At 37.9% G+C, this 282,931-nt stretch overlaps 12 protein-coding genes and 1 pseudogene across 16 annotated transcripts; 4 read left to right on the top strand and 9 right to left on the bottom strand.

Moving 5' to 3' along the window:
- Positions 1 to 1,225: 1,225 nt before the first annotated feature.
- On the top strand, positions 1,226 to 30,560 carry LOC149069193 (uncharacterized). Its single transcript, XM_089250356.1, has 11 exons — positions 1,226 to 1,447; positions 4,687 to 4,788; positions 7,369 to 7,467; positions 9,840 to 9,953; positions 10,728 to 10,928; positions 13,073 to 13,177; positions 16,170 to 17,189; positions 21,493 to 23,003; positions 26,063 to 26,216; positions 28,097 to 28,306; positions 30,435 to 30,560. The coding sequence occupies exons 1-11, from the start codon at positions 1,226 to 1,228 to the stop codon at positions 30,480 to 30,482; spliced, it is 3,786 nt and encodes a 1,261-aa protein (XP_089106482.1). The 3' UTR covers positions 30,483 to 30,560.
- Positions 30,561 to 32,353: 1,793 nt separating this feature from the next.
- LOC149069192 (uncharacterized) lies at positions 32,354 to 39,995 on the top strand. The gene is made up of 6 exons (XM_089251120.1): positions 32,354 to 32,448; positions 36,338 to 36,534; positions 37,071 to 37,148; positions 37,373 to 37,427; positions 38,444 to 38,559; positions 39,459 to 39,995. Exons 2-6 carry the CDS (start codon positions 36,347 to 36,349, stop codon positions 39,598 to 39,600), a joined length of 579 nt encoding a protein of 192 aa, XP_089107246.1. The 5' UTR covers positions 32,354 to 32,448; positions 36,338 to 36,346; the 3' UTR covers positions 39,601 to 39,995.
- Positions 39,996 to 49,617: 9,622 nt separating this feature from the next.
- Positions 49,618 to 70,914, top strand: Snx1 (sorting nexin 1). Of its 2 annotated transcripts, XM_089251422.1 has the most exons (11): positions 49,618 to 49,761; positions 55,163 to 55,211; positions 58,514 to 58,716; positions 59,599 to 59,839; positions 61,185 to 61,459; positions 63,164 to 63,196; positions 65,519 to 65,612; positions 68,228 to 68,433; positions 69,378 to 69,521; positions 69,640 to 69,792; positions 70,353 to 70,914. In XM_089251422.1, exons 1-11 carry the CDS (start codon positions 49,675 to 49,677, stop codon positions 70,401 to 70,403), a joined length of 1,536 nt encoding a protein of 511 aa, XP_089107548.1. In that variant the 5' UTR covers positions 49,618 to 49,674; the 3' UTR covers positions 70,404 to 70,914. The 2 variants fall into 2 exon arrangements, with proteins under 2 accessions (XP_089107548.1, XP_089107549.1); XM_089251423.1 differs by lacking the exon at positions 63,164 to 63,196.
- A 2,173-nt stretch (positions 70,915 to 73,087) lies between these two features.
- LOC149069190 (chitinase-3-like protein 1) lies at positions 73,088 to 89,963 on the bottom strand. 2 transcript variants are annotated; one of them, XM_089250803.1, is made up of 9 exons: positions 89,875 to 89,963; positions 82,274 to 82,340; positions 81,208 to 81,408; positions 80,844 to 81,100; positions 80,587 to 80,690; positions 79,597 to 79,720; positions 79,184 to 79,369; positions 78,484 to 78,609; positions 73,088 to 73,693 (listed from the first exon to the last, which is right to left on the bottom strand). In XM_089250803.1, the coding sequence occupies exons 2-9, from the start codon at positions 82,332 to 82,334 to the stop codon at positions 73,286 to 73,288; spliced, it is 1,467 nt and encodes a 488-aa protein (XP_089106929.1). In that variant the 5' UTR covers positions 82,335 to 82,340; positions 89,875 to 89,963; the 3' UTR covers positions 73,088 to 73,285. The 2 variants fall into 2 exon arrangements, with proteins under 2 accessions (XP_089106929.1, XP_089106928.1); XM_089250802.1 differs by lacking the exon at positions 89,875 to 89,963 and adding an exon at positions 84,090 to 84,184.
- Positions 89,964 to 92,461: 2,498 nt separating this feature from the next.
- Positions 92,462 to 109,162, bottom strand: LOC149069189 (chitinase-3-like protein 2). The gene is made up of 9 exons (XM_089250480.1): positions 108,923 to 109,162; positions 107,096 to 107,182; positions 104,789 to 105,001; positions 101,128 to 101,384; positions 98,791 to 98,894; positions 97,532 to 97,655; positions 97,241 to 97,426; positions 94,648 to 94,773; positions 92,462 to 93,291 (listed from the first exon to the last, which is right to left on the bottom strand). The coding sequence occupies exons 1-9, from the start codon at positions 108,936 to 108,938 to the stop codon at positions 92,884 to 92,886; spliced, it is 1,521 nt and encodes a 506-aa protein (XP_089106606.1). The 5' UTR covers positions 108,939 to 109,162; the 3' UTR covers positions 92,462 to 92,883.
- Positions 109,163 to 111,886: 2,724 nt separating this feature from the next.
- LOC149069188 (chitotriosidase-1-like) lies at positions 111,887 to 112,935 on the bottom strand. Its single transcript, XM_089250837.1, has 2 exons — positions 112,814 to 112,935; positions 111,887 to 112,516 (listed from the first exon to the last, which is right to left on the bottom strand). The coding sequence occupies exons 1-2, from the start codon at positions 112,928 to 112,930 to the stop codon at positions 112,103 to 112,105; spliced, it is 531 nt and encodes a 176-aa protein (XP_089106963.1). The 5' UTR covers positions 112,931 to 112,935; the 3' UTR covers positions 111,887 to 112,102.
- On the bottom strand, positions 112,932 to 118,272 carry LOC149069187 (putative chitinase 2). Its single transcript, XM_089250355.1, has 4 exons — positions 118,213 to 118,272; positions 116,387 to 116,473; positions 114,097 to 114,309; positions 112,932 to 112,939 (listed from the first exon to the last, which is right to left on the bottom strand). Exons 1-4 carry the CDS (start codon positions 118,226 to 118,228, stop codon positions 112,932 to 112,934), a joined length of 324 nt encoding a protein of 107 aa, XP_089106481.1. The 5' UTR covers positions 118,229 to 118,272.
- A 2,906-nt stretch (positions 118,273 to 121,178) lies between these two features.
- Positions 121,179 to 127,604, bottom strand: LOC149069186 (endochitinase-like). The gene is made up of 6 exons (XM_089250354.1): positions 127,479 to 127,604; positions 125,652 to 125,738; positions 123,389 to 123,601; positions 123,103 to 123,146; positions 122,106 to 122,231; positions 121,179 to 121,808 (listed from the first exon to the last, which is right to left on the bottom strand). Exons 1-6 carry the CDS (start codon positions 127,492 to 127,494, stop codon positions 121,395 to 121,397), a joined length of 900 nt encoding a protein of 299 aa, XP_089106480.1. The 5' UTR covers positions 127,495 to 127,604; the 3' UTR covers positions 121,179 to 121,394.
- A 2,833-nt stretch (positions 127,605 to 130,437) lies between these two features.
- On the bottom strand, positions 130,438 to 147,947 carry LOC149069185 (chitinase-3-like protein 2). Its single transcript, XM_089250917.1, has 9 exons — positions 147,917 to 147,947; positions 146,045 to 146,119; positions 143,290 to 143,502; positions 141,436 to 141,692; positions 138,470 to 138,573; positions 133,927 to 134,044; positions 133,495 to 133,680; positions 131,365 to 131,490; positions 130,438 to 131,067 (listed from the first exon to the last, which is right to left on the bottom strand). Exons 1-9 carry the CDS (start codon positions 147,921 to 147,923, stop codon positions 130,654 to 130,656), a joined length of 1,500 nt encoding a protein of 499 aa, XP_089107043.1. The 5' UTR covers positions 147,924 to 147,947; the 3' UTR covers positions 130,438 to 130,653.
- A 4,546-nt stretch (positions 147,948 to 152,493) lies between these two features.
- On the bottom strand, positions 152,494 to 214,859 carry LOC149069183 (sodium channel protein 1 brain-like). The gene is made up of 26 exons (XM_089251411.1): positions 214,301 to 214,859; positions 204,166 to 204,293; positions 200,498 to 200,578; positions 199,155 to 199,283; positions 198,179 to 198,285; positions 194,195 to 194,301; positions 193,941 to 194,104; positions 191,774 to 191,918; positions 189,247 to 189,381; positions 188,656 to 189,117; positions 182,483 to 182,564; positions 181,022 to 181,227; positions 180,741 to 180,911; positions 180,454 to 180,647; positions 179,541 to 179,766; positions 179,214 to 179,454; positions 178,013 to 178,068; positions 177,736 to 177,839; positions 177,500 to 177,632; positions 172,941 to 173,114; positions 171,910 to 172,029; positions 166,737 to 167,000; positions 162,088 to 162,279; positions 159,040 to 159,194; positions 157,666 to 157,892; positions 152,494 to 156,040 (listed from the first exon to the last, which is right to left on the bottom strand). The coding sequence occupies exons 1-26, from the start codon at positions 214,556 to 214,558 to the stop codon at positions 155,049 to 155,051; spliced, it is 5,253 nt and encodes a 1,750-aa protein (XP_089107537.1). The 5' UTR covers positions 214,559 to 214,859; the 3' UTR covers positions 152,494 to 155,048.
- On the bottom strand, positions 209,665 to 211,310 carry LOC149069184 (inactive selenide, water dikinase-like protein pseudogene; annotated as a pseudogene). Its single transcript, XR_016195142.1, has one exon. The product of XR_016195142.1 is annotated as an inactive selenide, water dikinase-like protein pseudogene (transcript).
- Positions 214,860 to 231,878: 17,019 nt separating the features above from the next.
- On the top strand, positions 231,879 to 243,310 carry LOC149069182 (uncharacterized). The gene is made up of 4 exons (XM_089250353.1): positions 231,879 to 232,067; positions 235,838 to 235,926; positions 238,178 to 238,279; positions 243,222 to 243,310. Exons 1-4 carry the CDS (start codon positions 231,879 to 231,881, stop codon positions 243,280 to 243,282), a joined length of 441 nt encoding a protein of 146 aa, XP_089106479.1. The 3' UTR covers positions 243,283 to 243,310.
- Positions 243,311 to 245,354: 2,044 nt separating this feature from the next.
- On the bottom strand, positions 245,355 to 263,037 carry LOC149069181 (serine/threonine-protein kinase tricornered-like). Of its 2 annotated transcripts, none has more exons than XM_089250401.1 (12): positions 262,982 to 263,037; positions 260,276 to 260,420; positions 258,090 to 258,141; positions 257,685 to 257,891; positions 257,151 to 257,274; positions 256,774 to 256,928; positions 256,386 to 256,488; positions 255,633 to 255,694; positions 254,599 to 254,716; positions 253,144 to 253,366; positions 252,909 to 252,997; positions 245,355 to 252,658 (listed from the first exon to the last, which is right to left on the bottom strand). In XM_089250401.1, the coding sequence occupies exons 2-12, from the start codon at positions 260,401 to 260,403 to the stop codon at positions 252,534 to 252,536; spliced, it is 1,386 nt and encodes a 461-aa protein (XP_089106527.1). In that variant the 5' UTR covers positions 260,404 to 260,420; positions 262,982 to 263,037; the 3' UTR covers positions 245,355 to 252,533. The 2 variants fall into 2 exon arrangements, with proteins under 2 accessions (XP_089106527.1, XP_089106526.1); XM_089250400.1 differs by having other exon boundaries at positions 262,986 to 263,035.
- Between the last annotated feature and the right edge of the window lie 19,894 nt (positions 263,038 to 282,931).

The following is a 282,931-nucleotide window of genomic DNA, read 5'->3' as shown; positions in this document are numbered from 1 at the left end:
CATTACTCTGCAAAATTTCTAACAAATCGGTTTATACAAGATATACGTTGACTGGATGTTGTGAAGATATTTATTATTTTAGATGTTAATTTTAAAAATTAACATCTAAAATAATAAATATCTTCACAACATCCAGTCAACGTATATCTTGTATTAACAAGTGGAGAGCGACATTCATGTCATAAATCGGTTTATGCAGTAACGTGTTGTGGGGGTGTGTATTTATATGTGTGGCCGCTAATGTATTCATATTGTTGGAGTTGTGCTCGTTTCGTGTTTTTGCTGGTGCAGCCATCGGTCTTCCTTATTTTGAAGTGAAGATGGCAAAGGCTTGAAACCACTTTCAGCCGACTACCATTCTTCCAACAATGGGGTTCGCACCTGGATCTTCACGATGAGGGTCCAGCAAGACGCCCACACAACCGCACAACGGCTGCTCCATTATACTACTTTAGTACGAAGAAGACAGACCGGAAACAGCTCTATAAGAAGAGAGCCATAGCAACAACAACTATTATTGTTCGCTTAGCAACATCTAATGCAGTGCATCGGGAGGAGGGCACCCAGGGCCGTCTCAACAATATCATGGGCTCCCCCTCGACAAATTGATTTTCTGGGGCTCCTAATACCTAGAATACCTGTGTTTCAAGTAGTTGCCATGTTTAAATTGGATTTGCAAAGAGAACCTCTTTATTATACCTCCCTTTGCATATCGCCATGCGCTTTGGGCAGTAACTGCAACCATTATTGGCGCTTTTACGTGACATTATACATGTTACGAGTTAATTTTTCTAATTTCTTGGCCACGCGCTTCAAAATCATGTTGCCATTTTCATTTTGCGTACTGGTAATCGAAACTACTAGTCGATCCGTAGGAAGGTTATCGGCTTGACTTTTGAATGCAAACATCGGCAAACATCGGTCAAATTTGAAAATACAGTATTCTGTTCAATCTTGTTGATTCGCCATGGAAAAAAACTTCAATATCCTTAGGATCATAAGGCCAGGGAAAAATTACACGACTGATCTCCTCGCGTTCCTCTGCTGTTCGCAGCAGCGGACGTCGGAGTAGAATGCTCTGAGAAGACAATATCTATGGAATGTTAAAGTCTTTTCTCTACTGTAAGAAACAAAAAGAATGTCGTCAATATGACAAGGTTTATCGATTTCAAAGCTCAACCAAAGAGCTAAGAACTTTGAGGCAAAGAGACTCGGTCCTGATAAAATGAGTGAGCAGGCGTTGGGAAAAGATCGAGAAGATGCCGAGCTTACGACCATGGAAGAGAAGCAAGAGGGGGCGAACCCAGTGACATCGAATCATTCTGGTATCGTCCAGAAAAAACAATACTTGCCCGATATCGTCGAGAACGCAAGGAGTATTCTGAGAGACACGCTTCGAGCTTTTGAGGGTGGTGGTAAAATTACCGAAGAAGAAGCTCGCAAAATCGTGAGTAAACATTTTTAATAGTCTTTATATAAATAATCTACCGTAGTGGTGGGTGCACAACTTCCGACCACCCAAAGATGTTCCTAGGGGAAAAATCGATATTCAAAACAAAAGCACCATTAAGTTTATGGCCCCCGAGCATCGATCAGTGGCGTCGGAGCCGGACGTGCTGTGGATGCCTGAGAGCCCACGGTAATTTATGACATAGGTCTGAGCACCGATTCAGAAATCGAAATTTCCTATGTAAAGATCAAAACTAGCACCCAAAAGTTCCAAACTCTTCCGATGCTCCTGGCGGCGATTATCTCTTATACAATGGCCTTGGCAGATAAGAAAAGTTAGCATCCCTATTTTGTAACTTTTGAAACGACTTCTTTACTCTTCACACACTATACCAATAAAACTTTCATCATCTTAAATTACAGGAATGGGATATGGAAATACACACACACACACACATAGAAGGACATTTGTTTAGTTACTGCCCTGGGCAAAATGATGCGCTGGTGCCTCTGTTAGACTCATGGGCTGAGATACGGAGGGTTATGAATGCGATGCCATCAAAAATCGCAATGCCCCATCGGAATCTAAGGGTTGAAGTTATTTGTGCCCCCCCCCCACCAATAAATTTTTGAGGGGGACTAAGTTCCCCCAAATAATTCATGAATATAATACAATACAGCGCAAAATTCCACCTCCCGCGTACGGGCTTGAGTCTGTGTACATGTACGGGACGAATGACGATTTTCAGCACCCTCAATGCTTTCTTCATGTCGGAGAATCTGGATGAAATATAGCCAATTTACATATAGGCTAACCATGTACAGTATATACAGTATATTTGGACTAAAATCATCGTCCTGCTGCACCTCGCCCTCACGGCCCTTCAAATCCTTCTCCACCTGTGATCAAACTTCCACAGTTGATGTTGATTGCAATACATCCGACGTCCCTGCTCTTAACGGCCATCCCTCTTTTACGGCCAAACAGTAATTTTTCTTGTATGATGAAAATATGCATTACAAACCTCTGATTAACAGTCACCCCTCTTTAACGGACGAATTTTTATGTTCAACCGGTATCAGCAAAAGAGGGATTTTACTTATCTTTACTTGACTACAGGTTAAAAATATTGATGCCAAATCGAATTATTGGGAGGCCCTCCCCCCCACATACACTTGAGGAATTTGTTTCTCACATGGGAAAATGGGGGCATGTTCCCAGGGCCCACAAATTTTATTGCCCCAAAACTGACTGTCTTTTTTTGTTTTAAAGACGGGATCACATTCCCCCCCACCTTCCCTGTCTCAAAGGGCACTACGCATATGTTACTGTCAAAGTCCGAAGTGCGGCCAATTCGCGAAGTGGCCTAAGATTCGATCCACTAATGTAAGACTGCCCGATGTAGGCACCAAATCCATTTTTATTTTCATCGCCAACGTGTATATACAGGCCAACTCGAATTGCTTGCACTGCGGATATTTCTGTAACCGTTGACTTACGGTATGTATGACTAACATACTTTCAATTACAAAAATTTTTCAAATGACGTGCAGTTGCTTAAAATGCGAAAATTTGTTTTTAGGGGTCGTATATACACACAAGAAAATTAAATGATTAACTGTTTTTACAGTCTCCGCGTGCTCAAAAACCATTAAAAAGTCGTTGCCCTGTCTCTCCTGATGCCGACAAAAAACATCCCATGTTTATAAGTGCAATATTTACTGAGATATTCGAATTCGAAAAACTGAAGAAATTTGGGGGGGGGGGGGGAAGATGTAAATGCGGAAAACCCGTTTTACTCTTATTTTAAGCAGTCCCCCCCCCCCCCAACTTTCCTGTTCTTTGAATTCGAATATATCTCAGTAAATATTGTGCGTAGAAATAGTACCGTCTTAACGAATGGGCCCACCCGGGCACGGCCCGGGAAGGGGGGGGGGCACAGGAGAAGAGAGGCCTCACAAAAATGCGCGATCCGGTTGAAATTTTCTAGAATTTGTCAGGTAGGGCCGCAGAAAAATCACTTGGCCCGGGGGCTCATGATGCTCTTAAGACGGCCGTGCTTAGAAACGGGGAACTTTACAAACATACTTTCAATTACCGATTTTGAGCTTTTGCACTAACATAAGGGGACCGAAAAATTCATATTTACCCGGGCCACGAATTTATGACTGAGGCGTTAACACGGCCCTAGACTATTATAATAAAAATAATATACGATATAATATATTCATATATTATATATAAATATATATATATATATAATATATATTACGATATAAAGTAAAGCGTTTTAGACTATATAAAAGTTTGATAAAATATATTTTACAAAACTTGAAAAACCCTGTTGATTACATTCGCTCGAACGTTACCAATCGGTAAACCGTATCGACACGGCGTTAGATTGGGTGCATTTGTCAAGTTTTATAAAATAATTTTTTTAAAAACTTTTTATAGTGCCGACCGGAGACGTCCCCGACCGGAGGATACGTAAAGCAGGCATCTTCAACCCGTTGCTCGCGAACACCCATGGTGCTCCCTGAAGCACCCAGAGTGCTCGATGCTCGTGTCCGATTTGGTGCTCGTGAGCACTTGATCAACGTTTCAATATCATACCACCTCGTACAAATTTCATTCAAGGATTGAAATTATCCTGATTTCATGCATTATTTGTATGTCAAACATGCTCATACGCGGAGATTGACTTGGAAGGCAGGGGGGGGGGGGGCACGATGATGATGATGTCAATTCATATATATACATATATACATTAGATCAGTCGACTCCACCTTTGACGCTGGGGGGCAATGCCCTCACGCCCCTCCGTATCTCCGCCCATGAATGCTGTAAGGGTGCACTTCTTTGGATGATGGGTACAGGAAGTGCTCGCGACTAGAAAAACGTTCAGTGTTGTGAGGGAGGGTGGGAGAAAGAAAGAAAGAGAGGGAGAGAATGTGTTCTTTTTTCCCTCTCGGTAGGAATAATCGAGCTTATAATATAAGCTCAGTAATAAGCTAAGTAATATTATTACTGGATGGGATTAATTTTACTTTTGGTTTCAGTTTCTCCTCCTTAAGTATAGATGGCGTTACTGACGCACCACGTGATATTGTTTACATTTTTAAATTTTGAATTTGCTGTACAGTCATTTTGGAGCTTGGAAGATCGTGTTTTAATTGGCTTATTTATTACTTAAAAGTAATAAATTTGTAATTTCTATACGTGTTATTACCTCACAGGAGCGTTACCCGCTTATTGCGCAAGCCGCATTACTTGGAGAAGAGACCGCTCTGAAATGCCTTTTAGTTGCCGGAGAATGGGATCCCAACATCCACTTGCCGGTAAATGGACTTTATATTTTCTATGGATTCTATTCAGCATTTAATATTGTCTTTGAAATGCATTTTGTATAACTTTGAACGGAAGTTATCGTCTCTGGTCTTTTATTATGGGGGGCGGTGGGGAATCGCCAAATTAGTTATTAGAAACTTTTTGCTGAATTGATATTGGCGAATGGAAACCCCTTATTTAGCAAGTTCAATTTACTTATATTTTAAAAATAAAACACTTCGAGATAAGATACCATAACTGAGGGCGTTGCCAAATTGGTGGTTTCTGAATTTGCATATGGGTTCTGACCATTTGGCGACCTAAATTTTTCTTGTTCGCCAAACATCTTCAACATCCTGAAAGTTGAAGATGGCTGCCAAAAAAAAAAATGCACAACATGGCTGAGATTCCATAAGCACGATTCTGCCAAATTTGGTGATTATTTGTTGTCGAAAACTGATTATCTTGGTTGTTGTTTGGCTCTTTCATGTTTTTCAAGCTTACGTGCTTTCTTTATATGTATTTTAGCTCCATTTTCATTTCTGTCATCACCAGTGCCTTAAGTCTTGTTATCGTGTCCGTCACCATTGAAATTTATTCAGGCCGAAATCCTGTTCGTCATCTCGCATCCTTTGCTTGGGGATTTTTCAATTTTTTATGGGTTAGAGCCTTCGTATTCATTCAGGGGAAAAACATGTGAAGGTTATGCATGACAGAATTCGGCATAATACCTGCAAAAAAAAGATAGTTTCTTACCCAAAATATGCTGCTAGCATGGTTTGGTACAGCAATCACACCAAGAAACTTGGCTGGCGTTGGGTTTGCCAGAATAAGAATTCAAAGCCTAAATGTTATGAGTCTGTGAATCTTGCGGCAAACACTTTCTTCATGGATTCTAAAATTCCTACCCTCAATGCTCTAGCTTGCAGAATTTTTTTTTTTTTTGGGGGGGCATCTTGATTTTCACGATACTAAAGTTGTTTGGGAAGTAAAAAGTTCTAGGTCGCCAAGGAGCAAAAACCTTAGTGAAATTTGAAATCGCCCAATTTGTCACAATCCTGCTTATGGAATCTTAACCCCACAATATTGAAATACCCTCGAAATAAGCATGATAACTAATGCAAAAAAGGTAACACCAAAAATCAATCAGTGCCAAATGAATTCTTTGTGTTGATTAAAGTTTGAAACCAATTTAATGGCACATTTTGGGCAAGAAACTAGGCTTTCTTTCCACTGTTTGACTTCTATTAAATAGTGTGTTTTTTCATTAGATTAGGGCAGTGTTTCCCGAAGTGGATAATATCGCTCCCTTTGGGGGCAATGAAATGATCCAGGGGGCAGTAGAAGCTATGAATATTGTATAGGATTCTGTGGGTCGACTCACTTGAGTTGGGAGGGAGGTGATGAGGAAAAAAGTTTTGTGAGCACAACAAAGTTTTTTTGATGATGACAAAAAAGAATTCAATTCGGACACTAAAAGGATAAGGTAACAAGTTGGTTTGAAAAACATTCCAGACATCAGTTGAAACTTTGAAAATGCCAATATAAAAAAGAAGACTGAAGAGAACCCTCTAATTTGGCTGCAAACCTCCTTTCGGAATCATTACATTCTGTTATGATTTGGCGATCTGTAGCAAGAACATCGCTTTGAAACTACAGTAGGATCCTGATTATCCAAGTAATGTAGAGATGGATCTGAATTACCTCAGATAACATGGACCTTTCATGGTCTTGGGGTAGAATAAAATAAAGTCAAAAATGGAGCAAATAATGTTTTTCTACCAATAATGTAAATATGGGAAATAATGTTAAATAAAGGAGCACAATCAGCAACACATGATTTCAGATTCTGAACAGACATCAGAGGTGTCAAACATTAACAAACTTCCAGCAAAATTTCATTCAAAAGTAGCCAAATATAAAAAAATTTATCAAATCTTCAAATTTCGCTGCTATCTAGTGAGCATAATTTTAACCAAAATTTCAACTAGCGGTGTCTGTACAGGGGTTGTGGTTCAATGCAACAAATGATGGAAATGATGTCTGTGTATGTGATCGTATTATTTTGCAGTAAAACAGAGATGACCGTATCTGAGGGGGGTTTTACTTGTATTTATAGTTTTACGTTTCAAAGATTACGTACAGTATAGTCCTCCAACACCATAATACAAGACTTGATTACAGCATGCTACGTCGGATAACCTCTTTTCCAGAAGGACTAGCCAAACATAAAAATTCAGTCACTGACGAGCTATTCTCAATGCAGAATTATGTTATTTAAATGAATTAAATAAAATTGTCTGACATGACGTGTCATGACTTGGCAAAGTCTTATCTTGTGGTTGGAGGACTATACTTTGAAAAATAGTCTTTCAATGCCTTTGGCCCATGAAGTGCTCTCAAATGCTTCAACAAGTACTGGGTTCAAGATATTTGTCTAGTCAGTCTTCTATTTTAAAGAGGAAAAGAACTTTGGAAAAAAACTCCAAATCGTCAATTCGATGTAAACTGTTTCTTTTAATCGGCATGAAATATTGAATGAGTATTTCTTACCAATATATTGTATATTTAATGTATTCAAATACTCATAGGATGGATGCACTCCATTAATTTGTGCAGTTCTAAAAGGTCATCTTGCTGTGATAAATATTTTACTGAACAATGGCGCGGATCCAAGTTTTTCTCATCAGGTGAATGATGCTCAATTTTTAGATATTCAACTTATGTAATTTTCTACACATTTAATTTGTGTTATTAAGTTGTTCCTATAAGAGTATTATTAATAATACTTATTTATAAATTACAAAGTACTATAAGATCATTTGCATTGTTTTTGATACTGAGCGTAGGATTAAAGATTTATCATATACTGTGCAGTATAATACAACTGCCTATGAACTTTTTGGCTAACAAAATTTTTTTTGTGGTATCTCAGCCTCTTCAAATAAATACAGAATTGGCTAGCGAACTTTTTTGATCTTATGAATTACCCTAACATAACACATCTGTGTTGTCATAAGCATAGATAGACTAAGCTCTGGGAGGGAGGCACAATGGTAATTGATAATGTCAATATACAGTCGGATGAACTCCAGTTCAACAAGTTCCTCAATTTAACAAATTTTTTCTGAAATTCTAACTAAAATAAAGTTCAAGTCCCTATTTAACAAATAAAAACCCTCTATATAGCAATTTTTTTTTCGAACTATTCTTGATTTTTTTTTTTTTTTTTAACCCACTTAAACCCACATTTAAAAGATTTGACCTTCAGCTCTTCTTTAGTTAGAGACAAACAAGAAAAAGGGGGTATAAATCTCTTTCCTTTTTAAGTAAAAGAGATAATAAAGGTATTTGGAGTGTTATTGGGAAGGTGTAGCAGTAGCCAATTTGCGTACGATAGTACCATAAAACATTGTGCTGTCTGCCTGTTTAGATTTCTGTAAAAAATAAAGTTGCTTCATGTTTGTGCTCTGTCTTTACAAGGAACGAATGACACGGCATCTGAAGAGAAAGTGTTTTTCAGTTAGTGAAAAAAATGGCAATTTTGTCAGAATTTTTTGATGTTGGGAAGCAGCTCATTTCATCTGTTGGACAGTTTTTATCTTTTTTACAGCGCTTCTTAATGTTTTATAAAACTTATTTTCAAATTTTGGGCTGTACCTGAAATGGGTTAAATGTTTTTCTATTAGAAACCTCTAAGAAATGTTTTGGCCAGTGAATGTGTTTCTGTAATGAATTATCTTCATTAGGCCAAGGTATGACTGTATACCATGGCTTCATAGGATAGGCTGGATTTTTAGTCAATGGATTATCCCATGTTTTTGACTTATGGGCAGTGGGTTCTCGAATTTACCATACCCTATTGTAAATGTACTTTTGTCCTGTGATGATATATGTGTGCTGACCCTCATGAAAGTTGTACCATAATCCTCTCAGTATATCGCATACAAACACAGAAAAGTATGATATAACTGACAACTTTATCTAGGTTCTGATGTTACATAAATTTTTAATAGCAGTCTTAATAAAAAATGTGAAGCATCTGAATGTGCATTATAACAAGTCACTATTGTAGTTTTATGAATTAGGTAAATCCTGGTTCTTTTTAATTATTGAGTATGAGATACATCAATACTGCTTAGGGCTATAACTAGGAATTTTTTGGGGGAAGGGGCAAACATGATTTTGCTGCCCTCTCCACTAAGAAATATTCTTTGTTTCCGCCTAAAATTTGGTGCCCCCTAAAGTTTTCCTGGACAACTACCCCCCCCCTTCCAGTTCCGGCCCTGGGCTCAACGCTATGCCTTTGACCAAGTTTGATGGTGCTTCTGGGGTCAATGACATACTTTGCAAGCTACTGGCATATGATAGGCCCTATTGAGGCTCTATTTTTTGAGGCATGAATGTGAGCCAGTCTCCTATTTGAAAATGTTTCTCACAAGAGAGCAGGCAGACCTTCAACATGATTCTTGTATAACATGAAAAATTCTAGCATTTGCCAATTTTGGGCCAAAATATGGAAGGTAGATAGATGGCAGCACAAGTATAGCTCTGACAACATTAATATGTTATAAGGCCACATACGTACAGAGAACATATTCCTGCATGTACCAGTTCATTAGAAATTCATCAGAGAAATGTTTACTGTTGCATGTGCGGTTGAGTAGTAGTTGGAGGGATTATTGAACAAGATTCTCAAGATTAAGTGATAACAGCTATGTAAATCTCAACACAAAATTTTCTTATTTTTCTCAATATATCAGATATTTGTAGCTCCTTGAATAAAAGGTTTCTTGGAAGTTATTTTTTTTACGAGTTTTCAAGAGCTTACATATATTACAGTAACAAAAAAAAGAAGAGGTGATACACATTTTTTTATTTTGAAAATATGCTGAATCACCCAAGCAATGTATTTTATGTGAATAATTGAGTAAGCTCATTTGTTTCTTGTTTTTTTACGCATTTGAAAACTACAAAATTCACCTTTTTCTTATTTGTAGAGCAATTAATTTAGAGGTTCTATTATTGATTTTAATCTGTAATTTTGTTTACTTGGATTTAGCAGGATGGTATGAATCCCTTAATGATTGCATTGACGTTGGATGACTGTAAAGCATTCAGTTTGATATGGAATCATGTCAAGAAGATCGAGGATATCATTAATCACACTGATTCTGTAATCAATTTTCATATTATATTCTATAATCTACTTTTATCATGTCTTTTCTATTTTATTAATTTGTTTTTATGTACATGCCTACATTGGCTTTTGAGTATGAACCAAAATTCATTAGATATTTTTTCAAATTTTCAAAAAATCAGCTTCATATTTACTTGTATATAAGCCAGTGTTATCCAAAAATATGATTTGAAGGATATTTTTTTATCAGTGAGAAATAACTCTGTTAAAAAAAGTTACTTAAAATTTAAAGGAGCATTTGCACCCCTGAATGAAATTTGGAGAAGTAAAATTGAAAAATTTTGGTGCATGAATCATGCATCTACATGCATATTGGCAAACACTAATATAAGCCAATTTTTTTATTCAAAAACTCGATTTTGGGTCAGCTTTTGGATAAAATTAATGTAATTGCTATGCAAGGTGATGTAAGGCTCTCCCCCTTACATCAACAGCGTGCTGATACATCCCCTCCCCCACTCTGGACAGTGCCCAGATGGGCGCATGCAATAAGACAAGGCTGTGTGGGAAGCTTGTAAAAAATCAATTCATACAACAGGATAAGTGCACCAGCTCATGGCCTGCAAATGGTAGTTATCCTTCATATCTGGTCAGCAGACTGAAATATTGCACACCTGTGCAATATCACACCCGTGCCTTCTTTTGCTCATGTTAGCTACCCTGTACTACCTCATAGTAGCTATGCAGTTGATACTCTATAAGCGAAGGTTACAATAATAAGTGATCAATCCTATTTATTTTATTTTTCAGATTGGTCGGACACTCTTGTCTATTGCTGCAGAGATTGGCAGTGCTGAGTTTATAAAGTGTTTCCTTAATGTTGATGATGTTGATTTGGATCATCAAACGAAAGATAACATGTCTCCGCTTATGTTAGCAGCTAAAAATGGCCATCATCTGATTGTACAGAGCCTTTTGATTTCAGGAGCGGACATACTAGTTGAAGATGAGGTATTCTGAAAAATTTTTTTATACTCTCTCTCTCTCTCACAAAGCTTTTTTCAGTTATTTGTTGAGCAGTTGTTATGCAATTAGAGAAATAATGGATGAATTTCTTGTGGTAATTAGTTCAGTCCCCCCCCCCTCTCCCCCCCGATAAATCATTCAACCATAACACTTCACTCATAGTTAGTAAAACTGGGGGCAGATGACAGCACTACACATAACAAGCATTACACAAAAACAAACTTTACGTCAGGTTGCATTACACGTACACGCACATTCCCGCATGTACCGATTCGTTGGGGGGGGTGGTGCATGTGTGGTGTAGCAGTAGTAGGTAGGGGCTCGGGGATCCATGATGTTCTTAAGTCAGCCACCTCGTTGGGCAATTTGCCTGTTGTGGCGTTGTATTTGTATTTGTAAAATATATCTCAATCCTGGTATTTTGTCCCAAATTTGTATAACATATGAGCATCTCTGAAATTCTCTAATCATATTGCCTATACATAAAAAAAAACACAAGGTAAACACCTTGGTTAACAAAGATTTTTTAATGGTTTTTTTTTTTTTTTGCCTCAGCTAATGAACATCTTGCTTGATATGGATGCATCAGCTCTCATAAAATGACGCCATGAACTAAATTTTTGTGCCAATCACGAATGCAATGAGTAACTGTCACTAGAGCCAGATTAATTTATTTCTACCCTGGAATATATTTCCAGATCCCCTCCTCCTTTTTTCCTCTCTCTTTCTTTCAGAAATATTTTGAGCCATTATATGTGAAATGAATGATTAAGCTAAGAGAAAATGAATTAAAATATAAAAGCCTTAGACTTGGATGAATTGTTTCAGTGGATATGGTAACAATCTTAATACCAAACTGAATAATCTTGATGTTCTAGCAACTTATCTTTTCTATCTGCTGGTGCATGAGAGAAATGGGCTGACTGTATATCACACAAAACCTTCCAGTTTTTTTTTTTTTTTTCGCTATGGCTCACGAACCTGACTGCATAGTATGAGATAAAAAGATGTTCAGTTTTTCATTGTCCTTGAAATTCATCCAGTTGTGAAGTTTTTATCTTGGCCTTCGGTCAGTTTTTGTGTTTTTTTTCACAGTGCTTCTTGGTGTTATATAAAACTTCAAATTTTGGCCATACCTGGAATGAATTGAACAGTTTTCCATAGAAACCTATGGGAAATTGTGTTTCGGCCAACTGGCATCTTACATTCTGGTACCAAGTGTTCTATTGAGTATACAAAAGAGAGAAAGTTTGTCTCAAATACTAGTGAATCTAATGTGTCTAACAATTACTGTATTATGCAGGGTGGATACTATCGACTACCCAATAGTTACACATGTGATTCCTTGTGAAAAACTATTATAGAAAAGTGTTTTACATTTTAGGATTGAACAAATATTAAGGGAGTTATAACATTTTTAAATTTTGTGATAGGTCATTTATGTAGCAGTCCCACAAGAGTGGGCTGGGGAGTAGTCTTGGTAAGATAATTAAAGTCTATTATACTAATTAATTTTAATTAAGATAATTAAAGTTCATAAAAGTCTAAAGATAATAAAAGTCTTTGTTGAGAATAACTGCAAAAACCACAGCCGGCGTGAAGCAATCCCTACTTGTTCGGTTATTCACAAAGGAAGATGTTCGTTCTGCTGCCTTTGTATTGAAAGCCATAAAAATTGTTGCTTCCCCGAGGCCCAAGACAACCGCAAATCCTGAAAAAGACTTTTATTATCTTTAACTTTAATTATCGTGCCAAGGATCCCCTAGCCCACTCTTGTGGGACTGACGCATAATGCTCCAAACACCCAATGAAAAACATTTTCCCATTTTCCCCCCATGCAGAGGTTGAAACTGAACTGAAATATTCAACACTGTTAGAAGCCAAATTCAGTTATTCATTTTCATGATTGGCGCTTTTCCCTCTTTGTGTAGAGCTGACCAAGATGGCATGGGCAAATGTACAAATCTGTTGTTCGAAATGGTTATTTTATAACTTGATGGTTTTTCCCAGGAATCAAAGAAAAGCATGTGGATCTGTGCAAATTATATGAATGCTCGTATAGTTTATAAATTACATGAAAGTGAGATGAATTCTATATTTAATTTTTATAGTTGCTTATGCTTTTGTAGAATGGATCAACAGCATTGTGCTTGGCTATATGGCTTAACATACGCCAAACTATTGATGCTTTCTATGCTGAGATGAGTCCTGAATGCAGATTGTGCTATGTGAAGGTAAATAATGTGTTTCATAAAAATCTAATGTGAGTGACTTGAGTTAACAATAATTCATATACTTATTTTGGATGTACATGACATTTTTTTTTGTTTTTTTGTGGCAAATCATGCTTTCTATTACATGTCTCCCCCCCCTCCACCCAGGACTAGGTTTCTAGGTTTTTACAATGTTTACAGTTCCAATCACTGACCTCTATTTTAGAAAATTTTCCTATAGTACCAGAGCTAATCCCTATTTTTTATTAATTTCAGCTAACGCCTCGTTATTTGATTACTCATTGGTCTATACAGAATAGCAGGTAGGGATGGGGGGTTTCCCCAATGCTGGATAAAGGAAGATGCTGAGTTTATTGTTTTTTTCCTTCAAAATTTCAGATGGGGGTGCCAGAGTAAATTTTTGTTTCTTGTTGTGATCCTGTGGGAAATATGTTATGGTATGTATCCATCCTTTCTATACCCTTTAAAATTTTTAATGTTTCCATTACATTGCCACGATTTTGTCTTTCTTCTGTCTAAGGGAAGCATGTTAAGCATCTTTAAGCTATTTAGCTGACAAGCCCCCCCCCCTTGTCAAAGGCAAAAAGATTTTTTTAATTGAAATTTTAGAAGAAAATACCTTTATATGTTGTTATAATCTATTTCTGTTAATATCAATGTTATTTGAAGGCTATGAACTCAAAATTTATCTTTAGTAAATTCATTGCAACCCACCCTCTAAGCCATATAATGATAAATCATATAAAAGCCCTTGTGGCCCATGGACCAAATATGGCGCTGGTGGTTATCTGATGCGGCCTGCCCCCCTCAAACTTAATTTTGTAAAAATGAGCTAAGCGGCACATTTACAGATAGTGTCCCATGGTACAATTCCAAAGCATTTAAGCAGTCCGTGGCACATTTTCAGATCACTTTAATGACCTGGGACACAGTTCCAGAACACTTAAGCTATCCGTAACACATCACATTTAGAGATCCCTTGAGTGACATATGTGACGTAGTTTTAGAGCATTTAAGTGCCCCCTAGTGTGGTTCTGCATCACTCAAGTTACTCGCAGCACATTCTCAGATTATTTAAGTGATCCATGCCATATAATTACGGATCCCTTAAGTGATACGTGGCACAGTTCAAGAGCACTTAAGCGGCCCGGACACATTTCTAGATCACTTGGATCCGCAAAACATTTAGAGATCACCAAAGTGGCTCTGTAAGGAATTTATCATTAGAGGGAATATTTGTTCAGGTGCCCACAAACTATCGAAGGGTTTTTCTCATTTTTGGCGCACCAAGTAAGATGGCATTAAAAGTATTTCATATTTTCATTAAGGGTGGTTGATGATGTAAGCATTATCCAACCCCCCCCCCCCCTTGTCATCAAAAGTCAGCAAATCAGAAACCCCCCCCCCCCATACTAATACTTGAATGACCCCTTACAAGAAAGGGATAGTACCAAAGGATGTTGAGAGGTGTCACTAGGTCGATACCCGGCTCATTCTTGTCAGAAACTTTCCTGACACAGGGGTACAACATAAATGACAACATGACCACAGCAAAAGATTGCAACTGCAGGGAGTCCTACATCGAGGGGGTTAGTGCACCAACCTCTCGGTGAGTATAAAAAACAAAAAAGGCTGCTGTTCAGAATCTGCAATAAATTGTAGGTCCTGGTCTAATTAGCCCTCTTGTGCAGAAAATGACCGTGGTGAGACAAAAATGATCAAAATGATCAAGAAAAGGGACCCAAGGTGTCGTCCTCAAAAAATTATGAAAAAATTAAAATAGTCATCTTGTACAGAAATACATAAAAACCCAAAAATTAGCAGCGGAGCCCAATTAATAAAGCTGTATAAAATTAATAAAAATGACAACAGTTGGCTGCTTATCGCCTCTCATGCTTTTTGGCAAAATCTATAAAAAAATTCTTTTCCCACTTTTCATCATGTATATAACTCTACTTTTTTTCTCTTTCTCACCCCCCCCCCCCACCTTTTCTTTTTTTCCCTCCAGCTTTTCTCTCCAGAAACTAGTTTTTTTTCTCTTTCTTTGTCTTGCTGTGCGTAATCATATGTTGTTTGAATGACATCGCTCTGAGACTAGAGTTTCAGGATTTTTTTAAATTCATTCTTGGCCTCTATTGACGTTCAAAATATTAATATTTAAAAAGAATTTTTGAGTGACAGATAATAATTCTGCCGTATTTTTTCATATTTCTGTGCATATTTAAATGAGTAGAATCAGTGGCATTTTTTTCAAAACTTTTTGAAAACGTTACCTTAGGACCATTTCCTTATTAGTCTGCACTCATGAGATGGATCACAGCATTTCTTAGGTGGAGATGAAATTTAGATTTTCACACACAACCATCGCAAGAGTGTACTATAAATATGGGGAATCCAGAAAAATATGATCTCTGACACAGGTATGGATGGGGGGGAAAAGACCCTAAAGGTACAGAACCATCTGTCGCTGACAAGAATCGTTTCATGAGATAGATATCAATATTGCCTCAAATTGCTACAGATTTCAGTGTTGGAGCACCCACAAGTGTCAGCATGCAAACTATATGATGGTTCCTCCTTGATACAGGCTTTCACAGTTGAAGGCCCATCCAACCAGTGTTTTGTGTTCTAATTTTTTTCTGGCTTCTCAGTCAATAAACCCGTACTGGTTAAAGACTGCCAAAGTACATTTGATTAATGAATTCTCAATCAAAAACAAAATCTAGTTCATGTTTTGATCATTAAAAATATTCAAATTTCAAATCCCAGAAGGAAGCTTCAAAAGTTAGTGAACTTTAACACAATGATGTTTCAAGCTTAAATAAATGTTTTATAGTTTTGTGGGATCAAAATTTAGCTCAGAATTGTTTGAAAATTTTTTGGGTATGGCTTATTTTCTGAAAGGTGTGCAATGCAAGTTTATTTAGCATTCGTTCCCTTTTAACACACAATGCATTTCATATTTTCAAGATTATATCTTTATCTTTGACAGAATCGTGTTGAACTCCTCGCTCAACCTCGAAAATCATGCTCTGATGTGACTGGCTTTTATAAGAACATACTCGTACCAGTTTTATTGGATGTTAGATTGAACATGAAAAATGGATTGTATTTTCTTCGCTGTTGTGAAATCTTTACCTATCTTGTGAAGTTCACTCACAGTGTATATGCCAGAGACATGATTAAATCGATCTGCTCCCTTTTCATCGTGCTATTGTACAATAGAAAGGATGCAGAACCTGTAGTGCAAGAATGTGTAGATGATTTTGTTGAATCGGATGGTCCTTTCTTGATGATGAAGATATTAAACAACCAGCATTTAGAATGTGATAGCTCCAGCCAAGAGATGGCTTTCCTCGTTGTGCAAACAGTTTGTGAAACACAGTCGGGCCGATTGTGGTTGAAAAATAACTTTACTTTTGTGAAACCCTTCATGTGTGGGTTCAATCTTTGGATCACAAAACTTGATGCCTTCTTTGAAGAGTGGAAAGTTAGTTTCTGTAAAGTGTTTGATAACCTGAACTGGGTGATGGAACTTATTGTGCAGAAATGTTTAGTAGAGACTTTTCACAGAAGGGGAACAGACTCTGAAGAGAAATATCCTCTTGGAAGTAGGTACAAGAAGTTTCATGGTGAAGAAGTCCCCATCGTTGAGCATCAGGGTGATCAGGATATTGTCCAAACTGATTTTAATGTACATCAAATGACTTCAACACCTAAAAAAACAGATTATGCTCATATCCAAGATGTTGCTGATGATGATTCAAGTGAAATTTCATCAGAGAAAAAACCTTTTGATGCAGTTGTGATGCCTGTCAAAAGTTTGTATGTTCCTGAACACACTAAAAAAGAAGAGTCTAATTGTCCAATTCTAATGGGATATGCAGATGCTCTCAAGAGAAACCTTGATCTGGTGAAGCGAAGGAATGAAATCAAGCAAAGTACCATTAAACTGAGGCCACTGCAAATGAAGAGGAAGACTACACACTTACCAAATCACAACAAACCTTGGGTAAGCAGTTTTCATTTCACAAATACTTTCTATTCAAAAATGTTCATGCTTGAAATGAGCCATTGTGATGTGCTATTTATATTTATTAATACAAATACAAGGCCGCAACAGGCAAAATGCCCAATGAGGTGGCGGAGAAAAGATGCCCATCACAAATATGGATGCAACACTGCCTCAAATTGCTGCAGATTTCAGTGTTGGAGCATCACAACACCCCTACGTCGCCATAGTGGTGGTCGGCTGAAGTTGGTTTCCTGTGGTTCCCAACTTCGAGGCACAAATGCGAGCCGATCTCCCCATTAAAAAGTCTCGCCACAGAGAGCAACAGGCCTACAACGATTAATTATTCAATCATTACTCTTCACTTGTATTTAGAAAAACTGGTGGCAGATGGCAGCACTACACATAACAAGCATTACACAGAAACAAACTTTACGTCAGGTTTCACTACACGTACACACACATTCCCGCATGTACCAATTCGTTAGAGGTTCCGCAGAGGAATATGAGCGAGATACATGTGTGGTTTAGTAGTAGTAGTGTTGGAGCATCTAGCATTGATGTTTGTATCAATCCTAATTGATGTTTGTGTCAGGGTTGTTTGGTTTAAACCACGTTGGTTTTAACCAAGTGGTTTTTTTTTAAATCGCAAAAAAATCACATTGGTTCATTATTAGCCAAAATGTTTTAATTCTTACCACATTTTCTATTCTTGGGGTACATTTTGATGGTATATCTTTAAATGGTGTAAGATGATGTAAATGTTTTTTGTTTTTTTTTCGAAAAATCTCATAAAAGTGGTCTGAATATAAATTTTTCTTCATATTAAGTACCTTAGTTGCTGAAAGTTATATTCGGTATCAAAATTTCTCATTTTTACTGCATTTTCTTACGTTGCACTACATTCTGAGGCTCTATCTTAAGTAAATTCATGAATGAGGATTGCATCAGACATATTTGATAGTGGTGTATTATTGGCACACCACAGGCTTTTTTTTCTTCACAAAGAAGCAGCAACAGTAGTGACTTCACTGTCATGCTAAGGGCAGGTGGTCTTATAATCCAAAAGACACCAGCTGCTCCTAAAGGACAAGGACCAGTGTACTAGTGGTTACATTACCTTGCAGAAATTTTCATTTTCTTTCCATAGGAAGCAGCACATCTCGCACTGTATATCGCCAACAGGCTTAATATTGAATTATTATTTTCAACATTACCAAAAATTACCCCCAGTTAATCAAGGTTCTACTGTACAGTTGTAAAAGCCTGAAATTGGCAGTTCGTGAAGTGGCTTATGATCCCTATCCAAATAATTTTCAGTTAGAAATTCCTTGGAATATGAACTGGGTCACCATTTGATTATGATGTACGATAGTAAGTGATTTATGAAAAATAATCAGCTATATACAGGGTGATTATAATTAAAGGTCTGATTCCAAAACACGAATAAGAACTGCTGGTCGGTATGGCTTGAAAATTTGCATTTATCCATTGCATGAAGCAATGGAATTTTCTTTTGGCGAAAGAAAAAATACTTTAAAATGTACAAATAGATGATGCTGTATTTGGCCAATGGTATAATCTATTTTGCGCAATCATATCATTTTGGCCCTTCAACAGCATCAGTGTATGAATAGTAGGTCTGGACAAATCCCAGATGCCAGGGTGACTAGAAAATCAGTTTTGGCACCTAAAATTTTATATGCATCATTGCTAAAATGAAGTGTAAGTACGAGACAATTTTTTTGATTTCATAATAATGTGTCTTCTGACATGAGAATAGGTCATAAAGTCCCAGGAAAAAAGAACAAAAACACATTACTCAGGATTGTTTTTCTTGAGGAAAAACATGCATTGCTCGTAACGAATTTGGCTGACACCTAAATTTTTTTTTTGATTTAACCAGCCCTGGTTGATAGCACAACTTTTATCAAGATACACATTGCAACACCAGCGAAGCAGCTGCTGAAGAACCATTTTGACAATAACAACATGATGCAACACCTGGCTGCCATGTTCACCTGAACACAATGTGAATACGCTACTATAACCCTTGCAACTTTTGTCTTTGGGGATACCCCAAAATGTCATGTGCAGTGGTCAGATTGCAAACTTTAGTGAATTGAAAGCACATCCACACATCATTACCATATAATACTATGATCCGTAGTTGAACAAGCATTTTTGCACTTCCACCTCACAGCCAGAACACGGTGGACAACATATTTAACATTTCTTGTGCAAGTTGCAGTTGTTTGTTTAAATGACTTCATTTTTGTGGTGTTTCATGAATTATGAAATCATGTCATGCTAACTGCATTATCATTTTGCCTTGACTGGCTATTATATCCATTCTGCAAGCAAATTTCCCATGTGCTGGATGAAGTACAGCGTCATCTATTTTACATTTTTAAGTATTTTTCCCCCTTTGCCTTACAAAATTCTATTGCCTCAGGAACTTTCATGTAAATTTTCAAGTCATTCTGAAAAGTGGTTTTTATTTTACAGTATTTTGAAATCAGAGCTTTACTTATGATCCTCCTGCATATTGTAAATCATTGATAATTTAATTGCATTAATCATATTATCAATGATTCATTAAACAAATTATATTTTCCTAGTTTTTATCATAGTTTTTGTAAAACAGAGTCCTAATTAAGCATATTGAAAGAGTAACTAGGGGGTAAACGTCTTTATTATATAGTTAATAATAACATTAAAAGGATTCTCAAACACAAAATATTTCCTTGACTTAAGCGATAAAATAACTAAATTGCAAAAGTTGGCTTTTATTGAAATGTAAGAAATATTTATGGATTAATTAATAGGGAATTGTGTTAATTACATTAATAAACATTTTATTTTAATTAATTATTATAAGTTTGAATGATTTTGTTCTTGTATTTTTTGTGCATGTACAGATTAAATTATGTTGATTTTTACATCTAATTTATTCAAGAAGGGCAATTTTTCATTCAATATGTTGTACAATTGAATGAAATATAATTGAATTTCATTCAATGTTGGGCATATGTTTGGGCTGAACACAACTGATTTCAAAAACTGGGAAAACAAATCCTAAAACATTTATGGAACAAAATTGAACTAAACCTTAATTCATTCCCAGAACACTCCACCATTGAAAATGTTTCTAATGACGCACATAGACCATGTAAAAAAATTACATTTTGTACCTTTTCTGAAGTAATTTTTTGCAACTTAAATGGATTCTAGAATGATGTGTGATAACATTTTGAAAGGTGCTAATGCCTTTGATTTTCCAGGAAGTCTTCTGATTTTTTAGCCTTATTGAAATGTTCCGATCAGAAACTATATCTTCTGATTTTTGCATATCTCCATAGAAAAGTCTTGAAATTGTGTTTTGCAAAAGTGAAAAATACCTAAGTCGTTGCAGTCTTAGCCTGGCCATGTTTCTACTAGAAAAATACTGAAAATATTGAGATTGCAAATATGGGAAGTCATCAAATATGATGCTAAAAGTGAGCAAAATTGCCAATTGTTGCTAAAATCGCTAAAAAAATTTCCAATAGCAGGAACTGAAGCTGTATTAAAAATCAGTACACATTGGATAAAATGAATTACACTGGGGGAAAAACTTGACTTCACAAATATATGCGAGACAACATTATTCCCATTTAATTGGGACATATCATAATTATCATGACAATTTATCATTTTGCAAAATAATTTTAATCCTTGACAAAAAGTGGAAGAAGAAAAATTCAAGTAGGCTTTGCCAAAAAATGAAAGATATTTATAAAAAAAGTTGACCAGCCAAAATTACGGGAAAATATGGCGATGTTCTGAGAAACAGATCATATGCAGGACTGAAACTAATTACTTTGTCATCTGGGGCAAGCACTCATTTTGGCACTCCGTGTAATGTAGAAGGATCTGTTGAAGTAGGGTTCTCAAATTGTGCATCGTGACACCTTGGTGCACCTCCAACCTTTGTCATGGGCTCTGCAGATGGAAAAAGTTTGAGAACCTCCTCCCTGTGTTAAAGGGTGAATTCTGTGCTCCCTCTAATCCAGCTTCCAGAGCACCAGACTCACTCGCTCTACCCCTAGTTACAACCCTGATCATATGTTCGCATATCTTCCCTCCTGCCACCCATTTTTCTTTATCACATTAGTTATTTAATACGTGGCAAACTCTACAGTCTGGGAATTGGCGCCTATGAATCTTTTTGTAATTGGCTGAAGTTTTCATAACTTTTATGAATTTTTCAAGTAGTTGATGATTGAGTTTCTTAATGAAAATGTTTTGTGTATATTTTCAGTCTTTTATGCAGAGGAAGAACTACTCCACAGCTAGGTCTTGGAATGGAATCTCTCAACTGGCCAAAATATCAAAATATGGAAAAACTGGCAAAATCCCACCAGTATCATGGAGGAATAACCCTGTTTGGAGAGGAGCAGCCTCTTGTCAAAATCGAAGGCAAAGATTAAGACACAGAGTTCCGTCTATATGCTCATCTTATAAGAGTGAAAATTTCTCTGCTCGTGGTGAATCTACTGTCTCCATATCGAATTCAGTGGCTACTTCAGAATTATCTGGTTCCTCTCTATCTCTTTCTACTTCGGTTATCACGACCGAAATGACCAGCTCGAATGCTCCTGGCTCGGAAACATCAGCTTCTAAAGAATCACTTACTGAAAGCTCTGATTTCTCAAGCGAGTCTGAAACAGAACAGACTCCATCTGAAGACATTCCTCATAGTGAAACACGTACAGATTCTCAGGAAAATAAAAATGACACAGAAACAAGAAGACAATGCTATTCACAGCAGGTTACCAAGTTAACAATTCCAACACCAAAAATAGTTATTGAACCTTTACAAACTTATAAATATTGTTACCCAAATACGTACATGAATTTTCCGAGAGATATGAGAAGTATCGAATTTCCATTTAAAGTAGTACACAGCTTTCCTCTGTGTGCTTCTGTCATTCCATTATATGTGCCACAGTATATTTTCCCTCCAGATATTCCTGCAGCTGTGTATTTTAGTGATCGAAGAAGTACTCAAGAAAGACTTGTGCCGTTTTTTCCATTGTCAAGTTATGATGGTAGACTAAATAACGTTTATGGAGACAGAAATGAATATATGAATATGTTGGTTCGTAAAAAGTTTCTGGGATCAGAGCCAAGAGCTAGACATAAAAGTAAATCTGCCCCTGCCTGTTCACCAGTGAGGAAGCCTTCACGACTTGTTTGTACACTTGGTGGACAACAAGACTATAAATTGTGTTCACAAATTGAGAGTACTCAAAACGAAGAATCCCTGACGGAACAAATAGGTGACACTCGCAAACCAATGATTTTTCAGTCAGTGAAGTACTCAAATATTTGTTCAGATTCATCCTCAGCCTGGAACATTTGCCATTCAGCAGCTGCAGCAGAAAGTATAACAGGCTTGTCTAAACTTTGTAGACCAGTTCACCTGGCTCTGGCAGCTGTTACAGCTGCTGCAGCAGATCCTGTGCTTTTCCAATATATCTTCATGTCACAAAGTTCTCGGATTGGCACTCCCCAAGAAGTTAAGTCGATGTTGCAACAAGAACTTGCTGCAGGAAATGGTAAATTAACACCAGAGTCAGAAACGAGTAGAATATTGGCTGAAAGTCTTCCTAATGTGTTCAACTGGTTCTTCATCAAAGTGGAAAAGAGCAGTCATTGGTACTTCTACTTATGTTCGTTATTGGCATCTCAAGAATCTCTTCATTGCCTGCCAACTGAAGTGGGATATCTATGCTATAGCTCTGCACCTCAGCATACACAAATGAAAGGGTATGTTATATAGGCTATAAATATAAAATACAGTCTGAATCACACTCATAGTGAACGTGGATATTATGAATTTTCACTCATAACGAAGTTTTCCCATTACCTGTGAATTTTGCATTGTTTATCAAACTGGTACAGATATAAGGAATATTTAGCTGTTTTTCTGACTTCGTTATAGGTGGCTCCATCTGTATTAACCATTTTTTTAAAAATTAATTTTCCTTGAAACTGAAACTGAAAGACGTATAAATCCAGCAAGTGAGCAAAAAAATGTTCAAGTGTTTTTCATTTCTCTTAAATCAATTACTCATGATTTGAGATAAAATGTGATTAAAATTTTCATGAACATATTTAGCATATATAGCATGCACTGATGTATAACTGGCATTTGTGGGTTTGCAGTTGCAACTCTTTCAAATGGAAATGAGGTTTATAGATGTGTAAAAATGAAATTGAATATTGGTAAAACTATAACATTCCCGCAAACCTGTTCCTAAAGATTCGTTCACCTGTTCCAAAAAACGAGTCAATAAGGGCTTCACAAATCCCAGATGCCAGGTCACCATGGTGACTAAAAAATTGCATTAGCGCCTGAAATTTTTTATGCCTGCTAAGTTGGAGTCTGAGGACAATGCAAAAATTTTGGACTTGTGTAACTGTTTTTAGCAACACTGGAACACACACACGACAACTTCAAAGCCAAAAAAAATTATTTTGACAGTAGTTTAAAAAATAAAAATTTGGCTGGCATCTATTTTTTTTATTTGTCAATTCCTGGGATGAATATTAAATAGAATTTTTGGTTCAAAATATTTTTAGTTCTTTTCAGGAATGAAAATATATTGATGTTATGTGATTAAAAATTGTAATCTTCTATTATAACCATATCACACATTTTTGACACAAAATTGGTGCATTTTTTTGTTTTTATCTGCATGCCTTGTTTAAAAAAATAACAAATTTCACTGAAAAAATATTTAACACTAAATAGGAGACATGAATTTGAAGAAAATTTGCCAATACGAAAATTATGCCAAATGATATAGTTATAACGAAAGAGTACCTTAACCCTTAAATGTATGATTTTTTTTCCCAAGCTGATGATTTTTTCATTGTTACTAACACATATAGAAAGCCGGAAAAATCCTTAAAAAAATCTATTGTGAATTGTATTGCTTATACAGGGTCGGAAACAGGATATACAGAGCATTAACAATCCCACGAAAAATAAATATTGAAGTAATATTAATTTCTAAATGCAGTGTACACTCATTATAATGATCCCCTTCATCCCACGGAAAAGACATTATATTGGGAGGTTGTTAATTGAACGTTTTAAAAAATCATAAAGTTTAGCTTCATCGGAAAATTGTATGTTACATTGATGGGATTTAAAAAAAATTCTTTCATTCTGTTACAATATTGCAATAGAAATGTGTAAAAAAACGCAGTTTAAATACATAGTGCAGTATGCTACAGTATGTATTTTCTACTTATGAAAATACTATGTTATGTCCAAAACCTATATTTATTTTTTACTACATGCAGCAAAATAAGTTCACTTGCATTTATATTCTCCCATAGAGAAATCAAGTATAACTGTGCAATAACATCAATCACATGGGAAGTGGAAGTGAGCCACCATGAGAAAATAAAAGAGAATGGCAAGCAAAGTTTCCAATAATGTTGCTAGTTAACTATTGGGTTTTCCTTCTCTTTAAACCATCTATGTTTCCATACCCTTTCTTCTCCGAACATTAAAAAAAAGGTCAAGAAATTTTTAAAACTGCTTTTTTTGAGTGTATATGTAAGAAATAAGCTGATTTTATTTCTTTAAGAGATAAAAACAGCAGAATAACAATATTTATTTTTTTACAGCTATATTTGTTTTCGTAACAGAGTGCACAAAATGCATGATTTTCAGTCATGAACCCCAAAAAATAAAATATTATTACAAAATAAAAGTGAAAAATATTTATGAAATATTAAACTTCAAGTCACTGGCTATAATTTAAGATCAATTTTATTTTCAAAATTCAACTCTGAATTTTTCATTTCAAAAATGTAGAATGTACACTTTTTTGGGAAATGACCCATATACCTACTTTTTGTGATTCAAACCATAGTAAGAAAAATTTGGGTTTCAAATTCCAAGGTAAAGAAAAAATTCCTGACAAAACATTTAAAAAAATTACCAAAACCACAGCCAAATATGCTCTGCAACAAACAAGGAGTTGTCATTAATCCAGACATCTAGCTGCAAATGCAAAATACAAAATGAAAAGAATATGATTGCACATTGTGTGTTAAAGGATAATTTTTACACATATGCAAAGTTGTACATTTAAGGGTTAAAACTGACATTTACTTTAGATGTCCTGCAGGTTATGCACAGGAACATATAGTCCTCCGACCACAAGATGAATTTTCGCTGCGTCACGTCGGATGATTTTATTCAATTTTTTTTTTTTGGTAAAAGGATTGCACATCGAGAAAAGTTCATCAGTGACTGAGCTTTCACAATTGGCATGTCCTTCTAGGCTAAAATAGAATCGTTTGACGTGACATGACGTGCCGTAGCCAAATCTCATCTCGTGGTAGGAGGACTATACAGTGTGTGGATCCTTAAGATTGATTTTGTCTCTGATAATAGAGGGCATAAAATGAATGCCTAGTTGGTTTGTGGCAACTCTTGCTCTGTTTCTTGCATATAATTTTCTTTGATAGGGGTTCAGGGTTATGGAATGCTAATATTTTAGTAGCTGAAAGTCAGCTTTGTTTCATTGCAAAAATTTAAATTGGGCACATATTCTTAGTTTGTTTTTGTGGTTATTTTTTGAAGAGAAAAAAAATTTGAGAATCACTATCTTACAAAATTTAGTCATTTCAGATCTTTCAGCCTTAAAAATAAATTACCTCACAACTGAGGAGCTTGCTACTTTTTTTTGTTTGTTTAAATTTCTGTAGCATTTGTATTTTTGAATCAAATTCCAATATACAGGGTCATGGGTTTTTAAATCCTGTCATTTTTCTTCTTGTTTTTTTTTTCATCCTATCTACAGGTGTTTCAAGATGAATGTAGGAATTCTTAATTATGGCCTACCTACTGTTCTGAAACATATACCTGCTGAAAAAACTTTAGAGCGTGAAATCACTTTTTTCATGGATCGAATCCAGGAGTCCACAGATGTTAATAATCATCTTGTTCTCATTTATGTAAGTACAATTAATTCTTTCTTTTTTTAAAGTAAAAGCAATAATACCCCCAAAGTTATGTGATTGGTGGGACCAATGATAACCACATAGGTCTGGGTATGATTTTTCATACAAATACATATATAATTAGTTGATTCAGACCAAAATTTAAGAAGAAAGCATCTTTTTTTTTTTCTTTTGTACTATGGGTGTTTCACTATCTGTACAAATGAAAATCATTTAATATAAATGCTTTGAATGTTTTGATAACACTTTTCGGTCTGAAAAATAATCCTCCGAGATGTGAAGGAGGGTGTGTCTGGTCTTCAAAGGTCTGAAAAATAAGTTGTTTGTGTTTAGAGGCAAGAAAAAAATTTTCACCCACGGGTCAAAATCGATAAGCACAAAGTTCCAGATCAGATACATCACCAATAATGAGCTTCACATTGAATGATTTTTTTTTTGTGAGAGTGGCAATAGTGCACTTCATGCATGAAATTTCTATATTCTCTGCAAAAATAGCAAGTACCGCACACAAGCTTTGGGACTCCTTTTTTTTTAATCATCTCAAAGCTGTACTGTGGCTTCTGAAAAACATGAGTTTAATTTCATTAAATCAATATAGTTCACCACTGTGATTGAATAAAACAATTTTTAATTGTGGTGATCACTTGATAATCTCTACTACCATCTCAGCAATGATCCTGTGATTATGTGCTGAGATAGTAGACATGTGAATATTTTCACAGAAAATAGTATAACTCCGAAATCATGCATGTCAAGATAATGTAAATTGAGGCATTACTGTATCCTCATGTTAATTGCTTTGAATTTTAATCAGTGTATTTAGCCTATAGAATATTGCATTCAGTGCCCCCCCCCCCCCCCCCCATCAATATAGTTAATTCCTGATATTTTCCTTTACTGCAGAATGCTGAAAATTTTTAATTAGTAAAATCTTTATTTGCAGAAATCTGAAAATTATTTAAGTTTTTTTAAGCTGCGACCCTTTAAGCATGATTGATGTATTTAAAATTTTCAACAGGATGGATAGGAGGAAATATGGGTTATTAATACACCATCAATCGACTGTTTCGACAAGGGTATACCAGTATAGATTGGTAAGAGAAAACTTCAGGTTGTAGTGTTGAGGGAATTTTTCTCTAATCGGGTTGTGAATAAATGGAATAGCATATCTCTGGGGGATCATGAATTCCAACGCAATTGACACATTTAAAAAGAAATATGAAAAGCATATTGGAATAAATCGAGAAGCTATCTGTACTTAGATATAACAACCATAACTTTTTATGGGCAGTGTTTTTTATTTTACCATAATCATTAGTTTGTATTAGTTTTCTTTCTCATAATTGCTCTTATTTTGAGTTGTATTTTAGTTATATTTGACATCATATTTTTTATACCTTGTTGGGCTTTTTAGCTGTTGTATCATTTGGTATTGACGAGATATCTCACCTCCTTAAAAGCTTTTAATTTTAGCATTGACAAGCCAAGATTTTCGTGAAGTTTATTTCTCAATAGGACAATTTTTCCTATACCCCATAGTTGGCACCTGCTGAAAATTGGAAGAAAATCCACTTTGATTTAAAAAGATATGACATTTTACAGGGGGTTTGGTGATTTCTACTATGCCACTGTAGGGGTGGGTGATATATTAGTGAAATTTTAATCAAATGTGCTTTTGTTTATTTTGTGTGAATGGTAAGAGATAGTAGTCAGAATTAGCTAGTTTCCTGGGCAATAGTCCTAGGGTCTGATATTATAAATAGATGACTAGTGCATAGAGGACTGGTTGAATTATATTGTGTGTAATATGTGTGAGATATGCTGTTTTCTGATATCATTCTTCGATTATTGATTTTAATATTCTAATTGGACAGGGCATGATTCCATCAGCCCCTGGTGGGGAAAAGTTAGTTCTGTCTGAGCTCTGTGAATTCACTTTGACTCAATATCTATTGAATATGGCATCATTGAAAAATACTGCTCACTCTGAAATGACTGATGGGAAGATTCTCGTGCACCAGTTTATTGAAGCCATGAAGTTCTTGCACAAATTGGATAAGAATTTCGTCCATGGTCATTTGAAGGTATGTATAGTGATGTTTTTAATGTGTCTTTTATGTCAGTTCTTATTGCAAACCTTTTATCTAGAGCAGGTCTTGACAAATTGCAAAAAAATCTAGGTGCCAGAAAAGGTTTTTAGGAGCCAAACATTCTTTTTGCTAGATGTGCAAGTCCAAAATAATGGGTTTTTTTAAACTCTCCCAGGACATGGTGACTGCTTTCCATGTTGATGGATATGCTGGTATAGATTTGAATTTTTTGTTGTTGTTGTTGTTTTGTTTTGTCTGTTTGAACAGCACAATTCAGTACACATAGAAAGTCCTGATCCTGAGAACATGTCCATTTGACCCCTCAACTAGTAAATTTTAATGAATTTTTTTTATTTCTAGATTAAATTGTGAGTCTTCGATGCATGACCCATGTGTCATTCATGGGCCCTTTGCATACTTTGTTCTAAACTGCCAGCCATTTTTTAAAATTAACATTTATATACCTTTATGGTGATTCCATGTAGCTATACAACACATGGATGTCCATGGGCCTCCGCTAGAAAATCTCACTGTACCTCATGCTGTGTGAAGATTACAGACCCATGGTTTAGATTCCAGCAAAAAAAGTCATTGAAAGTGTGATCTAGGTTTACATATAAAGAATAGTGGAAGAGATGATGCAAATTACGTAACTTCTCATAACCCTTCCTGACCAGACCCTACATGTACAAATGTGTGGGTTGCTTTTTTTCACTGTAGAATTTTTTTTACACCTCAGGGAGTTAAGCCCTAGCTTAAAGGATTGTGAAAGTTTTGAGTTAGAAATATGACAAATATGAACTTTGGGGGTACTCATCAGAGGGCAGCACTTAGAGTTGAACTTTCAAGCTTTAAGCTCAAACTTTCAAGCATTACACACCAATTTTGATCTAATACAGAGGCTCTTCGTGATAGACATGCAGATTTTCGGTGCACCAAATTCTGACATTTGATCTGATCTGGAGCTTTCATCTCCAAAGCAACGCTAATACAACAGGGTTAAACTCCAATTTCTTCAGTTTTTTTAGTTTCCCTTTTAGTTGAAGCATTCCATGCTGGCTCCGTAGAGATGGACGCCCACTTTGTCTTGCAGTCTTTAACATTTCCAGTTTCTCGAAAATGGAACATCAGTTGGAAAAATGTTGTCTTGTTGGGCACAGAAACATTTTTTAATTCACTTTTGAATGCCTCAATAACGGCTTCAAACGAATGAGTTGAAAAATAAAAAAAAATTGTTCAATCATAAAAATTATTTTCTTCTGACAAAAAACCATCTTGATCATATAACAAAAAGAGCCACTGAGAGTATCAGTATGAGTAAAATATAAAAAAAATGACGATCCTTGAACAGTATAGTGCTGTTGCCTATGAAAAATCTTTACATTTACAATCAGTAGAATTTGAGAAATTAATTTTTTTATAATGGGTTTCATGACTTTATAGACTTTATTTTTATAGTACAGGTCACCCTGTACTATAAAAATTCTTTTATAAAACTTTTATGGTGTGCTGCCAAAATAAGTATTGTTAGACCTTATATGCATGTCTTCCAAGTAGACTGGACTGGGATGAAATATCTTGTATGTGCTATGATGAAGGTTGATCTCATTTGAGGTAATACAGTCTATGCTTGTTATAATGACCATTCCATTATAATGACCAATATGATAAGTCTCTTATGCAGAGCTGAACAAATCGCAGGTCACCATTGCGACTAAAGAATTAATATTGGTGACTAAACTTTCTTTGGAAGAGTAAATCAACTTTGCCCAAGAATATTAAGGTCACCAATGAATAAGGAAAACAAAGCCTGAAATTTAGTAACTACACAAAAGAAAGTTTATTAAAAAGTCGCCAACAAATAAGGCAGCTTCATTCTGACCATGACGTTTGAAATGAACAGACATACTTTTCCCCCGCTGAATAACAAAGAGTTTATAATGAATAACCATATTTGTTATTCAACCCAAGTAGGATCCTTGGTCAGCATATAATTAGTAGTTAAATATTTTTTCCTCTGAAGACGACACCTATTGTTTCTCGAAATGCATTAGGAGTTTTGTATTTTTCATGTATTTGCCTTATTCGTTGGTGGCTTCATAATAAACTTTCTTTTACGTAGTTACTAAATTGCAAGCTGAGAGCAGCACAAACAGTTTGGAATTTATAGCAGCATATCTGCCAACATAAAAGAGGGTCACTATGTCCTGAAAAAGTCAAAAGAAGGACTTTTATTTTGGACCTTTTCCTCCAGGTAAAAAAATTTTTGACGCCTACAAATTTTTTCTGACGCGTACATTTTTTGTGAGTTGTCCAGCCTTGCCCTAATGTTTTTTAATGTTGCCTAATGTTATTTTTCATACAGTATAATGATCTGCAAAGACCATTCAATGCAATTGCAATGTCTAGGCTCATATTTTCCCTTCCTATTTTTGCTAAGAAATGAACAAATCTGTCAGTGTGTTTGACCTTGACATTAAAGAGTTCAGTACATAAGTGCTTGCTTGCAATCAATTATTATAATTTTGCTATCATTATCTAACCTAATGTGTTCTCATTGCAACTCTGCTTACATTGTTACAGAGTGAATAATATTATTCTACTCAAGTATAGCATATGTCTTGAGAAGCTTATTTTCTTTCAAACTTTCGATACCAAGACATCTCAATATAACATCTACAGGGGTCCCACTTGGTTCTACTTTTCCTACTTTTTGGTAAAATTTCCTACTTTTGTCCTACTTCTTTACCAAATCCTAGCAACAAAATTTGTGTAATTGATTTCAGTTGAGCAGAAAATAATTATTAATATATTTCCAAATATTACAAATGCTGTAGATTACAATTAATGGTTCTGCTATAGCAGAAATTGTATCGTTTTCAACGTTATTTGGGGAGGAGGGTGTGTGGACCATTTGGTTTATTAGTTTTTCATGTAACTTTGTTTGAGGGTTCAACAAGTAGATAGTCTTTAAAAACTTCTGTCTGGATGGAAAAAATAATTTACTACTTCATTGTCTTGGACAGTGACTAAAATTAATCATTCAAAATTATAGTCCACATTTGGTTTATAGGAGAAATGACAGTTTGCATTACAAAGTTGGATACATAGGCCTATTCTAGGTGTGGTTATTCTGATGCCATCCAATAGCATTCAGTGGTCGTCTTCATTTTTAAGGCAGGAAGAGGCATAACCAATATTCACAATGATCACCAAAGAGCTAGAAGTGAAAGTGCTTCATTTGTCAAAAATGATTACACTGGCATTGAACAGTAGAATGTCTTTACAAATCCCTTTAATGGACATTGCAGTGAAGCCACCTGGTTCGCTTTGGCTTATTTACATTGAATCTTGTAATTTACACATTTTGCACTGTGCTTTTGAAAATGGTCTGGAAGAAGCGTCATTCTTAAGAAACATACGTCTTCATAATTTGCTGTGTATTGTGGAGAAAGTTGACAGACTCTGCACTTTGGAAAACTCCAAAAAAGAATGTAACTTATATTGTGAGGAGAGACAGAAAAGAATTATCTGTGCTTTCTAGTAGACTGTTTTGGCCGAAAATTGTTTTGTAACCAAGTCATTTCTGTCATTTTGCTTTGGCTCGAGTCAATCTTGCAGGATGCTTAAATATTTCTATGAAAAAAAATTAATTTTAAAAAATTTCGAAAAAAAATATTTTGTTTAGGATTTTTTTTAATGCTATGATTATATGTTGTCTAAGTGGGGTACCTTCCCCCCCCCCATCCTACTTTTTAGTCCTTTTTCTACTTTTTCTAATTTTTTTGAGTGGGTGCCTTGCGTCTATTTTCTAAGGAATGATGGGCGCTCTCATAAAAAGCATCAACTGTATTTCTTTTTCTTAAAAAAAATTCATCTCTATAGTTTTTCATGAAAGTTTGCATACTTAAATTCAGAAAATTGTCTCATAGATTTCAACATAACCAAGCATTTTTTTTTTTTTTTTTTTTTTTGTAATTTTACATTTAGTTCATGTGAAAAGATTTTCTTCTGTATCTTCTAGCCCTCAAATCTGATGGTCACAAATTGTTTTCAACTTAAAGTTGCAGACTTCTATCATTTTAGAAATCGTCCATTGGTCATAGGTGTTCATATCGACTCTAAGTCAGAAAGAAGTGAGTATGCATTTTTATTTTAGGCATAATTTTGAAAGATCAATCAAAATATTAGAAAAAAATTAAATGCAATTTATTATTTGAGTTAGTGGAGAGTTATAAAATTTATAAGAAAGTGGTGTGTCTTAAAATACTTTAGTATTCATTTGCAGATTATTTTCAAATTCTTTAAGTGGAAGTGTCTTTTCAAAAAATAGAAGAAACAATGGTAAGAAGTAGTAGGTTTTATGACTATCGCGAAATGAACAATATTTTTCTTGTAAGCATATGGACGTTTTTCAATAACTTTTATTCAAATATCAGTTCGGGGCTTTCTGGTGTTTTATTTCTGTGGTGGAAAAACAAAAGAAACGGGTGATATTATAGTATTTTGGGAAATGTACATTTAAAAAGGGTGCAACAATCTCTAATACAAACAGTTAGTTTTTGTTGTTATGCTGTATTCACACTAATCAAGTTGCTCTCCTAAGTTGTTTTCCTGTGTTTTTCAAATTTTGTCATAGCAAATAAGAGCTTGTTTTTTTTTGTTTGGTCCAAGTTATTAGTGCTATTGATGTTTGTTCTTTTTCCAGAAGAAATAGGTGGCAGCATCTTTTGATTTGTTTGAAACTGGCAAATGTTATGTGCTTGTAAATTGAATTTGGTATAATCTAGATTTACTTCCTGTGGAAGTAAGTAGATGAAGTTCACTAGTTCTGGAGTTCATAGCCATAGTAACCTTGAACTTCTCCCATTAAGGATCCTTTCTCTTCCTCATCATAACTTCTTGAAATACATGGTTTCTAGTGTTAGATAATTCCATTAGTACTGTGCATAAACTTTGTGTGCACATTAATCATATCTTATTATTCTATTATGTTTGAGATATGTAGGTGCTATAAAGGCTTTAGTCTATTTGATCTTGATCAAGAACCAAGGTCGTAGCCAGAAATGTTTTTCATGATAAAACTAATCTTACAGTATAATAAGCACAATTATTTGACTCCATATGTATTAGTCATTTTTCCGCTCATTTCTCAGAGGGGCAACCGGTCCCTAAAATCTTTCCCTTGGCTACAGCCTTGTCAACGACATCAAATTGAGAAATGCACAGGGTTTTATTAGTTTGTTATATAATGTGTTTTTGAACAGGCTGTGCAGACATATCAGATTTCTGTTGGAGACCGCCTGAACTTATCACTGCCAAAAATAATACTGCAGCAAGAAAAGCATACACCAGGTTCTCAGATGTTCATGTAAGCAGCTTTACTCCTATGATATATAGTTTGGCCATCCTTAGAAAATTTTCTCACGGGAATCTAGTTAGATTGCTAGAAGGTAGAGTACAATATGCTTGTGTAATTTTGGGTCTACCCTTTGGGAATGACCAGTGCACTGACAAGCTGACTTTGTTTCTATCTCTAATCACATGAGCACCACCTCCACAAGGGTAGGGCTGACGGGGCACCAGATGATTCTCATCATTTTTTAGTGTTTTTACACTATAAATTTACTATGGGGGGGGGGGGGGGTCTTCCAAAGATGCTGCCCTAGGGGCCATGCTGCAGAATGTGGGGCTATGCATAAGATCCACAGTTCATAAAAAAATCCACTTTCAACAACACTAAAAAATATGGAAGCAGGTTTGAGATTTTATCACCTCGTTAATTATTTATAAATTTTATTACATCTTTTATTATATTGCTCACTGATTTATTTTATCATGGATATTTATACTGTAAAACCTGTCTAAGATGATACCTCTATAGCATAGTTTTCCGACCTTTTTTGTCCCAATGCCACCTTATTCAGAAATTTTTTTCCTCCCATCGCCCCCAATGCAATCTAACCCATGGGATCCTGTATTATACCCGTAGCTTCTACCATCCCCCTGGAACATTCCATCGCCCTTAAGGGGACGTTGGGAATCACTGATTTAGACGGCGCCAAAAGGGCGATGAGCAGTCCGCACACACCCATGGCCCCACATCCTGGCGCAGGGCTGCGAGGCTGGTATCTTTGGCTGGCCCCCCAAGACAAACTCTTCAAGGGCCCTTCTACAGTGAATCTATAGCATGAAAAATCAAAAAATGGTAGTAATTGTCCCGTGCCCCAGGGCTACAGCCCTCTCAGCCCCGCCCTTGTGGTCGTTGAGTATAAAAAAAAGGCTGCCATTTGGAATCGGCAATAAATTGTAGATTCCAGAGTCTAATTAGCCCTAGTGTGCAGAAAATGACAGTGATGCGACAAAAATGATCAAATGATCAAAGCACGGGCAACAGTAATTTGTAAGAAATACTTCAATTCAAAACTTGATAATTTTGAAATTGATTAGGTTTTTTGCTGAAAAATTCAATTTTTGGCGTATTTTTTAGGAACTTATAATTTGCAGCTAAAAGATTTATTCTGAAGAAATAATTACCAGTTTCATGCATCATTTTTTTTCAATCTTTTTATCCAAACAAAGTTTTCGAACATGCATCTGGTTAGTGCCAGTTTTTGTAAATTTTTTATTATATAGTTTGCTTTCACATTAATTTCACTCATGTATATCACATTGGTGATCATATCAACAATTTTGAGATAGTTAAAAAATATATATATTGTAAAACGTCTATATTTTAAATGAAATACTGTAAACAAATTAATAAATTATGTGAACTGGAAAGATATAGCAAAATATGAAAATTCAAAAATGAAAAAAGTTATAGCCAATGTCTAGGGCTTTCATCGGGGGGGGTGGGGAACACCCTAACATTGGCTTAATACTAAACGTTTCTGAGAGCATTTTTGGCCTTCATAGCCTAAATAGATGCTTGATCCCCTGACGTGCTGCTATAGTACCATTGAATTCAAAAATCGAAAAAGTATCAAAAACAAATGTTTTTTGTCAAGTTGAAAGAAAGCAAAGTACCAGTCAATATAAAAATATATAAAATAGATGCAGAAGGTGCAAGTACATACTATGTGTTGATCCTAGGTCTTTCAACAAAAAAAAAATTCATAATGTACACACACGAACACGATTGTCATCTTTGCTCAAGTTGAATCTCGATTCATCGCTGAAGACGACCTGGTTCCATTCCGTTGCAGTCCAATCCCGTCGTGCTCGACACCACTCCAAATGGAGGCGTTGGTGGGTGGGTGTCATTGGCAGCATACGTAATGGGCGCCGCGATACCAGATGTCCTTCAGTCAGGCGCCTTGCGATGGTTCGGGAAGACACAGGGGCCCGTAGTGAAGCTGCTGCCTGTGTCTGGATAGCGGCCAATGAGGCAGTTGGCTCTACGCGTGCGTTTCGGATGATGTGACGGTCTTCTCGACGACTGGTCTGTCGAGGGCGTCCTGAACCTGGTCGCCGTGTAAATGCCGTCTCTTCTGTCCACTGGTCCCAACACCTCCTCACAGTAAAATCTGAACGGCCTAGTTGATGAGCTACTCGCCGAGCTGACCACCCAGCTTCCATAATCCAGATGATTCTTCCCCTATCGAACTCTGACAACTGCTCATATGGTCTTCGACGGCGGCGTAACGCCATGTCTACCTCAGCATTTCCTTTGCAAACGATTAAATACACTCCAGCAAACTCTGCTTACCTGTTTTATACTCCAAGGAGAACAAAGTTCAACGCCCTCTAGTGGCATTACGCAATGGGCAATCACGCTGCATTTCTAATCATTTGCATATCTGCCCGACATGTACCTTCAGGCCAACTTTCGTTTCGATCCCACAATTATTTCTTGGTGCGCAAATTTTTATGGCAATGAGTGTATATATGTATATTTCAAGAAAACTAAATAATCATGGAATAAAGTTGCAAAAAAATCATTTATAGGTTTCATTGATTTGTTACATGTTAACACTGGTTTCAGTAAAAAATATCTTTCGATTTTAATCAATGTTTTTCCAGGTTGCTGGCATGTTGGTTCATTATATGCTTACTCTAAAACATCCGTTTGGAGATGATGATGCAACATGTCAAGTGAACGTAATGTTAGGTAACCTTCCTGCATCTGAGAGACCACATGATCTTGAATCCAAAGATTTAATCAAGGAGATGTTAAGGCCATATCCAAGTGATCGACCCTCATTTCAAGCTGCCTCTCGGTAATATTGATTTACTCCAGATGAAAATTTTTATAAAATTTTTCATGGATATGAAACATTTCTTTTAGTAGCAATTTCAATACCATGCATATAAACATGTGTACAAATTTGAGTTAGGCCGGTATTACACTATAAAAGTTTGATGAAATCCCTTTTATAAAACTTGAAAAATGCAGCCAATAAGGTCAACGTTTGCATTTTCTAAAATGTAACCAATAACCTTATTGGTTAGATTTTTCAAGTTTTATAAAAGGGATTTCATCAAACTTTTATAGTGTAATACCGGCCTTAGATCATGTATGCATTTTATTTATTCATGAGATACAAATAACCATTCATGTTTTTTTTTTTTGTTGTTTTGGTGATTTAGAATTATTCTAGGTATTACAAATGAATACCAAACACCTGCGTATATTTAGAGATATAGTAATAATAATGCTGTTTCAATTGGTATTTTTACTTACTAACTCGTATCGTCATCTGTTTATGTAATATGCAACGTATATTGATTGATTGATTGGTATCAAATTTTCCAGCCATCCTTACTTTTGGACTCCTGAAAGAAGATTCCAGTTCTTGTTGATGGTGGAAGATAATCTTGATGTGATTGAAAAGTAAATTTTATTTTTTTCATTATAAAACAAAATTTTAGTTATTTTATTACTTTCAGTTTCAACTGGTTTAGTGAATTCTCTTTTCTCTTTTTTTGTGGAATGCAATTTTTCACAATTTTAATAGTTTATATTTTCTTACTGAAATTTTTTTTACATTACAGAATGACTTTTTACTATTATCATTATTTTTATTGTATTTAATATGTTTATTTCATGTCATTTAGAAATGTTGATATATTCGAGTCCTTGCAAGTAAGCTGCTTGGAAGCAAAGGATTGGGTAAGTATTGGGTTTTTTTCTCTTTGAAATTATGTTTTTTTGCTCTATCCCTGATAAGAAATAACCTTTTTCTACAGAAATTTATTTTAAGCTATAAAAATTTCTTTGTGATTTAATTTATGTGTTTTGTATTTATTTTTACCTTAATTTTTGTAGTGTACGGTGACATGATTTAACTTGTTTTCCAGAAAAAAAGTTTTTTATTGGGTTTTTTTTTTTACTGGAAATTTTTGTCAGTTCAGCTTTTTGAAGAAGATTATGCTCTGTTTCAAAGCATTTCTTTTGCATAGTTTTTTGTTTGAATCTTGCTACCATAATAAAACCTTTTTGTTTATCGCCTTCTCTATCATTATTGTGTTTCTCATAACAAAAAAATTTTTAAAGTACAAATTTTTGCCTTACAGAATCGTAAATTTTTCCAACACAAACTGAACTCAGCAGCAATATCTGCTAACATTCCTCATTTATGAAACCACATTTCTTTGGACTTCCACTTATTACTTGCTTCAGTATTTTATTTTATGTTATTTCTTGTGTAATCATGGGTTTCCAAGAATTACCTGGTAATGAAGCTGAATCACATTTAAGTTTTTTATTTTTTTTTTCCATAGGAATATTGACACATTACAAAAAACTTAAAGATTAACTATGAATTATTAAGTTATAATTAATCATTCTGCTTGCATATAATTCCCATCTGAAGATGCCAAATAGGTCCCAGAAACTATTTAAAGGGATTTAAAGTTTCAACAAAGTTGGTATGGTCATGCTTTAAATGTTTTTGAATAAATAAGAAAAAAAATTGTGCATGAGAGGGTTAAACTTCATTTTTAAAGCTCCAAACCACATAGAAAGTAAAGTTCTTTAATAATTTTTATAATAGGAAATTATTCAATTTAAAGGAATATTATCAATCTGGAAAGGCTACTATTATATGACATTTATTTGCTATTGCACGAAAGTTTTTTTTTAGAGAATACCATTCCCTCTGATACAAAAATTCATGTTCATTTCAGCTGTTTTATGTTCGAAAAGATCTCAAGGAAATAATGTCTCTGACTAGAATCTACAAAGATGACTTCATCCATTTCCTTAAGTTTGCTGCCGATCTTCAAAGATTTTTCAATTACTTGTAAGTGTAATATTTTTCTTAATCACAAGTAAATATTTCCTGTATATTCTATAATACTTTGGAAATTGTTTGAACTTTGGAGGTGGGGAGTTAATTCTTTACATTCCATGAGATCTTTTGCCAATAGGATGACATCTCCATTGACCTCTTTTCAGAATAATATTCAGCATTTAAAATAATAGAAAAAATGAGTCAATTGTTTGATGCGGTTTTCTCAGCCAATGTCAATTGAAAGGAGTTCTCTCTGCAAAAGGCTGTCGTTGGTGTGAGGGAATTTTTTTCAACTTTTCCCCAACTTTCCCTAGCTGTTTGCATCATCAAGCGATGTCGTAACTTGATACTGAATTTGAAGACTTGTTTTTAGCTGGAAATCTAAGACTTTGCGACAGCTGACCAACGAATGATTTTAATGTGTGTATCCCAGCTCTCTGAAGAATATTAAACCCTCTCTGTTACAAGGCCATCAACTGAACAACCTATTGGATTGCTCATTGCTTCTTGTCTAAGGACGTAAAGATGCCTGTTGCTCTTTATAGGGAGGCTTATTAACAGAGAGATCGGCTCGGATTCACACGCCAAAGTTGGGAACAATCGAAAAAATCATGAAACATTAACAATTTAATATTCACTGTCATCAATCGGAACTAGTCAGTCAGCCGTTGAAAAGTCTTTGAATTCAGTTACAAGTTACGACATTTTTTGATGATACCAACCTCTGGTGGTGGGAAAAGCATTAAGAAAAATCAACTCTTGAGACTGACAGCCTTTAGCCCAGAGAACTTCTCTTTAAGTGAGTCAATTGTTTCCTCATTAAAGCTCATGGACCCTCTTGTTCTGATGTATAGTTTCACTTACATCTGAAATACATTAATATTTATGTTTTGTTTTTTCCCCTACAGGCCTTTAAATTTGAGGAAAGCAATCATATCGCCATCTTGCTATATATTCAGGACTTTTACTACGATTTTCATGTCAGTGTATGAGGTTTTGAGAAACAATGCTCCTATGCAGAGAAAGATGAACTTAAGCATGTTTTTCTGATTTTTATGTCACTATACTATGACTATGCTTTCATTTTCAGTGTTACTTAGGATGACTTTATTATATTTAGTTGCCATCTTTCCTTTTTTGTATATATTGTATAAATGATAGTTGTATGTGTTTGATATATTGTGTTTTTGCCATTGTTTTTTAACGATTTGAAATGTCAATGCCATCTGATTAGCAGGAACGTTGAATTTTTCGATGAATATGATGTTTCACATTTTAAATTGGATATTCAATTCATACGATTTATTTCTACCATATTTATTTTATTTCAAGTATTTTTTGCGGGATATTTGTTACGATGAAGATTTCTTCAACAATTGAATATTTTTATATTTCATCGCATCATATACATGTGTGTAAAAATTATTAAAGCTTGTTGCATCATTACCACTTGACTGGTGTGAATTCATGAATTTATATAGTGATATCATGATTTGAAATAGTCGTTTCATGTGTGTCATAATAAGGGCATCTTGTAAAGTACACACTGCTTTGGTCACATCAGGACTCTGTGTTTTAATAACAATTGTGTGGTTAACAATTACTGAGGATAAGTAACCCCCCCCCCCCAAGTTACCATTAGCTTTTTTTTTAAAGCTATCTTTGATATCACTTAGTCATAATTAATCAATTAAGAAATTAATTTAACAAATTTATCTCATACATTGACGTAGGCTTTCATGACTGGCATCTAATTGAGAATGAGAACTTACCAGGTTGTTAGGCTGTGATCTGCTATTTCTTAATTACATTTCGCCCACAGCTGGGGCAGGCCTCTTCAGAGGAACTGCCAAGGTGCCCTTCCTATTAACTTTTCCGGCTCCACTTGTTGTAGATTGTTGTGATTGACTGGTTCTCTAATGCTTATTCAGGATGAGCTGAGAGAACGGTTACTTTCTTGCAATTGGTAGAGATCTATTGTCAACTGTACTACACCTGTGGGTCAGATGCAGTCCACCAAGAGGTTCCATCTATCCATCAGCAAAAGGTGTGGTTTTTTTAATCAAGACACACAACATAATAGGGACAACTATATGCGCTTTATAGGTTGAGCCATAACTTAGGGAGGTGGGGTCTTTAGCTCCAGGCGCTGGATCAGGAAGGGTGTTAGATTTGTTCTTTTTTCTATTCAGAATTATAGGGAAGGAGTTGCCAAAATGGATGCTGGATCCAGGCGACGGAATAAATTTTCGTTTCTAGTTCCAGCCCTGTCTATAGGTAGGTGTGGTGTTGCTATGTATGTATACAGGGTAATGAAGCCTTCATCTCATCAAGTATGTTATGATTACGTTATCCCTTCCTTATAGAAGTATAGTTTAAATTTAAAAAATGCTCAAAATGTGTTCAGAAATCACTCTGAACCAATTTCAAGAGTGAAAATATAGTGTAACAAAATCAGAAATCTAAACTTTTATATGGTCTTCGTGTTCTTTAACTTCCAATTAAAAAGATGTTGCCCTGTCTCTTCTGAACCCAACAAAAAAATTCCTACATTTCTAATTGCAATATTCATTGAGATATTCAAGTTCAAAAAGTGGAGGAAAGTTGGGAAAGAACAGCATAAATGGGGGAAAAGGTGCATTGCCCGTTAGTTTTCGCTGTTCTATCATAACTTTTCTTCAATTTTCGAATTTGAATTTCTCAGTGAATGTTGCACTTGGAAACATGGAATTTTTCCCGTTGGCCTCATTAGATACAGTGCAACAATTTAGAAGTTAGAGGCAGCTTAGAATATTTCATATCTTCAAAAAAGGTAGTTGATGATGTAAGCAACCTTCAAACTTCCCTCCCCCCTTGTCATAGAAAGTCAGCAAATCCGAAACCCCCCTCGATGCTGACTTAATACTTCAATGACCCCATATCTCTACGACAGGCAGTTGAGATAAAGGCTGCATTAGCACTTACGGGACACCCTGTATACTACTAAACCACACATGTACCTCGTCCATATTCCTCTGCGGAACTTCTAACGAATTGGTACATGTTGGAATGTGTGTGTCTGTGTTGTGAAGCTTGTTTCTGTGTAATGCTTGTTATAGTGCTGCCATCTACCACATATTTTTCAAACTATGTGTGAAGTGGAATGTTTGGAGATTTTATCGTTGTAGGCCTGTTGCTCTCTGCGGCGGGACTTCAATGGGGAGATCGGCTTGCATTCGCACCTCGAAGTTGGGAACCATAGAAAACCACCACTGCGGCGACGGTGGGGTTTGAACCCGGGACCTCGCAATGCGACTCCGTCACTATGACCACTCGACCACCGCAACGGCCCACCCTGTGTACTGTAGCCTAAGCTGTGTGAGTCGATCGGGGTTCCCAAAGTTGGATTGGCCCTCCTTATGTACAGCTGATCGAGAGTCTCGCCACTGAGAATAACCGTCCCCTCAATGTAATAAATATTCAATCACTACATTTCACTCACGTGCTGAAACATAGATGGCAACACCAACTTCACACAAAACACAATATACTTACAGCAGATTGATTGATCTTCCCCTCTCAAAAGAGTTTAAAAAGGCGGTATGACCCGTAGACAAGAGTTGTGCTTGATTTTAGAAGAAGCGCTACCTGATTTGGAGCCATGGTATTATGTTAATGTTTTTTTGCCCCATCCCTAGTGCCGCCTTAACGCACATGTACGGCACATGTACATCCGGTCATGGCAATGGGGCCTCACAAAAATGCGACTTAGTTGAAATTCTTGAGAATTCTTCCAGGTAGGGCCTCAAAAAAATCACTTGGCCCGGGGCCCACCCTCTCCTTTCTTTGAATTTCCGTCCACTTCCTGCTTCTGATTTAACCTATTGGGGAAATACAGTCTGAAATAGTTTTCGTTTTTTTCGATTGATTTTGATTTTGTACTACACATCATCGCTAAGCTTGGTTAAGGCGCTTTCGGTGAACTATAAGGGCCTGGTAATGAAGATGAGATGAAATTGTTTTCAACTTCTTCTTTGACTAACTGAACTGAGATAGTATGATAGACGTATATAAAGACCTGGTTTCTCCTAAGGTTTTTTTGAGATGCGTACAACGTGAGTCGCCCACGTCCATTCACCAAACAGCCAACGTGCAGAGCATCTCGCGCCAGCACTTTATGTCGGGCGTGATTTGCAGACTGTTTCTGGATTGTCAAATGCGTCTTACGCCGCGCGTTTCGCCGATATCCTTTGCATTTTTGTTGTGTTTAAGTTCTGTTTTTAGGAGCACATTTTTTGAACATGAACCAACTGGGACCATTTCGCATCGGCAGAAACGTGTAACTTTTATCACGGTACGCGTTTGTTTTCGTACAGTGTGCGGTGCATCGGCCAGGGACGCCCGCAGCTAGAAACGAAAATGTATTCTGTCGTCCGGGCAAGTTCGTGGTGTGTACTTTCTTCGGGCCGATTTTCTTTTAGTGAGCTTACCACCCCATTCAGCTCGAGGCCCCAGGGCAGTGTCCCGGTCGCACTAGCCTAGTTACGGGCCTGCGTCCATTTTAACACCCATCCCCTCTCCATAATTTTGAAAAGAAAAAGAGTAAACCCAACACCCGTTTCTGGTCCAGCGCCTGGAACACCAGATCCCCTGCCTTCCCCTAGTTGCAGTACTGGCATTAGCTGTTCTGTCGTGCACTGAAAAATCAGACAAAACCCTAGATACGCACCAGACTGTTAGGTACTCACACTTCCTGCACAACTCACTCGATAAAAGTGCCCATGGCTGTTGGACCGGAGTTGTGCTCGGTTTGGAAGAAAAAAGAAAGAAAAGCTATTCTCTCGTCTGTATCAGGGCCGCAACTAAGGGCAGCAGGCAGGTTTCGTGCCCCAGGCGCTGGACCCGAGGGGGCGCAAACTTCATTCTGAAACCTCTCCTTCAACATTACAAGGGGGCGCCAAAATGCGCGCTTGCCCCGGGTGACCAAGCACCTAGTTGCGGCCCTGGTCTGTATACCGACGTATTTTCCACATTTTGTACAATAACACAGTGAAGATTGTTCCCCCTCCCCCTTTAGAGCAGATTTTTTGCGCTGCTGAACCGAATAGGAGCATTTCGCGTCGACAGAAACGTGTAACTTTATGACGGTACGCTTTTGTGTTTTCCTAGCGCAGCGCATTAGCTGTTCTGTCGTCTGTAAAGCTTCATTCCAGGCGTTTGATTTCTTTGAAAACAACAAAAATGCAGAGAAGATCGGTGAAACGGACGGCGTATGACGACTTTGAAGCCGGATTTTCCTAGGAGCAAGTTTTTTGTGCAACGTGAATCGCCCAGCGCGATACGCTGTCCACTCACTCAGGGCCGTAACTATAACTTGTATGTAGATGGGGGCAATTGCTCTCCGGCGGTGGAATTTAGGGGGTGGCAGTTTTAGGTGGGAACAAGGCACACCATTACAAAATTATCGAATTTTAAAGTTGTGGGGGCGGCAAAAATCCTAGTTACGAATCTGGGTCGCACACTGTCCCAAGGATAATATAAATTTGATTGTCACAGACATGTGTTTCGAAGCTGGATTTTTTCCGATATCAAAATTCATAAAAAAAAAACCCTATAAACAGAATATGAAACGACGTAAAACAGATCATACGGATGTTCTTACCACTAGCTCATAGTTTCCCAAACTTCTTGTTCCATCGCCCTCTTCATTAGAATTCTTTTTCTATCATCGCCCCCAACTCAAGTGAGCCCATAGAATCCTATGTTAAATCCGTAGCTTCTATATCGCCCCCGGACCATTTAATCGCCCACCAGGGGGCGATATTGCCCACTTTGCGAAACACCTTTCTTTTAAACCGAGCACAAACTCTATCACCATCTATGGGCGATTCACTACCTAGTGAGTTGTGCCGGAAGTGTAACTGTGTGTGTACCGAACAGTCTGAGTGCGTATGAAGTGTTGTGTTTGATTTTTCAGTGCTGCCATCTATATTCAGAAGCGAAGTGAGTGATGAGTTATGATTAAATTATATTTGTACTGTTTGTAAGTCTGTTTGCTCTCTGTGGCGAGACTTTTTGAAGGGGAGAACAACAGAAAACCAACTTCAGCCGACCACCACTGTGCCGACGGTGGGTAGCGAACCCGGGACCTCGCGACGGGAGTCCGTCATTATGACTAATCGACCACCCAAGGGCTTTGCGAAACACTGCACTAGCTCAATGCTATGCATTAGAATTGTGTTTCTCAACCACCGGGGGCGTGAGATCAATCATACCAAAAGGAAATATATTTTCTTTCGGTATGATTCGATTCCAAAACTTTTTGAAGCGTGAGACCCCCCCCCCCCCACTTTTGACGCAAAAAATTTATCGGTGACTGACCTATAGATGTTCCGGAAAACCGGCACATTCTGATTTTTTTGCCTGTAAATAGGTTGTCCTGAAAGCATTTTCCGGAATGCCTGTTTCGGCTATAATTACATGATATATTGACTCTTTTAACGTTTTTAATTTTTGTTTAAATATTCTATTGAACATTTATTTTGTTTTTTGATGCACTTTGTGTCCCTCTTTGCAAAGTTGAAGTATAGCGAGGTGTATCTTCTTGATTTTCTTATACAGAGTAGAAAGAAAGAATCATCCCCCCCCCCCCGATTTCAAAATCGGTGAAATCGACCCTTAAATTGTTCATGAAAATTGATATCATATCTGTATAACCCTTATATTCATATATATATTATTTATCAATCTATTTTTAAGAAATAAACAATTTTGAAATCCGTTGATTCTCTCTGAATCATCCTGATTGACTTGACACAGTCGAATCCCGTTATAACGAACTCCAAGAGACCGGAGAAATCACTTCGTTAAAACGAAAAATTTCGTTATAAAAAAATTCCAGGCTTTTGCATTGTTGCTATGAAAACTTATCTGGCGAATTGAAGAAAAGTGTTCGTTAAAACGAGATTTTCGCTATATCGGTATTCGTTACTCAGCGGAATAATTTCTTCAGGCATTTTTTCTTTTAGTTTCTACATATTTTTTAAATAAAAATAAATTTCTTATTTGGAACGTTTTTATTTTGGAGAATCTCGAATTCATTGATGCGACCAAATGTGGGGTCGCGTCCCACACTTTGAGAGCCACTGGTCTATGCTAGGTGTGCTCAATCCATGAGACGCGTGAAATTTGGCCGTCGGGGGTCATCTGATGCGGCCTGCGACCTCAAACCAAATTTTTTTAAAAATGAAATAAGTGACATTTTTTTTTATAGATTATCTATAATCGCACAGTTCCAGAGCACTTAAACGTCCCTTGGCGCATTTACAGATCACTTAAATGACCCACGGCATATTTGCAGAATCACTGCAGTGATCTTCGACCAGGGCCGCAACTGGGGTTGAGTAGGCGGGTCTGGTGCCTCGGGCGCTGAACCAGAAGGGGGCGCCGAATTCACCATTTATCTGCTGCTTCTACTACTAAACCAGACATGCACCTCGTCCATATTCCTCTGCGAAACCTCTAAACTGCTGCTTCTACAATACAAGGGGCGCCAAAATGTCGACTTGCTCCGGGTGACAAAATATCTAGTTGCGGTCCTGTCTGCGGCATATCTGCATATCGCTGACCCGCGACACGTTTTCAAATCAATGTTGAAGTCCGCATTCTTCTTATGGTTGCAGAGACCCTTGATTTAACACGAATAAAAATCGTCGATATAAAAAAAACGTCATCAAATTGCAGAAGATAACATTTTTTTTTGATATGTGAACAATAATGCACAGAACGATGAATTTTTGTACTCAAACTGTAGTGTAACACTGGACACTTCTAAAACTTTACTGCCATACTAAATGTGTTACAATCAGATTTGTCTTTAAAAAGCTATCCGGGCAGGGCCGAAACTAGATGCATGGTCAGCCGGGGAAAAGCACGCATTCTGATGCTCTCTCTGATGCTGTAATGTTGAAGGTGAGGTTAAAGAGTGAAATTTGAGCCCCCCCCCCCTCTGGTCCGGTGCCTAGAGCACCAGACCCACCTTCTCTCCCCCTAGTTGCGGCCCTGGTCTCGATACATAAGCCAAGAGACCCGTACTGTTAGTTGATTTGAACGACATATGTCGGGAAACCCTTCCAGTCAAGTTTGAATCGTGACCCGTAGTTCAAGAATCTTTGACTGTAAGAGAATTTCTACAATCCATAAGGAAGCCCCTCGACGACCTGAAGGTTGATAAACCCTGGCCTAGGTATGTTGGCCCGTCTCAGTTTTTCCCTGTGTTTAGAAATCAAACAATGAGCTATGAAGTTTCATTGTTGAAGCTTTTGGAACGCGAATTTCTTAAACAATGTGAAAATTCCATTGTTTTGATTGGAAACATTATGTTTTCAGATTGCTTCATTCTTATCCATCCCCTCTGAGGAGCGCTCCACGGCTTTTGCCCGTCCCATCTTCGGAGACGGCGAGTTTGGATGACCATCCCCCAGTTTGCCCCGTGTGCAGCTGGTCGGTCGCCATTTCCCTCGCGCGCGAGATGGTCGACTGTCAAGGAAGCCGGGGCAGAGGGAAAGCAGCCCATGTCGAAAGGCTTCTTTCCATCGTTGGGCCGAGCCACACGACCTTAACCGGGTCCGGGGTTCGGCCGAAACGTGGTGTACGGGCGAGGCCTCTACCAGGGCACCCAACCAACTTACGGTTGCTGCTCTGGGGTCCGTCGAGAGAAGATCTTCGACGGGTTGCGCAGGATGAAGACGGAAATATGCCTACGTGGGAACCCGCCGTACACAAAGGGGTAACGCGCCTGGCACCATACCTCTTGGGTGGTGTGGAAAATGGTGCATTTTTTTTTTCCTATTCTCGTGGCTTGGCGAGTATTCTTTGCATTTAACCACTTCACACACAAGGTTTTGGCAAGAAATTTAGATTATTTGACGAAGCTGTGATAAATATGGTTACGTTGTGCTAACCTATTCGCATGTTAGAAAAAGGAAAACCATATATAAAAGAGGGAAAATAGTGGGGGGGGGGGGGGGCAGACCCCTAAGCCCCCCCCCCCTTGCTACGCCCTTAGAACCCATACCTATGAATCCGACGTTAACTATAGGTACCATGAAATATCGACCCCTGTTTGCTTCGGTACGTTACAATTAGAGAGTGGATGAGAATCAATGCAAAGAAGCCATTCGATTCACTGAAGACTACGCAGAACAGTGGCTCTCAATCTTGGACCATATGGCACCCCATACGGTCCTAGGATAATCTAAGGAGGCCACGAGGGAAAAATCAAGTGAAAGGGCATGACAGGCATTTGAGCGGGGCCATGGCCCCCACATCCTGGAGTAGGGCCCCTAGGCTGGGATCTTTTGAGGGTCCCCCGACCAGACTTTCACGGGCCTCTTTATGATGAATTCATAGCGTGAAAAAGCAAAAAAAAATTGTGTAAATTGTCCCGGGCCCCAGGGCTGGAGCCTTGTCAGCCCAGTCCTTGTGGGGGCCATGGCGGGGGCACAGAAAACTGTGAAAAAAAAACAAAAAAACTCAGCTGTGAAGTTTTCAGTGAAATTTGATCGGGGAAAAATGTAACTGCTCCACTGTGTCATACTCAAGTAAAGCTGGAGTCTGGGAGGTCTTAACAGCATCATGGTGGTCCCCCCCCCCATGGATAAAATTATTTTTCTGATCTGAGGCAATTTACCCGACTAGAAATGCCCCCCCCCCCCCAGCAATAATGACCATGCTCTCCCAGACTCAAGTCTATCTCCGCCTATGCGCGCGTCACAGAAACCCTGCTCCTAGGAAAACCCTGGCCGAAGAGAACATAGGCGAAACGCGCTGCGCACGACGCATTCAGCTCCTCCAGAAGCAGTTGGCCAATCATACCCGACGTAAAACACTGTCGCGAGGCGTATTGCGCTCTGTCCCCACCATCTTTTTTGATATCTATCCTTGAGATAACGATGGTGACAGCTCTGTAGGAAAACAGTCATGTGACGCTTTTCTTATTTTTGTGTGCATGGCCCCCACCACAAGGGTGGGGCTGTAGCCCTGGGGTCCAGGACAATTACCATCATTTTTTGATTTTTCATGCTATAAATTCACTGTAGTCGTGAAAAGTTTGTCTTGGGGGGCCAGCCAAAGATACCAGCCTCTCGGAGCCCTGCGCCAGGATGGGGGGGGGGGGGGGCATGGGTGTGTGCGGACTGCTCATCGCCCTTTTGGCACCATCTAAATCAGTGATTCCCAACGTCCCCTTTGGGGCGATGGAAAGTTCCAGGGGGGACGATAGAAGCTACGGGTGTAAACCATGTATACCACATAGGATCCTATGGGTTAGATTGCGTTGGGGGCGATGGGAGAAAAAAAAATTCTGAAGAAGGGGGCGATGGGACAAAAAAGGTTGGGAAACTATGACTTAGATCAGCGGTTCTCAACCGGTGCTCCGCGGCCACTCGAGAATAATAAAATATATCAATAAATTTGATTAAAAACAAAAAAAGAATCCTAAAGGGTACCACCATATAAATAAGATACTAAAAATGGCTCCTCAAGTTAAACAGGGCTCCGCCATAGAAATTATTCACTGAAAAGGGGCTCCACGAGTCAGAATAGGTTGAGAACCGCTGATTTAGACCATAGTTTCCCAACCTTTTTTCTCCCATCACCCCAGGGCTGTCTTAAGAGTATCATGGGCCACTCGGGGCAATCGATTTTTCTGAGGCCCTACCACAAAAAATTCAACCAGATCTCATTTTTGTGAGGCATTCTTCGCAGCGCCCGGGTGGGCCCATGCCTTAAGACGGCACTGCATTGCCGCCCAACGCAATCTAACCCATAGGATCCTATGTTACACCCGTACCTTCTACCGTTCCCCTGGAACTTTCCATCGCCCCCAAGGGGGCGTTAATGCCCACTTTGGGAATCACTGGTCTGCTTTAGAAGGTGTTGGCTCGGCACAGAAACCCTGCTCTTAGGAAAACACAGCAGGAAAACACCGCTTTATATTCACTAGATGCACCATCCCCAGATGGCGCCCCGCTACAAGATAGTCACCAGGCGAAAAGACCGAGGCGCTTGGACATCGCGGATTCGGCATTCGCGTTATTTGTGTTATTTTTTCGCGAGAGAAATCGACGAGCTGTTGCTGAAAACATGGCTGATAGCAGGGAACCACCTCCTTTCTCCGAGGATAACATTATCGAGTCCGAAAGTGACGATATATTCACTTCGGCGGTCGAGGTGAGTTTATATTTGAAACAAACAAAAGTAAACCGCTTGTATCAATTCATTTCGTAGCTCGTTGGTCGAGTTCACACGAAAATTACATTTCCTCGCTACATTTATTTTTCGTAATGTAAATGGGATCCATTTACTATTTTTCATTCAATATTTCCATTATGCCAATATGTAATATTTGATATTAGCTTTATATAATATTTTTATTCCGGGGGAGGGGGTTGGATTCAGAGAATCCGAAATGAATCCGCCCCCCATTGAGCATATTTCATACTAATTCTATACAGGATGTACTTAAGTGTTTCAATTTGAAACACTGTGATATTTTTGTATATAATGGTTTCAAGACTATTCTAATATATGGAGGCTTAATATCCCACTTCGTGCATTAATTTAATGTTTCAGAAAATTTGTTTCGTTGCTCCAAGTTATTCGAGGGTTTTACCATATCCTCCTCATTGTTATCTCTTCTCGTTAGCAAATTTTAATGACATTGGTGTAAGTAATGTGGAGCCTCACTACAATGATAGTCAATATAATAATAAACCCCCTTGAAATAATTTTTGTCTTATTTGAGAATGTTATTTGAGAAAACTGCTCAAAGGCAGTGGGTCTAGACTTTTTGACCAATGAGACTTCTTAGTATATAATTTCTATGGTAAAGTCTTGTTCGTTTTTTATTTATGAAATTTACTGATTCATTTTATTTTTCTCGTGGCAGCGGAGCCCCTGGGAGGTGGCACACGGAGCACCAGTTGAAAACTTGCTCTAACTGCTGCCTCCAAATATAACGGTAATCTGTCTACAATAATTTTTTTTCGATTCGCAGAATATCATTGTATTGAGGTTTAACTGTGTTTTAGTGTATTTTCTGATGCTAGCAGAGGTATGGGGGATACCGGGAAGGATGAAGTGGGTAACTCCCCCAACCCTTTCAGTGAAAAAGTCTTATTATTGGCATGGGTGGAAACAGACATCTGCTCCCTCTATTCACTATATATACCTGTCATAGGTACCGAAACCCAGGGGTTTCAAAGTTTCCAAATAGTTTCTAATTTCTTTCACAAATAAAAGTCCCATTTGAAAATGCTAAAGTTGGTGTTTTGCACAGTTTCCCCGCAACTTTGAGGTGTGCATGCAGACCACTCTCATATTTGTGAAAGTCTTTCTTAAGGGAGCGGGCAGACTTTCAGTGAAATACTTACATAACATGGAAATAATGAAGTTTGTCCCCCTGGAAAAAGTTGAAATGACAGCCCTGGACCACATGTATATGTTAGGAGTTAGTCAAGAGTTTAGCCAAAGTTAGAATTACAGAAATGATTCGGATTTCGGCTGTAGATCTCTGGCCAATGTTTGTGCCGATGTAAGATGACCCTGTAGGAGCCAAATCTATTTTTCTATCAACGTGTGATGCATGTCTATATATAGCAGTTGTATAGGATTAGCTCCATGTGACGAAAGAGAAAATAAGTGAAATTTGAGAGAAAAAAAACTAAGATAATTATATAAAGTTTTTCTGTAAATTTTGTAGAGAAAAATGATTACCGCATTGTGACTGTGATTTCATAAGTTGTCATAACTAACATGGACATAATTGTCATGAAAAATACGCAAACTTGACGATGATCCCGAATCGTGTCTTTTGTTGGCAGACTTTGGCTAGGGTCCACTTGTCACTTTGCGAACTGTTCGGGCTAAAATTTAATGAAATTTGCCAATATTGTGCTTTGACAGTAACATATACATAAGAGTTCCTGCGTGAAATCAATTCGGAAACAGCTTAAGTATAATCCCTATGGTGATGTGTTGGTGATTTTGCTTTGGAAAGCAAAAGGTCTAAAACTATGATGTATGACGAGAAGTTGCAAGGAGTGAAATGGAGTCCTTGCTGTCAGAAGTCTTTCTTGCGGAAAGGAAAAAAAAAATTGCTCACACATCCCCGAAAAGTGATAACACCATTGAAGTGAAAAAAATGGCATTAAAAATAAACAATAAAAATTCTCAGACTAAATAGGGGAGTGGACCTACCAAATTGAAAATAAAAACCAGGACTCATAAACAACCACATGAATGAACACTAGAACTTTGCCACTGGACTTATCCTGTTACAGAGACCTCTTCCAGCCCAGCTTCATGCCAGAGTCCAGAACACTTTATTTTGTTTAAAAAAATACAAAATGTTTACAATATATTTTCCTCGAACAATTGGGTACTGTCGCGATTAATAAATTTTTTGGCGATTTCAGGAGATGGGGTTGAGAGTTGGAGAAAAGTTTCTAGGTTTCGTTAAGACGGATGAATGTGCACATATTAGGATGGAGGTATATTTTAAAAACAATTGGAAGAAGCCCCACATGCCATCTCATCTGTTACACTTGTCATATTATATACACAGGATACAAACGAAAAGAAAAAACGAAATGAGAATTTTATTATGAAATATAAAATATCCATCGGAGGGATTCATCTCGCTTAACACCTTATTGGTGAGCAAATGGGTTTGATAACTTGCAGACTAGAAGCCAGACTCATGAACAACTATCCCTCCTGATATATGTATAAATCTGGGCGCTCCTGTAAATAATGCAACAGTCAGAGCAGAAAAAGCTCTCTGGTTTCTATAAAAACATGATTGTGGTACATAACCCTCCCAGTATGCAAAAAAAATTACTTAAAATAGAAATATGAAATGTGTATACCCGAGAGAATCCATTTGTAATGACGAGAACGAATTCCAAATTACATGTTGGGAAAAATGGTAGGCCTATGTATGATACAACCTGAATGAAAAAAGAGCTCTGAAAATATAGGGACTCGAATATTAAGGGACTTATTAAATTCAAATGCAGTGGCCTATTATAATTACAGCAAACTTTTAGAGGTAATGTCAACTTCAGACAATAACCTATGGGGAATATAGGGCCTAACAAGCAGAAGAAGAAACAAAACACCAGTGGAAGAAAATGGCAGACTATCACCGACCAGGAAAAAAGTGCCAACAGGCTAGAAAGTAAATACCTCAAGAAAAGTTGCCAAAAAAAGGGAATATAATATAGCTTCCCCCCCCCCTAGTTAGTTCGGAATTGTGATGTAGAATTTAAAATCACACACACACAAGTGGGACGTTTTATTTGCAGCTTCAGCACACAGCTCTATTGAACAGTGGTGTTGATTTTCCAGCAGATTTTTTCACATCGAAGGCAAATACAGTAGAGCCTCGATAATCCGAGGTGGATGGGATCAAGGCCACCTCAGATTATCGAAAAACTTGAATTATCTGTAAAACAATAAAAAATACTTTAAATGTTGGTTTTATTTTAAAAAAAGATGCATAAAAGTAGTGCCAACATACTTACGGTAGTTTTGTTCTTTAATAAGATATAAATTCCATGCGATGTGTTTCAAAAAATGAATGTGAAAAGGGTGCAAAGATGAGGGAAAGTGAATATTAGAACAGTATGGGGATGAGAGAAATTGATGGTGAATGAGGGTGATGCACCGAATAGCTTTCAACTGCCTTTCCAATGATTTTACCTAAGTGATTAGGGGGAAGAAAATGGCCACAAACTTGTCCCTCTCTTTGTCTGCAACCCCTCCTGAAAGTTAAAACGGTCTTCGTCCATTCGATAGTCTAATATTTTATTACACCAATTATACCTATCATAAAGTTGGGTGCTACCTAGTCCCTTTCAAACTGAAATTAGTGTATGATACATACGTACTAAGTATAGTATTATTTGAGTTAATGTCTTGGAGGGGAAAAAAATAAAGAGGGTCTCAAGAAAGAAATCTGTGCCTCGGATTATCCAGAAACTAACTTTTGGGGCTCAGATTTTCGAGGCTGTAGGCCTACTGTATGCATGCTGATCTACCATTTAACCTTTCCGTACAGGGAGGAGATATCTCGGCCTAGAGTAGATGGGAGACATACATTTGAGCATTCCCACTTATGTTTTGAATGAGAATTATTCTTTACCTCAGTATTTTTTTCCTACCTCGCTATTATTTGAGGATTTTGTTTACGAAGGAAATAATCAGTTTAGCATTAGTAGTGGATAAGTGTAAATAACAAATATAGGTAAGAATTTTTTCTCTAAAATTGGAATATTTCGGTCGTTTCTCTCTCTGGCTACATGCAAAAAGAAATACCATGCTTATTTTTTAAGTTTGAGGCGTTTTTTATTTATTAAAGTTATTTGGTAGTTTCTACTGGATGCATAGTAAAATCATTTTGACACAAAATTACTTAAAAACAGGAGTTGCAGCGATTTAACTCCAATACGATGTAGTAAAGTGACTATGTCAAATGAGATACAGAACAGAACGGACTGAGCACAACAAGGCTCTGTTGCTTATGTAATGTAAGCTCATTGTACTGGAGGGAGGGCTATGCCAAAGAAAATTCTGAATTACAAGGAGGGGAGATTGCACACCCCCCTCCCCCCCATCGTGGGACCTAAAAACCTACTGATAAATGTGCATTCAGATACAATTTCAAAAAGCATATGCAAGGTCAGGCAAAAAGGAGTTTGGAGCCCTCTAATTTAACCCTTTGACTATGAATTTTAAAAAAAAAAAAATTTGTAGTTTTCTGTGGATATGAACAAAATATGTCAAGGCAAATGTAGAATTTGAATTTTTTTTGTAACATATATGCCTCGTTCCTATTCAAAGGGTTAAGGTACCTTTGACAATATGCATTTTCAAATAAGATTCAGAGTAATATGTACAAGTATAAATATATACATGAAAGTGCGAGACTATAATAAAATCGGGAAAGGGGGGGGGGTTGTGTGTGCTGGCATGGGATCTAAAGGACTATAGTCATATTTATTCAGATACAAAATAAAAAAAATGTGTGGGGATACATGAATTTTTTAATTTGTGTATGAAGGTCAATAAAAGAAAATATCAATTTTTTTTTTCTTCGTATACAAAGAAGTCTCACACGGTGTTTTGGGTCCAAACAACCTTTTTTATGCATGGCTCGCAATGACCTGGAAAGTTGGGGGGGGGGGGGTAAATATAAATTATTTGGTAAAATTTTGAGAGAACCATACTGTGAAGGGAAAAAACAAGGTGGAAAATCATTTGGAAATGGTTAAGATGTTGTGAATTAAATTTCTTTTAAGTTTTTGATCAGAGAAATGATCGAGCAGATTTTGCAAGGAAAAGTGTTCGTTAAAATGAGATTTTAGGTATAATTGTATTCGTTCAAATAGGATTCGACTGTATTACATTGCCACAGTTACAAACAAAAAGTCTGACTTTATTGTGAATTCTGTATCGGTGCTTAGGCTAATAATTTGAAAAGTTGTGAATGTTCTTAATTTATAGTTATATCTTGAAATTTGATTATCAAAAGCTGTTTCTCAGAATTTACTTTATTTCATGATTGCAGAACCAGCATTCTTCCGAAGCAAAAAATGATCTTGATGATTTGTTGAGAGGTGAGTTTAAGAAAGTCTTATGTGATTGATCCTGTTTAAGATATTTTTTTCCTCTTAACATTTTTTGTATGGTATAATACAGCCGAAGTCCACATAATACAGTTGATGATCGTTTTTACAAACCCATACGGGCGTAATAATTATTTCATAAAATCGAGAATTTGTAAATGGGAGAGATGAAAAAAAAAAGCAGGAAATAAAAATTTAGTTGGTTTTTCTCTCCCCTACATTTATGGATGATTTAAATTTTAAAAAAATCATTTATTTTTGTTTGCTTCATCACATAATTTTAGTAAATACAAGATTCCATGAAATCAATGCTGGTAAAATTTTATGGAAATTCCATTTCTGTGAAATATTTTTGGCAGGGACGTAGCCAGAAATTTTGTTCGCGGGAACCATTTTCATTTCGGGGGGGGGGACCAATGTGATAGAACAAAAGATTAGGCCATCTTTTTACTTTTTTTCGGTCATTTTCTCATATTTCGGGGGGGGGGGGAAACCAGACTCCCAAGTCCTTCCCCCGCTACACCCTTGATTTTTGGGGTAGTGGAAAGCCTCCAGAATCATTTTAGGCAGAAACAATATTTTGCTGATCTTTGATTAGAAAACTTGGTGTAATTTGTAGAATCCCATACTTCATGGCAATTTCTGTTCTTGTAAGAGTTCGCACGCAATAATTTCTTGCAAAGTAATTTTCTTTATCTACTGTCAAGCACAATCTTTTTGTTTAAGAGTTCTATCCACTCGGGCTTTATCAACAAGCTAATACAGCGGTTCTCAATTTTTTTTGAGTCACAAAGCCATTTTTAGCAGGATACATCAATTGAAATCAGCTTGATTTAAATCACTTGATTTTTAAAAAAAAGTCATTGGTTTGAATCACAAAGTTTAAATTGAATTTTTCCTTAACTTCAATAATGTTGAAGTAAAAGTAACCTTGTACGATGTGCATATTATTGAAATGTGGTATAAAGTTACCGATCAATGTACGAGATGTGGTAAATATAGACTTCTAACCTAATCCCTAGATACAGTTCAAAGAGATGGCTGTTCTATTTCTCGTTAGCAATGTATATTTATGTAGCAATATATCATTTCATGATTTTTGTTGCACCACTGTTATTTTCTGCACATGAGGGCTAATTTGACCAGGACCTACAATTTATTGGTTATTCTGAATGGCAGGCTTTTTTTTTATATTCATCGAGAGGTTGGTGCACTAACCCCTGGATGGGGGGACTTCCTGCGGTAGCAATTTTTCTGCGGTCACATCACCGTTTCTGTTGTACCCCTGTGTCAGGAACGTTTTCTGACAAGGACGAACCAGGTATCAAACTCATGACACCTCTAAACACCCTTTGGTACTTTAGACAAGTATCTTATCAACCTGGGCTACCGTGTCCTGTTGCAATATATTATAGATAGCAATCTATTTCTATATCCTGCAATGCATTACAATGGGATCACCAGAGTTTCCCCTGATAAAAAAAAAAACAAATTTGTTTTTGTATAAAGCCTTGAATTCTGTTTCTATTCCTAATTGTCGATTTAATAATAGATGTTGTACCAACATCAATGCTGTTGGACTTGAAATTTTAATATGAACAGTGAAATTTATCTTGTTTTTTCACCAAAATACTCAAATCTGTGAAAAAAATAAAAATGTGTAAATTGGTAAGCAATCTATCATGCAAGTCAGAAAACACATCATTATAAATGCATCCATCAATTACAAAAGAAACAATCTTGTAGGCGACTAGAAAATTGGTATCGACTCCTAAAAACTTTAGATACATTATTCAGGGCTCCCACTCATCCTACTTTTCCTACTTGGTAAAATGTCCTCCTTTCTCGATTTTGTCCTACTTTTCCACCAAATCTTATCTACAAAATTTGTGTAATTGGTTTTAATTGAGCAGGGAATCATCAATATATTTCCAAATAGTACAGATGTTGTAGATTACAATTGATTCTGACAAAGCAGAAACTGTATCATTTTCAAGGTTATTGGGGGGGGGGGCGGCGGCTTTGAGGGTTCAACAAGTAGAGTAGTCAAAAACTTCTTTTCGGATTGAAAAAATAATTTGTATTTACTTTTCATAGTCTTGGACAGTAATCAGCAGTCATCATTTAAAATAATGGTGCACATTTTGTGTATAGGTGAAACAACAGTTTACATTACAAAGCAGTTGGATACACTGTCCTATTCTAGGTGTGGTGATTTTGATGCTACCCAATAGCATTCCATTGTCTTCTGTATTTTTAGAGCATGCAAGAGGCATAAACAATGCATACTTGTGTATATATATATGTATGTATGTATATGTACTTGGCAAAGAGCTAGAAATGAAACTGCTTTATTTTTTAAAACGATTACACTAGTAATGAAAAGTAAAATGTAAACAAATCCCTTCAACAAGAAGGATGGCAATGCAGTAAAATCATTCGATTCACCTTGACTTATTTACATCAGAGCTTGTAATTTAGACCACCTGCACTGCTTTTGAAAGTGGTCTCGAAGGAGCATTGTTCTTAAAAATCTTACATGCCTTCATAATTTACTGTGCATTGTTGAAGAGTTGACAGATTGGACTGTGGAAGATTCCGAAAAACAGTGTAATTTATATTGTGAGGAGAACAGAAAAGAATTATCTGTGGTTGCTAGTGCGCTGTTTTGGCCAAAAATTGTTTTTGTAACCAAGTCATTTCTGTTATTTTGCTTTGACTTGAGTCAATCTTATAATACTGAAATAGTGCTATGGGGAGAAATATTAATGAAGAAAAAGTTTTTTAAATAAAAATTTTTTAGGAATTTTTTTAATGCTATGATTGTTGTCTAGGGGGGGGGGGTACCCTCCCCCATTCTACCTTATATTCCTGCTTTTTTTAATTTTTTGAGTGGGAGTCCTGATTATTGTTAAATATGAGTTTAAGAATGACAATTTTTTGATTTCATTACAGTAAGTCTTTTACCATGGGAAAATGTTATATAAAGTCCTGGAAAATTTAAAAAAAAAAAACATTTAGGACTGTTTTTCTTGAGCAAAAACCATACTTGGTTTTTTAGAAATTCAGTTGATGTCTAAATATTTTTTTGATTTGTCAAGTCCTGGGCTAGAGTTATCTTGAGCCCTGTACATGCACTCAAGTTATGTAAAGGGAATACTGGACTCGAGAATGAAATTACATATTTTTGAAAAAAAGAAAATGAACCGTCAGTGTACTGCATCCAAGGTTATCTTGATTCTAGCTGATTAAAAAAAAAAAAAAAATCAAATGGATCATCTTTGTATTTGTAGGAGGAGGACATGAGATCAGTCTTGAGGATGATGATGCTCCTTCGCCAACTCCTCAAACCAAGTTAGAGTTTTGTACTCCAGAAGAAGAATTCACTAAACCCATCCAGCAACTGTCTGGGAGTCCTCCACCACAACCAGCTGAGATGAAGCTTTCTGATCCACCCAAGCCTGCGATTCGTCAAAATGTCAAATCTACTGAAGAAGTGAGTTTCAAAATTATCATCTTTTTTTCCCTTTATATTTTATGATACTTGTTGATTCAATAAATGATTTTTTAAAATAATGATTTTGATGGTATTTGCTTAACCTCCTTAATCCTGAAGAAAACGTTAAATTTTATTAGCGCTCAAAATCATTGGTTTGTTCGCTGGTCAGAGACCACTGATTAAACGATCGGACCACCAAGAAAAAAAATTGTAGGGGTATGCGGGACCAGAACATAGGCGGAGATAGATTTGGAAGTCTGGGGGGGGGGGAGGCAAGATGATGCTACTGTCGATTCATCTATACATATATGCATTAGATCAGTCGACTTCACCTTTGATGCTGGGTCCCCCCGTATCTCCACCCATGGACCAGAAGCTGAAAATCCCCTCCCTTCCCGTGATACATTGATCATGAAAGAATCTCCTATGGGAGAATCACTGATCTTCAGTCGTTTTATGTTGTCTCAGTCATTTAAATGTTAAATGATAATCGTTTATTTGCAGTACAAAATATTTAGAAAACCACCTTCAGAAATTAAAAAATTTATGAGTGAAACTGATTTTGATATGCTGCGTGCATATGCATACAGTATATATACCATCTGGTGTCTCAATCCTTTTGCATCCATTTGAGGAATAAATATTTTTCCAACATTTGCATTCCATTTAAGATTTCAGACCGAAATGTGATAGAGAACTTTCAGATTACACTAAAAAAAATTTCAAAGATGCATTCTCTTTACCCATGTATAAATGTGAATGTTTAAACGTCTTTCTCAGTGCTTCATGTTTGAAATGAAATATTTACTCTTTTCAGATAGTTCTAACATTTATAGAAGTGTAGATATTTATGTACGTTTATTCTTTCGTTCAATCTAGCAAGAAGAATCTGATACTTATCTGGAAATAGGTGTGTCAGACCCACAGAAAGTTGGTGATGGTATGGGTTCATATGTGGTGTACAAAGTTGCAACGAAAACCAACCTACCTTATTATAAGAAAAAAGGTTTTTCGGTTTCGAGGAGATTCAGTGATTTCTTGGGGTTACATGATAAGTTGGTGGAGAAGCATTTGCATTTGGGTCGTATTGTGCCACCGGCTCCAGAAAAAGATATGATTGGTAACGTTGAGTTCTCATTCATTTACATGAAAATTTTACTTGTTTTGTATAATGAGATCGTGAGTCACTTGGCATTATTGTAATACATTATTGTAATTGATCACACCTGTAGGGAAAGTTAATTTCCTGCATGAAATCCAAAATGAGATTTTTTTTTTTTTTTTTAATTTTTAAATATTTTATATACAGAGAAAACGAAGTGATAAATTAGTTTTTACAGCACTAAATATGTCATTTGTGACAATGAAATACTATTATGAAAGAGATAGTATTAGGAAGAATATGAGTTTTGTTAGTTAAGACTGATATTAATTTTATATTTGCCTGATGCAGAGGTTCTTAACCTTTTGTGTTCCACTGACTCTTTTGTGTAAATAAGACAAAGCTCACAGACACCCTTTGCTAATAAAATGAAGGTGACAAACCCCTTTACAAAATAATGTTAGTATATAGCAACGTTTCTCAACCTATGATTCGTGGACCAGAGGTTGTCCGTAGACAGACTTCATAAAATTCCCCCCCCCCATTTGTAATTGATATTAATATCCATATGGGTTCAAATAACATACCTATATTATAACAATGAAAAAGACAAATACAGAATTCATAATACATTTCGACACACTATGAGTGCAGTCACCAGTTGGAAAAATATATCCGCTGTCATACTGACCTGGGATTCTACTTGAGTTGGTCACCAAATCTTGCCTCCTGGTTGATCAATGGAAAAAATATGTCTGTTCAAACATGCAGGCTCTCAGCTTCATTCTGACTACAATGTTTGACTTGAACATATTTTTTTCCGCTGAGCAACCAGGAGTTAAGATTTGGTGACCAACCAAAGTGGGATCCCCAGTCAGCACGATGTGGTATATTTTTCGTCCGAAGACGTCACCCATAGCGTGTCGAAGTGTATTAGGACATTAATATTTTTTGGTATATTTGCCTTTTTCATTGTTCTTTTGTGAACATAGCAATGTAGAAATAAGAAGTCAATTGATTTCTCATCAAAGCTCAGACGTCCAGAAATTTTTCTGGAAGTTCTTTCAAGAGGCTATTGACCTGTGGTTAAGGACCTCTCACCTAATGTAATGGCTGATGCTGTTTTTCAGACATTAATGTTCATATGCGAGGATTGAAATTGCATTACTGCAGATATAAATCTGGCTTCATGGTACATCTGTTTATGTATATATTTTACTATGTGTGAGATGAGAAATGTTTCAGGTGTACAAAATTTGATAAAATGAATCATCTCATAGGCCCTAGGTTTGAAAAGTATTGACTTAAGAATACATAGATTAATATATTATAATAAGTTTGTCATTTTTTACCATTTATTCAGGAACAACTAAAATAAAGATGTCGAAGGATGATAATGTTTCTGCTGGAGAATTTGTTGAGAAGAGACGTGTAGCACTGGAGAGGTATCTAAACCGAACGGCAAATCATCCAGTTTTGAGAATGGATCCTGACTTTCGAGAATTTCTAGAATCCGAGACTGACCTACCAAAAGCAAAAAGCACCTCTGCATTGAGTGGCGCTGGCGTGCTCCGTCTGTTCAACAAAGTCGGTGACTCTGTCAATAAGATGACTTTCAAAATGGATGAATCAGATCCAGTGCGTATAATTTTTAAATGTTAATTTTTCAATTTTTTTTTCTTCATGTAATAAATTTTCTGCTTTTTAACAGTCAAGTTAGTTTAATGCTAGCAAAATTAACGAGATCATGACAAATAAGCGCAAATGCTATTGAAAGCTGTATAATTGTATCTAATTTTTTTAACGAGCTCTCAAATAGAAAGTTCAGTTGATATGAGCGAATGTTTAAAACTTCAAGTAAATTTTCCTTGTGCCCCTTCCTTAGGAAATATGCAAATGCAATAAAGTTTGATGATTTTCTGACTTTCTCTGTTCAAGTTTGAGTTAAAGACGTCAAAGAATTGTATCATCTATCAAATGAACCAAAATGCAGTTTAAGCATTATCTGTGGATTTTAGCCCTCTTTTGCAAGATGCAGGGCATGTGCACTCTTTCACTTGCCATTAGCCCCATTTATGTGTGCAACATTGCAGTAGCATTGGGAGTTCTGGCACCTGCTTGACAACTTTTTTCCCTGTTATGGAAAAAGGAAATACAGTGGAACCTTGATTGCTTGACACCTCAAAAGTATCAAATGTGTCGACTTAAGCCGATGTCAAGTTAGTAAGGTTTCATTTGATCTCACCTAAATTTTAAAGCACCATTTATGCCATGTACATGTATTTATATAGAATTGAACAATTCCATTCCATCATTTATATATATAAAAAAAAATTTGTACGAATAATTTCTGATTAATCTTGAGTTAAAGTGAAAAAAAGCATAATTGTACTAAAATATCTTATTTGCGAATGTGCAGTGCGGTTGCAGAAAGTTAGGACAACGTTAATTTTTTAAAGATAAAAATTTCAATCAAAAAATTTTTTATTTCCATTTTTTGGCTTGTCCAACCGTCTCCCACTTTAAGTTTCAAGATATCATCTGCGTTTTTGTGACTTTCATAGTCCACTGGCCAAGTTTCCAGGCTCCTAAACTGGGAAAATGACCCTACCCTCAAGCTGTAAGAAAGTATTTTCAATCAACACAGAAACAAAAAAGAATAATTGAAATACATGAGAGAAGTGTGAAAATTTATTAACTGACTTGTTCACGGAAAATTTCCAGAAATTAGCTGTGATAACACAACAGGAATTGTAGTTGACTTGTGCTTTAGTTGACTTCAGCTATCTTGTGTCGAGTTAAACAGGTTTCTCCCCATTGAATTTAGTATTATGCCAACCATGAGAATAATAACTATCACATTATCAAGGTTCTACTGTATTTACTACCTTTTTATGAGGATTTTTGCTGTACATATACCCTTTTCCCATAATTCTTTATTTTCATCTATTGTGGGGCGAAAGAAATCAGATTTTCATTTCCCATCTAGAGATATTTGTGTATGGTAAATTTAGTGAGAGATGGATTAGTATATGTGCGCATTAGGCTCTCCTCGACCTGCTCATTTTGAGTTAGTCTTTCAAACTTGAAAATAATGAGTTATTCTTTCCTGGATTTTACTACAAGTGGCTAATATGAGCTTTTTGCTAATTGTATTAACCAAGTTGGATTGCAATTATTTTTGATTTTTTACTATTCATTTGAATGAATTGCCTATTTGTTTCTTTACTCAAAAAGTTTTTTTTTTGAGTGAAAAAGTTGTAAAAATAATAGAAAAATTTAGTATGTGAAATATCTAATGTAATTTTTTCACTTTGTTTTTTGTGCTTTGCGTGTGGATAGGTTTTAATCACCAATCCACAGTATTCTATACAGGTAAGATCGAAATTTACTAGCCTGCCAATACCTACAATTGTGAAAAAACCTAGCCTACTTTTATAGTTATTTTGTTCAGTGATGCCTCCTGATGAATACTTATTAATTGTGAAAATTCTTCATTAATATGTATCATATTAATTTTTAGTTAATGCATGCACCATGGTTCTTGTAGTGCAAGTCACAGTTCAAGTGGCGTCCTAACAAACTGCAATATTGATTTGTGCTTTATAGTGATTCTTTTCTAGATTATTATGGGAAGCCATGGATAAATCCCAAAGAGCAGATGGTGGGATGGGGGGGGGGGTGGAAGGAAGGGTTGAGAACTATTGGATTTCACTAATTGATGTTGCAAAATATAAGACAATTTTAAAACGTATTGAGAAAATTTCCTTCACCTTATTTCATGTTGGAGATGGACCATGAAGTAATATTTGCAAGTTTTTATGCGCAGAATGGCATGCTTTTAATATTGAGCTATATACATGTGATCCACAAAATGAATAATTTTTATATTTGTATGAATGATAGACATATATGACTGAAAACATGTTGAATATAATTTTTTTACTTCCTATTGAATGTGCTGCATGTTTCAATTGTTCTTAATTCAATTGATTGATTTCCATGTACTTATTACTATACTATGCGTGAATCAGGGGTTCTTAACATGGGTTGCTGGGCCTCTTGAGATAGGTTGTATGAATTCACTTACAATCCGGCTATAAATTTATTGACAGCAGATACGGAAAACTAGCTGAGTGAGGAGATATCAATGTTTCAGGAAAGGAAAAATCATTTCTGAAAAATATATATCTCCTCACTTAGCCAGTTTTCTGTAGCTGTAGTATTAACAAGGGAGAATTACTTCTTTCGTCATATAAATCCATTTGTTGCATCACTTGTTTCAGGGGTGTCTTAATGGTACATGTCTTAGGCTAAGACATGTACCATCAAGACACCCCAGCTTAGGCTAAGACATGTACCATCAAGACACCCCAGCTTAGGCTAAGACATGTACCATCAAGACACCCCAGCTTAGGCCCCTATTTTTGGGGACCTCAGGAGAATTTGAATTTGATTAAACAACATGATTCTAGAATTGATGGAAAATTATTCAATTTTTTTTAAAAATATTCTAAAAGTTAAATTATTATTCTATTTTTGAAAATTATTCTGAAATTAATGAAGTAATTGCAGAATTAATAATTTCAGAATTAATGAAAGCTTTTGTTAATTTGGCCCCCCGTTTCTGTTTGATTTGGGGCCCTGGCCTCAATCTCTGTTGACCCGCCTGTTAAGATACCATCTATTAGTTTCACCAATTTTGCAAAGTAAAACATTTTTTAATCAAAAATATTTGACAAAAAATTTTAAATTAAAAATAGACCTATGGTTAAGAACCCCTGGCATATATAAATGGTTTAAAAAATTAGAATAATTTGTTTTGATTAACCCTTTAAGCAGCAATGAAGATCATTGAACCTCACCTCTAACAGCTTTTTATTTTAGCATTGACAAGCCTGAATCTATTTATATCAATTTGATTTTCTGGGTGGGTGTGTATGTTCTCTAGACAAATCTACAATTTTAGATGTGTGTATCGGTGCCAAATTTTACATAGATATGATAGGCCACTTTAAAAGTTTGTCAGAGCTGGGCTAATGCCTGAAATGCACAAAAAATTGTCAGGCTACAATCGTCTCTCGCCCTCAGCAATCACTTTCGGAATGTTTACTTTGGTTACCATGGTTCCCTAGCAATGTGTTTCAGACATGCATTATGCCTTTGCAGTGGTTTGCCACTTCAAATGCTGCCAGAATTGTGTATAATGGTTTTTCACTTTTTCGAGTAAAGTTTGAAGAAAACCCCAGCAGCACTGGGTATTATAGCTAGTATTTTATAAAATTAATTTCTCAATCAGGAAACTTTTTCCTATACTCTTTAGTCTGCATCTGCTGAAAATCTGAAGAAAGCCTATTTCATTAAAAAAGATATATCAATTTTAATGGGAGTTTGAAGATTTCTAATTGCCGCTTAAAGGGTTAACCAATTCAGTTGCACCGTAACTGTTTAGGGGGATTATATATTCAGATTTTGGGTACAGTGGAAATTTTTATATATATAAAAGGCACAGAGCAAACCAAAAAAGTTTGAGGAGTGTGAGGATCGATGGGTAAACATAAATCTTTGAGGGTACTGTGCACACTCAAGATTTTGTATGGAGGAATTTTTGTAAGAATTATTTCCTTTCACACTAAAATATTTTGTTGTAGTGTATGACGTTATATTTCTGGTTGTGTCAAATATGTTTTATTTCAGTGGTTTGAAGAAAAACAGCATCAGATTGATAATTTGGATCTTCAATTAAGAAAATTGCATAGCAGTATAGAGGCTCTTGTTCACCACAGGAAAGGTAGGAGAAGGTTTTATTTACTTTGATAAAAACAGAAAGTTAAATATATGATGAGCTGCTGATTTCTTAATATCTTTCATTGGAATTTTCAAACCACTACACAGTAAGTTTTACGTGTCTTTTACAGCATGGTTTGTTTTATAGAAATAGCAATTTTTAATGGAACCACTGCTTTGGAGAGAACATTGCTAGAACTGTGTCGCCCATATATAGGTTCTGTATCTTATAGAACCCTCTAGCAATGTCTCCCTGTTCTTTTGTCAGAAGGAAGTTCCCTTTCCACTAATAAACTTTTTTGAGCCAAAAAAACTAATAAAAATTCATCTGAAGGTGTGATATTTTTAAGCTACTTAAATTGATGCAAATTGTTCTCTTTTGTGCACTAGATAAAATTTTATCATTTATCAAGTCACTGCTTGATTTTATGAACTAGTCCTCTGGTTCCTAACAATATGTCATTTCTTTAAACATTTTTCCCATTTATGAAATAATAAATGTTGTACAGTTCAAGTCAGTCTGACTTTGTAAAAACTAGCATTGACAGATATACCGTAAAATGGTGTGAGATTATTTTTTTTTGGGATGAGAATGTGCCATTCTCGGATTCAGCAAACAAGTGCCCTTTAGTGGCTTGCTATTAAAGCCATTAGTTTTCCCTGATTAGCAGAAGGTAATGCTATGTTGTGTCTAATAGCTTTAATAACAAGTCACTACGGGGGCACTTGTTTGCTGAATCCCTGAATGACATTCTCACCCCCATTTTAGGGCATGTGTGTATATTATTTTTCACTTAGAAAACTAGATGGCAGCACTAACAAGCATTACACAAAGAAATTTCAGTTAGGTTCACAACATGTACATTCCCACATATACCAATTCGTTAGAAGTTCCGCAGAGCAATATCAGCAAGGTGCATGTGTGTGCGCACCATTTTGCAAAGCACTCATCACTAATGATTTCAAATCAAAGTGAAAATAAATTTACTTAAGATTTTGAGATTGAATTTCAAAAATTTAATTCTTTGAATGCTTAGATTAATTTTAAATGGAAACAGTCTACAACTATTACTAAACCATGCATGTACCTAGTACACATTTCTCTACGGAATTTCTAATGAATCAGCACATGCCAGAGAATGTGTGTTCTGTGTGTATGTTGGGAATCACTGGTCTACAGGCTTTTTATTTATTAGCTGCATAACGGTCAAAGAATCAAGTTATATTTTTTGTTTTTATACAAATACAAGGTCACATGCAAAATCCCCAACGAGGTGCAATGAAAAGTGCCCATAACAAATATGGGTGTCATGTTTCCTAAATTACAGCAAACCCCCATTAAAATGCAATCATAAAACCAGTGACTATATATATATACATGGTAAAATATAATACTCTGAATACTCTGCCCATAAAAAATGGTAACTGGAGCAAAGATATGGAAAATAATTTCACATTTAAAAATGTTAAATTATGTTATTTAAACATACATTTCTTTTTCTTACACAATACATAAAATATACAATCAAACTGAGAAAAACACAAAACAACAAACTCCACAAAAAGTAACATTACGATGATACATTCTGTGACCCCAAGGGATTGATTGATAGTTCCAGTGGGTCAATATAAGTTAGAGTTAATTGAATTATGCAACAGCCTTGTTACAGTATTAATTGGTCAATATTTTATAATGTCATATATATATATATATATATATATTTAGATATTTTTAATCTGAACAAAGAAAATGTACATATATATATATTTAAATCCAAACATATAAAATCAGTTAGTTGACGAACACAGAATTCATGCACCAGTATGTATTCACATGTATTTTTGAATTGATTACAGGAATGGTTATATTATTGATGTTTTTAGAATGAATTATTATAATTGTGTTGTTTTAGGATCCATTATTGTTGGTATGGATTCTAAACTATTGTGTATTGAGAATATAAATATATTGTGATTGGTTCTTATGTTATTATTTGCACGATTAGTTGCATGGTATTGGTTTATTATTTTCGGGGCAGTATATCTATAACTCTTTTGGAGTAGTGTTTTATTTGTTTTTGGCACACTTAATGTAAGGAGTTCAATCTGGATGAGGTTCTATTTCGTTTCTAACCATTTATTGTTTAAGAATGTGATTTTTATTAATCTATAAATATAGTTTTGTCTTAGTTTGTGACATTTTATTATATAATTGTTTTCTGTAATGTTTGTTATTATGGATCTTATACTATTATATATATTATCTAGTTTTGTATATTTGTTTGATAAGCTCCCCCACAAGCAGTGATTCCATATGTTACTATTGATTATATCCAAGCATAAAATAAGTCTTTTAGAAAGTTATTGTTGATTGTGTTTTTTAATCTATATAAAATGGCGGCATATGTTCTTAATTTCTTATTATTTTTTCACATTGAGAGTTCCATTTTAGATCATCTTGTATTATTCCTAGGATTTAGATTTGTATCATGAATTTTTTGTATTGTGTATCTTAATTTCTGGTTATTGATTTGTATTTTGAATTATTATGAAATAAAGGAATTGTAGCCTGAGGATTGAATATCTTAACTGAAGAATGGAGTTTTATAAATTTTTCAGAGCTTGCTATGAATACTGGGGCATTTGCAAAAAGCGCTGCAATGCTGGGGAATTGTGAGGAGCATACGTCATTGTCTCGTGCTTTGTCGTACTTGGCTGATGTAGAGGAAAAGATCGAACATCTACATGGTCAGCAAGCTGGACAGGATTTCTTCTTACTCTCTGAGCTGTTAAAAGATTACATTTCCCTTATTGGTTCCGTCAAGGTGAGGCTTGTCATTTTTTGTTTGTTTTGTTTTAAAAGTCATGATAAATATGCAAATATTTGAAAATGGCTTTTACGTTACTTATTTCTATTTGATATTTGGCTTTATGGTCTGATGTGTTCTGATTTTTTTGAATAAGAGGATGTGAAATCATTTTCAAAAGTTGCCTTTTTTCAGCAGTGCTTGAAATTCAAGTATCAAATTAAGTATGGATAAAACTGCTCATAACCCTGGACTAATGTAAAGCAGTTTACTTTCGTTATTCAATTAACTCACCAATGCCAAGCGACATACTCTGTACACCAGGCCCAGACTTCCCATGCCATAGAGTGGCGGCCAACTGCATATCTATACGTTTTTAATCTATTATTAAATTTCATTATCTCTGCATGTTTGGTATCATCCGAAAGAGGAATAATGTGGCCTTGTACAATCATAATTATATTTCCATTTATCATATGTTGAGAGTGATGAACGTTTGCTGCTTAACATGTGGGGATTAGAGATATTATTGTAAAAACCATGTTTTAGCCTGTTGAGCTAAAATTCCCTGTATGGTTATTACTGAGAGAGCGTGTTTAAGCTAAAATTCCCCTTATAATAGAGTTTGTAGTTCTTTGTTACAGCGACGAGGCAGAGTTTTGATTTTTGTGCCGTGGCAGAAAAGAAAATGTAAAAAAACATTTAGGTTTTACAGGTGATACTATAAGAATATTATAGACAAGACATTATTTTATAAACATGTACAAAATTCCAAATTAATTCAATGATTAGTTTAAAAGTTATAATTTTTTAACAAAACATCTGTAAAAACTGGCGATTCCATTTCAGTCGCCTTCAACCTACGAGATCGGATTCATTTAAATCTCCTCTGGGCTTGAGGGGGTTCAACATATATTTTTCTTAATTTTGAACCTTTCAATTTTTTATTTTTTTGTGTGTAGGGTGTCTTTCATCAAAGAGTCAAGGTTTACCAAACATGGCAACATGCACAGCAAATCCTGACTAAAAAGAGAGAGCAAAAGGCCAAGCTGGAATTAGCAGGGAAAACTGACAAGCTCCCGCAAGCAAAAGAGGAAGTTATAGAGGTAATTTTATTGTACCTTAAATGTTTTCAATGTATTGTAATTTGTATGTAATTATCATATTTTTAAATCTGTAACCATTATTTTGATTAAACATCTTTCAATTATTAAACACTTTTAGTGGGAAGCCAAGGCAGAACGTGGTCAAGAAGAATTTGAAAATATTTCAAAGATGATTCGTAAAGAAGTTGAACGTTTTGAAAAGAATCGGGTTCATGATTTCAAAGTCAGTATAATCAAGTATATGGAAGCTCTGTTAGAAACACAGCAGCAGGTAAGTCCTTTTATTAGATATTAAAAAATAGTGTGATGGTGTGTGTGGTAAAAAAAAGCATATATCGTCACTTTGTAATGAAGACCTTGTACATAGACAATTCCAACTTTACAGAAAGAGCAAAAAAGGATGGATATCCTATGAATTAACACACACATGTGGTTAATGTTTTTCTCTGTAGAGAGCAGATCGTTGCTGTTTTTTTTATCTTCTCAAAAGCTGTAATAGGTGAGATATGTTCTGAATCTAAAACTGTCAAAAAATCATGAAAAAAATTGATGTACAAGGCTTTCATTATAAGGTGACAATATCCGTTCCCCCGTTTTATTCATCTTGTCTAGGTTCTTCACTGAAACTCTTCAATTTATTATGGTCGATTTCTCAAATTTTTTTATCTACATTTGAATTGGTTCCATGTTGAAAACAGATTTTTTTAGTCATGTTTTATTGAAGTTAATGACATCTCACGCACACAATTAAAAGTTATAAAAATTTAAAAATATTTTAAACTCGTAATTTTTTATGTGATTTTAAAAAAATGATTTTATTTGTATTTGCAGTTGATCAAGCATTGGGAATCATTCCTACCAGAAGCCAAAGTGATTGCTTGATAGATTTCACTTCTCAAATGCATCTTTGTTAAAAGTAACTATCTCTCGAATGATTGTTAATATTAGGTGATGATACAAGTTGCTCACACAGTACAAACATGCATTCCATGGAACACGTTAATTCACGCAGAAGGCATAAATATGCTTCAGAGAGAGAGAAAAAAAAGCAAGAAAAAAATAATGAAGAAATTGAGTGATAAAAAGCATTCGAATTATCTTTTTTTTTGTACTTCAGCATCTCCTAATGCGAGCTTTGGATCGCCACAAATGAGAGGAATTTGCTGTGTAGAGCTGTTGTGAATTCGTTTTTTTCTCTCCTTTCCCTATGAAAATATTGCATCTGGCTCGATTTTTTTTTTTTCTTCCTTGTCTTGCATACAATGATCGAAAATCGTTTCTTGATTGAGAGCCTGTGCACGTGAATTGTTTGGGTGTTGTTATTAAAATGTAGAGATTTTTATAATATATATATTATATATTTGGTCACTCCAATAAAATTGTTTTTCAGATATTTATAGTTTATTTCAGTTATGCATTTGATTAACATATCATCCCCCTCATGCTAGAAGCACAAATGTGACATTCTTGGAGAAAAAAGAAGGGGGGGGGGGAAGAGAGAGGGGGGATGTTTGTTAATGTTTACTCTATCTCCATGCTATTTACGCTATCTACTCTATGGAAGTTATTTTCCTAAAATGGTTTGTAACTTGTTTCAATATGGGTGCACATTCACATTTTAGGCAAAACTTAGCAAAATATCCAACCAGCTGATAAAATGAAAATGTTCACATTCGTGCTTCTAGAATGAGATGGACGATATAATATTTAAGATGGCTGATTATGTGAATTTTGCTAAAAACGTGATACTATGAGATTTATCAAGAATGATAAGTTCTCTCTGTACATCCAGCATTGAAAATACAATTCACGCTGATGAGTGAAACTTCATCTAATGGCAAGCCACATTGTCTGAACAAAGTGAGTGGTGTCAGTGTGCAAGACAGTTCTGAGTAGTGTTATTAAATAGACACTATTTAATTTGTGTCGAGTCAGCTGTGACTCAGACTTATGTAGTGCCTGTTCTGGTGGATTTGTTTTGCTGAAATTCGGTATAGACGTTATAAAGACTTGGGGGGGGGGGGAGAACTACCATTAAAAAGTGTTTTTCACCCGGTGGCTGAAAATTTGAAATTTTTATTGCAGCCCCCCCCCCAAATCCCTCCATACTAAGCTGTATACCCAGTTTCAATGAAATATATAAATATATTGCCAGAACACAGGCACTGCATAAGTCTAAGTGTACATTGCTGCGAGCTAGATTTGGGTGCCTAGATTTATCAGGGGCATGACCTTGGTTGCCGAAATTCCTGTATAATAAAATCCTGTATATTTGTATTCCATTAACAGCAGTACGGTAAACAAGTTTTCTCGTCAGCAGCTTTGTATATTGAAGTTTTTTAATCGTTTCCTCCGATTAAATGTCTTCAGAAAGAAAAATGTATAAAGCTTTAAGCTATATAAAGCTTTTAAGCGTTCATATACCTAAGATTATAAATCACTGGTAGCATCCACGAAAGGAAACACTTAATACTTAGATGTGATTTCTCTATTCTGCATGGAAAGACTGACTTGGAATCATATTCTGCTCCGGGGGGTGGGGGGACAGTGCAGTACCTTCCTTGGGGGGAATGGAAATTTTTTTTAAGTGATTAAAAGAAAAAAAATTTGTGAATTTTTTCTGATCGAGACTATGAGTGCCGGGGGGGGGGGTAATCTCCTCTGTAGCTTAGTGGTGGTCAGAGCACTCGTTCGGCAATCGAGGGACCCGGGTTCGACTCCCGGTAGAGGCAGAGATGAGTTTTTTTCTTCCCCAGCGCGACCCAACCCGCAAGGGTAAAAGGCTTATATCCCGGGAGGGACAGAGCCTGGGTCGTGTCTGGTCTGTCGGGGGGGGGGGGGGTGGAGGGGTAACCCCCTTCGGGAGAATCTCCGGATTCCAAAAGTTGGCACATCTGCTAATCTCATTATGATGTTGACATTGGTGGATAAAGCACTGTTGATGAAGTTGTTTTAAGTCAGTCCACGCGAATCTCCGGCTGAAGCTTTACGAATGCCTTAGACACAGACAGGGACGGGCTTAAGTATTTTGCGGCCCCTATGAACAGGGGTTTTCCAATACCCCAGGGTACTCTGGTGTCCGAGAACTACTGTAAAACTCCTTCGTAGTCATGAAAAAAGACATTTGGCAATAAATATGGACAAAAGTGACGGCTTCCCAGTGAAAAAAAATTGCAATTGGGCCCCCGGGCACTCGAAGATTTGGGGCTCTCAGGGCTAAAAAACCGATTGTCTACCCACGCCCTTAATCTTAGAGGTTCTCTATCTTGGACTGAATTTTAAGCTATTGCTTTGCTGAGAAGTTGAAGTCAAAATGTAATCAAAACATTTTTATCCCCCTTTTGCGGCCCGGTGCGGTCGCACCCTTCGCACCTGCCTAAGTCCGGCCCTGGACACAGAAAAGATTGAAAAGGTCCAAAATACCGTGGTTTGCTTTCACGCAACGCCCTCCATCGACAAAAATAACTTTTTCGCAAACACCAATTCCTTGAATTTTCATAAATTTTTAAACTTGACGAATTTATGGGGCACCCTGTACTAAATAAATAAAATTCGGGAACTATAAATGAGAACATCCTCATTTCGTTTATTGTGACAAATAAGCTGTGATAATTTTACAGAAGTCACTTCTCTAGAATCAATCGTCGAATGATTTTATGCCGGGAAAAAAACTGATACATCGATGGGTGGTGAGCGCGTTTCTGTACTTTGACGAGGTTATAGAATGGTTGCAATTTTTGGGTTCAAGTCTATTTCAATGTCTTTCAGTAGTACTTTTTGCATTCCGGTACCAGCTCTCTCTTGTTGCAAATCTTCTTCTTGGGGTCGAAAACGTTGCCACCGCCGCATTGGTATATCTTGAACGTGAAAGATTTACCATTGGGGCTCCCGATGCAGTGGATAAACTTGGTGCAGTCCCTCGGATGTCTTACGACGCCGTCCTCCCAACATTGGTGCCAGTACCAGTCGTTTGTGACTGGGGTTCCCTCTGGGATCGGAGTCGTAGTTCTCATGCTTGGTGGTATGGTCACTCTTTTTATGGGTCCGTTCAGCCTCGTTTGGATCAGCGTTATCAGTGGGTATTTCTGTTGCGAGCACCTTCCGCGGAAATCGTCGGTTTCGATGGACCACACCATTCCACCTCCTAGTCCCATCCTCTTCAAATAATCAACCTAGAATTTCAGACGGAATTCATTTAAAAATCACTGATATTTATGAGTAACAATCGACCCAAAAATTTTAAAAATGCTTCAACCATGTAATTAGAAAATCCATTTCGGACTGCGCTGAGTTTGAATATCCTTGCCTAGGATAGTAACGGGCAAACTACGACCCGTTGGCCAAATGCGGCCCGTCAAGGGGTTCCGGTAAAAAAGTTTCAATACACACAACACAATAAATGCATAGTCTGACCATATTTTCTTCATAAAAATACGGAAAACAAAATCGGGATCCATACGCGTACACAAATTATCGCTGAAAATTATCAAATGTAATTTAAGTTGCCAATTATCGCAAAAAATTTTAAAAAAGTGAAGTTGCCAATTGCAGCCAAAGAGAAAAAAATTGTCAAAGTTAAATAAAAGTTGCTAACTATCGCTAAAACGGCTGAAAAATCGCCAATGGTGTGAAATAGGGAGATTCCTTAAGACGCGCGTTCGCAGTGGGCCAACATCTGTGTATTCAGCAAACAAAGCGTATATGTTTGACAAATATGGGAGATGAATATGTTTGTATATATACAGTACATATGACTATATAATTATGATATAAATTATCATGTAAATTATGATAATTATGACTTATATGTAACTCAGCAAACAAAGCATGCGCTTTGTTTGACAAATATGGGAGATGAATATGTTTATATATATATATATATTACAGTACATGACTATATACAGTAGACTCTCGGTAACTCGACACCCTAAAAGTATCGACAAACATGTCGACTTAAGCGGATGTCGAGTTAGCGGGGTTTCGCTCTAAATTTTTGTCCGATCGTTTCTGTGTAAGTAATTATACGCATTCAAACAATTCGATTTAATAAAATGCTAATTCTCTCATTAATTTTAATTTGGGGTTGTTTCATAATAGAATCGAAACATATAAATAAATTTACCTCATGAAAAATAATCAAGTATATTTGTTTGTTTTTCTTTCCGCAGAGAAAACAAAAATTCTACACTGTTCAGTTTATCCCGCGATTGTTAGGCTTTTACCTGAGTGCGTAGGAATCGACGTATCACAGCTTTCAATGCATCATGGCGAGATGAACTCGATGCATCATGGCGAGCGGGTTTTTGATTTTCCGATAAAAAAAAACTAACGGTTTCAATTTTTCTAGTTTGCAGCCAAAAGAACTGTCAAACGATCTTTGTGTTTTTTACCTCCTTCACATTTTTCGCCTTCGAAGGCAAGCGTTTGGTTAGGCAAAAGGCGAAAAAATAAATCTGTCTCATCACAATTAAATACATCTGCATCTTTATACTCTTCTATCATTTTTGGTTTCAGAATATCATTCTTCCAATTTTCAACATTTTCTTGAGATGCAAATATGCTCTTTCCACAAACTTTCCTAAAAACAATGCCATGGCGCTGTTTGAATCGGGTCAACCATCCACTGCTCGCAGTAAAATACCTTGAATGAGATTTTTTGCGAAATCCTTTGCTTTCTCTTGAATTATTGGTCTGGATAATGGGATTGAGTGAGATCGAGTGGATTTGAACCACAAAAGAGTTGCTTCTACGTCACTGAAGTCTGATTTTCTTATGCATTTTCTGCTTGGTTCATAAGATTCAAATGCTGACAAAAATTTTTCCTTATTTTTGGCAAATGTTGAAATAGTGTTCCGTGCAACTCCATATTCTTTGGCGAGTTCAAGAGACAACCAAATGACATATTCAGCGTCTTACTAGGCTTTAGCTCTTTTTCTTTTACTCTTTTTCGAAGAAATCGCGAAACTGAGTTCCACCGAAAACATTCTTTACAGCAGACGATATCAAAAATAGATAAGATTTTCATCCCTATTGGATGTTGACGATACTCACACGTTTTTTTGACCATGAAAAGAATGAAAGACCTTTTTTGGAAACTCCACTAAAATGATAAGCCAGCCAACAGATTTCAAACATTCATTCTTCACATACACGACCCCCCTCCGCCCCCAATGAAAAAAAAGGGACCCATCATAGAGAATAAAGAAACAAAGAATTCTCAAAGTACCCATGAACAATGTCAAAAAATTCTCATAACTGATAATAGAAGGCCAATTGTAAAAACCAGTCGTGGTGAAGAGACAAAAATCGTAGTCGACTTAAGCGGAGTTAAGCCAAACATGTGTCGAGTTAGAGAGGTTTTCCTACATTGAAATTAGTATTGTGCCAACCAAGGGAATAATAGATGTCGAGTTATCCGGATAGTCGAGTTATCCACGTGTCTACTGTAATTATCATCGATATATATCCTTTATATATAAGGAGTATTTTACTATAATTTTCTTTATTTCTGCTACTGATGAAGGAACTTCATATAGTTCTGAAACGCGTATAGCCGTGGCTCCTTTTTTACAATTTTGGGTGAACTAACGTCGGTCGTTCAATTATATTATCTAACCCAAAAGACAATTCATTTCTATTGAAAACATTATACAACACAGAATTATATTACACATGAGAAACATCAATGAACTGGAACCACTTCCGCCACCTATCAAATAAAACTAACAATTCTTAGATTGAAATCGATGACTGGTTTTTGATAAATTTCTCAAATAAAAAAAAGCATACTATAATATTATAAAATATTTTACAAATAATAATATTAATTTAGTTGACAAACTTCAAAATTTTAACAGTCATTATTCGTGTGTGGTAAAACAAAATTAGTATCACTTGCAATAAAAAGAAGTCTTAGAATTAATTATTTATATTAATTATTTTACTGATATTATTTTGCCACAAACAAATAACAACTGTTAAAATTTCGAAGCAAACTCGATAATTTAACTAATATTATTGCTTATAAAATACTAAATAACAATGTATCATTTTGTTTTCCTCATTTGGTGCGCTAATAAAAAAAAACCCAGTCATTAATCGAAAAATTATAACAATTTTTATGTGATAGGTGGCAGCAGAAGTTTCAGTCCGAATATGTTTCTCATATGTAATGCAATATTGTTCTGCAGTGGTTCTGAACCTTTTTTTTTAGCCCGTGGGCCCCTTTAAACAACATTTTTTCTTGTAGCCCAGTCTTACCCAGGGCCAAACCTACCTCATCCAGGATACAAATATTATTGCTTATAAAATATTAACTAATATCATATTGTTTTTTTTCATGCGGTGCATTAATGAAAAACCGGTCGATAATTACAATAGAAGAATTATAACAGTTTTATCTGATAAGTGGCGAAGGGGTTCCAGTTCATTGATGTTTCTCACATGTAATACAGGGCGATTCTAAATTCATGGGATGAACTTTAAGAGGTGATGATAAGGCAACTAAACAAGTATTTTTGATCGTAGAACGTGTGGTGTCGAATCACAATAGAACAGGCCGTTTAGAGAGTGCACAACAGCACTTCACTAAAACAAATATCATATGTTTCCGACGGATTTGCTGAGATATGTGCTATAAAACATGCACCGTCGGATTGGATTGGAGTTTGTTTTTTTATTGGTGTGGACCATCAAGGTTATGCTGCGCCAAACAATGATCAAGCGGTATCAAATGACTTGTAGAATTAGCGTTACCCAAGTTGTACCATGAGAAAGCCTACCACATTTCAGTAACCTGCACCCTGGTCATGAGCATTGGCGTAGGCGACAAAGAACATTGCGTTTGGGGGGGGGGGGAAGCACAAGGAATCCCAGTGAAATTTTGAACTCCTAACTTCAAAAAGCATTTTAAATTAACAAAAATGGATAGTTATTTTCTTTCGATATTTTCGTTTTTTACCAAAAAATATTTAAAAATAATTTAAATTTTTAATCGTTTCGGGAACCCCCATCCCCAATGTTTTCTCCCGCATACGTCTCTGGTCACAAATGTATGAACTCAACGGCTATTACTTCGCTAGAAGGTTTTGCAGCCAACGCATAAATAAAAAGGTAGGAAGAACTTATCTGTATGCTCGCAATAGAACAACACAACGTATAAGCAACATAACGCGGGGAATCACGATTTTAAAAACTAAGAAATGAGCAGAGCGATTCTTTTTTTTTAAATTTTTTAAATTTTTCCTGTGGATTCAGTACAAACATTAATTTATTAATTTTCGTATTTTCTCATAGAAGCACATTTGTGATACTTGATATTGAATAAGATATTTCTTCAAACTATTTTTAGTAAATTTTATGTTGCATTTTAATGCGTTGTATGATATACAGTCAAACCTCGTTAATGAGTCACTATTGGGAGAGCAAAAATATGACTTGGTAAGCGGAGTGACTCGTTAAACGGAGTAAGTCATAGCTGTACCAATTCCTGTCTGAGGACAATTGGGACTTCCGAAAAGTGACCCGTTAAGCGGAGTGACGTGTTAACCGGGTGACGCACTAACGAGGTTTGACTGTATATGTGCTAGTTAACCTTTTGAAGGGCAGACATTTTTCCAAAACCCGTAAGAAAAAATGTAAACAGGTGAACCTACTATGGGACCACCCCCATTACATTTATTACATTGATTTCATATATTTAGTGTCATTTAAGGACGTTTTCATTTCCTTCAGGGAAATTCTCTTGCAACATCTTAAATCATAAAGGGGGGGGGGGTGTCATGACCAACACTTTGGAAACCACTTTATCTAGGAAATAGAGGTGAAGAAAAAAGAAACTATTTTCACGTAGTCGCATCTTAAGGGTGGCAAAATATTTTTCGCCTCAGGCGATAGAATTTCTAGCACCGGCCTTGCTTATACTAATATCGTGAAAAAAAGCAAACAAAAGAATTCGACAAACCTTTATGCCAATGCTTTTCTCGTTGTCGTATCCGACCCATTGCCGGTCCTTGTAGGCATAGGGTGCTTCGTGTTTCGGGACCCAGACGGTTTTCCAACCACTTTCTTCTTTTAGATGGACACAGATCTGTTTGATAATAATAAAACCAACGCACACAATTACCAAAGGGCACAATTACGGCATCCTAGAATTATATTGTCAAAATGAAAATAAAATTGATAGCATGCGTCAAGACAAACAATATTTGTAATGAAAACCAGGGTTGCAATACACTTATTTGAGAGATATCTACTTCAGAAGTCGCCAAAATATGGCAACCCTGCTTACATCTTGAAGAACGACAGGGAAGTTTCATACACTCTTATGTGTGAGAAAGAAAGAAAATACCTTCCTTTTCCTCTTTCTAAAGGTGGTATGAGTGTGGGCGAAATATTTCGCCCCCTTACATTTTCAGCGTTACTATGGGACTTAATTTCTCTTCTTTTTTTTTGGCGTCAGTGGCTTTAATTCCATGCTAACGTGTGCTGAAAATAAAAGTCGTTTGCGACCCCGAGTTTGATTTGAAAAAAATTCTTTGTCTTGTCGTGCGCTATCACCCCTGTCATTTTAGCGGTGGAGTTTTGTGATACCCTGTTTTATATATGGTTAAATTTAGTTAATATAGTAGCAGTATGCATTCGCTGTGGTGTTATTGAATCACCTCGTTGTATCCCAACATTCCGGGTTCCTTGGTCACTCTTCCTGCTGCTCCCTTACCGCTGACAGGCTCGTCGAGTCCATTATCTTCGGCTTTCCTCAGCGTGAAGGACCTACCGTAGGAAGCCATTCCGAGGACTATCTTCTTCCTTGGTGCTCCTCTGTTGATCCACAGGTTGACTGCGTAGTCCTTCACACAAATAAAATAAAAAAAAATATATTTTTTAGAATTTCTTACTCTTTGGTGAATAGATGCAAGATGGAGCTATGGGATCGGATATAAAAATGTATGGATAAACGGAATGTTTATACAATCAAAAGCCTGCCTAGACTCGTAGTCTCTATCTAGGAGGCTTTTGTACAGTGTTGTCAGATAAACGTGCACGTGAGAAGGATTTCGTGTCAAAAATAACGTACCACGTTCAGAATCTTTTGTTCCTCGGTTTCGTCGGGCCTTGCGTACAACGGAGCATTGTGACCAGTCGTGTTTTCCCAGGATCCGTGGAAATCATAGGCCATCAAGTTTATTATATCTAGGTACCTAGAATATATATATATATACAAAAAATATGTGTATATGTATGCACATATGTTACCACCAAAACCCAAAGTGTGACCAATTCACGAATTGGCCAAGGGTTGCGGCCAAAGTCCGATTTTAAGAAATGATTCAGGCTTTTGCTGGCCAATTCACGAAGCGACCGGAGATTTTGGCCAAAGTTCGATGTTCTGATGCAAGGTGGTCCGGTAGGTGCCAAATTCATTTTTTTTTCGATGAGGCCGACATCGTGAGAAAACTTGGGAAAGTAGGCCGGGCCATAATACCAGAGGTACAATTGAACTCACGCTGGGCTAGTGTGGTGCCCCAACCCAATAATTTTCCTGGAGCGGACAAAGAAAGAATTCGGGTTCTCACTTGTCTAAAGCCTGGAGTAACTACCGGGACCGCCCCTTCCCCCACGTCCTAGTTTCTGCCCTGGGAACCTGGAAGTAGGTATTTTGTCGCATTGTCCAACTCTATGTTGGAGATTTGAGATTAATTAAATAATTTAACCCCAAAAGAAAAGAAAATATGATTCATCATCAATAAGAGGACGGTTTCTTTGAAAGCGGGACGCATGGTCGAGTGCATTTTGTTGGGTTAATGGGTTAACAATGTACAAGGCTTTGGATGGATAAAAAAATTCAGGTTTACCTCGGGACGCTTTCCCCAGGCTAAAAATTCTTTCAATTTTCAAACCTCACCAGGGTCGTCTTTAGGGGCGGCGCATGAGTCTTCGCAAGCGGGCGGCAGGGGAGTTCGAGCCGCCCCGGTTTTGAGAAAGATCTCTCTGATGCTTCTTATTTTACTAATTTATTTATATTTGTTGAAAATAGTATAACTTATGTATAAAATTGGGCTCTCACCGGCTCACTTCTTTGATGTTGTAGGCTTTATCGATAGTGTGCTGACCAGCAGACACTGCGGCAGTGAGGATCAGACCCTTCGGTTCGAAAGCGGCTTTGAGTTCCTATAAAACGATAAAATTGGATTTTACTACGTGGTTTACATTCAAATGAAAGCAAATGGCTTTGAATTTCGTTTTTTATACCATTCCAGCTAATGGTAGTTTTAGTTCCATTAGCCCGAATAAAATAGAAAGATTCTTAAAGTTGGAACTCACCCGGAGAAGGGTTACGAAGTTCTGCTTGTCCTCCGGTACTCCTCCTCTATTGGCAGGATATTCCCAGTCCATGTCGAGACCATCAAAGTTGTATTCCAGAAGGAAGTCGACGCAGCTTTGCACGAATATCGCCCTGGCGGTCGCATTTTTCGCCATCTTGGAGTATTTGATCGAGCCTTCGTTCCAGCCTCCGATGGCCAAGATGGTGGTCAGGAACGGGTTTATCTCTTTGAGTTTGTTGAAACGCCTGAAGGCACCTGTAGGTAGTTTTCAACTAATTAACATAGGTTCCGTAATTTTTCCTCATTCACCAACTTCACACGTTCACAGTGACATGCAAGATTTCAAGATTGAACATACTCACCGAGTCCCCAGTTCTCCTTGAGGTCTAGATAAGGATCATAAGCCGCAATCTTGTTGCTAGCGCCCAACTTGGCGAATCCATAAACGAGGTGAGTGCATATGTACGGGTCAATATGCTCGATGAGGAACTTTCCGTCTCCCCGCCTGTAGTTGGCCCAGCTGCCCAGGTAGCAGACCACTTTGTAGGGCTTATTATTGCGGTCTGTATTGGAAATCGGAAAAAACTTCGTATATTCATTCAGTCATTTATAGGTGCAAATAGTAAAATTCCTATGTAACGAGTACGATTAATAACGTGGATCTTGGTCATAGGCGGAGATAGAGCCTATGGTTGCAGCCTACTCGTGGGGAGGGGGGCTAGTGGACGATGATGATATGTTTATTCAAATAACTTATTCATATTTACTTAAAGTTCAATTGTAGAATTATATATAAAAAAATACTGCTAATTAAAAAAAAACCAATATAAATAAATTACTTAAAAAGAAAAGTTTTAATTAAATTAAAGTGCAAAAGCACCGCCTCAACGCTGGTAGACTGCTGCAGTAATATTGTTGTAATTGAAACCGTTATGAAACTTTGCTTTTGGTTCTTTTGCAGTCCAGTAGATTGCATTGCTATCGCATCACATTTACTAGTACTGGATAGAATGTTCTGCGTCGTACGTTCTCGCTGATAGATGGCTGTAGTTCCTGCTGCCACATAAATGGCACAGACACTGATATTTCCGGAGGGGGGGGGGGGGTCCACGACTAGAAATATTAGGGAACTGTTGGGGGATTTATAGTCTTGGGAAAGCAACAGCTATGAGACCGGAAATAAATTTCAAGACTGAAGTCCTGTTCATCCCCTAATTTTTTGTAACGAAATGATCTTAAAGATGATTATAATGCAGATAAAGCAACAATTTTGAACAAGTTGATACTCGAAAAAGAAAAAAAAATTGAAATTCAATTATAACGACAATTTTTCCCGTGATTGTGAGCTCTCGTTACAACGGACATGTGATTAAGATCGTACACATTTATATGAGAGTAAGTAAGTGAGCTATAGAAAGTAAGCTTTACCTCGGCTTGCAGCAGCCAACGTCACGGACAACAGAAAGAGGCAGATCACTCTCAGCCACATTTTCCTCTGTAAGAAAAAAAGAAAAGTGAATGGCGTATGGAGTTTTATATGAAATATAAACCAGGGCAATTGCACTAATCATGTGGGCTTATAACCTGTGGGCTATTCGTCAACAAACCATCATATCAACACATATGGATTCCCTGTCGGCATTTATCATATTCAATAGCAATGGGTATACTGCTGTCAAAGCCCGAAATTGGCCAGTTCGTGAAGTGGCCAATTTGTATATTGATCCTGCCAATGTAAGAATTTTGAGAATTTCTGGCAAGCTTGGTATCGGTTACATTCGAGCGAATGTAAAAAATAGGCTCATTGGTTGAATTTTTCAAATTTTGTAAAAGATCTTTTAAAAAAACTTGAACATTTCGGCCTTGGTGTTTATTTAAGTCTTATGGAATGAATTTCTTATGGTATATTAGAAAAATAGGAGCAAATTCAGGGGGCATACGCAGGATTGACCTTTGCAGAGGAGCATACTGGGTTTGGAAGCGGTACAAGGAATTCCTTACACAGAATTTCGTGTTAGGCCGGAATTTCTCTATAAACGTTTTAGAAAAGTTATTTTATAAAACTTGGAAAATGCAGCCAATAAGCGCTCGGTTACATTCGCAAAATGCAGCCAATAAGCGCTCGGTTACATTCGCATGTAACCGATGCTCTTATTGGTGTTTTTTTTTAAAAGTTTTGTAAAAGGTATTTTATCAAACTGTTATTGTATAATCCCGTTCTTAGGCCTGGATTGCACTATGAAAGTTTCGTAAAGCTTGAAAAATACAACTACGAAGCTGATTGGTTACATTCGGGCAAATGCAACCGATCAGTTTATTGGTTGTATTCTTCAAGTTTTATAAAATCAGTATAAAAGTTTTATAAAAGATATTTTAAAAACTTGAAAAACAGTCAGTAGGCATTGTGGTTAAAATTGGCTCAAATGTAAACCGACACGCTTATTGGTTGCATTTTTCAAGTTTTATAAAAGAACTATTCTAAAACTTTTATAGAGTAATGAGAGCCTTACTAACATTCTCCAAAATCATTTTAAATAAATATAAATTGATCAAGCTAGCAGATAAGGATATTTCATTTCGATATTCTGAAAATATTAGAAAAAAACTGAAATTTTGATTGTCTTGGGGGGGGGGGACATGGGCCCCTGTGCCCCACCTCCCACTTACGCCTCTGATTATAGAGGCCACATGAAAAAATCCCCTCAATTTTCGAATTTTCACAACAATAAATTCTTGAAGGTTCGACTATCAAGGAACAATTCCGCTCCCTTAGGTGATTATTTGGCGTATTTCGATTTTCAAAATCTTTATGACTCTAAAGACTTACTACATACCTTGAGTACGCGTCACCTATCGTCAAAGCCGCTTGTAACTCTTAATGCAGCTTTGCCTATCGTCGATCTCTCTCTCTAAACAAGACGACGTCGTCACTCTGGTCAAACCTATAACGCGCTTTACCTTTGGAGAACAAACAAGAGAGAGAGAAGGGTCAAATCTCTTGTTTTTGTCCAAGTTTTCTCGAGTCAATCGCCATAAAGACTCACAGAAAGAGAGAGAGAGAGACCGACCACCGTATGTCATATTTACGATAATGGCCAATGTCCTTGGCGGAATCTCTCATCCTTATTACTCGACCGTGAATATAACGTTTCCTTCTTCGATCCGAAATTGAATACACACGAATATTTACTTCTTTTGTTTCTACTCTTATAAAAGAAAAAGAAATTCGCGTAGGCTTACTTACCTGTAAGATTACAAGTTTGCGTACAATACCAATCCTCTCACCGTACGCATAGATATCGCTTGAAACAACAACAACCTTGACGAATGAATCTTTTGAACTATCTGGAATTATTGTTATCTTCTTACCATTATGTCATTAATAAGGACTGATAACAACAGCTGTTTGGGTTCGCGAGTGAATCTCTGTTATGCTGTTTGCCTCTCTTTTCTTCCGAATCAAAAAAAATCAATACTTTGATTAGATTTTCACACGTCAATCAGCTTCGCTTTCGCTAAATATGTATCAAAAGCTTATCCTTTCTAAGATTAAGATTTTCGTGCATATTTCTCACGCAAAAAGGTAGCGGGGTCGGAGCAGAGGATGGAATGGGTACGCGAAAGTTCCGCAGAGGAATGTGGACGAGGTGCATGTATGGTTTAGTAGTAGTGGGTACTCGAGCAATCCCAGTATTTGTACCACTGAAATTCATTCAGAAATCAAAATTTTGCCATCAAAATACAACTCAAGCGAAGTACTTCTACGCCTTTGGAGATGAGAATATTATCTCGTGTGGTACCTTAAAGTTCCGTGATGTTTCACCTGTTGACCTTTTGTGGCCCTATGTCGAGTACACCTCGGCATAGGACAGCATCAGGGAACAACAGTACCTCATTGATCAAGGTCCCCTTACGATTGAGGAAGGTTTCTGTGAATTCTACTTGTTAGCAGAACTTAAGCCATATAAAAAACGCAAAGGGACAAATATTCAGGGGGCCTTCCTTATTGCGGGGGAGGCACTATAAAGCAGTGTCGCGCAAACTTGTGCGACCCCCCCCCCTTTTGACCAAAAATGTTATCGTCGACCCTTTCATTCACTGACCATATGTCCCGGTTTACATGTACATTCTGTGACCGAAACGGAATGTGTATCCCTATTGAAACACACGTTGAAAAATTAAGAAAATAACTTCTATAGAGTAACATCACCAGTAGAGTAAACATTCAAACGTCATTTCCCACTTTATTTTTTTTTTTTGCAAGGACATTGCACATTCATGATTCTGGCATGAAGGAGCCGATATGCTGTGCAAGTAGAATTTGATGAAATATTATATTGTATGATACATAGTAATTAGCTCAACTGAATAAAGGCATTCCTTAGTTTTGACTCATTTTTAAATAAAAACGAATTTCTTATTCGGAAGTTTTTATTTTGGAGAATCTCTCGCGACACCCCCCAGCTCACTGAAGTGACCTCCCCCTGGGGGGTTGCGACCCATGGTTTGCGCACCACTGCTATAAAGTACGAACTGTACCAACGAAAAAACCTCTGGACTATAAAGGGTTAATACGTTCAATATAGTATTACCTTCGAAATGTATCGCAGTACCCCATAATACCATGCTACATTTAATAGGCTATGCCGAATGAATCGCAGGCGCAGTGTGTGCAAATGGTGGTGTCGGAATCGGGGTTTCTGTGGATACTCGAGCACCCGTGGTAATTTGTAGCATGGGTCTGAGCAACCCCAGAATTAATTTAGAAATCAAAAATTCCCGTATCCTCTTCGCTCCAGAGACGCGTGCCTTCATTTTTATCGGTTTGAATGCTTTAAAATGGTTTTAATTATTCTTCCTTCAAACCTCTCTCTCTCTCTCTCTGAGGTACACATATGTGCATCTAACTCAAATGGTCCAAGTAAAGATATCGACTCAAATTAATTAATTAATTAATTAATTTTTCTTCTTTTTAAAGGGTATTTTGACTTTCAATGAACTCAAATCAATCAAAACCTTCTTCTTTTTTTCAATAGCCAGTTTTGGCTCAAATTTGAAGAGGATATAAAACTAAAGAAGAAAACCCACATGTTCGAAACACTTTCGACGCCTTTGCAAAATTTTTTTATTTTCTCATCTAATATATAGCCTTAAGATAGGTCCGTCGAGTTTAAGATAGGTCCCAGCTCCTGCTCTTGAAAAAAGTAATGTTCCAGGTGCCCCTACATCTCAATGGGGGTCTTCAATCTTTTTTGAGTCGCACTCATTGCCTATGCTTATCATCAAATAGGACCACTTAAGTAGTCTGTGAATGTGCCGCGGGTCTTTTAAGTGAAATATGCTGCGGGTCACATTTAAAACAGTTTAATAGATAAGTAGATAAGAGAGTTTTTTTTTTTTACAGTCTCCTTTCACTCACTCTTCACACACACAATGTTCTCTTTCGCTCTTGTATTATATTACTCTCCATCAGTGGCTCCCAAATGTTTTGAACTGCCACCCCCTTTTTTACCAAAAATATTTATTGGCGACCCCCTACAAAAACTGACCATATGCCCCGGTTTTCCTGGATATTCCGATTTTTTTTTTTGCCAGTAAATGTGCTGTTCCGAAAGCCTTTTCGGAACACTTGTTTCGGTTTTAATTAGGGGATATTTTGACTTTTAACGATATATATTCAATATTTTTAAAGTATCATATAACTATTTATTTTATTTCTAGATGTACTTCCCTACGCATGATGGGAGTGTAGAGAGGTGTACGCTGCTTGATTTTCGTATACAGGGTGAAGAATGAATCATCATCCGATTTCAAAATGATTCTACGCTTGAAATTGACCATCAACAAAAGTTGTTCACAAAACGTAGTAGACATATTTTCCTCCTTATATTCACACGTATTACTTATCCATTCTGTGTTTTTAATTTTTAAGAAATATATAATTTTGAAAACGGGTGATTTTCTGTGAATCATCATTTAATAAGTGTTAATTTTGATATATATCGTTTATTACACACGCACAATTAGAATTTGATAAAACTATATTGTATTATACATGGTAATTAGCTCAGCTGAGTAAAAACATTTTTTGGTTTGACATATTTTTAAAGTAAAAATGAATTTCTTATTTGGGTGTTTTTATTACGGAGAAATCACTCGCGACCCCTATAGATTATTGGCGCAACCCCTCTCCCAGGGAATCACAACCCACACTTTGAGAACCAGCTCTCTACATTGTATGCGAGGAAAAAAATCACTAATAGGAATATATATATAAAAAAAACGGGTTGAAAAAAAAGAACTTTGGTTCAGGGATTACAATAAAGCTTCGCGATGGTGGGGGACAGGGAACTCATAGCACTGCATTGAATTTATTTCACTCGTGTTTGGACGAAATATTTCGTTCGTGATCGTAAAAGGGTCAATGAATATTTATCAGAATGAATAGAGTATTCCAAGTGTGACAAATCCCAATGCCGTATTTCACTGAATCAAACAAAACATAACGGGAGGGAAGGTATAGGGATAATTTTAGCGGAGAAATTGTGCTCTAATCATGGCCACCTTGACGAGTTCGTGGACGCTATAAGCATGAATTCGGGGAATAGAGTCCCAAAAAACTGCATTTTGTGGTAAAACCCAGTATGGGAACAGCCAATAGCAAAATTAAATAAAATTTTCAAAAAAGCAATAAAAACATAACATAAAAGTACATAATATATATATATATATAAATTTCAATAATTAGAAGCCTCTGTTTGATTCGGGACCATGGGCGGAGATACAGGGGGGGGGCGTGGGGTGTCGACTGATCTAATGTATATATGCATAGATGAATTGACATCATCATCATCATCGTGCCCCCCCCAGCAATAATGACCTTGCCCCCCCCCCCAGACTTCCAAGTCAATATCCGCCTATGTTCGGGACCCATTGGGTCGGGCATCGTTGACCCAGCCGTAGATCCCATACTCATAGCCTACTCATCTTTATTCAAAATTTTCATTACAGTATTCTCAATTGGAGATTTTTAAATTGTGACCCGTATAAAGTTAAAAAAAATTATTCAAGTGGCCCACTCTAACCATTGAGCACCGTTGTGTAGCTGCCAACGTTGGAGAATGAGAATTCGGGAGATTTTCGCGTGGATCCGAAATCCGTACAAAAATAAATGTAAAAGATTTTTTTTAAAACATTTTAAAAAGCGATTTGTCATTAGTAAAGGGGAAATTTTGGGGATATTTTCCCGTTGCAGAAACTGTGACACAGTGCAAGCCATCGCTAATCATGGCCGACCAGTAAAGACTTGGGGTTAAATTACCTCTCAAAAACCAACTCTCTCAAACCAAAAAATCTGTCGGGATCGAAACGGGACTTGTTTATCAAGCAAATACACGCGATTGTGCCAATTTTGGATTTCGAAAGGCCGGAGATTGGCGAATTTCGGGTTTTCTCCCCAAATATGAATTTTTTTTTTTTGATTTGACGAAATATGACGACAATTTACTTATGAAACAGGGTTTTTTTTTTCGGGTAAATTCTCGGGGAATAATTTTTTCCTAAATGTAGGAATTTTTTTACAATCACGGGCGAAATTCGGAAGATAAGAATTTTTCGGTAGTCCGGGAGATAGAGTAGAAATTCGGGAGCCTCCGGGAGACTTGGCAGCTATGCTGTAGTGCAACAGAATTGGTCAGTGAGAATATGGTGAAACTAAAATAATTCATAAGATTATAATTGCATTGAAATTCAGATAATTTATTTTTATTGTTAATACAAAAATATGAGAAAAGAGAGAGAGAAAAAAAATTAGTAAGAAGTCAAGAAAAATGACCCATTCTGGTAAATCAGGGATCTTCACTAATGGCTGAGTCAACGTTACACGAAGTCCGTGGGCCACAAACTCAAGTAATTTAGTAGTATCATCTTAGAATGGGCCAATGCGGCAGTGATTTAAACGGGGACAAAAGTAATGGAAGAATTTCATTTATTCTTGAAATTAAATCCTATTAATTATCAATTTTGATTATTTTTGAAATAATTTTTTTCCACTAATTCTGAAATTTTTAAATTAATTACTGATTAAATGAACTAATTCTGATTAATTTTAAGCTCAAAATCACTGTGAACCCAAATGATTCTGTAATAATTCATTGCGGTAATTCTGTAATTTCTCATTACATATATTGAAATCATTTATTTCAATAATTATATATACAATTATTATTTTATTGATTGTTAAATAATTTCCATCAGAAATTTTTCAACAATTATGGAATTATTTCTTTCATTAATTCAAAAATTGTTTTTTCTCATTTATTGCAAAATTATTTTTCCTCATTTATTGCAAAATTATTTTTCCTCATTTATTGCAAAATTATTTTTCTCATTAATTCAAAAATTGTTTTTCTCATTAATTCAAAAATTGTTTTTCTCATTTATTGCAAAATTATTTTTCTCATTTATTGCAAAATTATTTTGCTCATTAATTCAAAAATTGTTTTGCTCATTAATTCAAAAATTGTTTTTCTCATTTATTGCAAAATTATTTTTCTCATTTATTGCAAAATTATTTCTCTCATTTTTTACAAAATCGTTTTTCTCATTTTTGCAAAATTATTTTTCTCATTTATTGCAAAATTATTTTTCTCATTTATTGCAAAATTATTTTTCTCATTAATTCAAAATTGTTTTTCCCATTAATTCAAAAAAATTGTTTTTCTCATTAATTACAAAATTTTTTTTTTGATTAACTCCGAAATTATTTCTTTCATTATTTACAGAATTATCCGTTTTTCGATGTTTTCAACCATTTCCTGAAAATGACCGGCAGGCCACGGCAAAAACTCCGAGGGCCGAATATGACCCGTGGGGGCCATACGTTAAAGACCCCTGTGGTAAATGCTAATAAAATTAGTATGGGAAACAAAATAATGAAAATTCTATTTTAGAAATGGTAAGATAATTGTTATCTTAAGCGTTAAGATAATACTTCTTAAAAAAAGCTATATAATTATATACCGGCCTACCTTTTCAAGACAACAAAACCAGGCCCGGCTTCTACCGACGAGATCAAACTTCAATCACCAAAACTGACGACTTATCGGCCGAACGTCCTTCCATTTATATAACCTCGTAATTAATATAATCTTCACGATCCAATTAAGAAAAAAATATATATATTAATAATTAATAAAAGCGGAAACCTAATTTACGGATCGACACACGTTGCCTTACTACATAATGAAACGACACGAGCCGTGAAAAGAAAAAAAAAGAAAGCCTACGACAATACTGCAACTAGGCGCGTAGGCAATGGGTTCTTTTGTTTTATAAAGAGAGGGTCCTGACCTCGACCTCGAAACCGCGTTCATGTGTAATCCTTGATGGTAATAATAACAACTAACACACTAATTACCAGACGGAGAGATGGGTGTTATCGGAATGTTTTTCAGAGAATCAGGTGAAATTGGTAAAATAAAAAAAAGTGAGGGAAAATTTCGATTTATATTTACGTTTACTAGGCCGGATGAGTAATATGTGTAATATGGAGCGGGCTGATGGTGAGTTATAAAGGCTCACCGGGGGTAAACAATGGGGGTGATTAATTGCCTATGGAATGGGACAAAAAGAAACCGCAGTTTCCGGTGAAAACTGTTGATGTTTTTTCCGTCAAATACGACGAAAAAATTTTAAAATGGAATGACTAATAGGAATATACGCAAATCACCACACGTATTAGGGCCGAGTTCTTTCATCCTGGGGGGTCCCGAAACTCGGAATAATGGTCCTGAAGGGCGTGGGAAAAAAAACCGAAATAGCATTATGTCTATGGGAATGATTGCGGATGACGCATTCGTCACTCACCGGATCTAATGTCATGTCGATTTCGAATTGTCTTGAGTTTATCGGCATTGATCTAATTATGTATTCACGGATTTCAGACTAGGGGGACGTTCGAGCCCCCGTTGGTGGCACAGTCGTGGTCGGCTGAAGTTGGTTTTTCTGCGGTTTTCCAACTTCGTGGAATGATTGCGAGCCGGTCTCCCATTTACATACAGGGTGATTATAAATTCATGGGACAAAACTTTAAGAGGTGATAGAAAGCTTAAGACTCCTGAACAAGCATTTTTGGTCATAGAATGTACGGTGGAATCGAAATGCCAAACGAGGTAGGGGGTGTGCAACAAAAGGGAGTGCACGCACAACAGCAAATATATAATATTTTTCCGACGAATTTGCTTGCAATAAGTACAATCAACCATTCGAGGATCCAGAGAATTTTAATGTGATAGGCCTTCTCATGGTGCAACTTGTTTAACGCCAATTCTACCGCAACTCATTATACCGCTTGATCATTGTTTGGCGTAACATGACCTTGATGATCATTGCGACAATAAAAAACAAACTCCAATCCAATCCGATGATGATTAACAGCACATACTGCAGCAAATATGATCATTTGCTTCTGGTGAAGTGCTGTTGAGCAATTTCCAAAAATTCTCTCCATCTCTTTTGCTATTGCGACTCGACGGCATATTCTGTGACAAAAAAAAAATGCTTGTTTAGGACTCTTACATCACGTCTTAAAGTTTTTCTCATGAATTTGGAATCATCCCGTATACAGGGTGGGCAAGAAGTCCGTAGAAAATTTAAAAATTCATAAAAACCGGAAAAATAACCAAATAAAAAACGGTTAGCATCGCTAGGTCACGGTTAAAACGGGATTCGACTGAAAACTGATATGAAAACTTATCTGTGTGTATATGTAAATAGATAAGTTTTCATATATATATCACTTTCTCCGCAAAGAGCAAGTAGACCTACAACGCAATACTGACATGACCTGAAAGTTTAAGTATTTACCATGTTTACTTCAAAATATGAAAGAGAGGTGGCAGCACGAGCAAGAACACGACAAGCACAATTCTGACAACATAAATACTTAAGGGCCAGAACACACATTCCGACATGTACCGATTCATTAGAAATTCTGCAGAGGAATGTGCACGAGGTGCATCTAGGGTTAAGTAGTAGTATTAGACTAAAAGGGGGAGGGACTAGTTCTACACGTTATCTGGATACTTTATCTAATTGGAAATATGTTTCTAGACTCAATGGTTCGCAAGTAATTTGCAGCGAGAGGACGTTCTTGTACACCCAGTATAAATGTGCAATAAGAAATTTAAAAAAACAAAAAAATCACGTATATTACACGAATGAAACACCTCAGGAAAATACGGTATTTACTATCTATTTTTGATGCGTTTTTCTTCATAATACTCAAGATCAGGTGTGTCTTCAGCATTTTTTTCAAAGTTGCGAGCACTGATTGTGTCTGGAATTAGTGAAATAGAACTCATACGTGGCTAATCCGACAAACGTTCAAACTAAAATCAACGTGCTTCTAATCCTTGATCAAACAGTACGAAACTGAGCGCAAGCATTGCTGGTTTTTTTACAACCACGGCGCAAAACCGTCTTCCCCCTTCCTGAAAAGTCCAAGTTACGGCTCCTGCGTGAAACGGTATCGTGAACATCATGGGATTATGTAATACATCCTATGATAAGTTTATAAAATTCACATATCCATGATTAAAACGAATAGGCACAAAGGAATTGGCAATTTTTATTTTATTTTACACAATGAGGCAATGTACATAGAAATGCTAAAAGGTGGGCTACGTTCAACAAAATCAAAAGCTACGATTGGACCAGCCAAAGGAAAGAATACGCTATGGTTCTAAAGGAAAAATACATCAATAAATAAGAAAGAACTAAACTATGATCAACGGATCAATTATTCGATAATTAATAACAAAAACCGTGACTAGTTTATCGATAATAAATTATTATATGGCACTTTTTGTAATTGTCAGAATCATATTCAATGGGCTCAGTCTGTCGCAAGAGTCTTGTCGACTTGTTAATTGGACTGATCGGTTCAGACGAATCATTTAAGGATTATGAGAAATCGATGGACATTTTCTGGCTTCATATCGATTTTTGGGAGCAATGAAAAATTAGAAACCGTTTCTTTAGACCTCGTTATTACACTCGGGTACGAGGTGCGGATACGTGCAGAGCCCCATCTTCTTGCTGAACACGGTAGCGGGTGGACAGTCGAATACGTAAACGGTGTAGCCCGACGCCACCTGTACGCAGTTGACGAATTTCCTGCAGGTTTTTGGATGAGGTCCGAAACCGGGTGCCGTACACATTTCTGAATTGGTGTTCGGCTTCCGATCTTCTACTTGGGGTTTCAACGTGGTCCTTGGAGAAGCCGTCGTAGTGAGGACGTCGTTGGTTCCGCCTCCTGGCCGGAGACCTTTCTTGATGGTATTGATCAATGGATACTTGCCCCCGTTGCAGTTTCCTCGGAAGTCATCGGTTTCCATTGACCACACCATTGCGCCACCCAAGTTATATTTCTTGACGAAATCAACCTGGAATTTCAAAGATTCATATCATAAAGCTGATAACTAAATTCGAAAGTATTGGTGTGACATGATTTGAGTTTAGAGTAGTTATTAATGATGCCCATTGCAAACTTAAAATATCGATTTCAAAGTACAAGGAAATATGATTTTTTTCAAAGCAGGCTACAGCCGAAAAAGCTTCAACTGCTCTAGAGTCACATTCTTTGCAATTTCAAAAGTTTTCTTTATTCTTTCAATCAAACGTTCCATGTTAAATGGCACAAAGCTAAAAAGCTGAAAAGAATAGCTCGCGGGGTTTCAACTTATGGCCCGCAGTCTAAATGTGGCCCTAAGAGCTGTTTGCTGTGGCCCGCCGAGCAGAACCTTTTTTAGAAAATAGTTATTTTTGCATAGAGAAACTATTAAATTAAAAAAAAAATCCTTAAAGAGAATCTGGGAAGTATCCAGATTCTCAATAGTAATGCTGTGTGCATTTGATACATTAAAAGGGCCGTCGTAACAAATTCGGGGGACCCTGGGCCAAAACAGATTTAGAGCCTCATGATTTGTTATAGGCTACATAATATTTCGATAGGTGAGATTCGGCATCCGAAAGGTATACATAATTACAAAATTTACGAAAATGCTGAAAAAAACACTCTAATGAAGGAAATAATTTTAGATTTGTTAAAAAATAATAATTTCGGAGTCATTGAAAAAAATAATTTCATAATTGATGAGAATTTATAATTAATGAAAAAATAGTTACAGAATTACTGAAAGAAATAATTGCAGAGCCACTGGTAGAAATAATTGCAGAGCTACTGATAGAAATAATTGCAGAGCTACTGATAGAAATAATTTCAGAATTGTTAAGGGTGGATTTCAGAACTCTCAAGAGTAGATTTCAGAATTGTTAGAAGTGATAATTCACGAAAAAATTAAGAAATTTTGAAAGAAATAATTTCATAATTACATCGGGACAAATTTCAGATTTAATAAAAGAAATAATTGATTAAAAGGTATTAATTAATAAAGGAAGTTATTTAAAAATGAATAACAATTCATATTTGATGAAAGAAATAAATTCAGAGTAAATGAAAGTGTTCAATAAATTTTGAGAACCCTGTTTAATAACCGAAAATACCACCGTGTCTTGGTGGCCCGCGGGCTTCGTGGAAAGTTTAGTTTGGACAGCAATGCTTGAAAGGTTGAAGTCCCCTGCTCTAGATCTAGAGATTCAGTGTCCCCACGGGCTTCGAAAATTCTCCCCATCTCTTTGAACAAACGTTCCTAAAGTTCTACAAATTTTTTTATAGGCAATTAGAGCTGTAGACAACTGAGGAGTTATTATAGACACCCTGTACTTATCTTAATACTGACCTTCAAAGCGATGCTTTTGACATTGTCAAATGATATCCACTGCTTGTCTCTATAAGCGTACGGCACTTTCTGCTCTTGATCGAATACTACTTTCCAGCTGCTGTCAGACTTGAACATCTCACATAACTAAATTTAAGAAAAGAAATGGCGCAGATACAAAATTAAAGAGAATAAATGAAAGCTAAAAGAACAAAATGCTTCTAAGAAAGAAGAATTTAATGAATGGCTAAGGCCGAGACTACACTATAAAAGTTTCATTAAAGTCCATTTATAAAACTTGGGATATGCAACTAGTAAGGCTCGAATGTAACCGATAACCTTATTCGTTGCATTTCTCAAGTTTTATAAGAAGAACTTTTATGAAACTTTTATAATGTAGTCCCAGCTTTAGAAAGAAAATTGACAAGTAAATGATTCAAAAAAAAAAGAAAAAAAGAGAGTAAAATGAATGGCTGGGAAAGAGAAAATCGAAGAAAAAAATTTCTCAAAAAATAAATTGAAGAGAATAAATAGCTAAGAAAAGAAATTAAAGATAATAAATAGCTAAGAAAAGAAATTAAAGATAATAAATAGCTAAGAAAAGAAATTAAAGATAATAAATAGCTCAGAAAGGTATGGTAATAAATTGTTCAAAAGGAAAAAAGAATAAATGGTTCAGAATTGAAACCAGAGAATAAATTTTTGGGATAAATTGATAAGCTATCCATACTTAGATGAGGCAAAAAAACCACAAGTCTTTATGGGCAGTATATTTATATTTTATCATAATTATTGGTTTTTCAATTGCTCTTATTGGACTGCTGTGTTTTTGATATAGTTTAGAATATGTATTCAACATCCATATTTTTTCATGGGTATCTTTTTTTCAGCCGCCTTGTTGGGCATTTAGTCTGTTGTGACATTTGTACGTGCATAATAAATGGTTCAGAAAAAATTAAAGTGCTTAGAAATTGAATTAGAATAATTTGACTTAGAAAAGGAAAGGAAAAATAAAATTAAAAATAAAATACATTAAATCGGTTAGGAAGTAAATTAGATAGAATAAATGACTTGAAAAGAAAATAGAAGGGAATAATTGGCCTGGAAATAAAATAGAAGGGAATAATTGGCCTGGAAATAAAATAAAAGAGAATAAATGGCTCAGAAAGAAACCTAAAGATGATAAATAGCTCTGGGAAAAAATAAGGAATAAATGAATCAAAACAGAGTTAAAGAGTAAGCAAATATAACTAGAGAGTAACTGAAGAGAATACATAGTTCAGAAAAGACAATAAATGACTCAGAAAGAAAATTAAGGTATCCGACTACCTTGAAAAAGCCATTTTTTGGAAGAGAATATAGATTTTCATTTTTTATTTTTCATAAAAGGCTTGTTTGATGTAATTCCAAAACACCTTGTTTTGCTTATATGGGGCCATTCAAGTAATACGTAAGCAGATTTTCAGCCATTTTTGACCCCCCCCCCTTGTCAGCAAAAGTCAGCAAAATACTAACCCCCCCCCCCCCCCCCGTCAGCAAAATTTCGTCAGCAGCTTAGAATATTTCATATCTTCAAAAAGGGGTCGTTGATGACGTAAGCAACCTTCACAACCCCCTCCCCTCCTTGCCATCAAAAGTCAGCAAATCCGAAACCCCCCCCCCCCTCGATGCTGACGTAATACTTGAATGACCCCTATGACGCTTAGAATCAAAGTTACGTCTACTTAAGAGGTTTTACAAGAAGTAATACGCGAATAAAGACTTTAAACGTGTTTTACGAAGAATGCTATTTTTTTGACATTTTACTTGACTTTGTGACATGATTTGTAAAAATTGATGCATTGCATCCTTACGAAATTGTAATGTTATATTTTGCTATATATTATTGAGGTTATGAATCAAAATCTAAGGTCTATCACATATATTTTTTGAATTACAGTGTTTTATAGACAAAATGTAGGATGAAATTTCAAAAACTTCACACGTACATTAACATATTTTGATGTGACTTATAAAGTATATCATGCAATCCTTTAAATTTTGGTTCACAACCTGCAACATTACTAGCTAAATACGCTGTGAAAATCGCAAAACATCTCATTAACAAAATTTTTTTGCAATTTTGTTTCGAATATCACGTGAATTTTGCCTAAAATCTGACATAAAAATGACTTTCACTATTTCGAGACACTTCCTATTACAAAAAAAATGTTATTAAATGTTATTAAAGTTCACTCCAGTACCATTTTAAAGAAAAGTGACAAGAAAGATAATCGGATACCTTAAAGAGTACCTTAAATGACCGAGAAGAAATATATATAACACTGAATTTAAAATTAACATGAACAAATATTAAATTTGAAGAGAACAAATATTAAATTTGAAGAGAACAAATATATTTGAAGAGAACAAATATATTTGAAGAGAACAAATATATTTGAAGAGAACAAATATATTTGAAGAGAACAAATATATTTGAAGAGAACAAATATATTTGAAGAGAACAAATATATTTGAAGAGAACAAATGGCTCAGAGAGTAAATTTTCAAATGGCTAGAAAAGTCATCGGTTGCAGGAAAAAGAAATATTTTATAATTGTCAAATAGTTCCAACCTCATTGTAACCCAAGTAGCCAGGCTCGCCCGTGTAAGGCCCGACGAGCCCTTTACCGGTCGCTGGAGAGCCAACTCCATTGCGGTTTGCGTCTTGCAATGCAAAACTTCGGCCATAAAGTGGCATGCCAAGTACCAGCTTATGCGATGGAGTACCTCCATTTATCCAGTATTTCACGGCAAATTCCTAACCAAAAAAACAAAATTAAATGCCTGTCAGAACGAGAGATGGTATTTCCTCTACAATTTAGAATTTGCCACTTGGTTAAACGCTCATAAAATTAACATTTACCACATTTAGCATTTGGCTGTCTCCAGAGCCTCCTTGCCTTCCGGTCAGTGGAGCGTTGTGACCCGTGACAGGATTCCAGGCTCCGTTGAAATCGTATGACATAAGGTTGATGAAATCTAGGTACCTGAGAGAGAAAAAATATAGCTCATGGACAATGTTTTGACCATCGAAGGCATGGATCCATAGGGGACGATTATCCCATTGACTTTTCCAAAAGCTTATGAGTAGAAAGCAATAACTTTTGTCTAACATTGTCCCGTAAAATACGGGACGTTGGGTCATTGTATACCAGCGTATCTAAATATTTTTTCCCCTTCGGCAGGCGCCCCTTCGGACCATATTTTATTCTCATTGACTCCCTGTCTCACATGCCCCCCCCCCCCCATCCAGGAGTGATATCCTTTCAATCCTTTGCTCTTGCTGAACTGAATTTAGTAAAAACTAAATTTATAACGAGCAAAAATTCCATAAATAACATCGATCACCCCCCCCCCTCCCCCCCTATCAGGTTCCGTTTCTAAGCTAAGTTGTGGGAGTTTCATTGATGGCCGTCTCACCGTCGTGGGTCCTCGGGAAAAGTGATATTCTGGGGCTTCATACCTAGCTGGATGCACACTTAGCTTACTTTTTTACATACTTACACTCGGAAATCATAGAGCCAAGAGCCAAATCTCATCACGTAGGCCTCCCTCCTCCCATAGACATGAGGCACCTGACCATGGCCCCATAAGGGTGGGGTTCACAGTACTCTAGCCCTGAGGATAGGGACGATCATTTATTGTTTTTGTTTTTCACGCTATAACTATAGAGGGATCCGTAAAAAGTCGAGTCCGTTGTCCTTCCGTAAGTCCCAGCCTGGGGGGCCTTATTCCAGGATGTGGGGGCCATGCCTACATGGAGACATGAGTTAAGATGACCCTGGTTCCATGGACAACTCTACTGGATTCTGGAAGTAGTCACATTTTCTCCTAACATATTTCACTTGAAACAAAACTGCATTTCCCTCTCCCTGTTTCACAGCTCTCTGTGGCCTCTTCAAAATATTTCCTGACCCCACCATTTCATCTGATTTTCAACCATGGTTTCCCCCTTACATTATCCCAGGACCGCAAGGGAGCATATTTCCCAAGAATGAGCACTTCTGTTGTATACTACTTCTTCTCCCACTTAAGGTCACCCTAGATCTGTGACTAGACTAATAGAGATAGATAAGATAAATTAATCGTTTAATTAATTAATCAAGAAGAAATTCTACGAACTTGCTCATTCCAGGGATGTCATAGGCCGTATCGATCGTGGCTTTTCCAGCTGAAACTGCGGCGGTTAGAAGTAGGCCCTGTGGCTGGAAAGCTTCCTTCAGATCCTTCAAATTTTCAACAAATGTAAAATACGCGTTAATGTACAGATCATAGTATTGTAGTAACATAAATTGAAACCGTTGAAGAAACTTAATAAATTTGAACTATTTATTTAGTAATTAAAGGTAAATTTTCCAGCAAATTATAAAATTTTGACAACTTTTAGCTGTAATCATCACACAAATAATATTTAAAAAAATATTTACAAAAACAAAAAAACTGATTTTAAAAAAATTTAAATTCTGGAAAATTTTTTCGAGAAAATTTTATATTAAAAAAATTTAGTTTTTTTAAATGTTGTCAAATTGGTAAAAGTTATTTTAAAAAATCAAATTTTGGAGAGAGAGTTTAAAAATAATCACACAGAAAGAAATATTTCTGAAGTTATATAAAAAGTTTTAAAAATGAATTTTGAATGATATTTTGTAAAAAGAAAGCTCATCGAACCGTTCTAACCCCTTCCCCCCCCACTTAAGCCAAGATTATAGTGTTATTTTGCAGAAAAAACACGTAACCCCCCCCCCCCCCAGAAGGAATAAAAATACTGAAAACCCCCCTCGAGAAAATTCTGCGTACGCCTATGGTCTTATTTCTGAATTTTCCTGTCACTGGTGCTTACATAAGAGTTTCATCGAGATGCTGATATCGGGGGATAGCCACTTGGTGAAGTTGTTTTGTCTCGACCACGAATCGCCCGCCGAAGCTTTGACAATGTTTTGGACACAGATTGAAGAAAGGCTCAGGATTCAATCATTCCTGATTTTCTTTTGAGCAGCGCCCTCTATTGACGGAAGTTTAATTTTTCTCTTGTACCAAAAAAAATCCCCCTTTGTGTGAGAATAAATGTTTCGGGAAAATGCATTCAAAAATACAGTGAAACCTCACTAGAACGACACTTGATATAACGATTATTAATCCCTTTATAACGATATTTCTTTTTTCAAATTTTGTTTTGAATAACCTAGTCTAATTTCTTTCGACCGTCGAGCTACTTTCTAGTTTCTACGCTGTACACAAAAGTATTGTGAGGTGAACCACATTAGTGAAACAACTAACTGAATTTCATTAATCATTTAATCAATATGAATTTTTTTGCAACAAATAAATACTTATTAATGCATTTTATAGTAGTACTAACAACGCCAATTCAGAAAAAATGCCAATAACATCATAAATTTTGCGGCGACTGATGATAATGACACCTCTCGATGTAACGATAACCCCCTAAACGATATTTTTTTAATGTCCCGCACGGTATCGTTGTATCGAGGCTTCACTGCATACCAATTTATTCAATTAATTTTTATGAATATTTAATTTTTTTTATGAATTTATGGGACACCCTGTATATAAAATAAGAAAACAATATTTTCCTAAAATAAAAAAAAAACTGCACGCTGTTATAAAATTCAGTTTCCAAACTTCATTTGTTTTAAAAGTTTATGAAGTTGAAATTGGTGAAATTTGTATCATTAATAGCGTCACAAAGTGGGACAGAAACGTCAAATTTTGTGGCACAATGTGGCACATTGTGGCTTCACTCTCAAAACTGGTACAGGGTAGTTTTTGAACGCCTTTTGAACATTTATTTCAAATCGAAACTATACTTCTACGATTGATGGTTGATGAGATAAAGGTCGTAGTAGCACTTACAGGACACCATGTATATAGCCAGTATTAGCCATGAAAAAAAAATCTATTTGGTGCCTACCGGACCGTCATATATCAGCTCATCGAACTTCGGCCAGGGACCTCCGGACACTTCGCGAACTGGACGACCGAAGCCCGAATCATTTCAGAAACATCGGACTCGGGCCAATCTCGGCCATTTCGCGAATTGGTCGCCCTTTGGGCTGTTTGGCAGTAACACATATAAAAATGATAAGGACTCTCATATGTGTTGGAAATTATAGCTCCTAATTTTCTAAGCCAGCGGTTCTCAACATTTTTTGATCCACGGAGCCCTTTCCAGTATATAATTTCTATGGCGGAGCCCGGTGGGCCTCTTGTTATTTATTCATCAAAGTTACTGACTTATTTTTATTATTCAAAAACATTAATAAGAATTATTTTTTTTGAAATTTACTGTTTTTTAATTTTATTTTCCTTGAGCGGCCGCGGAGCCTCTGGGAGTTCACACGGAGCCCTAAGAGCTCCACGGAGTACCGGTTGAGAGCCGCTGTTCTAAGCAATATCTTTTTAAAAAGTTTATGAAGTCTAAATAGGTAAAATCAGCACCTTCAACAGCGTCACGAAGTTGGCCTTATCGGCGGGTGATCCACCTCTATTAGCAGGATACTCCCAGTCGACGTCGAGTCCATCGAAGCCATATCTCCTCAGGAAATTGACGCAGCTCGAGACGAACGTTTTCCTCGACTGAGAGCTGGCGGCCATGTTGGAATACTTGACGGAACCTTCGTTCCAACCGCCGATGGCCAACAGCAACTTCAAGTTTGGATTCTTTTTCTTGAGACCAACTAATCTTTCGTATCCACCTACAAATTAAATAGACGATGTTGATATCTGAAATAAATACAATTGATACGAAAAAAGTGCTTTCTCGGGGACTGGAGAAATCCATACTGCTTTAAGTGTTATTAGGGGTACCATCTCCTCTTCCGAAACATGAATGTAATCCTTAAACCATTCGTCTTCAACCTTTCTCATACCAACAACTCCCATGGATAAGATCTTATCTATAGGGGGGTGTTGTTCATACACGGCGGGCCAAATCGAAACTTCTCAAGAAGCCCGCGGGCCACCAACTCATGTAATTTACTGAAATCTTAACAAGCATTTTCATTATCATTTAAAGCGCATGCCGGAGTTCTTGCCCGGGAGCTTTGGTGATGGTTATTATAAGAGCGCTTGATTCGTGAATATGCCTCCAATAGGATGATAGGGTACCAACCTCTCGAGTCCCAACCATTACAGTCGAATTCCGTTATAACGTTCTCCAAGAGACCGGAGAAATCACTTCGTTATAATTTTTTAGAAATTTCGTTATAAAGGAATTCTAGGTTTTTGTATTGTTTCTATGCGAACTTCTCTAGTGGATTAGAAAAGTGTTCGTTAAAACGAGATTTTCGCTATAACGGCATTCGTTAAAACGGGATTCGACCGTAGTTTGGTCGGGCACTGCACGGAAACCTATGCCCTCTTCCCCCATCCTACAGTAGGGGCTCCCTATACTGAGATCTTTGGTGGGGCTCCCGGGTATGACTCATCATGCCTCCTTCCCCTATTGTGGGATCATTCAAGTATTATGTCATCATCGGGGGGGGGGGGGTGTTCGGATTTGCTGACTTTTGATGACAAGGGAAGGGGAGGGGGGGGGGGGTTTGAAGGTTGCTTACGTCATCAACCACCCCTTTTTGAAGATATGAAATATTCTAAGCTGCTGACGAAATTTTGCTGACGGGGGGGGGGAATCTGCTCACGTAATACTTGAACGGCCCCTATGAAGTTTTACAATAGTGTGAAAAACAAAAATTATGAGAATAATCTCTCGGGCCCCGGGCCGGAACTCTTCCAGCCTCACCCCTTCGACTGTGTTAAGAGCAGAGAGACTCCTACGCATGGGGGGTGGGGAATAGGGGGGGAGAACCGTGCCCCCTCCCAAGTCAATCAAAAATTCAAAAATTTCAATATTTCAGTTTAAAAGATTAAAATATCGAAAGAAAATACCCTTAATGTGCAATTTCAGTCATTCCCAACGTGGGCGTTAATGCCCCCTGGGGTGGGGGTGGTGGAATGTTCCAGGGGGCGGTAGAAGCTACGGGTGTAGCATAAGATTCTTTGGGTTAGATTGCGTTGGGGGCGCTGGGAGAAAAAAAATTTCTGAAGAAAGGGGGGGGGGCCGATGGGACAAAAAACGTTGGAAACTAAATTTGTTTAAATTCCGTAAAATAGCCTCACATTATAATCAAGGGTTCCACTGAACAGCATTATAACCATCAAGGGTTCCGCGAGAAACTTTAAGTTGGAAACCCCCCTGATTTGGACGGATTTGCTTTGCTTCCCGGTTCTGATGTGTCCCTGTGATCTAGGGTATTCAACTTTTTTAGGAGCGTGTGGGGCATTTCATTTGTTTGAAAACGTTTCGCGGCCACTTAAGTGATGTGTCGCATTCCACTCGAGTGATCTGGAACTTTGCCGCGCGGACCGCTTGTAAATGTGCCGCATGCCGTTTGAGTGATCTGAAACTGTGCCACAGATTGCTCAAGTAATCTGGAACTGTGCCGCGGGCCACTTGAGCTATCTGTAAATGTGTCGAAGGCCACTTGAGTGATTTGAAACTGTCACAGATCACCTACTCATGTGATATCAGTGAATATGCCGCGGGCCACTTGAGTGATCTGTAGATGTGACGCGGGTGGCTTGAGTGATATGTAGATGTGACGCGGGTGGCTTGAGTGATATGTAAATGTGAAGAGGGCCTCTTGAGTGATCTGTAAACGTGACACGGCAGCTTGAGGGATCCGTAAATATCATGTGTTACTGAAGTGATCTGTAGAGGTGCCGCGGACAGTTTGAGGGACCTGAAACAGAGTCACGGATTACTCAAGTGATGCGTGAATATGCTGTAGGTCCTTTAAGTGAACTGGAAATATGAAACTTAGTTAATTTTTACAAAATTAGGTTTAAGGTAGTGGACCACATCAGATGAATCCAATGGCCACATTTGGCTTGCGAGTCGTGCATTAAGCATGCATGCCCTACATAGAACTCCCACCCAAGAGGGAACCTCAATAAATTTTAGTCCAAAGGGTCCAGAGATCAACGTTATTTTAAGATTCATCGAAAGACTGGTTGTTTGTGGAGATGAAGATTACAAGGAAGAAAATTCATGACTGCCTCCACGGGGACTCGAACCCCGGTCTCTTACTTGCCAGACGAGTGCTCTCTAACATCTAAGCCATAGTCTCCCAAACTTTTTGTTCCATCGCCCCCCTTCATCAGAAATTTTTTCCTCTCATCGGCCCCCAACTCGAGTAAACCCATAGGATCCTATGTCAAATCAGTAGGTTCTATCGCCCCCTTGGACAATTCCATCGCCCACCAGGGGGCGATATTGCCCACTTTGGGAAACACTGATCTAAGCTATGGCAGCAGATAGAATATTTCAACCTTGGAGCGTATATATATATATGTTGAAAGGCACCGTACATGGACGGCGTCATCAATCAACTAATAGCTTGTGAATGACATAGGCCAGCGGTTCTCAACCTTTTTTGACCCACGGAGCCCTTTCCGGTATGTAATTTCTATGGCGGAGCCCCAGGCGCCAATTTTTTATTTATTCATCAAAGTTTCTGACTTATTATTAAAAATATTAATAATTATTATTTTTTCAAATTTACTGGGTTTTTTATTTTTCTCGAGGGACCGCGGAGCCCCTGGAAGTTCACACGGAGCGCCGGTTGAGATCCGCGGACATAGGCCAACCAGATGGCTTATAGAAATGTCCTCTCAACTTGTAATAAAAGATTCATCGAAAGAGTTGGTTATTTGTGGAGATGAAGATTCATCGGGTGCGAGAGACCGGGGTTCGAATCCCCGTGGGGGCAGTGATGAATTTTCTTCCTTGTAATCTTCATCTCCCTAAATAGCCAGTCTTTTTCGATGAATCTTGTATTGTCAAGTGGAGGACATTTCTATATGCAACGTTATTTTACTCAAAGAAAATGAATTTAATATGTAAAAGAGGTCTATCCATCCTGTATGTGGGAATTGGGCTGGAGGCCTCAACAATTGGTGCCAGGAGAAGAAAAAAAGGGAGCCCCCCATGGGCGAAAGTGGTCAAGAAGAACTGTTCTGATTTACTGCATGTTTTACATTAGTGTTTACAGTAGGACACTGAAAAACTCGGATTATCAATGAGAACGCAAACACTTACCTAGGCCGTAGTTCTGTTTGAGGTCGAGATAAGGGTCGTAGGCGGCTATTTCATAGTTCGGTGCCAGCTTGGCGAAGGCGTACACCACGTGAGTACACAGGAAAGGATCGATGTCTTCTATGACGAATTTACCAGCTCCGTTGCGATAATTTGCCCAAGTGCCGACATAGCATACGATCCTGGACGGAGATCTTGCGGCTTCTAGACTCGCTCCTGAAATGAAAATGCAGCAGGCATTTTCAAATTCATGCTTACGGGGGAGCAATATCATAGGGTGAAACAAATGATTGACACCGTATTACTGCATTACGTTTTAATTACAACATCTAATGTGCAATTGTAATTGCTAGAGCCCGGATTGCATATTTTGCCCTTTTTTTTAGCATTGATGCATTTGTTACTGCCAAAGCCCGAAGTGCGGCCAATTCACGAATTGGCCAAGAGTTTTTTTAGCAATAATTTGTTAAATCAATATTTCTCATAATACAGTAAAACCCCTCTTTTGCGGACACTCGTGGGTCAAAAAAAAAAAAAATTGTCCGTAAAAGAGGGGTGACAGTGTCAGAAGTTTTTCTGTATTATATAATATTAACAGTAACTGAAATAGTTGTTTTTTCCTTTATATGAATATGAATGCAATTCGGACAAATATGAGAGAACGCCATAAAAATACATAATTATCGCATAGATACGAAGTTAAAATTACAAAATAAATATTATAAAAAGTTTTCAAAAAAAATAAATATTATAAAAAGTTTTCACAATGGATTAAGATATTTTGGAAAAACTAATCAGTTTTGCCGAGCATTTCAACTCCTTCAAAATGTATTTTAAGCTGAAAGACTACTTCCAATGACTTTTCGTCATTGTGTTCACACTAAAATGTATTTAATCAATGCATTGAATTCATCTGCAGGAGCACGAACTCCAATTTTACGTTTTTCACAGTTTTGAAACCATCAATTTTTTTTCTCTTAGTGATAGAGAGCAACGATTATACTAGAGCTGGCCGTATTGAACATCGGCGGAATATACTGTAAAATACATCAGCACAATCAGCAACATATAATTTCAGATTCTAAACGGACATCAGAGGTGCCAGACATTAACAAACTTCCAGCCAAAATTGCATTTAAAAGTTCTGTGGGGTTTGAACATATCCCATACCAATAATACCGGTTTCTCGAACACTGCTACACAAATGGCAACTGATTGTGGGGGGTCGATATTTTCTCATCAAAAACTGACCCGACTGTAAGCCGACCTCCCACTTGAGAGAGGAACGAATTTTTCCACAAAAAAAACTCGACTTATACACGAGTATATACGGCAACCATAGTTGATCAAATATTTAGACTTTTGCAGCCATCTAGTGCATAATGCAATATGCAATACCATAATGCAAAAACAAATCCAATTATTGGTGTCCGTATAAGGGTTTCAGTCCAATGGAACGAATGATGAAAATAGTATCCGTGACCGTTTCTGAGGGTGACCGTTAAACAGGGGGTTCGAAATACATTATTTAAATAGGCTTTGTGACGAGATATTTGGTTGTAAAACAGGGGTGACCGTTAAGAAGGGTTTCACTCATGGGCGAAGATACGGGGGAAGGCCGTGAGGGGGCATTGCCCCCCCCCCCAGCGTCAAAGGTGAAAAGTTGACAGATCTAATGTACATATGCATATATGAATTGACATCATCATCATCATCCTGCCCCCCCCCTCCCCCAGAACTCCAAGTCTATCTCCGCCTATACTTTTACTGTATTTTCATAACATCTCGGCTTTTTTCTCCCACTGTAGGTAAGATTTCGTGAATTAATAGAGATGTTTGTGGTACTGTTTTTTCCAAATTATCAACCGTTTTATTCTAAGGCTATTAGAGATGTAAAAAGTGTTTTTTAGAAAAAGAGTGAAAAAAGTACATTTTTTTCAGAAATATTGTCGAAATTATTTTGTTACTGGTATTTCATTACTGAGCAGCTACAAAAAACTAGAAATGTGTAAATAAAGTACAGTACATATACAGGTATATGCCTTTAAAAACATGATATGCATTTTAAAAAACTATCTGCTGTTTTTTTGCATGATAATTTTTTAATGCATATTCGAGATTTTTCTAGTGCATAACTTAATTTGGGTGTTTTATGAATATTTTTGTTTCTTGTAATGCATATTTTAGCATTTTTACGCGCATATTTCGGCATTTTTAAGTGCATATTTTTAGAGCGTATTTAGCCACTTTTTAATGCATATAATCCAGGTTCTAGTAAATTACGTTCACAAGAAATATTTGCATACTCACCTTCAACAGAGAATACAGCGACGAGTACACAAGCGAAAAAGAGTACAGACTTCATGGTCGAGAGTCCGAGATACGGGAATACAACACCTGTAAAACACCATACGTACTTGTATTTATATATTTGGATATGCGAAAAACACTTCCGACGAAACACTCTTCAGTAAGAACATGACAAACATGGTCTATACATATAAAAACGGCGGAATTATCTTTATTTGTTTTTTGTTTTTGTTTTTTTCTGAGAAAAATATTTGGAGATAATTTGATTATTCCCGTATTTTGAACCCCGAAAATCGTTTTCATAACCGAAGAATATGGTATCCGTTCACAATACGTAGAATTCTATTGTGTTATGGAGGGGCCTCGATCAAATTATCGGGCGGTTCCGAGATGGATTTTTACGACTTGGCAACAAGTTGTTTTTGTTCGACTTGGTTGAAGGAACACAATCGTCGCATTTGTCGACGATGTAGAGAATGAGAGGGGAAAATATCTCGTGTCACCCTAAATATCGTAATATCGTGCGAGGTCAATGGAATCGTCTCTTGACCGTGTGACCGACCCACCGACTGCTTAGAATTTTTCGGAAATTATTATTCTGTATTGGGTGGAAGTACTTCTCCCCGATGAAAAGAGGAAAAGTCCTTAACCTTTTCCCATAGGAAATTTTTTTTTTGTCACCTTTTGAACTTGAAGGTAATTTTATTTTGTGATCCTTTACAGTGAAACACGAGACAATTTTATGCATACAAGAAGGCTGACCATATTTCCTCGAGAAAAAATACGGGAAATTTTGAAAACTCTAGAGAAGTTCGTGAAAGTACGTTCGAACTATCCAAGTTCTAGTGTATATGCGAGATGGATATTCATATTTATATAACTATAATTATCATAATATAATTTGTAAGTTTGGAAAATGATTTTATTGGTTTGAAAAACGAATAAAAATTCTCAAGATGGCTTCACATTGAAAATAAGGAAAATTTTCCTCAGAAAAGCCGAGACGGCTATTTTTGGCAATTCATGAGACAACTTTTTGAATAGTTGAAATAATATAAGAAAAAGTTTACAGTCAAATTTCAGACAGAAAATTTTGAAATAAACTTTTATAAAAATTCTAAAAAAAATTGCAGTTTTTTAAGTTGAAATGTACAGAATGAACCTAACCTGAAGGAAAAACTAATACCGTAGAGAAGAAATAGATTTTTTTTGGAGAAATGGGGAATTTATTATTAAAATTTCTTTAAAATTAAAAAAATATATTAATAAAATTATTTTTTTAGGGTAAAAAAATTGTAAAACAAATTCAAGAGAAAAATAATTAGAAAATTCAATGTTCGAAAGATCGCTATTTGAGAAACGTTTTTCAAATCAATTACTAATTTCAATTAAATTTGTTCCTATCTTTGAATAATTAGATTAATTGAGTAATTAGAGACAAAGGAAATTGAAATATCTTTCAAATTACTAGTAATTTCCGTAGTAAATAGAAAGCTTTATGTCTATATTTTTTTTGCTATACATACGCACAGAATAAATTAAAAAAAATAATTCAAAACCAAATGGAAATTTTTCCCTCAAAACTGCATAATTATTTGAGAAATAAATTCAAATTATTACCACACATTTTAAGTTGATAAAAAAAATTTATTTATTGCAAATATTAATAACCAAATGAACTACAGGTTATCACAATCGTTTTAAATTAATTAATTTAAAGTAATAAAACTATAGAATTATCGATAAAATTAATTAATTATGACATCGAATTTTTGTTTGGAAAAATTGGAATAAAATGAAAATAATTCATTAGTAAACGTAACTTACGACACGTATTGTTCATGTGTTGTTTGATGAAAAGAAGTAAGAAGGCGTTGATGCAGGTATTTATATGAAGGCAGGTATTTATCAGAATTTTCAATTTTATCAGTATTTGAATAAAATACAAAACCCACAGAAAAAACAAGGAAACAGGGGAAAAAGGAATAGATGTCTTATTTGAGTATTATCTTATCACGTCCATGAGAGAGATTAACGTCTGTCACTCTTCCAAATCCTTCGATACACGAGCATAAACGTTAGTCAGTTTTTTGGCTTAAAAAAAACAAAACAATCTAAACACCTGATGATGGCGCTCAATGTGTTAACGGTCTGACGCCAACACTTTTCTATGAATTGTAGTGATGCAACACCTGTTGAGTGAGGAAACAATATGCAGTGGTGATGGATAACAATGGAGAATTGTCAATTCCCCCCCGTTTTATAACCGAGATTGTTCCTTTATTACTGTCAAATTAACTTGCGTGAATAGTCATCAGTTGATGAGCTCTGTGAAAGCTGGATTGACGTGATTATGCGGTTTTAATTGTGGTAATAATATTTTATACCGTATAATTAGGGTGACCACATGACCCGTTTACCCCGGGCATTCCCGTATTTTTTTCGAATTTTGGCCTTCGAGAATTGTTTACAAAAATATTCAGTTTTCCAAACGAAGCTTTTTTGAGTTTATAATCATCAAATCAAGAATTATAATTGTTTTTACGACTTATATTAAAATATATTGTGATACTTATGACTGTAAATAGGAATACAGTGATACCTCAGCTAACGAAGACGATTTATTCCGGAAGCACGTTGGTTAGCCGAAATCTTCGTAACTCGAAACATTTCCAATAGGTTTTTATGGAAAATCATTTGATCTAATCCGTCTGTTTCTGCCCAAGATTTGAAGATAAGTTTTTAAAACACCACGGAATGCTATAAAAAAACATAGAAACTGATTGGAGGCTAAAATGAACAGCTTCAAAATTGAAAAAACTAGAATCTACAGGAAAATGAATCTACAAAAACTCAGTTGATTTCCAAGGTTGTCTCCCATCCATTTGTGATTTGGTCAGCTCATTTCGGTGTCTGATGGAAAAGATATTCTCCTATAATGTCCAGATACACGGAGTCTTGAACTGAAAGAAACCACGCTCTCTGAAATAATAGGTTCGCGTTTTTTCTATTAGCTGAATATTTTTCATTTTACATGAAATGATACAAAAACTTTCTGAAGGAGAAGTGAATTTACATCTGGAAAAAAAATTCCGGAGTTGACATGAGTTAATCGGATTCAAGTGACAGTAACTCCGATGCGTGTGTGTGTGATGATTTGGCGACAAAATTCATCTCATGACGCGGCTGTCTTATGTTAGCATCTGCATCCATATCAACGAAAATATTCGTTAGCCGAGGTATCAGTGCATTCATCTCACGTGTTTGTCACGTTTGAATTTTTTTTTTTTTTTTTGCATTCCTAACATTAATTTTAGCTGAGATTTGAATCATTTAACGCCATTTGCTATTTTGGACAATTTCCTCACTAATTAGCAACTTAATGTGTTTTCCCTCTAGAATTTTATAATAGTACTGATTGAATATTGGGCTTTATCCTGTAGAAGAAAAATATTCTTTTACCGTAATAAAAATAAATTATACAATTTGAAAAAAAAAATCATTAGAATTGCTCAAAGTAATAAAAAAAAAATATGTTATTGAATTATACAGGGTGTCCTATAAGCCTTAATTCGGCCTTTATCTCGTCAACCGTTCGTGTAGTTACGGTTCTAATTCAAAAAATGTGTGTTCAAAGAAATCACTCTGTACCAGTTTCGAGAGTGAAAATATACTCATAGTGTGTTACATAAAATAAAAAAATCTAAATTTTTATACGGTCCACCTGTTTTTTTAACTCCCAATTAGGAAGTTGTTGCCCTTTTCCCCCTGAGGCCAATAAAAAGATTCCATGATTCTGAGTACAATATTCGCTGAGATGTTGGAATTTAGAATCAGAAAAAAGTTCCGAAAGAACGGCATAAATAAATGGGGGGGGGGGGAACGATGTCTGTGAGTTTAGGCTGTGTTTTCCCAACCATTCCCCGATTTTTGAATTCAAATATCTCAGCTAAACGTGGAATGTTTTTTTTGTTGGCATCCGGGGAAGCATGGCAACAACTTCACAATTGCAAGTTAGAGAACAGAGGAATCGTATAAAAATTTAGAGATTTTTATTTTATTTTATGACGCGCACTGTATTTTCACTCCCGAAACTTCAAAGTCTGATATAGGGACCATTCAAGTATTGCGTCATCATCGATGGGGGGGGGTTTCCGATTTGCTGACTTTTGATGACAAAGGGGGAGGGGGGTTTGGATAATGCTTACGTCATCAACCACCCTTTATGAAAATATGAGTTAGGATTCAGAGGGGCAGAGCTGATGACGAAATTTTGCTGACGGGGGGGGGGGGGAAGGGATGAGCTGTAGACATTTTTTCTGAATTTATATTTGGCGTCCGATCTTTTATTCTGGGCCCTTTCAACATTCGTCCTTGGAAGAGCCGTCGTAGTACTAAGATGGGGCCATCTTCCTTTACTGGCTTGAGACCATGGGCAGAGATACGGGGGGGGGAGCAACATCAAAGGTGTGCGCGGATTATCTAATATCCGTGTGTGTATGTCCATTGACATCATCATCATCATCGTGCCCACGCACAGACCTCTCAGCAGGGCCGTCTTAAGACCATCATGGGGCCCCCGGGCCAAATGATTTTTCTGAGGCCCTACCAGGCAAATTTTCTAAAATCTTAACCAGATCCCATTTTTGTGAGGCCCCTTTTCTCTTGTGGGCCCCATGCCTTAAGACGGCACTGCCTCTCAGTCTATATCCGCCTATCCTTAAAAATATATCAATAAATAAGTAAGAACTATGTTCAATTATTCGATGATTAATGACAAAAACATGTGACTAGTTTATCGATAATAAATTATCACATTCCACTTTTTTTTAATTGTCAGAATCATAATCAATAGGTTCAGTCTGTCTTAACGGTCTTGTCGACACTGTTAATAGGACTGATCGGTTCAGACGAATCATTTAAGGATTATGAGAAATCGATGCACATCTCTCTCTCTCTGGCTTCATATCGATTTTTGGGAGCAATGAAAAATTAGAAACCGTTTCTTTAGACCTCGTTATTACACTCGGGTACGAGCAACGGATACGTGCAGAGACCCATCTTCTTGCTGAACACGGTAGCCGGTGGACAGTCGAATACGTAAACGGTGTAGCCCGACGCCACCTGTACGCAGTTGACGTATTTCTTGCAGGTTTTTGTGTGAGGACCGATACCGGGTTTCGTGCACATTTCCGAATCGTTATTTGGCTTCTGATCTTCTCCTTCGGGTTTCAACGTGGTCCTTGCAGGAGCCGTCGTAGTGAGGACGTCGTTGGTGCCGCCTCCGCCTCCTGGCCGGAGACCTTTCTTGATGGTATTGATCAACGGGTACTTGCCCCTGCTGCAGTTTCCTCGGAAGTCATCGGTTTCCATTGACCACACCATTGCGCCACCCAAGCTATATTTCTTGACAACATCGACCTGAAATTTCAAAGATTCATGTCATAAAGCTGTCAATTAAATTCGAAAGCATTGCTGTACCATGATTTAGTTTCGAGTAATTTGCTCATCAATGATAGCTGAAAGGAATCCGTAGGCGGGAAAGCTTAAATAAAATACTGAAGGGTGCTTCAAAAATTCTGTTTATCCCTTCAATCAAATGTTTCTAAATTCCATATTTTTTTTTATAGGCAATAAGGGCTGTAGAAATCTTAAGAGCATCCACTTTAATAGGACATAATTGACCTTGCATGACCTTGCACTTATCATAATACTGACCTTCAAAGCGATGCTTCTGACGTTGTCATATGATATCCACAGCTTGTCTCTAAAAGCGTATGGCACTTTCTGTTCTTCATCGAACACTACTTTCCAGCTGTTGTCAGACTTCAACATCTCACACAACTAAATTAAAGAAAATAAATTTCCCAAAAATAAAATTAGAGAGAACAAATGGCTCTGAAAGAAAATTAAACGGTATGAAACGAATGAATGGCCCAGAATGAAAATTAAAGAAACTGTAAATAGCTCGCAAAGGCCATGAATGGACTATAATGGACGAGTGCTCTCTAACATCTAAGCCATAGTCTCCCAAACTTTTTGTTCCATCGCCCCCCTTCATCAGAAATTTTTTCCTCTCATCGGCCCCCAACTCGAGTAAACCCATAGGATCCTATGTCAAATCAGTAGGTTCTATCGCCCCCTTGGACAATTCCATCGCCCACCAGGGGGCGATATTGCCCACTTTGGGAAACACTGATCTAAGCTATGGCAGCAGATAGAATATTTCAACCTTGGAGCGTATATATATATATGTTGAAAGGCACCGTACATGGACGGCGTCATCAATCAACTAATAGCTTGTGAATGACATAGGCCAGCGGTTCTCAACCTTTTTTGACCCACGGAGCCCTTTCCGGTATGTAATTTCTATGGCGGAGCCCCAGGCGCCAATTTTTTATTTATTCATCAAAGTTTCTGACTTATTATTAAAAATATTAATAATTATTATTTTTTCAAATTTACTGGGTTTTTTATTTTTCTCGAGGGACCGCGGAGCCCCTGGAAGTTCACACGGAGCGCCGGTTGAGATCCGCGGACATAGGCCAACCAGATGGCTTATAGAAATGTCCTCTCAACTTGTAATAAAAGATTCATCGAAAGAGTTGGTTATTTGTGGAGATGAAGATTCATCGGGTGCGAGAGACCGGGGTTCGAATCCCCGTGGGGGCAGTGATGAATTTTCTTCCTTGTAATCTTCATCTCCCTAAATAGCCAGTCTTTTTCGATGAATCTTGTATTGACAAGTGGAGGACATTTCTATATGCAACGTTATTTTACTCAAAGAAAATGAATTTAATATGTAAAAGAGGTCTATCCATCCTGTATGTGGGAATTGGGCTGGAGGCCTCAACAATTGGTGCCAGGAGAAGAAAAAAAGGGAGCCCCCCATGGGCGAAAGTGGTCAAGAAGAACTGTTCTGATTTACTGCATGTTTTACATTAGTGTTTACAGTAGGACACTGAAAAACTCGGATTATCAATGAGAACGCAAACACTTACCTAGGCCGTAGTTCTGTTTGAGGTCGAGATAAGGGTCGTAGGCGGCTATTTCATAGTTCGGTGCCAGCTTGGCGAAGGCGTACACCACGTGAGTACACAGGAAAGGATCGATGTCTTCTATGACGAATTTACCAGCTCCGTTGCGATAATTTGCCCAAGTGCCGACATAGCATACGATCCTGGACGGAGATCTTGCGGCTTCTAGACTCGCTCCTGAAATGAAAATGCAGCAGGCATTTTCAAATTCATGCTTACGGGGGAGCAATATCATAGGGTGAAACAAATGATTGACACCGTATTACTGCATTACGTTTTAATTACAACATCTAATGTGCAATTGTAATTGCTAGAGCCCGGATTGCATATTTTGCCCTTTTTTTAGCATTGATGCATTTGTTACTGCCAAAGCCCGAAGTGCGGCCAATTCACGAATTGGCCAAGAGTTTTTTTAGCAATAATTTGTTAAATCAATATTTCTCATAATACAGTAAAACCCCTCTTTTGCGGACACTCGTGGATCAAAAAAAAAAAAAAAAAAAATTGTCCGTAAAAGAGGGGTGACAGTGTCAGAAGTTTGTTCTGTATTCTATAATATTAACAGTAACTGAAATAGTTTTTTTTTCTTTATATGAATATGAATGCAATTCGGACAAATATGAGAGAACGCCATAAAAATACATAATTATCGCATAGATGCGAAGTTAAAATTACAAAATAAATATTATAAAAAGTTTTCACAATGGATTAAGATCTTTTGGAAAAACCAATCAGTTTTGCCGAGCATTTCAACTCCTTCAAAATGTATTTTAAGCTGAAAGACTACTTCCAATGACTTTTCGTCATTGTGTTCACACTAAAATGTATTTAATCAATGCATTGAATTCATTTGCAGGAGCACGAACTCCAATTTTTACGTTTTTCACAGTTTTGAAACCATCAATTTTTTTTTCTCTTAGTGATAGAGAGCAACGATTATACTAGAGCTGGCCGTATTAAACATCGGCGGAATATACTGTAAAATATATCAGCACAATCAGCAACATATAATTTCAGATTCTAAACGGACATCAGAGGTGCCAGACATTAACAAACTTCCAGCCAAAATTGCATTCAAAAGTTCTGTGGGGTTTGAACATATTCCATACCAATAATACCGGTTTCTCGAACACTGCTACACAAATGGCAACTGATTGTGGGGGTCGATATTTTCTCATCAAAAACTGACCCGAGTATAAGCCGAACCTCCCACTTGAGAGAGGAACGAATTTTTCCACAAAAAAAACTCCACTTATACACGAGTATATACGGCAACCATAGTTGATCAAATATTTAGACTTTTGTAGCCATCTAGTGACCATAATTCAAAAACAAATCCAATTATTGGTGTCCGTATAAGGGTTTCAGTCTAATGGAACGAATGATGAAAATAGTATCCGTGACCGTTTCTGAGGGTGACCGTTAAACAGGGGGTTCGAAATACATTATTTAAATAGGCTTTTTGACGGGATATTTTTATTTGGCTGTAAAACAGGGGTGACCGTTAAGAGGGGTTTTACTCTTGTGGAAGATACGGGGGAGGGCGTGAGGGGGCATTGCTCCCCCCCCCCAGCGTCAAATGTGAAAAGTTGACAGATATAATGCACATATGCATATATGAATTGACATCATCATCATCATCCTGCCCTCCCCCTCCCCCAGAACTCCAAGTCTATCTCCGCCTATACTTTTACTGTATTTTCATAACATCTCGGCTTTTTTCTCCCACTGTAGGTAAGATTTCATGAATTAATAGAGATGTTTGTGGTACTGTTTTTTCCAAATTATCAACCGTTTTATTCTAAGGCTATTAGAGATGTAAAAAGTGTTTTTTAGAAAAAGAGTGAAAAAAGTACATTTTTTTTCAGAAATATTGTCGAAATTATTTTGTTACTGGTATTTCATTACTGAGCAGCTACAAAAAACTAGAAATGTGTAAATAAAGTACAGTACATATACAGGTATATGCCTTTAAAAACATGATATGCATTTTAAAAAACTATCTGATGTTTTTTTGCATGATAATTTTTTAATGCATATTCGAGATTTTTCTAGTGCATAAATTTGGGTTTTTTATGAATATTTTGTTCCTTGTAATGCATATTTTGGCATTTTTACGCGCATATTTTGGCATTTTTACGCGCATATTTCGGCATTTTTAAGTGCATATTTTTAGAGCGTATTTAGCCACTTTTTAATGCATATAATCCAGGTTCTAGTAAATTACGTTCACAAGAAATATTTGCATACTCACCTTCAACAGAGAATACAGCGACGAGTACACAAGCGAAAAAGAGTACAGACTTCATGGTCGAGAGTCCGAGATACGGGAATACAACACCTGTAAAACACCATAGGTACTTGTATTTATATATTTGGATATGCGAAAAACACTTCCGACGAAACACTCTTCAGTAAGAACATGACAAACATGGTCTATACATATAAAAACGGCGGAATTATCTTTATTTGTTTTTTGTTTTTGTTTTTTTCTGAGAAAAATATTTGGAGATAATTTGATTATTCCCGTATTTTGAACCCCGAAAATCGTTTTCATAACCGAAGAATATGGTATCCGTTCACAATACGTAGAATTCTATTGTGTTATGGAGGGGCCTCGATCAAATTATCGGGCGGTTCCGAGATGGATTTTTACGACTTGGCAACAAGTTGTTTTTGTTCGACTTGGTTGAAGGAACACAATCGTCGCATTTGTCGACGATGTAGAGAATGAGAGGGGAAAATATCTCGTGTCACCCTAAATATCGTAATATCGTGCGAGGTCAATGGAATCGTCTCTTGACCGTGTGACCGACCCACCGACTGCTTAGAATTTTTCGGAAATTATTATTCTGTATTGGGTGGAAGTACTTCTCCCCGATGAAAAGAGGAAAAGTCCTTAACCTTTTCCCATAGGAAAATTTTTTTTTGTCACCTTTTGAACTTGAAGGTAATTTTATTTTGTGATCCTTTACAGTGAAACACGGGACAATTTTATGCATACAAGAAGGCTGACCATATTTCCTCGAGAAAAAATACGGGAAATTTTGTAAACTCTAGAGAAGTTCGTGAAAGTACGTTCGAACTATCCAAGTTCTAGTGTATATGCGAGATGGATATTCATATTTATATAACTATAATTATCATAATATAATTTGTAAGTTTGGAAAATGATTTTATTGGTTTGAAAAACGAATAAAAATTCTCAAGATGGCTTCACATTGAAAATAAGGAAAATTTTCCTCAGAAAAGCCGAGACGGCTATTTTTGGCAATTCATGAGACAACTTTTTGAATAGTTGAAATAATATAAGAAAAAGTTTACAGTCAAATTTCAGACAGAAAATTTTGAAATAAACTTTTATAAAAATTCTAAAAAAAATTGCAGTTTTTAAGTTGAAATGTACAGAATGAACCTAACCTGAAGGAAAAACTAATACCGCAGAGAAGAAATAGATTTTTTTTGGAGAAATGGGGAATTTATTATTAAAATTCCTTTAAAATTAAAAAAATATATTATTAAAATTATTTTTTTAGGGTAAAAAAATTGTAAAACAAATTCAAGACAAAAATAATAAGAAAATTCAATGTTCGAAAGATCGCTATTTGAGAAACGTTTTTCAAATCAATTACTAATTTCAATTAAATTTGTTCCTATCTTTGAATAATTAGATTAATTGAGTAATTAGAGACAAAGGAAATTGAAATATCTTTCAAATTACTAGTAATTTCCGTAGTAAATAGAAAGCTTTATGTCTATATTTTTTTTGCTATACATACGCACAGAATAAATTAAAAAAAATAATTCAAAACCAAATGGAAATTTTTCCCTCAAAACTGCATAATTATTTGAGAAATAAATTCAAATTATTACCACACATTTTAAGTTGATAAAAAAAATTTATTTATTGCAAATATTAATAACCAAATGAACTACAGGTTATCACAATCGTTTTAAATTAATTAATTTAAAGTAATAAAACTATAGAATTATCGATAAAATTAATTAATTATGACATCGAATTTTTGTTTGGAAAAATTGGAATAAAATGAAAATAATTCATTAGTAAACGTAACTTACGACACGTATTGTTCATGTGTTGTTTGATGAAAAGGAGTAAGAAGGCGTTGATGCAGGTATTTATATGAAGGCAGGTATTTATCAGAATTTTCAATTTTATCAGTATTTGAATAAAATACAAAACCCACAGAAAAAACAAGGAAACAGGGGAAAAATGAATAGATGTCTTATTTGAGTATTATCTTATCACGTCCATGAGAGAGATTAACGTCTGTCACTCTTCCAAATCCTTCGATACACGAGCATAAACGTTAGTCAGTTTTTTGGCTTAAAAAAAAACAAAACAATCTAAACACCTGATGATGGCGCTCAATGTGTTAACGGTCTGACGCCAACACTTTTCTATGAATTGTAGTGATGCAACACCTGTTGAGTGAGGAAACAATATGCAGTGGTGATGGATAACAATGGAGAATTGTCAATTCCCCCCCGTTTTATAACCGAGATTGTTCCTTTATTACTGTCAAATTAACTTGCGTGAATAGTCATCAGTTGATGAGCTCTGTGAAAGCTGGATTGACGTGATTATGCGGTTTTAATTGTGGTAATAATATTTTATACCGTATAATTAGGGTGACCACATGACCCGTTTACCCCGGGCATTCCCGTATTTTTTTCGAATTTTGGCCTTCGAGAATTGTTTACAAAAATATTCAGTTTTCCAAACGAAGCTTTTTTGAGTTTATAATCATCAAATCAAGAATTATAATTGTTTTTACGACTTATATTAAAATATATTGTGATACTTATGACTGTAAATAGGAATACAGTGATACCTCAGCTAACGAAGACGATTTATTCCGGAAGCACGTTGGTTAGCCGAAATCTTCGTAACTCGAAACATTTCCAATAGGTTTTTATGGAAAATCATTTGATCTAATCCGTCTGTTTCTGCCCAAGATTTGAAGATAAGTTTTTAAAACACCACGGAATGCTATAAAAAAACATAGAAACTGATTGGAGGCTAAAATGAACAGCTTCAAAATTGAAAAAACTAGAATCTACAGGAAAATGAATCTACAAAAACTCAGTTGATTTCCAAGGTTGTCTCCCATCCATTTGTGATTTGGTCAGCTCATTTCGGTGTCTGATGGAAAAGATATTCTCCTATAATGTCCAGATACACGGAGTCTTGAACTGAAAGAAACCACGCTCTCTGAAATAATAGGTTCGCGTTTTTTCTATTAGCTGAATATTTTTCATTTTACATGAAATGATACAAAAACTTTCTGAAGGAGAAGTGAATTTACATCTGGAAAAAAAATTCCGGAGTTGACATGAGTTAATCGGATTCAAGTGACAGTAACTCCGATGCGTGTGTGTGTGATGATTTGGCGACAAAATTCATCTCATGACGCGGCTGTCTTATGTTAGCATCTGCATCCATATCAACGAAAATATTCGTTAGCCGAGGTATCAGTGCATTCATCTCACGTGTTTGTCACGTTTGAATTTTTTTTTTTTTTTTTGCATTCCTAACATTAATTTTAGCTGAGATTTGAATCATTTAACGCCATTTGCTATTTTGGACAATTTCCTCACTAATTAGCAACTTAATGTGTTTTCCCTCTAGAATTTTATAATAGTACTGATTGAATATTGGGCTTTATCCTGTAGAAGAAAAATATTCTTTTACCGTAATAAAAATAAATTATACAATTTGAAAAAAAAAATCATTAGAATTGCTCAAAGTAATAAAAAAAAAATATGTTATTGAATTATACAGGGTGTCCTATAAGCCTTAATTCGGCCTTTATCTCGTCAACCGTTCGTGTAGTTACGGTTCTAATTCAAAAAATGTGTGTTCAAAGAAATCACTCTGTACCAGTTTCGAGAGTGAAAATATACTCATAGTGTGTTACATAAAATAAAAAAATCTAAATTTTTATACGGTCCACCTGTTTTTTTAACTCCCAATTAGGAAGTTGTTGCCCTTTTCCCCCTGAGGCCAATAAAAAGATTCCATGATTCTGAGTACAATATTCGCTGAGATGTTGGAATTTAGAATCAGAAAAAAGTTCCGAAAGAACGGCATAAATAAATGGGGGGGGGGGGGGAACGATGTCTGTGAGTTTAGGCTGTGTTTTCCCAACCATTCCCCGATTTTTGAATTCAAATATCTCAGCTAAACGTGGAATGTTTTTTTTGTTGGCATCCGGGGAAGCATGGCAACAACTTCACAATTGCAAGTTAGAGAACAGAGGAATCGTATAAAAATTTAGAGATTTTTATTTTATTTTATGACGCGCACTGTATTTTCACTCCCGAAACTTCAAAGTCTGATATAGGGACCATTCAAGTATTGCGTCATCATCGATGGGGGGGGGTTTCCGATTTGCTGACTTTTGATGACAAAGGGGGAGGGGGGTTTGGATAATGCTTACGTCATCAACCACCCTTTATGAAAATATGAGTTAGGATTCAGAGGGGCAGAGCTGATGACGAAATTTTGCTGACGGGGGGGGGGGGAAGGGATGAGCTGTAGACATTTTTTCTGAATTTATATTTGGCGTCCGATCTTTTATTCTGGGCCCTTTCAACATTCGTCCTTGGAAGAGCCGTCGTAGTACTAAGATGGGGCCATCTTCCTTTACTGGCTTGAGACCATGGGCAGAGATACGGGGGGGGGAGCAACATCAAAGGTGTGCGCGGATTATCTAATATCCGTGTGTGTATGTCCATTGACATCATCATCATCATCGTGCCCACGCACAGACCTCTCAGCAGGGCCGTCTTAAGACCATCATGGGGCCCCCGGGCCAAATGATTTTTCTGAGGCCCTACCAGGCAAATTTTCTAAAATCTTAACCAGATCCCATTTTTGTGAGGCCCCTTTTCTCTTGTGGGCCCCATGCCTTAAGACGGCACTGCCTCTCAGTCTATATCCGCCTATCCTTAAAAATATATCAATAAATAAGTAAGAACTATGTTCAATTATTCGATGATTAATGACAAAAACATGTGACTAGTTTATCGATAATAAATTATCACATTCCACTTTTTTTTAATTGTCAGAATCATAATCAATAGGTTCAGTCTGTCTTAACGGTCTTGTCGACACTGTTAATAGGACTGATCGGTTCAGACGAATCATTTAAGGATTATGAGAAATCGATGCACATCTCTCTCTCTCTGGCTTCATATCGATTTTTGGGAGCAATGAAAAATTAGAAACCGTTTCTTTAGACCTCGTTATTACACTCGGGTACGAGCAACGGATACGTGCAGAGACCCATCTTCTTGCTGAACACGGTAGCCGGTGGACAGTCGAATACGTAAACGGTGTAGCCCGACGCCACCTGTACGCAGTTGACGTATTTCTTGCAGGTTTTTGTGTGAGGACCGATACCGGGTTTCGTGCACATTTCCGAATCGTTATTTGGCTTCTGATCTTCTCCTTCGGGTTTCAACGTGGTCCTTGCAGGAGCCGTCGTAGTGAGGACGTCGTTGGTGCCGCCTCCGCCTCCTGGCCGGAGACTTTTCTTGATGGTATTGATCAACGGGTACTTGCCCCTGCTGCAGTTTCCTCGGAAGTCATCGGTTTCCATTGACCACACCATTGCGCCACCCAAGCTATATTTCTTGACAACATCGACCTGAAATTTCAAAGATTCATGTCATAAAGCTGTCAATTAAATTCGAAAGCATTGCTGTACCATGATTTAGTTTCGAGTAATTTGCTCATCAATGATAGCTGAAAGGAATCCGTAGGCGGGAAAGCTTAAATAAAATACTGAAGGGTGCTTCAAAAATTCTGTTTATCCCTTCAATCAAATGTTTCTAAATTCCATATTTTTTTTTATAGGCAATAAGGGCTGTAGAAATCTTAAGAGCATCCACTTTAATAGGACATAATTGACCTTGCATGACCTTGCACTTATCATAATACTGACCTTCAAAGCGATGCTTCTGACGTTGTCATATGATATCCACAGCTTGTCTCTAAAAGCGTATGGCACTTTCTGTTCTTCATCGAACACTACTTTCCAGCTGTTGTCAGACTTCAACATCTCACACAACTAAATTAAAGAAAATAAATTTCCCAAAAATAAAATTAGAGAGAACAAATGGCTCTGAAAGAAAATTAAACGGTATGAAACGAATGAATGGCCCAGAATGAAAATTAAAGAAACTGTAAATAGCTCGCAAAGGCCATGAATGGACTATAATGGACGAGTGCTCTCTAACATCTAAGCCATAGTCTCCCAAACTTTTTGTTCCATCGCCCCACTTCATCAGAAATTTTTTCCTCTCATCGGCCCCCAACTCGAGTAAACCCATAGGATCCTATGTCAAATCAGTAGGTTCTATCGCCCCCTTGGACAATTCCATCGCCCACCAGGGGGCGATATTGCCCACTTTGGGAAACACTGATCTAAGCTATGGCAGCAGATAGAATATTTCAACCTTGGAGCGTATATATATATATGTTGAAAGGCACCGTACATGGACGGCGTCATCAATCAACTAATAGCTTGTGAATGACATAGGCCAGCGGTTCTCAACCTTTTTTGACCCACGGAGCCCTTTCCGGTATGTAATTTCTATGGCGGAGCCCCAGGCGCCAATTTTTTATTTATTCATCAAAGTTTCTGACTTATTATTAAAAATATTAATAATTATTATTTTTTCAAATTTACTGGGTTTTTTATTTTTCTCGAGGGACCGCGGAGCCCCTGGAAGTTCACACGGAGCGCCGGTTGAGATCCGCGGACATAGGCCAACCAGATGGCTTATAGAAATGTCCTCTCAACTTGTAATAAAAGATTCATCGAAAGAGTTGGTTATTTGTGGAGATGAAGATTCATCGGGTGCGAGAGACCGGGGTTCGAATCCCCGTGGGGGCAGTGATGAATTTTCTTCCTTGTAATCTTCATCTCCCTAAATAGCCAGTCTTTTTCGATGAATCTTGTATTGACAAGTGGAGGACATTTCTATATGCAACGTTATTTTACTCAAAGAAAATGAATTTAATATGTAAAAGAGGTCTATCCATCCTGTATGTGGGAATTGGGCTGGAGGCCTCAACAATTGGTGCCAGGAGAAGAAAAAAAGGGAGCCCCCCATGGGCGAAAGTGGTCAAGAAGAACTGTTCTGATTTACTGCATGTTTTACATTAGTGTTTACAGTAGGACACTGAAAAACTCGGATTATCAATGAGAACGCAAACACTTACCTAGGCCGTAGTTCTGTTTGAGGTCGAGATAAGGGTCGTAGGCGGCTATTTCATAGTTCGGTGCCAGCTTGGCGAAGGCGTACACCACGTGAGTACACAGGAAAGGATCGATGTCTTCTATGACGAATTTACCAGCTCCGTTGCGATAATTTGCCCAAGTGCCGACATAGCATACGATCCTGGACGGAGATCTTGCGGCTTCTAGACTCGCTCCTGAAATGAAAATGCAGCAGGCATTTTCAAATTCATGCTTACGGGGGAGCAATATCATAGGGTGAAACAAATGATTGACACCGTATTACTGCATTACGTTTTAATTACAACATCTAATGTGCAATTGTAATTGCTAGAGCCCGGATTGCATATTTTGCCCTTTTTTTTAGCATTGATGCATTTGTTACTGCCAAAGCCCGAAGTGCGGCCAATTCACGAATTGGCCAAGAGTTTTTTTAGCAATAATTTGTTAAATCAATATTTCTCATAATACAGTAAAACCCCTCTTTTGCGGACACTCGTGGATCAAAAAAAAAAAAAAAAAAAAAATTGTCCGTAAAAGAGGGGTGACAGTGTCAGAAGTTTGTTCTGTATTCTATAATATTAACAGTAACTGAAATAGTTTTTTTTTCTTTATATGAATATGAATGCAATTCGGACAAATATGAGAGAACGCCATAAAAATACATAATTATCGCATAGATACGAAGTTAAAATTACAAAATAAATATTATAAAAAATTTTCACAATGGATTAAGATCTTTTGGAAAAACTAATCAGTTTTGCTGAGCATTTCAACTCCTTCAAAATGTATTTTAAGCTGAAAGACTACTTCCAATGACTTTTCGTCATTGTGTTCACACTAAAATGTATTTAATCAATGCATTGAATTCATTTGCAGGAGCACGAACTCCAATTTTTACGTTTTTCACAGTTTTGAAACCATCAATTTTTTTTTCTCTTAGTGATAGAGAGCAACGATTATACTAGAGCTGGCCGTATTAAACATCGGCGGAATATACTGTAAAATATATCAGCACAATCAGCAACATATAATTTCAGATTCTAGTCGTGCCAGACATTACCAAACTTCCAGCCAAAATTGCATTCAAAAGTTCTGTGGGGTTTGAACATATCCCATACCAATAATACCGGTTTCTCGAACACTGCTACACAAATGGCAACTGATTGTGGGGGTCGATATTTTCTCATCAAAAACTGACCCGAGTATAAGCCGAACCTCCCACTTGAGAGAGGAACGAATTTTTCCACAAAAAAAACTCCACTTATACACGAGTATATACGGCAACCATAGTTGATCAAATATTTAGACTTTTGTAGCCATCTAGTGACCATAATTCAAAAACAAATCCAATTATTGGTGTCCGTATAAGGGTTTCAGTCTAATGGAACGAATGATGAAAATAGTATCCGTGACCGTTTCTGAGGGTGACCGTTAAACAGGGGGTTCGAAATACATTATTTAAATAGGCTTTTTGACGGGATATTTTTATTTGGCTGTAAAACAGGGGTGACCGTTAAGAGGGGTTTTACTCTTGTGGAAGATACGGGGGAGGGCGTGAGGGGGCATTGCTCCCCCCCCCCCAGCGTCAAATGTGAAAAGTTGACAGATATAATGCACATATGCATATATGAATTGACATCATCATCATCCTGCCCCCCTCTCCCCCTGAACTCCAAGTCTATCTCCGCCTATACTTTTACTGTATTTTCATAACATCTCGGCTTTTTTTCTCCCACTGTAGGTAAGATTTCATGAATTAATAGAGATGTTTGTGGTACTGTTTTTTCCAAATTATCAACCGTTTTATTCTAAGGCTATTAGAGATGTAAAAAGTGTTTTTTAGAAAAAGAGTGAAAAAAGTACATTTTTTTTTCAGAAATATTGTCGAAATTCTTTTGTTACTGGTATTTCATTACTGAGCAGCTACAAAAAACTATAAATGTGTAAATAAAGTACAGTACATATACAGGTATATGCCTTTAAAAACATGATATGCATTTTAAAAAACTATCTGCTGTTTTTTTGCATGATAATTTTTTAATGCATATTCGAGATTTTTCTAGTGCATAACTTAATTTGGGTTTTTTATGAATATTTTGTTCCTTGTAATGCATATTTTGGCATTTTTACGCGCATATTTCGGCATTTTTAAGTGCATATTTTTAGAGCGTATTTAGCCACTTTTTAATGCATATAATCCAGGTTCTAGTAAATTACGTTCACAAGAAATATTTGCATACTCACCTTCAACAGAGAATACAGCGATGAGTACACAAGCGAAAAAGAGTACAGACTTCATGGTCGAGAGTCCGAGATACGGGAATACAACACCTGTAAAACACCATACGTACTTATATTTATATATTTGGATATGCGAAAAACACTTCCGACGAAACACTCTTCAGTAAGAACATGACAAACATGGTCTATACATATAAAAACGGCGGAATTATCTTTATTTGTTTTTTGTTTTTGTTTTTTTCTGAGAAAAATATTTGGAGATAATTTGATTATTCCCGTATTTTGAACCCCGAAAATCGTTTTCATAACCGAAGAATATGGTATCCGTTCACAATACGTAGAATTCTATTGTGTTATGGAGGGGCCTCGATCAAATTATCGGGCGGTTCCGAGATGGATTTTTACGACTTGGCAACAAGTTGTTTTTGTTCGACTTAGTTGAAGGAACACAATCGTCGCATTTGTCGACGATGTAGAGAATGAGAGGGGAAAATATCTCGTGTCACCCTAAATATCGTAATATCGTGCGAGGTCAATGGAATCGTCTCTTGACCGTGTGACCGACCCACCGACTGCTTAGAATTTTTCGGAAATTATTATTCTGTATTGGGTGGAAGTACTTCTCCCCGATGAAAAGAGGAAAAGTCCTTAACCTTTTCCCATAGGAAAATTTTTTTTGTCACCTTTTGAACTTGAAGGTAATTTTATTTTGTGATCCTTTACAGTGAAACACGGGACAATTTTATGCATACAAGAAGGCTGACCATATTTCCTCGAGAAAAAATACGGGAAATTTTGTAAACTCTAGAGAAGTTCGTGAAAGTACGTTCGAACTATCCAAGTTCTAGTGTATATGCGAGATGGATATTCATATTTATATAACTATAATTATCATAATATAATTTGTAAGTTTGGAAAATGATTTTATTGGTTTGAAAAACGAATAAAAATTCTCAAGATGGCTTCACATTGAAAATAAGGAAAATTTTCCTCAGAAAAGCCGAGACGGCTATTTTTGGCAATTCATGAGACAACTTTTTGAATAGTTGAAATAATATAAGAAAAAGTTTACAGTCAAATTTCAGACAGAAAATTTTGAAATAAACTTTTATAAAAATTCTAAAAAAAATTGCAGTTTTTAAGTTGAAATGTACAGAATGAACCTAACCTGAAGAAAAAACTAATACCGCACAGAAGAAATAGATTTTTTTTGGAGAAATGGGGAATTTATTATTAAAATTCCTTCAAAATTAAAAAAATATATTATTAAAATTATTTTTTTAGGGTAAAAAAATTGTAAAACAAATTCAAGACAAAAATAATAAGAAAATTCAATGTTCGAAAGATCGCTATTTGAGAAACGTTTTTCAAATCAATTACTAATTTCAATTAAATTTGTTCCTATCTTTGAATAATTAGATTAATTGAGTAATTAGAGACAAAGGAAATTGAAATATCTTTCAAATTACTAGTAATTTCCGTAGTAAATAGAAAGCTTTATGTCTATATTTTTTTTGCTATACATACGCACAGAATAAATTAAAAAAAGAATTCAAAACCAAATGGAAATTTCATTTCCCTCAAAACTGCATAATTATTTGAGAAATAAATTCAAATTATTACCACACATTTTAAGTTGATAAAAAAAATTTATTTATTGCAAATATTAATAACCAAATGAACTACAGGTTATCACAATCGTTTTAAATTAATTAATTTAAAGTAATAAAACTATAGAATTATCGATAAAATTAATTAATTATGACATCGAATTTTTGTTTGGAAAAATTGGAATAAAATGAAAATAATTCATTAGTAAACGTAACTTACGACACGTATTGTTCATGTGTTGTTTGATGAAAAGAAGTAAGAAGGCGTTGATGCAGGTATTTATATGAAGGCAGGTATTTATCAGAATTTTCAATTTTATCAGTATTTGAATAAAATACAAAACCCACAGAAAAAACAAGGAAACAGGGGAAAAATGAATAGATGTCTTATTTGAGTATTATCTTATCACGTCCATGAGAGAGATTAACGTCTGTCACTCTTCCAAATCCTTCGATACACGAGCATAAACGTCAGTCAGTTTTTTGGCTTAAAAAAAAACAAAACAATCTAAACACCTGATGATGGCGCGCAATGTGTTAACGGTCTGACGCCAACACTTTTCTATGAATTGTAGTGATGCAACACCTGTTGAGTGAGGAAACAATATGCAGTGGTGATGGATAACAATGGAGAATTGTCAATTCCCCCCCGTTTTATAACCGAGATTGTTCCTTTATTACTGTCAAATTAACTTGCGTGAATAGTCATCAGTTGATGAGCTCTGTGAAAGCTGGATTGACGTGATTATGCGGTTTTAATTGTGGTAATAATATTTCATACCGTATAATTAGGGTGACTACATGACATGTTTATCCCGGGCATTCCCGTATTTTTGTCGAATTTTGGCCTTCGAGAATTGTTTATAAAAATGTTCCGTTTTCGAAGCTTTTTTGAGTTTATAATCATCAAATCAAGAATTATAATTGTTTTTACGACTTATATTAAAATATATTATGATACTTATGACTGTGTGTGTATAAATAGGAATACAGTGATACCTCAGTTAACGAAGACGATTTATTCCGGAAGCACGTTCGTTAGCCGAAATCTTCGTAACTCGAAACATTATTTCCAATAGGTTTCTATGGAAAATCATTTGATCTAATTCGTCTCGGTTTCTACCCAAATATTCGAAGATAAGTTTTTAAAACATCACGGAATGCTATAAAAAAGCATAGAAACTGATTGAAGACTAAAATGAACAGCTTCAAAATTGAAAAAACTAGAATCTACAGGAAAATGAATCTACAAAAACTCAGTTGATTTCCAAGGTTGTCTCCCATCCATTTGTGATTTGGTCAGCTCATTTCGGTGTCTGATGGAAAAGATATTCTCCTATAATGTCCAGATACACGGAGTCTTGAACTGAAAGAAACCACGCTCTCTGAAATAATAGGTTCGCGTTTTTTCTATTAGCTGAATATTTTTCATTTTACATAAAATGATTCAAAAACTTTCTGAAGGAGAAGCGAATTTACATCTGGAAAAAAAATTCCGGGGTTGACATGAGTTAATCGGATTCAAGTGACAGTAACTCCGATACGTGTGATGATTTGGCGACAAAATTCAGCTCATGACGCGTCTGTCTTATGTTAGCATCTGCGTCCATATCAACGAAAATGTTCGTTAGCCGAGGTATCAGTGCATTCATCTCACGTGTTTGCACGTTTGAATTTTTTTTTTTTTTTGCATTCCTAACATTAATTTTAGCTGAGATTTGAATCATTTAACGCCATTTGGACAATTTCATCACTAATTAGCACCTTAATGTGTTTTCCTCTAGAATTTTATAATAGTACTGATTGAATATTGGGCTTTATCCTGTAGAAGAAAAATATTCTTTTACCGTAATAAAAATAAATTATACAATTTGAAAAAAAAAATCATTAGAATTGCTCAAAGTAATAAAAAAAATATGTTATTGAATTATACAGGGTGTCCTATAAGCCTTAATTCGGCCTTTATCTCATCAACCGTTCGTGTAGTTACGGTTCTAATTCAAAAAATTTGTTCAAAGAAATCACTCTGTACCAGTTTCGAGAGTGAAAATATACTCATAGTGTGTTACATAAAATAAAAAAATCTAAATTTTTATACGGTCCACCTGTTTTTTTAACTCCCAATTAGGAAGTTGTTGGCCTTTTTCCCCCCGAGGCCAACAAAAAGATTCCATGATTCTGAGTACAATATTCGCTGAGATGTTGGAATTTAGAATCAGAAAAAAGTTCCGAAAGAACGACATAAATAAATGAGGGGGGAACGTTGTCTGTGAGTTTAGGCTGTGTTTTCCCAACCATTCCTTGGTTTTTGAATTCAAATATCTCAGCTAAACGTGGAATTTTTTTTTTGTTGGCATCCGGGGAAGGAGGGCAACAACTTCACAATTGCAAGTTAGAGGACAGAGGAATCGTATAAGAATTTAGAGATTTTTATTTTATTTTATGACGCACTGTATTTTCACTCCCGAAACTTCAAAGTCTGATATAGGGGGCCATTCAAGTATTGCGTCATCATCGATGGGGGGGGGGGAGAGGGGGGTTTCCGATTTGCTGACAAAGGGGGGAGGGGGGTTTGGATAATGCTTACGTCATCAACCACCCTTTATGAAAATATGAGTTAGGATTCAGGGGGGCAGAGCTGATGACGAAATTTTGCTGACGGGGGGGGGGGAAGGATGAGCTGTAGACATTTTTTCCGAATTTATATTTGGTGTCCGATCTTTTATTGTGGGTCCTTTCAACATTCGTCCTTGGAAGAGCCGTCGTAGTACTAAGATGGGGCCATCTTCCTTTACTGGCTTGAGACCATGGGCAGAGATACGAGGGGGAGGGAGCAACATCAAAGGTGTGCGCGGATTATCTAATATATATGTGTGTGTGTGTGTGTATGTCCATTGACATCATCATCATCATCGTGCCCACGCACAGACCTCTCAGCAGGGCCGTCTTAAGACCATCATGGGGCCCCCGGGCCAAATGATTTTTCTGAGGCCCTACCAGGCAAATTTTCTAAAATCTTAACCAGATCCCATTTTTGTGAGGCCCCTTTTCTCTTGTGGGCCCCATGCCTTAAGACGGCACTGCCTCTCAGTCTATATCCGCCTATCCTTAAAAATATATCAATAAATAAGTAAGAACTATGTTCAATTATTCGATGATTAATGACAAAAACATGTGACTAGTTTATCGATAATAAATTATCACATTCCACTTTTTTTTAATTGTCAGAATCATAATCAATAGGTTCAGTCTGTCTTAACGGTCTTGTCGACACTGTTAATAGGACTGATCGGTTCAGACGAATCATTTAAGGATTATGAGAAATCGATGCACATCTCTCTCTCTCTGGCTTCATATCGATTTTTGGGAGCAATGAAAAATTAGAAACCGTTTCTTTAGACCTCGTTATTACACTCGGGTACGAGCAACGGATACGTGCAGAGACCCATCTTCTTGCTGAACACGGTAGCCGGTGGACAGTCGAATACGTAAACGGTGTAGCCCGACGCCACCTGTACGCAGTTGACGTATTTCTTGCAGGTTTTTGTGTGAGGACCGATACCGGGTTTCGTGCACATTTCCGAATCGTTATTTGGCTTCTGATCTTCTCCTTCGGGTTTCAACGTGGTCCTTGCAGGAGCCGTCGTAGTGAGGACGTCGTTGGTGCCGCCTCCGCCTCCTGGCCGGAGACCTTTCTTGATGGTATTGATCAACGGGTACTTGCCCCTGCTGCAGTTTCCTCGGAAGTCATCGGTTTCCATTGACCACACCATTGCGCCACCCAAGCTATATTTCTTGACAACATCGACCTGAAATTTCAAAGATTCATGTCATAAAGCTGTCAATTAAATTCGAAAGCATTGCTGTACCATGATTTAGTTTCGAGTAATTTGCTCATCAATGATAGCTGAAAGGAATCCGTAGGCGGGAAAGCTTAAATAAAATACTGAAGGGTGCTTCAAAAATTCTGTTTATCCCTTCAATCAAATGTTTCTAAATTCCATATTTTTTTTTATAGGCAATAAGGGCTGTAGAAATCTTAAGAGCATCCACTTTAATAGGACATAATTGACCTTGCATGACCTTGCACTTATCATAATACTGACCTTCAAAGCGATGCTTCTGACGTTGTCATATGATATCCACAGCTTGTCTCTAAAAGCGTATGGCACTTTCTGTTCTTCATCGAACACTACTTTCCAGCTGTTGTCAGACTTCAACATCTCACACAACTAAATTAAAGAAAATAAATTTCCCAAAAATAAAATTAGAGAGAACAAATGGCTCTGAAAGAAAATTAAACGGTATGAAACGAATGAATGGCCCAGAATGAAAATTAAAGAAACTGTAAATAGCTCGCAAAGGCCATGAATGGACTATAATTTTGAAATTACAGTTACTAGGGGTCGTTTAAGTACTACGTCAGCTAATTTTTAGGCATTTTTGACCCCTTCCCCCGTGTCAGAAAAATTTCGTCATCAACTCTGGCCCCCCTCTGAATCCTAACGCATTTTGGTAGGATCAGAGACGTACGCGGAAGGGGGGGGGCAGCCTCGCTTATATCTTATTATAATAAATTTCTATTAATTGTAATGCCATTTGAAGATCTCAAAATTTCTTTTTAAGAAATTCATTGTGCCTACCCTCTTAAGACATATACACTCATGTCCATAAATTAAGGATAATGCCAGCTCCAGCAATTAAAGGTTCAGAAACAAAACAAACGTTACTTATTCATAAAGCCCATTTATTAAACAAAAGATAAAGAACAAAAACGATGGTGTATGTATGATACCATTCATAAAAACTACGATTTTTGCTCCCTGGAGCAATTGTAAAAAATATCTCCTTTACAAAAACTTACTATTACACGGTTGGTATGATGGTTAATACATTGTATGTCTCCCATGCGATGAAATACAGTCCGTACAACGCCTAGGCATGCTGAGTATCAAATTATCGATCTGATCTTGGGGAAGATCACACCACTCAGCAAGCAATGCTCTCCGAAGTTCCGGTACACATGTAGGAGGTGGTTGACGGGCTGCAACTCGTCGGCCAAGCATGTCCCACACATGCTCTATCGGATTTAAGTCAGGTGAGAATGCTGGCAATTCCATACGGGTTATATCCTCAGATTCAAGGCATTCGTTTACGATGTTTGCTCGGTGAGGACGGGCGTTGTCATCCATAAACACAAATTCTGCGCCATGGCACCATGTTGTTACAGAATGATGTCCCGATAAATTTGGGCTTTCATGGTTCCGGTTTGAACATGCAGATCTGTTCTGGAACCCAGTATAATTCCACCCCAAACGAGCAATGCTGCACCACCGTAACGGTGTCGTTCAATGATGTTGTCTTGGTGGTAACGGGTACCTGGCGTTCTCCATATGAAAGTCCGACGTGAATCAGACTGCAAGCTAAACCTGGACTCGTCAGAAAACATCACACAAGCCCACTGTGACGATGTCCATTGTGACGTACTATCGGCATCATCTGGTGGCTTCCTGAAATTTGCATATCATTCTTGCAGATGTGTGTGATAATTCTATAGGTGAAATTTTTACTTTAAATTTCGATTTCCGTGTGATTCTGAATTATCCTTAATTTATGGACATGAGTGTATGATAAAACCTTGGCCCGCAGACCAAATGTTGCCCTGGGGTTATCTGATGTGGCCTGCCCCCCCCCCCCCAATTTTGTAAAAATTAACTAAGTGGCACATTTTCAGATCACTGAAGTGGGCCTGTGGCACATTCACACTCTAAAACTGCGCCACATGTCACTCAAGGGAACTATAAATGTGCCACTTATCGCTTGAGCGTTATGGAACTATGTTCCGGTAAGTGACCCGCAACATAGTTCCTTATGACTATATATATGACTCCGAAAGAATATTTAAGGGAATATATATATGACCCAGAAAGAATATTTAAGGGAATATATATATGACTCCGAAAGAATATTTAAGGGAATATATATATGACTCCGAAAGAATATTTAAGGGAATATATATATGACCCAGAAAGAATATTTAAGAGAATATATATATGACTCCGAAAGAATATTTAAGGGAATATATATATGACTCCGAAAGAAAATAATTAAAGAGAATAAATGGCTCGAAAGAAAATTAAAAATTAAATCGCTCAAAATAGCTAGAAAAGACATTTACAGCAAAAAAAAAAAAAAAAAAAAAAAAGCAAAAAACAGTATTTTATAATATTTCTAACCTCATTGTAACCTAAGTAACCAGACTCGTTCGTGTAAGGCCCGGCGAGTCCTTTTCCGGTAGCAGGAGAGCCAACTCCATTGCGATTTGCATCTTGCAATGCAAAAGTTCGGCCACAAAGTGGCATGCCAAGTACCAGCTTACGCGATGGTGTTCCGCCCTTTCTCCAGTATTTGATGGCGAATTCCTAAGAGAAAATTAAATGTCTGTCAACGAGAGAGGGATTATCTCTGCGATTTGAAATTTAAGCCAGGTTTTCCTAGAAGCAGGTTTCTACAGTGCGAGCAGCGTGAAAACTCCGATTGGTCAAAAAGAAAACCTGAATTTCAAGTTTTTAACCAATCAGCGTTTTCCCGCTGCACACGGCGCAGGTAACCTGCTCCTAGGAAAACCCGGCTTTACGACTGTTAACTTCGAAGATTAAGACACTCACCACATTTTTGCTGTCTCCAGAGTCTCGACGTCTTCCGACTAGAGGAGCGTTGTGACCCGTGACAGGATTCCAGGCTCCGTTGAAATCGTATGCCATAAGGTTGATGAAATCCAAGTACCTGAGAAGAAAAAAATGTAGATCATGGACAATGTTGGCACTTTTGAAGGCATGGATCCACCCTATCGTCTCCCAAAGAACCTGCAAGCCGAAAATAATGATCCTGTTCTCGTAAAATACGGAACTCAGAAGCGTATTTACAGGAAGGAGGGAGGGGGGACTTATCGGACTATAGCCCAGGGAGATATGTTCTTGGGGGGGGAGGGCAAATTCGAGGAGTGGGTGCTAAAAAAAATGAGTAAACTGGAAAAAGGACGGTAAAATTTACATATTGCCCACGGCAGTAAAATCAGAAATCCTCTGCTGCCTAGAGAGCTAGGGACTGGGACAGTAAGTGATCTAATGGGTGACTTAGAGAGTGTGTAACCATGGGAGTGACTCAGAGTGTGCGTAAGCATGGTAGTGACCGGGAGAGTGCGTAAGCATGGTAGTGACCTTGAGAGTGTGTAAGTATGGGAGTGACCTTGAGAGTGTGTAAGTATGGGAGTGACCTGGAGTGTGCGGCAGCATGGTAGTGACCTGGAGAGTGCGTAAACATGGTAGTACCCTGGAGAGTGCGTAAGCATGGTAGTGACCTGGAGAGTGCGTTAGCATGGTAGTGACCCGGAGAGTGTGTAAGCTTGGGAGTGACCTACAGAGTAGCAAAAGACCTGGTGAGTCTGTGGCCAGTGGAGTGAACAAGAAAGTATGCAACCATGTGAGTGGCCTAGAGAGCGTGTGAGCATGAGTGATAAAAGAAACGACCTAGAGAGCGTGTGAGCATAGGGGTGATCAAAAAAGTGACCAAGAGAGCGAGGAATTAGTTCAGTAAGCATTCAAAAACGGCAACCAAAAAAGTTTGTGAGCATGTGAGTATCAAACGAGTGACCTAGAGAGTATGCACAAACATGGGAATGACCAAAACAGTGGTCTAGAGAGCGAAAGACCATATCAGTGAGCGAACAACTGAGTGACCAAGAAAGTGTGCAAGCATGTGAGTGGAATAGAGAGCGCGTGACCATGAAGGTGACCAAGAAGTGACCTAGAAAGCATAGGACCATGGGAGTGACCAAAAAGTGACCTAGAGAGCATAGGACCAAATTAGTGAGTGGCCAAAAGAGTATTAAGAAAGTGTGTGAGCATGGAAGTGATGATCAATGCGAGAGCACGAGGTTCCCTCATATAAAAATGTATATTTTTTATTTTGTTACATATTGTATTTTCTTTCTCAAAACTGGTACAGTGAACTCTTTTGAGCATTTTTGTAATCATACCTCCACGACGGTCAGTTTATGAGATAAACGACGCATTAGCACTTATTTATTTTATTTTATTTATTTATTTATTCATTATTGAATTATTTCCTTCATTTATTCTAGAATTATTTTTCCTTCATTTATTCTAGAATTATTTCTCTCATTTATTTTAGAATTATTTCTTTAATTTATTCTAGAATGGTTTTTTTTGTTATTTATTCTAGAATTATTTCCTTCATTTATTCTAGAATTATTTTTCTTTCATTTATTCTAGAATTATTTCTATCATTTATTTTAGAATTATTTCTTTAATTTATTCTAGAATTGTTTTTTTGTCATTTATTTTGGAATTATTTTTCTTTCATTTATTCTAGAATTATTTCTATCATTTATTTTAGAATTATTTCTTTAATTTATTCTAGAATTGTTTTTTTGTCATTTATTTTGGAATTATTTCCTTCATTTATTCTAGAATTATTTTTCTTTCATTTATTTTAGAATTATTTCTTTCATTTATTCTAGAATTATTTCTCTCATTTATTTTAGAATTATTTCTTTAATTTATTCTAGAATTATTTCCTTCATTTATTCTAGAATTATATCTTTCATTTATTCTAGAATTGTTTTTTTGTCATTTATTTTGGAATTATTTCCTTCATTTATTCTAGAATTATTTTTCTTTCATTTATTTTAGAATTATTTCTTTCATTTATTCTATAATTATTTCTCTCATTTATTTTAGAATTATTTCTTTAATTTATTCTAGAATTGTTTTTTTGTCATTTATTCTAGAATTATTTCCTTCATTTATTCTAGAATTATTTCCTTCATTTATTCTAGAATTATTTCCTTCATTTATTCTAGAATTATTTCCTTCATTTATTCTATAATTATTTCCTTCATTTATTCTATAATTATTTTTCTTTCATTTATTTTGGAATTATTTCCTTCATTTATTCTAGAATTATTTCCTTCATTTATTTTAGATTTCTTCCATTTATTCTAGAATTATTTTTCTTTCATTTATTTTGGAATTATTTCCTTCATTTATTCTAGAATTATTTCCTTCATTTATTTTAGATTTCTTCCATTTATTCTAGAATTATTTTTCTTTCATTTATTTTAGATTTCTTCCATTTATTCTAGAATTATTTTTCTTTCATTTATTTTAGATTTCTTCCATTTATTCTAGAATTATTTTTCTTTCATTTATTTTGGAATTATTTCCTTCATTTATTCTAGAATTATTTCCTTCATTTATTTTAGAATTATTTCCTTCATTTATTTTAGATTTCTTCCATTTATTCTAGAATTATTTTCTTTCATTTATTTTATAGAATTATTTCCTTCATTTATTTTAGATTTCTTCCATTTATTCTAGAATTATTTTCTTTCATTTATTTTATAGAATTATTTCCTTCATTTATTCTAGAATTATTTCTTTCATCAAACGCCGAAATTATTTTTCATCAAACGGCGAAATTATTTCTTTCGTTAGTTCTAGAATTAATAGTTTTCAATCTTTTCAACTATTTTCTAAAAAGCATCAGCTGGCCACGACAAAAAGTTCTGCGAGTCAAATGTGGCCCGCGGGCCATACGTTGAAGACCCCTGGTGTAGCGCATTGTGCGATTTAGTATACTTTTTCCATCGCTCTATCTTCATCCATTTAAAAGTTGTAACCTCTCAAAGACCTCGTATACAGTGACATATGCGCAGCCTCTTTTACAACCGTTATCTACCTCTAAGAAACACTTTGGGATGCCCGGGAGCAAGAAGGATAAATATTTGAGAGAAATAAAGAACATGGGAAATTTTTCACATAATCTTGAATAACTCGTGAAATATCGCAGATAAAATCATGAAAGTAACGTAGTGGTATATCCACTACCTGGTGGAGTTGGTAATCTATAACGTAGTTGGCGAATACGCACCAACTGATAAGGATGGTTAGAACACCTGGTGGAAAATTTAGGTACTTCTTATACTGATAAACAGGACCGCTCTTACCAGTACCAATGCAATAGCAGGACCACTTTAGTGCCGATTTTTTTTCTTCTGTGAGAAGTGGGGGGGGGGGGGAATCAAATATTCAGAGAATGAAAATCAGGAAAATTCGAAATAAATGCAAGAAATAATTTCAGAATCGGTTAAAATTCAGAATTGTCGGAATTGGGAAAGTTCAGAATTTCAGAATCGATAAAAATTTAGAATTCATTAAAAAAAAACGATTCCAGACATTTTAGAGAAATTCTCTAATTTACGAAAGGAGTAATTCTAGAATTATTTTTTTCTCGATGAAAATGCAGGATTTCAGAATTGATGAAAATGCAGATTTACAGAATTGATGAAAATGCAGATTTACAGAATTGATGAAAATGCAGATTTACAGAATTGATGAAAATGCAGATTTACAGAATTGATGAAAATGCAGATTTACAGAATTGATGAAAATGCAGATTTACAGAATTGATGAAAATGCAGATTTACAGAATTGATGAAAATGCAGATTTACAGAATTGATGAAAATGCAGATTTACAGAATTGATGAAAATGCAGATTTACAGAATTGATGAAAATGCAGATTTACAGAATTGATGAAAATGCAGATTTACAGAATTGATGAAAATGCAGATTTACAGAATTGATGAAAATGCAGATTTACAGAATTGATGAAAATGCAAATTTACAGAATTGATGAAAATGCAGATTTACAGAATTGATGAAAATGCAGATTTACAGAATTGATGAAAATGCAGATTTACAGAATTGATGAAAATGCAGATTTACAGAATTGATGAAAATGCAAATTTACAGAATTGATGAAAATGCAGATTTACAGAATTGATAAAAATTGAGATTTACAGAATTGATGAAAATGCAGAATTCCAGAATTGATGAAAATGCAAATTTACAGAATTGATGAAAATGCAAATTTACAGAATTGATGAAAATGCAGAATTTGTGAAAGAAATTATTGTTACCGTAAATGGTGGGGGGCCAAAACGTGAGACCCGGTGTGACCCCACCCCGTAAGAGCGGCTCTGCTAATAAACCCACCGCCTTCTGCCGGGTTTTATCATCATACTAGTTTTACTCCTACTAAGTTGCCCTGGATCCATAATATCAAAATATCAAGAGACATTAATTGATTAATATATTAATTAATCAATATAAGAAGTTCTACAAACTTGTTCATTCCTGGGATGTCGTAGGCCGTATCGATCGTGCTTTTTCCAGCTGAAACTGCGGCGGTAAGAAGTAGGCCCTGTGGCTTGAAAGCTTCCTTCAGATCCTTCAATTGTTCAATGAATGGTTAATGTAACAGTTCATAACACTAATAGCTATTAACACATAAAATAATACACAGCATAAAATTTTTGATAAATTTGAGTTATTTATTTAATTGTAGCAACCTGATAACTTGTCTGCTATTAATTGCTCGAAAACATTTCAAAATAATAAAGTTAATTTTTTTAAGTTTAATTTAAAAAATCAAATTTTTCAAATTAAGTAAATTTAATTTTTTAAAAACTTAATTTTCGAAGAAAATATGAGAAACATCAAATTCTTAGATAAGTTTTTCAATTGATAAAAAAATTAAAACGCATATTTTAGATGATTGAAGTGCTGAAAAAAAATTGAAAGTTATATGTAAAAAACTTAACATGAATTTAAAATGAAAATTTGTGAGAGAAATAATTTTTTTGAAAGCTTTCAAATTAATCAAAATCAGAAAATTCGCAATTTTACTAATTTTCACGAATTTGAACGATTAATTAGTTAATTAATTAAGATTTTAATTAGCATCAGGATTGTTGTGATTAATAAATGACAAGTTTCCAAATTTATGAAAATTAGAGAAATCACATTTTTACTAATATTCATGAAAGTTACTAAATGTCAGCTTTTACCGAAGTGCTTGGTAAAAGTCCGTTTTCAAGCTTATTTCGGGCTTTTAACGACTCGACTTGGTTCACCACTCTTCGGGCTTTTACCGTAACATATATACACTGAAGAGATAAAAAAACTGGTGCACCTGCCGAATATCGTGTAGGGCCCCCGCGAGCCCGCAGAAGTGCCGCAACACGACGTGGCATGGACTCGACTAATGTCTGAAGTAGTGCTGGAGGTAATTGACACCATGAATCCTGCAGGGCTGTCCATAAATCCGTAGGAGTAAGAGGGGGGTGGAGATCTCTTCTGAACAGCACGTTGCAAGGCATCCCAGATCTGTTCAATAATGTTCATGTCTGGGGATTTAGGTGGCCAGCGGAAGTGTCTAAAGTCAGAAGAGTGTTCCTGGAGCCACTTTGTAGCAATTCTAGCAATTCTGGACGTGTGGGGTGTCGCATTGTCCTGCTGAAATTGTTCAAGTCCGTCGGAATGCACAATGGACATGAATGGGTGCAGGTGATCAGACAGGATGCTTACGTACCTGTCACCTGTCAGAGTCGTATCTAGACGTATCAGGGGTCCCATATCACGCTAACTGCACACGCCCCATACCATCACAGAGCCTCCACCAGCTTGAACAGTCCCCTGTTGACATGTAGGGGCCATGGATTCATGAGGTTGTCTCCATACCCGTACATGTCCATCAGATCGAAGCAATTGGAACCGAGACTCGTCAGACCAGGCAACGTGTTTCCAGTCCTCAACAGTCCAATGTCGGTGTTGTCGGGCCCAGGCGACGCGTAAAGCTTTGTGTCGTGCAGTCATCAAGGGTACACGAGTGGGCCTTCGGCTCCGAAAGCCCATATCGATGATGTTTCGTTGAATGGTTCGCACGCTCACACTCGTTGATGGCCCAGCATTGAAATCTGCAGCAATTTGCGGAAAGGTTGCACGTCTGTCACGTTTAATGATTCTCGTCAGTCGTCGTTGGTCCCGTTCTTGCATGATCTTTTTCCGGCCGCAGCGATGTCGTAGATTTAATTTTTTACCGGATTCCCGATATTCACGGTACACTCGTGAAATGGTCGTACGTGAAAATCCCAATTTCATCGCTACCTCGCGGATGCTATGTCCCATCTCTCGTGCGCCGACTATAACACCACGTTCAAACTCACTTAAATCTCGATAACCTGCCATTGTAGCAGCAGTAACCGATCTAACAACTAAACCAGACACTTGTTGTGTTATATAGGCGTTGCCGACCGCAGCGCCGTACTCTGATTGGTTCCATATCTCTTTATTTGCATACGCATGCCTGTACCAGTTTTTTTGGCTCTTCAGTTTATAAAAAAAATAAAGGAAATCTACATAGGAGTGTTTCTCAACCTATGGTCCGTGACGATGGAATAGATGGTAGAATTATTAACCCGTTGCAGGTGACATTACAGTCCATCTCAAAAGTTCAGACAACCCACTTATCTTAAAATAACAAGAAAACTACGGCGAGTAAAATTAGCACCTTTTCATGGATAATACCTGAAGCATTTCTACATCTGTAGAAAAAAAAAATTTTTACGAAAGTTCATTTTGAATATTTATAACATCGAAAAAATACGAAAAAAGTTTTTGTATTTTCTCAGTACAATCTCAATAGAGATTAAAGAAAATTCAGATTTACAAAAATTGAAGGACAATGAATGAACATATTTCATTTAGGAAAAATCACGGTAAACTGGGATCTTAAATAATAATGCGTAAAAAATACGGGACATGGCCCTCAAAAAACATTGTCAAAAGTACGCCCAATCACACACCGATCGTAATTAAAATTGCGGAAAAGACCTTAAAACTGATGAATAAGTGAGATGAATATTTATAATTTCTGCCATTATAATCATAATGTCATTTATAATATGAAAACGCTTTGTGTATATTATACGACTTTAGTAATTATTGTAAAATTCAAACAAGTATCGTTGAAAAAAAAGGGGCAAATGTATACAAAAAATCGGAACAGTACGAAAAGTACAGGTATGTCCCGTAATACGGGACAACAGAAGGTCCGTCAAATAGTTTCAGGCATTTTACTGGTCCTTGTTTTCAGAAAGGTTGAGGAACACTGCTATATAAGAAACATAGGCTGTTTGAAGTTATAAGAATTGTAAAACAAGCAGAAAAAATTGGGTTTTTTTTTGAATGAATTCAATGGCAAACTATATTTTTTAGAAGTTTATGAAGTCTAAATAGGTAAAATCAGCACCTTCAACAGCATCACAAAGTTGGCCTTATCGGCAGGTGATCCACCTCTATTAGCAGGATACGCCCAATCGACGCCTAGTCCATCGAAGCCATGTTTCCTCAAGTACTTCACGCAGCTCGAGACGAACGTTTTCCTCGACCGAGAGCTGGCGGTCATGTTGGAATACTTGACGGAACCTTCGTTCCAACCCCCGATGGCCAACAGCAACTTCAAGTTCGGATTCTTTTTCTTGAGACCAACAAATCTTTTATACCCACCTACACGAAATACAAATACAAACGCAAACAAAAAGGCCAGCCACGACATGCGAAATACCCAACGAGGTGGGTGAAAGAAGATGCTCGTAAAACATATGTGGATGTCGAATATAACTAAAATACAGCAACCCAATATAAAAGCATTATGTCACCTAACAATTAATGATAGTTAATATTTTTCATGGGCAAATGGGCATTATGTTTCCATGAAAAATATGGATAGGTTCCCGATTCACCCTAATATGATGTTTATCGTACTTTTATTTTCAAACATGTCAATTATGTTAGAATTCCCGACCCCCCTAAAGCAAGATATTCCACTTATTAACAACCCTATTAGAGAAAAACTCCCTGCGATACCATACAACCTGGAATTGTTCCCTTGTCGAAGCAGTTAATTGACGATGACCCATGGTCCATCCCGTTGAACATTTTAAACACTTCGATGATATCCCTCCCTACAGCCGCGTGCGTTCTTCCACTGTGTAAACATATTCAAGAAATCAAGTTTGTCTTCACAGCTCAAGCCTCGAGGGCCAACATGAGCATGCGTAGCTCTTCTGTGCACCCCCTCAATCAAATCCATGTCTCTCTGCAGGTATGGTTTCGAAAACCTTACGGCATGCTTCAGTCCAGGAAACGCCTCAGAAATACGGAAGAATGACTTTAGGAAAACACGAAGAGAACTTTTTCAGAATGAAACTGGGCATTCTGTTTGATTTTTCGACCACTGCTGAGGAATGTTCAGAAATGCTATATACCATCTAAGCCGTTCGATAGTGAGAATTCCCAAATCGCTGACCCTAATTGCATCCGGGTAGTAGACCATTCAGCTCGTGAGTGAAACGTGGGTTGTTTATTGTATATGTTATTATTAAACGTATGTTTGTTTTTGGTAATCAGGCTTTAATCAACTTTGACTCGCAGTAGCTCTATTTTTCCCGCCATTGGCAATTTTCCAGCAATTATGCGATATAGTTGGCTACTTTTCTTACCTTCCCAATTTTTTTGCAGCAATTGGCCATGTCCCGTATGGATCCCGGTTTCCCGTATTTTTATGAGCAAAACATGGTAAGAGTCTTTCATTGCTGATACTTTTCGCTCGGAAAACCTTTCAGGGGGATTGAATGTTGGAACCTTTCGGAAAACCTTTCAAGGGCCGGTTGGCGGGACACTTGGTCTGCGGACCGTGGGATTTGATTCCCTGTCCTACTCATTTCTAATGAGATCGGCCATACATAGAACAAACCCCCTCCCCTCCAAGAGGGAAGCTCACTGAACTTTGGTTCAGGGAAGGTCCAGAGATCAATGGGTTGTTTTTTTTTTGAAATTTTCCATCACTAGAAATTAACTTTAAAAAAATCAGCTCAATAAGCAGAAAGGGTCACGTTCCTGTATGAGGAGTTGGGGCCCTGAATATTGCGGGGCCATGAGAAGAAAATATTGTCCAAAGGGCGAAAAATATTGTCCTTGGCCCATGGGCGAAAATGGTCAAGCAAAACTGTTCTAACTTACTGTATGTATTTAAGTTTTACATTAGTATCGACTATATAGGTTAGAAAAACTCGGATATATCAATGAGCACACAAACACTTACCTAGGCCGTTGTTCTGTTTGAGGTCGAGATAAGGGTCGTAGGCGGCTATTTCATTGTTCGGTGCCAGCTTGGCGAAGGCGTACACCACGTGAGTACACAGGAAAGGATCGATGTCTTCTATGACGAATTTACCAGCTCCGTCGCGATAATTTGCCCAAGTTGCGACGTAGCATACGATCTTGGACGGAGAGCTGGCGAATTCTAGAGACGTTCCTGAAAAATGAAAATACAGTACAACGCAGCCATTTCCGAATTAATACAATGACACCACTGTAGGATGGATGGATGGATGTGCATTTTCGATGAAAGTGAGGTGAGTTTTCGTTGGCGAAGCTAGATGCGTTTTTTTTGGTCACTTCTCAGCGGTTTACGGAAATTTCGCCTCTGACATTTCGTCCCCTGACACTCCGCCCCGGCCTTTTCACCTGCTCTGACCGTGTGAGTGGCGAAGTGAGTGGTGAGTGACCAAGTAAATGACTGTATGAGTGGATGAGTGATCGTATGAGTGAAAAAGTGAGTGGGTGGGTGATTGTATAAGTGAGTGGGTGGGTGATTGTATAAGTGAGTGGGTGGGTGATTGTATAAGTGAGTGGGTGGGTGATTGTATAAGTGAGTGGGTGGGTGATTGTATAAGTGAGTGGGTGGGTGATTGTATAAGTGAGTGACAGAAGGCGACCGTATGAGAGACCAAGTGAATGTGGTCACTCATACGGTCACTCATATGCTCACTCATGCGATCACTCACTTGATCACTCATGCGATCACTCACTTGATCACTCAAGCGATCACTCACTTGATCACTCACTTGATCACTCATATGGTCATTCACTCACCCCCATACAGTCACTCACATTCACTTACTCATACGGGCATGCATACTGTCAATCACTTGGTCACTCACCTACTTAGAACTGGTCATTCATACAATCTCCCAATCACTTGGTCACTCACACAGTCAGTCACATAATTGGTCACTCATTCGGTCATGGCAGATGAAATGTCAGGGGCGAAATTTCCGAGGGTGAAATGCATCGGGAACGAAACATTGGGGGGGGGGGCGAAATTTCCGGATCTCCCACACAGTGTGTGCTAATTAGAACCGAATGGAAATGGTGGCCGCAGGTACATTGGGGGTACTGGTTGAAGATCAAAGATCTAACCTCGGCATTTCTGTGAATAGATTGGACGCTGATGGTTAAGCATTTGTGTCTGTTCCTAAGTGGCCGTGGTTCCTTCGCTGCCTACCTTGAAAGATTCAACATTGTTCCAACGACAGAGATGTGCATGCGGGGAGGTGGGGGAGCAGCTTGCCCCAATACCAAGCAGTTCCAATCCCCCCGGCCGGCTGAAACCATGTACACACAATGGCTGAGCTACATACTGCACAGGGAGAGCTCGATGGTAATTCGAAATCAACGAAAAAAAGAAATAATTCCAGAATCGATAAAATTTATTATTAATGCAAAAATTATTCCAGGACTGTTAATAATCACAGAATTAAAGAAAATACTAATTTAATAATTGGTGAAAGCCTTCAATAGTTTTTGCCCCCCCCCCCCCGGTGTTTGATTCGAGTCCCCTCTGGCTCATAACTGGAAACAAAAAATGGGCGTCACTCGGGGGCTGCAGCGACCGCATCTGTCAAACACCTTCAAGGGTGGCTCTTACGGGAAGTATCCATTATAGGGAATTAATGGAAATCACACTGTATTACGTCCCAATCAGTGCCGTATAAACGCATGGGCCCTCACGGGCGGAAGAGGGGGAGGGGCTGCAAGAGAAGACTGAAGAAGTAGTTGAATTTTTCGAGAATATTCCAGGTAGACCTTAGAAACATCATTTGGCCCGGGGGCCTATGATGCTCTTAAGACGGCCCTGGTCCAATCACAATGGAGCCTCCATAACGGGCATTCCCCTTTCGCGGACACTTCTCGTATGCGGACACTTTTGAAGTACTGTATGTGAAACAGGACGTCAATATATTTCTCGGTATACATGGTGTCCTGTAAGTCCTGATTCGGCTTTTATCTCAACAACCGTTCGTCGTAGAGGTATGGTTTCCAATTTGAAAAATGCTCAAAATGTGCTTAGAAATCCCCACGTATCAGTTTTGAGAAGGAAAATACAGTGTGTCACAGAAAAAAAAAATCTATTTTTATTCACCCCCCACCCCGTTTTTTAACTTTCAATAACAAAGGGGTGTCTCCTGTCTCTTCTGAGCTATTTTTTAACTGCAATATTTGCTGGGACATTTGAATTCGAAAACCATAACGAGCTTTTTTTGTTAGTTAATATGTTGTTCTCTCCCAATTTTTTTTCTCAGATTTTTGAAATCAAATACCCGTATCTCAGCGAATATTGCATTTGGAAAAGCGTAATTTCTTTTGGTGGGACCCAGAAGAGATAGGGACAATAACTTTCTAATTGGAAGTTAGAGGGCGGGTGGAGGGGCGTAAAAAAAGTTATATTTTTAATACATTATTTTGCGACACACTATATTTTCACCTTCAAAAATTGATGCAAGGCGAATTCTGAACACGTTTTGAGCATTGTTTAAACTGAAATAATACCTCTACGATTAACGGTTATTGAGATAAAGGCCGAATTAGGTCTTACAGGACACCCTGTATAAATGAAAACGGACGCTCCAAGTTAGCGGACGAAAATTTTGGTTCCATTCCGTCCGTTATGGAGAGGTTCAGCTGTATAACATGTAATTTCTTAATTACATTTAAAGAAATATTTGCATACTCACCTTCAACGGAGAATACCACGACGAGTATACAAGTGAACAGGAGAACAGACTTCATGGTCGAGAGTCCGAGACACTCTTTTGAGAAAAAGAGTAGAAGATTTAAAGGATCACGTACCTCTTAACATGGGGAGAAAGTTAAAATGTACTTAAAATTACTATTTAACCACTGATTTATTCGAATTTTTTTTTACATATTTTTGATTAAATATTCTATCCTTTGTTGGTATAAAATTTTACATATCTCTAATACTTCACTTTTTGAAAATTTTCTAAAGAACACGTTAAAAACAGCTTGCGTGCATGATAAAATGACATGACATCAATGTAACCAAACAATATTGAAATTAAAGTGAAGAAAATGGTTCATTTTTCATAAAATGATTTCAAAGATTGAAATTGCATTATCTCATTCTTATTAAAAATTAAATTAAAAAATTAAATTTTCAAAAATTCAAAAAAATATTTCTTTTGTGAATTAAATATTTATGAATGGATCTAAAATCTTTGAGTTCATTTTATGAAATGAACCGTTTTCTCCATTTTAATTTCAATATTGTTTGGGTACATTCATGTCATGTCATTTTATCATGCGCGCAGAGCTGTTTTAATGTATTTTTTTAAATTTAAAAAAAAATTAAGTATTAAAGATATGTAAAATTTTCTACCAGCAAAGGATAGCATATTTAATCAAAAATATGTGAAAAAAATTTCTAATAAATCAATGGTTAAATAATATTTTTAATTATATTTTAACTTTTCCCTTATGTTATGAGCTATGTGACGTCTTAAAAAAGATTTTTATTAATAATTATTTAATACACATAAATTCTAAATTGAAATATTTAAGAAAATGTGAAATGAACAGAAAAAATTGGTTTGAATTTAATAAGAAGTTAAATTTGTATTATTTAAAAAATTAAATTTAACGAGTTAGAAAGGACTAAATTTGTAGAATTTTTTTTAAAATATAAATTTCACATGAATTTTTTCAAAAATAAATCTGATAAAAATTTTAAATCGATGTTTGCAAAAAAAAAAAAAAAAAAAAAAAATTAGGCAAACAAGGTGTAGCTAAAAAATTTGAGGGAAAATTTAAAAATAATTGAATAGTTTTTGTTTATGAAACTTTAAAAATAGCAATTATTTAAAGGCAAATAATTATTTAAAGGCAAATAATTTTTCAAAGGAAACGATAAATTTTAAAAATACTTGAGAAAATTCCAATTTTTTTCAGGAAAAAAAAACTAAGAAAATTTTCATGAAGAATTCGAATTAATTCAAGAGAAAGTTATGAAAAATTCGAATTTATTGAAGAGAGAATTATGAAAAATTCTAATTAATTCAAGAGAAAATTATAAAAATTTGGAATTCATCGAAGAGAAAATTACAAAAAAATATTCGAAATAATTCAAGGGAAAATTGTAAAAAATTGGAATTAATTCGAGAAAAAATTGTAAAAATTCGAATTAATTCGAGAGAAATTTATGAAAAATTCGAATCAATTTTAATTAAATTTATTCTCACCCAAGAATATTAATAAACGTCTAGCGTATCAGAGACCGAAAATTTGAAATTGAGTGGAAAACTGCCAATTTCTTCGATAGTAAATGGATTCAAATACCAAGTGAAAATTTTATCTCATTTACCAATACAAAGATATTAATTAAGAAATTGAGAGATTAAGTGAAATACAAAATTATTAATTTCTTTAGCAACATTCAAACGAATCGAAGATTGCCCATAATCCCTTAATTTCACTAATTTAAAATTATAAAAAAAAACCATAATTATCGATAAAAGATAATTAATAGGTATCGAAATTCATGGCTTTTGAAAAAATTTGAATAACTAAATTTGAGATATGAAACGTACCGTTCATGTGTTGTTTGACGAAAACAACAGATAAAAGCGTTGATGTATTTCTTATAAAGAAATTTATTTGTTATTTATTTATGAAAAGGAAACTAATTTACAGTAAGTAAAATATTTTATGAAGAAAAACAATAGGGAAAAAAATTTAAGTAAACTATTTATTATACTAATAAAAGTAATGTAAATTTTCGGTAAAAAAAAAAATCCAATCTCAACACCTGATGATAACGCGCAATGTGTTAACACGTCCTATGCCAACTATTTCTCATTAATTGTAATGATGCAACACATGTTGAGTGAGGAAACAATGTGCAGCGGTAATGGGTAACAATGGGGAGTCGTCAATCTATTTTTTATAATCAAGATTGTTTCTTAATTATGGTCCAATTGACGTGCACGAATTATCATCGGCTGTTAAACTGTGCGGGAGAAAAATTGGTGTGATTATGCTGCTTTAATTGCTGTAATATATAGCAGTGTTTCTCTTAACCTTTTTTGTACATGCTCCGCCCCCATATCTTATTCAGCGCCCCTCTCCATCATCTTACCAGCGAGATAATTTCTGATCACTGTATTTCGCTCATTTATAGCAGGGTGGCATGTGGCCAGAAATAGAAGAAATGAAAGAAATAATTCCATAATTGATGAAAATTCAGAATCAATGAAAGAAATAATTGCATAATTGATGAAAATTCAGAATCAATGAAAGAAATAATTGCATAATTGATGAAAATTCAGAATCAATGAGAGAAATAATTCCAGAATTGATAAAACAAATAATTCCAGAATGAAAGGAATAACTCCATCATTAATGAAAAAAAATAACTCCAGAATTGATGAAAAAAAATAACTCCAGAATTGATGAAAGAAATAATTCCAGAATTGAGATGAAACAAATAATTACTGAATTGAAGACAACTCAGAGAGAGAGAATTAATGAAAGAAGTTATTTTTAAAATTTTTGAAACCAATAATTTCAGAATTTTTGACAAAAATAACATAAATCAATGAGAGAATAATCAATAAAAGAATAATTGCATAAGTAATGAAAGAAATGATTTTTCAAGATATCGATAAATATAATTAACGAATCATTTCACGTGCGATTTCAAATAAAAGAAAAGATCTCAGAATAAATTAATTTAATCAGTAATTAATCAAAAACTTTTCAGTGAAAAAAATTGTTTAAGAACTAATAAAAATTGATAATTAATAAAAAGAAATAGTTTCAGAAGTTCCAGTTTAACTCGGGACCCCCATTGGCACCTTCTGTTAAGATGTCACTAAATTACATGAGTTGGTGGCCCGCGGGATTCGTTGGAAGTCTCAATTTGTGGCTCACCGTATCTGAAAAGTTGAAGACTTCTAATTTATAGTAAACAAAATTAAAATTTTTTCATAAATCAGCTTTGTCTCTGCATCCCTCCCCTTTCCCCCCCTTAAGCTGGAGTTCAGTGAGGGTTCTGTGATACGCAGTCTCAACATCATGGGGCTCACACAGGCAAAGTGGTGTTTCGCCCCCCCCCCTCAGAATTTTCTGGAAGCCCATCAACAGCTAATATAAATTGCATGTTTGCATATTCAATCTGAAAAATCATAGCACTAGATGTGATCATGTAGCTCTCCTATGGTCCTGAGGACCCCCACGGTTGGCTGTCTCAACCAGCAACATGGGTTCCCCCCTCAGGCAAAATGATAGTTTGTAGCCTCCCCTCCTTCGGGCTGGAAATACCACCAAACCAAATTAAATTCCCTCTATCTCATAAAAAATCACAATACAGTTGAATCCCGTTATAACGAACGCCAAGAGACTGGAGGAATAACTTCGTTAAAACGAAATTTCGTTACAAAGGTATTCCAGGTTGCCTAGCATTATTCCTATGTGAAGTTATTATTTGGGAGATTAGAGAAGTGTTCGTTAAAACGAGATTTTCGCTATAACGGTATTAGACTGTATCAGATCTCTTTATCGGCGGGGGGTGGGGGGGGGGCGGAGCAGAATGTGTCCAAGCCCGGTGTGGGCCTATGCATTAATATGACAGCGCTTCTACGAGAATTTCTGCTAAATTCTAAAAGTAGAAAAAAATTTTGTCTTTTTTCACTCTTAGAAGGTTTAATTCTTCATACCTCTCTGTGTTGCCTCCTTAGCCACGTGTCATAGCTCCTCATCCATTTGATTTCATCCGTAGCCCCCTCCCCCAAATATCCCAGTGCTACAAGGGGACCCATATGGCCCCCAAGTTGAGAAACACTGATTTTTTTTTTTTTTGGCTGACCGTATTTCCTCTGAGGGATAATTCCAGAACTGATGAAACAAATAATTCCAGAACTGATTCCTACCTGGAAATACGGGAAAATGATCCCAAATCCGGGAAATCGCCAATTGCCACCAAAAAAAACAACAAACAAATGATGCCAAGAGTGAGCGAAATTGACAATTATGCCTACAATTACCAAATAAATCACCAGTGGCCCGAAATACAGTCTACTCCCTTCCGTTTTTCTTTTCAAACCGAGCACAGCTCAGGTCTATCGCTATCCATGGGCAATTTGTGCCGGAAGTGTAAGTACCTAACAGTCTGAGTGCGTATCTTGTGTTGTTTTTGATTTTTCAATGCTGCCATCTGTATTTCAGAAGTGAAGTGAGTGGAGGATGATGATTGAATATTTGTGCTGTTTGTAGGCCTGTTGCTCTCTGTGGCCGCTCTTCTTAACGGGGAGATCGGCTAGCATTCGCGCCTCGACGTTGGGAACCGCAGCAAACCAACTTCGACCGTCACCACTGTGGCGACGGTGGGGCTCGAACCCGGTGCGAGTCCGTCACTATGGCTATTCGACCGCCGCAGCGGCACCTATCGAGCCTATGCGCCATCGATCTGTGGTCGCACCTACTTTACCGCACACAAACTCCTGTCATATATCGCCATACGGCAATTTCCAACCCGAAGAGTTGGGTGGGAAATGAAGGCTCCATCCATCGGTGGTTGCCCCAGGTTCGGTAGGTAAATAATTTGCTTCTAACGTTCTATGCCCGGATTTGAGCCCATGGACTTTGATAGCAACCTTCATAGTGGAAGACGAGCATCTTACTACGGCGCCACTCGGGCGCACCTACCGAGCATGGGGCGACCACCGGATCGATGGCGCTTTCATTACTCACCCAACTCCACTGGTTGGAAATTGCCTTATGGCGATAAGAGCGGAGTTGGCGTGAGGTAAAGTAGGGAGAAAAATACCAGAAATCGATCCCATATCCGTTAAATCACCAGTGGCCGCCAAAAAAAAAAAAAAAAAAAGAATGCGAAACGTGAGCGAAATTGCCAATTATGGCTGCAATCACCAAATAAATCGCCATTGGCTTTAAATACAATGCTGCATGCGCTTCTCAACCCACGATGACATAGGTGGTCCACGGGCAGAAATTTGATTCTTGTTATACGAAACAATATTCAGTTGTTGTAATTGAGATTAGCAATATCCTGATGTGGGTTGAAATAAAACAAAATCAAACCAAAATAGGGGGCATTTTAACCAAAAATTACATAAATAAATACAAATACAACGCCATAACAGGCAAAACGAGGTGGCTGAGAACACACGGGTCATATGGTCACCATACACAAGATGCTCTTGCTATCTATCGGAGCAACGGTACTCAACAACCTTAAGGAGAGGGCGGGAGCAAATTCATTGGTTTTGAAAATGTGAATGTGTCTCAGGCCACTTAAGTGATTTGGAACATCACCTCAGGTCACTTTACATGATTCGAAATGCTGCCCAGATAACTAACTGCAGGGAGGGCAAAAAAACCCGTAGAAACTTTAAAAACTCATAAAACCCGGAAAAATTAACCGAAATAAACACGGTTTGCAGGGTTAGCATCGCTAGGTCACGGGAGTTTTTTAAGACAGGAAAAAAACCTCTAAAACAGCTGACGTACGCAAGTCAAAGGAAAGGTACGCAAATAACGAACAGAATGCCTCCAAATAGTTTATTACAGCAATATGGATAACACATTTCAGGCAAGTCACAAATCCAGCAACGGCAGAATACATCAGGTCCACATCCACAACCGGTTGTGGATTAGGAGCGCAATCTCTTATAACCACCTCATTTGCATATTTGAAGTCGATCATACCAGCGCCACCTGTCGGCTGTTTTTTAAGTTATTTTTTTTTCCTGTCTTAAAAACATTTCCGTGACCTTAACGATGCTAACCCTGCAAATCGTTTTTTATTTCGGTTATTTTTCCGGTTTTTATTCATTTTTAAAGTTTCTACGGACTTTTTGTCCACCCTGCATTAAGAGGATGTGGAGTTTCACGGCGGGCCGTTTAACTGTTCTGGAACCGTGTCGCAGGTCACTTAAACGATCCGTAAATATGCCTCTGGTCATTTAACCTTTAAAGCGGCACAGAAGAAAACATTAACCCCCCCCCCCTCCCTCTCACCTAAAATTTTATATATATTTAAATGAAGTAGGCTTTCTTCCGACTTTCAAGAGGTGCAACAAACTTCGATTATATAAGAAAAGTGTATCATTGAGGAATTCAACTTTACAAAATATTTGGGCTCGTCGATGTTAAAATAAGAGACTCTTATAAGGAGGCGAGATATCTCGTCAATGCAGCTTAAAGGGTTAAGCGATCTATAAATGTGCCCGCGGGAGCGCTTGAGTGATCCGGAACTGAACCGCGGGGTATCTTAAGAGATCCTGTAAATGCGCCGCAGGTCACTCAAGTGATTTATAAGCATGCCCCGGGTCGCATTTCGCACGCACGTCATGGGTTGAGCATGTATGTATTAGAAAGATAAAACAACAATAGTATTCAAAGAGGAAAATACATTTATTAGTAACCTACATTTGAAAAATTTGCATAAATGACACATACAAAGTTAAACGTATCGAGTTTTATGTTAATAAGTTAAATTTATGAAGGACAAATCACGAATTTTTCGAATGATAGATTTACTTGTGTTAACTGCCTTTCCATCATTGAGCATGAAATTCATTTATATTAAAATTACATATACATAATAGATGCACATAACGAATGGCCGAGCATCGTCACATCATTAAAGCCCGGATTATATGCAAATGCATATGCGCATAATGGCCTTTTTTAGCATTAATGCATATAAATGCATGAAATCAAAGAATTTTCAGCATATGTGCATATTTTCGAAGGTCTATTTAAGCCAACTCAATTTTCTTTTTTTACAATTTTTCAAATAATACATATTTTGGAATTTTCAGTGCATATTTTGGCCTTTTAAGTGTATTTGGTATTTCAAGTGCACATTTTCTTTTCCAAGTGCACATTTTGGTATTTCAAATGCACATTTTTGCATTTTTAAGTGCACATTTTTGCATTCTCAAGTGCATATTTTTGCATTTTTAAGTGTGTATTTGCATATTTTTAGAGCATATTTTTGCATTTTTAAGTGTGTATTTGCATATTTTTAGAGCATATTTTTCCACTTTTTTAGTGCATATAATCCGGGCTCTAGTCATCATCAAATAAGAGCGTTAATCGTGTGTGATGCGTCAGAAGAGGAGGGCATTTCATTGTGTAGCGGGTTGGTTAGTCACTGACGTCCCGTATTTTACGGGATAGGATCATTTTCCCCACATAGGTCCCCCTGGATCCCCGCGCTGTTATTAATTGTAAATTACAATAAGGAAGACGGGGACATAAAGCGAGCTGTTTTAAGATTCGATATGAAAAATTTTCAGATGGCGCTGCAAGATGTACGTCACGGATCAGAGTAACCTTTTCTGCGGACGTTGAAATGGTCTTGATCAGTGTTCTTCAACCGCTAGTCCGCAGTCCGTGGGAATATATCACCGGTCCGCAAAACATTTCATCCAATTTATGTAACCGCTACATAATTAAAAAAATTTAATCGAAATATTATACGTCTCCATATAGGTTTCCATTCGTCTTAGCCGTCATAAAATACGCAAATTATTTATCCTCTTGATTTTTTTCTTTGGCGGTCCGCAAATTCTTTTTTCGCTTTAGTTGGTTTCTTTCGCCAGTCCGCAGTTATTTCCCCTATTTTTTTCCCATCTCCCTTTTGTTTTTTTTTTCCGGTCCGCTAATATTTTCTTCCATTCATTTGTTCTCCATCAGTCTGCAAAATATTTCTCCCAATTATTTATTTTTCAAATCCCGTAAATTATTTCTCTTATTTATTCATTCTCCTACTTTTTTTTTCGCCGGTCCGCAAATTATTCCAGTTAATTTTTTCACCTGATTATTTTTTGCCAGAAGAAAGAGTCCGGAGATTCTTTCTCCTGTTTATTTCTACTTCTAATTATTATTTTGTTGCTTATTGTGAATATTTTCACCCATTCATTTATTTTTACAGGTGAGTAAATTATTCGACCCATTTTTTTTTCATTTTTTTGTCCCATTTATTTATGTGACGGTCCGCAAAATTATTTCTCCCATTGATTCATGTTTTACCGATCCTCAAATTATTTCTCCCATTGATTTATTTTTCACCAATCCACAAATTATTTTGCGGATTTATTCATGTTTTACTGGTCCGCAAATTATTTCTCCCATTGATTCATGTTTTACTGGTCCGCAAATTATTTCTCCCATTGATTCATGTTTTACCGGTCCGCAAATTATTTCTCCCATTGATTCATGTTTTACCGGTCCGCAAATTATTTCTCCCATTTATACGTTTACCTATAATAAAGCCTACATGTTTTACCGGCCCGCAAATTGTTCACCCTATATATATATATTTTATTTTTATTTTTACATTATTTTTCTCCAGTCCTCAATTTCTTTTTTCTCCGATTTATTAATTTTTTTCTGGGTACGCAAATTACATTTTCTCTTTTTTTATCCTCTGTTTTTTGCCTCTGCGAATTATTTCTCTCATTTTCACCGGTCCGCAAAAAATGTTCAACCATTTTCACCGGTCAGCAGCTAGCTGTACAAAGGTTGAAGAACACTGGTCCAAATCTCCAGCTGTAACTGTCCGCTGTACACGAGGCACATGGGAACAGCGAAAACACGTCATCCCTACGACATGTAACAGTCATGTCGGTTAACGCACCAAACATGGATGTCCTTCGAAGTTCGTCGTCGACATCATCGACGTTGTTCCCATCAAGTGCCACCATTCATCTCCGCCTTCTTCATCCTAATCCTGGCCAAGTGTTTCCTGAACGTCCTCTGTATAAGTTTCGCGGCATTGTCGATCTGCTTCCTTTTGAGGGTCGTCGAGATGATTTCGACCTGGTTGCGAGTCGGGAACGTCTTGCGGAATCGTTGGTCCACCTGCTGCTGGACGACCCGGAATTCTTCGGTGTCCTCCACGTCCCCGAGGACGTGACTCACAAGGCTGTGAAGGATATCCAGGCAGTGGATCCTATCCCCGCTGGATATCGGCAGGTTCATCGCGATCAGGGCCGGATCGTTCGGCTTGTCGATCTGCAGAGGTGGGTCCAGAGACGCTACGAAGTCCGACAACTGTGCGTATTTGATGAACTGGCTCGCGTTCGGGTCGTACTGAGACCAGCAAAGGTAGAACATCTCTATGTCGTCTTCGGTGATGCCCGTGTCTTCCTTGTTAGCCTGGCTTAAGTTTTCGAGAATAACGGCTATATACATGTTTATGATGACCATGAAATTTATGATGATGTAGCTGACGAGGTATATGATGGCGACCGTGGGATGTCCGCAGTTGCCGTTCGGCAGGCCCATGTGCTGTAGGTCGCAGTGAGGCGGGTGCAGCATGAGGCTGTTGAGGACGTCGTTCCAGCCGGCGGACGTCGCCAGCCTGAACAAGAGGGACATGCTGCTTGGAAACGTCCTGAAGTTCACCATCTCGTTCAGTCCGCCTCCAGAAAATCCCTCGGCGATCTTCACGTGGCCAAATATCGACATACCGATGATGGCGTAGACGAAGGTCACCAGGAACAGCAGGGCGCCGATGTTGAAGAGGGCCGGGAGGGATATGATCAGGGCGAACAGCAACTTCCTGATGCCCTTGGCGGCCTTGATCAGTCTCAGCACCCTTCCGATACGGACGAGACGGATCACCCGAAACAGGGTGGGACTGATGACCATCTGTTGGAGGGCTTCTTCGAATATTATACCTGTAATGGAAAAAAAAAAAATGACCTCGAATTAATGATTTTTGCCCTTAAGCCGGGCTTTCTTAGGAGTAGCATTTCTCATTCGCGTGCAACGTGAAGGAAGGGATTGGTTAAAAACCTGAAATTCCGGTTTTTTAACCAATCAGCGTTTTCACGCTGCACGCGGTGCAAATAACCTGCTCCTAGGAAAACCCGGCTTTAGAAAAGGGCTGGACAAATCCCAGGCGTAGATCACCATGGCAACTAAAAAATTGGTATTGGCGCCTAAATTTTTTTCGTAAGGGTCACTATGCCCTGAAAAAGTTAAAAAAAGATTATTTTGGACCTTTTCCTTGGGGTTAAAAATTTTTTTTGGCGCCAAGATTTTTTAGCCCTGCCGGAGAGTATCCATTGAAGACATTTAGGATAATTTGACTAAGCAGGGATGCACAACCTTTTTCATTCCGCGGGCCAGATATATGGTATTTCTGCCGCTTCCGGGCCGAAACCTGTAACATATGAGATGGCCATATGACCCATATGGCCATCTCATATTTGATGGCCATATATATTTTACGGGATATCCCCGTAATTTTGGCCATCCAAAATTATATGTCCAATCCCATCTTTCCCCTAAAATGTGATGAATGAAATAAAGGATTCAGTATAAAATTAATTGCATGATAATAATTATCACTTTAATTATCGCCACATAAATATATTTATTTCAAAGCAACTTTACTTTCCCTTGACAATTTTTGAGGCTATTTCAACTTCACTTCCATTTAGCAATTGTTTGGCTCTAATTTGCATCTCTACTTCCCTTTGATAATTGTTTGGCTGTAATTGGCTACTTTACTTTCCTTTGATCAGTTTTTGCTATAGTTAGCAACTTTACTTCTCTTTCACAATTTTTTTGGCTATATAATAAGCAACTTTACTTTCTCTCGTGAGAAATTTTTCTGGTTATAATTAGCAACTTTTTAAAAAATTTTCCGGCTACAATTTGCAACTTTACTTTTTTGACAATGTTTTGACATAATTTTCAACTTAATACATCTGAATTTTTTTTTTTTTTGGCTATAATTGGAGAGATGGCCCGTATGGGTCCCAAATTCCCGTATTTTCCGCGAAGGAAATGTGATCAGCCATTTACTACTGATACTTTTTTACCGTAACGCCTTTTGCGGGATGCATATGGTACGCATATGACTCACCACTGGGCTATGGCTAGAGCCTCAGTTATGTCCGGCCTGGTCCAATTCATTCGCAAATATTTGCTTCCAATCTTTGCCTCACCCGGTGCAATGAAGCACTAGCGGCACAAGCTGGCTGCCCAATGTTCCCTATATTTGTTTCTAGAACCCCCCCCCCCCGCCCCGTGAAGTGACTGTTGGCGTTTCTTCGAACAATGGATTGAAAAATCTAGTGGGAAGGCGACTCTCTCTCCCTCTCTCTCTCTCTCCCTCCTTTGACTTAGAGTGGGGGCTGGAAGGTCCTGGTTATTTACTTCGAGCACCCTCCAGCGTTCGACGATCATTGCCAATAGTGGAGCGGCCTCACTGCTCGCCCATGACCACCCCTTGGAACGTATTGGACCCAGGCTGGACACGAGTGTGGCCTCGGCTTATGCCCGCGGTACTCACCAGCTACAGAGATGATAAAGATGCACAGATCGAACACATTCCACGGGAACGTGAAGTAGTGGTGTCTCAGTCCAATGATCTTCATCAGTGCCTCGAACCCGTACAGGGCGGTGAACACAATATTCAGGTGCTCCAGGATCGACGTCACGTGAGGGGGCTGCTGGTAATGCTCGACGGTCATGGCCACCATGTTCAGGAATATCAGGAAAAACACGAAGAGTTCGAATCTGAAATTGAAACGAGGAAAATATTTCATAGAAAAAATGTGGTGATTAGAGCCCGGATTATATGCAAATGTATGTATGCAAGTGCATATGCAATTGCATATTTTAGCACTTTTTATAGTTAGTGTATGTAAAGTAAATGCATAAAATCACCGAAATTTTAGGGTAATGCATATTTCTAGCATTTTTCCTATTGATAGCATTACAGCAGTAATATTTCTAAGATTATTTTCCTCTTTTTAATCAAATTTAACCAAATTTCTTTAATATTTCTAGAAAATATTGCAATATTGAGTATTGTGCATTTTAGCACACATTTTAGGCATTTTTAAATGCATATTTTTGTACTGCTAAAAATGCATACTTTCTTCATTTTTTTGCACATATTTTTTTTATTCTACTACATATTTTTATTTTCTTTTAGACCATACTTTAGTGCTTTTAATAAGCATTTTTTTTTTTCATTTTGTGCATATTTTCTCCATTTTTGTGAATTTTTTTTACACACTTTTCTTCTTTTTTTTGGTGATATTTCTGCATTTCTAAATGCACATTTTTCTCCCCAATTTTTTTGAGCATATTTTCCCTCTTTAGGGAAACCAGCATTTTTAAGTGCATATTTTTTTTATTTTATGAATGTTTTTCAATATTCCTATATATTCGTTTAGGGCATATTGAAGGATTTTTGAGGCATATTTATTATTCTATGCACGTTTCGACATTTTTAAATGCACGTTCCAGCATTTTTAAGGAATATTTTTTATTTTCTGCACATTTCGATGTTTTTAAATGCATTTTTAAGCGCTTTTTTCACCATTTTATGATCTTTTTTTTCAATTTTTGGTACTTTTAGATGCATTTTTTTTTAATTTCTGCGCATCTTTTTCATTTTTAGTGCCATACTTCGGCATTATCAGATGTATTTGTTTTCATTTTTCGCGCGTATTTTTGATTTCAAGGCATATCTCGGCATTTTTAAGTGTAGATTTATCTTTACTTTTAGTTGCATATTTCAGTGTTTCCTACTGCACATTTTAGCGGCGTCTTCTAGTGCATATTTTGCCAACTTTTTAGCACATATAATCCGGGTTCTAGGGATGACGTATTGCAAATGGTCTCGGAGATAATTGTTATCGTTCTTATCGCTTACTTTCGGCTCATGGCTATGTCGCAACACATCCTAAGATATCTGTTCTGTGGTCTGCTGACGATCCTGCGAGGTTTCTTCTTGCCGAGCTTCAGCATTGCTGTGTAGTAAGTCTTTTGACTGTCCGTCAGAAACATTTCCACTATCCCTCCTTCATACTTACATTTAAAAAACAAGAAGAAAAAACATAAATATGCTATTGAATTTGAAACAAGTTCACTAATTGAACAATTTAAAGCAGTGTTCTTCAAACTTTTTAAAGCTGTGGACCGGTGAAACTAGTTAAACTATGTCTTGGACAGGGAGAAAGGAGAGAAATAATTTACGGACCGGCAAAATATAAATAAACGGGAGAAATAATTCATTGACCGGCAAAAAAGCTGGAGGAAATATTTTTGCGGACCGGAAAAAAAGTGAAACAATTTGAGCAATAATTTGCGGACCAGTAAAAATAAATGAATGGGAGAAAAAAATTGAGAACTGGCAAAAAAAATATATATATATAAATGGTGGGAATGTTTTGCGGACTGGCAAAAAAATTCATAAATATGAAAAAGAAAGAACTTGCAGATCGACAAGAAACTGGGAGAGGAACTAATGCTGGTAAGTGATTTGCAGATCGGCAAAACATGAATAAATTGGTGAAATAATTTGCGGACTAGCAAAAATGAACGAATATGAGAAAAAAAATTTACGACCGGAAGAAATAAATAAATGGGAGAGAATAATTTGCAGACTGGCAAAAAATAGGCTTGAGAAGCATTTTGCAGACTGGCAAAAAATAAGCCTGAGAAGCATTTTGCGAATTGGCAAAAAGCAGATCAATATGAGCAATAATTTGCGAAATATAAAAAATAAATTAGAGAAACGATTTTCGGACGAGCAAAAAATAAATGAATGGGAGAAATAATTCGTAGACCGGCAAAAAAGCACGAGAAATATTTTGCGGACTAGAAAAAAAGTAAATCGATTTGAGCTATCATTTACGGACCAGTAAAAATAAATAAATGAAAGAACCGGCAAAACAATGAATAAATGGTGGAAATGATCTGTGGACTGGCAAAATATATAAGGAAGAAATAATTTGCAGATCAGCAAGAATTTGAAGATCAGCAAAGCATAAATAAATTGGTGAAATAATTTGAGAACTAGCAAAAAAAAAAACAAATGAATATGTGAGAAAAAAAAATTATGACCGGAAAATAAACAAACAAATTGGAGAGACTAATTTGTAAACTGGCAAAAATTAGCAGGACAAAAATTTTGCGGACTGGCAAAAAATAGATCGATATGAGCAATAATTTGCACAAACTAGTAAAAATAAATAAATTATAAAAATTATATTCGGACTATAAATAAATAAATGGAAGAAATAACTTGCATACTAGCAAAAAATAAACGAACATGAGAAAACTGATGACAGGAAAAAATAAATAAATGGGGGAGAATAATTTGCAGACTGGGCAAAAATAAGCCTGAGAAGCATTTTGCGAATTGGCAAAAAGCAGATCAATATGAGCAATAATTTGCGAAATATAAAAATTAAATTAGAGAAACGATTTTCGGACGAGCAAAAAATAAATGAATGGGAGAAATAATTCGTAGACCGGCAAAAAAGCACGAGAAATATTTTGCGGACTAGAAAAAAAGTAAATCGATTTGAGCTATCATTTACGGACCAGTAAAAATAAATAAATGAAAGAACCGGCAAAACAATGAATAAATGGTGGAAATGATCTGTGGACTGGCAAAATATATAAGGAAGAAATAATTTGCAGATCAGCAAGAATTTGAAGATCAGCAAAGCATAAATAAATTGGTGAAATAATTTGAGAACTAGCAAAAAAAAAACAAATGAATATGTGAGAAAAAAAAATTATGACCGGAAAATAAACAAACAAATTGGAGAGACTAATTTGTAAACTGGCAAAAATTAGCAGGACAAAAATTTTGCGGACTGGCAAAAAATAGATCGATATGAGCAATAATTTGCACAAACTAGTAAAAATAAATAAATTATAAAAATTATATTCGGACTATAAATAAATAAATGGAAGAAATAACTTGCATACTAGCAAAAAATAAACGAACATGAGAAAAAAAAAACTGATGACAGGAAAAAATAAATAAATGGGGGAGAATAATTTGCAGACTGGGAAAAAATAAGCCTGAGAAGCATTTTGCGAATTGGCAAAAAGCAGATCAATATGAGCAATAATTTGCGAAATATAAAAATTAAATTAGAGAAACGATTTTCGGACGAGCAAAAAATAAATGAATGGGAGAAATAATTCGTAGACCGGCAAAAAAAGCACGAGAAATATTTTGCGGACTAGAAAAAAAAAGTAAATCGATTTGAGCAATAATTTGCGGACCAGTAAAAATAAATAAATGAAAGAAAAAAAATCAGAACCGGCAAAACAGAATGAATAAAGTGGTGGAAATGATCTGTGGACTGGCAAAAAATATAAGGAAGAAATAATTTGCAGATCAGCAAGAAACGGGGTGAAAAACTAATGCATGTAAGTAATTTGAAGATCGGCAAAACATAAATAAATTGGTGAAATAATTTGAGAACTAGCAAAAAGAAATGAATATGAGAAAAAAAAAATTTATGACCGGAAAAAAACAAACAAATTGGACAGATTAACTTGCCAACTGGCAAAAAAATTAGCAGGACAAAAATTTTGCGGACTGGCAAAAAAATAGATCGATATGAGCAATAATTTGCAAACCAGTAAAAATAAATAAATTATAAAAATTATATTCGGACTAGCAAAAAATAAATAAATGCAAGAAATAATTTGCATACTAGCAAAAAATAAATTGGGCTGAGAGAAAAAGCCATCTATATCTCTAAATACATTTTATTCCTCAAAAATATTTAATAAGAATTTTTAACATTAAAAATAGATCAATGGGTAGCGAAGTTTGTCACGTTCTTGGTTTTTTTGGTCGCGGCTGAAAAAAAGGTTGAAGAACCCCTGGGTTAGCACGATTATCTGGATTGCGATTTGTCATATCGATTTTTAACGAACAGGGTGGGCCAACCTTTTTCTTGAGCATGTTGAAGTTGTCGATGATGACACCGATGAACAGGTTGAGCGTGAAGAACGAGCCACAGATGATGAAAGTGACGAAGTAGATGTAAGCTAAGAAATTGGCCTCCGGATACGGTTGTTGGCCGACGTCCGTGGCATCCGTCGCGCACTGCATGATCTCCATCCAACCTTCGAAAGTCGCCTGACAATCATAATAATATCAGTTGTACAGGGTGTCCCGTAAATTCGTAAATAGTTTAAAAAAAAACTCATAGAGATTGAAGGAAATGATATATTTTGAATGTGATTTGCTGCAAAAGTTATTCTCACAAAGGTAGTTTTTTTTTTTTTTTTCGTGCGGGTAAATAAAAGTTCAAGTTCTTGTCGATAGAGTGCGCTACCCACCAGTCCGGTGGAAATGATTGGACTCGAACCTTTCTTCGATCTCTTCCGAGTCCAAAACGTTCGTAAAGCTAAAGACGGTGATTCGTGGCGGTGTTACAACAACTTCATCAATAGTGTTTTATCCACCAATGTCGCTATGAAAACCGTCAGTAACAGGAAAAATTGAGAAATGAGATGTTCGTTAATCGTTTCCAACAGTTTACAAGACTGTGATTTGCTTTCTTGCAGCGCTCTCTATCAACAAAAATTTGTACTTTATTTTTTTGTAACGAAAATTGCTTTTCCTGGGAATAACTCTCTTTTTTTGAAAATCTCTTTCAAATATACCAATTTTTACGAATTTTTAAACTATTTACGAATCGATGGGACACCCTGCATAAAATAAAACTAAAATAAATTAATATAAATTCTCATTTAAAAATGACGACTAAATTGTGCATTTAGTTGGAATTCATTAATAATAGACAAGTCAAACGTGTCTACTAAGATTTTAAAAAAATATTTCCTTACTTCCAACAATGTTTTATAAAACATTTTCAATGCTCTCTGAACAATGATTTTAAGTGTTTTTTTTATACTCTATGAACATGATTTTTAAAACGTTTCCTACGCTCTTTCAACAATGATTACAATACTTTCCAAAATTATTCATACACTTCGCATCATGTATTTAATTTTTTCCCATGCTCTGAGCAATGATTACAATAATTTTTTAAAAAATCTACACACTCAACAATTGTTTTCACAAATTTTCCTACCCTCTCAACAATGATTTTAAGAATTTTTATTCTCAACAATTATTTTCAGAATATTTTTACACACTCAGAATGTTTCCCACACTTTCAACAATGATCTTCAAGAAAAATTTCTTGCACTCTGAACGATGATTTTCAAAAATTTTTTTTACCGACACTTTTTCAACAATGTTTCACAGAATTTTACTCTCAACAATGATTTTCAAAAATTTACCGACACTTTTTCAGAAATGTTTCACAGAATTTTACTCTCAACAATGATTTTCAGAATTTTTATTCTCAGCAACGATTTTCAGAATTTTTATTCTCAGCAACGATTTTCAGAATTTTTATTCTCAACAATTACTTTCAGAATATTTTTGCACACTCAGAATTTTTCCCACACTTTCAACAATGATCTTCAAGAAAAATTTCTTGCACTCTGAACGATGATTTTCGAAAATTTACCGACACTTTCAACAATGTCTCACAGAATTTTACTCTCAACAATGATTTTCAGAATTTTTCCGACACTATTAAAAATGATTTTCAAAATTTGTCTTATTCAACGATGTTTTCTTAAAAAACTTCCAACAATCGCAAAAATGATCTTCAGAAATTTTTCTAAACTCTCTACAACGACTTTCTGAATTTTTCCGACACCCTCAACAAGTATTTTCAGAATTTTTCCTAAGCTCACAACAATGTTTTTACGTCGATAAAAACTTTCCTAAAATCGCAACAATTATGTGGATGCAACTTTTAGATTTTCGAACATGTGTGAACTTTCAAATCATCAATAACTCTCGAACGTATATAGAATTATGAAATACAGGGTGGGCGAAAAGTCCTGTACACATTTTAAAAATTAAAAAAAATCAACCAATTAACATAAAAGGTGCGGTTTGCACTAAACTACTTATCATGATTTAGGTTTTTTTTTTTTTTTCAAATTAAAAAAAAAAAGTTCAAAATTTCACTCACAGATGTCGTTGTATTATTCTGAACTCAACATAACACATGAAATGCTACACAAACGGTGCATAATTTAATGGTTCTTTAGATTTTTGTTGCATAAAACGACCTCATTTGAATATGAGCAGCACCCTTTGTATACAGCAGACATCTTCGGCCCATTACTCGCATGCACCACGGTGCTCCCTGAAGCACTCAGAGTGCTCGATGCCAGTGTCCGATTCCGTGCCCACGAGCACTTGATCAACGTCCCAAGTAAACACCTCTTACGAATTGCATTGAAGGATTGAAATCATCTTGATTTCATGCACTGGTAAGTCAAACTTACCATAACGGTGATCTTTTGATGATGGGTGCAGGCAGTGCTCGCGACTAGAAAAAAGTTTGAAGACCGCTTAGTATAGCTTTGGCTATATCTGAACCAGAGTTTCCCAAACTAGTTTGTACCACCGTCTTGATCTTCAGAAAATTTTTTGATTCTCATCGCCCCCCCCCCCACCCCACCAACTATTTACGCCACTTTTTATGTAATGTCGAGTTTTTTGTAATACACTGTCACCTGTGAGTGAAATTTTCAACTACAGGTATTTTTAAATTTATCAAAAAAAAAGAGAAGAAGAAAACTCTAAGCCATGACAAGTATTTTTGTGCAAACCGCACGTTTTTATGTCAATTGGCTGATTATTTTTATTAATTTTTAAAATGGGTCCAGTAGTTTTCGCCGACCCTGTATTTTCTTGACAATTTTATTAGTTGCTAATTTCAGGCTATATACCGTAATAATTTGTTGTAAATATTGTTGTAATATCTTCAAGAGCTTTAAAAGAGAAGTTTTTCCTTTTACCCATGCTATGAGGGCACTATAACAATGCTGGTGATACGGCTATTCATGGGAAATAACGGTATTAAAAACTCTCTAAAATAATAATGTATAGGGGGCCATTCAAGTATTACGTAAGCAGATTTTGAGCCATTTTTGACCCCCGCGTGCCCCTTGTCAGCAAAAGTTCGCCAGCAGCTTAGAATATTTCATATCTTCAAAAAGGAGTGGTTGATGACGTAAGCAACCTTCAAACCCCCCCCCCCTTGTCATTAAAAGTAAGCAAATCCGAACCCCCCTCCCCCGATGCTGACGTAATACTTGAATGACCCCATAGCAATTTTTTTATTGGTGTTAATCCATAGCCTCATCCCATTAGATTGGCTTGAAATGAATTAGTTAGAACGAAAGAAGGAAGGACTGCTCTTAAAAAAGAAATACTACCATAACATCTCCCGGATATGTATAAGCGCGTTAAGCCTAGCGAATTACGAACATCTATCTAGACCCATCTGTTTAGGATGGATTTAGTGATCACGGATGTGGCTCAGGCTGCAAGTTCAGAGATAAAACAAAACAAATAAAGCTATCAAGAGAAAGATGACAATAACCAACACCTAAAATTTGTATCTACAGGTTGGGTACTATCGAACGTCCAATAATTGCAATTGCACGCGTGATTCCTTGTGAAAAACTAATATGGAAAAGTGTTTTCCGTGTTAAGATCGGACGAATATTACGGAAGTTATAACGTTTCGAAATTTTGTGACGGACGTGTAAGTTTTCTAACAGTCAGTTACGTGCCAAACACCTAACGGAAAAAAAAGAAAGATTTCTCCTATGCAGCGGGTTGCCGCTAGTTAAAAAGATGAACTGGAATATTCGATCCCGTTAGAAACCAATCTCAGTTGTTTTCTTTCACGATTGACGCTTTTTTTTCTCGTCGTGTAGAGTGATGTTAACCTTGTTATTACGTGTGTGCCCTCTGTATTGGCAAATTTATCACCAGATAAGTAAAATGCTAGCCAAACGAGATCTATTGGAAAAAATTGTTTTACCAAAATCGGTACTTTCTTTGCCAAAATGCGGTAATTTTCTTTACTTCACGGCCATTCAAGTATTACGTAAGCAAATTTTGAGCCATTTTTGACCCCTCCTCCCCATTGTCAGCAAAAGTCAGCAAAACACTGACTCCCTCTTCCCCCCCCCCCGTCAGAAAAATTTCGTCGGCAGCTTAGAATATTTCACATCTTCAAAAAGGGGTGTTTGATGACGTAAGCAACATCAACCCCCCCCCCGTCATCAAAAGTCAGCAAATCCGAACCCCCCTCCCCCGATGCTGACGTAATACTTGAATGACCCCCTAAGCCAAATTTTTTGGGGGGAAAGGGTAAGGAAAAAAAAAACTGGTTTGTGTATACAGCTTTTCAGCATTCTTGATTATTCTCGGGGTTATAGCATTGCTATCAGATTAAAAACGCCAATTTATACGTTTGGTGAATTTGGCAGGATTCGAAAGTGACGCCATCAATTTTTAAAGCGTTATATCTCCATAATTATTGGCCAAATTAAAACACTATGTGAAAACACTTTTCCATACTAGCTTTTTCAAAAAGGAATCGTAATTATTTGGCAGTCGGTAGTATCCACCCTGTATAATTTTCCAATACAACCTATAACGTTTGTAGGGGAGCTGAGAATAGGAACTCTCCACCGTATACGTACCACTTGGAAAAGAGCTAGATAAGCATTCCTGACGTTGTCGAAGTTGATGTCGCTATTCACCCATGAGTAGTTGAGCCTTTTGCAGCTGTCGTAATCGGGAGTGACGTTTGGAGACAGCGTGAGTCCAGATGCGTCGACGCACCTGTAGAACTTCCCGGCGAAGAACTGGACTCCCATTATACCGAATATGAGCCAGAAGACCAGACACACGAGGAAGACGTTAACGATGGACGGTATGGCAGACATCAGGGCGTTAACGACGATCTGTAAGGGCAAGAAAAGATTCGAATGTACACTATTGTGTGTGTTCAAAAACATTACAGCACCCTAGAAACTTCCAAAGGCAGTTTATGAAATGCTCAAATTGTATAGGAAACCCAATTTCACGATATCCTTGAAGTTTGTGTTTCAGTCGCCTAAAAGCATTCGCATTCCAAGTGGCGTATACATGCCATCTATGCATTTTCAAGTCTCCTGCGTATTTCAGGTGGTATGTTTCGTACCCTGGTTCGGGGGGGGGGGGTAAGCAATCCCCCTACGGATTTCTGGGGATACACGAGCTTACTAATCATTTCCGGGGGGGGGGCACGCATATCTTCACATTTCTTTGAAAACGCAAAAACTCTTACACAGTTCTTGAAGATAACTGAAGCTTGAAACATTAATAACCATTGTCCTATTATTTTCTACTCTCTTGTTTCAGCGTTGAGTTTTCATCTACAATTTGGCCATTCCCTTGAAGCTTCAGATTTCGTGACGTCTAATGGCGGTGCCTGATACTAATCATGCTAACAAAAACGGAATCTGGCCAAATGGCAAGAGACCCCCAGGGTTGAGGTTTATATTTCAGATACGTGCCAAAGATTTATCGATCTCGATGCATAACATCAATGATCAAAGCCGGAAAAAACACTCATAGAGTACAAAGCATTCTTATGATACAAGCACAATTTAAAAGAGTTACGAGTTTATGAAAATTTTTCACTAATAACCTTGGAGGTGACCGAAATGCGAAATGATAATACAGTAAAACCTCTCTTTTGCGGACGCTCGCGGGACAAAAAAAATTGTCCGTATAAGAGGGGTGATCTTACAGAGAAGGGGGTCCTGTATTAATTGTATTTATATCGTGTCCGGAAAATTCACCGCAAGCAATTCACCGACAACAATTCACCGCCGGAAAATTTACCGACCAACAATTCACCGCTAGGAAAATTCACCGACCAACAATTCACCGCCATGCAATTCACCGCTAGGAAAATTCACCGACAACAGTTTTAGTGCGAGTCAGTTAGCGAGGGAGTGAGCGATTGAGTTACTGAGTGAGTGACTGAGTGACCGAGTGAGTAAGTGATTGAGCGAGTGAGCGAGTGAGTAAGTGATTGAGCGAGTGACCGAGTCAGTGATTGAGTGACCGAGTGAGTAAGTGATTGAGCGAGTGAGTAAGTGATTGAGCGAGTGAGTAAGTGATTGAGCGAGTGACCGAGTCAGTGATTGAGTGACCAAGTGAGTAAGTAATTGAGCGAGTGACCGAGTCAGTGATTGAGTGACCAAGTGAGTAAGTAATTGAGCGAGTGACCGAGTCAGTGACCCAGTGAGTAAGTGATTGAGCGGGTGAGTGAGTGACCCAGTAGTGACTGAGTGACCGAGTAAGTGATTCAGCGGGTGAGTGAGTGACCCAGTAGTGACCGAGTGAGTGATTGAGCGAGTGATCGAGTCAGTGATTCAGCGAGCGAGTAAATTGGTTAGTGAGTGAGTGAGTGAATTGGTTAGTTAGTTAATTTTTTTAACGTAGTAGTGTCACAAATGATTAAAAAATCCGATTGTTCCGAAAACGTATCCCTTCTCAGTGAGTCTATATTACAATATTGATCTAATGTCATATTTATAGCTTCAGCTGTTTCGGCTCGGCATGATTTCAACGTTGATCCCCACTCTTATGACGCCCTTAGGTGTCGTCGAATATGGAAAAACCATTTCTTAGTGAGTAGTGAGTCTTTACGTCGTGAAAAAAACTATTCACAAAATTTGATATATTTACAGCTTCAGCGGTTTTGGCTCGGCGATGATGAATCAGTCAGGACATGTTATTTTATATACAGTACTAGGGGGCTCTGCCCCCCCCCTGCCATCTGTCAAACCCCCCCCCCTCCCTTTTCTCTTCACAACATATCTTATTTATTTCGTCCCACTTCATCAGCGTGCTATGGAAAGGGACACGTGAAAGCACCAGCTTACTGTAGAAGCGAATTTTATAATAATAAAGCAACAAAAAACAAATGTGATTTATCAAGTAACCCCAGAAAACTTCCCCATGGGGGTCCCCAAACTCCGATTCGTTGAATTTTAGGGGGGGGGGTGGCCCTGACTGGATTTATCTCGGGCTACCGATGCGTTGCAAATTTTACAATGTTAAACAACAAAAACCAATGAGATTCATCCAGGGACACCCGAAATGAAACCTATCAATTCTTTTGCCAACCCTTTTCCATGGGGCCCCGACCTGAAGGCTTGTCGGACATACCCCCTGTGAGTGGCCACGAAAATTTTTAATTTTTATCAATTTTAAAACGAATAAAATCCGGGGCCCACATCCAGTAACGGGGACCCCATACGCAGATTTTTAGTGGGGCACACAGACACTGGATTTATCTCGGGCTTGTGCTGTTGAAAATTCTACAATGTTAAACAACAGAAAAGAATGAGATTCATCCAGTGCCCCCAAAATGGAACGGGACCCCTGACTCGGAAGCTAATCGGGCATCCCCTGTGAAGGCCACTGCAAATATTCATTTTACCAACGAATAAAATCCAGGCCCCCCCCCCCCCACGCAATTACCCGTGACCGAATTCGCAAATTTTATGGGACCTCAGACTGGATATACATTGGGCTTCCGCTATCGCAAATTTGTCAATGTTAAACCAGCAAGTAAACAATGAGTTCCATCAAGGAACCCTGGAAATGAAAAATTTTAACTTCTTCATGAAGGTGTATGTGCAATCTCCCGGGTACCCCGACCCTGTATGTTGGGAGCACTGGTGATATATGTATATTTTACGTATACATACCTCTCGGTATGACCCCCACGAGGCCAGGGCTGACAGGGGCCGGAACGTTTCTTATCCTTTGTGATATTTTCACACTATAAATTAAGCACAGAGGGGCCCGTGAAAACGCTGGTTTGGGGGTCCGCCATCTATTTCAGCTTAGGGGACCTGCTGTAGGATGTGGGAACCTCTGGGTACATGCACATAACTTGGTCCCGATGTGTCAAATGGGTCCCGATATATGCTAGAGTTAAATGAAAACTTGATCCCAAAATCGTAACCGACTTCCGTAACACAAAAACGTAACAGATTTCCATCACTCAAAAAACGTCACCGACTCCCGTAATAAAAAAATCGTCACTAATTTCCGTTGCATAGGAAGTATATATATACGTATATAGTAAATATAGAGTACATATACTAGATACGCACTAAGGCGGGATTTCTGAAAGTTCATCACGTGAAATCGCGGGTAACAGCTAGTTCAGCAGAAAAAAAATCCATTGGTTACTGATGATCGGCGATGTTTTTTATAACATCAAAGTGATAACAGGAGATGATTTTAAGCATTTCTAGGAAGTTAATTCATCGCGTATCCACTTACTTTATTATCTTTTAATTCTGTTATTATCCCTTTTAACATTCCATTAGAAGTTTCTGAGTAAAACAGAGTTAATGGAATTTTGTTGAATGTACTATCTTGTATTGGGCAACAGCAATTTGTAATTTATACAAATACAAGGCCACAACAGGCAAAATGCCCAGCGAGAAAAAGATGCCCACAATAAATATGGATGTCATATATTTCAAAAATACACCAACCCGAATCCGTATCATCTGAATTTCTTCTCATAAAGTCATTATTTAAACTTTCCGCCATATCTTTAGGATATGGCACTCACTCACTAGATCGCTCACTCACTTACGGACTGACTTACTCGCTTATTGAATCAGTAACTCACTCGCTCACTGACTCACTGAATCACTTACTCACTGGGTCACTCACTCAGTAACTCAATCCCTCATTCCCTCGCTAACTGACTCGCATAGAACTGTCGTCGGTGAATTGCATGGCGGTGAATTGTTGGTCGGTGAATTTTCCTAGCGGTGAATTGCATGGCGGTGAATTGTTGTCGGTGAATTTTCCAGCGGTGAATTGTTGGCGGTGAATTTTCCGTAAACCGTATTATATAGTATTAAATGTAACTGAAAAATGGCTCTTTATTTGAATACGAATGAAATTCCGACAATATGAAATGCGTTTTAAAGTCATGAAAATACATAATTATTGCATAGATACGAAATTAAAATTACAAAAGAAATGTTATTTACAAATTTTACGTACTGAATTAACATCTTTCGGAAAAACTGATCAGTTGCAGTGCGTTGGGTCTCCTTCCAACTCCTTCAAAATGCATTTTATAAACTGAAAGTCTAAATCCAATTACTTTCCGTCATTGCGTTTACAGGAAAATGTATTTAATCAATGCATTGAATTCATTTGCAGGAGCACGAACTCCAACTTTACGTTTTTTACTGTATTTGGGACATCAATTTTTTCCTCTTAGCGATAGAGAGCGCGGATTATACTCTAGAGGTGGCCATATTAAACAGCGGGGAGTAACGTAAAATATAGGAGCACGATCGTGATTACAGGAGTACACGCAATTTCCGATTCTAAACGGACATCGGAGGTGCCAAACATTAACAAACTTCAAAATTTCATTCAAAAATATCCAAATATAAAAAAGTTGATCAAATAGCAAACTTCTGCTGCCATCTAGTGAGCATAATTCGAACTAAAATTGCAACTATTGGTGTGCGTCCGTGGGTTTTAGTCCAATGGAACAACTGAGGGTGGCTGTTAAACAGGGGTTCGAAATACATTATTTAAATAGGCTTTTTGCCGGAATATTTTTATTTGGCCGTGAAACGGGGGTGACCGTTAAGAGGGGTTTTACTGTATCAGCAGTGGTGTAAAATTTTGGTTTTCAAAGCTCGAACATTCCATGAACCGAGTTTTTGGGGCATTCCATTCTTTTTTAAAACAAACATGCCCGTATTAAATGTAGAAAAACAAAATCTAATGATCAGCTGGATGTGAATTTATAAAAATTCAAATTACCTTCATTCCTTGCCATCTGGATATGGCCCGAAGCGGCCTCAGTGCACGCAAGGTACGTATTGCCCGGAGAGCGTATAGCCCACTACCTGACGTTTCGGCAACGACGCTGACTACCGATACCTGTAAGGACGAATCACAGACCCATGTTATTCATAGCATCGGAGCAGGGGGTTGCACAACCTTTTCAGTCCGCGGGTCAGATGTGCGGCATTTCTTCCGCTCGCGGGCCAGAGAAAACTGGACAGCATATAAAGAGCGACCATATGACCTTATTTTACGGGACATCCCCATAATTTTGGCCCCGTCCCTACCTTTTTTTAAAAATAAAATACCCCCTTTCCCCCTTGTTCTAAACATGACATAATTATATCATGATAATTATGACTCCAATTATCATAATTGGATAATTGTAGTCAAATAAATATATTCATTTCACATATTTGTCCAACATGTACGTATTTTGGCACGTATTTATCTTCCGTGTGATTGGAGATTTTTCAGCAATTTTAACAATATTTGGCAACTTGAATTTGCCTTTTTTTTTTCTGTAATTACCTTTTATTTGACAATCTTTTAGCTGTAACTGGCAACTTTACTTCCCTTTGAAAATTTTTACCGCTGCAAATGGCAACTTTACAAGCCTTGATGAAACTGGCAACTTCACCTCTCTTGTCTTCGACACATTTTTTTGACTTTAAAACTGAAACTTTGTTGCCTTTGACAAGTTTTTCGGCTGTAAATGGCAACTTTACTTTGCCCTTGAAGTATTTTTCGGCTGTAATTGACAACACTTGAATTGATAAATTTATTAGCAATATCCTGTATTTTTATGACAAAAATGCGGTCAGCCTAGGTATTTATCGTATTGCGGGTATTGATACTTTTCTATCCGAGCAAATTTCGCGGGCCGGGTGGAACTCCCTAGCGGGCCGCATTTTGCCTTCGGGCCAGAGACTGTGCACCCCCTGCATTATAGTATACCTAGAATGTAAATGAAGAATTCCCAACACACGGGAAACATAGAGGCTTACGCATACGATGATGAAGTCCATGGTCTGCCAGAGGCTCGTGAAATACACAACCAACCCGTAGGCCATCCATTTAAGAATAACTTCAAGCACGAAGAAGCTCGTAAACACGAGATTGACAAGTTTCAGCACCGCTTGAAGCTGTGGCCTCTCACTCAGGTGAACGTCCTCGAAGCACTGCGGGAAGTTTAAAAAAGAAATTATTAGGGAATTTTTCAATGACAAATTAATTAATCTCATAATTAAAAAAAGCAATACTGCAATACACGTTTACCTGTAGAAAAAAAGTGGCTGTTAACTATTCAGAATTCAAATTCTCTAAGAATTTCATTTTCTTAAAATCAAGTTACACGGTACAGCTTAGAGAAGCCACCAACAAAAAAATGGCAAATACAAAACTCCTGGTGCATTTCGACACGCTATGGGTGTCGCCTTCAGAATATTAAAAAAATGTCACGCTGACCGAGGATCTCACTTGGATTGGTTACTGAATCTTAACTCTCGTTTGCATCCGCGAAAAGAAAAAAATAGGAGTCCACTGCTGATTTTGGACTTCTACGAAGGCACATATGTTCGGGCCTTCAAAAATGAATTAGTAAACGGCAGTAAATCGACACCACCAGTCGCAGAACCATGATTTAATTTCGTAACGAACAGGAATTGCAAGAAAATTCGAATAGACCAATCAGATAGGTCCATTTCGCAAGCAGCAAATCATCGAGTTATAGAAGACGACGTTCAGGTCACGACGTTTGACTTACAGACGTATCTTTCCACTAAAGCAGCAACCGAGAATTAAGATGTTTTTAACCAATCCAAGTAAGATCTCGATCCGCGTGATATTTTTTATCCTCTGAAGGCGACTTCCGTAGCGTGTAGAAATGCATTGGAAGTTTTGTATTTTCCTTGTATTTGCCTATTTAGTCGGTGACTTTTCTGGGTATTATTAGGCAAAGTGTATCTGCTCTTCTACACGGCACTTGCATAAAATACTCAGACATTGGCCGTGATTTCTTGCATTTTTTTTTTCATATTTATATTTTTCTTTCCGATAGTGAATCAGAAAATATCGTAATTGAAATCATAATTTTATGATATCCACAGAAAACCATATTCAGAGGGAATTATATAATTATAGCAATCATTAGTACGTAGTATAGTATAGTATAGTATAGAACCGAGCACGCCCAGGCTCTGTCGCTTTTGCGATATAAGCTCATTGATCGTGAGATCGTGGGCGTGTCGGAAAAAAACTCAAGCCGGCTGGGACCAACATCCCGCCAACCAAGCAGCACAACCACACCCCCACACCCAAACCCCCAATCCCAGGGCACATCACCGCTCGACAAGCCAGGACAGCACTTCGGGCGCAATCCCCGCTCAGCCCCACCGACGCGGCCCACAACGCCCCAACACGCCACGCGAAGGGAGACTCCCGACCATCCCCACGACCCTCCACCGCGGACACTAGAGAGAACCCTCCACAGGACGGGGACACCACCCCCACCAAGAAAAACACGGACGCCTCGCAGCAAGGGCCCCAACCGACTCGCCACTCCCGACCACGCACGAAGCCACCCCGACCGCCGACACCCATTCTTTCGGAACATTCTATTTGTGGAATACACGAAAACGGTAAATTGCCGCGCGCGTGAGGTTTTCTTTCCCCTGTAATGTGCGAGAAAATGGGAATCGTAAGTAATTATATCTGTAATTTCAACGTAGCGATATCGCCAAGTTCGTAATTTTAAGAATTTTTTCTGCATATTTGCTCTCTCATGCTGTTGAATTTTTGAATGTGAAAACCGAATGCTCTGATAAAGATGCCAAGCAGCAAATGCCTAGCATACTTCATAATTTATTTTGATAGTAATTATACACAATTGTGCTGCATAATGATACTCTGTTAGTATATATGCCTGAAACAGCGCGATATATAAAGGAGCCCCCAAAATTCATGTTTGCCCAGGACCCGAGCTTATGAGGCCCTGTCACAAACATCCAATCTCACATTCTACTGAAAAGATCTGTTCATCACAAGCATGATGTCAGATTTCCCCCATACCACCTATCAGCATCTCGTGGAACATAAGGGATGGCCGAAAAGTCCCGGGCACATTTTAAAAATTAAAAAAAAAAATCAATCGACATAAAACAAGTGCGGTTTGCATTACCTACTTATCGTGGCCTGGAGATTTTTCCTTTGATAAATTTAAAAAAGTTCAAATATAACTCACAGGTGTCGCTGTAAAACAAAAAACTCGACATAACACATAAAACGCAACAGTGTATAATTAGTGTTTATGACAATTTTCGTTCTATAAAACTGTCACATTTCAATACAAGCGCCTTTTTTTTTTTTAGCTCGGGATACATCTAAAGGGTGCTTGCTCATCGTAGTTTTATGTAAAGCGAATTGCCCTAAACCGTTATGCATTGTTTGTGTTGCATTTTATGTGTTTCATGACGGGTTTTCCGTTTTACAGTGCCACCTGTGAGTGAAATTTGAACTTATCAAAAAACAACAAAAACTCAAGGTTTTGATACATATTTTAATGCAAACCGCACCGTTTTACATCAACTGGTTGATTTTTTATTTAATTTTTTAAATGTGTCTAGAACTTCTCGTCCTCAGGAGTGATAACAGGGCAACAACTTTCCCATTGGGTTTTTGGCACTGGGTGTCCATGTAAAAGATTAAATTTTACGGTAATTAATACAGTATTTTAATAACTATACAACCCCTGGCAATATGAAGGGCGTATCTGAGATCTACACGTTATTTTGGATACTTTTTCCAAGTGGAAGTATTCCTTTAGAATCAACGGTTAGGGAAGAGGAATTATGGAATCACCCAGTATGTTATCGTTTTATTTATTTTTTGTTTGTTTACGTGTATGCTTATATTGGATGAACGCAGTTGTCGGGGAGATATGATCGACGTGTTCAAAATTTTCGACGGGATGGATAGGATGGACCATGAACTATTAGTACACCGTCGATCGACTGCTTTTACAAGGGGACACCGATTGGTGAGGGACAATTCTAGGTTATGGTGACGCAGGGAGTTTTTCTCTAATAGGGTTGTTAATAAATGTTGAAGTTGGTTTTCTGTGGTTCCCAACTTCAAGGCGCAAATGCGAGCCGATCTCCCCGTTAAAAAGTCTAGCCACAGAGAGCAACAGTCCTACAACGATAAATCATTCAATCATAACACTTCACTCATAGTTAGAAAAACTGGTGGCAGATGGCAGCACTACACATAACAAGCATTTCAGAGAAACAAAAAAAACTTCACGTCAGGTTTCACTACACGTACACGCACATTCCCGCATGTACCGATTCGTTGGGGGTTCCGCGGGGTGCATGTGTAGTGTAGCAGTAGTAGGTAGGGCCTCCAAAAAATGGCTCGGGGATCCATGATGTTCTTAAGTCAGCCACCTCGTTGGGCAGTTTGCCTGTTGTGGCGGTGTATTTGTATATATTTGTATATTGTTTGTAATTTTTGTGATTGCGTTTTTAGTTGGGTTGCTGTATTTTTGAAATATAAGACGTCCATATTTTTATGGGCATCTTTTTCTCAGCTTCTTTGTTGGGCATTTTGCCTGTATTTGTATTCTCTGACAAGTTTGCTTTTATTATATAGGCTTTGTGTACATAGTGGTGTAGTGTCGGGGATTGCAGGTTCGAATCCAAATTTTGTGTTTGTATCTAGGGTTACCAACTGTCCTCCTTTAAGAGGGACTGTCGTCTTTTTTTATGTCATTTCAAGCGTCCTTTTACGTTTCGGAAAATTTGCCCTTTTGTCCTCCTTTTTTCAGGTTTCCAGAATTTTTTTTTTCCCCGAGGGGAAAATGTTTTTTTCTCCACTTTAAAAGGTATATTTCTTCATTGATACATCAGTGTGTTTTGAGGTTTTATTTCTTTTTTCTACACGCATTCACCAATAGACGTCGGAAATTCTCAGAATTTTTTCTGTTTTTTTTAGCAGTTCTGTTTTAGAGTTGGGGAAAATATTGCTGCGTGCGGTTTTATTAGTCAGAGTAGTGGCGACATCTATTGTGAAAATTGGGAAAAGAGACGTTACTAACAATGCGCAGGTGTCCTTTTTCAGTTTTCGAATCTGGTAACCCTATTTGTAGCATCTCTTTGCTTCCGATTGTATTGAATTTGCAACGTCTCAGCGCCATCGCCATCTATCTTTCACGAATGAAAACTTAGAATAAGGGATTTTTTTTTTTTGCTCCCGCAGTGGAAGAAAGAATCATTTCTACAACTATTCCCGCAGCCAAAGGGTTAACGATATAATATCAGCTGTAATTCAAAGGACTCGTGAATTATTGCAGTTTGTGCCCAGCTGGAATCAGGGCGAGTCTGTATGGCTATTAGTCAGTTGCTGACCGACCAGAAAACAGTCCCTAGGGATACTATGCAGATATGGTATTAGCTGAGAGGGGAGATATGAAAACAAGAGATGATTTTGTTTTTTCTTTCATCATATACAACCGCCAACATCACAGAGAAAAACACCTGTCATTCATCAGAAGGTCAGTACATAGTACCAGGACAACGCTGCTAGCGAATATCAGAGCCAGTATCGACCACTCGAAGGATCTGTGATCAACGAATCGCAGCACCAGCCTCCTAGTTGCCATCCAGCTGTGACAAAACCGAGACGAATCATTCTCTGAGCACCTAGAGGGGGCCAAGAAGAATTAGATATAAGTATGATGTACACACAATTGGAGGCTGAATCACATCATTTAACAAACACCAAGTTGTGTTGCCACAGACTCACCTGCCGGAATCACAGAACGGACAGCAAAGCGGTGGACTCCTGTGATTCATCTCCTTGATGCCAATGTTCCTTGGTATTCCGAATGATTGAGTCAAGACTAGTTTCTAAAAATACGAGTGAAATGAGAAGCAGCGCCAGTATTTGACAAATACAGAGTGGATGGAAAGTCCTTGACACATTTTGAGATTTTATTTCAAAAAAATCCATTTGACGCAATGACTTTTCGCCCACCCTGTACATTTGGCGACATTTAGATAATAGCGCCTAAGTCACTTACCATTCTGGCATCATCTACTTGAGACGGTTGTCGACTGTGCTGAATCCCTGAAGGGTCTGAAATGAAGTAAAGTACAGGGTGTAACTAAACTGGCGGTCAGAACAGTAAAGGGTTAAAGAACTCACCAAAAAACGAACAACTTTCAACATGCAATGTGGGGTCGGAAACCAAAAGGGCGAGCCGCGAGAGGACGCTGTCTATGTAGCGGATGAAACGTCGCCTTTCGCAGAAACCTCATTCAGCTGCTATTCGTGGGCGAAGATACGGCAATATTCGAATGCGGATCGAAGGCTCGATATGCACTTTATTTACGGGGGACTACAAACGGCAATATCATGGAAGTGGTAAAACTTCTCTAATAGCGATTACCATAGAGGGCGGTACCGATCGGAATACATTTCAACGCTTATACAGGCAACTCGTGGAGATGTTCTCTTTCCTTGTCGAATGTCCAAAGACATGACACAGGTCGAGCAAGGAGCTTGAGAACGGTAAATCGGATAGAAGCAATCTGTGATGCAGCGGATGACCAACCTGAACGAAGGACGGTCGACGACCCAGGTGTCAACCATAGGACGGTATGGTATATGTATGGCGATGTGTGTGTGTGACGCCTGTATTGCAGTTGGTGTTCGCTCATTTGAGCAAATGTTTTAAAATTTTCGATAATAAGGATTCTTCATCCTTTGCTATTCGTCTTTGCCGTGTCTTCCATTTTCACCACTCAGGCGCCCTCTCGCTGCTCGCCGCTTGCTTCCCGGCCCCACATTGCCATTGGGAAAGTTGTCCGTTTTGACGAGTTCTATCACCCCTTACAGTTCTGGCCATCAGTTTAGTTACACCCTGTATAACTAAATACAGCATTTTGATTAAACATCAGAGTACTGATTCCCCCTTGACTCACTCTAAAGCAAATGTTCTTGGCCTTTTCTGCTTCATGGACTCTTTTGTGCCGAAAGACGAAAGCCAGGGACCCTTTTGTGCCAAAAAGACGAAAACCAGGGACCCTTTTGCCAATAAGATGAAGACCACATACCCCTTTACCGAATATTATTCAGCACATTTACATAATAACGAAAGAACAATAAGATAATTATTTTCTCATCCAACCCTTCACGAACCCCCTGGAATCTCTTCAAGGACCCCTAGTTAAGAACCACTACTCCAAAGTACAATTTCATATATTAATGCAAAAACTAACCTCTTGAAGGAGTGACGTTTATCCGCCTTAACTGTTCTCCCAGGGTCGGCGTCCCGGGTTCGGACCATCTTCTGGTCAGTGGCGGGGGAGTCATCCTCGCGTTTCGGTTGATGGTCGCGTTCGTCGCAGCACTGAACAAGACTTTCGGTGATTGTTCCTTCTGCGCGATGCGGTTCCTTCTGACCGTGTCCCTGATCTTGCGGATGGCCCTCGAGAGTTTCGAATCTGGAACCTCTTTCTCCTAAGCATAAAACACATTGGCATTTGAAGCATTATAATTGCCACCACAGTCTTCAAATGAATCACGAGTCATGATTCAAAACTCACCATTTTCTCTTCCAGTTGCTTCGAGTTGAAGGAGCTCAAGAGCATGGCGAGGAAAAGATTGAGCACGAGGAAGTTCCCGACCGTCAGTGCCATGAGGAACAGGGCCACGCAGAGCTGTCTCTTGTCACCGGCGACCCGCATGCAGTCCCAGAGGGGCTCGACCCATTCCCCGCATAGAATCCGGAACATCATCAGCAGGGAATGCCAGAAGTCAGTGAAATTCCACCTGCGAAAACAAACGGTCATTGACGCAATTGGCTCATTTTGTGGTGACGAAAGCAAAGAATTTGGATTCAACATCGCCAAATTTGTTTTCGTTTTTCTCTTTCCATATCCAGTTGACACTAGTTAAAACGACCCCACGTTATAGCGACCATTCCATTACAAGATGGAATGGTCGTTCCCAAGTTTTCATTTAACGAGTATTCTATGTTTTCCTTCCGATATAACAACCTTCCAATATAACTTCCGTATTCCATGGAACGATGGGGGTCGTTATAACGAGCATCAACCTACAGGGATGAAAATTGACACAAATGCTGGAAACACGACATGGGTTTTCATAGAAATCTTAAAAAATAATTACAAAAGTGGCCAACAGATGACACTTCATCTGATAACAAAAAAAAAATGGCACTGGACTGATTTTTAATCTATCTCCAATTAAAATACAAATTAATCTTTCCTAATATGCATGAATTGTAATGCTATTTCTCGCTTTTGTTATCAGATGAAGTGCCACCTGTCAACCACTTTTGAAATTATTTTTTAAAGTTTCAATAAAACCCCATGTCGTTTCCGTGTCAATTCCCACCCTACATATTATACATATTCATTTCTTATTTCCTACCCCTGCTTTATCGCAGAATTGAAATGAAACAAAATGTGTCTTGTAATTTATCCATTGATTTACCTCGGTATGACATCGGGAGCAAAGTTTTCCGCCGTGTAAACATCAGAGAAGAGCTGGACGCCCATGATGGCGAGGATATACACGATGACCGCCAACACCAGGGTCATGTTACCGACGGCTCCGAGCGTACTGGCTATTATAGTGAGCAGTAATTTCATGGTAGGCCAGGCCTGGGCAAGTTTCACTACACGCAGCTGCAAGAAACACGAGCGCTTATTAAATTATACATATCTTCATTAGAATCACGGAGGGGCAAAACTGTTCAATGAACATCGACGATTACTCACCAGCCGGAAGGTCCTGAGCACAGACAATCCGCCGACAGTCTCGAAGCTGAGGTCGATGAGACTCACGCCAACGACTATGAGGTCGAAAACGTTCCACCGACTCTGGAAATACCTTCTACCGAGAGCCAACATCTTGATGCAAGCTTCCGCGGTGAAGATTATCGTGAAGATCTGCGTAGGAAACCAAAGAGACGTCTTCAATAGGTGCCCACAACTAGGACCTATAAAGCCGTGGTTCACACGACACCAATTCCGGAAAGAACAACAACAACAAAACTCACCAGGTTTCCGACCCGGAGCACTCGTTCGATTCCCGGAGTCATCCCGTGGTGTTCGGCCGATAAGAAAGCTGTATTCAGGAGGATGAATATCGTTATGACATTCTCGAACCAGGAACTGTTGACGACTTTCTCCAGCAGCCCGTGCAATTGCCTCATTCTCTTGATGATGGCACCGGTGTAGAAGCTGCAGTTGATGCAGCAGTAGCCTGTGGATAATCAACAAGTATTATTACAATTAAATCCCGTTTTAACGAATACCGTTATAACAAAAATCTCGTTTTAACGAACACTTTTCTAATCCTACAGATACGTTTACGTAGGGACATTTTTAAATAATCTGGAATTGCTTTATAACGAAATTTCGTTAAAACGAAATGATTTCTACAGTCTCTTGGGGTTCGTTATAACGGGATCCGACTGTATTACCTACCGTATTTACCCCGCATTAGTCGACATGCCATGAAAATCATACAACAACTTTTCTGGTCTGGTCCATTCTCAGCATGTCGGTAAAAGGGAGGTTAAATAAGGATCACATGATTGCAGGCAGAAGACTGTTATCAATTTGTATTAAACACAGAATAAACAAGCGATTCTTAATACTAGTAAAATACAGTCGAATCGTCATAACGAACACCAAGAGACCGCAGAAATCACTTTGTTAAAACTAAATTTCGTTATAAAGGAATTCCAGCCTTTTTGTATTGTTCCTATGCAAGCTTATCTGGGGGATTAGAAAAGTGTTCGTTAAAACGAGATTTTTTCGCTATAACAGTATTCGTTAAAACGAGATTCGACTGTAATCGTTTTCACTGTATCAAACGTATTTTGTCCAGGAATTTGATAAAAAGTAATGAGATTAAGAATTTACTTATCACTCCAACCTACTTATCGCAGTCCTAAATACAAAATACTGATACTGTATTCAGAAATTGAGGAAATACGATGACGCTTATGTATTACAATACAGCAAAACCTGTCAGTTTGGACACCTCTACATCCCGCGGACACCTCATTACATATCCACAAAACTGTACCGCCATACTTTGGACACCTCACTAACGCGGACAGATTTTAATGGAACCGTAGGTGTTCAGCTCACTTTGGACACCTCTTCATCACTTTGTACTTTGGACCTCTTTCATACTTTGGACACCGCTTTAACGTGGACAGATTTTAATGGAACCGTAGTTGTCCAACTTATACAGGTTCTACTGCATCATGTTTTGCTGTGCAATTGAATTTTTTGCTCCGCTTATTTAAATTTTAAACACGTGAATGACCGAAGAATGCAGAAATTAACGCGAATTTAAATTTGACTCCATTTTTCTGGAATGCTGGTCACCCTCGATGTTTCCCGGCATGCCGGCTAATGCAGGGGAATACGGTATATTTGCATGAATGCTCTTCGACAGAAAATGTTCGTGATAATCTTTTGAAAGGACATTGCGAGATACTCACCCATATGTACCGAGCACCAGTTGGACATCGATCTCGTTACGCCTCTGGATTCGGATGTAGAAGAACCTCTAGCAGTAACCTCCTTCAATGAAAAAGGGGGGAAAAAAACCATTCAGAACCGACATTAATCAAACTCTCGTCATGATATATGGGGTTGAAATGTTCGATAATTTGCCTGGTAGGGCCTCAGAAAAATCATTTGGCCCAGGGACCCATGATGCTCTTAAGACAGCCCTGGACATGGCCTGGCTCCTTTTTAAGGTGTCTCTACAGCCATTGGTGTACGCAAAGGGGGGTTTGGGGGTTCTAACTCATTGAGCCAAGATTATAGTGTTATTTTGCAGGGGGAAAAAAAGTAACCCCCCCCCCCCAGAAGGGAAAAAAATCTAAAAAAAAACCCTCGAGAAAATTCTGCGTACGCCTATGGCTACAGCAATGTTGCAAATGCACAGAGAATGCTAGGTGGCAAGCGGAATCGTCCAGGGATCGTTGTTAGGCCCGATCGTATTTACTTTGTACACTTACGATATCACTCGGGCTGTATCACCCATCCCTCTATTGCAATTCACTGATGACGTGAAGCTATTCTCTCCAGTAGAAAACATGACAATATAAAACAAGGGAGAACACGGACAATATATGTCTGGTAGCATAGGTGACGGACATGACGATGACGGGTGAAGTTTTTCAGATTACGACGAAGGAAAAAGATTTTTTGGAGACATAAAGATAATCAACGTGACGATTCTAGCGGAGATCGGAAGAGATTATTATGGCCAGGTATTTATAATGGGAAACCTCAGAGATCAAAGAATTGTTTATCGAGTAAGGGAAATCGTGGGGAATTCTCTCTTTTAAGGGTAACTTTGAACTGAAAACTGTTTTTGAGAAGTTGAGGTGCAGATTCCAGGTTGATCACCATTCGGAAATAATGTTAAGGTTGTGTTGGGGAGAGATTCTTTGGTCGGAAAGATTGGACACTGTTTTGTGGATGACACAATCATCAGCGAAGAGTCTGATACGGCAGTTTAAGGAGTCGGGTAAGGAGTCGTCATTTATGTAAATTAAAAATAGTAATGGCGAAAGGACCGAGCTCTGGGGTGTACCAGACATAACATGAAGAAAAGGTGAGTTCTGGCCCTTGAATGAGACAAACTGGCTACGGTTAATGAGGAAGGCCTCCACCCATTTAAGAAGTTGAACATTTAGTCCGAGATTTGAGAGTTTTAGGAGACGTTTATTGCGGGGTACCTTGTCAAATGGTTTAGAAAAATCTAGGAAAATGATATCGGATTGGAGGTTTCTTTCAATGGTGTCTGATAAGTCATGTATGAAGAGTGTTAACTGGGTAGATATAGGTATATAACGATGATCTAAATCCATGTTGGTTGGGATAGAAAAAGTTAGTCGAGTCGAGGCGGGTACGGATTTCCTTGGCAATTATGTGTTCAAAGAGCTTGCAGCAAGAGGAGGTGATTGTGATAGGCCTAAAATTAAGAGGGTGGGACAGTGAACCTGATTTATGGATGGGAATTATCATATCAATTTTCCAGTCAGAGGGAAGGTTAGATGTGTTCAGTGAGACGTTGAAAATAATGAGGAAATAGTTATTAATTTCATCTGCGCAGAATTTGAGGATATGATTTGAGATCCCGTCAGGGCCAGTAGAGTGGGGTTTTAGTCTTTTTAGAAGATTCAAGGAGACCAGCTTTAGAGAATAAGATGGGACTAGAATTGTGAGGTGAATCAGAAAAGAAGTACTGGGGGGGGGGGGAGTGGGTTCGAGGGGAAAAAAACAGAAGAGAAGGCTCGGTTAAATTATCATTATAATTTATTCATATTTATTATTATTATTACTTTTCCAGTGTAAGTGCATTTCATGCCTTCTGGGGTTATCGTAAATAAATAAATGAACCAAATGCACAGTGGGGGAGACAACCATTATTGCCACAGTGAATGGCGCGATCATCATTTATTATGCTAATCTTGCACAACCGATCGATACCTCTTTAAAGGTCAAGTAGCGAGTAGAGAAAAGCGGCTCTCAATTCGATTCCATATTTCATAAATGGAAATTACTTCTCGGACTATCCACGATGCAAAATTCATTCCATAAATTACGAATATAAAAGTGGTTTTTTTTCCCATGCAAAAACGTATAATAATTTATGTTTGAAAAAGCCTGAAATTACAATTCTCTCTAAGGTCCTCCATAATAATAATAATGAGTTGGAAAATGATCTCTTCCTACTAATTCAAGTTCCAGTCGACGCAATCATTCATTTTCTCTCTTTTTTTTTTTTTACTTCTCCTCCACCCTCCATTCACTGATTTGGCCGGAGCCCCTCTGACCAGGACTGACCATTAGATTAAAGGCTTAGTACGAATGCGATTCGATTGAGTCTGTCTGTCTGTCTGTCTTTGGTTGTCCTTGGCTCCGTTTCGTGGACGAGAATTATACGTTCCTGATTGTATGAGTAGATATTTCTAATCCCATCTGTGGGACGAAGAATGTCCCCAAGGACCCACGAATCTCAAGGAAACGGCAGTAGAGGAGGAAAAATAGAGTAAAACGATTTTATCCTCGCATCCATCACTGGTGCAATTTCAGATTGCGATTTTTTTTTTTTGCCAAATTAATGCCAATCACATTATTATTGTTGTTATTTTCCGCTGCTGTCTGAGGAGTCCATTGGTGTATCAGCGAGAATTTTAAGTTCAGTGGATACATATATATATATATAGAGTCACCCCACAGTGACCTTTTACCACCCGTGTCTTATTTATGAAATTTTTCATTACTGGTTAATTTTTATGAAACGTGAACTTGTAATTTTTCGACTATTTCAGTTTTATTTGGCTATATCTGTTTTTCATGTGATCGAATTTCTGAACGCACGCACCGAAAGATTTGTAAAAATGCAGGACGGTTTGCAGGGCCGGGGGTTAGTATCTCTTAAAAATACAGGATGATTCCATAATCCCCCCCCCCCCACTTTACCGCGTTTTACTGGCGAACCGTTGATCCTAGTTCTCAACCTTTGGAAGCCCGCGGTCCGGTAAATCTCTTTTGTGTAAGTGAAAGGCCCGGTCATACTCACAACTAACGATAAATTGATGGGAAAATGGAACTGCGAATCACTCACGGCCCGGTGTGAATAGTGTTGGGGCCCGGTACCGAGCCGCGGCCCCGCGGTTGAGAAACCACTGCCCTAGAGAGGCATGCTAACAATTAGAAAAATTATTCAAATAACGTGAAGTTTTCAGATACGTTATTCGTGGTGAAAAGGGTTGTGTGTAGTTATTAAAACAAAAAAATTAACTTCTTATACGGTACCCTGTCCTCAAAACCTAATTAGAAAGTAGTTACCCTGTCTCTCCTGAAGCCAAAACAAAAAAAAAATCAATATTCGCTGAGCTATTATAATTGAAAAATTTGAGAAAAATTGGGAAAGAACAGCAAAAAGTGATTCTTTCGCTTCTTTCCCTTATTTATGCTGTTCTTTTCCCAACTTTCCTCCGATTTTTGAATTCATATATCTCATTGTGTGAATTATATCTCATTACACTTATATTCAAGGGTCCCTTCAAAAAGTTTTGAAAACATTACCACTGTTTCTACTCGTTTAATTATGCACATAAATATTTAAAAAAAAATCCGGTGGCATCATTATGGGTCACTCAAAAAAATTGTAAATATTGATATTTCGAACGCCAATAAACGCCAAGAATGAATTTAAAAATCACGCAAACTCAACTCTCTCCCTTAAGTGTTATTAGAGTGCCGTCATTCAAACAACACATGATCAAGTACAGCACAGCACAAAGAAAGAGGAAAAAAAGAGAAACAACTAGTTTTTTTCTCTTGATCAGAGAAGCTGGAGAGAGAAACGAAAAGAAAGTGAAAAGAAGGTTTTTTTTTTTTATAAAATATCGCCAAGAAGTGCAAGTAGCTAAAAAAGTAGCCAACTGTTATCATCATCATAACTTTTTGCAGCGCTAATAATTGCATTCCACCGCCATTTTTCCTGTTTTTATGTGTTTCTTGGTAAGATGAAAATGTACTCTTCAATTTTTTTCAGGATGACACCTCGGGACTCTTTTCTTGTTAGAAACGTGGAATTTTCTTTGTTAGTTTCAGTAGAGACAGGGCAACAACTTTCTCCTAATTAGGTTTTTGAGGACACGGTGTCCATATAGAAAGCTAATTTAAAAAAAAAAAATTATTAACTATACGGTTATAAATTTTACGTAAATTTTAATAACTATATGAACTATATGAAGGGCGTATCTGACTTCTACACGTTATTTGGATAGTTTTTCTAATTGGAAGTACGCCCGTAGGAACAACGGTCCGCCAATAAAATGCGGCAAGAGGAATTATGGAATCACCCTGTATATTGATGTACAGTACTTTCATAATGTGGAATTTCTTCATACACGAGGACATGGCTAATTTGGAAAGAAGAAGGCAGCAGCTAAACAGGGAGATGCATGTAAATGATGGCTGTATTCACCGACAGAGTTTAAATGACAATCGCAGGTTGGAGATCGACAAGAATTGGTTAAAGTCCTGAATTCAACCCCAATGCGTCTCGATCTCCAATCTTTTCACCTGCAATTGTAGTTTAAACTCCGTCGGTGAATACGATGAGTCACTGATAAATTAAAGCAGTCAGAATTTGTATGTCATCAGTAGAATGATGGCTAAATAAGGCCATCGGTAAACAATGGATAAGTAAAGTCACTGGTGAAAGTAAAAGATGGCTGAATAATTCCGCTTGGCAAACAATAGCCGAATAAGGCCACCGGTAAATGATGACGGAGTAAGGTTGCTGATGTGAAAGAAAGGCCGCTGTAAACAATGGATGAATAATACCACTGCGCTGGTGAAGATGCTGAGTGAGGCTGCGGATAAACGATGGCTGAGTAAGGCTACTAAATAAGATGGTCGGTTGCGTTGCTGTCAGTCGAAGGCCGAGTAAGGCCACAAGTAAAAAGATGGCAAGTGCAAAGAACCCATCGACAAACGATGGCCAGGCCAAATTATCCGAAAGTAAATGATCGCTAGGGAAAGGAAGCCACGAGGACCAAGAGCTCGAGAATTCACTGCTCTAAGAGATAATGACCACACGGACGAAGAGGACCACAACCGCAGGGACGAACTTTTCACGATACTTTGATGTAGTGACCCTCGGTAAATTGAGCACAGCAGTTCGTGCAGGAACATGTGATGTCCCCTTCTTGAATGCTGACACGACCACTCGAAGTTATAGAGCAGGGGATCTTAATCTATGGGTCGCACAAATCCACTAACAGACAGGAATTCTTGAGCTATGGGTCACGACCCAAACTTGATTCGCAGGAGCATCCGAGATGAGTCGTGTAAAACTACTTAGACGGGGAACTGAAAACAGCGTTGTCAAAGTAGACATTTTAGTAGATTTTGGCGACAATTCGATTTTTCACTACGCCAATCTCTCAGCGGCTATAGCTCGCCATTTCATCCAGATATCCTGATACTGTATATGTCACCTAATAGGCTTTTTTCTGCAAAATCAAAGTGGCGCCAAAATCCGCAACCGCCAATTCCAAATTTTCGTCGAATTTCTACGTTCGACGAACGCCGATTTCAGTGATGTATTGCGAACAAAAGTCTAAATTTCTCATGAACCAGGACACTGATATGGATTATTGCAGGCTCTTTCGAAAGCTGGTAGAATGGGCAAGTTTTTGGTGAATTTGACAAACTGTAGGTTGTGATTGGCGATGAAAAATTTTGTCGACAATTCGATTTTAAAATTCGCCAATCTTTCAGCTCTTGTAGCTGGCCATTGAATCTAGGTTATTTCAATGAAGTTAGTGTCACTTTACAGGATATATCCCTTAACTCGAAAACGGTTCGAGATAAGACAGGGGGTTGGTAGGGTATTTCATATTCCACTTGGGCTCGTCTATCACTTCCTTTCGTTTGGCAGAACAGGTCACGTTCACCCTGTATAAAACTAATAGCATTATTGTTAATGGACCAATTTTTATCAACCAAGGCTCGAGCCGGACAACTATCGTTAACGTCGACGTGCTATCGGGGGAAGTTCTGCAAATTAATTAACTCACGACCACCACCCGTTTTATTTTTCATGATATGCTTCAAATGACCAATTTGAACTTACCTCAGACCGATGTCCACTCAAACTCGGCGAATCCATATCGACGATGACACGGCTGTCCGTTTTGGAAGATGGCAGTCGGCCACCGACGCTGGCAACGATGTCCGGTGCAGGGCCCCCGACGCACATCGGATGGGGGACTTCGTCCGATGGCTCCTCCCCTTCTTCGGCGACTTCTCCGAGAGGCTCTTCCCTTGCGAGGACCGCAGAATCTCTGAGGATGGACGACGATGACGCTGCTGCTGATGATGAGGACGAAAGTATGACGGGCACGTCCCGGACCGAAACCTGAGGCGATAGGTGATGTACTTGATTCAGGCGGACGGCACCTCTCCTGGGAGTGCACCACCTCGAAGCAGCGGATGAATCCCTGTTCCTGAATTTGGTTCTGATCTTCAGAGCTGCCAGGGTCGACGTGAACTTTCCCGGAAGACCGGTCGTGAATTTCTTCACCTTGTCCTGTTCCTGGGGGAAAAGTTTTGAAGCAGCTTTAGAGACTTTTTCACTCTCTCCCTCCCTCTCTCTCTCTCTAATCAATCTACCTTAATTTATTTCAAGGCGTTTTGCTTATGAAACAAAATGTGGTAATGAGACCTTCAGGGTCGCTTCAGCTTCCTCCTCGTAAGCGATGGCCACCACCGCCAGAGTCAGATTAATCAGGTAGAATGACCCGAAGAAGACGACCAATATGAAGAAGAACACGCTCGTCGGTCCAATGGCTGCCGTTATCTGTACAAATACACAAATATATATATTTAAAAAATTGAATTCATTTGCAATCCAAATAACTGTAAAATGTACAGTGATAGTCAAAAGTTGACGAATATTTAAGCCAGGGGGTTCCTAACCTTTTTTAGCCGCGGCCCAAAATAAAGAAGATCAGCTTTGCGCCCCTCAGAAATGGGGGTTTTTTTTTGCGAAATTAGAGAAACGACCTATCTAGGAGGCCCCTGCGAATCAAGTTTGGGTTGTGACCCACAGCTCGATAAACCCTGGCTGTAACTGTATATTTACTACCCTTCTCGGAAGCCCCTGTGAATCAAGTTTCGGTCGGGACTCATAGCTCAAGAGTCCCTAGCTGTTAGTGGATTTGAACGACTTTTTTCCGGAAGCACCTGTGAATTGAGCTTGGGTTGTGCTCCCACCGCTCTATAAAACCTTAGCTATAAGTGGTGACCCATCTCGGAAGTCCTGACACCTAAATTTGGGTTGCGGCACATAGGATAAGAACTCCTGATTTAAGATGCCTCAAAAACATCATGCGTCCCTCCGTAGCTGGAATCATCGGCCTGCTCATTTACCTACATACTTTCGCTCGCAGATCAGATTAACGAAGCCCTCCTATGCATGTGAGGCCTCCTGGGCCGTGCCGGGATGAGGCAACATGCGTTAAGATGGCACTCAGTGCCATTGCCTCTTTTGAAAAGCACAGAATCGAAAACGTCGAGCAAAACTTGCAATGGAAATTACCAATAGAGGTTTGTTGTTTCGGGGTCTACAGGAGTAAAAGACGAACAACTTTGTATGTCTACAACACATAAAACTCACTTAGGCTTCGGGGAGATTTAGCTCTGGGGGAACATCTAAATTTCACTGAAGTATCACCCCACATAATGTACAGGAAAGGGGTTAAGAAAAATGCTTAGTTACGAACTTCCTGGACACGCAAGAAGTCCTTAATAAGATTTGTTGGCGGTAGCTCCTAAATAATCGTTATTCAGGAGCTACTAGTGATTATTATTTAATTTCCTCTCGCTAAGTTGGTACCCTCTCGCTATCGCGGTGTATGATATGTGCATTTCTGGGCCGTAGTAGCCTCTATGGGAGAGTAGTAGTGAAAAGTGACAGTAGTTGAGAAATTCGACTTCTCCCACAGGAGCTTCTACGGCCCCGAAACGCACATTTCACTACTACTCACGCAAACCAATATTTGCAGCGACGCCCCCTAGCAGCCGCGACTTACACTTTGAGAAACACTGACCTACGGGGATGAAAATCTGACAAGACAATCGACCTGTCGGCGGGAACACGAAAATTCAAACCTTTCCATTTTGATAGCAATCGACCGAGCAGCCCTTAATTATTAAATTCGTACTAAGGGTTGAAGACCTCAAATATAAAAATTATTTTGAAGTTCTCTCAATACTAAAAATATCCAAGTTCTACAGAATAAGGTCTGTAAAATTCACGAATAAACATAAAACAATATTGAAAAGGCATTTACGGCAAGAAAAATTAAGAAAAAAAATTTACAAGAAAAATGTGTAAATAAACTCATTTAGGGGCCATTCAAGTATTATGTAAGCAGATTTTCAGCTATTTTTGACCATCCCCCCTGTCAGCAAAACACAGACCCCCCCACCCCGTCGGCTTACGTCCCCCGGCTTACGTCATCAACCACCCTTTTTTGAAGATATATGAAATATTCTAAGCTGCTGACGAAATTTTGCTGACAAGGGGGGCGGGAAGGGGGTCATTGTTTTGCTGACTTTTGCTGACAAGGGGGAGAGGGGTCAAAAATGGCTAAAAGCTGTGGCGCTCCACGTTAACCAATTGTGCTTCCTGACGCATCCTACGACCCTTAATCGATACCCTACGACCGATTAATCTTCAAATTAGAAAAACTTTTGATAATAAAAACGCATTTATCCCTCAATTTTTGAGCCACACACACCAAGTTGTTCAGCTTATAATATTACTCTAGTCTCGATCCAGAAAGTTATCTAGTGCTACTATTCTTGGCGATTAAGTGCGTGCGTCCGTGAGTACGATGATAAATTTAGGGCTTGTTACCCGATCGTGATTTCAGTTAACTATCATAATAATCGAAATCAACTGGGAACCTACCTACCTACCTACTTACCTCTCATCATGGCGTGCTGAGCGGCCATTAAACTACTAAAGAAAAAAGGTTTACTACCATGATTACGTAAAATGGGTCACTGCCGAAATTGTACTGAAGTATATCATACTTCTTTTTTTTGGTCTGTCGATCCCCCTAATGGCTATTGCGTGGATTAATTTCGAGACAGAGAGGGGGGGGGGCCCGTTACGAGGTTAAAAGAAAATGGTCGATAATATAATTGAGGAACAAATTAACGATTATTTTCACAAATATAACCTTGATGTAAACATCTTCCCAGAAATCGAGCGTTATCAGCTGGAAAGTGGTCAGCAGGGCCCATCCGTACGAATCGAAGTTGGTGAAGCCGAAGTTGGGATTATCCCCGATGTCTGGAAGACAGGTGTAGTTCGCTGGACACTGCCTATATAAATATATAACAAGAAAACTTGTATACATATTACTCTTTGATACGAAAAATCTTAATAAATGTATCTGAAATATTCATAACATTACAGGGTGTGGATGAAAAAAATTCTTGGATACATTTTAAAAATTTTTTAAAAAAAACCATGACAAAAAGATTTGTGTGTTTTGCACTAAAATACAGGGTGTATCAAGAAATTGTAAATATTTTAAAAATCCGTGAAGATTGAAGGAATTGGTACCATACCTACAGAGGGACATAGACTTGGTTGAAGGGGTGCAGAGAAGAGCTACGCGTGTCCTTATTGGCACACAGGGCTTGAGTTATGAAGAAAGACTTCATTTTTTGAATATGTTTACATTGGATGAACGCAGGTGTCGAGGAGATATGATCGAAGTGTTCAAAATTTTCAATGGGATGGATAGGATGGACCATGAACTTTTAGTACACCGCCAATCGACTGCTTTTACAAGGGGACACCAGTATCGATTGGTGAGGGACAATGCAAGGTTATGGTGTCGCAGGGAATTTTTCTCCAATAGGGTTGTTAATAAATGGAATAGCTTACCCCCGGAGGTAGTAAATTGTAACACAATTGACACGTTTAAAAAGAAATACGATAAACATGTTGGGGTAAATCGGGAAGCTATCCATTCTTAGAATAAGACAACCATAAGTATTCTTTATGGGCATTGTATAATATTTTATCATGTGTATATATTGTTTGTAATTTGTGTTAATTGCATTTTTAATTGGGTTGCTGTATTTTTGAAACATATGACAACCATATTTTTATGGGCATCTTTTTATCAGCCACCTCGTTGGGCATTTTGCCTGTTGTGGCGTTGTATTTGTATTTGTATTTGTATTTGTATATTTGAATGCGATTGGCAAAAACGTTGCTCTTAGAAAAGCCGGGTTTTCCTAGGAGTAGAACTTCTGCACCATATGCAGCGTGAAGGATGGGTATTGGTTAAAAAACCCTGAAATTCGGGTTTTTTAATCAATCGGCGTTTTCACGCGGCACGCGGTGCAGATGACCTGAGCCTAGGAAAACTCGGCTTTTCTACGCGCAACGTGATTCACCCAGCGCGACACGCCGTCCACTCTCCAATAAGAAAAGCAGCATGACTGTTTTCCTACAGAGCGCAATACGCCTCACGACAGCGCGTGTCGTCGGCAATTACGTCGGGCGTGATTGGCCGACTGCTTCTGGAGGAGTCAAACGCGTCGCGCGCCGCGCGTTTTGCCGATATTCTCTTTACTTCTTGTGTGTTTTCTTTCCCTTCCCTTCAAACCGGAGCATGCACAGAGTAGCTGATGCCAAGGCCATATACTATAATATAGCCGTCCTGATCTGATGCGCCCCGATAGGGAAACACAAACGCGTAGCGTGATTATGTAACACGTTGCTTCCGACGCGAAATTATACTATTCGGTTCACGCGGCGCAAAACACCTATTAATAGGAAAATGCCGAAAAAAAGTTAGTCCAAATTTTCGTAGATAGAGAGCGCCAGAAACCAATCCAGCAGGAGTGAGTGGGCCTGAACCTTTCTTCGATCTCTTCTGCGTCCGAAACGTACGTAAAGCTTCAGCAGATGATTCGTGGATGACGTAAAACAACTTTACCAATAGTGAGCGCTTTATCCACCAATATCAACATGAGAATGAAAATATGTAAACGCCAGTGATAGGAAAATTCAGGAGTTTAGTCAGAATTCAGAATCACAACTGTTAATCGTACACACCCTACATTTTATGACTCTAGTGATTTGCTTTCGTGCAGCGCCCTGTATTGACAAAAATTTGAACCAAATTTTTTCTGCACAAAAAAAAAAAAATCCCCGTTTGTGAGAATAACTTTTTTCGCAAATCACATTCAAATATAAAAATTAATTTAATTTTTAGGAGTTTTTAAGCTATTTACGAAATTATGGGACAGCCTTTACGGCTCAAAGTTTCTTTACGATAAATTTAAAAAAATGTTTTCGAATATATATATCGAAGTGTTTGTAACCTGGAACCGGTTCTATTGCCACAGATGGCGATCTGACCGTCGTCTTCTAGTAGCCAGTTGGATTTGTTGTTGACGTGAGCGGAGTACGACGATGTTACGTTTGATGACGGGGATGGAGGTTGCATGTTGGCGACGCATTTGTGTCTGAGGCTTCCCAAGAAGAGCTGAGAAATGTAAATTCAACGTGACTTGTGAGAAGAGGCCGGCAATGACACAGTACAATCAACATTCATTGAAACAATTTTTATCCTAACCTGTAATGCTAACAGAGCAAACACCATGAGGCAGAACACGGTGAGGGTCATGACTTCGACCAACATCTTCAGAGAATGCAGCATTGCGTTCACTATCGTCTTCAGACCTGATTAAATTTAGCATAGTCATGATTTAGAGAACAATCAAACATTATATGGCCATCTATCTTTTACTTTAGAAAGCTGAAAATATTATGATATATATATATATAGAAAATGCCCAAGTCCATCCTCGCCGAGCCAAAACCACTAAAGCTATAAATATGAGATTTTGGGCAGTAGTTTTATTTTGCTATGTAGAAACCCACTAAGAAGGGGTTTTTCGAAATTTGAACTCTCAGGGGATCATAGGGAGAGGGGCGTTCAAAGGTTATATGGGGCAGTCACCACAGAGCCGAAGTCAACCATAAATATGAAATGCGGTCTCAGTATTTCTACTTAAGGATGTAAGGACTCACTCAGATGAAGTTTTCAAAATTGGACCCCCCTAAGGGGTAATAAAGGATGTTCAAAGGTTATATGGGACAATCAACTCTGAGTCCGAGCCGCTGAAGCTATAAACAGGAAATTTGGTCAATGTTATATTTTATAATATAGAGGCACTAAGACGGGATTTCTCAAGATTTTCAACACCCGGGTCATGAGGGGGTTCAAATGTTATATGGGGGGGGGGGATCATCACCGAGCAATTTTCAGAATACCAAATCCACGAAAGCTAAGCCGCGGGAATACCTGGTATGGGATAGAGAGGGGAGGTACTGGAAGGTGCGCGGGCTCTCCAAACGGGTGTTCGAATCCAGCTCCAAAGCAGCGCTGATGATGGGGTTGATCGTCGTTCCTCGTCCATACGTGTATCCTCTGATGTAGAGCTCATAGAAATATCACGTTGACTCATCTTTGAGCGAAGTTTGAGTATCAGGTCAGTACTATTGCTATAAAGCTAATCGCTGTTCCCTATTCTGCTTTCTTTTAACGATGAGGCGTCACTATGGAGCAACAAATTCCGTTTTATTTTTTAATGTTAAAAGAAAGCAGTGCCATGTTGTATACACCAGCGTTTCCTAAATTCTTTCAGTCATGGACCTCCCCCCTTTATAGCAGCAGAAACTACAGCTATCCATCAGCGAGAATGGAGGGCATTTTATTCTGTACTAGTAAATATGACGCGACAGCGATGCCTGGACTACCTGCACTAAAACAACGCTTCATACTTCAATCGAGAGATGACGTCACAAGTACAATTTTTGTCAAATCATAACAATATTACTACTGCAATCCGCCAACGTTGCAGCGGTAGTTTTTTGCGCGTTAATTTAATTTAAACTTTTCTTTTTAAGCAGTTTATATGAATATATATGTCAACTTAGCTTTAATTCTTTTATATAATTCTACATTTGGGCCGCGGACACCCAGTAAAAAGACCATGAACACTTGGGGGCTTCAGGCACCCCTGATTCGAAACCGCTAGTCTACACTATTAGTCCATTAGGTCGCACACACACACACGGCCGGAGCAACAGATATAACATATGCCCTTTATTGATGACTGTTTCTCACCCTCCCCAAGATCCATACAATATTGATTACTGTCGATTGATCGATCGATCCTCGCTGTCATCGATTGATATTAAAGGTAATTATTTTGTTTGGCGCGGGAAATATAACACGGGAAAAAAAAACCAAAAAACCCTTCCATTTCCAGTTCCCCGCCTTTTTCTATCATCGTTCTTGTGTTTTTACCGCTTGTAGTGGCGTAATTTTTGGCACTCATTCATATTTCCTGATATTTTTATCCCGTTCTTCGCTCTCCGGGGAATCGACGGATTCACTCAGGAGAAGAAGAAAAAAAAATCAGAAACGCGTGGGGACAGCAAAAACGATTGGTTATAGAGAATAGGAAAAATAATCCAATAATTCTTTCCTTTTTTTCATTTTTCCGGAGAGATTGAAGGCTTTATCAAAGCTGAATGAAAATTGAATTGTTACAATGTTACTCATCTCGAATTGTCAGCGACGATTTCTATTATTATTTTTTATATTCAATGATTAGTTAAAAAGCAGTTATATGCGCCAGGAACGTCACAGCCCTATGTTCTCAAACTTTTGACACTCGTGGTCTTCTTTTTGAACATATATAAACTTGCATCTCTCTTACCCTATGTGTCAATCATTTCCTTACAGCTTTCTTGTCTTTGTGATCATGCCGTAGTGATCATTTCCCTGCAGCTTCCTTATCCTAGTTTATTTCTTGGCACTTTCCTTGTCTAAGTACTCATTCCATTGCAGTTTTCTAGCGCCGAGCCCTAGTGATTTACCTGCAGCCTCCTTACCATAGGCGGAGATAGACTTGGAAGTCTGGGGGAGGGGGGGCATGGTCATTATTGCTGGGTGGCACGATGATGATGATGATGTCAATTCATGCACGCCTCCCCGCCCATGCTCCTTACCCCCACTGAACACTTCCTCGCATGATTTACTTGCATTAATGTGTATTAATGATCATCTATACGCAGCTTCCTCGCCCGAGTGGTAATTTACCAGCAGCTTCCTTACCGTAGTGAACTTTTCCTTGCAGCTTCCTCGCCCTAATGATTATAGATATTTCTTGGCACTTTCTTTGTTTAAGTACTCATTCCCTTTCACAGTTTCCTAGCCCTAGTGATCTATTTCTGTGCAGCTTCCTTGCCGTAGTGATCATTTACCTGTAGCCGCCTTACCCCAGTGAACACTTCGCCGCATCATTTACCTGCATTACGGTATATTAATTATCATTTATATGCAGCTTCCTTGACTGAGTGATAATTTACCAGCAGCTTCCTTGCTCGAGTGATAATTTACCAGCAGCTTCCTTGCCGTAGTGAACATTTCCCTGCAGCTTCCTTGCCTTAGTAAACTTTCCCATGCAGCTTCTTTGCCCCAGTGATTATTTCTTTGCAGCTTTCTTGCCGTAGTGATCATTGCAATCATTACATCATCACCTGCAGATTCCTTTCCCCCTATTGATCACTTCCCTGCAGCTCTCTTACCCTAGTTTATTTCTTGGCACTTTCCTTGGCTAAGTCAATGATTCCCTTTCACAGTTTCCTAGCCCTAGTGATCTATTTCTGTGCAGCTTTCTCGCCGTAGTGATCATTTACCTGCAGCCTCCTTACCTCAGTGTACACTTCCCCGCATCATTTGCCTGCATTAATGTATATTAATGATCATTTACATACACCTTCTTTGCCCGAGTGATAATTTACCAGCAGCTTTCTTGCCGTAGTGAACATTTCCCTGCAGCTTCCATCAGGGCTGCAACTAAAGACGGACGGGGCGGTCTGGTGTCCCGGTTGCTGGGCGAGAAAGGGCGCCGAGTTTATTCTTTTCCCCGTAGAAAATAACGGGTAGGAACGCATGGAACTTGGCAGCAGAGTGAATTTTCGTTTCTAGTAGCGGCCTTGGCTACTTTGCTCTAGTGATCATTCATAGTGTAGTTTCCTTGCCGATCGTTAACTGATCATTATTCCCTAGTGAGCATTTAACTGCTGTTCCGATGCAGCAAGTGGTTGCATATCAGTAGCTTCCTCACTCTCGTCTATATATACATTATATAGTGATAATTTACCTGCAGTTTCTTTACCCAAACGGTCATAAATTCACGACGTTCTCGTGTCAGTAACAATTATGCAAATAGACGAATGAAATCTAATTATTTCCACCCATTACAAACATTATTGTTTTCTGCTCAACACGACGCCCGTGGGAGCCTTCATTGCACACTTTAGTATTTATCTAATAATAATTATAATAATCTCTAATAATAATTATTATAATCTCTAATAATAATTATTATAATCTCTAATAATAATTATAATAATCTCTAATAATAATTATAATAATCTCTAATAATAATTATAATAATGCTCTAATTCTAATGTTACCCAGATGAATAAATAGTAAATCGAGATTCTCTCGAACATATCTCGGAACAGACGGAAATATTACCTGGCGTAATTGACACTGTTTTGAAAGCCCTTAAAACACGGAATGTTCGAAGCCCTGCCAAGTTGCCTATGGCGATTCCCATCGCTTGCAGGCTGAGAGTGATGTACCTGGAAGAATAAAATGAGGAGGTAAGTGCACATGCGCATTAATTGACGCTTGATGCGGACATGATAGAAAAATACAATACATTGGATGAAAATCCAAAAAACACTTTAGAATTTGCGAGAAAAAAAAATCAAAAATATGTATCGAGCACCAAGCATAGCAATGATCTAGTCGATATCAGTATTTTCAAACAAAGAGCACGCATACCTTCTATGCATTCCCAGGGTGGTATTTTTGAAGCACGAGATATAAAAACTCTTCAAGTGGCGTAAATCATCTAATCAATCCCTGTATAAACCCATGCAGGGGAGCAACTAGGTGAGCAGGCAGTTCTGGTCCCCCCCCCCCCCGTCCGGGCGCTGAACTAGAGGAGAGCGCCGAATTCACCTTGTATATAACATCTCTTTCTAACTTACACGGGGCCTCCAAAATGAGTGCTTGCCCCCTACTGACAATGTATCTAGTTGCGGTCCTGCGTAGAGTGGGGGAAGGGGGGGGATTGTTAATGGTCCTGGGGTTTTTACACAAAATGTGTAACGCCGAGACATAAACGAAATGTGGTTGTTATGCCGATCCCTCTTTATTCTAATGGTTCTAGAAATGAATAGATAGCTTTCTATAGCTGGGAGCAGAACCGCAACCTTGTGGGTTTAGTGCTATATATTCTAGAAACCTTGGGTCTAGTGTGTATCGGACGCTGGACTAGTGGGGAGAGGGGTGCCAAATTCACCATTTAATTGTTCCTTCTACTTTATACAGGGGTGCCAAAATGCGTACTTGCCCCGGCTGACAGTGTCTAGGTTACGGCCCTGAACTGTTGCCATACGTGGATAACGATGTTGTAAATTCGAGAAGTGAATGAATTTCTCACCCAGCAAGAACTACGATGAAATCTAACCAATTCCACGGATTACGAAGATAAGAATATTTATTAAGTATAAAACCTTTGGCAACCGTCTTGATGAGCATTTCGACCGTGTAGATTGCGAGGAAAACGTATCTGCGATAGAGAAGAGAAGGCAAAATATAATTTTATCACAGCTATATATATACACATCATAAGAAGAAGTCATTCAAGTATTACATCAGCATCAATGGGGGGGGGGGGTTCGGTTTTGCTTACTTTTTGATGATAAGGGGGAAAGGGGCGGTTGAATGATGCTTACGTCATCAACCCCCCTTTACAAAAATATTAAATAATCTTAATGGCATCTTACTCGGTGTGCCAAAAACAAGAAAAACCTTTTCCTAGTTTGTGGGCACGTGAACAAACATTCTTCCTATTGATAAGTACTCTATAGAGACACTGGGGAAATGTGTGTTCCGCGGATCTTTCAAGTAATCTGGAAATGTGTCCGGGCCACTCAAGTGATCCGTAATTATGCCGCGGGCCACCTAAGTAATCTGGGAATGTGCCGTGGGTAACTTGAGTGATGTAAAACTGCACTGCGGGCCGTTCAAGTGCTCCAAAACTGTGTCACGTGTTAGTTAAGGATCTCTAAATGTGCCACTGACGGCATAAGTGTTCTGGAACTGTGCCGCGGGTGCGTCACGTTATCTGTAATATGTGTCATGGGTCACTTCAAGTGATCTATGAATTTGCCACGAGCCTACTTGAGTGATCTGAAAACGTGCCGCGGTCCGCTTAAACGCTATGGAATTGTGCCGCGCGTCACTAAAGCGATCTGCAAAAATGTGCCGCTTAGTTCATTTTTACAAAATTTGATTTGAGGTGGCGGGCCGCATCAGCTTACCCCGAGGGCCACATTTGGCCCGCGGGCAATGGAATTTACATATATGGCTTAAAGAGTGTGTGTCGCAATTAATTTCTTAAAGAATTTTGAGTTCTTAGCCTTCAGCGTACGTATGTGATCTCAATATGCGTTAGAACAGTGGTTCTCAACCTTTTGGAGCCCGCGGCCCGGTTTCATTCATTTTTGCGAGTCGAAGCCCCGGTTAAATACATGACCAACGGAAAATGAATAAGGGAAAATGAAACGCTAATCACTCGCGGCCCGGTATGAATAAGTTCAGGGCCCGGTACCAGGCCGCGGCCCGGCGATTGAGAAACACTGCGTTAGAAGGTAGGAGTCAGAGCTGACGAAATATCTCCGACAAGGTGGGGCGGGTGGCGGTTCAAAAATGGCTAAAAATCTGCTGACGTAACACGGCCCCCTAAGAATTGAGAACGAACATTCAATTTGGATCACTTACTCGGTTTCTTCGATTGGCTGAGAAAGTGCGAGGAAGACACAGTTGAGTAAAATGGTCGTCATCACGAACAGCTCAAAGAATCTGCAAATGAAAAAATATATCGGAAACTTCGTATATACATAAATCATCACGTAATTTAGGGGGGGGAACCCTGGGGGCTCCATCCCCAGCGAGGAAGGACCATTAACTTGTTGTCTAGTCGATTTTCGAGCCTTGACCCACCAAATAAAAAAAACAAATTGAGTCTTCAAACAGCAACAACCTGATCGAAATTTTTCCTCCGAAAATAAAAAAAACCACGCGAGGGGCCATTTATTTGCAATGACGGTCGGTCATTATTCTTTCAGTGGCGTAGCCGATGACACGTGTGAAACATTACATACAACATGGGGGGGAGGCGGGAGGGATGGGCATTTTGCCATTTCACTGGATCAGTTCCAGTTGCCGATCATTCCGCCGTGGGATATCGTATCCAGGACGCATCGTTTTCAAAATGAAGATAATTATTTCCCCCTCTCCCCCCCCCCCGCCGCCCGCTTCTCTTGTGGTTATGTGACGCATGTAGGTCAACATGTTTGAATAATTAATCTGAAATATTTCTTCCGTTAATTACCTAGTCATTAAGTAAATATAGTGTTTGATGATTCGCTGGGAGTTCATTATGTTGATTGTCTTTCAGTCTTTTTTGAAGGACGGCAACGCTCTTTCCAAAAAGATCACGTGACCTTCCCCCCCCCCCTCCCGATAATCAAATGAAAATTGAAAATATAATATAAAATCACAAACTCGAAAAGGGCCTGTTTCTAAGCAACCGAAATTAGTGACGATTTTGAGTCACGGAAATGAGTGACGTTTTTGTGTTACGGAAGTCGGTTACGATTTTGCGTCAAGTTTTCATTAAACTCTAGCATATATCGGGACCAAGTTATGTGCATGTACCGAGAGGCTCCCACATCTTACAGCAGGGCCCCTAGGATGGAATTTAGATGGGCGAGCCCCCAAACCAGCTTTCCAGGGGCCCCTCTGTGGTAAATTTATAGTGTTAAAAATCAAAAAGTGATAAGAATCGTTCCGGCCCCTGTCAGCCTTGCCCTTGTGGGGGGAGGGGGGCATGCCGAGAGGTATGTATATGTATAATATACATATAACACCAGTGCTCCCAACACACAGGGCCGGGGTGCACGTATACCTTCATGGGGAAGTTAAAAGTTTTCATTTCCAGAGGCCCTTGATGGGTTTCATTGTTTTCTTGCTGCTTAAACGTTGAAAAATTTGCGATAGCGGAAGCCCGAGATAAAGCCAGTCTGGGGTCCCACTAAAATTCAGTGAATTGAATCGGGGGACCCCCCATGGGGGAAGTCTTTTGGGGGTACTTGATGAATCTTATTTGTTTTTTGTTGCTTTATTATTGGAAAATTCGCTTCTTCAGTAAGCTGGTACTTTCACGCGTGTCTTTCCATAGCACGCTGATGAAGTGGGACGAAATAAACAAGATACGGTGTTAAGAGAAGTGGGGGGTTGGCCGCCAAAGGTGGAAGAGGGGCAGAGCCCCCCCCCCCCCCCAGTATATATATGAATATATAGGTATGTGTGTGTGTGTGTACAAGGGATTGTCTATATTCTCACATGTGTATATATATATATATATATATATAACTTGTATAACTAGTTTTTGTGGGCCCCACTCGTAGCCTGCAGGCGATGTGCGTCTCTGCATCTGCCCATGTTCCCCCATATCTTTCTATTGTCTATTGATATATCATTTCATGTACAACAAGTGGGAAGTGCGTGTGTGTGTGTGTGTGTGGGGGGAAGGGGGGGTGAAGTTGTATGATGGATCCTGCTGCTAGTTGGCTTGTTGCTTGGTGTGGGTGGTTTGCTGGTCTTGCGTGTCATTGGATTTTTCCACCGTGGCAAACGTCTCCTGGGACGGACCAGCTTATATCCCCCTCCAGCATGGCCCAACCTCTCGGGGTAACTGACTTATATCCCCTAAGGGACAGAGCCTGGGTCATGTCTGGTCTTAAAGCTTATATCCCCTAAGGGACAGAGCCTGGGTCATGTCTGGGTCTTAAAGCTTATATTCCCTAGTGGGATAGAGCGGGGGTCTCGGTTGGTCTGGTGGTGGTATGTAGTACAAGGGTGCGTAGCAAACAGAAGTATGGCATTTCACTGGCGAACCGTCGATCCTAGAAGTGTACTTTCAATTAAAAAAAGTTTCCAAATAACCTGTAGTACTCAGACATATAATTCATGTTTCACGAGGTTTTGTATAGTTATTGAAATAAGAAATTAACTTTTTGCACAGTGCCCGCGTGCCACATAACCCAATTAGAAAGTTTTCTGTGATAAAAAGCAGTCGGTCGTTCAATGACGAAAAGTGTTTTCGGATAAAAGAATCATCTCTTTCAATGAAGAAGGAATTTTCCTCCCAGATAAAGAGGTGCTCTCAAAGTGTAAGACCTTCGTCAGGGGCGTCACGGGACAATGAGTCATCAAACGGGGTGGGGGGGGGGGGAATTATTGTAAATTTCAAGTATTCTCTCCGAATTTTGTGTGTATGAGTGTGCATTTCACTTTACTTTGCTATTGTCATTGCCGTTAAGGGGTTTTACCGTTAGAAGACATTTTTCCCAGTACTTGAACAAAAAAGGCTAAAAAAAATGCTTGGGGGGTGTGCTCTCATACTCTTTTAGACTCGAAGGATTTAACAACTGGCTGTTGCGAAGATATATTTTGGAAAGAGAGAAAATTCAACTGCCCCTGCGGGGAATCGAACCCACGTCCTTTCACTTTCCGGGTGAACGCCCTAGACCACTAGAGGCACCGAATCTCTAAGGGTTTACGGAAAATTCACCGCTAGGAAAATTCACCGCCGGAAAATTAACCGCTCAATCACTTAATCACTGGTCACTCGCTCAATCACTTAATCACTGGTCACTCGCTCAATCACTTAATCACTGGTCACTCGCTCAATCACTTAATCACTGGTCACTCGTTCAATCACTTAATCACTGGTCACTCGCTCAATCACTTAATCACTGGTCACTCGCTCAATCACTTAATCACTGGTCACTCACTCAATCACTGGATCACTTACTCACTGGATCACTTACTCACTAGATCACTCACTGGATCACTTACTCACTAGATCACTCACTGGATCACTTACTCACTAGATCACTCACTGGATCACTTACTCACTAGATCACTCACTCACTCAATTACTAGGTCACTCACTCACTCAATTACTAGGTCACTCACTCAATTACTAGGTCACTCACTCAATTACTAGGTCACTCACTCACTCACATACTCACTAGGTCACTCACTCACATACTCGGCCACTCATTCACTCCTCTCTCACTGACTCAGTAACTCAATCGCTCACTCAATCGCTAACTGACTCACATCGAAGTGTTGTCGGTGAATTTTCCTAGCGGTGAATTGCATGACGGTGAATTTTCCGGACACGATCTCTAAGGGGCAGTTGAATTTTCTGTCTTTCCAAAATATATCTTCGCAACAGCCAGTTGTTAAATCGTTCGTACGGTAGCGGAGAGTGACGTCATCCTTGCATCTTTTAGACTCGTCCATAAAATATCTTATGATGATGATGTAAAATCTATTTTCACTTATATAAATGTTCAAATAAATGTAATCTTCACCTGTGACAGGAAACCTTGATGGCAAATCTACGGATCGGGGACCACGGACTCCACACGAACATCGTATCGTCGGCCGAGAACCTGTACAAGTAATAAGACGACGACCTCTTCACCAACACGCAGAATGTCTGAAAAATGATTCAAAAACAATTTTTTTTTTACTTTTAACTATTTTTGACAGTATAGTAAAAAAAACACCAAAGCAGAGTCATAGGAACACCGTTTCAGGATTCAGATGTTTTTTTTAAAGTGGGAATTTAAAATGAAAATATTCTGAAGTATAAAAATATTGGTCATTGATCGAAATTAATTCTTTGTCACTAGGTGGCGTATCGCTCTTTTATTGAGAACTTGAACTGAACGTGTTGATTTTTAAGGCGAAAACATGATCACATAATGGTCAATGTTTCCGGTAATAAATAACGCACTCAATAGGCAGGCGCAGTTGAGTGCGCTTCGAACGTTCCTCACTTGGCATGACATGGTATCAATCAGATTTGACGAAGCTGTTGCGTTGTCTTGAAAGCCACTTCATGTAGAGCCGTCTTGATGCATGGGGGGCACCCGGCTCGGGAGCCTCTAAGATAATGTGATCTGGCACCGATTTTCGAAAGTGTTTCGAAACCGCCCCACAGGTTTGTCACCCCTGTTTTTTAGAGAATGAGATTAGTTTGGCCAGAAAGGGTAGCTTTTCGACGATTAGTCACATCAGTATAAGGCCGGTATTACACTATACAAGTTTTATAAAAGTGCGTGAATAAAACTTGAAAAATACAACGAATAAGCTGATGGGTTACATTCAAGCTTATCCAACCGATCAGTTTATTGGTTGTATTTTTCAAGTTTTATCAAAGCACTTTTACAAAACTTTTACAGTGTAATACCGGCCTAAGCAACAGAATTTTAATTGCTGACAGCTTGTACAACTTTTGACACAAACTGAGAACCTACACCAATCCAATTGTTGACTAAAAATGGCATCTACACAGAGTGAGTACAAATCAATCAATATCAATCCATATCTCCCTGACCTCATTAATATGAACTTTACCTTTTACCGAAACACATAATGACTTTAACACTCTTCAGCGGAAGATCCAATCGTTGATATTGGAGTGACGATTCTTTAATGGACAATTTCCTTTCTGACGAGAAAGCAGCGTGATGTATCGCGCTTCCACCCCCCGCATTTACATGTACTGACAAAAGAAGCCGTAATTAAAGAGTCCGGCACTGGCTTGGGGCTACTCAAGATGGACAACGCCCACTATTGCCAATTTAAACGTCGTCCAAGGACGTCGTAAAAAAAGAAGGAAAGAATGGAAAAACGAATTCGACATTGATAGGGAACCGTTACGAAAATGTCACGGACGCTTTTTTGTTTCTTTTCCTAAAACTTCTGTGGACATGTTGAAAGTCAAGATGACCAGCTGATGGTGTTTCTGCATGATCATCGCGTGCATGTCATCTGATAATACATGGACAATGAGTTGGAAAAGGCGGAAACTCTCTCTTTCTCTCTGCAACATTTCGATAAATGAAGGGTAGGTGGTCCTTTAGTTGTGTATCACGTTGTGCATCCCCCGTCGCTGCTCCTCTTATGTCCCGTTACAAAATTTATCTAAACGCTTACGATGCCTACGTATACTTTTTTGATAGTATACAGCCATGACCCCCACATCCTGGAGCCGGACCCTAGGCTGGGATCCTTTGCGGGCCCCCTGGTCAGACTTTTCACGGGTCCCTTCTGTAGTTAATTTATAGCGTGAAAAAGCAAAAAAAAATGATGAGAACTGTCCCGGGCCCCAGGGTTAGAACCCTGTGAGCCCCCCATGTATACAGCAGTAATACTCAAACACTGGTCCGCAGGGCCACCAGGGTTGCTAAAGTGTTTCAGTGCAAATCCCAGGGGGTTCTTAGTTCCATCTGTGTTTGAGCGAACGGGTTACCTACTACTGCTACTAAACCACGCATGCACCTCGTTCATATTCCTCTGTGCAACTTCTAACGAATTGGTACATATTGGAATGTGTGTGAAACCTGACGTGAAGTTGGTTTCTGTGTAATGCTTGTTATGTGTAGTGCTGCCATCTGCCACCAGTTTTTCTAACTATATGAGTGAAGTGTAATGATTGAATAATTAATCGTTGTAGGCCTGTTGCTCTCTGTGGCGAGACTTTTCAATGGGGCGATCAGCTCGCATTTGCGCCTCGAAGTTGGGAACCACAGGAAACCAACTTCAGCCGACCACCACTATGGCGACGGTGGGGTTCGAACCCGGATCCTCGCAATGCGAGTCCGTCATTATGACCACTCGACCAGCACAGCGGCTATGCGTGATGCTGCCATCTGCCATCTAGTTTTCGAACTATGAGTGAAGTGTAATGATTGAAAGATTCGTACCGTTTTAGGCTCGTTGCTCACTGTGGCGAGACTTTTTTGAACGGGGACATCGGCTCGCAATCGCTCCTCAATGTTGGGAACCACAAGAAACGAATTTCAGCCGATCACCACCGTAGTGCCGGTGAGGTTCAAACCAGGATCCGTCACTGGCGGTGGGGGTGGAGTCATCTGGTAGTTGCTAATTGAAAAACATTTGCATAAAACACATTTTGATTTCAATTTTCTGACGAAAGTTACAAAAAAGAAACGTCAACCTTCTCAGAAGCAATATTACGAGTATTTTTCGTCGGCTTCATAATTTGGCATTATTTTTGGTGACAGTTGGTAACGGTCGGTTACCTGCGAATTTCCATGTTTTCCAGGGGAATGTGGTCAGCTTAAAATACTAATAAATTTTAAGGCCACGTAACTTTATAAGTTTGCTGCCATCTATCCAGAAATTCGAGAACTTCTTAATGAACCACAAACAGAAAAATAGGACATATACTGCCATCTATAACTTAGAAAGGAAACCAAAAAAATTTATCAACTACTACTATTTCTAAACCACAGATGGCAGTGAATTGATGATGTGGGATATTTCCTGCCGCTGGTCAAAGCCGCCCAAATTTTCAGGTCAACAAACATGGCGGTCCCTGTGGAATTTGCAGCCAGGCCCTGGTGGAACGTTTATGAGGATATTACTTCTACGGGCTACCAAACTCTCCCTGAAGCCGGGTTTTCCTAGGAGCAGCTTTTCTGTGCCGTGCGCACCGTGAATCGCCCAGCGCGACACGCCGTCCACTCACCAATAAGAAAAGCAGTATGACTGTTCTCCTACAAAGCGCAATATGGCTCACGACAGCGCTTTACGTCGGGCGTGATTGGCTGACTGCTTCTGGAGGAATTAAAATGCGTCGTGCGCAGCGCCTTTTTCCTATGCCCTTCCCTTCAAACCGGAGCAAGGCAAGTAGACGACAGGGTAGCCGATGCCAAGGCCATATAATACATCCTGATCTGATGCGCCACGCTAGGAAAACACAAACGCGTAGCGTGATCATGTAACACGTTTCTGCCGGCGCGAAATGGTCTAATTCGGTTCACGTTGCGCAACAAACCTATTCCTAGGGAAAAAAAACCCGGCTTTAATACCACCAGTAAGAAAAAAATGCGCTGACCGGATAACCGACAAGTACACAAACAACGATAAATACCCAATTTATAACGTTACTGGTGTAAATATGGTTGGGCTGGACTTGCTGTAGTTCCCCCCGTTAGCTGTACGGGTTTGACAGAAAAATTTGTTTACCGCCATCTAATTTTCAAGTGTGATACTAGATGTTAAGTTTATTTATTTTTCTTGCATTAGATGGCAGCAGCTATAATCGGTTTCATTTTTACGATCACGTTTTCGAGTTTATTGATAGATAGCATGAAAGGGGTCCAAATGTTTAGAAATTAAATCAATAATTAATACCTGAGAAGAGAGAACGGATAATCAGACCGTATTGGAGCAGAGGCCCTGTAATTTTGTGACCTCAAATTTCAACAGCACACATTCAAGGGTGACTATAACCCTATCTTGAACCCTACAGTTTCATAGGCGGGGATAGACTTGGAAATCTGGGGGGGGGGGCGGTGTCAATTCATATATATACATCAGTCGACTCCATCTTTGGACCCCCCCCCCCCTGTATCTCTATATATATATATTAGATAAGTCGGCTCCATCTTTGCCGTGCACAAACTGGGGGGGTCCCTCATATGCTCTTTTTGCATGACTCAATCCTTTGACTACTAATGAGATATTAGTAGATATTTAATATTTAGTAGATAGTAATATTTATGTCCAACTAAAATTTCAAAAAACTACTACTGAGACAAAAATTGTTCGGAAACCAATTGCAATATATTCCAGTTGTAGCGCCAGAGCAGATGTTCATGCTTTCTCTACTTACTCAGATGGCGCTGCAGTTACCACACACTCAAAACTATACAGGGCCAACGCGATATGTTCTACCAAACAAAAAGGGGGGTGACAGTCACCCCCCCTTTTTTTGTTTCATTCTCTAACGTTTTCGAGTTATAGGGGATAATATCGATCACGTCCAAAAAAAAACAAAAATGTGGAGTTTCTAAAAGACTTACACACAAACTAGGCACATATTTGGAAAGAACAGAAAAATGCCTATAAAGTGACACTAACTTCATTGGAATATTCTGGATTTAACGGCGAGCTACAACCACTGAAAGATGGACGAATATCAAAATCGAATTTTCGCAAAAATTTTTCATTGCCAACAACGCAAATACCCTTCAACCTACAATCGGTCAAATTTGCCAAGAACTTGTCCATTTCACCAGCTTTCGAAAGACCCTATAAGGAATCGCATGGGTGTTCCAGTTCAGGAGTAATTTAGCCTTCTGTTCACAATATATCATTGAAATCAGCATTTGTCGAAGTAGATATCTGATGAACATTCGGGATCTGGCAGATACAGATTATGGTGACAATTTGATTTTGTAGTGACATTACCTCTATTTACAGGACATCTGTGTTTAATGGCGAGCTTCAAGCGCAGAGGTGAAAAATTACATTTTTGTAGCCAGAAGTGTTTGCGGAATTGACAGTTACAGATTTTGGCAGCAATTTGCACTTTGCCAATCTTTCAACGCTTGTAGCTTGCCATTAAATCCAGATATCTTGATGGAAATGGTGTCAATTTTTTTTTTTCCAAATGTGTGTTTAATTTGCGTGCAGATCTTTAAGAAACTTCATTTTCACACAAATTTTTTTCAGACTTGACACACTTCCATTAAACAACCCACTATAACCATAGATAGAACAAGGTTGCCATGGTGTTTTATGTTACGCTTAGGTTCGGCTATCACACCCTTTTGTTTGGCAGAATAGGTGCAGTTCACACCTGCATATTTGCTGATGGGAAACATTTATCCATGAAATTTTTGTTACTTTACTTTTTGAACTACCTATACAAATCAATAAAGTACTCGCTGATGTATCACAAAAACATTGCAATTAGCACTGCTGTCATTGCAATGCTTTAAAAAAAAATCCTGCAAGTCTTTATAGAATATTATGCTCCCAATGCAGCAATAATCAACAATTTTCGCAACACATATTTTATTTTTACTCGCTTCGGTCGAAGAGGCATGTATAATACAGTGCACATCCACTATCACGGTTCCACAAGGAATATCCCACAATAGATTCACATTACTGTAACACAAACCTCTAGTGGCTTGTCACGAGCGACACATAAAAACATCAATCACACTGACATAATGAAGGGACAAAAAAATACACGTAGAACTCATTAAATTAATCTTAATTGGCTTTAACATTCACCACAGTTCCCCAGGCTTATCTTTCTTCGGAATCTCGAGTACCCTTGGCTTATCGATGATACGTGCTGTACGATCTCCCTTCGCCACAATGCCAATGATCCAAGCCTGGAACCCTTCCAGCTGTTGGATGTCTTTACAATAAGCAGCACCCTGTTCCCTAGGAAGACATATGAGTAGACCTCCCGAAGATTCCGGACAGAGTCCCTTCAGCAACTCGAATGTGTTTCCGAGAGCTTTATCGATTGCCACCATCCTTGAGATGATCGGCAAATTGTGGATCACGAACGACACTTCGTTCTTCTGTACTTTTGCCAGATTCTGGGCATGGCCGAGAAGTCCGAACCCAGTGATGTCAGTAGCACCGTGGGCGTTATACTTGTGCATGAGGCACGATGCAACTTTGTTCAGCCGTGCCATGCTGTCTACAGCTCTCCGATACGCTTTTTGGACTTGCTCCTTGCTGACTATCAATTTAATCTGGTTCCAACGGTTCGGTTTATCCAACCACATGTGAGCGTTGACGGCAATGTGAGTACCGAGCGGTTTAGTCAGCACCAGCACGTCACCCACGATCGCATCATCCGGCATTATGAACTCATTACGCTGGCAAACTGTCGAAGCAACGCCACCTACCATCAACCAAGGATTTACAACAGTCTGTCCACCGAGGATGCAGTTACCCACTTCATAGGCGCAGTCCTTGAAACCTTGTATGATTATGGGCACAACGGTATCTCTTTCCTTTTCTGTCATTTTATCGCTGATGCCCAACAGCATTAACATATTGTCACATTCTGTGACACCCATGGCATATAAATCGCTGAGCACATTACAACATGCGATCCTGCCCATGAGATAGGGGTCATCGCAGTTCGGGTAGAAGAAGTCCGTCGTTTGAACCAATGAGAGTGACCCGTGACGCCTCAGCGGTATCACGCAGCTATCCATGCCGATTCCGACTCGCGGTAAGGACGCCATCTGGAGGAAATTGGCTTGCTCGGCGTCGACGTCATCCTTGGCATCTTGTTGTTGATCCAGTCCCTCCAAGAGTCTGTTTAAGACCTCTTGAGGGACTTTGCATCCTCATCCATGGCGACCGCTGAAGTTGGTCAAACGGAAACCGGGATCCAATCCGTGAGCAACAGGATGGAAATCCCTATCGATATTCAGCGGAGTGTCGCCGATCTCCATCTTGACGGAAGCCATAATGATACTGGCTGGTGTTTCGTCCATCTCAACTCTGCAAATACGAATGGCTGAATTGAATGATATAAAACCGCTGTTGAGAGGAGACTCAACTTTCTCGTCCGCCAATGTGAAGTTTGTCGAGGTCAGGACGGTCGTTACCTTTGGTCAACAAAAAAACCTGGTATTGAAAAAAAAACCAAACAAAAGTATCCGAACACAGCTTACGTTCAGATTTTCCCCTCTTACAAAGAGACTTCTCTGATTGGCTGGAAGAAATGACGTCGCCTATAAGTTCGTGGATTCGCGTCGAATGACGTCACCCTACAAGAACTTTCTCATTAAAGCCGGGTTTTCCTAGGAATAGGTTTGTTGCGCAGCGTGAACCGAATTAGACTATTTCGCGCCGACAGAAACGTGTTACATAATCACGCTACGCGTTTGTGTTTTCCTAGCGGGGTGCATCAGATCAGGGCGGCTATATAAAGTATATGGCTTTGGCATCAGAGCTACTCTGTCGTCAGTCGGCCAATCACGCCCGACGTAAAGCGCTGTCGTCAGGCGTATTGCGCTCTGTAGGAAAACAGTCATGCTGCTTTTCTGACTGGTGAGTGGACGGCGTGTCGCGCTGGGGTGAATCACGTTGCGCGCGGCACAGGAAACCTGCTCCTAGGAAAACCCGGCTTTAGGCGACTTGATAAGGGAAATTATTCCGGCTATATTTCTCATCACTCTTTTTCAACTCATAAAAATAATTAAATAATTCAAAACAAATTTGACCTGTATTATCAGTTATTGAATGAGAAAAGTTCAAACACAATTGCAGGAAAAAAAAACCAAAATTTTCAACAAATTTAACATGAATTTAATAATTTTGGGTATAATTTTTTATTTATAAATTTTTTTAAATTATTTTTAGACAAAAAATTGTTTCTGAACAATTGGGATCTAAATGCGCGATATAATTTTATAATTATTCATCATATAAGTAATTAAAACTATAATTACTTCATTAAATAATAATTTTTATGATAAAAAAGTTCATTTTTATGAAAGAATAATTAATACTGAATTATTGGTTAATTAAATAAAATTAAAAATAAATTATTAACAAAAAAAAATGGGATATCTTTTTCAAATTTAAATTTAATTTTTAAATTTATTAATTTCATTATTACAGTTAATGACGAAGTTTTCAATTTTAATAAATTAATAACAAATTTTAATTCAATTAAAAGTGATTTTTTTTTTAAAAATAAATATTTTGAAAAATATTTTTTTCTTACTTATAGTTATCGATGCATAAAATTAAATTTTAAAACAAGAATGATGAAAAAAATTTCATTTTTTTTTAATTATTCAGCGTATCTATCCTAAATAGACATTGAAATATCAGAAATTTCGTTTAAAAAAATAATAAATACAACTTAATTTAAAATTTAAGAACGCTCAGAGTGAATTCTACAAAAAAATTAACTAATTTAATAATTTAACACCTAATTTATTTACCAATTGTACTTGTGCAAATAAAATTAAATAAATGAGTGCAATGATTAATAACAAATTTAGACTTCAAGTCTGATTCCGTTTATGCATATCAGCATAATTATAATGAAGAAAATTGTATAGAAAGACTTCTATAATAAAAATTTTACTAAATCAAGAAATGATACAAAATTTGAAAATATTTATATTTTTAAACGTGAAAAAATGAAATTTCAAAATAAAATATTTTAATAAATTCAATTTCGAATAGGTCAAGTAACAAAATCTAAAATATATATACGATATTTTAACAATGTAGTAAAAATCACAATAAAATTTAAATTTGATATTTTAAAGTAATGAGAATACATAAGAGATTAATGATTGGAAGTTATTGGAAATATTGGGAGGACCAACGCCATTATTCACAGAGGTGACAAATAGTGGGTGGGACCCATTGGGGAGAGGGGCACCCATGGGCCTATACAAGTTGACTTCAGCCCAGGAGCCTGGAATCCGTACGCTATAGATTTCCTTTCTTTGGGGCCCGTGAAAAATTTCAGCCTGGGGTTCATTTGGTATTAGAATGAAATCCACATTTAGATAGAATAAAATACGTATCAAGATGACATTTGTGGAATATAGTAAAACCCCCTCTTAACGGATACCCCTCAGATGCTATCACTCTTCTTTTACGGCCAAATACTAATTTCCCCTTGTATAATAAAAGTATGCATTTCAAACCCTTGATTAACGGTCATACCCCTCCTTTACGGACGAGTTGTTTTTTTGCCCTGCCGGTGTCTGCAAAAGAGAGGTTTTACTGTACGTAAAATATCGAGATTAAACTTTATGGAATTATCAAAACCATATTATATCAATTCCATTTTTTTAATATAAATTTATTATGAAAACAATATATTGAGATTTTAAAAAAAACCTGTGGAATCCTGGTCAAAAGAGTTATTATCATACTAATCGTGATCATCATTCGCCCACGGCCCTTGTTGCTTAATGGTCCTCATGTAATGATACCAAAATGAAAAAAAAAATGTATATATATGTATATATATACACACACATAATAAAATCTTTCTTTTGCGGACACCATCGGGACAAGAAAAAATACTCCCGTAAAAGAGGGAGGTGACCGTTAATCAAGGGTTTGAAAAGCATACATTTATTATACAAGGGAAATTAGTATTTGGCCGTAAAAGAGGGATGACCGCATCTGAGGAGGGGGTGTCCGTTAAGAGGAGTTTTACTATGCATAATATATATATATAACACACAAATTAAGGGCCACCCGCCATGTTGCTGGAAAGTCGGACTCACACCAGTACTGTCTTAACGCATGAGCCCCATCCGGGTTCGTCACGTGGGCCTCAAGTGCAGATGAGGCCTCATAATAATGAAATCTGGTAACAATTTTTGTGAGTAAGTTTGTGTACTGGTACGCAGGTATTTCTAGCCAAGGAGGGAAGGGGCCCCTCAGAAACATCAATCTGGCTGGGGGGGGGGGGTCTATGAAGCTCTTAAGGTGTCCCTGCCCTACACTGGGTGCCTGCCGCTCCTCCGGCATGCGGGGGGCTGAAGATGAGCATAAAGTGCACATGGATAAAAATAGTAGTACAGTATATAAAAGGATATCATACATAATAAAAATATTGCATATTTGATAAAAATTAATTTTTCGTAGCATAAAGATTCTCACCTTATCCGGCCCGCACTGTCCAGGATCTTCCAAAGGCATATTGAAAAACCTCGCGGGTACAGTCTGTCCCTGCGCAAGGCATATAGTTTCATACTCGGGTAGTTTATTACTGGTCCTGTAATGGAAATTCTGCTGCTGCTGCTGGTCCTGGTGAGCTAGACACTTGAATTCCTGTCGCGCCATGGACTGCTTCGTATAAGGCACGAGCCTGAGCATGGGCTCCGACCCACTTGAGACGGGGGCCCGGCTACCAGCCATGACGGTGTCTTGAAGTTCCCTCCGGTTACTCAATCAATTCATCACATTTATTTACATGGGCTATAACATGATCGAAGTCGAATCAGAGAAACGAAAACTCCTGATTTTCGGATCGCGTTTCATAGAAAAATAAATTCTGAAATTTAATTAAAAATTGAACACGGTTTTCATTCAATCAATTACTTTTACTCGGGATAGATGTCGCGCTTTTTTTTTTTTTTTTGTAATAATAACCAACTGGTAAATGTCATAGTTACATGACTGAAAAGATCCTTCCAGTATAATAGGTAGCGACGGCTGCGCGCTTTCTCACCACTGGAAAGCCATAAAAATAATCCGAAGGATACTTCTCAGGTTGGCGGATATTCGCCAAAGTATTATAATAAGAACATGGGAAAGCGCCCTTTGCTGTCATTTTTATGATTAATTAGTTCTAATTTCTCTGTGATTATCAATACGAACATTTTATTGTTCAGATTTATAATAATTATTATTTTTGAAAAGCCATTTTTTTCTACCTAGGGAATTTTAGTGTCATATTATCTACAAGAAATATATAGTATGATCTCCAGAATTAAACAGATATGAGAAAAATTATTTAAAATTAGAATGAAAATTTAAGAATTTTTAGTGAATAGAAAATGAAATTAGAATATGATAGAATTGAATTTTCACGTAGTTGCCCAGTATGTTCACGCTGGTGAATTATCCTTCAGAGATTTTAAAATTTTGAATTAATAATTAGTTACTAAAATTATCTAGTAATGAATAAAATTAGCGCAAATATATCGAAAAATGAGCCAAATTACAGAACAGAAAAAAAATTGAATGTAAAAAAAATACGGAATGAACTGGAGAAATTGATAAATGAAGAAGAAAAATTTAGTAAATGAAGACAAATCTATAGTGAAACAAAAATTCGGAAGATTGAATTTAAAAGAAAAATGTAAAGAGAAATTTCGATGAAATAAAAAGGAACATATTTTAATATAATGTCAGCTATTCAAAAAAAATAAATTTAAAAAAATGTATCGAATCAAATTCAAATAGAAATTTGATTGGATAGATTTTTAGAAAAATTTAAATAAATTATAAAGAAATGAATTCAGATAAATAAAAATTAAACGCATATTCAAAATGAAATAGAGTAAACGTTTCAAATAGAATTCGTAGAAAATTATTCTTTTTTAAATTATTCTTTTTTATTTGGAGAAAAAACTAAATTCATAGAAAAATATAAATGATGTAAAAAGTTACTAATTTGAATGAAATTTGCAGAAATTATTTAATTACAGAAATATAAAAAGAGAAATTTCAAAAAATAAATCGTAAAATTTTCTTAAATTTCAAATAATGAAAAGATTAAATAATTCAAGATTAAAATTTAAAAAAAAATTGTTTGCTATAATTGTTACTATAATTGTAACTTATTAATTACATAAATATTTGGAATTTATTACCTCCCCAAATAATATAATAAATAATTTTTGTAGGTAATAAAAAGTATCTAAATTATCTAATAAATGTAGCTACAGTATTTTTTTTCCTCCTGAGAAGATTAACGGAATTTAATTTAGTTTCTAAAATTGTATATTCAATGTTAGTTTAAATTCAAAAACCATAATTATTTTAGATTTAAAAACTGTAATGTGTACATCAATTATATTATAAAATTTTTCCAATATAGAAACTTTTTTTTTTTTTCAGTGGTTTTTTTTCGTAATTTTTTTAAAATACGATATCAACATACACTACAGTAGAGGTCTTCGATCTTTCAGATACGGTTGGCCAAATTTAAAATTTCCACGAAGCCCGCAGGCCACTAACTCGGTGACATCATAATAGAAGGGCCAATGGAGCCCCGAGTTAAACAAGGAAAAAGAAATTGATTGAAGACCCTTATTCGATCCGAAATTATTTCTTTTTAATTTTGATTGGTTCTGAAATAATTTTGTTCACTGAAAAATTTTTTTGGTTAATTACTAATTAAATTGATAAATTCTGAGATCAATTTCAATCTGAAATCACTTTAAATGATTCTGTAATTATTTATTCCGGTAGTTCTGAAATTATTTTCCTTTTCGATGTATCTTGAAATCATTTGTTTCAATAATCATGCAATTATTCTTTTAATGATTGTGAAATAGTTTCTATTAGAAATTATTAAATTATTTCTCTCATTGATTTATAAGTTTTTTTTTACTCATTCTGGAATTTATTTACTTCATTAATTCTGAGTTTTCATCAGTTTGTTATTCCTTTCATTTATTCTAGAATTATTCCTTTTATTAATTCCGAAATTATTTCTTTAATTAATACCGAAATTATTTCTTTAATTAATACCGAAATTATTTCTTTAATTAATACCGAAATTATTTCTTTCATTTATTCTAAAATTATTTATTTCATTTATTCTAAAATTATTTATTTCATTTATTCTAAAATTATTTCTTTCATTTATTCTAAAATTATTTCTTTCATTTATTCTAAAATTATTTCTTTCATTTATTCTAAAATTATTTCTTTCATTTATTCTAAAATTATTTCTTTCATTTATTCTAAAATTATTTCTTTCATTAATTCTCGAACTAACCAACTTTTCAATGTTTTCAACCATTTCCTGAAAATGATAGGCAGGCCACGACGAAAAGCTTTGAGGGCCAAATATGGCCTACAGGTCATATGTTGAAGACCTTCTTACAGGGTTGAAAAATTTCAGGATAGCAAGTTTTCAGGCAGTAACTTTTCTTTTATAAAGTTTCTAGATGGGATTATGCAGTGGGAATGCGCATAACCCGATTATTTGACTACACAGGTGGCATAATACTCTAAATATGAGCCGGATGCAATCCGAATATTTTAATTGAACAAATTTCTGCCATCGAATGGATTCTTAGAAATTTTCAAAAGATTATTTAGTTTATTGAAGAAAAGAAAGAAGAGTAGTTTCTCTCTGAAGAAAGAGAAAAGACAACTTCAAAAGAGATGAAGTAAATGGAATAAACGTTCTAAAAGCAATTATTTCTTTAATTTCTCTTGAAATTATTTCTTCAATTTCTCCTGAAATTATTTATTTTATTTCTCATGAAATTCATTCTTTCCTTTCTTCTGAAAACATATATTTCATTTCTTTTAAGTTATTTCTTTGATTTCTTTTCAAAGAATTTATTTTTGAATTATCTTTAAAAAAATCGTTATAACGATCCCCCATCGTTCCGTCGAAAACACGATATAACGAGTGCGCGATGTGTCGAAAGGAAACTACATACACCAGTAGGATGGTTGTTATATGGAAACATTTAGAATTTACAGGTTGCTGTAACGGAACTGTCACTATAAAACATGGTCAATATAACAAGCGGTGACTGCAATTTGAAAATAAAACATAGAAAAAATGAAAGAAAAACTTAAAAAAAAAATTTCGGAAAAATGAAAGAGTGAATTTCATAAGAAATGAAAGAAATAATTTCCGAAGAAAGCAAAGAAATAATTAGTTTTGGAAAAAGACAAAGAAATGATTCCTCTTAGAAAAAGACAGAGATAATTTTAGAAGAAATGGGAGAAATATATATATAAACTGAAGAGCCAAAAAAAACTGGTAAAGGCATGCGTATGCAAATAAACAGATATGGAACCAATCAGAGTACGGCGTTGCGGTCGGCAACGCCTATATAACGCAACAAGCGTCAGGCATAGTTGTTAGATCGGTTACTGCTGCTACAATGGCAGGTTATCGAGATTTAAGTGAGTTTGAACGGGGTGTTATAGTCGGCGCACGAGAGATGGGACATAGCATCTCCGAGGTAGCGATGAAATTTGGATTTTCACGTACGACCATTTCACGAGTGTACGGTGAATATCGGGAATCCGGTAAAAAATTAAATCTACGACATCGCTGCGGCCGGAAAAAGATCATGCAAGAACGGGACCAACGACGACTGACGAGAATCATAAATCATCATTATTATGACAGACGTGCAACCCTTCCGCAAATTGCTGCAGATTTCAATGCTGGGCCATCAACAAGTGTCAGCGTGTGAACCAGTCAACGAAACATCATCAATATGGGCTTTCGGAGCCGAACACTCGTGTGCCCTTGATGACTGCACGACACAAAGCTTTACGCCTCGCCTGGGCCCGACAACACCGACATTGGACTGTTGAGGACTGGAAACACGTTGCCTGGTCTGACGAGTCTCGGTTCCAATTGCTCTGAGCTGATGGACGTGTACGGGTATGGAGACAACCTCATGAATCCATGGAACCTACATGTCTACAGGGGACTGTTAAAGCTGGTGGAGGCTCTGTGATGGTATGAGGCGTGTGCAGTTGGCGTGATATGGGACCCCTGATACGTCTAGATACGACTCTGACAGGTGACAGGTACGTAAGCATCCTGTCTGATCACCTACAGCCATTCATGTCCATTGTGCATTCCGACGGACTTGGACAATTTCAGCAGGACAATGCGACACCCCACACGTCCAGAATTGCTACAAAGTGGCTCCAGGAACACTCTTCTGACTTTAGACACTTCCGCTGGCCACCAAAATCCCCAGACATGAACATTATTGAACATATCTGGGATGCCTTGCAACGTGCTGTTCAGAAGAGATCTCCACCCCCCCCCCCTCTTACTCCTACGGATTTATGGACAGCCCTGCAGGATTCATGGTGTCAATTACCTCCAGCACTACTTCAGACATTAGTCGAGTCCATGCCACGTCATGTTGCGGCACTTCTGCGATATATATATATAATTTCAGGAGGAATCAAAGGAACAATTCTAAAAAGAAACCAACCAAAGAAATGAAAGAAATAACTTTAAAAATTAAAAAAAATAATTTAAAAACAAATGGAAGAAGTAAGTGGTACGTGGTTCCGTATATTTGAATGCACATAGCAAATACGTGGTTTGAAAAAGAAAACCATAAAACCCTATTATTCTAACCTCTTATCGTTATTTTTTTCGGTATTTTAAAAAGTAAACCTTTCAGTGTCATTTCCGTGCAAAATACGGCTATATAAGTACAATACTTTTTCCCCGAAAACGAGTAAATTCCTTATTGATGACGTTTTTTTTTTTAGACCCGCTGAAAATTTTCTTGTTCATATACAATAAAACCCTTCTTAACGGACACGCGTCATATGCGGTCACCCCTCTTTTACGGCCAAATTATGATTTCCCCCGTATAATAAAAATATGCATTTCAAACCCCTGATTAACTGTCACCCTTCTTCTACGGACGAATTTTTTTTTTTTTTCGCAAAAAAGAGGTTTCACTGTATTTATAAAATCACACCAAAAAAATCGTGAAATAAAATTAAATAGTAGAAATAAAATTCCAAAATAAAATCTATTCAACTTTGTGCTAAGCAAGATTTTATCTGTTTACAGATAACATTAAAATCCAGGCAAACTCTATATTTTACCCATTAATTAATCCTTTTAGCTAATTAAAAAATTCACTCCTAATTAACTAAATTGTGTGTGTTGATGAGATTTATTTTATTTACATTATTAATTTTCATACTAGTTATTTATTTTTCATCAGAATGAATAAAAAAATCACTTATCTTAATTTAAACCAATGTAACATTTTGTCTGTGCATGTGCGTGTATATGTTTCTCGCATATTCATTGATTATTTCTTTGTATTATGTATTTGTATTTCTTGCTTTTTTTTAAATTATTATTAGTTTATGATTGTTGTTTACTTTTTCTTTTATTGTATTCGTGTTCTGAAAATTAACTCAACAATAACTATGTCCACCAGTATGAATCAACAATGATCCTTTGGATGTACGGGGTGATTATAAAAAAACTATCCCGACATATGGGCCCCTAACTATCATACCATTCACAGAAACTGAATGAAATTTTGGCATAAGGTATTTTGAGGTATGCGCTCAAGAATGATATGGAAAACAACAGTGTCACTCTAACAGTTACGGTTACAGTGAGAAAATTTCGAAAATATCAAATGGCAGCACCAAGTTTTTTGTATTGGAATGCGATCTCCATACTGAAAAACACTAAAGTCAGTCAAAAATGGGCGATGAATAAAATTGAAATTGATTTATAACGTTTCAATAAAAAATACAATTTACATCTGTTTTTGGAAAGATTTTAAAGGTAAAAATTTTTTCATTTAATTGGTTTCATTTAAAGCAGTGATTCCCAACATGGAGCCCACGCCCCACGAGGGGGGGACAATTTGAATTTTTTTCATGAAGGCTTGGAACCTTCTGAACTACCTTCATTTTTTATATCAGATCAAATCTTTAATTTTTGAACAATTTCTTGGTGACTGCTTTCTGTTATTTTTCTCTCTCAGTGGAAGGGCTTTGACTAAGGGTTATTAATGTTTTGCGTTCCACAAAAAATTCATGCCAGTAAGAAAGTCCACGGACCCCCCTGTGCCAATAAAATGAAGAAAAATGAAGGCCACGAACTCCTTTAAAAAATAATATTCTTTGTACAGCAATGTAAAAGCAATGGGTTGTTTTCTCATCCATGTTCACGGACCCCCCCTGAAATCACTCCGAGGACCACGATTAAGAGAACCACTGTTTTTGACTGAATAAAAGTAGACAGAAATTGGGGAGGGGGCAAAAACACCCCCTGGTTTTTAAAATTTACTTAGGCGAAGCAAGAAGTAATGATTCTTACATTTGGGGGAGGTGGGGGGGACTTTGTTATTGAAACTATGAAGTTTCACTGAGGGAGGGGCTACCCATGACACAACTATGGAGAGGGGGGGGGGGGGCATCAGAATTTCAGATATGCTTTGGTGGGACATGACCTAAAAAAAAAGTTGTTAACCACTGAGTTGGAGGGTTAACGTTTATTGACAAGTTTGGCGTCATTTCAGGATGAAAGCGAAAAAAGCAAAGAGCCAAAATGGCGTCATATTCGTTGCTTGAACCAAAGACGACGAAAATAAATCGCAACTTTTATTTTAGCCTTAATGTTTGTTAGTTTGCGGGAGGTACCGGATATAGCTATGAGGACCCCACAGGGTTTTTTGGATCGGTTCTTGGCTGCGATCCAAACACGTTTTCATTTTATCCCCACCCCTTTTCACAAAAAAACAAAATACCGCTTAAATACTCAACAGACAATTCTCCCGCTGAGCTGCCATCGAAAACATATTTATATACATTTCCTCCCAAAAAAATAAAACGGATTTATTAATAGTTTCCTGGAAATAAACATGTTTGTTCATTTAAATTCATTCATTCATTCATTCATCTGATGATGGAATTTTGAGGATTGGGATTGTTTTCCACAAAAATAAAATTGTTTCATAATCTAAGAAATTTTCAATTTCATAATTAGCAAATAAATTTTTCAAGGATTGTGAATTTTTAATTATTTTGTGTTTTGAATAATTTTCAGAGAAATTATTATTGGCATTAATTCTGTAATGATTATGTCCATTATGTGATCCCGAATTCTAGTTTTATGGAATTATTTCCCCCATTTCTTAATTATTATTTTTTATCTCTTTTGAAATTACGATCGATTCCGCAACAACGACCGCTGCAAATGTTTTCATATAACAACCATCCTAATGAATGTTTTTTTTTTTTTGAAACAACGAGCGCCTGTTATTACGTTCGTTTTCGATGGAACGATGGGGGTTGTTATAACGAGTGTCGTTTATATATTTATTTCATCTCTTTTGAAATTATCTTTTTTTTTTTCCTTTCTCCTGAAGTCGATTCCCGATTTAACGAATACCGTTAAAGCGAAAATCTCGTTTGAACGAATACTTTTTTTTAGTCCCCCAGACACTTTTAAATAGGAACAATGTAAAAATCTGGAATTCCTTTATAACGAAATTTCGTTATGTGATTTCTCCGGTCTCTTGGAGTTCGTTATAACGGGATTCGACTGTACTTCTTTCCTTTCTTCTGAAATTATTTCTAATACCGTTCTTCTGTATAATTGTTTATTTTATTTCTTCTTAAACTCTTTGTTTTCTTTATTCTGACATTACATTTCTTTCATTTCTTCTGGAATTACTCATATATTTACTTTGTTTGAAATCATCTCTTTCGTTTCTTCTGAAACTATTTCTTCCCTTTCTTCTGAAGTTTCTTCTTGAATAATTCCTTACCTTTTCTTCTGGGTGTGTGTGAAAATTGTTTCTTTCCTTTCAATACCGTAACAACTAGGGTTACCATTGTCCTTCTTTTTGGTGTCGTTTCAAGCGTCCTCCTACATTTTAGAAAATTCGCCCTTTTGTTCCCCTTTTGAGGTTTCTGGAATCATTTTTGGAAACATGTATACCTTCATCGGTATAAGCGTTTTTGCGTGTTTTTTTTTTTTCCTACACATTTTCACACGCTTTGACCAGCACTCTAAGTTTGTCAAATATCTACTATATCATTAATATTTGTTCCTCTTGTTAACAACTTATCGGGTGAGTTCGGATAACATTTTTCATAACTAAAGAGTCCGGATTGTACGCAAATGCATTTCTGCATGTGCATTTGCACAAATTTCCCCATTTTTCAGTATTGATGCTGAATACCCGGCCACCACAGATTGACGATGTGTTGGTCGAGTGGTCATAGAGATGGACTCGCATCACGATTACCCCATCATCGAACGCCATCGCCGCCACAATGGCAATGCCGTCTTAAAGCGTGGGCCCACCCGGGCGCTGGCTGTGGACCTCAAGAGAAGAGAGAACACTTCACTCACTTTTAGAAAAATAGATGGCAGCACTACACATAACAAGCATCACATAGTTAGGTTCACAACGCGTACACTCATATTCCATCATGTGACAATTCGTTATAAATTCCGCAGAGGAATGCGACGAGACGCATGTATAGTTCAGTAGTAGTATTATTGCACACAAATGTATAAAATTTAAGAATGCATAAAGTTTCATATTTTCTTCCCAATATCAACATTTTTAAACATAAGCAACATCACTGATCGAATCCATCACCCTTGGCTGAAATTTAAGCAATATTTCCGGTAAATTTAAATTATTTATTAATGGTTTATCATATTTGCCAATATCAGCTGAGGATTACATATAATCACCGCTAAATGTGAAAAACAAAATTTATTAAACTTACAAAAATTATCGGTAACTATGCATAATAGCCGGTGATTATGCGTAATTACCGCTATATATCAAATTTCCGTATTATATATAGTGGTTCTGTTTTAATTTGAAAAAAGTATTGTGGTGGTGGTTTTCGTTTTTTGGAAGAAAGGTGGCGTCGCCTGTTGTGAAATTGGGGAAAATGGCGTCGTGCGTCCTCCTTTCTCAGTTTTGAATTTGGTAACCTTAGTAATAACTAATACTTCACTATTCTTGTGGCGCCATCTATTTCCCTCAGAGCCAAGCGACGTTGAAGAAACGTCCCGACTCATATCCATGGTTATGCGTGGCAGCAGGTGGTGCCATCTGTCGTTCAAGTTTACAGGTCAAGTAGAAAAACACGTCCCGAATTTCATTTCCAAGAACCGGCAACCTTGAATTCATATGTTTCATGAGAGATCACTAAAACCTTATAAACAAAATAAGCACGAGCGAAATTGTTACTTTTGAGATTAAAATTAAATGGAATTTCGACAAAAGCACAAATATTTTTTCATTGCAAAAAGGACAGGAACAAATAGGAACGAGGTAAACACTCGTTTCTATTTAGAATATGTTTTTCGTTTTCTTCCTCTCCTTATCGATCTTAATCGATGCTTTATTACGTGCGGACAAAACACGGTTAAGAAAACTATTACATTTTCTTTTTTTTTTTTTTCGTCCCAACTTGTAATAAACCGTGTTTTCTCGATTGAAAAGATGGAAAATATAGAATAAAAGCAATCAGACGAATCCTTTTTGGCGTTTCTTTTTTCATTCAATATCTTTTAGTCACGATATCGGAATAGACTGCGTATCCGGTCTTTGATATTTCTTCGATCGAAATTTATAGGAAACTATATTCGTCTCGTAACTTCGCTTGTGTGGTGGCAGTTATACATATTTTTATCTTGATATTCACCGATAAGTCTTTCCGGATCACGTGATTTTTTTTCTTTCTTATGTGGGAAATTTCATCAAGATTTTGGAATTACAGGGTTTCCAGCTAACCCAAATCTACAAATTTTCATGACTTAACCAATCAATTTCATCAATCTTAACCTCCCAACTGTTTTTCGAATTACAGTGGAACCTCCCCTAACTGACATTCACCGTTAGCGGATACTTTTCTGATCCCCGGTCCCGTGAAATAGGGCTTTAATGTATTTCACTGCACGTTAGCGGACACTCTTAGATAACGGGCAGTAAATTAAGGCAAACTCTATTTCTTTCTAAGCTTTAATTTATTAATTTTTCATCATAAACTAAGAATCTCACATATTCAATTAACATTATGTTTTTATCCCAAGTTCGTGTTGGTAAGTAAGATAAATCGTTAATTAGTTATATAATTAACTGAACATAACTGTGTGTCCAGGATGGTGAATTCGAATGATGATTATGGTTTTGTTACCTCATTTTGGTTAAACTTTTATTGCAAAATATATGTGAGTAGTGCGCACGTATCATGTACGGATAAAAATAATTAATTGGTTATAATGAAGGTTAAATAATTGGTTATAAATTTTTTCCATATTTATCAAACTTCATTTTTATTTTGGAATTATGCATAATCGCCAATAAAAGTGATAAATGCAGTGAAATTTAATCAAACTTTTTCTTTATCGAGACGATTGGTGATTATGCATAATCATCGGTGTTGTGTTTGTCTCAGCAACGTATATACATTTTATGGGACCCAATCGCGACCGAAGCCAAACGTCGTATAAATGTGAAAGTCATATAAACGAGGTTGTACTGTATATCGTACCTCCCCATTAGAAGACAAAATTTTTGTTCCCACGAGTGTCCATTATCGAGAGGTTCTACTGTAACAGTTTTCTCGTTCACTTCACAGAATTTTCTCCTGACCTTTGACACATGTTCATGTTGTCAATTTTCCCGAACCATTTCCCGTCAATCGTTTCTCTCAAAATTACAAAGAAAAAAAAAATTGAACCTAAATTAAAATTTTGAGTCAATTCACACATGAACTTACAAAGTTTGACAAATGATCAAGACTACGTTTGAAATCGTCATTTTTTGGAAGAAAATATCATTTTTTTCGTACATATTTATTTTTATTTTTCATGAAAGCCCCATTTTCTGTAATTATAAAAACAGGTCTTATTTTGTTACATTTTTACATACACAGGTATAATTCTCATTTTATTAACTCTAAATGCGTTTTACGAAGAATAATATTTTTGACATTTTACTTGAGTTTGAAACCTTATTTCCAGAAAATATCTATTAATTATATCATTACAAAATTTTAATACGATATTTTGCCATATATTGTTAAGATTATGAACCAAAATATAAATGTCTATCGTAGGTTTTTGTCTAATTATAGTGTTTTGCATACATGATATGTTCAAAAAATTTACACGTACATCAATGGATTTGGATGTAACTTACGAGCATACCATACAATTCTTTAAATTTTGGTCCATGGCCTATATCAGCGGTTCTCAACCTTTTTTGACTCGCGGAGCCCTTTTTAGTAAAAGAATTCTATGGCGGAACCCCGTAGGCCCATTTCTTAATTATTCATCAAAGTTACTGATTTATTTTTACTATTTGAAAATATTTTTATATTTTTTTTTTTAATTTCACTGTTTTTTTTATTTTCCTCAAGCGGCCGCGGAGTCCCTAGAGAGTGCACAAGGAGCCCCAAGGGCTCCACGGAGCACCGGTTGAGAACCGCTGGCCTATATCATCATTAGCTGAACGTACTATGAAAATGAAACATTTCATTCATAGAATGTTTCGCAATCGTGTCTCGAATATTATGTGAATTTTGCTTAAAATTTTTACGATTTTCCATAGAAAATGACTCAAAAAGTCTAAAATTTATTATTGTTTTTACTATTTTCAGACACTTTCGATAGGAAATTGATGTTAAAGTTCACTCCCGACCCCCAGAACCATTTTATTGCAAAAGTGACGAGAAAGGTAGGTAGTCAGATGCCTAAACTAAATTATAAAAAAAAAGGAGTTGAAAATGTAGTAAGGTGCATACTCACATGACCCTATTTTATAGGACTTCCTATTTTGGGCTTCCGTCCCGACTATTTCTCTTCATAATAGAAATTGCCATTTCACGAGGGTAACTTGAATTCATCATTTTCACTGAAATTATGCATAAATTCACTGAAAATAATCAGATCTCTATAACGATGGCAGGGATTCTTAAGGTATTGTGTTCCATGGAACATTTGCGCAATAAGAGGAAGGGTAGGGATTTCCCTTTTGCCAATGTGATGATTGCCATGGAACCCCTTTACTGTATCATATTCAGGGAATAATAATGTAAAAATGATGTAAATTTTTTTCTCATTCAAGCTCACGGATGCCCCCCCCCCCTGAAATTTATCCAAGGGCCTCCGAGGAGTCCGTGAACCCTTGGTTAAGAATCACTGAACTGTGGGTGACTATAAATGACCCGAATTTTCCATGATTACGGCTGTCCGGATGTTGTTTTTTTTAAGAAAAATTTTACCAGTTTTAACACGAAGCTTGCTTAAATTTGTAATTTTACTGAAATTGGGGGAACGGAGAAAAGTTTCGTAACCTATGTATGATGCAGTCGAATCCTGTTTTAACTAATACCGTTATAGCGAAAATCTCGTTTTAACGAAAACTTTTTTTTTTTAGTTCTCCCAGATACGTTTAAATAGGAACAATGTAAAAATCTGGAATTCTTTTATAAAACGAAATTTCGTTGTAACGAAGTGATTTCTCTAATCTCTTGGAGTTCGTTATAACGGCATTGCTGCAAACTTTGGAGGATAGGAATTCGGGAGGTTTCCGCGGATCCGAAATCCGTACAAAAATAAATGTAAAAGAGATTTTTTTAAAACATTTTAGAGCGATTTGTCATTAACAAAAGGGAAATTTTGGGGGATATTTTCCCGTTGCAGAAACTGACACAGTGCAGGGGCGTAGCCAGAAATTTCGTTCGAGGCGGGGGGACCAAAGTGATAGAACAATAGATTTAGCCATCTTTTTTCCCATTTTTCGGTCATTTTCGGGGGGGGGGGGGGGGACCAGACCCTCAAGTCTCCCCCCTCCCCGCGCTACGCCCTTGATGACACCGTGCAAGCCATCGCTAATCATGGCCAACCAGTAGATTAAAGTCTTTGGGTTGAATTACATTTCAAAAACCCAATCTCTCAAAGGGGCCCATTCAAGTATTACGTAAGCAGATTTTCAGCCATTTTTGACCCCCCCCCCTCCCGTCAGCAAAAGTCAGCAGAACACTGACCCCCCCCCCTCCTTCCACTGTCAGCAAAATTTCGTCAGCAGCTTAGAATAATTCATATCTTCAAAAAGGGGTGGTTGATGACGTAAGCAACCTTCAAACCCCCTCCCCCCCCCCCCCACAATGCTGACGTAATACTTGAATGACCCCAACCCAAAAAAAAAAATCTCTGTCGGGCCCGAAACGGGACTTGTCGATAAAGCAGATACACGTGATTGTGCCGATTTTGGATTGCGAAAGGCCGGAGATTGGCGAATTTTGTGTTTTCTCCCCAAAAATGGATTCCCTTTTTCTTTTTTTGTGATTTGACGAAATGCCAACAATTTACACAACGCGTATGTAGGAGCAGGTTTTTTTTTCTCGGATAAATTCTTGCGGAGTAACTTTTTTCCCTAAATGTAGGGGTTTTTTTTTTACAATCACGGGTGAAATTCGGGAGATATAAGAATTTTTCGGTTGTCCGAGAGATAGAGTAGAAATTCGGGAGCCTCCCGGAGAATCCGTGGGACTTGGCAGCTAAGTAACGGGATTCGACTGTATTACGATATCACAACATAAATACGACTATTCATGTCACATATTTTTGTTACGTGAAATTCATTTCTGTACACTTCATTATTTGCGTATAGCCCTTCATTTACCTACAATTAGCTGTGTGTAAACAATTTGGGCAATGTGGAATTACTTTTCTGGACCCTTAAAATTGTGGGTCCTGATTAGTGCCCCCTCATCCCTTCTTTTTGCTCTTATAGAAAATATTTGTAACCATCTTTCAAGGGAAAAATTGATTAATCGGTTCGATTTGCGTTCGTTTGGATCTATTTGCACAATGAGGCGTGTTATGGCAGAACTTCCTATATAACGGTTATATAGGAGGTCGTGGTCATGGCCCCCACATGGCATAGGCGGAGATTGATTATTCATATATACATTAGATCAGTCGACTCCACCGTTGACGCTGGGGGACAATGCCCCCCCCCCCCGTATCTCCGCCCATGTCACGTCCGTGAAAAGTCTGATCGAAGGGCCCGTAAAGGATCCCAGCCTGCCTAAGGGGCCCTGCTTCAGGATGTGGGAGCCATGATGCGTGTATATTTGTTATATGGTTTGAAATTGACGCGTCTTGTAATTTTTCTGAATAACTTGGAGTGTGTGTGTGCTGCCATCTACTGACATACACGAGGAATTTGGGTATTTTGATTTGTTACTAGATGGCAGCATCAGTACGATGTATGGGTGTCAAAGCCGCTTGAAAGATTGACTCTTAATGCAGCTTTGATGGGTGTTGTTAGCTTATGAAGTTAAATAATATTAAATAATCATATAATATTAATTAAATATTTAATCAACGGGGGGGGGGGGAATACTCAATACTCAATCATTTCACTTCACAATTTGAAATGCAGATGGCAGCACTAGAAATCCACACACAACAGTATATGCGCACGCAGACTGTTAAGTAGTTCACACACATTCACACTTCCGGCACAACTCAGTCGGTAGTAAATTGCCCATGGCGATAGACCGAAGATATGCTCAATTTTGAAAGAAAGTCTATAAGTCTATAAGAACCTGCTGATTCAGAATAGAGGATAGACAAATGCATTCCCTGACAAATTTTCTGTTTCCAGGCAACTAATCTGCATAGTCGAGGTTAGTGTTGACAACTAGGCTGACAATATTTCCTCGAGAGAAATACGAGAAATCGAGATTCCAAATACGCTAAAATACGGGACATCGCCAATTATCGCCAAAAATGACGCCAAAACCGAACAAAGTTGCCAAATATTGTTGAAATTACGGAAAATCATAATGGCGGGAAATGAAGCATTACTGCGAATTGCAGTGGATTGAAATGAATTCCACGGAAAAAAACGTTCACCAAGACAAATGTGGGAGATTAATATTCTCATTTATAGTTGTAATTATCATAATATAATTAATGAGTTGAAAAATAAATTCAATCTTTGACTTAAATAAAGAATAAAAATTCAAGTGGGTTTCGTGTAAAATACGGGAAAAACCGGGACACATTTCCCAAAGAGTCGGGACGGCCAAAAAAACAGAAAATACCGGGACTGTCCCGGGAAATACGGGACGTATGGTCACTTCAGTGACAACCAAATGTAGTACAACTACTTTCTACTTAGCCATACATGTACCTGGCACACAATCCCCTGGGGAATTTCTGACGCATCCGTACATGACGAAACGTTTCACGTGTGTATATGCGTCGCTCTAGCGTTTTTGTGTTGCCAGAGTTATGCTTGTTTCGTGTTCTATTGGTGGTGGTGCCATCTCTCTTCAATATATATGACAATATAAATATGACAGATGCCATAAATTCTTGTTATGTAAGTATCGCGTCGAATGTCTGCCTGCTCGCTGTGGGGAGACTTTTTCAAATGGAAGACCGGCTCACATTCGCTCCTCGAAGTTAGAGGAAACGGCGATAAACTAACTTCAGCCAACCAGCACTGTGCATGCACAGTACTGGTTGGCTGAAGTTAGTAACAATAATGTACTGAAATGAATTAATGTTTTGGCAATACTATGCGATTCCATTTTCCTCACTCTGTCTATCCGGGTTATCATGGTCCTTAGAAGGATGGAACAGACATGGCTCTGGCCTGGGGGTCCGGGATGATTCTTACCATTTTTTCTTTTTCACACAATAAATTCACTATAGCCCGGGAAAGGTTAACCAGGGGACCCGCAAAGATTCCAGCTTAGGGTCCCTGCTGAAGGATGTGGAGGCACCATGTGGATTATAACTGCTTCTATTTTATCGGCCAAACGTATTAAATCAGCTGGAATTGGGAAGCAACAAACTGAAACCTTTTTCGGAATGTAAATACTCAAAACCACCAGACTTAGTAATTTAGCAGCCCTGCGGAGGTGTTGCGGACCCCCCCCCCCCGGGGTTCCGGTGCCTATGAATAAGTAATAAATACACAGTGAAACCGGGGCCGTTTTAAGAGCATCATGGGAATGCGGATCATATGATTTTTCTGAGGCCTCCTACATGTTGAATTCTCGGAAACTTCAGCCAATTTTCACTTTTGTGAGCCCCCTTCTGGGGCCGTTCAAATATTACGTCATCATCGATGGTGGGGGGAGGGGGTTTCCGATTTGCTGACTTTTGATGACAAGGGGGAGGGGTTTGGATAATGCTTACGTCATCAACCACCCTTTATGAAAATATGAGTTAGGATTCACAGGGGCAGAGCTGATGACGAAATTTTGCTGACAGGGGGGGGGGGAGAGGGTCAGCGTTTTGCTGATTTTTGTTGACAAAGGGGGGTAGGGGGTCAAAAATGGCTGAAAGTTTGCTTACGTAATACTTGAACGGCCCCTCTTCACTTGAGGTACCCGGGCCATGCACAGGTGTGTCCATGCGTTAAGACGGCACTGAGTGAAACCCGTCTTTTGCAGCCACCTACAGGACAAAAAAAAATCATCCGTAAGAGAGGAGGATGACAGTAATGGCCTATTTAAGCCTTTGAAATAAAAATTATTATTTTTAGCTGTAAAAGACCGGTGTTAGATCCAGGGTTACAGGGCAAATTAGTGGGAGTAAAGGCGTACGGTGGATATACGTCCCGTATTTTACGGGACAGAACCATTATTTTGCCATTGTATTCCTCAACCTTGATCACCACGTCCTTGGATCTGTGACTTCATCTCCAGGGTGACCATCAAGAGGGGTTTCCCACCGTATTAAAGAATCCAGCAGCTCCTAATATTTTACAGACCGTCACGATCAGGCTTTTGGCACTTGTCCAAGTCCGGCCTAAACTGAGAGGGGGGGAGTAAAGCGCGACGAAAGAAAAGCCGTTACATAAAAGGCCAAACGCGCCTGCTGGACTTCATAGTGCGCTTGGGTGTTATCGGTTGGACCGACATATTCGACACGGACTGCCTTATTTTTTTTCTGTCGAAAATGGATCGTGGTGCGGACGTAATCCGTTTTATACAAAACGTCAATTTGCTTTACGCCCTATCCGTCGTGATCGAGTTCTTATTGATGGCATTCGCTTCGGAAATGATCGTCGTTGTGATGACGATCTTCAAGGCTCAGTATTCGGACATCCCTCTCTGCGGTTCGTGGTACACGTGGATCGAAATTCGAGTGAGTAACGCTGAAAAATTGATTATAATGTTGCATAGCATGGGTCTTTCAACCTTCCGGAAACGACGGGCCGAACTGAGGCCTCCCACAAAGCCCGCGGGCCACTTATTCATGTAATTTAGTGACATCTCAATAGAAGGGGCGCCTGGAGTTAAACGGGACACAAAAATTAACTGAATAATTTCACTCATTCTAAAATTATTTCTTTTATTGATTATCGTTTTTTAATTCAGAATTTACATCAATTTGTTACAAAATTATTTTCTTATTTTTTCAAGAATTATTTCTTGTATTTATTCTCGAATTATTTCTTCCATTTATTCTCGAATTATTTCTTCCACTTTTTCAAGAATTATTTCTTCTATTTATTCTTGAATTATTTCTTCCATTTATTCTTGAATTATTTCTTCCATTTATTCTCGAATTATTTCTTCCATTTATTCTCGAATTATTTCTTCCATTTATTTTCGAATTATTTCTTCCACTTTTTCAAGTATTTTTTCTTCCACTTTTTCAAGAATTATTTCTTCCACTTTTTCAAGAATTATTTCTTCTATTTATTCTTGAATTATTTCTTCCATTTATTCTTGAATTATTTCTTCCATTTATTCTTGAATTATTTCTTCCATTTATTCTCGAATAATTTCTTCCATTAATTCTCGAATTATTTCTTCCATCAATCCCGAAATTATTTCTTTCATTAATTCGAGAATTATCGTTTTTGAATGTTTTCAATCATTTTCTCAAAATTACCCGTGGGCCACAACAAAAGGCTCCGAGGGCCAAATGTGGCCTGTGGGCCATGCGTTGCAGACCCATGTTGCACAGCAACACAGAAATTAAATTTTTTAGTGTTTATATAACAATGTATGATCTTTGCGTCTTAAAATCAGAGCCGTCAGGATTTTTTGTCGGGGGAAGGGGGAGGGGTATTAACGGGAAATTTTGGAGGGGGAGACTGAACTTAATCATGTAATTCCTCATATTTAAGCGATTTTCTCGTATTTATTGGAGGAGAGGGCAGAGGGTGTTGAGGGGTCCCTTAAATTTGTCCTGGCTGTTGGCTAACTTGTTTGACTGAAAATGAGACGAAATGAAGGAGAGAGGTTGGAATGACCATCTTATCGAATTTAAGGATTTTTGGACCCTCCCGTGAGACAATTTATGAATTTAAAATGTTTTTCCTGCGTGCGTGAAAATTAATGAAAATCTTCAGTAATTTGAGTCCCATGTTTGACTTGGGTCCGGTCAAGAATCGTTCCATTGAAATTTGATGTTTTTTGCATAGAATCTCATTCTGGTATTGCTACCTGTTATGACCACTATTTCAGAATTGATCAAAGAAGTAATTAAAGAATTGATAAAAAATGGAATTCATTAAACATACAATTTCAGAACTGAACAAAATCAGAATTAATGGAAAAGATAATTCCAGAATTAATGATAGAAATAATTCCAGAATTAATGAAAGATATAATTACAAAATTACTGAAAGAATCAATTTCAGAACTGACGAAAATCAGAATTCGTGAAAGAAATAATCTCACAATAAATTGAAGAAATAATTTTTCAGAAAACTTATGAAAATCAGAATTAATGAAAGAAAATGTGACGAAATGTGCTCGAAAAGTTGGTCTGGTATTTCATTTTGGGGATATTTATAATGGCCATCTTTTAAATATTATATATTATCTTTATTAAATATTGTATATAGGCTAATCCATATATTACCCCCCCCCCACCCCCGATTGAGATAATGTATGGACATTTCATCCGCGAGTTTATACATTATGCATGTGTATGTACAGGGTGATCCCGACGTATGGGCCCCTAACTATCATACCATTCACAGAAACTGAATGAAATTTTGGCATAAGGTATTTTGAGGTATGCGCTCAAGAATGATATGGAAAACAACAGTGTCACTCTAACAGTTACGGTTACAGTGAGAAAATTTCGAAAATATCAAATGGCAACACCAAGTTTTTTGTATTGGAATGTGATCTCCATTGTCAAAAACACTAAATAGCGTTCGAACGGCAACTGTAGCATGAAAATCACCGGCGGTAGATAGGCTAAAAGTCAACCACTAAGGACAACCAATAAGGACAGAGAAGCAGCATAAAATAAAGCATTTTATTGTGTTTCTCAAATTTTCCACGTGACCTTGTGGAGGACTAATCAGGCTGGGATCTCGGTGTGACGAATGAAACGAACATTAATGCTCTGGTGCACGGCAAAGTCCTTTTTCCTTTCCTAGCTCCGGGGATTTTCGTGCTACAGGTGCCATTCCAACGCTATTTAGTGTTTTTCAGGATGGAGATCGCATTCCAATACAAAAAACTTGGTGTTGCCATTTGATATTTTCGAAATTTTCTCACTGTAACCGTAACTGTTAGAGTGACACTGTTGTTTTCCATATCATTCTTGAGCGCATACATCAAAATACCTTATGCCAAAATTTCATTCAGTTTCTGTGAATGGTATGATAGTTAGGGGCCCATATGTCGGGATAGTTTTTTTATAATCACCCCGTATTAATGAAATCGCGTACATTTATGTATAAATGAACATCTTAAGTTTGACGTGTTTCATCAATGGTTATTACAGCAGACTCCGGCGCATATGTAACCAGGCTGCCGTATTTGCAGGGGGGGGGGTGGCAAGTTCAGAGGGGTGGCGAATTCGAGGAATGATTGGCCAAGAAAATTTGTAGAATATTGCGGCAAAATTTGTATAACACCCTCAGAAAATCCGACTCTGCCTAGACAGCTGCAGGATATGTCAGTGAGTGACCAAAAATACAGTTTGCAAGCACGTGAGTGAGCAAAAGAGTTATCTAGATTGCGTGCGAGCATGTGAATTACCAAAAGAGTAACCTAGAGAGTGTGAAAGCGCGTGCCATTGACCAAAAGCGTGATCTAGAACGTGTACAACCTTGTGAATGAACAAAAGAACGACCTAGAGCATGTGTGAACGTGTAAATGATCATAAGAGTGATCCAGCAAGGAACCATGTCAGTGAGCAATCAAAAGAATGACCTACAACGTGTGCAAGCACGTGAGTGACCAAAACAGTGTGCAAACATGTGAAGTGACCAAAACAGTGACTTAAAAACACTTGCAGGAGTACTTGCAATAGTGGAGAAAAAGGGAAAACGGGTTATTGCACAGGATGAGATGAAAGAGTCGTCAAGAAAATTAGACTAGAAAGGGGGAAGGGCGGCAAAATTCGTGTAAGTCCGCAGGCGGAAAAATCATAAATGCGCCTCTGCCAGGGTGCGCTGAATTACTGGAAGTTAATGGGAAAAGAGTCCATTTGAATCAAGGGTGTGCTCAACCTTTATAAGAGTACGAGCCACTTCATTGGTTTGCAAACGTGTCGCGGGTCATTGAAGTGATTTGTAATCGTGCCGCGGAACGCTTGGGTGATCTGGAATTGTGGCACATTTACAGATCACTTGAGTGACCCGCGGCATACTTATAGATCTGGAGGGAAATAAGTTGCTTTTTCTCAGCCTAAGATATCAAGGAAACATATAACTCGAGTGACCCCCGGCACATTTACAGATCACCTAAGTGACCCACGGTACTGTTTCAGATCACTTAAGTGACGTTTTCAAATGGATGAAGTTGCCCGCACTCTACTAAAGGTTGAACACCCTTGGGGTTCTAGGTTTCTTTTTGTTTACAAACTTTGCAATCACCCTGTATATGTGTCCGTGTCACGTTCATCTAATTAAAGTCTCGCATTTAAATTCCTTTGTTCAGGTGCTGGCGTTCCTGTTGCTGCTGTGGAGGAGGAACGAACTCTTCGATGTGGTCGCATTCCTCATCAGAGTCTACATGTTTATACACAGGTAAGACATCATACTTCCACTCTGCACGTGTTTGGGTTAGGTTCATATGTTATACGGTGAATGTGATCAATCGGTTATTATGCGTACTTACCAATCGTCTTGGTAAGTTTGATAAATTTATCACTTTTACCGGCGATTATGCATAATTTAACCAAGTGCCGTTGGTAAATTTGACAAATACTTGAAATTTATCGCCTATTATGCGTAACACCCTATTGTAATTGGTGAATTTGATAAGTGTGGAAAAAATTTAAATGAGTATAGTATTATGTGTGATCAGTATAGTGGGACCCCGATGTATTGATAATGAATTTTACGATCGTACCCCGATATAGTGATGCAATACATGTATGAATTACCGTGTATGGTATGTATATCATATAGTACGATTTAGTATATTCGTTATCATTAACAACTACGCGACGCTTGGGTATTATGCATAACCACTGGTAAAAAGTGATGAATTATGGAAATTTATCAAACTTAAGTAAATGCTGCGTGATTATACATAATAACCGATTTATTATGTATATACCGGAGATTTATTACATTTACCGTAACATATGTTTATACTATGCGTTATATTATGCGTGTCAAAAGTTTGTATAGTAGAAACTATTTAAAAAGGAACAAATGATGATTAAAAATTACGATTTGCATGAATTGGATACTTTTAGCCCTGGCGCACCCTGTAATAAATAAATAATATATTTTTAATAGTAAAAATAGTTGTAAAAATCGATGATGGATGGCGCTCTAACACGCAATATAAGTAGAGATTATGCAAGTGTATGTGTGTAGTTGAATTTGGACATCGAATGAAGAAAATGTACGTGCATCCATTCAATCCACTGACTACCTTATTTGCATAAATCTTACAACAGCGCCATCTATTGTTGAGTTTTGGGACTTTCCTCATCAAAAACAAAATCTCCATCTTATATCTAAAAACTGTCTTCCTTTGATCCCATTGGTGTAGCGCAGGGGAGGGGGGGGTCTTCAACCTTTCTCGAGTTGCGGGCCTTACCTATACCCATCATCAAACGAAAAGCACTCCATGCGGCTACTTTGACATGCGTATGCCTTAAATCTGCACTTTTAACTGCAATCCTTCAATGAGATTTCTGCAGGGTTCTTAATCGAAGCATTGATCAAATGCTCGCGAGCACGAAATCTCAGACGACCATTAAGCGAGCGCTCTTGCTGCTTCGAGGAGTGCCATGGTGCTCGCGAACAACAGGTTGAATATAGCTGGTGTAGGGAGGGAATCAGTCAGATTCCGAAATTTAGAGATGGACTTAAGTTCACGCACATTCTTCAACATCGCTTACATATTTTCACAACAGATGGCGCCTCTGTACAAACAAAGAACAGCTATTTTTTTGAAGAAAAGGGGGGAAAATTCAGAAACCCTGAAAATGAGGACAAAAAAGACAGAAATCTCAAAATGCATAAGATATGAGGACATGTCCTCGTAGATTAGGACGCTCAAAAATGGCTAAAACTTTGCCTACGTAATACTTGAACGGCCCCTTATGTGTTTGTGGGAAAAATATTTTCTTTTTCCTTCCTTCTTTGGCGCCAGTGGCTAGAATTCTATGTCCACGTGAGCTAAACAAAAAAGTCATTTACTACCCAAGGTTCCGTTGCAAAAATTGTTTATCTTGACGTGTACTTCCACCTTTCTACCGTTCTCGTTCTGGCGGAAGAGTTCCAGGACATCCTGTACTATGTGAAATTTCTTCTGATTATCTTTAGAAACATTTGCAACTCCTCTGATGATTAATCAATCAGTGCAGAGCGACTGTACTGTAGTACAGGGGTTCTTAACCTATTGATCGCGATGCAAACTAGGATTACAGGGACTTCCGAGGTAGGGTGTTCAAGTCTGCTAACAGTCGGGGGGGCTCTTGAACGCCCAATTTTTTACGTCCAAAATTTTATTCGCATGGGCTTTCGAAATGGATCGTGCAAATACATTTACAGTCAGGGGATTCTTGAGCTATGGGTCACGATCCAAACTTGATTCGCAGGGGTTTCTTAGATGAGTCGTACAAATCCACTAACAGTCCTGTTATAAATGCACTTATTGCGTTACTGGTTTCATTAATTTCTAAAAATAAACAGTCCCATGGGGCGGGAAGCTGATCTTTTTGTCCATTTTGGGACGCAGCTGAAAAGAGGTTAAGAACCCTTGCCATAGTATCTAGTCAGTATAGTCGTTTCCTTGAAGGGTTATCATTTTTCGCAGGAAAATAATGCGTATGATAGAGGTGAGGCTCGACGGCATTATTCCCTTGAACCATCGTCGAAGAATCAGGAATCCGGATCCAAATCCAAACTACAGAAACAGGTAGGATAACCGTATGAACCTTATTTTACCGGACATTCTAGTGATTTTGATCCTGTTTTTTTGTGCACAAAATCTTTGTTTTTTAGCCCAAAGCTTACTTAAATTCATAATCTTTACTGAATGATAGATGAAGGATTTCTATAAACTGTATACTGTACTATGTATAATTGTATTATACTACGAAGACAGTATATTCATCTCTATTGCGGCCATATGACTAGTACATCCTGGGATATTACTGTAGTTTTGGTCACCCCTATTTTTTTTATGGTTTACGGAAATTTCGCCTCCTGACATTTCGCCCCTGATATTTCGACTCGAAAACATTTCGTCCCAGCCAATTCGCCTACACTGACCATGTTAGTGACGAAGTGAGTGGGTGAGTTACCAACTAAGTGACTGTATGAGTGGCTGAGTTACCAACTAAGTGACTGTATGAGTGGCTGAGTTACCAACTAAGTGACTGTATGAGTGGCTGAGTTACCAACTAAGTGACTGTATGAGTGGCTGAGTTACCAACTAAGTGACTGTATGAGTGGCTGAGTTACCAACTAAGTGACTGTATGAGTGACCATATGAGTCACCAAGTGAATGCGTGAATGATCGTGTGAGGGACTAATTGAGGAGGTGTGACCGTATGAGTCAAAAAATGGATGAGTGGGTAGGTACCATATCAGTGAGTGACAGTATGTGAACGTGAGAGACCAAGTGAGTGTGGTCACTCATACGGTGACCAACTTGATTACTCGTACTGTTATTCACTTGGTCACTCATTTCATCATTAATATGGTTGTTCACTCAACCATACAGTCATTCACTAGGTCACTCACATACGATCCCTCACTTGGTCACTCATAGAATCTCTTTCTCTCTCTAATCCACTTATATGATCACTTCTACGGTCTCTCACTCACTAATATAGTCATTCACCCAATTACTTGGTCATTCACACAGTCAGTCACTCATCCATTCAGGGCAGGCAAAATGTGGAGGCGAAATTTCTGGATTCCTCTTTTTTTCATAAAAATGTCCACTTTGTTTTCCCGTCTTTTTTCACCGAGTCTTAGTTGAATTTTTATTCTTCACTGAGATCCAGGATTAAAATTACTCTTTTGCAAAAAAAAACGAAGCACTATGAAGAAAGTGACTGTTTTTATTGAAATTAAATGTGTTATTTTTAGGGGTGCCTTTTTTCGTTTTTTTTGCAGAGTGTATTTTCCCAACTTGAAAAATTATACATACAGTATTAAGGTAATTACGACTATCAGTTTTCATCAATTGGCTACTTTGCTTAACAACGTTTAGTGAGCTGACCATATTTGCTCGAGAGAAATACGGGATATTGAGCTTCCACATGCGGGCGGGACATTGCCAATTATCGCTAAAAATGAGTAAAATTGACAACTATTGCTAAAATCACAGAAAACTCGTCAATCGCAGGAAATGAAGTTTGCTACTGCAATTGTGGTGAATTAAAAAACAAAAACGGCGAATATGTTATAGATATTCTTATTTATAGTCGCAATTATCGTGATGTAATTTCTATGTTAGGAAGATAATTGTAATCGTTGATCTGAAAAGTAAAAAGTTGCTTTCGTTGAAAATGCGTGAAAACCTGGGAAATTTTTGCAAAAAAGTCGGGACTGCCAGAAAAACAGAAAAAAAAAAACGAAAAATACGGGACATATGGACACGAATCTTTAGCGACAACTGGCGATTTCCCGTATTGAAATCCGAATTTCCCGTATTTTTCTTGAAGATATATAGTCAGCCTAGTAAAATGACCAACCTTTTTCTTTTCACGTGAATTATATGTTTTCAATTAACTGCAATGCAGCAGACAGGACCCCGAACCAGAAGGGGGCAAGGGGCAATTGCCCGAGCGGCAAAATTTAGGGGGGGTGGCAGTCTTATGTGGGAATTAAGAATACCGTTGTAAAAGTATTGAATTTTAAAGTTGTGGGGGCCGCAAAATCATGTTTGTCCAGGGTGGCAAAAATCCTAGTTACAACCTTGGCGCAGCAGGACTATTTTTATCAATGAGACATATATTTCAGGGATGTCAGCAATAATCGGCAGTTCTTACAAATAAATTTTTGTCAGTTTCAATTGACGATTATCCTGGTAGTGACGTCCCATATATGGTCATTCCTGATCTAAGATAAGGGAGCTGGTGCACACAAATTTCCCAAAAAACTGATTTTTGAAATTTTCAATTTTGAAATACTACGAAACTTTCTACGTCTAACTGTGTTCAAGTTTTCGTTGTACCCCTGTGCTAGAAATATTTTTAAAATATTTTCATATAAACTGCTGGCAGGCATTACATATGCTAATGCGTTTTCCACTAAAATATTTCTTTCTCAAAACTAAGTCTTGTTATATAAGAGGAACATTTTTTTTTCGAACACCACTCATTGAAATGACTTGAAACATTGTGTGTCGCTCAACACACTATATGGTGTTACATACTTTAACACGAGGATTTTTTATTAACATTATTTGGCACAAAATATGGGTAAATTTTGGTGATCTTTGAAGTTGCATGTTGTTGAAGTTAAAATTCGAGCATAAAAATAACCAGCAATTAAAATCTTAAAATGTTCATGATAAATAGTATAAAAATATCCATAGTATTTGAGACCTGAACCTGAAAAACCAGACACACTCTCCCACGTTGCTATTCCTATGGAACCTCTAACGCATAGTTTCACAACCTTTTTTGTCCCATCGCCCCCTTCTTCAGAAATTTTTTTCTCCCATCGCAATCTAACCCATAGGATCCTATGTTATACCCGTAGCTTCTACCGCCCCCCTGGAACCATCTATCGCCCCCAAGGGAGCGTTAACGCCCACGTTGGGAATCACTGCTCTAACATATAGGGAGTGCGCTGGAAAGCAGTCAATCCCTCAAGGAATCCCAGAGGTGGACCCACCGCCACAAGTATTTGAGACAGAAAAATTGAGTGCCTAAAATGAATAGAAAATTTTTAAGTGTTCCCTTAAAGGAAGGAGATTTTTTTCATAGAGAAGCTAAGATCGCGCATCCAACCCCCCTTTATAAAATAATGTTAGTATTGTAAGACAAATGAATGTGGAGTAATTCTATAGTCGCGCCATCTATTTGACAGGAAAATTTTCATGGACAATGTTATGGATTTTAGTTGGTGCTGCCATCTATATCTTTAAGTTAGCAATTCTAACTTAATGATAACGGGGAACTTGTCAATCAATTTTTTTAAATCTGGCAACCCCTCTGGATATAAAATATCTTCGTTCTAAAATTTTATCGATTGAATTACAAAATTCCCAAAGCTCTGCGTCCTTTTTTGAAGTTTAGACATTAGACGTTAGTATTAGACGAATCATTCTCTGAAATTTCGGTCACGTGACCGAATTTTTAGTGTAGATGTAATCAAAAGGACCAGGAGAACGGCCTAAAAATTAATGCCGCGGAACTGGCAAATAAATCTCCTCTCCTCAGCGCAGCTAAAGCCTCCCAGTATCTAGGCGGCTTTAGCTCAGCTCAATCACGAGGACATTAGGGGACCGACAAAAAATTAAATAAGAAAAAAAAAAGTTTTTTATCAACCCTGCATGTGATGAAAAAAACTGCAAATGATTTGTAACATTCACAAAATATTGTACTAACTTTATGCAATACTTGTGTGCATTTTCGTGAGAGTAGCACGTGTATTCAGGAAGATATAAATGTTTTCTTCAAAAATTCCAGTTTTCATCGCATGTTTTTACAGAAAAAATTGGCACTACACATGAGAGACAGCATGTATAGGAATTTATAATGTGGGATTTTGTTATTTGATGAGATATGAGCGTTTTTAGCAAATGATTTTTAATCAGAGAATATTTATTTCATTTTTTCATAATTTGGTTGCCAGATACATAGTGCAACTTATATAGAAATTCCAATTGAATGTCGTAAAAATTCGGGAAGATATACGTGATATCGTGAGCTGTCATTCAAGTTACTGCCCGAGAGTATACCTGTATGTTAAGGGCTTTTCCACAAATATGTATTACAATTATTTTCTGTCGTTTAATTATTTCGTTCAGTTTCTTCATTTTGACATCATACACGTGTTATATTCAAACATTTCTGTTAAATGGCATCACACGCATGTCTTCGCTCATTCGCATAAAGCTGCTGGCTTATTTTTGAAATAATCAAATGACATACAATAATCGAAATACTAAAATTGTGGAAAAGCCCTTATCATACAGGTATATTCTCAGCCAGTAACTTGAATGACAACAACCTATCGCGTATATCTTTCTGAATTTTTACGACATTCAACTGGAATTTCTATATAAGTTGCACTATATATCTGGCAACCAAATTGTGAAAAAATGAAATTAATTTTTTTTTGTGCATGCACGATTAAAAAAATCATTCACTAGAAAAATTTTCGTTTCATTAAATAATAAATCGTCACATTCTAAATTTCTATACGGGGTATTTCATCTATAATGCCCAATTAAAAATTTGGCGAAAACTCTGCATGTTACAAACAAAAAAAAAACATGCGATAAAAATTGAAATTTTCATAAAAAACGTTATACATTCGTGAATATACACGTGCTATTCTCACGAAAATGCACACAAGTATTGCGTAAAGTGAGTACAATATTTTGTGAGACTTACAAATCAATTGCAGTTTTTTTTTTATCATACAGGTAGATCAAGTACCTTTTTTCTTAATTTTTTGTCGGTCCCCCCTAAATGTACGCGTGACTAAATTTTCACCGAAAATTGTGAGTACAGGCATAGGGTACACATGACTGAAATTTCAGAACAATTTGCCCAGTAGTTTTCTAGAAATTCGAGAAAATGTCTGAACTCCAAAAAGGAAACAGACTTTTGGAAATATGGTGTATGAATGGTTACGAGAAGATTTGAATATTCAATACTTTTTTTTTTCAGGATGGTGACCCCTCCACCGCGAGACCTACGAAGCTATGAAGACAGTGATGATGACTTCTAGCGATTTTAAGAGAGCACCTTTTCTTGAATAAATTCCCATTATTATTCCCAATCATTATTGGGTTCATTATTACAAACTTAGAACTGAAGTTTTATTTTGAGACATGATGTCATCCAAAATTTTGAGTGGGAGGGGGGGGGGCATCCAAAGAAGGCATAAAATTGTGCACAGACACTGCACAAAATTCCAGAATTAATGAAAGAAAAACCAAGTCGAGAAATCACAGAAAATCAACTTCGACCAATCATAGCTATGCAATCGAATCCTATCTCTCTCTTCCAACCTCCCACACATGCAAAGCATAGGTGTTTCTCCAAATGTGCGTCACGGCTCCTAGGGGCACGTCGTTATTGATGTTTATCTACAGTGCTATGAAGTGGTTCTCGATATTTTTCTGGATAGTCATAGGTAAACGATGACTGACTACTGAGGCAAGTGAGCAGCGGGTGGCAAAGTTTGATAACCACTGGCACGTGTCCTACCAATAGGAGACTTTGACCTTTGAAGACCGGACACACCCCGCTACCAATAGGAGACTGACAAGGCTTCAGCCTTGGAGCCTATGGATCAACTCTATGAAGGGTATTCGCAGTGGCAGCTCGAGAAAAAATCTCTACCAGTGCAGGGCCTATTTTTAGCACCCCAGAACATGTTTTTTTTTTTTGGTTGACAAAGATTTTTTTCACCTTTTCAACTCGAGCAGCTTCAACTCTTAGAGCAGCACCTCCTAGAGTCGCACGGTCTAAGAGAAGACTCTGGGGGAGGGGGGGGGGGGAGAAGGCATCCAAAATATAACAGATTACGCAGAGAGAATCACATATTCTTACCTATGAAAGTGATGTGCTTCACTGTCGTTAGGGAATTAAAAGTTTTCTTCCAAGGTCACACATGTGCACTATCAACAGTTTCTTTGAGATGATTTTTTTGCATGCTAACTGCCAGCATAGGGGACGCAGCCATTGCTTCTCTACTTTAACGTGCAAATGTAAACAATCTCCCATTTAAAAAAAGAAAATATTACACATTTACAATTCACTCATAGTATGTGATATAGGTAAAATAAACTGCAACGATGTTTGCTTACAAATTCATAAGACAGATGATAGCACACAAACACATAATAGGAATTCCTCTGAAATGAACTTGACGGTACACAGCACATTCAGACATGCAACAATTTGTTAGAATTGTCTCAGAGAAATGTTCAAAGGTGCATATGTGGTTTAGCAGCTTGTTGAGTTGGAATCAGTGGCAGCACATTAACCGCTGTGTACGAATTGAGCAAAATGTGAAGTCCCCACGTGATTCAAAACACACAGTGCCTGTAGCAGTTTGTTTAACACCTCAAATGCTACTAAACACTTGGCGAGAGATAGAATACTGTTTAGACATCTACAATCATAAATGGTGATCACATTGAACTTTATTAACCTGTTCATAAACGAGTTTCACCCTTCAACGCAACTTAAATTCATAACTAACTGTGTGTGGTTCTCTCACCATAAGCCATTATTTTTGAATACCTTTAACTCAGACACCCTATATTTCATTATGCCATAAATTTAGTAGAAAACTAATACAAAGGCATGCTAAAAGTCCTGGCCTGGAGGCCTCACTCAAGAGTACAGGAAGAGTATGATGTAAAGCCATAACAATATTGATATGACTGTATAGTGCCTGCAGTAAGTAGTGCTGAAATATTCAAGATATGAAATATTCATTATAATACTAAATGAAAAATAAAAGCATTGATTGCTGGAACTCAGGAACAACATATCTGTGGTGTTGGGTCAGACCATGACTTCAGAATCACATTTTTGAGATGCAAGCATTTCATTGTCATTTAAGAATCAAAAATAAAGCATATACACAAATACAAATGAAAATATCTTACATCAACATGTTGTTTAGCCGTACGCACATATTTGTGCATTTATCTCACTTCTAATTAGTTATAATTACAAGACTTAATTTTAGATCGAAAAGCCATTTTTTGGAGAGATATCATGTTCTGACCAAACACCACAGATATATTCATCATTAATTTTAAACAATAACTACAAACTGAGAAGTGTCAGCAAACAAGTTCTTTTTTCTCTCTCTATCGATATAATACACAATACGTACGAAAGTAAAAATGCATTAACATCAAAATACATTTTTTCCCCTCAAACGACACCAAAAAACAATTCAAGTACAAAAACAAAAAAATTTATGACATTCACTGAGATATTACAGCACGTATTGCTGAAATTTACAAACTCAATAGAAATCATGGATTTTTTTTCAAAGGAAAAAATATTTGTGAAAATAAAAAATTTACAAAATATCTGCAATGGAGGTTTTCACGGAATGCTCTTCCTATTTCACAGCGAGCAAACGACTCAGTCGCGGGTAATGCTCTCTTTAGAAACAATCCATTTGAAATAGATATTTCAATGGATTCAATAGGGATAAATCAATGAACAAAATTTCATAACATAAGGAAAATCATCTGTGAAACTTATCAATTGCATTGTTTGTACATTTTGGTGAGATTGCTACATGCCAGCACTAGATAGGTTGAATAATGTTACGCATTATAAGCTGTACTTTGTGTGCATATTCATAGTAAGTTCAATCACCAAAAACTAATATAAGTTTTAATGAAAAATAAAACCTTTATTAACTGGCCCTCCTTTTTGACAAAATCTTTCTCTAAACAGCCTTAAAAAAATCTTGTACTTTATTTGATATATTACAAAATTATCTAACTGAAGTAGTTCATATTATGTAATGCCCTAATTGGCTAATAAAACAATATCCCAAGTCCCAGCCTTTCAAGCACCCCCCTGGAAAGTGTATAGATATGCATCAGAGAGACATGTTTTTCATACCATCGGAAATGCATTCAAGGCATGTGTACCCTTCAAACTACGTACAGGTAGATGATGCACCTAGCCCTTGGAATGTGTGCAGGGACATTTCCATATCCCCAGAATGAATAGAATCTAGCCTATCCTGCCTCCCAAGAAATGCTCAGTAGAATACAGACCTTCCCCCACTAAAAATGAGTGCGAGATCTGCATATCCCTAGAAATGCATGCCCTTAGAAATACATAGGAAGCTGGCATATTTCTAGAAATGTACATCCTTAGAAATACATAGGAAGCTGGCATATTTCTAGAAATGTGCATCCTTAGAAATACATAGGAAGCTGGCATATTTCTAGAAATGTGCATCCTTAGAAATACATAGCAGGCTGGCCAATACCTTGAAATGCATTGAAGACTTGATCTTCTAGACAGACATACATAGCTACCATATGACTGATTATTTTTCACATATGAACCCTGAATTAGGCCAATTAAGAAAGGTTTTACTGTCCTTAACTGAGATGAACTTGTCTTGTGTATCACAAAGAAGTGATAATGACACTATTTGTCGATTACTCTGGTCAGAGATCTATTTCAAAGTAGCTTCCTTCTTATGACGATATCACCATAAGAAGGAAGCCGCATTTCATGAATATACATTTGTTTATGAGAATGTTGTAATCATAAACTAATTCAATTCAACACTGAGTTGCATAATCATGGCATCATTTACGTTAATTTTATGTGTTGCAGAACAAATAGGTAAACACATAATACAGGTAGAAGTCTGTAGACTTTTAAAAATTAATAAAGATTCAAAAATTATAGAGTGAGAATATGGTTTGCAACAAAGTTCATGACATGGATTTTTTTCCCTTGCACCAAACAAAAATTAGTTTAAAATTTTGCTTACAGGTTAAAGGAAGTGTTTTACTGCAAGAGTAACAACATTTATCAACAAAATCTCCAATTTTATTTGCCCAAATTTATGTTCACAAACTCTTAAGAAGTTCCTGTAACTTGGGTTTCATTGATCAGGCTATTCTATTTGAACGCAAATTAGCTTCTTGGCAGTTTTGCACACACATAGAAGTTGAAATGCCACTTGAATTATAGGATGACAAAACTAGCGTCACTAGAGTTTTGCTGCAAATGAGAGAAATTCTAGCTCACAAATTTGTTTGATACATATATATATTTTTTAAGTAAAGTAACGTTTAAAGTAAACTTTTTGGTTTTTTTGTGAATAACTTAGCTAAATTACATTTACTTGCAATATCAATTGTTGCCAATTTACTAACATGTCACAAACTATTATTCCCCGCATAACCATGGAGAAACATGAAACAAGAACAAACACCACATAAATATAACAAAAAAAACCTGCACCTCCTTCACATTAAATTCAAGAATAAATCAAACACACAATATAGAAGAACCAACGGTAAAGGCAACAGCAAGGAAAATGCAAGTTTTGAACAAAGTCTCACAGAGAGAAAGATATGTTATTTTTTCAGACCATGACACATCAAGAAAAGACACTCTGGATATCAATGATGAGAAGAACTTTGTAGTCCACCAGCTTCCTCACATTTTTTTGAAGGCTTATATGTTCAGGATTTTCAAAATAGTGAAACCTGTACAAAATGAAACATAAAGAAACTGAAATAATATTCAGTTCGACAAATTTCCATTTTATAAAGGAGTATTTTGAAGTTAATCATCAAATAAACTATCTTTTGATCCCAGTTCAATACAGGTTTTCGTCTCTTACAGTACCCATCTTGGACAAGTTTCACTGTACATTAATCAATTATAACAAATCTACACTGCTTATTGCATAGGTCCATATCAAGAAATCTATTATTGTTTATTATGCATTTACTATTGAGTATTATTGTTTTTGTACACTTCCAAGGTTGCCAAGAAAATTGTCGCATTTGTGTTACTGTTACCCATGGAAGGATTATATCCTTTTGGGTCAAATAGTGTTTGTTTAGTAGTTTTATTTTTTGTCTTTTGTGGTTTTCTTTTTGTCTTTCTGTCTTGTATGTTTTTGTCTAAATAAGTAAATAAATAAATGTTAAATTATGAAATACATCATAGGTAGATACGTCAAGTTGCCATTCTATAAACAGAAGAAACAGCTCACAATGCATGTAATATAAAAATAAAAGAGGGCATAGGGTCCAAACGTGTAAGGATTCATAGTTTTCTTTGCTGTTTGCCTTCGTGCCTAGTTCTTCTTCATTATATTAGAATGAGGAAAGAGATTTTTATTTCTGAATAATCAGAGAATTTTTTTTTTTTTAATTTCACAATCATTATAAATCACCCCAGAATTTCACATTCATAACACATATACAAGAATGCACATGCACAGCATTACGATATCACCTAAGTAATGACACAAAAACATCAATTGCCATACTTGAACCAAACTAAACACAAAGGCTGACACAACAATACTTTCAGTGCATGCATACATACATGTAAATCAAACAAACTTCAGTGGATGCTTTTTTAAATGCAATTATAACCATTTGCATATACAGTTTAGCATTGGCACATTTGCACTGCTGCCGATTTCTTTTCTGAACCAAGGAAATATTTATATTTATATATATATGTACACACATAGACTTCCTCTCCTGTTGGAAAAATATCAACCTTTTTTTTCTATTATTTTTTACCTTTACAAAATGCACAAGCAAACATCATCCATTATTATCTCATTATAAATACTTTTTTTTACATTTCATATTATCATTAGGCATAACATGTACAAAGCTAACGGACATACAGAAATACGAAAAATGAAAAATCTATGCAGTGATAGTTACGATTTGAATTTTTTTTCCTTTTGGCAGTGCCTAGAATGCCAAAAAGCACATAAATTCACAAAACGACAAATTCACAATCATCACCAAATATATGTATATGTATATATATACAATCGTATACAAAACATAGAAAATAATATTTTTAAAAATGACTCGTATTATTATTCACCGGCACTTGAAATATGAAATTTTTCATGTCAGATCTTTAAAAACTGGAATTGAACGCTCAATTCCAAACAATAATGCAGAGCATTAAATCAATACTCAAAATTTTATAATGTGAAGCTGAAGTTAACTCATGAAACTTTGATATTCAACTATACTGTAGTCAAAGCATTGATGTTTGAGTGATCCTGTTACCAAGGAAATCTCCAAATACAGTGGAACCTTGATTAACCAAGACAAGTAGCCAGGTCGAGTACATCAGTCACAATTTTTAGCTGTGGAAATCCAAGTGTTGGGGGGGGGGGAATGAAAACAAAGTTACATCTACATATGCTTACTTTGTTTCCCCGAAGGGTAGAATAATAAATGTGGTACAACATCTCTTAGCACTGTGCAGGCCAGAACAAGAGGAGGAGCAACTTCTATAATAGCAAACTTTCGGGGCGGCAAATTTTAGAAAGAATAAAAATACATTTATATGAAATCAAATATTACAGTGGTGAGGGTGACAAAATCATGTTTTCTCCCCCCCACCCACACACAAATCCTAGTTACGGCCCTGGTACTGTGCACTGTGATGAGAGACTTTTCCACCTGGGCCACCATGCTCAGCAATCGCCGAAAAGTGGTTCCATGAAGACATGGTATCACATTTCAAAAATATTTGAAGCCCCCAAAACAGAATAATGTTTCGCATTGTCCTGCAACGAGTGTAAATGTTTTGTGAATCCCCATAACAGTATTTTCAACACTTTCCTTAAAATTCTTCCGGATTGTTCTGCAGTAGCACAGATTTTTCTGCGACATATGTCCCAGATTTTTGCATATTCTGCTTTGGGGATTTGAAATACAAAAGTTTGCCAACAAAGGCTGTTTCATTAATTAAAATATCCCTTCTTACTTGTCAGAGGACACACCTGTCTTAGAAGATAATAAAAGGGCTGTCTTTCTACCACTGAATATGAAATTATGCATTCAGACAAAGAAGCATTATATCTATCAACCTAGGTATAATTCCAGATCCTTTATTCCTGGTTAATCAAAGTTCTACGGTATGCAATTTAGATTTGATGCTAAACATAAATAAATACAATTTAGTTTGAGAATAATAGATTTACACATCTTTACTGGAACAAAAAATAGAGCAATAAACTGAACACAAAAATTTTTCGAGAAATTTCTTAACGATATTTCAATATATGAACAGAAAAAGATCGAATTACTTCACTTTTTCTCCTTCCAGTAATGTGATGAAATATATTGATAACTGTCCACACTGGATCACAAACCAACCAAGAATTGTGCTCAGATTGATAATGCATTTTTATTTATCCAATAGTCCCAATTTTTTTTAATTTTTGATCATTGGCTATAATTTATTCAACCAATAGGAACACTGATATACTGACTAGGCAAAGAAAATTCTTATATGTTTAAATTATATCAATTAAAGAATTCTTTAAAAAGTAAAAGAAATTAAAAACACATGGAAATGCAAAGATTCTGAGATAAAAAAAAAAAAAGAAGTAATGAACACATTATCACTGGTACAGCTGCTTCGTTTATACACTGAAACATGGGAGGTCAAATTCAGTTGAGATTCAAATTTTCATTCTTTATGTATTGCCCAAATTAACTGGAAGACACGAAAATCGAAATCTAAGTGAAATATATATATATATCAGAAAAACTTGCACCAGAATGCAAGTTTTTAACATGGATGTTCTGTGTAATTTCTTTGTTCATTTGTTAGAAAGCAATCGCGAAATGATCAATAGTAACTACCGATTACTTTAACCAAACTGACAATGAGCCAGTACTTCACACGTCCCATTATATTATTTCCAAGCCATTCGTTTTATTAATTTTGTCTTTTCTATATTTCTTTGAAATTACCTTTTCTTTTAAATAAAAGCTAGACCTTGAGCAAAAAGTTCACAAACTTTCTTCATAGAAAATGGAGTATAATAGTAGACTGCAGGTGGAAAAACTGATCTATGACCTTTTGAGCCATATGGCTAAATTTCATGGAAATCTGTTGTGGGATGAATTGGTAACATTTTTTCCCCCCACATAGATAACTATCGTCTTTCCAATTCTAAAATAAATGAAAAACTGAGCCGATGTGCTAGCGAGAAGTTTCATATAAAATGTCTGAAATGTTGAGCAGCTTTTTATTTTCAGCTCTATGTTTTTAATAGGTGTGCTTGTTTTAAAAGTGGGCAAGAATAAGCTTGAACGACAACAATCATTATGGGCATCCTTAAACAAATACAACTCCCAAAAGGATGAGAAAGACATAGTCTCAGGCTTTCTTGGCCAGCATTCAATGAAATATATGCAGTTTCTATGTGATATTTCTACGTTCCAAAAAAATTACTTCCTGACATTTTTCTAACATCTGTGGAAAGCATCTTTGGAGGTTTATTAACACGTAAGTCTCTGCATCAAGTGAGAAAGACATCACACATCTAATCCCCACCCCCCAAGTTGTTCCTTATATAGATGTCAAAGTGCAAGAAGTCAGCAAGAAAGTTCTATTGGCTGATTTGAAAGGATGTATCAAAGGCCCCTGGACAAGGGTCCCTGGTCCACAGATGTGGACAAAATACTAGGACGTAAATTTCTTGAACAATGGCCTAACAACCCAGAAACCGCATGTATTTCACAGTCTTAAAACTTATTCACAGAGATTGGAGAGAAAATGCAGACCTTGTCAAAATGTTCAGCATAAGACCCAAAGAGATCACATTGGGTATTCAATAAACATTTTAAGAACTCAGCTGAGAGCATTTCATGGAATCAGTTCAGAAACTCTTTTCAATATATCATACCTTGTATATTATTTTAATTTTAGTACATGTGCTGCTGCAGCAAGTTCAAAGTCAAAACATGTGCAGCAAGCTATGAAGTTCTATTTTCAAAAGCATGAAAGTTCCCTCTGAGAAATATGGTAACTAGAATCTGTTTAATTGCTTTAAAGCGATCAATTGGTTCTACAAAATAGTCACCCAAAACGAAATCATGTAAAGTTCATTGGACTAAGAAACTGGTTAATTGAAAAACCAAAACAAAATTTGATCATAACATGCACATTATTGAAAAATTTAAAAAAAGACCAAAACATGTCAATTGCATACTCAAATCCCCTAAAGAGCTTCTCATTATCATTAATACTATGCATGAATAATAATGAAGTAGGCTTGAACATTTTTAAGGTGAGCTTCCATCACTAGTGGTTAGTAATAGAAATTTACTATTTTTTCTAAGTATTCCAGTTACTTTGAGCAATAATATACGTTAAATATACAGTACGTCAACATGTAAAACATGTATTATAATAATTTTTCTCATTTTATATCAGCAACATGCGGTGTACAGGTTCAAATTAGCTCCGCTTAGTCTGTTTACCTCCCATCTGGGTGAGGAGACTTTCAAATCGTCTGAAAGTATAATTGATGAAGACCCAATCCTTGTATCCAGGATCACCTTCTTTGGGAGCTGGTGCAGATGCTAAAAAGTCAAAACAAATATAAGGAGAAATGATCTAAATAGTTCATCAAAAATGATCATTTCACAAAGTTTAACAATGGTTTTCAATGAAATTATCCAGATTTAGTAACATTTTTCATTCACTCTGCTAAAAGATTATTTCTAAAGCTAAATTTAATTTTTAATGTCTGTGCTAGCAAATAAGATCAATTACCATGTCATTTGTGTACACATAAATCAATCAATAAATCAAATAAATCAATTAACTTACGAATCTTTAAATCAACATCTGGAAATTCATCAAAATTGGAAGTGTCGTCTATGCTTTTGACTTCGACAGGAATCGCAGCTGGTCTCTCCCTGAAAACAGAGGTTTAATATTAAAAATTAAAACATTAAACACATATGAAAGAAATTCTTTTTCTTGCAGAATAAAGATCGGTAATGTTCAAGTGATACATGAAATAGTTTTTCAAAGACATAATTTTCAGGAATGCAAGACTCACCTTATGTGGTCCCAATCCACTCCTTTGAAAAAAGCATGCTGCTTAATTTCTTCAACTCCACTTGTAGCACCTATTCGCTTCTCCGCTTCACAACAGAACCTTTGAATGAGATCTCGAGATTCATTGGAGATAGGAACTTCTGGTGGGAATATGAGTGTTTCCCTCCAGTTCATCACTTTACGATAAGTTTCCTGAGGTGTTTCAGAACAAAAAGGAGGATATCCTAAGAGAATGAAAAAAGCCCAAAATAAAAGTAATTTACGCACTTCATTGAAGAATGAATAAATTTATGATCATGATATCTCAGCAATATCAGTATCATCTCTTTTCATGTTAAAAACAAACTCTTTAACACATCCATATTGGGCTATTCTTCCCTAAAACTTTCATACAAATTGGGGTATTTTAGTGATATAAAGATATTTCAACATATGCATAAAACAATTCTTTTTTCCTGACGACAATGCTTTTTTTTTAAAAACAATCATTTTTGTTCCCAATGTGAATGTGTTAAGTACAGCCAGATTTACACAGCACGTAAAACTTGTCAGTCACTATGCATAATCTTACTGTAATCGTTTGGACATCGGTGTACAAACAATGTGTTAATATAATTAAAAATGATTTTATAACTGATGGTAACTTCAAAGAAGTTAAAACTTTAATAACTAGCTTTAATACCCAGCACTGCTTAGGTTTTCTTCAATTACTGAAAAGTGACAAACTATTAAAAAGGGAAAAACTATTGCACGTAATACTGGCAGCATTAAAGAAGTGACAAACCATTGTAAAGGCATGTGCATGTCTGAAACGCATTGCTAGGGAACCACGGTAACCAAAGTAAACATTTCGAAAGTGATTGTTGAGGCCCAGAAACTATTGTTGCCTGACAGTTTTCGTCCATTTTGGACATTTGCCTAGCTCTGACAAACTTTTAAAGTAGCCTATCGTTCAAGTCAAGTCCCGTTTGGCTTGGCATATATGCAGACACACACACAGGAAATCAATTTTATATATATACACTTCACAGCCAGCAGTAACCACACCCACACACCACACACACACACAGGGCAGCTTAATACAAAATCCCTATCTGTGTGATTTGCCCCACCTGTCCCCATTTTTTTCCTCAACAAAGTTTTCTTTGCACTTTCAACTTGGATTTGACACCCATCTTTTAGAGCAGCTCCTTGTGTGCCTACAGGACCCAAGAATGAATAATAAATAAAACACTGGCAGTAACAATATTGTCTCTCAAAGTATGTTGCAAGAAATATTATTTATGGAATCTGTTAAAATAGGGGGGAAATTAAGAGGATTAAAAAATGAATGAAAAACAAAATGAAACACATCATATAATTACATAAAAGCTACTACATGAATGAATGCATTACCATTCAAAATACAAATCAGAGATTACATAAACAATGTCCTAGAATGAGTATATTGTCTTACCCATCAGCATTTCATACATGATCACGCCAAGAGACCACCAATCACATGCACTGTTGTATCCAGTCTGCAAGAAAACTTCAGGAGCAATATAATCTGGAGTACCCACAGTAGAATAGGCCTGAGGAAGAATTTTTCATTTGAAAGAATTATAGAGGCAAATAAACGCATACAAAAGCGATGTCAATGCATAATCAAAAGAAAATAAAAAAATACTCAAAGTATGGTTCTTATTCAACTCAATTTGTAATAAACTCTATGTAGTGTTCTGTGTGCACATCTCCCACTTAAAACCTTGACGTAGCAATATGGTATTAGGCTCAAGAGCCAAAGAAGAAGTAATAAGCCTCACGAAAATGAAAATCGCGAGAACTGAGGTAGACATTCGAAAATAAAAGAGAGAGGTGTGTGTGAAAGCGATCAAGTAGGATCGTAGTCTTCAGTGTACATTCTTATTCTAATTTTTACTAATAAATTCCTGTTAAGTTCGTCGCGATGAGCGCTCACTATTCAGAGAACCTACGGGAACACTACACTTGATTTTTTTTTATAAATAGAGGATATACAAATAAAATTTTCTAGATTTTCAACTAGCATGGAACATTAACATGATTTTAATTGTCACTTTACCATTGGATGATTTAGAAAAATTAATCAATGAATTGATAACGAATTGGTCCTAAGTTACATTGTTCTACTTATGTAATACATGACAGATAATACCAATGTTTTATTAATCAATATTTTTAGGTTTTTCTTTTTTTGGAAGAGAAAAAAAGACATTTTATTCTAAGAGATAATCATAATTTAAACTCTAAAAGAGAAAATTTCTCTATCATTATGATATTTATATTAGTAAAAATAAATTTTAAAAAAGTAAGGGAACAAAAACTATTCATTTGGAGTAAAAAGAAATTTGAAACACAATAAAGAATCTGAAATGGACAAAAATATTAAATAACGGCACAATCAACAGAATGTGCACCAAAAATTTAAAGACATGGAAAATAAAATTTCTGGAATTTCATAACACTTACAAGTTGCCTCCTGTTCTTTTTCCAGCTTTCTGCCCTTCTTTTTGAATCCATAGGATTGCTTGCTGAAGATGAGTAAAAAAGCAGTTACATGAAACAATCAATCAGCTTTAATGAATAAACTAATCATAACAATATTAATAATTAGCAATTTCCTATACAAAAATCTCTTTGAAAATGGATGCGACAAAAAAAAAGTGAAATAATTTTTTTTAAAAATTGAGTGTGTTCTAGAAATACATTACGTTTTCAAAAATTACTGTGTGTGTGTGTGTGTGTGTGAGATTGATTCTCTCTGAAATAAATGTACCTTTACTTGAGCAATTTTCTAAAAATTTCTATTATTTTTTTAAGTCGATCCAGGAATAACATTTCAACAGCCTGGTCACATTAGAGTATCCGGAGTAATTTTTTACAATTTGAATAAATAAATAGAACATTTTCTGCAAGAACCAAGATTTGGAATATTAGACAAGTGTACAAGTGGAAATGGCTATACCTAAATTTCTCATTTTCAATTTTTATAACTAAAATAAATAAAACGCATAGAAAAACCACTTCATTAGAGTTATGTTATAATGCGAGTTGTTAATAAAACATCACAAGAAGTTCAACTATGAAAATTACACTCATTTCAGCCGAGACACACTGCGCCAAGTTAATTAGGGTGCAAGGGGGTTATGCAGATTTTTTTATTATAGTTGATCAATTGATACTTTTTTGTTTAGCTATTTAATTGCCATCAATTTTACTCACTGAAATCACTAGGCTTTGCCTGTGATAAATCTCTGTAAAATTCTGTCCTATGTGACTTCTTCAGGCCTGTGCATAGTCCAAAATCTGAAAGCTTGATGTGTCCCTGAATAAAAAATTTTTAATTGATAAGTTCAATATTTCAGAAAAATATTCAGTACAAATACTGTTGACTCTTATTCAAATGAACTTGATTAATACAATTTAAATACTTTTCACCCAGTACATAATCAAATTGCTACTTCTGTAGGTTAATACAGAATATTTTTTGTGCGTTCTTTTGACTTTATCTAAACAAGCCTCTGAATTTCAAGGATATTATCATTGGGTAACATAAAAAATAATGTAAAAATATTTTTTTTTATTGCTATCTCATTAAAAACTCAATTACTTTAGCATCCAAAAGCAAATTGTCTGGCTTTATATCTCGATGGATGAACCCCAATTTATGAATTGAGTCTATGGCCAACGCTGTTTCTGCAATGTAAAACTGCGTGCAGTCCTCTGATAACGTGTCTTTTTTCATCAACAATGTCATCATATCACCTAAATAGAAAATCACAACATTTTTCATCACACGTGCAATTCAAATAATTTAAAAAAAAAGAAAAAAAGAAAGAATAGAAAAATACAAAATGATAGAAAATAAACAACATATGCTTTGGCTAGTACATTTGATTCACATTGACTGCAAAAGTAAATATGGTATAGGTAGGTGTTTGTTTTTCTATTTTCTTGTCCAATAAAGATTGCAGAATTTTCACTCACCACCGGGTAAAAACTCCATTATCAAGTACAGGTTCATAGCATCTTGGAAACTATAATACATTTTGACAACCCACTGATGATCTGCTTCCACAAGAACATCTCTCTCAGCTCTCACATGCGCAACCTAGAGGAGAGAAAAAAAAAACGTTTATTATAGTCCGGATTATTCCAATCAATTTTAATACATCAATCAATACAACTTTAAATCACTGATGAATATGATTTGAAAACAATACTTTCAAATATGACAAAGATAGCTTTTTTCTGTAGAAAAATTCTGTTTTAAATTAAAGCGAGCGTCACATACATATGTTTCTGAACTTTCTACTTTTAAATTTCACAGAAGCTATCTATATTTAAATTCTCTAAAAGTTCACTTTGAAGAAAAAATCTTATCAAGAAATGCACTAAAATAATGTATCCAATGATAAGAATTTTGAATATAATATATATCTATAATATTCGCAGCACACACAACATGCATTTATCTGAATGAAAAAAATATTTTCTTAAGACAAAATTCTAAATCTTCACCTGCTCTTTTTCAAGCATGTCAGCTTTCCTAAGAATTTTCATAGCATATACATGACCAGTATCTTTTTTTTGCACCAGTCTTACTTCACCAAAGGCACCTCGTCCAATTACTTTGAGAGGTTCGAAATCCTCTACCCCGAGTCTGGAACGTTTAAGTCTTAGGAATTCAGTTTCTTTAAGAGCATGCTGATTTCTCATTTCTTGTTTCTGAATGTAAAGAAAATAGATTTTAAAAAAAATTCAAACAGAACCGTACAGACTAATATGTTGCCTCTGGATATAGCAATAATCCCTCTACAACAATATTTTTTTCTTGGTCTGCAGAATATTGTTACATAGAAGTTTCACTGTACATACAAGAAAAATCTAAATCCATAAATTAATGTAAGGTAATGTCGAATTTACCTGCTCTTCACTCAATCCTTCTTCTTTCATAGTTTCTTCTAATTTCTCATGCCTACATTAAAAATAAATTGAAAAATTCAAAATGAAATGGATTTACGAATGCATAAAGTGAACTTAATTATCTAGTACCCCCTAAGGGTGACCAACCTCCTAACCCACCAAGGGGTTCTATCAACCTACGAAAGGTGTTCTGAAAGAAAAGCATAAATGTGCACACACTTCAAGATATATACCAATAGTGACCATATTTCCTCCAGAAAATATAGGAAATCAGGATTGCTATAAAAAAAAATTACAGTGAAAAAAATTTTGCAAAATTGCTATTTGTCACTGAATAATTATCAATGGAGGGAAATGAATAGCTACAGATAGTAGTGGATTAAAATGCAATTCTCGAAATAAGCATTTAGTTGACAAATAGGTGTGATGAACATTAATAATTAAGTGATTATGATAATAGTCACAATTATCATGCTTAAATTATTGGTACTGGGAAAATAATCTCAAACATTGGTTTCAGTCATTAACTGAGTTACAAAAATGCAGGTCATTTCATAATGAAAGTTAGAACAGCAAAACTAGGAAAAAATGCTGGTCATATGGTCATGCCGTCCTTAACAATTTCAAGCCTGCAAGCAGTAGCAATATCACATATGTGGCCCGAGAACGGAAAAGGTTATGCACCTCTGATCTAGTGTATTTATCGCCAGAGTGCTGCCATCAGTATTGGAGGTGAAAATGGCAGATGTCTAAAATTGTTTTAGTATTTTAAAGAATCTTAGGGGAGAGGCATTTTAAATGCTCGTACATTTTTGCACCTCGAAGTTTGCAACAAACTTCAGCTGTGAAAAAAAAACAACTGTGTTGCTGCCTGCGGGATTGGACTTGTGATGCAAGTCCATCATGCTGACTACTACTGCTTAACCACACATGCACTTCGTCCATGTTCTTCTGCAGAGCTTCTAACGAACTGGTACATCTTAGAATGTGTTTCCGTGTTGTAAATGTAACTAACATTACATTTGTTTCTGTGTAATGCTTGTTATAGTGCTGCCGTATGCCATCCATTTTTCAATCATGGGTGAAATGCAATGATTGAATAATTGTATCGTTGTAGGCCTGCTGCCCTCTTTGGCTAGACTAAAAAGTCTAGCCAAAGAGAAGACTGGCTCACGTTCGCATCTCAAAACTGGGAACCACAGAAAACAGACGTAAGCAAACAACCACACTGTTGGGGGTTCAAACCCGGGTCCTCACGATGCGAGTCCATCACTATGACCATTTGACCACCACAGCGACATGCTCACATGACAGCGCAGCCACTGCAGATTTTTTCACAGTGAACAATCAATTCTTTCTACAGGGTGATCAGCGAATAAGCCCTTATTTCAAAATTAAATATCTCTACAACAAAGATCAATAGAATTATGCAGTAAGCAGTACGTTTATTAGCAAAACTGTAAGAATGTTGTACAGAAATTTCGAAAATTTAGTTTTTTTTTTAATTTTTTAAAATTAAAAAAAAAAACTGGAGATTTTGGGGTTCCGAAAATCCTTATTTGTGTGAAGAGAAACCACTGCATTCGCCTAAAGTTACTGCATGGGCTGCGGTATGCGCCAGAGACATTATCGCCCCCCTTCTTCGTGCGAGAAACTGTTACTACTGAATGTTACGTTACAATTTTGGAACAATTTGTCAGCACACATGGCGCATACCGCAGCCCATGCAGTAACTTTAAGTGAATGCAGTGGTTTCTCTTCACACAAATGAGGATTTTCAGAACCCCAAAATTTCCAGTTTTGTTTTTTTTTTTTTAATTTTAAAAAATTAAAAAAAAAACACTAAATTTTCGAAATTTCTGTACAACATTCTTACAGTTTTGCTAATAAATGTACCGTTTACCGCATAATTCTATTGATCTTTGTTGTAGAGATATTTAATTTTGAAATAAGGACTTATTCGCTGATCACCCTGTATGTGTGCATATGTGTCTGTGTGTCACAGCTAATGTCTGAAGTCTGAGCACTTCGTAAAGTTACAGGCTCTTTTGAAACATTGACCAGTTCGTGGAGGAGGGACCCATGAACTAATCTGCCACTTTGGAAAGTGTATAGACTTCAGACACCGGCAGAGTGACCATACATTACAGATATATCTAGCTATAATTCTGCATTACAAACATTACCTGGATTTTCTTTCTATGTGCTGTGCTATCAAGTTCGAGTAATAATTTTCAAGGTGCACTTTGGCTTTTGTGGCTTTGTCCAATGTGTGTCCACTAAACTGTATTTGCTCGCCTTCTGTAGCTGCCATCTTTATATGTTAAACAACTGAAGAAGAAAAAAAATTGAGACAAACCACAACAACTCGACTAATGTTAGGATAAATACAAGATAACACGGAATACAGCAAAAAACATATAAAAAGCTAAACATTGTAAAATCTTTGTTAAATATAAGAGTGGATCAAATGAAACAGTTGTGTTTTTGGTTTGTTTTTGTATGAGTGTGGCAAAATTTTGTGCACAGGTAAAGCAGAAGGTAAGGAAGGCAACCCCCACTGTGAAATGTACTTGCCATAGGCAGTCGCCCGAAATCACGCGATCTGTGCCGGCAGTCGGATGACATTTTTTTTTCTGTGGAATATTCGAGAGCAGAGAGCAACATAGTGTTATTCTTTTTTAGTGGCAGGAGTTGGAGTTAGTTAAGTACATCAACGAATGAAGGCAGTGTACGGTGAACATACACTGTCATTGACTCGAATGAAGGCAGTGTACGGTGAACATGCACTGTCATTGACTCGAATGTAGGACTGGAACAAGCATTTCCCACTGTGCAGTCACTTTCTTGTAGTGGAGTTTCTCTGTAATAAATGATGGCACAAATGGAAACAAAACAGTGATCCAGACAACGAGGGACCAAGTCAGTGAGAGATCTAAACAGGAACTTAGAATGTGTGCAACTATGAGAACGAGCAAAAGAACAACCGAGATAGTGATGGATGGATCATGTCAGTGAGCTACCAAAAGTGTAACCCAGAGATTTTATGAGTATGGGAGTTAATCAAAAAAGTGACCTACAGAGCAAAGGATCAGCTGATGACAAAAATAGTGTGCCCAAGCATGTTAATGATCATAATAGTAATCTAGAGAGCACTGAATCATGTCAATGAGTGACCAAAAGAGTAACAGAGTTTGTGTGAGCATGGGAGAACACAGTATTTCTCAAAGTGTGTGTCGTAACTCCTACAGACATTGCAGTGAGCTAGAGATATTGATTTGTGTACCTCTATTCATGCTTAAAAGACATTATGTTTTAGTGAAAATATCTACTAAACTATTTAGAAGAGCGACAGATAAACGATGAATTGCACAAAGGAGCCACAGTAATCACAAGAGTGAACTACAGAGCAAAGAATCAGCTCACAACTAAAAGAATGACCTTCAGAACAAAGGATCAGTTCATGACTAAAAGAGGGACTAACAGTGTGCCCAAACATATGAGTGACCAAAAGAGTAATCTAGAGAACAATGAATCATGACAGTGAATGCCCAAAAAAGTGATAGAGATTTTATAAGCATAGGAGTAACCAAAAGAGTGACCTGAAGAGCAAAGGATCAGCTCAGGAAGAAACCATAAGAGTGACCTAGAGCATTTGCAAGCATGTCAATGACCAAGGGTATGTAATCATGGGAGTGATCTAGAGGGACCAGGAGTGGCCAAAAGAATGACCAAGAAAGCAGGGCCACAACTAGGGGCGGCCAAGCAGGTCTAGTGCCATTGGTGCACCACAGGGGGTGGGGGGGGGTGCACAACTGAAATCTATCGAAATGGGCAATTTACTAGGCTATCGATTGAGTTGAGCTTGAAGTGTGTACACTTAACAGTCCAAGTGTATATAATGTTGAATTTTAGTCTCATCTATACTACGAAACCACACATGCACCTCGTCCATATTCCTCTGCGGAACTTCTAACAAATTGGTACATGTTGGAATGTACGTGTCCGTGTTGTGAACCTAACATAAAGTTGTTTTGTGTAATGCTTGCTATGTGTAGTGTGCTGCCATCTGTCATCAAATTTTCTAACTATAACAGAAGTGTGCCGATTGAAGATTCTACTGTTGTAGGCCTGTCGCTCCCCGTGGCGAGACTTTTTAAAGAGGGAGATCAGCTCGCATTAGCGCCTCAAAGTTGGGAACTACAGAAAACCAACTTCAGTCGTCCACCACTACGGCAACGGTGTCATCATCTATACTTCAAATTGAGTGAAGTGTAGCAATTGATTATTTATATTGTTGTAGGTCAGTTGCTCTCTGTTGGCAGGACTTTTAACAGCTAGATTGGCTTGTGGCTAAAAAAAAATTAGAATGGAAGAAGTTTTTCAAAATTTGTGTATGTGATTGTATTTGTGTATTGTGTAGGCTACATGGCGAAACAGGGGGTGTGGGAATAACCATAAGCGCTGTTAGCCTCACCCTAGTAGGGGCGGGTCCATGCTTGTAACACTTTTATTGGATACACTTTTATAAAATAACTATAATGTAATCACAAAATATTCAGCATTTCCAATTGTTTTCTAATTAAAGATCGAAATACCCTGCGTTAATTGGAATTATAATTACATATTAATTTATATTATTATCCCATATTATATGTTTTAGTTCGCATTAGTGCTCATCAAAAGCCAACATTTGAAAATTTTAAGCAATTTTTACGTCAACATCAAAACCCACCAGAGAGGGAGGAGCGAGGGAGAAACCTCTGCACATAATCGATAATCAAGAACAATGGAAATGGAAGTAATAAATATTTTAATGGCCGGTGATTATAACGAGATTAAAAAGAAATCGGTATGAAATGCATATTTGATAAACAAAGGCAGTCACATACTCACTCCCTATAGATGTCAGCATCACGCCATATTTATTTTAATATGCATATTCGCTTCCAGTTCAAGCTGCGCAAGAATGCCTTTAGAGGAGCAGAAGACAAAAACTATTCGTTGTTGTCGTTGTTAAAGTTGGTTTCAGTTTCATCTGTAGTTGGTTGGTTTTGTTGGATGACCATACGTTTCGTATTTATTTTCTGGGACAGTCCCGTTTTTTTTTCTTTCGTTTTCTTATAGTCCGTTTCTGGTTAACTTTGCAGTTAAGAGAAAGGTAGAGAGTGTATTCCTTCGCCGCAGAATAAAGTTCCCATAAGTCGTAGTTTTATGATGATCATTTATACAGAATATTTCAATTTTTTTAATGATTTTGAAAAAATATCGTTTTGAACCGGTTTCTTCGTTTGAAATTTTTAAATTAGAAAAAAATATTTTTTACCATTATCCAAAAATCTATAGCAACCACAACGACATTTTGGTGAGATACCCTAGAAATCGCCCATACCTTACCGAGGCCGCACATCGATACATTGGTTAAGAAGCTTTTGTTGCTATAGCAACGAGTGATGAGGTTCCCTCGTAGCTTCCTCTTCACTGCAAAGTTAACTTGAAACGGACTATAGTCACCCCGACTTTTTTGCAAAGGGGTCCCGAGTCTTAAACAAGGCCAACTTGAATTTTTATTCTTCATTGAAATCAAAAATTATTTTTCAATTCATAAATTATATTATGATAACTATAACAATAAGGGGCCGTTCAAGTATTACGTCCTCATCGATGAGGGGGGGGGGGTTTGGATAATGCTTACGTCATCAACCACCCTATATGAAAATATGAGTTAGGATTCAGAGGGGCAGAGCTGATGACGAAATTTTGCTGACGAGAGGGGGGGGGTCAGCGTTTTGCTGACGTGACGGGGGGGGAGGGTGTCAAAAATGGCTAAAAATTTGCTTACATAATACTTGAACGGCCCCTAAATGAGAATACTGATCTCTTACTTGTCATGGTGAAACTTCTATTTCGCGGAATTCAACGGAGTTTTAAACGAAAAAATAGTAAGTCCAGAGCCCATCCTGGGCCATTGCCAGGACAGGCCGTCTTCAAGAGCATCATCTCCCCCCCCCCCCCGAGAGAAGTGATGTTTTGAGGCCCAGAGGTAATGGTAGGGGCCTGGGCCGTAGAGGTAATGGAGGAGATTATGGCAAATGTATCTAGACCCCCGTTCACATGCGCAAATATTACGGTAACATTGGGAGTTCTGGCACCCACTTGACGACTTTTTTCCTTCGAAAGGAAAGAAGTTGAGAGCGGTCATTAAGGCCCGTTTGCTGGTCCGCAAATGTTTTCTTTTATTTATTTTTTGCCGGTTATCAGATTAGTTTTTCTGTTTGTTTAATTATGTTTGCACGTCCGCAATTTGGTTGTCCTCTTTTTTGCCAGTCCGCATATTTTTCTCTTATTAATTAATTTTTGCAGGTTTTCAAACTATTTCTCCTATTCATTCCCTTTTTGCCCGTCCGCAAATTTTTATCGTCTCGATTATTTCTCTCCTTCCTTTATTCCCTTTTTGTCGATTCTCAAACTATTTCTCCTATATTTATTGCAACCCATCCTTGTTTCACCAGACTGTCACAAATTCAATTTCTTCCCTCGAACTATAGCCGATTAAATAAACAAATAAATATTAACTTCTCTTGCCGTTCCGAAAATTATTTGTCCTTTGCCGGTCCGCAAATTATTTTTTCTGTGTACATACTTTTCTGCTGGTCCGAAAATTATCTTACCAGTTTCAGTCGTTCTGCGAGATTTTCCAACTAAATTGACCATTCTGGAAGTGTAAAAAGTTTGAAAAACATTGGTCTAAGCAAGCCATTCGGGAAAAAAGCAGGGATTCTTAAGCAGGGATTCTTACACTTTCGTCACTCGCAGATTCATGGTTTATCTGTGGCTCCCCAAGACACTTCGGTAGATATTTTCCCGCACGAAAGAACCACTTCAAAGTATAAATAAGCGCACAAATCGAATATATTCAGCTCGCCGCGACGAACACTTTGAGAAACACTGGCTCAAAGTTTGCAACGTCACAAGATTACAATTAATTCTCTGACAACGCTACATAAGAATTTCGAATAGAAGAATAAGAGCTTCCCATAAAAATCCTCTGTGACCCAGAGCATGTTTCTCGCATGGGTAAATGGATCACGTGCCTAGGGCTCACAAATTTTCAGGCCTCAAAATGGTCAGCTTTTTTAGTTTTAACTATAGCCCACATGCTTCCTTCCCCTGGGTATATGCCCCTGCTTCAAAGAATACCGTGGGCTTCATAAATTCATATTTACCCAGGGCCCGAACTAACGAGGAACAGGCCCTGCTATGACCATGATTTTGACCATGCTCTTTGCATGTAATAGACTTCATCGAAATATTACGCTTAGCTTCTACTAACATTGGTTTCAAACAGGGTCGTTCATGCCGACCTTGTAAGTAGAATTTTACTCGGTTCGATAAGAGAAAGCACGTGATAATGATCGGTAACTAATTTCCCAGATCTCACAAAAAGCTCGGTCTGATTTTTCCCAAATCACATAGGGCCCCAACGCTTCCCAGGCAGGACATTATCATGTGTATCATGATTCACCTTAATTAAATCTAGTTTTTATGACCCTGTTTCACAGTCGAAACAACGCTGAAGAAGCTCTATTGTTGAAGAGGAGAATCACCCCGCGTTGAATTCACATTAAGCAATGCTTTTCATCGATACAGATCTCGAAACAACAAATAAACTCGGATATAACAAAGCTTTTTCCACAACAGCTTATTTTTTTTTTTTTTTTTTTTTCACATTTTCCTGAATTCAAAGTAAATAAATATATACGTAAACGTGTATTTCCAAAGCTTACTTAATATAAAATATGCAATTATACGATGAGTAATAATGAAAAAGAACTGAATACAAAAATAACCGTCAACATTTCCCTTGTCACATTCTCCGTTCACACAGTCATGGTGATGATTTCCACATCAAGGTAAGGTGAAGTTCAGATATTCAGTGCATGGTGTAATCAATTGAATGACTCGGAAACTTTTGATCCTAGGGTACCTAACTACCTGGGGCCGTAACTGCGTAGGGGAAAGCTGGAACATGTACGGGGGGGGGGCCTGGAGCACATATTCAATGGGCTCCAAGTAAGCTAATTAGACGCAAAAAGATCAAATAAAAGGATATACAATAGGAGTCTCGAAATTTCGAGGTTCCAGATAATCCGAAGAGCTGTAATTTTTCAAATCTCCTTCTCAAAACCCCATATTTTTCTGTTTTTCGCCAAGAACTCACTTTATTTCTATTCATTTGATTTCATCCAAATAATGCGAGTAATTTCAGTTTTAATAGGGTCTTTGATCAATAGGCCGGGGGGGTTTTCGGTTAACACCCACAGCAGAATTTTTCACAGGCCCCATTTTCGTAGTAAATTTATATGATATTGGTATAACTAAAAAAGTGTTGTTGTAGTGAATTTATTCTGCAAAAAAATAATGATAACATTCATATCGAGCCCAAGGGATATGTTAGAATCTGTTGGCCTCTCTGGTAAAGAGGCCTTAGAAGCCCTAATCTTAATGAACTGTCGTTGAATTAAGGGCAAAATAGGTCGGAGTAAGTACGAATACATAGTCTAAGGCCCCACCCCCTCTGTGTGTTCAAGTCGATTTACATATATATTACTTTTATTCCCCCCCCCCCGATAATCCGAGGAGGTAAACGGTCCCCAGGGTTGGCTCTCGGACCGTGTGGTCCCACGAGGTGTCGCGCTATGAGGGGCCGCGAAATCCATGTTGAAATGGGCGAAAGAAAAGGGTTTTTTTCACGCGCCTACATGTGGGAAAACGGCACTGACAGACAATCTGATTGACGAAATGACATTCATGACGTCGTAATGACATTTATTCATATAATGTTTATCCTCTCATTTCAGCAAATGCTACTGAACACTAAAGCGTTACTCCTATCCGTTTTCGTCGCCCATGTTTTCCGTTCCGTAATATCGAGAAACATCGAAACCGTCGGATCTCCTGTCGGTGAAACCCCGTCCAAATCGGTTCCAATTCATCGGAAAGACCTCGACGAAATGAATCCGGATAGTTTCGAGGATCAGCAGCTGAACAGCAACAACAAGAGGGTTCGTGCGAATCAATCTCCGCCACGTGGTGGGTCTAACGAGCCGCAGTTAGTAACATCCATTAGTAAGAAGAGTGGAGATCGTCGTGGATCCGTCGATCAGCAGCCCCAGAGATCGGCCGGCGATTCTTCGGTTAAAAAAAAAGACGACAAACTCTTGAAAGCAGTCGTTCCCGGGATCGTGAGTTCGATCTTGGGTGAAGACCCGGAATCGAGTCACAGCCGAGGTTTCGCGCTGAAAGAGAATTTCGCAGCTTTCGAAGAGTCTGGTAATGATGTCGGCGGCGGTGGTGGTGGTGGTATCGATGATGCGGAAGAGCTCGAGTACGTGCTAACATTTTTTCATACTCAATTACAGTATTAGGGGTCATTCAAGTATTACGTCAGCATCGGGGGGGGGGGGGTTCGGATTTGCTGACTTTTGATGACAAGGTGGGCGGCTTTGAAGGTTGCTTACGTCATCAACCACCCCTTTTTGAAGATATGAAATATTCTAAGCTGCTGACGAAATTTTGCTGACAAGGGGGGAGGGGGGTCAGTGTTTTGCTGACTTTGGCTGGCAAGGGAGGAGGGGGTCAAAAATGGCTGAAAATCTGCTTACGTAATATTTGAATGGCCCCCTTAGAGCCTTTCAAGGGATTCTTGAGCTATGGGTCATGACTCAAACTTGATTCGTAGGGGCTTCCTAGATAAGCCGTACAAATCCACTAACTAGTCCGGTTATAAAAATGCACTTATCGCGTCACGGGCTTCACCAATTTTCAAAAACAAAAGTCCTGTGGGTCGCGATCCTGATCTTGTTGTTGATTTGGTGTTGCGGCTGAAAGAGGTTAAGAACCCCTGCCTTAAGGAATATCCATTTTGGTGAACGTTTTGTTGATTCCTTGAGCTTACTTTCGTGTCCTTCGCAGTGATATGGACGAAGATTTCATAGGAGAGCAAGGTATTTTCCCGGTCCTGAATTGCGACTACGCAGAAGAAAACATTTGCTGGTACAATCGGGAAATCGGTGATTCGATCACTTTAGCACTGAACGCGTCTGGTTTCCCTCGCGATGCACTGGCCGTCAGATGGAGCAGAAGCTACGGTGCTGCCGACAAGACGAAACACATCTATCTGGATCTCACTAACGGTGAGGATCACGAGATTTACTCTCAACCATTGTATCGTGAAAAGTTTCGCTGTCTTACTCTTTAACCCACCCCCCTTAACCTGCTCCTATCGCTTTTAGATGGCGGCCTTGTGTCCTGCTAAATCATCTCCTGACGTGGAGCGTCGGAAGTGTTTGCGAACCTGTGGTGCTCGTCTTGAGCAATGTGTGTGGGAAATTTTTATTTCTGTACCAATCCTGTCGGTGCTCGGACCAGGGCCGTCTTAAGAACATCATGGGCCCCCGGGCCAAGTGATTTTTCTGAAGCCCTACCTGTAACACTCTCGAAAAATTCAACTGCCTCTCGTTTTTCTGAGGCCCCTCTTCTCTTGAGGCCCCCGGGTCCATGCGTTAAGACGGCACTGGCTCGGACCCTTGTCACAAAACACCCACGGCTCCGACGACAGTGACCAATGACAAACTGTTGCGCTGAAAAAAAAGATGAAATTCTTTTACATTACCCCTAGCGCCATCAATATTGTATTTATAGGGGTTTGGCGTTTGGCGGGCTATAGCCCGGGGCGACAAGTTCAGAAGGGTGGAAAATTTCAGGAACGAGTGGTCGTTAAATTTGTATAGCCCACCAGGTGGTGAAACCATTTATACGTCTCTGCATTGAGAGCGAGGGACTAGGTCAGTGAGTGATTTAGGGAGTTTGCAAGCATGTGAGTGAACAAAAGATTGTGCAAACGCGTAAGTGACCAAAAACGTAACGTATAGTGAGTGCTCACAAGTGAATGACCAAAACAGAGTGAGCGGGTGCAAAAAAAACATGCTTACGACAAAAAGAGTGACCTAACGAACCAGGGATCGGGGTAGTGACGCACCAAGAGCGTGCAACAAGCATGGGAGCCAAAAGTGGGACCAGGTCAGTGTGCGACCAAATGTCGCCTAGAATGTGTGCAAGCATGTGAGTGACCAAAAGAATGAGGTAGACAGTGTGCAAACATGTCAGTGATCAAAGGAGTGACCCAGAAAGCAAGGAACAAGATCTGTGAGCGACGAAACAAGCGACTTAGAACTTATGCAAGCAAGTGAATGACCAAAACAGTGGCCTCTAGCGGGTGCAAAAAATGTGTTTATGACAAAAAGAGTGACCTAACGAAACAGGGATCAATCCAGTGACTCACCAAGAGCGTGCAACAAGCATGGGAGCCAAAAGTGGGACCAGGTCAGTGAACGATCACATGTCGCCTAGAGTGTGTGCAAGCATGTGAGTGGTCAAAAGAGTGACATAGAGCGTGTGCGCGCATGGGAGTGATCAAAAGAGGGACGTAGACCGTGTTGAAACATGTCAGTGATCAAAGGAATGACCCAGAAAGCAAGGAACAAGGTGTGTGAGTGACAAAACAAGCGACTTGGAGCTTATGCAAGCATGTGAATGACCAAAAGATTGACCTACAAGAATGAGGAACCAGTTCGGTGAGCAAACCAAAAGTGTGACCCAGAGCGTACGGAAACATGTGAAACAGTAGGGGGGGGGGGGATCATGGCAGTGAGTGACCAAAAAAAAGTGACCTATAGAGTTTCTTTCAGTAAATCCGCCTCTGAGCGCCATCTGTCTTTCGCAAAAGAAAAATAAATTTCAAATTATTCCTGGAAAAAAAGGGGAAACTTTTCCTCTAGCGCGAAAAGGAAGGGACATGGTTTGCATCTATTTGAACAGTTGAAGGGTTAATATTGCGGGGAGGGGCAGCTACGCTACTGTACATACTGGCTTATATTTTTCGTGCATCTGGATACCCGCCAAAATATTTATGTTGGCCCCACTTCATCATTCTTCTCTTCTTTTTTTGCTACATACCAGACCAGGTACCGTGGAATGTCGTTATCGGTAGCGGAGGGATGGAGCTACGAATCAGCCCGATAACAAACACCGACACTGACCGCAACGCATTCGTCGCGAGAGTATACATGGCATCGAATGGTCAGTTCGGGAAAAGGTTTTCCAAACTGCAGCGGGAAATCGTGTTCCGGGTGAACATCATACCGATCGGTGAGCATTTTTCAATTCACTTAGACCAGTGATTCCCAACGTGGGCGTTAACGCCCCCCTGGGCAGTGCCGTCTTAACGCATGGGCCCACCCGGGCACGGCCCGGGGGCCTCAGGAGAAGAGGGGCCTCACAAAAATGAGATCCGATTGAAATTTTCTAGAATTTGCAAGGTAGGGCCTCAGAAAAACCAATTGGCCCGGGGGCCCACGATGCTCTTAAGACGGCCCTGCCCCTGGGGGGTGATGGAATGTTATAGGAGAGGCGGTAGAAGCTACGGGTATAACATAGGATTCTATGGGTTCGATTGCGTTGGGGGCGATGTGAGAAAAAAATTTCTGAAGAACGGGGTGATGGGACAAAAAAGGTTGGGAGACTATGACTTAGACCAAGGGTGCCCAACCCTTAGAAGATTGCGGGCCATTTTATTGGTTTGAAAACTTGTCGCAGTGAGTGATCCGGAAATTTGTCGCCCCTTAAGTGCTCTGCAACTTCACCGCGAGTGGCCCAAGTGACCTAAGAATCTGTCGTGGGTCAACTTAAGTCATGAGAAAATGTGCCGCGGGTAACTTGAGCGGATCTGGAAATGCGTCGTGGGCCGCTTATGTGTGATCTGAAAATGTGCTGCCGGTAACTTGAGTGATCTAGAACTGTGCCGAGGGCCGCTCAAGTGTGACCGTCACTCAAGTTACCCAGACTATCACTCAAGTAATCTGTCAACGTGCCGCGCGGGCCACTTGAGTGATGTAACACGGATCACTTAAGTGATTTGTAAATGCACCGCAGATCCCTCAAGTGCCTTGGAACTGTGTCGTGGGTCACTCAAGTGATCTTTAATGAACCGCGGGCCAAGTAAGTGATAGCGAACTTTGCCACGGACTGCTTGGGTTCTCGGGAACTGTGCCACGGGTCACTCAATCAAATGTTAATGTGCCACGGGTCACTCAATGAAATGTTAATATGCCGTGAATCTATAAATGTGCCATGAGTGACTTAACTCATCTGTAATTGTACCAGGAATCGCTCAACTGCCCTGAAACTGTGCCGTGGATCTGTAAAAATGTGCTGCTTAATTCATTTTTAAAAAATTAGGTTCGAGGTCGCGGGCCACATTAGGCCCCGGGTATGGGTTGAGCCCATATGATTTTGGCACTTGAATGAAATCTCCTCAAAAAACGTCGATCTTTTTAAACGCACGGAACGTTTCATATTACGTTTTCCTTGATTTCTCAGACATGGGATCTGTTTACGCCGGCGAAGAGCTCATGATCAACATAGAGAGTTTCCTAACGCTGCCGTTGAAAGGCATGAGCATGGAATGGGGCATCGAGGAGTCGATGGGCAAGGCGGGGCCCCTGCCAAGCAACATGAAGATCAGCAAGTCCGGTAGGACGATCTTGGTCAAGGAACTCAAGAGGACCGAGATGATCATCTCGTGCGTCATGTACTCGACGACCGGCATATCCGTCGCCAAGAGGAGGTTCAGGATACAGAGACCTAATAGTGAGTAAAATATCGTACATAATACGGAGAAATCGTGGACGTATCAGTCTCATATGACAGAGGCGTATTTACAGGAGGGGGGGGGGCTTATAGCCTAGGGTGCCAAATTCGGGTAATGAGTGGTCAAGAAAATTTTTAAAAATGGGAGAATAGTGGCAGGTCACAAGGGTAGTACGATAAATCCGTCTCTACCGAGGGACTAGGTTAGTGTGACGAATCGAGTGTTAGCAAGTATGGGAGTGACCAAAAAAAAAAGTGACAAGGGGAGAGAAAGACCCAGAGAGTTTTCACGCATAAGAGTGGCCAAAAGAACGACTAAGGAAGTGTGCAGGTCTGAGTGTAACCAAAAGGAAAACCTAGAAAGTGTTTGAGCAGGGGGCGGGGGTGACATAGAAAGTAAGGACCAGCTCAGTGAGCACCAAAGGAGTGTCCTATAGAGTGAGATACCAGGTCAGTGAGTGGCCAAAACAGTGTGCAAGCATGCGAATAATCAAAAGATCAAAGGACCCTGTCAGTGAGCTATCAAAAGACTGACCTAAAGAGCGAGAGATAAGGTTAGTAAGCGATCAAAAGAGTGATTTAGGTGGGTGTGCAAGCACGTGAGTGACCGAAACAGCGACAGAATGCGAATGATCGAAAGACTGGCCTAGAGAGCGAAGGTCCAGGTCAGGGAGTGAATGTCCCCATGAGTGAACATGTGAACTGCAGGCCTGTGAGTGACTAGAGGATTGACTTAGAAGCGTATTTACAACGAGCTGGGGCTGTAACCTAGGGTGGCAAATTTGAAGAATGAAAGGCAGCTAATTTTGTGTAGCTCACAAGCGGCAAAATCATATATCCACCTCTGCTTCTAGTAACAACAATCCTGCTTGCAAAAATTTTTTTTTCCTATCCTCTCCCCCTGAACCGGCAATTTCCGATCTGTTCCAATGTAGTAGGTCAGTGGTTCCTAAATACTTTTAGTCGTGCCCCTATCCCGAGCAATACGGGACATATGGTCACCTCAGTCATACTCCTATAGAGAGACATCACAAGTACAATTTTTCTCAAATCATAACACTATCACTACTGCAGTCTACTAACGTTGCAGCGGCGTCAGAAACTTTTCTTTGTAGGTAATAATCAACATAATTTTTTTTTTACATAATTCTGCAATTGGGGGACTTGGACCCCTGATGGGTCCAAGCACCCCCAATTGGGAACCGCTGTAGTAGGTGATATCACCAATTCCTTTCTTTGGTAAACACTGCTCTAAAAATGCTTCAATTACTTCCGTATCAATAATTTAGATCTGGACGAATCGCATTCCCAGGATTTAAAGCGCTCCGTACCTTCGTGGGACTTTTCTCCCGAGCAAATGAGCGAAGATAATGGCGACGACTTGTCGGTTTATGGTGAAGAAAACGATAAACTCGCTCACGAGCGCTACAGGTACGACATCCCTCTGTCCAGGAAACGCGTACTCAAAAGATCCGCTTCTCGAGGTTCTGACGAGGCCAATAGACGCTGGCTGTACGCCGTTCCTTCCTCGTTTCAGGGACCACAGTACAATCACCTCAGGTTGCTTCACCGGAGATACGGTAAGACCTCCTACCGAACTTTATATGGCATTTCTTCTTGATTTTCGTGAATCATTTGGAAATTTATTGAATAGTTGTTGAAAATGTTGAAATATAAAATCCAGAGTCGGTACAAGAAGCACCAACTGTAGCAACTTGTTAGTAATTATTATATATTTTTTTTTCCAAGAGTTTCCTTCCCTGAAGAAGGTTGAAGACTCTCGTGGCCTACTATGCACAGGGTGCCAGGGCTAAAGGTATCCGAATGTAATGGCTTCCAGTGAAAGAACCACTTACTTCGAGGTGCGAATGTGAGCCGATCTCCCCGTTAAAAAAGTATCGCCACAGAGAGCAACAAGCCTACACAACAATACAATTATTCAATCATTACACTTCACTCACAGTTAGAAAACTTGATGGCAGATGGAAGAAGCACTACACACAACAAGCGTTACACAGAAACAAACTTCACGTCAGGTTCACTACACATACACACACACACATTCCAACATGTACCAATTCGTTAGAAGTTCCGCAGAGGAATATGGACGAGGTGCATGTCTGGTTCAGTAGTAGCAATAGTAGTAGTGAAAGAACCACGTTTAAGTTGCATTGAAGAGGGCACATTGCTTCCCAGAAGTTTATCATTGATCATTTTTGTCACCACGGTCATTTCTGCACACAAGGGCTAATTAGACCGGGCCTAATTAGTATGTATTACCGATGTATGTATTACCGATGTATGTATTACCGATGTATTACCGATGTATGTATTACCGGAATGTATTACCGATTCCGAACGGCAGGCTTGTTTTAATACTCACCGAGAGGTTGGTGTGCTAATCCCTCGATGTGGGACTCCCTGAGGTAGCAGTCTTTTCCGTGGTCACCGTTTCTGTTGTTCTGTTTGTAAACATCCTTTGGTACTTTACGCGAGTATCCCAGAAGTTGACAGAGCTCCGTACATCACCTCCGGTCATATGGCCATACAACAATTTACTACTGATCGAGTTGAGTAGGAAATGAAACCACCATCTATCGATGGCCACCTCAGGTTCGGTTGGTAAAGTTCTTGTTTTCTATGTTCTTCAGCCGGATCAATTCGCGGACCTGACGGTGACCTTCGTGGTGGTAGATGAGCATCTTATCCCCCCTACTACTTAACCGTGCATGCACCTCGTACGTATTCCTCTACGGAATTTCTAACGAATTGGTACAGCACCGCTCGGGCGCAGGGCTCGGGAAAATCCTTCAAAAAATTTTGTTTTTTCACACACTACAATTTCATTGGCCCGTGAAAAATCTGACCTTTCGCCCCCAAAGATTCCATCCTAGGAGCCCTGCTGCAGGATGTGGGCGCTATGGAAAAGGGCAACTCCTCAAGGTTATTTGCACAGGTCAATAAAGTTCAACTTGAGCACCTTCAGTGGCTTTGCAGATGTCTAAACGGTTCTCGATCTCTTGCCAAGTGTTTAGTAGCATTTGAGGTGTTAATAAATCAACTTCTGCAGGCGCTGTTACAAATCATGTGGGGAATTCACATTTCACTCAGTTCGTACACTGCAATCAAACACGCGTCTCTAATTTGAATTCAGCTAGCCCAAGCACTCACTGGACCTTTTGTTGTGGCGGCTCCACATGATACTAATACTAAACCAGGGCTGGGCAAATCCGAGGTGCCAGGTCGTACCGCACATGCACTTTGTTAAGATTCTTCTGGAGAACTTCTAACTAATTAGCGCATGTAGGAATGCACCCGTGAAGATCTGTGCTCGCATTTGCGCCTTTAAACCGCAGAAAGCTCAAATGACCAACCACGGCGTCCCCGTGTGAGCAATAAGGGCAGCGCAGCTGCTACGAAAAGCGTCTCGAAGCAGCTGTTGACAATGCACATGCACGATTTTGGTAGAAAACTCGGACAAAAAACTTGGAGCAATCCCTTTATCGACGGTGGAGCACTTTCATAACTAATCATACGTGGTTTCTCTCAGTATCAGCCATTACTTTTGGATACGTCCGGACACTCTGTACTATTACGCACTCATGTCCAGTTTGGTCCAATAATCATACATTCGACAAAACAACGGAAGCAAATATATGCTTTAAATGTTTGCCTCCTCCTGCTGCAATGAAGCACCAGCGGCACGGGCTGGCTACACTGGCGAATACAGTATTTGATTCCAGGACACTCTTCATGTTGTGACTGTCGGCGTTCTTCCATCAATATGTGAGGCCAGACGGATTAGAAAGGAAATAGACTCCTTTGACTTAGGGGGCTGGATGGCATTGGTCGTTCTCTTCGACTAGTCTTCCAATACTTTCCAGACTCTAACATTTGACGACCACTGCCAATGGTGGAGCGGTTGCATTACTCACCCATGACCAACCGTGGAATGCATAGGGCCAGACAGGACACGAGCTCATAGGATGTTCGAAATTATGAAAAATATTGATTTTATAGAATCTTTTCTAATGGTTCATCTTTTTTACAGCCGTCGAGAATCCATCTCTGAATCACGACATCGAGAGGCGCCTTATAACGCCACCTTCGATACAGAAACTAGAATCCCTCGGCCAGAACAGTGACGGTACCTTGGACGACGTCATACCGAAAGAGGTCCATCTGGTCGAGCCGAGGGTTCTGCTAATAAAGCACCGCGCGGCGTCCAACGAGACCCAAGTGCAGGAATTCCTAATCAACTGCACCTCGAACTACGATTGTGGACCTAAGGCATCGTGCATTTTCCCGGACGAGTATCCGGGTTCGGGAGAAAGAGTAAGTGTACTCTTTAAATCAGTGTTTCTCACCATTTTTAGCCACTGCTTCCCCCCCCCCCTTTTGAGCACACTTTTGGTAACCCCTGTCTCGTCTAGTTCCTATCGAACTGAATTTAGCCAAAAATTAATTTATAATCAACAAAATATTTTATAAATAAGGCTCATCTCTGAGGACACCTGGGCCAAGAGGGATAGCGATGGGAGCGATCTCAATAGTTAAGTTACATGGAAAAATTATGCGTGTTCCGTAAAATACGGGACGATCCAACGAATTTAACTAATAAATCGCCTATTTCGACACATCACTATGAATCTGGATCTCCCCCCCGAGGTAGAATTGAGCTTCTTCCTGTAGAAGTTTTATGCAGGGTTCAACATCATGGACCCCGGGCTAAGTGATGTTTTTTGGGCCCCATACTTCGTGAGTAAGTATGTGAATATGTAAGCCGTTTTTCTTTTTCACCTAAGATCATAAGTATCAGATTTCGTCACGTGGGCCCTCTTATAGATTCCAGGTCATGCCTACACGGCCTCGTGCGCTCAGATGGCCCAGTTTTTACGTACAGCTCTATTAGAATATTCTAGAAAGAAAACTATTCTACAGAAGATCGCAAAAATTGAAGTAGGGTCTTTGGCTACTTATACGTACAAGTGTTTGGCAAGAAATTTGGATTATCTGTATTTAACGAACCGACGATAAATATGGTAACCTTGCCCTAACCTAACCGCACGTTAGAAAAACAAAGAAGTGGGGGGGGGGGACAAAGTAGTAAAAGTAAAAGTGTAATAGATAAGAGGTAGACGAGTTGCATGCTTACTCTTTCTCTAAAATTTTAATCAGATCAAATTATTATGAGGTCTCTCTGGCACTTGTGGCTACCGAGTCGTAGTATCGTAGGCCAAGGGTAAAATTATTTTTCTGAACCCCCCCCCCCCCGGCCAAAAAAAAATACCCGCTTACCACTTATCATACTTACTCTCGAAAATTATAAACAGGTTTAATTGTCATGAGACCCAGGGCTAAAGCAAGGGGCACCAAAATTACTCGAGTGCTTAGGGCCTTCAAATGAATTAATCCGGCCCTGCCACAAAATGCCAACTTCAGCCAACCACCACTGTGGCGACGGTTAGGTTCGAACCCGGGTCCGAGTCCGTCGATATGACCACTCGATCACCACAGCGGCAATCCCGAGATTTCTTGTCTAACTTGATCCGCTTTATTTTGGCAATCCCGAAATAACTCGGATTCTTAAAACGCGCTTATTTTGGCAACCCCGAGCCCAGATACCATTGTAAGTTTTCTTCTCTTGACTACATGTTTTCCTAACCCCCCCCCCCCTCTCCGTCCTGTCAATCAACTACCAGTGGGCGGATAACAGAAAGGTAGAGAGAAAGAGAGAATGGATGTTTTTCCTTTTTCTTCGAGATGGTATAGGATTATTACGTACAGAAAAAATAAAGGAAAACGATTTCTTGTTGTTTTTTTTCGGTGTTGGAGGGGGGGGGGAAGCTTTTATCGCACTCACATACACACACAGTTCACGCCCAATCGAAAAAAAAAATTTCTTCTTGAAAATATTTGGATATTTCTAGGAGGTTTGGTGATTCCTACTGCACAGTAATAATGTGGATTAGGAAAACTTTAAAGCGCTGTTAAAGGGTATTTTGATATAAAGTAAACACAAATCGATCAGAAAAAAAAAATTTAACAGCTAGTTTTGGCTGAGGTTTGAAGATATTATACTACTACGTTCACGAAGTTCTGCGACTTATTTTACTACGGAAGAATGAGTAGAGATAGAACCCGTTTTAGGTGTTTTCTTAGAAGTAACTACGACTGTGCAATTACGCATTTTTGCCGTTGTTCATACAAAGATGTAAATGTAGATTGCAAGCCTTTTTTTTTGACACCTCCTCCATTTCCTCCGTCACTGCTCAATGCACTTCTTCGGATCCTGAGAATTATTGCCCCTTAATAAGCAAACTCTTTATCCGAGGAAAAAGTCATGTTGGGCGAGATCGGGAGAATAAGCTGGTTGTAGAAATGGCGGAATGTAGTGTTTTTACAGGCGATCTGACACCAAGAGGGACCTGTGAGTCCTTAACCTTTTGTGGTCCTGCCGAGGTGGACTCGATGCGGATCTGCATCAGGAAACAACAGCACTTCCTTGTTACAACGGCCCACTAAGGATAATAGGGATATCTCTGTTAATTCGGCTTCTTAGCAGAACTCATAAGCTATACAATGCTATAAGCTATAAAAACTGCAAAGGGGACAAACATCTTGGGGCCTTCCTTATTTCGGGAGAGGCGCTGTAAAATGCGAACTGCACTAACGAAGTGCCAAAAAAACCTCTGGACAACAAAGGGCTAACCGTCTACATGATTCGGTGAGACGCAAGTGACCGGACCTTTGGAAAGCCAAGGGGTAGGTGTTCCATCACGATAAGGCGTCGGCTCAAAGGTCCCTCCTGGAGTCAGATTACCTGTCAAAAAACATCGCCACTTCCGATACTTCCACTACCAACTTATTCCCCTGATCTTCACCACCGGTGACTTTTTCCTCGGATAAAGAATGAAGAATGAAGAAGGCACTGAAGAATGTGACAAAAAAAAAGGCTTGGAATCCGCATTTACATCTTTGTGTGAACAATGGCAAAAATTCATAACTGCACAGGGTAGTTGCTTCGAAGAAAACACCAAAAATAAACAAGTTCTATCTCTATTCTATCTCGAACGTTTTTTAACGTAATAGTAGGTTGTGTAATCAATGTTCCTTGTTGTGTATTCCTTGTTATCAGGAATTAATGGTAGTAAAAGTAATTAATTTGAGCAACCTGACTGTTTTGCTAGGAGCGCAACGGCCATTGCGAATGCAATACGGAATACGAAGGTGACGGCTGGAGATGTCACAAGCCGCCTTACCTGAGAAGGAGGGAAGAGAGGGTCAGACGCCAGGTCCTGTATCCATTCGGGCAAGTGTATCCGGGCGACGAAATGGTCATCAAACCCGAACTATTCTACGCCGACAAGACGCCGACGGCTCCTTCGTTACGCAACCGACAGATAATGGACGGTTCGCCGGTCCTGTACCGAGTCGGCAGGGAACCCCAGAATCGGGCCCGGGCACCGCTAAGCGACGACGTAGATCAACAAGTGATGGACGCGATTCAGAGACGATCATCGGCCCCATCCAACGAGGCTTCGTATTTCAACTCGGACCCTGATGAAGGATCGCCCAACGAAAAGCGTTCTCTTGACGTAAGTAAATGAGCCCATTCATTAAGTAATTAATTAGTATATGTTGTATAATTAGTGGCGTATTTATTTGCGGGGGGGGGGGCTAGCGGGGCTTACTCTTGGGTGGCAAGTTTGGAGGGACGGCAAACTTGAGGAATGAGTGGCCAAGAAAGTTATTGGGTTGTGAGGATAGCGACATATACATATATAATTTGTATAACCCACCATAAATCCGCCTTTGCCCAGAGTGAAGGACTAGGTCAATGAGTGACCAAACGGGTGACTTAGAGAGTTTGCAAGCATGTGAGTGATCAAAAGAGAGTTAGAGCGTGTTCAAGCGTGGGAATGATCAAAAGAGTGGCGTGGAACATGACGTGCAAGCATGTGAGTGACCAAAAGAGTGAGGTAGACAGTGTTCAAACATGTCAGTGTTCAAAAGAGCGACCCAGAAAGCAAGGAACAAGTTCTGTGAGCGACAAAACAAGAGACTTGGAGCTTATGCAAGCATGTGAATGATGGAAAAAGTGACCTAGAAAACGATAAAACCAGGGCAATGAGTGACAAAAAGAGTGACGTAAACCCGGGTCTAAGTATGTAAATTATCAAAAGAGTGACTCAGAAAGCTAGGAACCAGGTCAATGAGTTTCAAAAAAAGGGTGACCTAGAGCGTGTGCAAGCATGCGAATGACCAAAAAAGAGTGATCTAGAGAATGGGTGAGCATGTGAGTGACCAAAACAGTGACTTAGAGACACAGACTTGCGAAGTATGTACAGTTGTGTGCAAGGTTACCCCAAGGGTAACAGGAATGAGTGATCAAGAAAATTAGACTAGAATGGGAGAAGGCCGGAAAAACTCATGTAGAGCCACGCAGGCAGCCACTGTGGTGGTCGAGTGGTCATAGTGACTGACTCGCATCGCGGAGACAAAGGTTCGAGAACCACCGTCGCCACAGTGGTGGTCGGCTGAAGGTGATTTTCTGTGGTTCCCAACTTCGAGGCGCAAATGTGAGCCGATCTCTCCATTGAAAAAGTCTCGCCACAGAGAGCAACAAGCCTGGAAACAGCACAAGTATTCAGTCGTTACACTTCGCTTTTGAAATATAGATGGCAGCGCTGAAAAGTCATATACGCACTCAGACTGTTAGGTACACTAACACTTCCGGCACAACTCACTAGGTAGTGAATTTCCCGTGGCGATAGGCTCGTGCTGTGCTCGGTTTGGAAAAAAATAATAATAATAAAGCCTCACAGGCAGCAAAAACTATGAGGCCGGTCGGCCACCGGAATCTACAACAAACAAAAACAACGCGCAAAACTACAGTCGAATCCCGTTATAACGAACGCCAAGAGACCGGAGGAATCACTTCGTTAAAACTAAATTTCGTTATAAAGGAATTCGAAGTTACCTAGTTACATTGTTCCCATGTAAACTTATTTGGGTTATCGAAAAAGTGTTCGTTAAAACGAGATTTTCGCTATAACGGTATTCGTTAAAACGGGATTCGACTGTATTATGGCGGTCATGCGTATACCACACGAGTTGTTTTCAGCTCGTAGTAGCTTCAAGTGTACGACCGGACGGCCCTGAATTCGCCTCCGGTAGAGAGAGACGCATGGCCCCCACATAGCTCACTGGAGTAGGGCCCTAGGCCGGGATCTTTTGCGGCCCCCCCCCCGACCATACTTTCACGGGCCCCTTTATGATGAATTTATAGCGTGAAAAAGAAAAACAATTGTGAAAATTGTCCCGGGCCCCAGGGCTGGAGCGTTGGTCGAGTGATTATAGTGACGGACTCGCGATGCGAGCAACAGGCCTACAACGTTACAAATATTCAATCATTACACTTCACTCACAATTTGAAGTACAGATGGCAGCACTGAAATATCATACACAACACTAGCTACACACTCAGACTGTTAGGTGTACACACTCACTTTGTTCCAGACTCTGCCACGACGCTGGGCTGGAAGAGATCTCGGCAACGGTGGCAGAGACCCTGGCGTTCATTCATTCATTCAGCCCACTCCTTGTGGGGACCATGGAGAAACGTGTAGCCAGCCGTTGCTCATCCGAACTTATTTCTCGTCGCAGATTTTCGCGGAGGAAGGCTCACTGAAAGCTTTATCGTCGTCCAATCCATCGGGCCTCAACAGTGCTCTAACGAGCCTCATAGAAGAGGACGAGTTCGAGAGACCGATCCTGCGTCGCCCAGACGTGCCGCTGCTGAACAAGTGCGTCGACAAGCAAGAGTGCAGCCCGCACGCCACCTGCGAGACGTCGCCCGCACTCATAACGATTTGCCGGTGCGAAAACGGATTCCATGGGAATGGCATATTTTGCTGGGAGACCATGGAATGAGACATAAAGAATATGCACACTTATAGTAATAATCAAACTGTCAACCAATTTCAAAAACACTAGATGTAGCTGTTTTGATGGCGAACGTTGAAAGAGGGTGAGGGGAAAAAAATGCTGTATAAAAGGAAGATTTCTTATAGAAGACCTTGTTTTTCTCTTCATTTAATAGTGTCCATTCTTTATACCAACAAGACCTACCCATAGGCGAATACAGGGGGCGGACGAAGCAGGCGACCGCCCCTCTGTTCACTATACAACCGCGCCCCCTCTCGTTCGAAGAGCCTGTATCCGCTTATAACACCAAGGATATTCAACCTTTAATCCCAGGCCACACTCGTGTCAAGCCTGACCCAACTGTCATTCGCAAATACAGTATGGTCCAGCTTAACTCAATGCCCCTCGGCGAATATTTGCTTCCAGAAAAAATTAATACGCCAGCCAGCGCGTCTTGTGACTGTTGGCGTGGCGTTCTTCAGCCAATCGAGTGGAGAAACTGATTGGAAGATCGGGAAGAAACGTGGCTCCTTTTTGACTTGGGCTGGAGGCTGGAATGTCCGTGTCGTTTTATCCGACCAGCTTTCCAATACTTTCCAGTCTCGAACATTTGACGGTCAATTGCCAGTGGTGGAGTGGCCACATTACTCGCCCATGACCAACCTTAGAACGTAGGCTGGACCAGAACCTCATAGAGATGGAAGGCCTCCGCACTCAGCTTGTGACGTCAGTAAGCAGTCCATTTTCCCTCAGAATATTCAGGGGAAAAAAAATTCCCTGCCAGTATCATCGTTGTGAGGAAAAGAAATGATCGAGTTCAGAATTGGCGATTTCTATGCCCTTCATCCAATCACTACGCGGTATTTGAGAGCCAATCAGGAAGATTCTACGCCAGAATAAGAAGAAACGAAATAGGATGCTGTGTTTCAAAATGTGGCAAACCTGCTAGGTAGTCTGAATGACGTTTATGGCAAACAGTGCAGAGGCCTTCTATCTCTAGGAGGTGATGGCTGGACGCGAGTGTGGTGGCTTTAGGAGTGTGCGGGCCAATTCACTGATTTGAAAACGTGTAGCAGCCCACTCAAGTGATCTGAAATTGTGTCGCAGGTTAATGTGCCGCGAGCCACTCAAGCACTAGCGGCATATGCTGGTTACATACTGGCCCAATGTTTCTCGGCGAATATTTGCTTCCAGAACACTCT

This window comes from Pholcus phalangioides, unplaced genomic scaffold (assembly GCF_987345545.1).
Source record: "Pholcus phalangioides strain wild (caught in Gottingen) unplaced genomic scaffold, Ppha-v1.0 ptg000024l_1, whole genome shotgun sequence".
Classification (NCBI taxonomy): Eukaryota; Metazoa; Arthropoda; class Arachnida; order Araneae; family Pholcidae; genus Pholcus; species Pholcus phalangioides.
The sequence above is the reverse complement of the archived record's forward strand: the minus strand, read 5'-3'. Positions and strand labels throughout refer to the sequence as shown.

Excerpts from the sequence above, each read along its gene's own strand:
- LOC149069190 (XM_089250803.1), bottom strand. The coding sequence starts at position 82,334 with ATGTGGCTGAGAGTGATCTGCCTCTTTCTGTTGTCCGTGACGTTGGCT. Across the intron at positions 81,101-81,207 it reads CAAGGAGAACTGGGGACTCG|GTGCCTTCAGGCGTTTCAAC; the intron begins GTGAGTATGTTC and ends AACTACCTACAG. Across the intron at positions 80,691-80,843 it reads ACTTCGTAACCCTTCTCCGG|GAACTCAAAGCCGCTTTCGA; the intron begins GTGAGTTCCAAC and ends ATCGTTTTATAG.
- LOC149069188 (XM_089250837.1), bottom strand. The coding sequence starts at position 112,930 with ATGTTGAAGTCTGACAACAGCTGGAAAGTAGTGTTCGATGAAGAACAG. Across the intron at positions 112,517-112,813 it reads TCAGAAGCATCGCTTTGAAG|GTCGATGTTGTCAAGAAATA; the intron begins GTCAGTATTATG and ends TTGAAATTTCAG.
- LOC149069192 (XM_089251120.1), top strand. The coding sequence starts at position 36,347 with ATGTTGGTTCATTATATGCTTACTCTAAAACATCCGTTTGGAGATGAT. Across the intron at positions 37,149-37,372 it reads AATCTTGATGTGATTGAAAA|AAATGTTGATATATTCGAGT; the intron begins GTAAATTTTATT and ends CATGTCATTTAG. Across the intron at positions 38,560-39,458 it reads CAAAGATTTTTCAATTACTT|GCCTTTAAATTTGAGGAAAG; the intron begins GTAAGTGTAATA and ends TTTCCCCTACAG.
- LOC149069189 (XM_089250480.1), bottom strand. Across the intron at positions 105,002-107,095 it reads CGCTGTATTCTCTGTTGAAG|GAGCGAGTCTAGAAGCCGCA; the intron begins GTGAGTATGCAA and ends TTTTCATTTCAG. Across the intron at positions 98,895-101,127 it reads ACTTCGTGACGCTGTTGAAG|GATCTGAAGGAAGCTTTCCA; the intron begins GTGCTGATTTTA and ends GAAAATTTGAAG.
- LOC149069182 (XM_089250353.1), top strand. The coding sequence starts at position 231,879 with ATGGATCGTGGTGCGGACGTAATCCGTTTTATACAAAACGTCAATTTG. Across the intron at positions 235,927-238,177 it reads GTCTACATGTTTATACACAG|GAAAATAATGCGTATGATAG; the intron begins GTAAGACATCAT and ends CATTTTTCGCAG. Across the intron at positions 238,280-243,221 it reads AATCCAAACTACAGAAACAG|GATGGTGACCCCTCCACCGC; the intron begins GTAGGATAACCG and ends TTTTTTTTTCAG.
- LOC149069186 (XM_089250354.1), bottom strand. Across the intron at positions 123,147-123,388 it reads CAAACAGAACTACGGCCTAG|AAATGTCCTCCACTTGTCAA; the intron begins GTAAGTGTTTGC and ends CGTTGCATATAG. Across the intron at positions 121,809-122,105 it reads TCAGAAGCATCGCTTTGAAG|GTCGATGTTGTCAAGAAATA; the intron begins GTCAGTATTATG and ends TTGAAATTTCAG.
- Snx1 (XM_089251422.1), top strand. The coding sequence starts at position 49,675 with ATGGCTGATAGCAGGGAACCACCTCCTTTCTCCGAGGATAACATTATC. Across the intron at positions 68,434-69,377 it reads CCCTTATTGGTTCCGTCAAG|GGTGTCTTTCATCAAAGAGT; the intron begins GTGAGGCTTGTC and ends TTTTGTGTGTAG. Across the intron at positions 69,793-70,352 it reads TGTTAGAAACACAGCAGCAG|TTGATCAAGCATTGGGAATC; the intron begins GTAAGTCCTTTT and ends TTGTATTTGCAG.
- LOC149069193 (XM_089250356.1), top strand. The coding sequence starts at position 1,226 with ATGAGTGAGCAGGCGTTGGGAAAAGATCGAGAAGATGCCGAGCTTACG. Across the intron at positions 10,929-13,072 it reads ACATACTAGTTGAAGATGAG|AATGGATCAACAGCATTGTG; the intron begins GTATTCTGAAAA and ends ATGCTTTTGTAG. Across the intron at positions 23,004-26,062 it reads CAGCATACACAAATGAAAGG|GTGTTTCAAGATGAATGTAG; the intron begins GTATGTTATATA and ends TCCTATCTACAG.
- LOC149069187 (XM_089250355.1), bottom strand. Across the intron at positions 114,310-116,386 it reads CGCTGTATTCTCTGTTGAAG|GAGCGAGTCTAGAAGCCGCA; the intron begins GTGAGTATGCAA and ends TTTTCATTTCAG.
- LOC149069181 (XM_089250401.1), bottom strand. The coding sequence starts at position 260,403 with ATGGCAGCTACAGAAGGCGAGCAAATACAGTTTAGTGGACACACATTG. Across the intron at positions 254,717-255,632 it reads AAAAGAACAGGAGGCAACTT|GCCTATTCTACTGTGGGTAC; the intron begins GTAAGTGTTATG and ends ATTCTTCCTCAG. Across the intron at positions 253,367-254,598 it reads CATGTATGAAATGCTGATGG|GATATCCTCCTTTTTGTTCT; the intron begins GTAAGACAATAT and ends TCATTCTCTTAG.
- LOC149069185 (XM_089250917.1), bottom strand. Across the intron at positions 143,503-146,044 it reads CGTGGTATTCTCCGTTGAAG|GAACGTCTCTAGAATTCGCC; the intron begins GTGAGTATGCAA and ends TTCATTTTTCAG. Across the intron at positions 133,681-133,926 it reads CTGGAGACAGCAAAAATGTG|GAATTCGCCATCAAATACTG; the intron begins GTGAGTGTCTTA and ends ATTTTCTCTTAG.
- LOC149069183 (XM_089251411.1), bottom strand. The coding sequence starts at position 214,558 with ATGGCTGGTAGCCGGGCCCCCGTCTCAAGTGGGTCGGAGCCCATGCTC. Across the intron at positions 181,228-182,482 it reads CTGGTGCTCGGTACATATGG|GCTACTGCTGCATCAACTGC; the intron begins GTGAGTATCTCG and ends GATTATCCACAG. Across the intron at positions 173,115-177,499 it reads TCGCTAGCAGCGTTGTCCTG|TGCTTCGAGGACGTTCACCT; the intron begins GTACTATGTACT and ends AACTTCCCGCAG.